Genomic DNA, 236,232 nt, shown 5'->3' on the forward strand with positions numbered 1-236,232 from the left:
ACTTGATGTAGTTGAAATAACTGAATTTTGGATTGTTTGATCAAGGAAGGGAAACTCAATAATGGAATTCATGACTGTTTCAAATTTTTTTTTTTTTATTTATTGTCTGATGAATATTCAAGAGCTAAGACCATTCCAAAGCTCCTTTTCGCCATGCATAAATTGAACCAACAATTAGGATAAGCATGAAAATTAAAGGTTCTATAAATACAGATCCCCCAATATATCAAAACTCGTTGCCCATGGATAAAGAAAAACTGTTTCAACATCAAAAACAACAAAAATGAGAGCAAACATATAATAGCAGATTCAACATTGTAACCAAGCATCCCCCATTGGTTCTACTCTCAATTCATAACTCAAAAGTTTTTCTGGTCCTTTGCTAATCGGGGCTAAAACTCTAGCAATTAGAAATGCCCAAATAGGAATAACACTTGATATTATTAGAAATGCCCAGAAAATTTCATATTCATAAACCAGAAATATAAATGTACTCCTATTAATAATGTGGAAAATATACCGGATTAATTAATTAGAATTAGAATTAATTGTCAAGTCATCTATAATTGTTTAGTGCTGTGGTATATGTCTCGTTTCGAGATTATCCATGGCCATTATAAACTTGAAAGGATTAGGGTAGGGTTAAGCTAAAGAGAACAAGGTTTTATGTTTGGCAAATTGATTTGGAGTTTAGATGTTCTAGGCTTGCTTTGGTTAAGCTGCTGGAAAATTTTCCAGTTTTGCCGGTTTGTGTTTCTCTTGGTTTCAAAATGGAAACTAAGGTATTTTCTCCAAAATTCAATACAATATTCCTTTAGATGTAATACATACTTTAGCATACACAATAGGTGTGAAAGCATACCATTGTTGGTTCTAAACATCAACACAAGACAAGTCCTTCATGGAGAAGCAAAACATATGTGTAAAGTAAATTTGCCACATGCCTCATGGTTTGTTGACAAGTGTTGCTGCCTCATGTCATCAAGGTGCTTCATTTTCCTAAGCTTCCTAATACTCTAATTTAGCCAATCCATATTAAATAACACATTTTGGTGTCTTTGTACACCAACTTAACAAGTTTAGAAAACAACACAAAAAGATTTAATCAACTACCAAAACGAAGTACAAAGCAAAGTAAGAAAGTTACTTCTCGGCCAAGGCATTTAGCTTGGTCTAGGGTTTGGCTTGTTTATGGCTAACAAGTTGCCATGATTCTCTAACACTCTCCTTGGAAATGTTAGGCATGATATGTAGAAGACTCCTAAGCACTTGAGTCTTTCTTTTAGCAATGGTTTTGTGAGAATGTCAGCTAAGGCATCAAATTGATTTCTTTGTTTCTTTCAGCTTCACGGATGCTATGGTACTTCAAAGGGATATGCTTGGTTCTTCTGTGTTGTACTGGATTTTTGGCGATGGCTATGGCTGAAGTATTGTCACAATGAATGGTGGTTGCATTTGTTTGCTTGAAACCCAAATCATTAAGCAATTTCCTTAACCAAATTGCTTGATTTGATGCTACTACTGCAAGGATGTATTCAGCTTCTGCTATTGATTGTGCCGTGGTTCCTTGCTTATGTGAACTCCATGAAAATGGACCTGAATCAAACATAAACAAGTATCCAAAGGTACTCTTCATGTCTTCCAAGCTACCTGCCCAATCACTATCACAATAGCCAACTAATTCACACATGTTGCCATACTTGTATAGGATTCCAAAGTTGGTCGTGCCCTTTACATATCTTAGGACTCTTTTTATAGCTTAGTAATGGTTTTGAGATGGTGCACTCATGAACCTTGATAGCACACTTACAGCATACATAATATTAGGTCTTAAAGCACACAAATAAAGCAAGCTTCCGATTAGGCTTCTTAAACCGAAGCATTTACTTTCTCACTTCCATCATCAAGTTCTAACTTGGCATTTTGAATCATTGGTGTTTCAACAATCTTGGCATTTTCTAGTTGAAACTTATCAAGCAAATTCAAAGCATATTTTTCTTGAAATAGAATTATACCTTTACTTGTTTGCTTGATCTCCAAACCTAGAAAACAATTCATTAAGCCAAGATCGAACGTCTTAAAGGTTTCCATCACTTTATCTTTGAATCTTTGAATGCCTTCGGTATTGCAACCTATTATTAGCAAATCATCAACATAAAAAGAGATTACCATTGCATCTTCTTGTGAGTTGGTTTTGATATAGAGTGTAGGCTCATTATCACTTCTTGAAAAGCCTTCATGAGTGAGGTAATCATCAATTCTTGCATACCAAGCTCTTGGAGATTGTTTGAGCCCATACAAAACTTTATGAAGCTTTTACACTTTCTCCTACTCTCCTTCTATGAAAAAGCCTTTAGGTTGCTCAACATGTACCTCTTCTTCTAATATACCATTTAGAAAAGCTGATTTCACATCCAAATGATATATTTTCCAAGAATTATTGGCTGCATAGGCAAGTAAAAGCCGAATGGTTTCATGTCTTGCCACTGGTACAAAAGTCTCCATGTAGTCTACACCATATTGTTGAACATAGCCTTTGACAACAAGCCTTGCTTTGTATTTGTTCAAAGTGCCATTAGGGTTTAGTTTTGTTCTAAAAACCCATTTGACACCTATTACATGTCCTTTCTTTGGTCTCGGCACCAAACTCCAAGTTTTGTTCTTTTTTATCATGTGAAGCTCCTCCTCCATTGTAGCTTGCCATTCTTTGTGTTGTGAAGCCTCACTATATGCTATAGGATCAGGTGTTGCCATCCTTGCACTTGCATAAAGTTTTGAAATTGATTTTGTGCCTCTCTTCCCAATATATTCTTCATTGGCTGGGTCATCATCATCTTCATCATCATCGGTAACATCAAAATGAATTTGATTGGTGGACAGATTTCTTGATTGAGTATAAGTGTTTTCTTCCACTTTATGCTTCTTCCAACTCCAATATGAGTTCTCATCTACAATAACATCTCTAGAGACAACAACCTACATCTTAGATATATCAAAGATTTTATAGCCCTTTGAAACCGAGCTATAGCCTACAAATACACCAATACTTACTTTCTTATCAAGCTTAGTTCTTTTGCAGTCATGGACATGCATATAACAAATACTTCCAAAGACTTTTAAGTGAGCAATTGAAGGTTTAAAACCATACCACAATTCGCTTCGGCCCAAAATTTCTTTGGCAAGCATTTCTCAAACAGCAAGCATCTTGACATCTCCATGATGGTTCTATTCTTTCTTTCACTCACTCCATTTTTTTATGGTGTGTATGGAGTTGTGAGTTGGTGTATGATACCATTTGTCTTGCAAACGTCTTAGAAAGCTTTGGAAATGTACTCTCCACCAGTGTCGGTTCGAATCACCTTGATGGTTGTTTGTTCTTGGTTTTCTACAAGTGTTTTGAACTCTTCAAATGTGGCTGCTGCTTCTGATTTTTGTTTAAGGAAGTATATCCAACACTTTCTTGAATAATCATCAATAAAGATGATAAAATACCTCCTCCATGCATGAGTTGCTTCATTCATTGGTCCACACAAATCCGAATGCACCATTTGTAACTTTTCCTTTGCTTTGCCGAGTGTGGTCAAAGGAAATGGTTGTCTTTTGATTTTGCCAAGTTGACATGTTTGGCAAAGGCTTCATCTTCATGGATTTGTGGTAAATTCTCAACAATTTGTTGAGTATGCAGTTGCTTCATGGTGGTAGAGTTGTAATGGCCGAGCCTTCTATGCCATAGTCTTGAATCTTCTTGGACTGTGGTATTCATGGCCATTTGATTTTGTTGATCAAAATCAATTACAACGCTATTATCTTTCATATGGACAACTAATACAATTTTTTCATCCTTAGATATTTCACAACTTGTATCTAAGAATTTCAAAATGTATCCTTTCTTCATAAGTTGTGGCACACTAAGTAAATTTCAAGACAGATTTGGTACATATAAAACATTGGTTATTTGTATTGTACCTTTTAGTGTTTTAATGACCAAATCTCCTTTTCCTTGTACCTCCATGATTTGTCTATTTGCTACCCTGATTTTTGTTGTAATTCTTGAGTTGAACTTGACAAACAAGTCACGGTTATTGCACATATGATTTGTGCACCTGCTGTCTAAAATCCATTCGTCTTTGGTTATGGTTGCAAGGTTGCAAATTGCTGTAAAAGTATGCTCATGCTTTCCATTGAATTCTTCTAGTTCATGAGCTTGTTTTGCTTCTTGCCTTTGGTTTCTTTGCCTGTAAACTCTCTCCATATGACCGAATTGCTTACAAATCGTGCATTGAGCATTTGGTCTCCACCAGCATATCTTGGCTGTGTGTCCTTGCTTCTTGCATATTATACAAGGACCATAGGTTATCTTGTTCCCTCTTTGGTTGATGGTCTCCTTGCCTCTATTTTGCCTTTGAAAAGGCCTTGGTTGCTAGATTGTTTTGCCTTTTTTATTTGCTGCAAGGGCTGCTTTACTTGAGCTTGATTCACCATGTAGCCGAAGATTCCTCCTTTGTTCCGTGGCTTGCAAGGCATTGATCAATTCAACAACTATGAGTTGTGTAAGATCTCTTGTTTCCTCCAAAGTTGAGATCTTTGCTTCATATTTCTCTGGAAGACATATAAGGATCTTTTCAATAATCCTTTGATCTGGAGAAGATTCACCAAGTAACCGGATTTGGTTAACAATCTTCATAAGTTTGTTTGAAAATTCCTTCATGGTTTCAAGTTCCAGCATCTTCAAATTTTCAAATTCTCTTATAAGATTTAGCAGCTGCATTTGTCTTGATCTTGTATGATATGAACCTAGGACGACCTGCTCCTAAACCCGTATTATATTAGCCCGGATCTTAATTAAGTTCAAGTTCTAATGGAATGGACCTCAACCCCTAACCAACCTGTGGTTAGAAACCTTGGTACAATGTAGATGCCACAATAGGGGATGGAAAACCTATTGATAAGTCAAGCTAAAACAACCAATTCTCTAATGGTGTTTTAGGTGTTCTCAAAGAACAAAGAGATAATTAATCTCACAAGTATTTTCTTAATCAAATCAAAGTTGTCTTCTTATTGAAAAAAATAAACCTTTAAATAGGCTTGAAAGAAACAAAATAAACCCTCAAAAATTAATTCAAAACCGGACTCCTATAGGAATTAGGAAACTTGACCGAATTCTAATATGTCCTAAACTAAGTTTCCTAAACTAAATTTGATTAATTAATTCCTTTATTTTGAATTAGGAATTAATTAATTTACAATGGAAATAATAAAATAAACCTTCCTAAAGTTATTTGTCCAGAAAATGAATAAATAAAAACCTAAAAGTAATGGTAGTTTCCTAAAACAAAAAGTAAGAACAAATTAGGAAACTAAAAATGGTAAATTTCGGCTATGTTGGTAATGACCCTTCTTTGATCCAATTGGACTCCAAATCAGCTTCAATAGTCTTTGTGGGATGCCAAATAAGCTTATTGTGAAGTTCCTCACGTTGCCCTTGCTTGGAAGTATGAGAAAAGGCTAATACAGTAAAATACAGTAAAGCCAGCAAGGAATACAGCAAATCCGGCCTTTTCTTCCCCTTGTGCGCAAACCACCTTGTTGGTCGGCTTTGAAGCTGCTTTGGCTGGTTTCTATGACTCATCCTCCATATGAATTGAACCCATAAGAATGGGGTTGCAATTCATACAACCCGGCCTCCTTATTGTCACCAAAAACGTCACCCGGCCCTGTTTTGGCTTCTATTGCTTGTATGAGTAAAACAGGCCTTAATTCTTTAGATATGGCCAACCCCTCTTGACTATGACTTACTCCTTGTATGAAGACAGCAAGATTGTCCTTGAACTTCTTGGCTTGGGCCCTAGTGATCGGTCCCACCTTCATTTGTATTGGGTCAGCACCCCAGCGGGTTGTCGGTCGAACAGTCTCGGGTGAATTCACATCATTGTACTTCCTTGGAACTCCTCTTGAAGCTTTTCCTAAGCTTGTCTAGGAGTTGTACAGGTCATGATTCTAGTGAAGATATCATCCGTCATAGCAGCTTGTAGTGCTGTGAGAGTTTTGAACAGTCTTGCATTTTCTTCACTATGAAGTTTGATTTGATCCACCATAGCACCTACTCTCAATGGTTTTACTTCATAATCAACTTCAACAAGCTTCCAAAGGTCGTAATCTTGAAGAGAGGCTCTCATTTTAATTTCCCAAACAGGATAGTTTTGGCCATCAAAGATAGGAGGTGAAGGTGGTGAAAAGTGTGAGGATGCCATTTAAAAACAGTTTCTATTTTGTGTATTTTCCAATCAGTTTTGAATAGGGATTTATAGGAACAAGGCTCTTATACCAATTTGAAAGGATTAGGGAAAGGTTAAGCTAAAGAGAACAAGGTTTTATGTTTGGCAAATTGATTTGGAGTTTAGGTGTTTTAGGCTTACTTTGGTTAATCTGCTGGAAAATTTTCCAGTTTTGGCCAGTTTGTGTTTCTCTTGGTTTCAAAATGGAAACTAAGGTATTTTCTCCAAAATTCAATACAATATTCATTTATATGTAATACATACTTATAGCATACACAATAGGTGTGAAAGCACACCATTGTTGGTTCTAAACACCAATACAAAACAAATCCTTCATGGAGAAGCAAAACACATGTGTAAAGTAACTTTGCCACATGCTTCATGGTTTGTTGACAAGTGTTGCTGCCTCATTAGGTACTTCATGTTGAAGTAGTCCTCATGCATGTTAGTAACCCAATCTATTTTTAGAAAAAATATTCTATTACGCTTCTTGATAATAGTTAAAAATATTATACGTATACTATTGTTTCAATTTCCCGAATGGTCCGGGGATTTAAAGGATTGGAATAGAGAAATGCATATTAAATGTACTTATAATGGCATCCAATTATCAGAAACAGAATTTCCGAAAAACTGGATAACATGATACGAACCTAGGATGACCTGCTCCTAAACCCATATTATATTAGCCCGAATCTAATTATGTTCAAGTTCTAATGGTCACCTTGACCCCTAACCAACCTGTGATTAGAAACCTTGGTATATAATGAAGATTCCACAATGGGTGATGGATGTCCTATTGATAAGTCAAACTAAAACACTCATTCTCTAATGGTGTTTTAGGTGTTCAAAGAGAACAAAGAGAATTCACTCTCACAATTAATTTTCTGTATGAATAATGTACTGATTATTATTGATAAAACAAGCCTTTAAATAGGCTGGAAAAGTCACACAATACACCCTAGAAGACATAAGGAAAACCGGCCATACAATAACCTTTCCTAAAGTGGCCGAATTTCCTACTTTCCTAAATCTAAATTCTAATTAATTAATTCCTTTATTTTGGATTAGGAAATAATTAATTTACAATGAAAATAATAAAATAAGAACTTTTCTAAACTTATTTGTTCAGAAAATAAATAAATAAAAACCAAAAAGTAATGGTAATTTCCTAAAACAAAAAGTAGAATCAAATTAGGAAACTAAAATACTAGCTTTTTGACTAAGTTGACTTTGACCATTCTTTGATCAATTTAAGCTCCAAATCAACTTCAATATGCTTTCTAGGATGCCATATAAGCTGACCATGAATTCCCACACGTTGCCCATGCTTGGAAGAGAAAGAAAAAGACAACTCAGTAAAATACAGTAAAAAATAGGCAAAATTTGAAGTTGTCCGTACAACCCCTTTTTGAATGCCTTTGAAGCTTCCTTGACTTGATTCCATATCCTCTTAGACATATGTATTGAATCCATTAAGAGTTGGAACCATTTCATGCTGCCCATTGTCCATATTTGCACCAAAACTGCTACCCGAGTCCGTATCGGCTTCCACCACTTGGATGCTTAGAATAGGCTTTGTATCTTCAAGTATGGACAAGCTCTGTTGAGAATTAATTACCCCCTATATAAATGCTCCCAGGTTGTCCTTAAATATCTTAATTTGAGCTCTTGTGATTGGCCTGGTCTTCATCCGTGTCGGGTCAGCACCCCAGCGGGTTATCGGTTGAGCGGGCTCGGGTGGAATCACATCAGGTGTTATTCAAACAACATATAAATCCATTATTATTTTTTTGATATATGTACTATCATTTTTTGAACAATGCATCATTAGTGTTCGAACAATGTATAACAGCAATGTGATTTCCATGAGATTTTGGGATATTGTTTGAACAACAATTTATGTTGTTTGAACAAACTTTCATAGAAATTTAAGTATTGATGAGTATTAAATATTATTATTTTTTAGCCCTTATTTATGCTTATAGTTTGCTATTGTATTATTAATTATTCTTAATTGGAATGAATTACTATTGATTTCCTTATTTTCTTATTTTTTATGTAAAAAGACTAAAATGTGGAGAATTTGCTTATAATTTGGATTCTTTGGTAAATTTATAGGGAGATGCATTATATGAAGCTTAAATGGTGCAACTTTATGGAGATCAATTGTATACATGATTTTCCAAGAACTTGGAGATGCAATTTCATGATTTAAAGAAAAGATCTCTAAAAGTTAGGTTTTCTAGAGTTTGCTGGAATTATACCAAGTAGTCACTATTTTGTTCATAACTAGAGATATAGGTGTAATTTTTTAGATTCATATCACTATCACTAGGGCACAAGCTAAAAGATTCAAGGACAACCTGGTGTGATTAAATCTCAAGAGGGCATGCATCCAAATTATGAATGCTGGAATAGACTCGGCAAGCTGTTTTGGTGCATCTATGGGTTTTGAGCAGCAAGGAATTACTTTGTTAACTTGTGAACATGATTAAACTCACCAAGGGACCATGGAATCATGCCAAGTTAGAACCGAAGCCATCAAAACGAGGCCTTTATGCACAAGACTTCGTTTGGCCGAAAATCACCCTTTTTGGCGTTGACTTTGCTCTTTCTTCTTGTTCAAGCAACTTTTTTTTTGTTTCAATCAAGGAAAACATATGGGAACCAATATTAATCCTATTTGGCATCCTACAGGGCATATGCAAGCTATTTTGGAGCCTAAACTAGCTGGTGATTGGACAAAGACAGCTTGATTGTCAAACTAGTCAACTAATTTCCTAATTTACGATTTGACTTTTGTTTTAGGAAGTATTCTTTTATTTTGGCTTTTATTTGATTAGTTTCTGGACAAATTAACTTAGGAAAATTGATACTCTATTATTTGATTGTAAATTAATTAATTCCTATTTCAAAATTAAGGAATTAATTAAATTAAACTAGATTAGGAAATGAGGTAAAAATTCGGTCCCACCTTACTTTCCTAAACACTAGGCCGATTTTTACCTAGTATTTTAGGGTTTTATTTTATTCATTCAAAGTCTATTTAATGGCTTATTTTTCAATAAGAAAGCAGCTTAGATATTATTCCAAAAAATTATTTGTGAGGAGAATTCACTTTCTTCTCTTTGAACCCTAAACCCCAAACCCCAAACCCTAAACCCTAAACCCTAAACCCCAAACCCCAAACCTCAAACCCCAAACCCTAAAACCCTAAACCCCAAACCCCAAACCCCAAACCCTAAACTCTAAACCCTAAATTAAGCTTATTTAAGCACTAATTATTCAATCCAGACAACATCCAACAAAACTCTCATTCTCATTAGGTTTGTTCATCAATTAATCTAAGGAAAAATAATTGTAGAGAAATTAAACTATAAATAAACCTAATTAATTCATCACAAACAAGATCTAAGCTACATTAAGGCCTTGGATCAAAGATCTAGCCTCTCATGAAAATAAAAACAAAAAAAACAAAAACTAAATAGAATTCCATCTATCTAAATATTGGCTTTTCAAAATTTCAAGAATTCTATTAAATAACCAAGAAATTCAGAATAGAAATAAAGAAGGAAAGAAATCACTATAGGTGAAGGCTCCTTCAAGCAAATCCAAAGCCTTGGGCTCTTCAAATTCTCTAGATCCTTATAGTTTCTCACTCTAACAAAACCTTTTTGACTCTGAATTTGTGATGAAATGATAATTCCTTCAATATCCTCTTCATTTTGTGTAATCTTGCCTTTTTATGAAAATATATAACCACTTTCCCAACAGCTTCTCTAATCTTTACCCTAAATAACTCAATCTCCAGCATTTGATCCCCATCACCAAGCTACTAAAAGAAGGCATCTACAAGTCATATGCTTCATTAAAGACAAACCTTGAGCTCCAAGTACTTAGACAAAATTTGATCAAATCTAGGGGAAAATAGGGTTGGGGCATCTGCAATGTAAAAATTGCAGTGCACTTGCCACTTTTCTTAATGCATGATAAAAAAAAGTGCACTTCACAAGTGAAATGGCCATGTCATGCTTGCTGAATTTTACCTCTTTGGAGATCAGAAGTGGCGTGTACACTTCCTCTTTGGAAGTGTGCATGCCCAACAATCCATCTTTAGAGTCGTAGCTTCAATTCTCTTACTTAGCTAAGAATTAGCTCCATTATGCTCCAAAACTTACTTTTAGCAAATAATCTTTAAAAAAGCTTTGAAGCTTTTCCTACAAAAAAGAACAAAACAAAGACTTGAGAAATCAAACAAATAAAACAAATAAATTAAACTTAGATAGGCTAGATTAGTGAGCAAAATGCTCACTAATCATTCTCTTAGGGGAACCATTTCCTGAGGGTATTTGGGTTAAGGGAGTCTGAGCTCTTCTTTCTCTCCATCCTCTCTTTGATCACTCTTTGGTTTCCCAATTTTTTTTTTTTTTTGGGTCTAAAATCTACTAAAATACAACTTTTTTTACCCATCTTACAAAAGGTTTCTTGTCATTTGAGATTATCTAATCCTTCCCCACCACTTTGCCTCGAGCTTTCTTATCTCTGATATTTCTTTTGAATGACTTTTATGCTCTAATATTTGTTCACATATCATTTTATCTTTTCTTTCCCACAAACCCAAAGCCGTATACATGATATTTAGAAGATTATACCATCTGAAAACTTAACAGTATGCAAGTCATAAGAGGTTTCGAGTGAGTTTTTAGCCTAAAATGAAGTTTAGCTTGATGTTTGTAAGTTTAGAATATGATTTTGTCTAAAATTTAAACTCTTTACCAAATCCTGATGAAGAGATTCTAAGTATATATCTTAAATTCTATGCTTTTCATACGAAATATTGGACATGATGTAGTAAGTGAGTTACGTTCAATGACTATAATGGAACCTTGCCTAAATTGCTTTCTTCTTCCTTGCCCTATGATTTAATGGACAATGAGAGGCTTTTTTATTATTATTATTGATCTGGTGTAGGATACTCTGGTCTGGTTTTTCTTTTAGCTTGTTTGTTTTAGATTTACTAGTCTAAATAAATGCTCTCTTGATGAAAATGAAAAATAAAAATACCTTGCTACATCTGTTTTCATCACAGTTTGAAACTAGTCAGTACATATATATACAAAAATTGGATTTGAATTTAGCAATAAGTATATACATAGGCTATAATTTGGATGGTCCTGACCGTATAGAAAACGGACCAAAAACATATTTTTTTCCTAGCCGTTGGATTATAATAGACGATCCAAATTAGAGATATGATTTTCCCTCCCATTTTCTTCCTTTCCCACCCATCTTCAACCTCATTCAACACCATTTCCCACCGTGTTCTCTCCCATTTTCGATAGCCATCCCACACCCATCTCCCACCATGTTCTCTCCCACTGCAAGCCCGACCGTTCAACACCCATCTCCCTCCCATAGAGTTCGATAGAGAGACAAAGCCAACCATCTCCCACCTTGCTCTCTCCCACCGTGAGCCAGACCATTCGACATGCATCTCCTTCCTATCGTGTTTGACAGAGATGGGAGTGGAATCAGAATATTTTGTGGGGACAATATTGGATTAGAGAGGTTTGATGTTGTTAAGCTAATATGGTTATTCTACAGGATGTAAAAGGGTTGACAAATTTATTAGCACCATTCAAAATTACCCAAAAAAAAAAAGTGACGCTTTTCTGAAAAGTGTCACCAAAAGGGAGAAAAACCGACATTTTTCAATAAAAGTGTCAGCTATTATATGTTTTTAGCGACGCTTCCTTAAAAAGTGTTAGCTATTTTATAAACTTTTAGCGACGTAAAATGCGTCACTAAAAATAGAAAGAACATCTGACGCTTTTCTAAAAAGCGTCGCTAAACCTATATAATAGCCAACGCTTTTTGTTTAAAAGCGTTGGCTTTTCCCCCTTTTTGGTGATGCTTTTCAAAAAAGCGTCACCTTTTTCTCCTTTTTTTTTTATGGATAATTTTCAATGGTGGTTTTAAATTTGTCAAATTCGGATTTTTTAATAGAGATTCATGCAAAATAATTAGGTGGTTTGGAAATTGGAGCATAGATAATACAGGTTGTAAAACCATTTTGTAAACTTTCTTAACCATTCACTTGCAGCCGTGTAGTTAACTTTCTACTCCATTTTGAATATACAGGTAACACAATCAACAAATATACGGTTTCCTAATCAAAGCATAAATTACAGTTATAATTCCACTCCCTTGTCTCTTATTATTTTGCAAGCACAAATTTGTAGCTTATAAGACAAATCATAAAAAATAATAATAATAATAATATGAATACTTACAAGTCTAATTCAAAGTACAAAAAAAATAAACTCTATGGAGGCATAAATCAAATGGCCATTAACAATGAAAGAAAATAGGGAAACCCACATGATATAATCTATGCCAAACGATGCTTTAAAACATTGAAAACAACCTTAAAAATCTCCCAGAGTTCCCTCACTTCGGCTCCTGCACATATGATAGAACCTAGGACAACCTGCTCCTAAACCCATATTATATTAGCCCGGATCTAATTATGTTCAAGTTCTAATGGTCACCTCAACCCCTAACCAACCTATGATTAGAAACCTTGGTATATGATGAAGATGCCACAATAGGTGATGGATGTCCTATTGATAAGTCAAACTAAAACACTTATTCACTAATGGTGTTTTAGGTGTTCAAAGAGAACAAACAGAATTCACTCTCACAATTAACTTTCTGTATAAAATTCAAGCTTGATTTCTCATTGAAAATAAGCCTTTAAATAGGCTAAGATTACAAAGCAAAAACCCTAAAAAAATTAATTCAAAATCGGACTCAAAGTGTGGAGAAAAAGAAAGTAGAGAAAAGGAAAGTGCCTAATTTTTCCTAGTTTCCTAAACTAATTTGGATTAATTAATTCCTTTATTGTGAATTAAGACTTAAATTAATTTACAATTGAAATACTAAAATAATAAATTTCCTAAACTTATTTTTCCAGAAAATAAATAAATAAAAATCAAAATAAAAGACTAACTTCCTAAAACAAAAGGTAGAATCAAATTACGAAACTAAAATACTAGTTTTTTGACTAAGTTGACTTTGACCAATATTTGACCAATTTGAACTCCAAATCAGCTTCAATATGCTTTTTAGGATGCCAAATAAGCTGAATATGAAGTCCCACACATTTCCCATGCTTGGAAGAGGAAGAAAAAGCCAACTCAGTAAAATACAGTAAAACTAGCACAAAATACAGTAAAAAACAGGCCAAATTTGAAGCTGTCCGTACAACCCCTTTTTGAATGCCTTTGAAGCTGCCTTGACTTGATTCCATATCCTCTTAGACATATGTATTGAATCCATAAAGAGTTGGAACCATTTCATGCTGCCTGTTGTCCATATTTGCACCAAAACTGCTATCCGGGTCCGTATCAGCTTCCACCACTTGTATGGTTAGAATAGGTCTTGGCTCTTCGGATATGGAAAAGCCCTTTTGAGTATGAATTATTCCCTGGATAAAAGCACCAATATTTTCCTTAAACTTCTTAACTTGAGCCCTAGTGATCAGCCCGGTCTTCATCTGTATCGGGTCGGCACCCCAGCGGGTTGTCGGTTAAGCAGGTTCGGGCGGAATCACATCATTCCCCTCCTCTTGAAAAGGATTTATCCTCAAATCTAGATCATCACCTGCAGCAAAAGGGAACAAATCAGCAACATTAAATGCAGCACTCATGTTATACTCACCCGGTAAATCAAGCGTGTAGGTGTTTTCATTGATCCTTTCCAAAACTTGAAAAGATCCATCTCCTCGCGGCATAAGTTTTGATTTCCGCTGCTCGGGAAACCTCTCCTTCCTCAAGTACAAATCTCTTGGATCAAACACTATCACAACAACAACTAAAAATACATGCTCATTATAGCAAAAATTACTTTCTTTAAAGTTAGCAAATAATCTTTTCCAAATTTTCAAATTTCCACTAAGTAAAGCTTTCAACAATGCAGATAAAGTTCTATGCAATAAAGACATCTTTAAATAAGTATCTTTAAAATTCATGGTCAGCAATGATTTCTTATTCATAATTAATTTATTAACATCACCAAAGCTAAGATAAAAAAAATTTATTTTTCTTTTCTTGTCTTCCTTTTCCTTTCTCACTCACGGCCATCTCACCTTCCTCACTCTCGGATTTTGCACCAAATTTCTCACTCCACTTTCGGCCTTCTCATGGTTTTTCCACTCAATTTGTGTTTTAAAATGCTTACCTTGGACAGCATACCTTCTTGGATGGATGGTGAAGCTGTTAATGCCATACTAGCCTTCTCCTTCAATGTTTCGGCCTCCCTTCTTTGTTGGATTTGTAATTGGTCTCTATATGCTTCCTTTGGAGTTAATGGCTGCAGCTTGACCTTCTTGCCTTTGAATCTAAAAACAATACAATTCTCTCAACCAAAATGAGTAGCATCTTTATCAAATTGCCATGGTCTACCTAATAGAATATGTCCGGCATGCATAGGCACAACATCACACAAAACAACATCCACACATTTATCTATGTTAAATTCTACCTTGGCTTGTTTATTCACTTTTATTTCACCACTATCATTAATCTATTGTAATCTATAAGGTTCTGGATGTTTAATAGAGGTTAAGCTTAATTTATCAACTACAAGATTACTAATTACATTTGTACAACTTTTACTATCAATAATCGTACTACAAATTTTACCTTGGATTTCACATCGGGTGTGGAAGATGTTTTCTCTTTGAACATGGTCCTCATCCTTGTATACAGCAAGTACTCTTCTAGAAACCAAGTTTAATTCAACAGTGGATGCTTGCAAGGTTTCGGGTTCATCCTCCAAGTCCTCCTCCTCTTGCTCGGCTTCATCTTCACTTTCCTCACTTTTCGATTCTAGCTCACCATTCCCTTTCAACACCATGATCCTTCTATTCGGGCATTGGCTAGCAATGTGTCCTTGTCCTTGGCACTTAAAACAAATAATTTCTCTAGATCTTGAAGGTTTAGGATCAGATTTTACCTCATGTTTAGGTGCTTGGACAGATTCGGCTTTGGACTCCCTTCTTGGCCGAATGGAGCTTTCTTCTCCTAGTTTCGGTTTTTATCTTGCTTCAAAGGTGGGATTACTTCTCCAAGCACTTGGATTTAATCTTTCACTGGTAGAAACTCCTCCAAACCGTGAGCATACACCCCTCCTTTTGAATTGATGCTCTAATTTAATAGTCACATGCAACATCTCTTCCAATTCTACATATTGTTGCAATTCTAATTGGTTGGCTATCTCACAATTCAAACCACCAAGGAATCTTGCCATGCTTGCTCCTCTATCCTCATTCATGTTTAATCTCATCATAAGCATCTCCATCTCCCTATAATAATCCTCCACGTACATACTTCTTTGAGATAGGGATTGAAGACTTTGATGCAGCAACCTATAATAATGTGATGGTACGAACCGCTTCCTCATGGCTCCCTTCATTTGGTGCCATGTAGTGATCAAGTCATCACCAACTCTCCTTCGGGTGTTTTGCTCATTGGTCCACCAGTAGCTAAAAGTAGGCAATACCGAAGAATTCAACAAAACCTAGTTTTCGGCTTTTCTAGGCAAAATAAAGCAAATTAAGGAGAAATCTTTGGAATTTTTAAGAACTGGACCAGATGGTAAGAGATTAAGGATTCAAGAATAAAATTTAGGAAAAAAATTTTCAAACTCAAACAAGAATCAAATCGAACAAAAATATAAAATAGTGGTGGTTGTTGTTCTTGTAATTCAAATTTTGTATCAAATCCTTTAACTAATTTTAATCCAAATAATTTAAGAACCCAAAATTCAAAAATCCAACAAAATAATTCTCTAGAAACTCAAAATATCACAAATCAAATCTCCAAATCAAACAAGTTCGTAAACTCAAATTTCAACACCAAATTCAACAAACCCGAAATTTTATTTTTTTTTTATTCGGCTTTACCTCTTCTTTTTTTTTCTTTTTTTTTTTCACTCACAGAACATAAGCAACTGCAGTAGCAAGAATAATTACCAAAATTGCAATTCCAACTCCAAAACAAACACCAAACCCGTGACCTCCAACAAAAACAAAAGTGCAGTTTTTTTTTTTTTTTATATATATATATGTTGCCTCAAACCCTTCTCTTTTTTTTTTTTTCGAATATATGAATGCAAATATTTAAGACTAAAACAGCAAATAAAAATCAACAAAAACCAAAATTAACAAGAACAATAATGAAAAACAACCAACAAACTAGGAAACAAAAATACAATAAAACTAGGAAATCCTAATTCAACTAGGAATGAATTTTTTTTTTTTTTTTTTAAGATGCAGAACGTGTATGGGATGGATGCAACCTTAACCTAATGCTAAAATTGCAGAATAACACAAAAACAAATAAAGCAAATAAAGATAGATCAAACCTGAACAAAATTCGGCTCTGATACCAAATGATACGAACCTAGGACAACCTGCTCCTAAACCCGTATTATATTAACCCGGATCTAATTATGTTCAAGTTCTAATGGTCACCTCAACCCTTAACCAACCTGTGAATAGAAACCTTGGTATATGATGAAGACGCCACAATAGGTGATGGATGTCCTATTGATAAGTCAAACTAAAACACTCATTCACTAATGGTATTTTAGGTGTTCAAAGATAACAAAGAGAATTCACTCTCATAATTAATTTTCTGTATAAAATTCAAGCTTGATTTCTCATTAAAAATAAGCCTTTAAATCGGCTAAGATTACAAAGCAAAAACCCTAAAAAAAAATAATTAATTCAAAACCAGACTCAAAGTGTGGAGAAAAAGAAAGTAGAGAAAAGGAAAGTGCCTAATTTTTCCTAGTTTCCTAAACTAATTTGGATTAATTAATTTCTTTATTGTGAATTAGGAATTAATTAATTTACAATTGAAATACTAAAATAATAAATTTCCTAAACTTATTTTTCCAGAAAATAAATAAATAAAAATCAAAATAAAAGACTAATTTCCTAAAACAAAAAGTAGAATCAAATTAGGAAACTAAAATACTAGCTTTTTGACTAAGTTGACTTTGACCAATCTTTGACCAATTTGAACTCCAAATCAGCTTCAATATGCTTTTTAGGATGCCAAATAAACTGAATATGAAGTCCCACACGTTTCCCATGCTTGGAAGAGGAAGAAAAAGCCAACTCAGTAAAATACAGTAAAACCAGCACAAAATACAGTAAAAAATAGGCCAAATTTGAAGCTGTCCGTACAACCCCTTTTTGAATGTCTTTGAAGCTGCCTTGACTTGATTCCATATCCTCTTAGACATATGTATTGAATCCATAAAGAGTTGGAACCATTTCATGCTGCCTGTTGTCCATATTTGCACCAAAACTGCTACCCGGGTCCATATCGGCTTCCACCACTTGTATGGTTAGGATAGGTCTTGGCTCTTCGAATATGGAAAAGCCCTTTTGAGTATGAATTATTCCCTGGATAAAAGCAGCAATATTGTCCTTAAACTTCTTAACTTGAACCCTAGTGATCAGCCCGATCTTTATCTGTATTGGGTCGGTACCCCAGCGGGTTGTCGGTTGAGCAGGTTCGGGCGGAATCACATCAACATAGAGAGATCTTCTGGTTTGAAGTTGAGAATTTTGCTACTAAAGTCATTACATTGATTACAATTGTAGGCCATTGCTTTAGTTCCACTTGGAGGAGGTCAAAGTCTGTGCCTGGCCCTAGTCTGCTTTAGTTACACTAATGTCATTACATTGCTTTAGTTCCACGACCATGGCTCTTTCTAGCACATCAGTATGGGCTGAATGGCGGTTGAGATGGCAGTGGCTTTGGCTGTCGAACAATCGGGCTGATGGGCATGGGATGGCTACTAAAAACTACTCACGGTGGGAGAGAACACAGTGGGAGATGGGTAAGGGATCGCTGTTGAAAGCTGCTCACAGTGGGAGAGAACATAGTGGGAGATGAGTGTGGGATAGCTGCTAATAACTGCTCACGGTGGGAGATGGTGTCGGACTAGCTAGGAGATGGGTGGGAAAGGAAGAAATGGGTGGCAAAGTGAAGTCTAATATGGACCATCTATTGCAATCAACGACCAAGAAAATTTTACATGTGTTTGGTCCGAATAGAAACGGTCAGGACCGACCGGACCATAGCCTTACCATATATATATATATATATATATATATATGTAGGGTCTTTCTATTGTGCCAACATCCTTAAAGATAAGATTTTTTAAAAAATCATCGCCAATACTATTATATAAAGATAAAAAATTTATTCAAAAACTATTATTTTAATTTATTCAAAAACTATTATTTTTGTGGACATATGCACCATAGAATTATTATTTTATATATATATATATATATATATATATATATATATATATTTTACCAAGCAAGGCAAGGGAGTCTAGATTACATTCAGTAAGAAAATTCATAAATTCAATTTTCAATTTTATTGGTAAAAATTAATTCATTTTTCAATTGTTAAATGAGTCATTTGATTCCATTCATAAAATCTACTTAAAAGTTAATAATGAAATACATAACTAATAATTTTTAAAATTATAGGATAATTAATTTAAACATAAAAACGCTGTAAATTCTCTTGTTAAATTATGCATAAACCAAGCAGGGCTATATATACTTTTATTTTTAAGTCTAAAAAATCAAAGTTGGGCCATCTACACATTTGAGATCCAAAACAAAATTACATCCTAAATTAAACCGAAACGGCAAATCAAATCACTAATAAATATATAAATAAATAAATAAATAAAGCAACACTTAGAAGATTCATCTCTCAGTTGGGGGATTAGCACAAACACTAGGCGGGAGTGAAACGTCATCAAAATTAGCAGAGGATGAGAACCAAGAGTCACTCAAATAGGGCTAAGCCAAAGAACATGCCTTCTCCTCAACCTTTCACCGGTACTGCTAGGACAGTCCCTCTACTCCTCAGTCAGGTGCGTTTTTCTTTTCGATTTTAAATTTATACAACTATTCCCTCCACTCCCAATTTAGTTAAATTCTGAAAGGTGCATTTTCCCAACAGCATGAACAAGCAGACAGCCTGAACACCATTGTCCCTGAAACTGGCAGCGATGGTGATGGTTATGAAGATCATGGTAGTATGGGTCATGATAGGATCGGAAAGCAATGTGGTTTAAGCCCTGGAATCGGCGTTAGTAGTTGACAAGATTGTATGCATTTAGATAGCTTAGACAGAGAGGAGTGTAGGAGGTGCAAGGGTAAACATGATGGGCGTGTGTTGATTTGTAGTGAGATTGGCTGTCCAATTGCCATTCATGAGAAGTGCATGTGCTGTAAACCTATGTTTGATGACTTTGGACGTTTCTACTGCCCCTATTGTTCATATAAGCGGGCGCTTAGATGGACACTAGCCTTTGGGAGAAATGCTAAAGCAGCGAAGAAAGCATTGTTAGATTTTCTTGGTGGCAACAAATACTATCAGGAGGATGGGGAAGGTGAGAAGAATGAGCATGGTGCAAAGCATTTGGATAATTGTCAAGTTGAAATAGAGAAAACAGTGGTGGACACTGGTATAAGGGTATCAGAGAAGAATGAACAAAACATCGATTCTCACGTTGAAATAGGGACAACTGTAGATGGTCTAGTAATTGGTTTGAATGGAGTGGACACTGATATAAGGGTATCAGAGAAGAATGAGCCAAATGTAGATTCTCATCTTGAAAAAGGGACAACTGCAGACGGTCTAGTAATTGGTTTGAATGAAGCAGTGGATGATGGTATAAGGGTATTGGAGGGAAATAATGGAAGAAGGGAGGATGAAGAATTAATACAAGGATTGGATGAACCTGCAAATATTGATAGGCCAATTCTTGAGGTGCGTACAAGGCATATCAAACGAAGAGCTCAAAGGACTGTACATGTAGAGAATGTTGATTCATCTGGAAGATTATCCCCTCCATCAAGGAAGTCATCAAATCGACCAACTACCATTGCAGGGGCTACTCCCTCCAAGACATCCCTGGAATCCGGGAAACAATTGTGAGTTACTTATACTTTTTTTGTTTTTTTTTTCTTTATTTGGCTCAATGGAGGGACATCATAACTGGAGGTAACCCTCTCATCCCTCTGTTGCCTAATATGCAGTACAAATTTGAATTTTCCAAATGCAAAGCGCAAGAGATTGAATTGGACAAACGAGGAGGAAGAAATGTTAAAGGTATAAGTTTCTGGCACAAGTTCCTTGCCTTTTTTCCTCTATGCTCTATGCTTGCTTATTGAACTCATGCAGTATGAGATACTTTTAACTTGACACTTCTCGGAAATAGCATTGGTGCAGTATTTCTTTCAGTTAAAATAGTGTAATGTGTTTCTATTGCTTCACATGGGCACTAATCTTGCTGATTCTTTGAAATTGCTTCTTTCTCTCTCACAAACTTAAAAGAAAGAAAAAGATGGACAGAAAACTTATGAAACAGATAACTTTTGTTCGGATTGCCTGCATTTTTCTGGCAATGTAGTAGTCTTGTGGAAGACTTATTAGCCAAAGCAGACAAGTTAAATATTCAAATGAACTTTTACATGTCTTTTTTTTATGGTGATAGCATGTCACTAGATGATGTATGTGCTAGTATTCTGTAGAGTAGATATTTGTACACTTGAAAATTTGTGTTCTAGACTTCCTTTATGTATTTTGGTTTACCCTTCTATCTTAGAGTTCATCTGCTTTTCAATTTTGAAGACATGGTTATTCGAGTTTGTTTCTTCAAAAAAACATGTGATGATTAAATCTCTTCCTTTTATGTAATTTGGTTCACCCTTCTATTCTAGAGTACATCAGCTTTTCATTTTGAAGACATGGTTATTGGAGTTTGTTTCTTCAAAAAAATATGTGATGATTAAATCTCTTCCATTTATGTTGGTTCACCCTTTTATTCTAGAGTTCATCTGCTTTTCAATTTCGAAGACATGGTTATTCAAGTTTGTTTCTTCAAAAAAACATGTGATGATTAAATCTCTAAACATCAGAGATTTAGAAGACTTATTAGCTAAAGCAGACAAGTTAAATATTCAAATGAACTTTTACATGTCTTTTTTTGTGGTGATAGCATGTCACCTGATGATGTATGTACTAGCATTCTGCAGACTAGATGTTTGAAAATTTGTGTTCTAGACTTCCTTTTATGTATTTTGGTTCACCATTCCATTCTAGAGTCCATCTGCTTTTCAATTTTGGAGACATGGTTATTCGAGTTTGTTTGTTCAAAAAAAAAAAAAAAAAACATGTAATTACTAAATCTCTAAACGGTTAAAATATTGCTGTTGCCTAATCACAAAGTTATGATAAGGTGCAGTTAAGTGCATTAATTTAATTATTGTTGCTTTTCATCATTCATATCTGTTTACTCTTATAACGCAGAAAGGAGTTGCACGTTTTTCAACTGCAAACAAAAATATTCCGTGGCGGAAAATTTTGGAATTTGGTTGTCGTGTATTTAATGGGACTCGTACCCCAGTTGATCTCAAGGACAAGTGGAGAAACATCAAGGACTAAGAAGGCATTCAACAAATGAAAAGAAGATGAACTTCGTCGCATCAGACTCATTCAGAATAGCCTTTTAACTTCAAAAATGACCCAGCCATGAGGGATTGAAACCCTGCCTAACCTTTTATTCATGCAACAAAAATATAATCTTTTGATATGCATGGTGCTTTTAACAACTGAAGTATTCTACAAATTGATTTGTTGCATCTTTTGCTACCTAGATATGCCTGCCCTTGTCCTATAGTGACTCACTTATTTCCACCTTCAACTTTTAAAATCTGCAGGAAATCTGTACTCAAAAGAAGCTTTCCATCTTAGTCTGCTCGAGTAATGGGACTAAATTGACAAATAGTGAACACATAATTTGGAAATATTTTAATTTTATCATATTAACCCTTAACTATTTAATAATTTTCAGATATCCTTTCAAAGTCACCAATTTGTTCGCTGAACAGCCATAGCATAATTGGAATATTTTGGAACCAACAAGAACAAAAGAAACAATATAAAAAAAACATAAGAGAGAGAGTGGTCAAACTCGAAATCTATTCCTCTACTAAAGCAGGGTATATATGTTACAGAAAGAATGCCTAAATATTCATCAGCCTTTTTGAGAATGCAAAAGCTCTCTATTTATAAACTCCTAAGGTAGAATATGAATCTCCCTAAATGGTAATTTCCAACTCCTCTCAAAAAAAAAAGGCAAAAAAAAAAAGATTTGGAGAAGAAATGGCAAGGTCAGAGTTTCTTGATGAGCATGCTTAAACCTTCACCGAGTGAGCCTCAGCCAGTGAAGAATTAAGGTCTTCTCGAGATTGTGATCGCCTGCTTTGAAGTCGCATCTGACTTCTGTGAGGCGACCAGAAGGATGCCATGCTACTGTCAAATTGCATCTGCCCCAAATTACTTGAGGAATAACTATGTGTAACACTACTAGTTGATGGGTATACGGAAGATTCCATAAGCTGGATGCCACTGCTACTGCCAAGACCATGTGCCAAGCCAAATGGTCTCTGTTGGGCACCTGCAACTGTGGGACTTAAAGGCATCTTCACTCTTCCATCTCCTGAAACACCAATGAAGACTAATCAGACAACAATACTCGACGTACAACGATAGTGCCACACTAAAGAATGGTAACACAGTTGAAGTGGAATGAAGAATGGTTGAATACATTAGTATGTGTGACAAATTTTTATGGTTCTCTAAATCGAAGGAATAGTTTGTTAAATTGCAAATCTAATCCTCCAATATACATTCATCTTGTGAAGGCTCATAAGATTGAAATTGAGCTAGCTCTCAATATTTTAACATGCTAACTACTTTTAACCAGCTTCACACATACACGATTAGACATATTTTAAAAAAAACTTCAAGATGCACATTCTCACTTTACCCAAAAAAAAAAAAAAAAATCGCATTATAACTATGTTTAACTAGCTTCGTGTTCCCATCTCATCAACTATAATAATCGCAAAGGCTGCTTGATCTTCAATATTATTCGCATTATTCAAACTAACATGAAGTATGGTAAATATTCTTAAGAGGAGAAAGGTCAGCTGACTTAATTACTTTGCAAATACTTTACAACCCATACCCCAACAATGCAGAAAGATGACTACTCAGTCTCAATCTTCTTTTACATACAAAAATAAGTCCCAGTGTTCTTTAAGCCTATAATTGCATATAATTGCAGGCATCTCCATCGTTTCTGACAATAATTATGTGCTCTCTTTTAGATTTCCTATAATATCAATGTACTTTTTAATTAACCAAAATCTTCTTTCCAACTAGATAAATAAAATTCATTTCTTTCCTTTTTTTTTTTCTTTTTTTTTTCACTTTCTCTATTTTGATCATTAACCACTCAGGATAAAAGAAGAACTCCCATTGTCCACGATCCTAAATAATACCCAATTGACACTTCTTCTTTTTTCTTTTCTTTTTTTTTAGTGTCATGAATTCATATTACAAATTATGCTCAAGAACCCCTTCCTAAAATTCTTTGCGACTTCATAACCTTTGGTGATCTTCAATTTTGTATATCTCCCATGGGATGGGAGTCTAACCAAAAAGCTCAAGCTGTTGCATTGGTAAACCAATCCCATTTAAATCCCCTCTGTTTCTCATAAACTCCTGGTGTGCAACTTTCACAAGGCATGACATTCTCCAACACACAACCCCTAATGATCTTGTGTGAGCATGTGTATGTATGATATATATACACACACAAAAGAAAACAGGGTAACAATTCAAATCATCTATGCAAAGCAGCAAAATTACTCTTGAAAAACCTTGTGCATGCAAAACAACAATAAAATATAAACATAAAACAGAAAATAATACAGGCTATGATACCTGTGTGCACATAATATACTATATATATATATATATATGATATATTTAGGATTTGTAACATTAGATCTTGAGACATGCACAAGGCAAGAATATACAAAGTATATAAAGTCTTTCCTCTAGTTGCATTGTCAATGTTACATCCTATATCCTACCTTGGGATTGACAAAAACAACAGATAGACCAAACGATGGCTAACTATCTCATACAAGAAGATTCCTCCATGTAAAAATAATCAAAGGAGAAGATTCTAAATTATTAATTTTCCTTTCAAGGGGAAGCACACACACAGAGAGACATATATATATATATATATATATACCGAAATGTTTATAAATAACTAGTAATATAGCTCAAAATTTCAGGCAACTACATAACCATATAATCGGAAACATGTTAGAGTAAGATAGATAAAAACCTTTAACAAATGCTTACCAGAATTGATAGGACTCCAACGCTGGAAAAGAAAAGGAGATGGGATACTGAGTACAGATGCAGAAGATGCACCGTTATGCCTAAAAAGAGGAAGGTATGGCCTCCGAAAAAATTTTGGCATCCAATTGCCAACACATGACAATGCACAAATGAGGAAAAGAATTGATATAAACAGAACTGCAATAAGGATTATAGGGTTTATCTTCATCTGGAGTATTTCATAGTTGTGAATCCCCATTCTATTTGAAAATCCCTTCCCAGCTTCCAACAGAGCCACCCCAAGAGTCCATGTAATACTTCCAGAGCCAATGGTGATTTGATTATCTATAATATGCAAGCCCTCTCTCAACAGCGATACAACATATGGTGCCCTAAAGCAGTACTGTTCAATGAAAGGCTGAGGGGTAACACTATTCTTTGCAACTTCCCACGTCTTTTCACAGAACTCCCGACCCTTTTCCAACACATCATCAAGTGTGGCCTCTGGAGTCAGGTTGAAAAATCGATACACCACATAAAAGCCAGACATAGCATAAAATTGGCCATAAGGGCGAGGGAAACCATCATGAAGTGCACAAGGTTGCAAATCGCAGTCAATGCCTGTGTTTGCATTGGACCATTCAGATTCATTGACAGCAACTTTTGCAAGTTTACTGCATTTTTCCCAATCCGGAGCACCAATAAGCGTCACAGAAATTCCTAATTTTGCCCCCTTACCCCCAGTCTTTTCTCCATTCACAGGACTTGAACCTTGCTGGTACTTTGAAGCACATTGAGAACACGTGTATTGCTCCTTGTACCCTGAGTGCAAACATGGATGCTTAAGTTGTATCTTCCCACTTAAAGCTTCTTGCGAAAGCTTCATAAAAAGATGAACCACGGACTTGTCAAAGGCATCATTCAGACCATAGCCTGATAGAGAATATGCAGTGAGGTGATGTTTCACGGCTCCAATTCTAAGGTCTAAGCTAGTTTCCTCTTTGACATGTTTGTCACTCTCAAATGTAACCTGCAATGATGAACCGCCCAAATCAAGTGCTCCAAATGTTGGCACTCTCGGGTTGGCCCCCAGCTTACCTGTGCGGTGGTTAAGGGCTATCCATCCAAAATAAGCTTCTTCCATGCCGGAAATAATCTTTACCCAATCTCTTCTACAGTAAAAGGGCGAACTCTTGAGAATGGACCATGAATTGTCAAGAATCCACTTTGAATCTTCACTTGGCAGCCTGCGAACCCCAGCTGTTGCATAAAGAAAGACAGAGGTAGTGGGATGTGCATGTTCTGGAATTTGCTTCTCTGCCCACGAAACAAGCGGCTTTATTGCAGCTTCCAAACCAGAAACATCGTGAACCAGTTTGTGTAATCCAGGCTCAGTCTCCATTCGATCATAAGCACGACCTGGCAGCGAGTTGGGCTTTCTCTGAGGATCGCCAGTCAATGACTTGATTAGAATAGGAAGACTGCCATCTTTCTTCTGACGAATGGACACCTCGTATAGATAAACTCGAGTTCCGGTACTTCCACAGTCGAGGACAACATAGAATCTAGATGCTCCTCGAGACCAATATGAGGAATAGATATAGACTGAAGCTAAATAAATTATAAAAGCAAAGACCAGGAGGCAAAACAAAAGCACAAGAGCTCGAAGCCACCATTTGTTTCGTGATGAAGGGGACGGCTGTGCCTTGTCCTTTGAAAAGCTGCTGGAGCCGGAGGAGGAGGTTTCTCTCTGACTTTGTAAGGAATAATGAAGCTGTTTGGAATGGGAGTCGAGATCCGGCTCTTCGGGGTCGGGATCGAGACGACGAAATGTGGAGAAATCCTGAAGAGACGAGGAGAGCCGCAGACTGTTCTTGTTTGGAAAAGCAAAAGCGGACCCATGAGCATTCCAGTCTTCGGGAGGCGAAAATCCCGAAGGAGAGGAAGAGATAAAGGAGGACTGAGGGGCAGACCAAAGAGTTGAAGAAGCAGAGATGAAATCTCCGATTCGACCAAACACCATTTTTGGTTTTTTTTTTTTTTTTTTTTCTGTGTTTGTGAATTTTGGGGGATTATGTGCTTTTGGGTTATTGGAAAAGAAAGTTATGGTTTTTGGTCGACCGACCTCCTCTCGTTCCCTCGGCTTTCCAAGTATTCTTAACCCATTGAATTCAATAAAGCAAATAACGACGACATCATGAGAAAGAAATAGATATGATTTTGATGATGATGAAGCTTACAAAGAATGGGATTTGCATTGGAATTGAGCAATCAAGCAGGGGCAGTGCCAGATCAGAGTGACACTTGGTTTTGTGCAGTGCAGCGAACGTAAAGCCAAACACTCTCTCGCCCTCTCTTTCTCCGAAAATAAAAGAGCTAAACAAATTGTTCAATCCATTAAATAGAATTACTTACCTGGACGCTGGAGCTGGACGGAATTTTCTGAAAGCGAGAAAGAAAGAAAGATAGATCAGAAGACCGCCCATAACCACCCCCAGTCACCAGTCTCCACCATCAAATGCTTCCGCTTCCCATGTATTTTATTTTTTTAATAGTTTAATAAGTTCATTATACGTCAATCGTTTTGGGCTACGCTTGGGCTTGGGCTTCACAAATAAAATAAGGAAACAATAATAATAATAAATAATTTTAAAAAAGACAAATTGGTAGCGGAAATTCTTTCCAGATTCAGGTCAAAATGCAAAACTACACCCTTACATTTTTTGTTTTTTTTCTTTTTCTAGCCATTGTATATATAGCTTTTTTAATTATCATTATTTCAAGAGAAATTCTAATTGTACTTGTGAACGAGATTTATAGAGTTTTATTATAAATTTTTATTTTTATTTTTATTTAAAATTAATATTAAAAATATTTGTGTTTAGAAATATTTGATTCAATATTTTAAATATATTCAGAAATATATAATTGACCATATTAAATATATTTATAGATAAGCAATAAAATATTTTTATATATAAATATCTCATGTGTTTAGATGTGTTTAGAAGTATACGACTTAACATCTCAAATACATTTAAAAATATACAATTGAACGTTATCAAAAACGAATGTTTCAAATGTATTCAGAAATATACGATCGAACATCTTTAAAGAAGTTTATAATTTTAGGATCAAACATTACAACGAATACATTTTTTCATTGATCCAAAATGTTTTAACTTTCACGTAAGCTGATGAAAGACGAAACTTTCACCATAAAAACCTCTCTTAATATTTTTAAAAACATCGCCTATGATCCTTAATTCTTAAATTTGTTACAGTTATTTGAATGTTCTATTATATTGAAATTAATTATTGCTGGGTTGTATGTATACATATAGTGTCTTAAATGCATTTCCATTATTATCAACGAAAAAAAATCCTTCGATTTAATGCCTTACTAACTATTAGAAAAAATACATATAAACTGATAAGAGCCTCATGCTATATATATATATATATATATATATATATAGATTACAAATTTTGGAGAAAAAAAGGCTCAAACCCAAATCTAACACCTGCTCATCACCCGATTTACGATTGAACTGCGGATGAAACAAATGTAAGGAGGGGAAGTTATTTGTAATTGTACCCGAGGCCAGAATTATCGGCGTATTTCCAAATAGGCTATACAACTTGTTATTTGAATGGAAAAACGTATCAATCCGGAAAAATAAAAATAAAAAATTCAGATTTTCTTGAAATAACAAAGCCTGATCAAATACCTAAGATGGTCCTTATCTGGTCTGGAGGATGCCTTACCAGTGATTTAGGATCTGGATAACCATTCTTGGGATCCATAATAGCCTCGTATATAAGCTCATACACTTCAGCCAGTGACCTGGCTACCTGGATTGAAGCTTCAGAACGCAACTTTGGAACTTGCATCTGCTCAAATTCTGGCAGAGAACTCTCACTTCCCAATATAAGCCCAAAGAACGCCTTCAAACAGTCTGAAAGGGAACCTGGAGATGTGTCCTCTATCTCAACCAGCGGGGCCCCAACAATGTTATTACCAGCATCATTGCTGAGTGAATTACGAAAGTGATGCATCTTCTGCAATAAGCCGCACTTTCTTAGGATGCCATCAACTTCCTTCTCTACAAGGAGGCGTATATGGTTATCTATCATCACTCCAAGGTTCTTCACGTACTCAGCTGCAACCTCATGCCCAAACAATGGTTGTTGGATGGCACACAAACAATTGATGAGGAAAATCTTGGATGGCGTTTCAACATTCTGTACAAAGCAACAGTCAAGGAAGAAAATTCTAGCAAAGTTAGTGAAGGATAACTACATGATTATCACGAATTTGATGAAAAAGACGACTCTCTGGTACAACTACAAATAGCATGATTCTTGCAAATGACCCCAATATTATCGAACTTATTGCTGGCTCAATAAGTAATACACAGACTAACTTCCACCTATAACAGAGGAAGAATTATGAGAAATTTACCACAAAATCCTCTTATTATTAGCCACTTGATTCTAGCTGGTAATCCAATGGACCATCATGCTGACTCTACTAACAAGAATTCTAACCACACAAACCAGCCCAAGAGAAATAACTTAACTACTTAATAAAGTAAACAGCGTGAGGTATTATAACATAATATAATACTTAGCAAAAACCACCTTGGATCAGCTAGGAAAATTTCGTAATCTGTCAACTAGAGCAAAAGAGAGAATATGATGAGACAAGCAAGTATAAACCTGAGAGAATGGGGCAGAACTGCTGTTAGACAATAGTGCATCCACCGACGATTTAGTCATTTGACCTGAGTCAGAATTAGTTCTACTTCTTCCTGATGAGTGAACAACTCCCTTGGACTTGTGTGCCTCAGCTGCTTGCTCACACATCTGCATCAGTTGGACTAATGATTTCAATCCCTTTATTAAAAATAAATAAATAAAAAGTAACCCAAATATGCGACCATTTCAGTCCTTAATTGAAACTAATAAAACTATAGCAACTAGTTCTTTCAGATCGAATGTGGGCATAGTTATATCCTCCGACCACTTTAGAAGAAAAAGCAGATCATTTAATACTTTTTCCATTGCTTGCATTTATAGCAAGAAGGTAAATTAGAAGACCAGGCAGCACTTGTTTGCTGGCTTATACTACCAATATAACAAGTGCTGTATATCTAACGTAGAAGCTCTCCATATTTTATCATCACCATTTAAATGGGAAATATGATGTATTGCTGAAACGGCATGCATCCTTTGTTTCCAGATCACATAAGCAAACTTACTAGTACAAATCCATTTCAGAAAGATACCTGAATAATAGGGTTGAGTAAAGCAGATATAACAGGATCAAAATCAGGCCTTTTTCCAGAAGCAGGAACCATCATGCTATTATGGGTCCCAATTATTTCAAGCAGTAAAGAGACTCCTTCCCTTACAGCCGGAGGTGGAGAAAGATCGACAGCAACAATGGGAGGATAACGTAAAAGCTTTTCTCCTCGGCTTTTCAGAATATCAAAAAATGTCTTATGAGCAGCATCCTTGAGCATCCAAAGTGTATTAGACAAGTATGTTTCTCTCCCAAGTAAATCTGATATCTGCAAGAAAAAACAATATCATTCAGGAAGCAAAGCATATGGAATCCATAAATTATTAAATACAGGAAAGATCCTACTCACAGTATAGCTGTAAAACTCCAAGGTGTTACTGAGTTTATAAGATATTATAAGACTAGGCTGAGAATGAAGAACTTGCTCGACTCTCACTTTGAAAGGCCGGCAAACTCCTTCAAAAATTCTATCTAAAACAAATGTCAAGTCAGATCCAGCCCTTAAAGGATCACTCTCCAAGCTCTTCGATAATTGTTCTTCAGTTGGTCTAGTATCCATCACTGCATCTGGATCTAGTAAGACAAGGACAAATTCCCGTTCAGATGCCAAGGCCTGCATATAGGTCAACAGTATAAACAAGCATATGACATGATACTTTAAGACAATAATAAAATAATGCAGCAAAAAGAACTTTGTATAGCACACCTGATGTAACCACCCAAGCATGTCCCCAACATATCGTAAGGGATCATGAGCATGAACTTCAATAGGTCGAGGCATACCACCAGGTCCACCACGTGTGAGAGCACTGATAAACCTTCTAAATAGTGCATTATGCCTCATATTTGCTACCTGGGAGATCAACTAAGAAATAAGAACCAGTGCATAGGTCCTTGATAACTAAATCTGACCAAAAAAAGAATCACCTCTTCTGCACAATACTTGAAGAGGACAGGTCGTTCCTTGAGGCAGCGAACTGCTGTTTTCAAAAGTTCACTAACTTCAGGATTATCAGTATCACCCAATTTTCTGCATTCTGCTTGAACCCACCTGGAAGTTAAAAACAAGTAATATATATATATATATATCAGTTAATCTATGTAATTACTATACAACTGAATAACTTGGAAAAAAGTATGTTAAAAAATGATGAATACACAAAAGATTGGACTACCATGCAGCAAAAGTAGCTAACAGAAATTTCAAAAAATCTCAATAAGGTTCCTTAATAGTATAATACCTTCCTACATATGAGTATGAAAGCTCAATTGTAAAAATGGACTCGGGCATGAGAAATATTGCATGAAGAGAGATAAATGACCCTAGGGCAAAGAAAATTAGACCATAATGATCTTGGACAAAATGGAGATGTTAAAGTATCTAAGATGCATAACAGAAAACCCAGGCATCTAGTTTCACAGTTTCTCTAGACCAATAAATTCTAATTCCAAGCATCATGCGAAAGCAGTAAACTAATGCCTCGATCAACTTCTTTTACTATAAATAAGCTTCACCTGCAGAGACGCTCATAAGCTCCCTCCTGGTACACAGCCATCATATCCATCAGCTCAAGACCTGCACGCTGAATGGAACAGCAACAAATATAATTATACTCTCAGTTAGAAGAAGAGAAAGAAAATAGACTAATTTCAAGTCAAATAGAAGGTGGGAAAACGTTAGATAAAAAAGCATTCTCTGCAACAGAAGCACAATAACCACCAGCGATTATAACATATTCTTTACTGAAAGCAAAAGACAGGTCCCAAAAATTGAAATTTGAGAATTGCTCTAATGGTTTTCAGAAACAACCCACGTTTTAGCAACAGTTCCCAAAAACAAAAGAGAGTTATCAAATAAAATTTTGTTTACAGTTTTCAAAAGAAAATAAAATGAAAACCAAGACAAAAACTTTGCCACACAAGCAATTAGAATACACCTCCCCACCAAAAAAAAAAATAATAATAATAATAATAAAAGTAATGAGATAAATATAGAATAAAAATAAAAATACGCTATCAAATATATTCAGTGACACTGGTCATCAAATAAAAAAATATTCAGTGATAATAACCGCATAATTACACAAGCATCATAATTCACAACCATGACAGTTGATTGTTTCAAACAATCACTGGATCACTTATGTGAAGCTGGTAATTAGGCATGCAACAGCAGCTCTAGACTTGCTCCAGGAACAAATATTAACAACAGAGGACTTTCTGAAAGGAGTTTAATTACGCCTCTCATACATATTTCTTTAAAAATAATAAATAGATAAATAAAAAATAGTCTGTTTGTCTCGATTAGTAGCTTGAATGAAAAACGAAACCTTAGGGTTGGCGATCCATGAGATAAAAAGACAGAGAGACTAAGGTTACCTGGTGATGCGTCCTCAAGAGTAATTTGCAATTGGCATGAATTTCCTGAACGTGAGAAAGCGCGTTGAAAAAATTTTCGTTGAGGTCTTCATCCCGCAGAGCATTAATCTGCAGAAAGAGCAAGCGAATAGAAAGAGAGATGAGAAATAGAAATGAAGAAAGAAAGAAAGAGAAAGCAGCAGCGGGAAACATGAGAGAGAGAGAGAGAGACCTCATCAACGGAAAGTTGATAATCACGAAGGAAGCAGGAGACAATGTCCTGCCTCTGAGTGGTGATTTCGAGCTCTTGCTTGAGCCTCTCGGTGGTGTTGATGATGTCGCCGGTGGTGGCGCTGCAAGTGCTTAGGGCCTTGGCGATCCTGTCGCAGCAATCGGCAAGGGCGTGGACCTCCAGCTCCACCCGATCCAAGGCGTTCAGAGCCGCATGGGAAGCTCCAATGAAATCGAGATTGATGGAGAGCGAGCGCTTCTCGATGGTGGATCTAAGGTTGCGGCGGGACTGAGGGGTGTTGTCGCCGTAGAAGGTGGAGAGAGTGTTGAGAGAAGACACTAGATCCGGAGAGTCTGTCCTTGTCGACTCCAACACCTTCTTCAGCTTCCGGGATAGCCCCGGCGCCAGGCTGCCTGTGCCGGCGTTGCTCGCCATTCTCTATCACTTACTTTCTCTCTCTTTCATTTCATTTATTAACTTCTATTCCTCTTATTACCTATTCTTCCATCTTTAGTCTAATTCCATTTCGGGACAAATGAAATATTAGGACTCAACTTGGGCCTCCTCTTCACAACTTCGGTTAGCTAGCTTGCTCTTACTCGCTCACTTGGGCCCAATTGGGCCTTTTCACTTTAACAAAGTCCGACTTGGGTAATCTGAATACAGAGTCAGGTAACGTCCAATTCTAAAAGAATGAAATGGGTGCTCATGCTTACGTGAGAATGAGGAATGCCATGGCCCATACATGCATACACAGATATAAAATATTAGATATAATATATATTATAGATACGCACCGATATATATATATATATATATGCGTGCTTTACTTTCCCCTTTTTTTTTTCTTTTTTTTTTGGTGCAAGTAATATTACTTAAAAAGACTACTACTACTCTGTGGATCAAGATCGACTAGTAAGATTTTCAAGTTGCATATGATGATTCCAATTATATATATCACTTTTCTTCCACTTACCACTAAGAGTAAGATCTCTCTCCTCGCCTAGGCCTTCCCCTCACGCACGAGTCATAAATAACCCCCCATCAACAAAAAATATATATATTACAAAATCATAACGTACGGCCAGCTTTCTCCATCATATATATATATATATATATATATATGTAAGAAGAAGAGGAGGAAATATAAATTAATTAATGAATAAGAATATCTCATGACGACGGGATCAGTTTTGAACTAGTGGGGTTGCAACTAAGTAAAAGAATCAAAATAAGGCACACGCGTGGCTGCTGCGTGGGTAATGCTGTCTTTGTCTACAAAATCTTTAATAATAAAAAGACCTTTCTTTGATATCTCCTACGCATCATCTTCTTTTTCCTTTTTTTTATTATTTTTCTACTTATTACTCTTCATATTTGGCTATATACTTAATGTATATATATAATGATATATTTTTTTATACATATCATATCATGCTTAATTTTGTATCCAAGATATATATATATGTATCATTTACAATAATCTTCTACTCAATCTCTTTATCTCCATATATTTATATATATATATATATATATAGTATATATGTTTTGATATATATATATCATGACATGCTTGATTTTGTATCCAACATATCCGCTAGAAAACAAATATCATGTCAGGCTTGATTTTGTATCCAATATATATCACGCCGCTGTGTGTGTAAAATGTGCATATCCATATATATATATATGGTAGACAAGGATCTAGCTCTAGCTTTTCTTCTCCTTTTCTTACTAAAGTGGCACTGTAATAAACAGTGGGTATCAGACGTTTGTATTTACTTTAGCATATCTCTATCATTCTTTCTTTTTCCCTGTGCTACTGTCATCTTCGTGTGATCATTACATAAATTCCAACATAATATATATATATATATATATGACATGAAAAATCTATCCCATTGTTGATTATGTTAATTAAAAAAAAAAGTATCAAATTAAATAAACAATAATATGCAACAAAATATTTGGTGGGGGTTAATGCGCGTTATTTATTAATATATAAAACATGTCACAATTACTCATCAAAAATATACATGTCACAATTATAATTTATACCGATGGAGTAAATTTGGTGAATAATTAATGTTTCACCTAGATCATTTAAAATGGCCTCGGGCTACAGTACTTCCCCTTAAACAGTAATGAAAATGGTATTCAGTTTTTGTACAATGTTTCCATAATTTATGAACAATTTTAACAATTTATAGAGAATATGCATAACTCAATTTCCAAAATATATTATCCAATTTTATGTACAATGTTCATTTTGGAATATTTCTCATTTTATAAATAAGGTTACTCACTTTATGAAACATATTATCCCATTTTAAAGGACTTTTATCATATTTCCTTTTTTAAAAATTGAGTTGTAGAAAATCGCTATATTGTTTCACAACAATATTATGTTCCACAATCATATGTTTGTACGAGAAAGTATCTTATATTATAGGTAAGGTATATATGGTGAAGTGGTATTACTTCCAATTATTATAGGACAAATTAACTTTAAAGCCAAAATGTAAATTATTTTTTATTTAACCCAACCACAATATATACTGAGTTAGTTTCACTTATTCACGAATGCTAAAACTATTTGTAACTCTATAAACTATAAAATTGATTTCAAAGCTAATTTGTCCTATAATAATTGAAGTGATACTACGGCAACATACATATATATATATATATATATAACATAAGATTCTTTTTCTTTTTGTGCAACTTTTTTCTATTTTCAAAACATATTTCATGCAACCGATTTTTTGTTTTTTTCTTTTTTTGAAAGAATGTGCAACAGAAATTAATAATAATAAAAAAAAGGCATTAAATACAAAGGACATTTACATTTATACAAATTCGTTCCCATTACATTAATTAAGTAAATAGGTTGGAAAGGAAAAGAGCCAGTTTTTCTTATTTTATTCATCATGATTATATAAGAAGTGGAATAAACTATAATTTCTACAATGATATACAAATAATTAATAATGCATGTATATATGCATATAATAATGTGGATTAAAGATAAAATATATTATTAATGTGATGGATAGTAGCAATTATCAATTGGGTGGTCATCTCATTTGAAAGTAGAAAGTGGTCTTCCACCACTCAACTTATGCCCACGATAACCCATCGTATATGTGGATGTAACTCCATATAGAATCAAAGATTTCATGTCACCTCCTTCCCTCCACGCGAATGTGTGAAATAAGCAACGCGGGAGCAGTGGAAACACATGACGTACAATAATAGTCTTTCACTCCATGGACACGCATACACACAAATTTAGATATATATATATATATATATATATATATATATATACTATAGAACGGATATTTCAGTATTATAAGCGTACCAGATTAATTATGCGTAACATATTAATTATAGTGAATTATATGATCGAATCATATGTAATAAGAGGTGGATATATTTTATAGCAGAATTTTGTAAATAATATACATTTCTGTTATTAAATGCATGTCCACAGATGATATCAAATGCATGCACATTGAATTATATGTAATTTATTATTGATTACATGTAAACGGTAAAGGATTACACATAATCATCCATGCACACTTTTTTTATGTTTTATAGCAAAATTATATATATGTATATATATATAATTATATTATCACATACAAGCACGCCAATCTAAATTAATTAAGATGGGCATGCCTGATCAAATAAATGTAACTCACTAGCATGCCCAATCTTAATTTTTACCCTTGTATTATAACAAAATTCTATATATACAATCCGTCCTAAACATGCACATCCCATGCAGGTCAAATCTATGTACCATGCTGTCATATAATGTATAAATTAAATGTAATTTAAGCAGTAAGATGAGAATGCACACATATTATAGAAATATATAATTTTTCTGCAATGAATATCAACTTGCACATTACAGTATGAGTCAGCATCAAATTACATATGATTTAATGATAAAATACATGCAGTACTTCATAAGTCACTTATAATTTGGTGCCAACTTGCACCATGATATGTGTGTCTACGCATACGGTAGCAAGACATATAGTAACTCTCCTATGGACAACTTTGGCCAATGTAAAAAGAAATTTTCTATTGGATGACATCATGTATTTAATGTTGTCCAATATTACACATAATCTATGGGTTATTTCATCCCAAATTACACGAGATAAAGAACTTAGTCCATGGGATACTTCATCCCAAGTTATATGGGACAAAGTGCAAAATACATATATTGATGAAGAATGTGGTATACATAGGGGCTGAAATAACATAGATTTTGTAAAATTATTTTAGTAGTCATCAAATTGTTTAACAAACATATATATAAAGAATACAAAATGAAATGGAAAGCTAACCGGGAAAGGAAGATAGACTAGCGAAGAAGGGTCTATGAAGAATGGGTTTAGACGGCTAGTCAAGAGGAGATTAGGAAGTAAAAGGCTGTTAAAATGATTAAGCAATTATCACCAAAGCACTAATCAAGCAATGATAATAAGCGCGGAGGATCTATTGTACCTACCACACAAACAAAAATGTGGAAAGAAAGGAACAAATAGGGAATTTTGTTTTCAAAAAAGTCATATATAAATAACCATGAGGAAGAGAAAGGGCAGATGAAGGAGCTGCTTTTGCCAAGGACATTTTAAAATCACTTTTGGCCGCAATAATTAATTTTTAGCTATAGTAATAATTTGTTTTTAAAATAAAAAATAGTTGCAGCGAAAAATACTTTTGGACATGGCAAATGCTTAATAGTTGTGGGTAAAAACGTTTTACACATGTATAATATGACCAAATGTTGTATGGACTTTGCGTATATTTTCTTTTCGATCCTTAAAATAGATTATAGAATATTTTTCAGAAAAAAACAAAATGCATTTTACAAGTTTATAAATTTTATATGATTGAATTATCAATCCTTCTTATGAGTTAGAATTTGAAAAGCAATTAAGGGTAGTATTTCAATTCTACTACAAGCATAATCAAAATTTTAATGTTAAAAGTACAAATATAACAGATAAGCAAGATTTATTAAACACTCAAATATTAAATTTGTAATTTTAAATAATTTTGAAATAACAATTTAACAAGTGCTAATCAAAATAAAAAATTAATTATTACTTTACTGATTATTTCATAATTTATAATACCATCAAATCAAGCCATCAAGAATATGTTGTTGTGGTGAGATTGACGACGAAAGGAGTATTTGAGTGGTGGCGTGGGGTGGTGTGGTGGGGCGGTGGGTCCTCCACCAAATGATTTGATGAGGGATCGACCAGGAGTCTGTGAAACGACGGCCCTAAACACAAAAGAGGCAAACCAACCTCTCTCTCCACTGCAAAGTAGGAGTGCATGCCACATGTCGAATTCCCAACTCCATCGCAAAACTTATTGAACGACAACTAACCCGGCCCGAACTCCTCCCCACTATTTTTTTACTTTATTTTCTTTTATTTGTTGTTATTCGTCGTTTGAACCTCAGGTGATGATTATCACAATTATTAAATCATTTTGATTAGCACATATATAGAATAGAACAAGGCCAATTAAACAAAAATATCCTTGCAATCGCACTCACGCGTCCACGCATTATATATGGATAGAGTCAGAATCGCAATACCCAATTTTATTTATGGTGTATGCATTATGGTACCTACCTAAGCCCGTACATAACACATTAATATTATGTTTGGACTGAGCTTCACGACTCCTTATAATTGTTTTGGGATAAACCTAATTCCTATATAAGATACTGAAGAAATAGTTTGTTTTCCATGACATTTCATACATGTAAATTACTATCAAATCTAGGCAATATGGTCCAACATTGATCTCCACATTATTTTGATCTATATTATTAATTCCCACCCATCCTTAATCTTCTTCATTTTCTCACACACAAATTGATATAGCGTTAGTATTAGTACAGCCAATAGTAATGATTAAGAGAGAGAAAATTTATATGGGGACTATTCATGCCTGGACAAAGACCAACATGTTAGGTACGGCTATAATGAATGTAATTAGCTCATCTATATATGTGAATGTCACGGTTTTTAGTTTCTCTACTCTCATATATTGGGCTCAAATTTACACTTTCTGGGTCAAAAGAATAAAAAGATATTAATTTTTTTGTTTTTTAAGGTTCAAGTTCAAGTGATCGGTTATTTGAAACAAATTAAAAAAAAAATGTTTTAAGTGATCTTAATTATATTATATCATAGTTGGTCAATTCTGATGGGAACTATTAAACGATGGACTAAATAAAATTTTGTTGATTATTATTAAGCTTTCCACAGCCATACTAATAGGTGTAGGGCCATTTAAAAATAAATGAAAAACATATACTAATAAAAGTTAATGAAAAATATAAACTAATATTTCTCATAATCTATGATTACTCCTGTATTTTTTATATTGCTAATTTGTAATGATTAAAGGCATTGAACTTGGTGAATCGATCACATTTCTCAATAGGACATAATTGTTGTGTAATGTTTAATAAATAACTTTTTGATGGATTAGAACAAGGCTTGCCCCCAGAATAATTTAGGGATTCCAATCATTGATGTCCCAACTTTCCTTTTTATATTGATCGCCGTTAGAATTGCCCACAATATTCTATCTTTTTACACTTGAAAGAATTCAATGTATAATGTTCTACGTCAAAGTGCACAACCTAGCTACAGTGGAAGTTGCTAAAATTTTACCGATAAAGTTGGCTTTAAATGTGGCTATGATGGAAGGCTAGTCTCATGTTTTGTGTGAAGCAGATGTTTTGTCAGCCAGTCAAGATTTGGATTCAAACTATTTTTCCAAACTCAGTTGGAAGTGTTTTCCTCATCACCAGGACATTACTGCTATGGTTTTTTCCTTTTCTTCTTGTAAATTTTGTTCGGTTCCTAGATCTGGTAATTGTGTTGCTCATCATCTTGCTAGATGGGCGTTAAAGACTGGTTATGATTCTTTTGATTGCCACCATCTCCCTCAAGAATTATCTACTTCAATTCTGAAGAATAATTCCAGGGTTAGTCGTAACTGTTTTTTGTTGCCTTGTAATTGGCCTTTTTGGCTTTCCTTCATACAAATGATATTTTAGCAAAAAATAAAAATAAAAAATAAAAAAAACAAAAAACAAAAGATCATTATTTAATTAAGGAAATATATATATATATATATATATATAGATAGGGAATTTTTTATGTTGTCCAACTGATGCTTAATTACAAATAATCCGTGAGATTAATATCCAATAGATTATATATAATTGCATTGATGGGGCAAAACAAAAAGTCCGAAGTTGCCTAGTATAAAACGACAATAAATATGTATAGAGTTAATCTCAAATCAGGTTAACATGATGGTTTCCCTATTATATTTTTTCTGTATTTTTTGATCACTTATAGCAATTCCCTCCAAAGTCTCATTTATAACAATTCTCTCAATGTTTTGAATCCATGACCTTTCAAGTGTACATGTAAGTGGTATACCAACTAAACTAATCTCACTTAATTAACTATTGTTTTTATTAGTTATTAAATTATATTAAATGTTGAGATTTAAAATTTAATTGATAGTTAAAAATAAATTTAGTTTCTTATTAGAATATTATTTCAGCAAAATGAACCATATAGAGGCCCAATGAACTATGACAATTTAAATGCTGAAAAAAAAATCATAATGGTAAAAACATTAAGTCAACATGATAGGATTCCGGTTATATATATATATATATATATATATATATATATATATATATATATATATATATATATATATATAAACATATACAATTTTGTTGTAAGACACATGCATACGTATGGTATCAAACATGTGTTTCACCGGATTACATCTAATCTACTATCCAGTTATATATAAATTGTAGCGAATTACATGTGACCATGTATGCACCAATTTGATACCATATACGCGCAGCATTTTGCAAAAAAATATATATATATATAATTACTCATTCAAATCCATATCCTTTGGGCATGGATACATATATATATATATATATATACATATATATATATATATATATATATGGGAGATAGAAGATAAAAAACTAAGTCTAAACATCTCTCATAGGTTCACTAATTACTTAACTATTGGCAGGTCTCTTTGTATGTGTTGTCCGGAAAGAGGAGGACTCAATGATTATTCGTTCGCCCGAACCAGAAGTTAAAATTTTGGTAGATAGGGATCCCATAAAAACTTCTTTGAGGAATGGGCCAGACCAGGTCATTTCTCAAGAACAATAGCTAAAGGACCGGATACTACCACTTGGATCTGGAACCTACACGCTGATGCTCACGATTTCGATAGCCATAACAATGATTTGGAGAGGAAATCTCTCGAAAAGTATTTAGTGCCCATTTCGGCCAACTCTCCATCATTTTTCTTTGGCTGAGTGGTATGTATTTCCACGGTGCTCGTTTTTCCAATTATGAAGCATGGCTAAGTGATCCTACTCACATTGGGCCTAGTGCCCAGGTGGTTTGGCCAATAGTGGGTCAAGAAATATTGAATGGTGATGTAGACGGTGGTTTCCGAGGAATACAAATAACCTCCGGTTTTTTTCAGCTTTGGCGAGCATCTGGAATAACTAGTGAATTACAGCTCTATTGTACTGCAATTGGTGCATTGGTTTTTGCGGGCTTAATGCTTTTTGCTAGTTGGTTCCATTATCACAAAGCTGCTCCAAAATTGGCTTGGTTCCAAGATGTAGAATCTATGTTGAATCATCATTTAGCAGGGCTACTAGGCCTTGGGTCTCTTTTTTGGGAAGGGCATCAAGTACATGTATCTTTACCGATTAATCAATTTCTAAATGCTGGAGTAGATCCTAAAGAGATTCCACTTCCTCATGAATTTATCTTGAATCGGGATCTTTTGGCTCAACTTTATCCCAGTTTTGCTGAGGGAGCAACCCCTTTTTTCACCTTGAATTGGTCAAAATATGCGGAATTTCTTACCTTTCGTGGAGGATTAGATCCAGTAACCGGGGGTCTATGGCTGACCGATATAGCACACCATCATTTAGCTATTGTAATTCTTTTCCTAATAGCAGGTCACATGTATAGGACCAACTGGGGCATTGGTCATGGCATAAAAGATATTTTAGAGGCTCATAAAGGCCCATTTACCGGCCAGGGTCATAAAGGTCTATATGAGATCCTAACAACGTCATGGCACGCTCAATTATCTATTAACCTAGCTATGTTGGGCTCTTTAACCATTGTTGTAGCTCACCACATATATATATATATATATATACATATATATATATATATATATATATATATATATATATATATATATATATATATATATAACTTTAATATAGTGGGCATGTATATTGACCTTATGGAAAATATGTATTCAGATATATGTTAGAAGATGTCAAAAATTAAAAAAAAAATTGTAGCAACTGTACATGTGAGATCCCACATCGGTTGGAAAGGGGAACGAAGCATGCCTTATAAAAGTGTGTGGATACTTTTCTCTTGAGAGGTCTTTTAAAACCGTGCGGACTGGGCCCAAAGCGGACAATATCTCATGCGGTGGATTGGGCTGATGCGGGTGGACTGGGCTGTTACATTAATATGTTGCCTGACATGTAAAAGCACTATATGCATTTCATACGGTGAATATGCATGCCCACTATTTATACATACAACATTTATCACATCGGTCAAGATGCAAAATAAATTACCAATTTACCTGATTAATTTGCATGTTTATCTTGACTTGATATCCTATATGATCAAGACTATATATGTATATATATGGACACCTACATTATTGTGTGCATTAGCCTCTAATTGCATGCCATTCATGTGAAAAATAAATGTATCTCTCCATTAACAGATTGCCTACTCCCATGGCAGATATTTATGCAAGTCTGCTATAGAACAATTATATATATATATATATATATATATATATATAATTTCATTATCCTATCCAACGTTTCTCACCTTATTATTTTGGGCATAGCCAGTCTCTATTAAAATTTTCATATGAATAACATGTAATCGAGTGTCAATCAAGCAACATAAGTTGTCCTATATCACCTAGTAGAATATTCCTATAGATAAGTTGTAGTATAGATTAGTCAACACATAATGCAAATGAGCACATACATTTTTTTTATTTGCATGATATAAAGTTTGGATATCATGATGTGATCAAGATTATATGTACATATATATGTACAATCTTACTATAGAACACATACATTACATGTAGTTGGAACCAAACCTACTTTAATGTGGGTACACTTGTGTATTATAGCAAAATTATATATATATATATATATATATATATATAGAGAGAGAGAGAGAGAGAGAGGAAAGGGTTAATTAGGTACTTTGGTATTTTACAATTTAGAAAAGTTGTATTTTCGATATTCAAATTTAAAATGTTCCAATTTGAACTCTAAAGTTTCCATTTGCCACATTTCGATCTAATAGGATTTTTGGCAAATAGTGGTTAACAATTTAAGGGTACTCCCTGCATAGACAATCTAATGATAAAAATAACTATTTCTCAAATAATAACCCGAGTTTGTAACCTTTATCTCTAATATTAGAAAAAAAAAAATCAAGAATATTAAAGTGTTAATTTTTTTTTAAATAGAAGCCCTAATTTGCAAAAAATTAAAATTGAAGAATCAAAATTGCTACAAATATATTTTGATATCAGTTAAACATGACAGAAAAAATTCAATTAGACTAAAATGGAATAAGTTGAAACTTTGATTGAAATTATGTTTTAAATTTGAAAATAAAAAATGTAACTTTTTCAAATATAAAAGATACTGGAACTTTTCCAGATGTAAACTAATTAAAGTGTAAGTACTAGATATAGGTTATATATATATATGTGTGTGTGTGTGTGTGTGTGTGTGTAAGAGACCCACTTCCTAAGCTAATTAAGCCAATTGAGTCAAAAGGAATCGACATATATATATATATATATATATATATATATATATATAGATGTAGCATAGATTTAGTTAGCAGGAGTAGGTTATGGATTAGACAAAAGAAAATGAAAAATATTCTTATTGACCTTAGCTCTGAGGCATATATATATATATATATATATATACATGTATATATGGTTTGGCTGCCCATTAGAAATAGAAGCTAATTACGGTCACGATCTTTTTTATCTTGTCATGAATTTGTATTTGCTAGTACTTGCTTTTTATTGGAGACCATATTGTGCTCCCACCAATACATATTGTATGGTTTATAAAGAAAAGAAATTGATTTGTACTAACAATAATAACAATAACAACAATAACAATTTATGTTTAGAGTTTAGAATCTATAAGGAGAAAAGGAATATATTTCAGTTTTGGTTGTTTTGTACTCATGGTTTATGTTTTTCCATTTTTCTTAAAAGATGTTTTAGTACTTTAGATATGCATTATTGGCTTGCTTTATTTATTTCTATGAATCGTGTAATATCGATTTATGCTTTAAATGATAGTGAGATTTCAAAATTAAAGAAAAAAATTTAATTATATGTATTTTGGTTAGATTATATATTTAACCTTTAAATTTAAAATGTTCCATTTTGAAATTTCAATTTATAATTTATTTTACATTGGTTCGAATCTCAATCTAGTTTATTAATTAATTTTTTAATAAATTGACAAATCTAGTTTATCATTTTCATAAATTGACAAAACTAGTAAATTTGCTCAAAATTTAAACTCTCTTTTAGTTAATTTTGGAATTAGACTAATGTTAAATAAATTGTAAATCCAAGGTTCGATATGGAAAATTCAAATTTGAAAGTCCAATATGCAATTTGACTAGAATACAAAGTATTAGAATACAAGTAATCTAAAGAAAAATAAAATAGAAATATGAAATTGAAAACTTCCAAACTATTTATAAAATGAGGATCATTTTGATAAACATTTTTTTAAAATATAAATGACTATATAAAAAAAATACAATGAGAAAAGAAACATAATACAAACTGCAAAATAAGAATATTTTAGAAACTTCGACTTTTTAATTAATAAAAAAGTTAGAAATTTTGTTTTTTTCTATTTTTATTTTTATTTTTTATCTTTTCTTTATGTGGATTCCAAGTATCTGTTGATCCCCAAAAAATAAAATTCATGCATGAATTTTTTTATTTTCGCTGTAATTACAAAGATGTGATCATGCAGAAGAGGAGTAATAAAATTCGTCAGGGCAATGGATTTATATATATATATATATATATATATATATAATCCGTTTATGGTGCGGATGTCCACACGTTTTATCATGTGGATTTCAGTATTGACGACGGTTTTTGAATAAACCGTTATCAATATTGTCACATAGAAATGAGTATTAACAGCGGCTTTTTCAAAAATCATTGTCCTTGAGGCAGTCCCCACCATAACATGGTGTAAATCATCCGCACCATAAAATTTCACTATATATACATAACTAAACTCAAATTCAGTGTATAATATTAATATTCATAGGATTTTCTTTTTTCAACATTTAAATTGCAATAAAAGTTGATATTCTAAATTATATTTATGAATCACCTGATTTCAATAGAATTAATTTTAGTATGTAATTAAAATAATAAAATTTATTTTAATATGTAACTAAATTTATATTTTGTTATTTTTAAATTTTAAATCTTAATCGATTGAAGAATTAATAAAAAAATGACTTGATATTAAAAAACCTACATAAGGGAACATTCAGTGTACCAATATATATTTGACAAATCATCTTAATCTTTAATTGGTAAATCAAAAGTTAAATAAACATTAAGAAGTTATAAGAAATTTTTACCTATGATTTTTACATCATTATATCTATCCATTCGATTAATAAGATGATATGTGACAAATATTTTTGGTACATAAAACCTATCCTATATATATATATATATATTGCGGGCTTACTTGAAGTGAATTATAGGGCAAACCCATAGCTTTTGCAATTTTTTTTTTAAATATATACAGCTTTTGCAAGTTATATATAAATAAATATATATATATATATATATATACAGTGGTTTTACAGTGCGGATCATCCGCATATAGACCGTACCAAAAATCTATATTTTTTATAAAACAAATATTGACTTTTCTGTATACGTTGTATATATATAAATAGTAAAGCTGACTTTTTTTTAAAAAAATATTAATTTTTGAATAAATATACAGACGGTTCGCACTATAAAATTGCCACTAAAGCTAATGCTCAAAACTCATACCAAAAATCCAAGCAAAGCCAAACCAAAGCAAGCAAATATATATATATATATATATATATATATATTATATACAAGTTGGGATATATAGAATTGAAAAAGAGTGCACGCTACCATTATGCGCACCCAGCGTCAGTAGCCCAATATTACTCCAAAGTCTTTGAGACCGGGGAAAAAAAATAAAATAAAAAGGCATGCAGCGGCACCACCCACCCGGGACCCACGTACTCTTATCTCGGTGCCCTATCCCTCTCTGCCAAAAGAAAATTTTTATTTTTATGGACGGAAATTGGAATCCGATTGATGGGTTCTCCCTTTAATCATTCCTCTCTCTCTCTTGCTCATCTTTAAGTTTGGAATAATAGACTTTCAAACAAAAAAAAAAAAAAAAAAAAAGGAGAGAGATAGGAGATAAAAAGGGAAAGGCTTTGCTTAGCATCTAACTCCTTTTAAATGAATATTGTTAGTGATATATATAATGATATAATACATTAGTCATATCGAATTTCCGCGATACGAATGTTGAAAATTTCAGTCCGAAATCAAAAAACTATTTGGAGGGAATATAGGAATCAGATGGCTTTACAAGGAAAAGCACTTTATTACTTTCACTTTTGATTTACTTAAAATATAAATAAATAAAAGAAAAGAAAGAAAAAGAAAATTCATTCAGATAGTTCAATTCACCTTGGCTTAGCTTTCTCTCCTAGCTATATCCATGTTATATTACTCCTCTTTTTTCTTCCTTCACTTTTCCTTTTGAACTTATTCTTTCTAATAGAAGAAAAGTAAATTCTACCAACAGCAAGCATGGAATATCTACTTCTCTGTACATCAGAATATGACAACTAACTGGTTTCTGTTGCCACTATTTTAGTCTCAACTAGGTATGAATAACCATTAATACTAGCCAGTAATATTAATTATAGTGAAAGACAAAAATATAAACAAAGAGAAAAAAGGAAAACAAATTAAAAAGATAAATAAATAAATAAAGGGATGAAAAGACCACAAAGGTAGAAGAGATTTTCTGATCAAGAGAAAGGTGAAAGGCGGTGCATTAGAAGATGCATGTTTGGTCAGAGAGAAAAATCAAAATGAAATGCTTTAAGCACCTTTGAAATTATTTAATGGATGGCTCCTCATGCATGCCAAAGAGAACGGAGGTGATAATTTATGGGGATACTTTTGGTTTCGGTTTGTAATTAATTGGCCTCTCTTAATTAACAAGATTTTTCCTGCTTCACAGTAGGTCTCATCCAAGGCATATGGTGAACAGGAGGGAGAAGCATATATAATGTAACTGTCCTAAAAAAAGCCGACGTTGAAGGTTTAATTAATTAATTGTGAAAATATTTCAAAATCCCTAAATTTCTTTTGATTTTTTTTTTATGGAAATGCTTTTATTTTTATTGCGTGTATAGATATCGATCGATATATCCTTTTAAATAAATTAAAAATAAATAAACATGTAAGCTTATAAATATTTGATTGGATAGAGATAATAAAATTTTTTAAAAAAAAAAAAAAAAGTAGATAGAGTTAATATATGTATAATTGCCATCACATTTTATAAATAGCTATTGTTAGGTAATGGCAAATCATTGTTGTTATAGCCCAATATTTTATGACTTTGCCGTATATACAACAACGGATCCTCACCTTTGCTTTGCTTGTTCCCCAGTAAAGAAAAAAGAAAACACACACGGAGGGTATAAAATAACGATAGCGTTATTATGCCCTGTATTTCATAAAGAAATAATAAAGAAAATATAACCAACAAATATATATACTTGTCCTGTTATATACTGCTATTTTATATGGAATTTGGTAAACATCGTACCAAAGTAATTCAAATAGGTTAGGAATTTTCTTTTATATTTATGCATTACAATTTTTTTTCCCTTGTTAAAACGCTTTTTTTTTTTTTCCAATTTTATTAATAGGCTTGCCCGTTATGCTTTGAGATTGAACTCCTATAAATCTTGGATGGGAAAAGTCTTCAATGGCTTCTTAATGCCCTCTAAAACAATTGTTCGTAGATTTTAATCTAGTCATAAAACTATTAAAAATACATTTTAAATTTAAAATTTAAACCTCGGTGTGAAATTCTCCTTCTTCTAAATTGTAATTAAAAAAAAAAATGTCCTTCATAATGATATTTGTAATGTTGTTTTTTAATTAATGAATGATCTTCCTTTCAAAAAGAAAAAATGTATGCATTTTATACATATATTGCCTCGGGAAATGTGTCTCTTCTTAGCTATAATCTTACACGGAGCTAAACATATAATCATTGAATATTTTATTATCCACGCACATATATACATATATATATATATATATATATATATATATATATATATATATATATAATTGTTATTTAATCAGGTTTACCTATTGCTTTTAAATTTCCAAGTCAATTTCTTCATCTTTTGCTAATTAATGCTCAGAAGACTGAAATTAAAATAACATAAAAACATTTTATAGATTGTTATGCATCTACATTAATTACAAATTTAAAAGATTAAAAACAAAATTAATACACTAATTCACCAAATCAAATACAATTTAAAATTTCAATATTTGTCATCATTGGTGACATTATTAGTGGGATTATTAATAGTTCACTTTTCATAAAAAAATTTAAATTTTTTAAAATTAAAATCGATTTAAATATAACAAATTACTAATTAACAGAGCAATGACAAATAACAGTGCTTTTAAATTTATGTTGGTTTTTTATTTTATCTTTTTTTTTTTTTAAAGTTTAAAATGTCTAACAAGTTCTAACAACCATTAACTAATATTAATAAACATTTAGAAGTAATATAAATTACAAACAATTAAATTAAAAACAAACATAAAAAACCTGCTAAACACATAGGCTTTTATTATTGGAATCAATCTCAGAATGCTTTATAATAACTTATAAAGCTAGCTCAAAAGAATATTTTTTGTTTTTTTAGAATTACATATATTTTTTGTCTTTTTAGAATTACATCTATTTTTAATATCTTCTTTATTATTTTTACTATTTTCTCTATTTATTTTTTCCTCTGTTTTTTTTTTCTCTATTTTCTTTTTCTAATTTCTCCATCAACTTAATTTTTACATAAATAAATATATCTACAGAAAAACTTAAAAAAAAAAAAAAGGTAAAAAGAAAAAGAGAGAGAGTTTACCATGTTTAGATGATGAGGTGGGAAGCACCATAATTGTCCACTTGACAGTATCCTAACATTCATTTATATTCATTTCCACATGCAACGCAACAAATATAAGGTATAGTAGCCAACAAGAGCTGGAAATCAGGATCCCAATCAAAACATAAATGGCCTATTGGGACCGAGCAGTAGGATTCTTTTATTTTTAATTTATGTTCTATTTTTTTCTGAAAGAGAGCAGCAGGATTGTTGAGTAGGCAGTCTGCGGCTCTTGATAGTTGATACTATGTTAGTGAAATAGGATTTATATACTTCTGGTACTATCTTTCAATTTTTATCAAATTTGGGAAAAAAAAAAAAAGTAGTCTTAATTTAGAAAATTTTTACTGGTATAAACAATCAATTTGAACACTATAAATCAGTTGCGTGAAATTATAATAAATGAAAAATAATAAACACTACATTTATAAAAGTAGGAGAGGGAGAATTTTTTCAAAAAAGAAATTAATAAGAGCAAATTGAAACTTGTCAGAAAATTTATGAGATATTTTTATAATTTTTGGTTGTTTTAACTATACCATCAAACTCTCCACTCCAAGAAGATCAACCATTCGATGGATGAATCAAGAGAAGACAGAGAAGATGCGAATAAAGGGAAACTACCTAGTAAGCGAGAGATTAGCCTATAATATAAACATTAAAGGTTAAATAAAGAGTTAGTGTGAGATTTAATTAAGAGAAGAAAAGAATGTGGGATCCCACCATGACCATGGAGGCTAGCAAGTTAGGCCTACACAGCCTACAAGGTAGGAAGAAGAGTGAGACTTTTAAAAAGAGCCACAGTGACAGAGGACATTCCCCCATTGCTTGTGTGTCTCTCTGGCTGGCTCTGCTATATAATCCTATGATCCTCAGTTCACCTTGGAAAACGCCAAAATCAAAAGCCCTCCTAGACCGAGTCCTCCCAATTAAGCGAGCACCACCACCAGCCACCAGCCACCAGCCAACAGCTAGCTTTTTAACTAATTTTGCTTGCCATGTCCCTCTCCCTTAGCTGCACAGTGCCAAATCCGGAATATCAAAACGCACCTGCAGAGACTACCACCGTGGAAGGTCTACCAGATCAAATGTCTCAAACACCTCATAGCATGGCTGTCCTTGCCTACCCCATACAAGTTAACAACTCAAAATCTAATTTCCTACAACACGCCTCGTATCCTATAACTTTGAAGGCAAGTCACTCTCTCTTTCTGTCTGTCTATGTATATGGTGTGTATTATTTATTAATGCATGCTAGCCTGTGTGAATGTTAATTTAAGGATAAATATAATATTTATCAATTGCTTATACACTAGTTCCTTCCCAATATGTGTAACAGTTGCACAAGTTGAATTTAATTTGGAGAAAATCTATGTGTAAACACAAAATGCCTGCGTGCCTTGATTTCCATTATAATTAATTAACCACGTAAGTGATGGAGTATTATTGATTTTAATTTCTAACTAATTAATCATGCGCATATATATGATCATTTTATATATGTATATATATGCTGCTGCTGCAGTTTGAGGAGGTGGTGTACAAAGTGAAATTGGAGCAGAAAGGATTGAGCACATGGGCCAGCAGCAGCAGCAGCAGCAGTAATAGAAGTAACAGAGAAAAAAGCATCCTGAATGGGATAACAGGCATGGTTTGCCCCGGAGAGATACTAGCGATGTTAGGCCCATCGGGGAGTGGGAAAACCACTCTTCTGACGGCCTTAGGTGGCCGTCTGAATGGCAAGTTGTCCGGAAAGATCACCTACAATGGTCAGCCCTTCTCCGGTTGCATCAAAAGAAGAACAGGATTTGTTGCACAGGATGACATTTTGTACCCGCATCTTACTGTTTTCGAGACTCTACTCTTCACTGCTCTGCTCAGACTACCCAATAGCTTGAGCCGAGACGAGAAAGTGCAGCATGTGGAGCACGTGATCGGCGAGCTGGGGCTGTGTCGGTGCCGGAACAGTATGATCGGGGGTCCACTGTTTCGAGGAATATCAGGTGGGGAGAAGAAGAGGGTGAGTATAGGCCAGGAAATGCTAATCAACCCAAGCTTACTGTTACTAGATGAGCCCACCTCTGGCTTGGACTCCACCACAGCTCAAAGGATTCTCTCCACACTCAAAAAGCTTGCCAGTGGGGGTCGAACTGTTGTTACTACCATTCACCAGCCCTCCAGCCGACTCTACCACATGTTTGATAAAGTTGTCTTGCTCTCCGATGGCTCTCCCATCTATAATGGTCCTGCTTCTGCTGCCTTGGATTACTTTTCCTCGCTCGGTTTTTCCACATCCATGACCATCAATCCAGCCGACCTCTTACTGGATCTTGCCAATGGTAATTCCTTTTATTTTTTATTTTTTATTTTTTCCCCTTCATTATTAATTAGTTAATTAATGAAATTCTGATTGAGCCTTACCTGCTTAACTATCTCATCCATCAATAATTAATGTTTGAAATTCATTCCAATATTACTAATGTGTCATAAGTACATGAACTAGCGCATATTTAATTTTATATGGAGCAAATTAATTAACTAACATGCTATCTAGTGAAATACTGGGGATGAAATTAAACAATATATATATATATATATAATAAATATGAAAAATGCAGGGGTCGCCCCGGATTCCAAGCATGCAACTGAGCAAAAGGAGAACGTGGAGCAAGAGCAGAAGATGGTGAGGGAAGCTCTCGTTTCTGCTTACGACAAAAACATATCAACGAGGTTGAAAGCTGAGCTTTGTAGTTTGGATGCCAACACCTTCAATTACACAAAAGGTGCTTCTGCTAGTAAATCTTTTCTTCTTTCTCCTGTAATTGATGTAAAGTCTAATTAATTACAGTGCTCTCCTTTGTTTATTTGCTATATATATATATATATATATATATATATATATATTTGAATATAATTAATTTATGTTCTTCTGCTAGTACTTGATGTATAACTTGAGATTCGTCAAGTCTTTTTTTTTTGTGTTAATATATATACTCTGCTAAAACAGGATATGGCCTAAAATCAGAGCAATGGTGCACTAGCTGGTGGCATCAGTTCAAGGTGCTGCTTCAAAGAGGGCTGAGAGAGCGGAGGCATGAAGCATTTAACAGGTTAAGAATTTTCCAAGTTATAAGTGTGGCAGTTCTTGGTGGACTCCTATGGTGGCACACCCCGACATCTCACATTGAAGACCGGGTAAGAGTTCCCTTATATAATTCATTTTGATCTATTTGGATGATGATAAGCTGGAGATCTATTCTAATTTTTAGTTTTATTAATATATGTGTATAGTACAGGCAGGGTTGATGCTAATTAATTAAACAAGGATATGATATGATATGATAAGATATGATTTGTGCAGGTTGCTTTGCTCTTCTTCTTCTCTGTGTTCTGGGGCTTCTACCCACTCTACAATGCAGTGTTCACATTTCCCCTGGAAAGAACAATGTTGATCAAGGAACGATCATCAGGAATGTACCGCCTGTCTTCCTACTTCCTAGCCAGAACAGTTGGAGACCTTCCGCTAGAGCTTGCACTTCCAACTGCATTTGTGATTATAATCTATTGGATGGGGGGGCTTAAACCCGATCCCTTCACTTTCATTCTTTCCCTACTTGTTGTTCTTTACAATGTCCTTGTCTCCCAAAGTCTTGGCTTAGCCATTGGTGCCATTCTCATGGATATAAAACAAGCCACTACTTTGGCTTCAGTTACAACACTAGTGTTTCTCATCGCCGGGGGATACTATGTTCAACAGATTCCTTCCTTCATTGTTTGGCTTAAGTATTTAAGTTATAGCTACTACTGCTACAAGCTTCTTCTTGGTGTTCAATACGGGGAAGATGATTATTACGAATGCTCAAACGGTGTTTTGTGCAGGGTTGGAGATTTTCCAGCCATCAAATCCATGGGGCTCAACCATTTGTGGATAGATGTGTCCATTTTGGCCCTTATGTTGGTAGGTTATCGGTTGGTTGCTTATCTAGCGCTTCACCGAGTGCAGTTGAGGTAAACTACGCATATATATTCATCACCAGAAGCATCAATATCCCTCACACAGTTTGAAGAGTTTTCTCTCCTTCTTCAACTGATCAAGCATGCAATAATAATGTAATTAGATATATGTAGAAGATGAATATCATGATCAAGTAGTGGAAAAAATTTTGATAATATTCTTGATCCCTTTAATTAGTTGCGTTGGATTGATGTATCATCAGCAGCAGTGATTTTGTTTTTAGTTTCCGTAACATATCTTGACACCCACATACACATATATGTATAGTACTAATTAGAACTATAACTCCATCGGAATTATATAAGCTTTAAAGCTAACTAGCTTTATGCTAGAATATGTATGTTGGTATGTCATAGGATATAACAAGTAAAATAGCACACATCACACACACTTGAGTTTTGCAGGAGTTCTGGGGAAATTAAGTTGTAACTCTCTTGATTAATACTTCCAAGTTCTCTGCTATCCACGGAACTAACCAATGGTGGATCTTTTGTGGGGGGCCTTCCCAGCCAAAAATAACACACCATGTCCACTAGCGTCCTACAAGTGCGTAAGAAGATATATGGAGATCAGCACTTTGTCCTTATAGAAACAAAAGTAATATTTATAAATCATATATTGCTGATGGAATGGATGATTGAATATAGACCATATCATACATAGATTAAAGAGAGGGAAGTATTAATGACTTTCTAACTAATTAATTTGCTAATTATAATATATATATATATATATATAAATAAATAAATGAAAAGAATATAAAAGAGAGAGAGATTTTCAGATATAGTTAACTTCCAATTTGAAAGTAGTCTGATGCACTATCAGGACAAGTAGCACTGTAACATGCACAAGCATTTCATTTAGCAAAAAATACAAAAGAAACATCCACGGGCATCTCAGTCGGGAATGAATCTTTGTGCCTGCAGCCATGTGGTTCGATATGATCTAATGGATGCTTCTAGGACAGCAGTGAAGGATATATTTTAATATGAGATAACTGAAGAATATTTAGCCAGCAGTACTGTCATCAGTCTATCTACTTTAACAATTGACTAAAAGGGTGTCTCTTTAGTATACATGGAGAGAGAAAAAAAAAATATTGAAATATTTGTTATTAACAAACGCACCACTTTTTTTGGTTCAATCAGAGCAAGTCATATTACCCAAAAAAAAAAAAAAAAAATCAGAGCAAGTCAATCGACCAGGACATCAAGAAAATGAATTTACTTTTAAAGTCATAAAGTATCCGAAAGCAAACAAAACACACACAGTACAATTGGTGGAGGAGGAGACCCACACGGCGATGGATTCAAAGGTGTGCATCCAGAGAAAGATCATCACTGAAGTTGGGTGGAGGCCCATGCAAAAAAATTAAGGATATAACATACAGCATCCATGGCGGTAGTGTGCTGTCCACACAAATATTGAACACTTCAAACTAATTAATAATAACAGAAAAAGGACAAAAAATATGTACATATATTTATATATATGTATGTTTGTGATCTGTCCATTTAACGGCTATGGTGACCATGGTTTCCCTCACCTTTGATGACAGATGAAACAAATTAAAAGTAAACCAACAGCAGAACAGCAGAAGTAGGGAAAGTCAAATTTGGAATGTGTACCAACAAATCGATAGCTTGAAAAAGGGTCAGGGTTTGAGACCATACACATGCATATTGTGACGGTCCGTACTTTTGGAATAGCCTAGTGGTATTTTTATAAATATTTGAAAGTCGGGATCTTCGATCCCGGACCGTGAAAATCTCTTAAAAATGTCACTAGAATGGTGCATGTCGAATGGCAGGCCAAGATATAAAGGTTTGCTAGAGAAAACCCTATTATGATTTCTCGCATCAAGTGATATCTGTTGCTGCCAGAAAAGAAATGACTAAATAAGCTCTTTAGGGGGGATGGTCCGTGTCTGGCTCTCCATAGTCCCCGGCTCCGGTTTCGAGCTTGGGCTAAGCGAGCCTCCCATGGGCGACGGCAAGCCACGGGGCAGGCATAAAGAGCCACAAAGGTGGTCTTATGTCTCCGAGGGACAGAGAGTCCCGAGGACAATATCAGTAGGCGCTACGAGCTGGTATCGTGTTACTCCTGTGCAAGAGGCAGAGTGTAGCATTCGCTATGCCGTTTCCTATCGGCTATGCCAAAGACACACGTAGGCCTTTGTTACAAGGTTATGGCAAATGTGCCATTGGGCGGGGGTTTGGGTTCTACCTCGCTCAAGAGGGATGGAAGCTAAGTAGGCATGGACGGGGCGACACCGTGCCATCGTGTGGCATTCGTATGTGGGCTTCCGATCCTATGTTACTACCTTGGGTGGCATATTGGCACGATGCTAGCGTGCATGCCTCAGGGTCGTATGCTATTTGGGATGCGCATGGACCAAGGCCCGAATGGAGAGCTGGGTTGCTGGCTAGATCTTGGCACAAGGTCGAGCTGCAGGATACCGAGTGAGGGTGAGGCCATCGGGCTAGCTTGTTGGGTGGCGTGGGCTTTGATGACGATGAGAACCTATAGATGGGGTGAGCTTCTAGGCTAATAGCCTTGATGCAGGGAAGCAATCTTGGTTGCCTACATGCGAGACTCACGAGAGTAGTTCTCGTCAATGAACCTAAGGGGCGTACGATTGGTATCAGATGGGTTGATAGATGAACTCAAATAGTGAGAAGGTTGGCCTTGACTAGAGAGTCTTGGCGCTGCGTAGTTTATTTCTGATACTACTATGAAGGGGGCGTTCTTGCATGGTGCGTGAGTAGTTGTGGTAGCACGCCCAACTTAAATATGATGTGGAGATATCTACCAAACGAGTGTCAGTGTACGATACAAATACACCTTATCCGCGATGCTCGAGTAGCGAGGCAATGCGAAGTTCTTAAATGGGGCAAGCATTTGGAATAAAGGATTGGTGCTCGGAAAGGAATTCATGCATTATTCAATGAGGAGCCGCAAGAGATTGGTAGTCGCAATGCTCTTATGAGAGTACAAGTCATGGATAAAGCAGAGCTTCACTGAAGGAATATAAGTCACAAGAGGCACATTCCTTCTCGAAGACCATGGTCGGTTAATGCACCTCTTTTGAAGGTAGTGCAGTTCTCTTGGGTAGTCGAGGGCTTATTAGCCATGTGTTTCTTTTGGGGTATTAATCTCAAGAATACGCAGAAAATACCAAAAATAGATTCATTTTGATTAAGAGTCTTGACAGCCACAGAGAGTGGTGAAGAAAGAACAAGCCAGTGCGGCTGGGTGATAGAGGCCACGTTTGTCCATGGGGAAGGACAACCTTGTCAAAGCGAATGAGAAGTCAAGACGAATGGGTGCGGGGGTATGTTCTAAGTGAAACTCCCGTTGAGCATGTTTGAATATGGGGCCATCAGGGCCAACGACGAAGCCATAAGGGTGGCAAGGAAGCTGAGCGACATTCATTACATGGCCATGTGGGCTAAGTGAAAGGGCCAAGTTAATGGTCCAATATAAAGCATAATCCAAGAATTCCGACCATGAAGGAGGCCAAAGTTTAGGTACCATTAAGGCACAAGTGCAGGTGAGAATTGGAGATTAGGCCAACAAGACCAAACTGCACGTGCTGTGAAAGCACAACTGCGGGCGAAATTGCGAACTAGCCCAATGGGGCCAAGAATCATGCATGCCATGAAGGCATGATGGTAGGCGAGAACTCAAAAGATCAGGCCGATGGGGCCAATGTTATGGGTTGCCACAGAGGCACCAATGGGGGCAACATTAGCATATAAGGCCAAAGAGGGCCAAAAGACTGCCAAGAAAGGCAGAAAACAAGCGACGATGACAACAAGGTCATGAGGGCCAAATGTTGAAATGCCGTGGAGGCACGAGCTTTAGAGGAAGCACAAACAGACCACAGAGCTTGGGTAGCCTCAAAGATATTAGTGTATATGGGCACAGAATGTCGATTGTGGAGGCAGAGAACTTCAATAGAAACAGCAGCCTTGAGGGCATGGTGGTCGGTGCCATGAGCGCACAAGACGCTGGTGCAAGTTCATAAGGAAACCACAAGTGAGCCGGTTCGGTAAGAGAGTAAACACTTGCTTGGATGGAATTCAGACTAGCACTTGAGTTAGGCATCGAAGCCATAAGTGGGGGAGTGTTCATTGCATTGACTCCCTATACCTTGAGCACAAAGAAGTGGCGATTTTAGAAGCTTAAACCGAGTTGAGCAACGTGCATTGAAGCGGAAGTCTGGTTAAAGAAGTTCATAAGGGATGATACCTTATCCTTAAATCTTTTGGTTAGAGTTGGATGAGCCGAAATAGGCTTATGATCAAGTAGCCTTGTAGAGTGTGAAAGCCATTTGTGGATGGATAAGGACCAAACAGTTATGAGCCTAGGGAAACCCAAGACCTTACAAAAGTGAAGTGCCAAAAGACGCATGGGAGCATGCAAAGCCAAAGGACTTGGAAAGAAAGTCTCGGTGGAGACTAACAAGTATGTCCTGCATGACCAAAAGGGTCAAATTTGATTGTGGTATATTGCAGGAAGGTAAGATTTGGTTCAAGAAGGAACCTTTGTTATGGGGAGCATTGCAAATTGGCCGAGAGGGCAAAGTTGGCTCAAAAAAGGAGGACCCGTGATGCAAAAGTAAGCAAAACTGAGGCAAAGAACTAAGGAAGAGACTTAGTTCAGGATGACACTAGGTGTCAAAAAGCCGAGAGGAAGGAGTTTGTGAAGAAAAGACTCATATTTGAGATGTGGCAACTCATCGCGTAGAGGATGCCACTTACGCAGAGGATAGGTTGGGACGCCATGAGGAGGATGCACACTTGAGCAATGTTGTACATCAATTTGCGAATGGAGAAGGCGAGCTAGCTTGAGATTTGCTAGCGTATCACCATCATGGGGATGGAAATTTGTGCATGGGAACAAGAGCTAAGGAGGTAACTTAGCTCGTCACGGCAACAAGGTGCCGATGAAGCATGGAGTGGAGTTCAAGAGAGAGAAGAGCTACCACATGAGGAACTCTTGAGTTTGGTTACCGTTGGGGCAGTTGACATATGTGCAACACCTGAGAGGAGATGGTGTGCTTAATGAGAGGGTCAAGGTCGCCATCGGATTATTTGATACAATTCGCAAAGACCTTAAAGGTAAGGGATGCCTTACATCGGAGCTCAGTAAGCTATCCGTCCGTAAGGGACATTGGAGTTGGCGGGTGTGCCAGCGAGTGAAGAGAGCATTTGTCTAAAGGGGACACGAAGTTTGGTTAGGGTGCCATCGACGTATGTGAGAGGCAGAATTTGTCCAAAAGGAACACTACCTGCTTGCGGAGCTGAAAGTGCTAGGGAAAAGCACTAATATAGGCACATGGAGGTGCAGGTTTTAAGGAAAGCTTGAGTTTGGGTGAATGCATGCAAGAGGTCCTTGGCCAAGTCCAAGAGTGGGCACGCGAAGGTCGTCATAGAGGTGATTTTACAGAGGTAGAGGGACGAAGTATGCAGAATCTTGAGTTTGAGCCTGAAAAGCTTATGTGGGCGAAGAGTTGCATGGAGTGCGGGAATTTTGAGAATAGCCAGCGAGCACATCAATGAGGGCATCGACATAATGAAGTGGTGGAGGATGTGACGGTCCGCACCTTTAGAATGGCCTAGTGGCATTTTCGTAAATATTTGAAGATTGGGATCTTTGATCCCGAATCGTGGGAATCTCCTAAAAATGTCACTAGGATGGTGCATGTCGAATGGCTGGCCAATATATGAAGGTTTGCTAGAGAAAATCCCATTATGATTCCTCACACAAAGTGATATCTGTTGCTGTCATAAAGGAAATGGTTAAATAAGCTCTTTAGGGGGGTGGTCCGTGTCTGGTTCTCTATGGGCCCCAGCTCCGGCTTTGAGCTTGGGCTAAGCGAGCCTCCCATGAGTGACGGTAAGCCATGGGGCAGGCATAAAGTGCCACGAAGGTGGTCTTATGTCTCCGAGGGACAGAGAGTCTCGAGGACAGTACCAGTAGACGCTACGAGCTGGTATTGCACGTCACTCCTGTGCCAGAGGCTAAGTATAGCATTCGCTATGCCATTTCCTATTGGCTATGCCAAAGACACACGAAGGCCTTTGTTACAAGATTGTGGCAAATGTGCCATTGGGCGGGGGCTCGAGTTCTGCCTCGCTCAAGAGAGACGGAAGCTAAGTAGGCACGGACGGGGCGACACCGTGCCATCGTATGGCATTCGTATGTGGCCTTCCGATCCTATGTTGCTACCTTGGGTGGCATGTTGGCATGATGCTAGCATGCATGCCTCAGGATTGTATGCTATTCAGGATGAGCATGGACCAAGGCCCAAATGGAGAGCTGGGTTGCTGGCTAGATCTTGGCATAAAGTCAAGTTGCAGGCTACCGAGTGGGCACGAGGCCATCGGGCTAGCTTGTTGGGCGGCGTGAGCCTTGATGACTATGAGAACCTATAGATGAGGCGAGCGTCTACGCAGCCTTGATGCAGGGAAGCAATCATGGTCGCCTACATGCGAGACTCGCGAGAGTAGTTCTTGTCAGTGAATCTCAAGGGCGTACAATTGATATCAAATGGGTCGATAAATGAACTCAGATAGTGAGAAGGCTGGCCTTGACTAAAGAGTCTTAGCGCCGCACAGTCTATTTCCGCTGCATAAAATGTAGGACTGTGACACATATGCGCGGACAAGCCTGCCTAAACTAAACATTATTATACGCATCGATACATAAACCAAGTTTTTATAAACCAAGTTTTTATTTTTATTATTTACCCAAAAAAAAAAAATTGTCTATATTTTTATTTGGCCAATATTTTAAAAATAACTACATATTATGAAATCTCATGCCAGGTTCATTGGTAGGTCATCTCTGGTGGCTTGAGGGCCTGAGTAAAGTTATAAGCAAAGCCAAGCTTGAGGGATACCTCAAAGCAATTTATAAGTTTCACTGCATTCTAGGGTCTGAGTAGAGTTGTAATCAAAGCCAAGCTTGAAGGCTACCTCAAAGCAATTTATAAGTTTCATTGCATTCTATTAATTCCGGATACAATCTGCATGCATTCTATTTCTCACATGCAGCATAAGGAAGCGCTTAAATGGAAAGCTAAACCAGTTGATAACTTGTATTTGTCATCATTTGGTAACTATTGTTATGTATAATGTGTAAAAATACCAGTAACTTGATGAAATTGATGGATTCAATTCAAATTAATTTGTTTGATTGGTTTGTTTGGTGTAATTAAAATGGATCAATTCTTAAAAATTAAAAATCGATTATTGGTTTAGTTTAATACAGAATTCGAGATGAAAATCTAATAAAAATTATCTAAACTGAACCGATTATCATTATATATAATAAAATTATATATATTTAGATTTTATATTATTATTGTAATTTTATTAATTATGATTTTATGATGTGATATGCAAATATTATTGTTCAAAATTTAAAATTCAAAAAATCCAAAAAAAATTTAAAAAGAGCATAAATTTTTTTAAAAAACATATTAAAAACTAATCATCTAAACCAATTACTAATTGAATTAGTTTGTATTGGATTTCATATATAAATAGATTCGATTTAAATTTAAAATCAAATCAATTACCAATTAAATTGGTTATTCCTAAGGTAAATTGGTTCCAAACCAATGAACATCTTTAGCTATATGCCAATTTAATTGAAAACACAGAATGATTTGCTTCACTTTTATTAAATTTTTAGTATTAAGAAAGTCAAAAATGTAATTAAATATGAACAATTTGTATTTGTTATCCAATCCAACTAGTACTCATCACTAATGTTGACAAATTAACTTGGTATGCTCATAAGTGGCTGTAATAAGTAGTTAATAAACAGCTTTCTATTATTACACAATTTCATTTATTAACATCCGAGAGCTGAGATGTAGATTAGAACTGGTTTTGTTTTTTTCATTTATTATTTACATGCTATTATTTATTATTTTAAATTTGACTTCTTATGGCCATAAATTCCTTTTTTTTTTTTTCCCCAATATTGCCAAAAATATAAAATTCTTTTTAGGTTTGCAGAAATAAAGAGTAAATTTGTTTAATTTAAATTAATTGTGATTATATATAGGGCACTTGATGCTGATAAAGGGAGATTTGCAATTGATGTATAAAGGCAGTTGAAACTTGAAAGCGGGTTCGTGGTGTGTTTGGCTAAAAAGATTGGTTTGCTGTGCGGGATTGTTATTGTGGGTTGGAAGACGAAAAGAAGATGGAAGGGGAGGAGGGTGAAGGAATAAGGAAGAGCAAGAGCAAGAGATTTGACGATGGTGCGGCGGAGGTTGATTACAAGACCAAGGCGGGGACAGCGTGGAGCCACTCATACCTGAATCAGAAGCCATGGCATCCGCTGTCCTATCCCAATCAACGCCGCAAGTGGATAGCCGAGCAGACCCACGCCAACCGCCTTCGTCGTTCCCAGGAGGTCGCTCGCGAGTATGCTCAAGAGCAGGAATTCTTTCGCCAGACCGCCCTCATCTCTAAGAAAGAAAAGGAAAAGGTTGCTATTTATTTATTTATTTATTTTTGTCTATTCAACAATAATAATAATTGATATAATTTATTAATTATGATTGTTTCCTCTTTCACCATCTCAAATCTCATTTTATAGGTGGAGGTGATGAAAGCTGTTAGCTTCATGTATGTTCGCCCACCTGGTTACAATGCCGAAAGTGCCAAAGCTGCTGAGATTGCCGATGAAAGGAAAAAGCACCACCCTTCCACTTCTATGTGCTAATTTCATCTCTCTACTTTTATTTTATTTTATCTATTTTATTATTATTATTATTATTTTTTTTTCTCTCTAACGAAGATAACAGGACAAATAAATTATTATTATTTTTTTTTAATCTCGTAGGCCTCAAGAGTCTTTGCCTGATAGAGATCGCATTGGTGTAGATAATAAGAAGGCAAGGCCTAAAGATGTTTTTGGACGCCCTTTGCCAACTGAAGAAGAATTTGCAATCTTGAAAGATGCTCCTCGGTACAGTAGACATGCACATTTTTCCATGAATTTTAGATGAATTATTGTGTCCGCACATTTGACAAGTATAACCTAAAACATAAAATTGGCTACACTACTCGTCTGTAACTCCTGCTGCATTAACTTGAATGTTGCTTATTATCTCATTTGCAAAATGAAGAACTTTTGTATGGCCGCCTTGAACTGTATACAGGTTTTGCATTGATTAATCCGTGACTGGTTGTTTCTATCTTAAGAGTAACTTATGAGGAACAATGTATATTTCTTTCCTTCCCAGTTTTGCTATGTGACTAGTATGGGCCGTGCTGAGACATCTCTAGCATTTTCAGAGCCTATTATGTTCACAAGGCAACAGAGAGTCGCCTATTTTCTTCCTCTTTCTAATTTATAGTGGCTTTTGCTGTGTTGCAGTGATCCTTATGATCTTTATTTTTGATACTATAAGTTTTGGCATATGTGATTCATTTATTTTAGCAATGTAGATGTTCATGAGTTTTTTTTTCTTTGCTATGCTATTTTCTTACAACCTAATGTAACTTCTGCAACTGTCACGCATCTATATGTTTGTGTGTGTATATATATATATATATAAATACTGGAATTTTTAGTAGGATGAATTTTTCAGGTTGGAGACTGGTGTTCCTGCAAGGGTGAAACCATTTGGAGTAGAAGTACGGAATGTAAAATGTGTTAGATGTGGAAATTATGGCCACCAAAGTGGTGATCGTGAATGCCCATTGAAGGATGTCATAATGCCTAATGAGGAGAGCCGATTGAAAAGGGATGACCCCTTGACTGCTATCCTTGCCCACACAGATCCTAGCGAGGTCAGTCATTATTTATTGAGTGTCTAGAACCTTATTAGGGTGTGTACTTATCTCAATATTTATTATTACTGTTTGATTGCTCAGAGAAAACTTATATCATTATTTATTGAGTGTCTAGAATCTTGTAAGGGTGTTTACTTACTAACCTTGATATTAAATATTTGATTGCTCATAGAAAACTTGTTTTCACTATTTACATGGTGAATTGTAGGTAAGGGATAGACACCCTTGCATGGCAAAGCATAGGTCTCAGATCGTGTGATATGAATTTTATTGAATTGTCATTTTTATTGACACAATATTGATTAATTCAACACAACATTTCTCCGAAAGTTATGCTTTTCAAAAAGTTATCTTGTTAAGTTTGTATTCTTTGTTTTCTTTTATTCCTTTTACACTGGCAGAGAGAGTTGTGAGGAACGAACTGATGTTATAATTTAGCTGTTTGGAGAATATTTTTTGTCCTTTGTCATGAAGATAGCATAGTTATAAGGAGGGTTCTGATATTGAATAGTGCCTCGCTGGGAATAAGTCATGGAGGTATTAAGCAGAAAAGATTAGTTTGTGGAGAGAGGTGAGCTTGAAGTATGGGAGGGAGGATGTAAAATTTGGTGATTGATCTACTTTTACTGTTAGAAGTTCCTTTTGATGTTGGCCTATTGAGGATTGTAGGAATTTTTTCTTCTTTTTTTTTTTTTACCCTTTTTTTTTTTTTTTTTTTTTTTTTTTTTTTTTTTTTTTTTTTTTTTCATAATCAGATGATTGTTACATTTGGTTGGAGAAATTGTAGAAAATTTCTTTGGGATGGGAAGTGTCTAAAAGAATTACCTTTCAGAGAAAAGTGATTGGTGCGAGGATATATTCTTTCTAATATTGAGTTTTAGATTTGATGGCTGTAGGCTTTGGATAAGAGAGAAAGTCAGCTTACATAGTCTAGATGTTGCTTCGTTGGATGATTGAGGCAGTCAAGTGCAGTTGTAAGGATATTTGAACAATTCCCATCTTCTACTATAAGCCTTTTTCACTAGTTTCTCATAAATATATGAATGTTTAAATCGTTTATGGATTGAAACCAAATTTGAAGCTGTTCTTGATTGGAAGTATACCCTGAGAGTTGGTGGTCCGGCCCCTAGCTACTTTGGGGGTTTAGGATTCTGGTTCTTGCAAGGAGAGGTGACTTATGGTTTTGGAGGGAGGAACATTGCTGAAGCTTTACATAGGGGACAACTAAGAACTAAAATTAGCTATAAGTGTAAAATGTTAGAAGGATTTCTAGTTCATAAAGTGCTATGAACCAAGTTTTAAGTTTCTACAATGAAAAGTCCATTCACAAAGACCAAATATCAACTTTGACTTAAGTAAGACCTCCTTTTGGCCATATCAAATTCCATTTCCATCTTTTATGAAAATAATATAGGTTTCCCCAAAAATCCCAACTTAAGAATTAAAGATACGCATGTGTAAATATAAGTTTTGTAATCAACTTGACCCAAACTGGTCTTTTTGTCAGCAAGTCAGCAGTTTGACTTGTGTTCTTAATCTTTTTTTTTCCAGCCTCTGAAGTGGGAGCTGAAGCAAAAACCAGGAATTAGTCCTCCCCGTGGAGGGTTTAAATCAGATGATCCCAACCAGCAAATAGTTGCGGAGGACATATTTGATGAGTATGGAGGTAAAGACCTTTTCCTTCGCAGACCTTTTTTATTTTTTCATTTTCTTGGAAGGGCCTATGATTGCTGTTTCCTTTTTCATTTGGTAGGCTTCCTTAGTGGCGGTGATTTGCCAGGGTTGCTGACCAACTTGTCAAGCAAATCCGGGAAGAAATCAGGAAAGAAGAGAAGACACAAAAGGCAGCAGTTCTCATCGAGTGATGATAAGTCAGAAGAAGATGGGTTTTGCTCTCCCATGGATGGCGAGAGGTCAAAGAGGGAAAAGCGCAAGGAGAAAAAGAAGAAGAGGAGAAAGAAGCAATATCATTCTGATTCAAGTTTGTCAGACATTTTGGAGTCTGACAAACATAACCAAGAGAGCAGTTCCAAGCGTTATTTTTCATCAAAGGAATACGAGCCAAATAAGCATCGTCATTATCATCACCCAAGTGGAAAAGAAATGAAAAGACGAAGGCATTGTTATTCATCTCAAGATTCTGACTGTATTATTAATAAGCATCGCAGACACATGCATTCTTTTCCACCAACAGCTTCCAAGCAGCTTGATAAGGAATCTGAAGAATGTTGTACCCCTGAAGCTGAAGGCCAGCCTAGAAGTAGAAATGGCAAGCGGAAAAAGTGTTATGATTCATATTATCAAGATTCTGAAGAGGAGAGGCAGTGTGGAGGAAGTGGCAAGAATAGACACAAGCATTTCCATTCGTGATATCAATATATATTCATATGGACTCCGACTGACTGTGACTAGTCAATCTCCAATTCAAATAATATCTGGTTGTAAATGTTCTCATATAGTTAGTAATTAATTGACAACCAAGTATCTATAATTGTAAAGTTTGTTCTCGTTGTTGTGGTTTTCTCTTTTTGTATCGAAAATTTGTTGTGGACGTCATCAGAGTGTCAGCAAGTTTCGTTCAATATTTTTTTATTATTATCTGAACAAGGTAAATGGGTTTGTAAATAAACTTATGTGGATCCGAATACGGTGGGCTGGGCTTGAAACCCTTGTCCAAAGGGGCCAATAGGAGGAGGAGAAGGAACAAAAGGAGAAAACCCTAACCCCTGCTTTTTGCGTTCGTTCCAACAACCGGAGACCAAACAAAGCTGTGTCTGAGCTGGTAAGTGCAAAAGAAGAAGTGGAGGTCCGAGGAGGAGATGGCATCAAGTGCGTTAGGAAGAGGAAGCAGGGTTCTGATGGCGGCAGGGAAGGCAGCCTCAGCTTCTGCAGCAGCAAAGGCTCCACCACGCTCCAACATGGGTATCATGAAGGTGGTGCCCGTCTCTCCAGTGCTCGGCAACTTCCTCGGAACTTCCGAAGCCTCGCGTAGCCTCGCCGTCAAGAAAGTCTGGGAGTACGTTAAGCTCCACAACCTCCAGGTCTCTCCGTTTCCTTCCTCTTATTTCTTTCTTTCTCCGTGACTCGCAAGTTTTTTTTGTTTTTTTTAATAAAAAAAAAAAATTTAACTTTCCCAACCGAAGAGGTTTCGGTTGGTTTTTGTTGCATACATTTGGAATATAGAATCTTTCAAACATTCTATGCCACCGTTTTCATTCTTAAACTTTGAGAAGGCCTCTTTTTTTTTTCTTTTTTTTTTTTTTTTTTTTATCTTTTCGTTTTTTCGTTTTTGGTTGGGCTACCGTTCATATTACCATTTGAGATCATTTCTAGCCATGCCCTATCTATAGTTGTAACGAAATTAGCTCTGTGAGTTTTATTAACATAAAATTTAAGTTGTAACGAAACAAGAGCAGAAGATTTTAGCTTTTGTTATCTAGTTATGTTTCTAGGTAAACGAGGGAAGGGAGAAAAGTTGGAAAACTCCTTCAAATATGCTTATTATAATGCAACGTTAGGCATTTTTAACTCTCTCTGGATGGATGGTACCTTTTTGCCTGTTCTGTTCTGCTGCATGCGTCCTGCTGTTTATGGGGTGGCAATGGGATGATTCTATGGAATTAGATTGTTCGTTAGTTGATCCTTCATGAATACCTCATTCCTAAGTAAACTTGGCTGACATTAACAATCTAGTGATATGATATTTAGAAGTGTATGTAGATTTTTATCAAATGGCAAGCCTAGTGCGTAAAATTAAATTGTTGCAAGAAGGTTGGTGTTATCTTACCAAATTATTTCAACAACTGCGTTGGGATGGAATGGGTCCCATGTGCATTGTATTATTATTTTTTATTATTATTGTTTCTTTTTTTTTCTTTTTTTTTCTTTTTTTTTTTTTGAAGTGACATGACAGAAGTTAAGTGTTTTGCAGAACCCTGCAAATAAGAAGGAGATCTTTTGTGATGAGACACTAAAGACGATCTTTTCTGGGAAAGACACTGTAGGTTTCCCGGAGATTGCCAGATTGCTGTCCCAACATTTTATCAAATCTTCTGCCTAAATTTGTGACCCTCTCTGGTTGGATAGTTGGTTTTCTTTTGCAAATGAAGGATGGATGCCTCTTTTGGTTTTCCTTGTACTTATCTAGCATTTTGGGTGTTTGGACTTGGACCCATTGTCTTACTTTTATAATGGAAATGATATGGAAAAATGTTTTGGAGTGTATGTGAGAAAACCCTGCTCCCATTGTAGATGTTAGATTGGCTTCGTTGTGGATATGAATTAAGAATTATGGATGCGCTTTGAAATCTCTAGTACAGTTAAGTGATATATTGATGATTTCACCGACATATATGTATATATATATGCATATATATTGATGGCGCTTCATTTTTTTTTTAATCAAAGTAAAAGTTTTTCTTTTTTTCAAATTTGAGATTAATTTTTGTGATACAGTCACATATATTGCATGCTTCTAACCCTTTCACATTTTATTTTCGATTCATTTCAGCCTCACGTCAAACTATCTCTCAACTAATATATTTGATTATTTACCAAAAAAAAAAAAACTAATATATTTTATTTAAATGACGCTTTTGACTTGTTTACTTATGTACAAAAATAATCAATAGGTTTTGTGAAAAAAAATAATAATCAATATATTTATTCTATTTTTATATATTTTTAAATTAATAATTTATAACTTTTATATAAATGTTATAAAAGTAATAGATAGTTAATAACTGAAAAAAATTGTGATCCATCTGAGTAAACGGTTTTTTTTTCCTTTTTTGGGTATATTTGAATTAAAAAAAAAAAGAGTAAAATTATTATTTTTTTGTTTAATTAAACCATATTAGTTGATTATAGTTTGACTAGCAAAACCGCCTAAATCGCACAAAAATCAAACATGAGAGAGCTATAATAAAATTTTTCAAAATAAAAATGCATTTGTGAAAAAAGTTCAAAATCAAAGGGTCAAACTGATGTTTACTCGAGTTTAAAATGGCAATTTGTATTAATAAATGAAAATTTCTGATATGTTAATTGTTTTCTACTAAAATATAAAAATAAACTGACATGAGAGTCGAATATGATTGAGAAACTGTTTTTTCTCACACAACGTATGAAATTGTTCATACTTTTTTATATATATGAAATTTTAGGTTCCGTAAAGCCTAAAGATTAAAAAAATAATAATAATAATAATAAGTAAAAAAAACAAACTAATGTTAAACATATCAATTAAAATTATCAAAATATCTAGTAAATGGTAAATATAATTATATTATTATTCGTCTTTATCTAATTACATTTATTATTAAAAGATACACTTAAGTATATTAAAATTTTAACCAATAAATATGTCCCCTAACCATCTGTTTTTAATTAAAATTTTTTTATAGATATATCACAAATAAATTACGATCGAGAATTTGGGTACGCGTGGAAATTTCTTAACTCAACCAGCCGTCGTGCGAAGAAGCTGATAGCTACAGTAATAAATAGTTTTATTTACGTTTATGAAATTACGAATTTGAATCATGAAAATGAAAATTAGATGAATTATTTAAAAAAAAAAAAAAAAAAAAAAAGAGCCGTCGTGCTGAATAATAACAACAGGCGCGTGGCCCATAAGGGTGAATAAAAAAGAGAAGTATTTAGCTGAAACGGGTTCAGGTGAGGCAGTAACTAGGCCCCGACCGGACCCGACCCAAATATTGTCATTACGGTATTACCAGCTAACAGGCGGAGGCGGAGGCGTGCTGGTGATTGCTCTGGTGGTCGCAGTCCGCTTGATTAAAGTAATTTTGAATTGATTAAAATTGGGAATTTTTTTGAAATTGGGATTCGAATCTCATCGCATGACGATTTCAGACGAGGAGGACGAGAATTTAGCTCATTTTCTAGAATCGGAGGTGCTCTCCGAGGTCTCAGACCAGGTGCTCTCTCTCCTCTCGTTTTTATTCTAATAATTTCTTCTTTTTTTAAATTATTTTCTTCAGAAAATTAAAAGTTTTATATTGTTAAATCCGAACTAGAAATTGGAGATCTTCTTCTTTTTCTTTTTCTGGTTGGTTGGGTTGGGTTGGGTTGTTGTTTGGAGGTTGATTTCATTTCGCTTTTGCTTTTGCTTTTCAGGAAGAGGGACAGACGGAGGAGGAGCCAAAACCCAAGAGAAGGCGGGAGCTTGAGGCAGATGGAAACGGAGATGGACGTTGTTGTCCTTCCTCTTCCTCTTCAAGTGCTACTGAAAACAATAGCAACTTAATGGCACCGACGGGGACCAGGAGGATTGAGACTGGAATTTTCAGCAAAATACCACCCGAACTTTTCCCTCATATCCTCAAGTTTCTCTCTTCCGAGGTCAACCCCACCCTCTTGATGACCACTTTCATTTCCCGTCTTTGTTTCGTTATTTATTTATTTATCTATTGTTGTTGCATTATTAATATTTATTATAATTTGGAAAACTCGCAGGATCTCGTTGCATGCGCGTTGGTGTGTAGATTTCTAAATTATGTAGCATCCGATGAATCCTTATGGCGTCGGTTGTGAGTTTCTTCCTTGTTTACTACATACTTGAAACTTCGTTACTTACTATAAAGCTTCTCACTTCATGGACAGCCACTTCCTTCTCATTCTGTTTGGTACTGAAGCTTCTTGTTATATAATATATATATATATATATATATATATATATATATATATATATATATAACATATAAACATCATATATACCCTTAAAAGCTTTATTTCAAAATTTTGTTTTTCATATCCCGTATGCTTAAAGCTTTATTAACCACACTTTCAAAACGTTGTTGATAAATTATCTATCATTAAAGCTGGTTTCGGCTAAAAAAATTTGCAACATTCATATATTATTATCTTATATCTGGAAACAATGGACTCCCCATTATGATTTATTATAAGAAAGTTATCCCCACATGATGATTTTTTAGCCTCTGATTGAATGTGTTTGTGATTTCTTCCCATAAAGCATGTACATATTTCTGAGATGATCATATACCTATTGCTTTTTTACTGCAAGGCTGATGTGCATCTGAATTCTTAATGTCTACGTACTTGTTTACATGCTTATCTTTGTGCCGATTAACCTCTGTAGATATTGCATGCGATGGGGTCTTTTGCCTCCTTCCAGGAAACTTCGTGAATGTCCTTGGAAAAAGCTCTATATTGAGGTACTATTAATATCACTATGTCAAGTTGGCATTGCTTGTAGCCTTAACTTTAAGCTTGACAGGAATTGTACTATTTCATAAGCAATGTCTTTTTCTTTTACAGCGTGATGAGGAGGACATGGTGGAGTTTGTTAGGAATTGCCAACCTGAGTTCAAAGAGTACTACATCCAAATGCAAGCAGCAAAGAGAAGTCAGGCACCTCCGCGTTCGCAGGTATCTGACATTACTGTTATCTTAGACCCGCATCTTTCTATTATCCAATTATATTCTAATGTGGAAGGCCAATTAGCGCCTGTCTTTTATGCCTTTATCATAAATTTCAGCCATTCAAACGGTGGTCATTTTTCAGGCTTGAACTTTTAGCCATAAACTTTTCCTCCTGTGATAACTTGGAGTTATCTTCCTTGGAGAGTTACAGCTAGATGGTCCTTGGTGATGAATAACTTTGATCTGCAGTTACAATGAACGCGAATTATTATGAATTTGCTCATGATATGTACTTTCTTCTTGTATTGTTGAAGTCTTGTTAGCTTCTTGGTTCTATATTCTCACTGGCTTAGAGAAAAATCATCTCTAAGAACATGAGATAATCAATGGAGTGGAATTTTGGCAAATAAGTTTTTGATATATTCTTTACAGCAAAACATGGGTTTGCTTGTTTGGGTGCATTTTATGGGGAATATTTAACTTTTGGTATGGCTGTATGGCTAGAGTATTCAAGTCTAGTCTCTGAACGATTCATGTAAAAAACTTTTTCTGCTTCTCATTTGAGCGAGTATTTTCCAACATTGAGAAGAGGAACTCTTTTATTCTATCCAATGTTTTCTTAACTTTCCATGTGAAGGTAATTGATGACCGGATAATTCATGACAAGACAGTAGCTGATCAAGTGTCTATGTGGAAAAGCAGTAAAGGCCTGAGTGACAAGATGGTCACTGACCATACTTGTTCTGGTGAAACATGTTCATTCTACCAAATTGGTGATGTATTTGTCTGTGAGAAGACTGGACATGTTCATGGTAGGAAACAATAGCAAAACTGGCTATATTGATGTCTTATGTGTTGGTAATAAGTTTTTGATGGACCATAGAGCTTAATTAATTATTTTCCTTTTTTTTTTTTTTTTTTTTTTTTCAGTTTGTGATGATACATGCAGAGAAGCCGTTATGGATCCTACCAATGGGCTACTGGTCTGTACAATATCTGGTCACTGTTTCGATAGGTTACTATCACCAGCTGAAATGGAACAAGATGCCGTGAGTGAACACCTCCCTTATGTTTGTTTACTCTTACCATGTTAATTATTTGTCATAAATGCCAATCCACATTCACCAAATGAAGGTATTTTTAAAGTTAAAATATATTATGGATTTTATTTTTTTGTTGTAAGAAGTAAGTCATGGTCAATGGGCCCTTATGCACCTGATTTTATACTTCTAATGTTATTAACTTCCCAACGATTTGTACTCTTCTGTGCGCACCTGCTTGGAATTATGCTTGAAATATTATAGAAATTATGAGTATTCTGATCTGAAGCTTTCTGTCCAGAAGATGAGAATTCCGAGTTAACAGCACCAAGATTGTGTAGCATGTAGAATTTTACTTGGAATTATTTTGATATTTCATTAATTTAGGTGTTCTTGGGCAAAGTATTGGTGGTTTTTTTTTTTTTTTTTTTCAATTTTTTTAATACTTAATTGTGTTTTATTTGCTTATTTCAAATGTTTGTTAGTGTTGGTTAGGGTTTGTTCTACATCTCAATTAACTACAAACTTAAGGGAAGAAACAAAACACAAATGCAAAATTGAAAGCAGTTTGAAATGATTTTCAATTTGGTTTCCCCCCCTCTCTAAAGTTTATGTTTAGTTTGGAATGCCTAACAATCTCTAATTAACCACTAATTAAAACTAACAAACATTTGAAGTAAGCAAATTACACACAATTAGGTAGAAAAACCAAAAACCAAATACCCACATGTTAACCAAACGACATCCGAGTTATAGAAAAACTTTGAAGTGTAAGAAGTGGAAGTTCATGACCTGTACACTAGACATTAATTTAGCTATCCTGATTTTTTTGGTTCCCAATGGTTAACCTTCCTTTACAAATATGCAGGAACAGCAAGGTGGTGTCACCGATGAGGCAGAGCCATTTATGGGATCTGGACGCTTTGGTATATTGGTCACCCTTAATTTTGATCAATTTTATTCCTTTTGGGTGAACTTTTTGTGTTTTTCTCATAAATAGTGTGCATGTGCAGCTCGAGCTTATTTGTTGGGATATAATTGCGCTGATGAGAAAGAGCTAAAAGCTGCTTTGAGGTTTTGCTGAACCCAAAAGATAGGTTTCTTTCGGGGTCAAGCGGATGTTTCTATTGGAGTATCTAAAAATGGCAGGGAATGAATCACTTAGTCGCCTCGGAATGTACAAGATTTTTCCTTATGTATCAAGTTCCTCCTCGGAAGTATAGTAGATTTTTCCTTCTGTATCAAGTTCCTCCTCGGAAGTAGAGTAGCATACTTCTTACTTTGGTGGCTCTTGTTGCTTCTTTATGTATTACTACGTAATTTATAGGTTGCTTTGACCCGAGGGGTCATCTAGTTTTACACTATGCAAGTAATTCTCGCTTTGTTAAAGCCTCTCGTAAACTGTGTGGAAAAAGTTGGTGATGAAAAACATTGAACTGGGTTTCTGGACTACTGGATTAGAAATTTGGTTGCAAGGCTTGTCATCTTGGTAGAAAATAAGCTAATTAAGGTAATTAGCAATAAGAAATTTGGTTGCAACGATCAATAAGCTAATTATATAAATATATACATATATATATATATATATATATTTACTCCTCCATATCTCTCAAGAGAAAAGTTGCCTCTTCGATTCTTTTTACTTTTTCGTATTTATCTCTCGTGGGTTCTTTTACTTTTTCATAAGTATCTGGAATTAATTACCAGCATTTAATTGATAACCGACATAGAACAATAATAATGAGAGAGTGATAAAAAAGGATTTTGATTTTCTTTAAAAAGCAAGCTAGTAAAACAGTAATTTTACGCACATTTTAACAGTGCTTAATCAGGAAGTGGTGATGAATTCATATATCAGCATAAAAATCGCATGATTAGAAAGATAATTAAAGGAGATATCGTATGATTATATATTTGTTTATATTTTCTTTATAGAAATTTTGTTTTAAAGCTTGTTACGTTTCATATCATTTGGGAACGGACTGGGGCCGCTAGTACCAGACGGGACCAACGGAATCGGGTATGAATGCCTTTAAGAGGGTTTCGGATCGGGTTCAGATTGGGTTCATCCATTAAGTTTAAGTTAACGCGTCTATTCTTTTTTACGTGGAGGAAACTTAAAGTGGTGCATCGACGACGCGTCTGTTACGTGTTCTCTGACTCAACGCGTCGCATGGGCTGTGGGGAATACATTTTATTTTATTTCCTTAAAATAATAATTAATAAAACATCGATAAAATATAAGAATAAACCTCTGACATTTTCATCTGAGCTATTATCTACTTTTTATTCCTCTGTGTGGGTCGGTGTGAAGTTGGCAAATTTTGGTAAAGCTCTTTCCTTTCCCCTCTCTGTCTCTCAAATCGGATATGAATTATGGTGGATTTGTGTTTATGTTAGGATATGTGTTTGCGATTGCGTAAATGAGTGTTTTTAATTTCTGATCAAGGTTATTTTCATTATTCCTCTTCATCCCCGGTATCTATGACTTTGGAAAAATATAAGCTTCTATGATAAAATGATAATTAGGTTTCAATTTGGAGCACTGCGTTTTCTGTTCAAAGCGTAAATTTAATCGTTGATTCTTTTCTCTTTCTCCTTCAAGGATTTTTATTTTTATTTTTCCTGTTTTTTTGTGGATTATGAAACTTCCATTGACTTTTTATTTTTGACGAGAGACGCCTTTCAATGATTTTTTCCATTTGACGTTTTGTGATATCATATGATTTAGGATGAAAGTAGGAACCGGACCATCAAAAATAAGTAGGGAATAGAAAAAAGCGCAAGACTTGATACATAGTCATATTTTGTGAAAAATCACCCTTGTTTAATGAGACCAAAGAAGTAGAATGTTTAATATGTAATAAAACAAACACCCTCTTGCACCCATGGTAATCTAGTCTTTCAGGGATACCAACATGTTTTGTTTTTTCTTCCTTTGTTGAAAAAATGTATCAGGAATACAACGTCAGAATTTTACAACCTTTCTTGTATTTGTGATTTTGTTCCTAGGTCGTCCTATCATTGCAAAATTTTCCATATCATAAAATCTTGACAATTCTTCTGATCATAACTGTGTGTTTAGTTATTTAAAAAAAAAAAAAAAGAACTGTGTGTTTAGACCATACCTTTCCACTTGGATAAGCATAGTTTATTTGGTTGGACATTAAGAGTTTTCCCCTTTTTTTCCTGTTAGTTGATTATATATGATTTATGTGATTACAAATCATGCAATTTGGTCGAATTTTGCCTTATGCACTTTGGTCATGACTATGCTTTATGCACTAACGAAGCTTTTTTAAAGCGAGAGATCTATATCAATAACTTAGGATTGCTGGATGATTTTCTATTATTTGGAGGCTTTTACTATTCGATGAGAACATCTTCCTACGTCACCAGATTTGTGCCATTATCAACTGACTCTCATTCATCTTAATGCAATTCAATTTTGTTTGATGGTAAATAAAGAATTTTTCTTCAAAAGGAAATGGTTTCGGCACAGGCTCTGACTATCCTGTGATCCAGTGAGCACATAAATGCACAAAATTTATATTTATTGTATAGCAGTTGTGATAATGACAATGCGAAATGATATTTGGAAAAATAGTATTATGCACATGCATATATGTCTATTCCATTTCTCACATATTCTCCCCACGTTATGAAACAAATTTATTGATCTTCATTGCAGTTTTAGATCTTGACTGAAAAAGAAAATGGGTGGTGGCAAGGATAAACACGATGAATCTGACAAAGGGTTATTTAGTCACCTAATTCATGGTGTCCCAGGATATCCTCATGGACAGCATCCTCCACCTCCTGGGGCATACCCTCCCCAGCAAGGTTACCCACCGCAAGGCTATCCTCCGCAAGGCTACCCTCCGCAAGGCTACCCTCCACAAGGCTATCCTCCACAAGGCTATCCTCCAGCAGGTTATCCTCCTGGTGCGTACCCCCCAGCTGGTTATCCAGGCTCGTCCCATTCAGGTCTAGTTCTTGAAATTTTTGTACTTGCAATTTTATTTATTTTTATTTTTTTTTTGGGTAATTAGCCTAGGCAAAGCTTCTTTCCTACCGCATAAAGAATGTTCTTTTTTCAGTTGTCTTATATATAAGGTGTGCTAGTGTCACTTGTTGGGATATCTAATTGTACATGTATACACGGATATCTTCAGCAAAAATAAATAAATAAATAAACAAATAAATGTATACATTGGTATAAAAATTATGCAATAACCTGCAGTATTTAGCGCAAAGATCTGATTCATCTGCTGATGCCTGCCTGTCTGGACTTATCTATTTTGATTCATTAAATTGCCCATTCGTTTAGCATATTTCTACCTCACATCAATTGATCTTTTGCATTTCTATAGCTTGCACTATTGTGCTTCTCTAATAGGTTGTTGACTTTATGTATTCAAATTATATTTTCAGGCCATGGCATCGGGGCACTTGTAGCTGGTGGTGCAGCTGCTGCGGCTGCTGCTTATGGTACACACCATGTTTCTCATGCTGGTCAATATCCACCCGGTGCTCACATGCACCATGGTGGCAAGTTTAAGCACCATGGTGGAGGCAAGTTTAAGCATGGAAAGTTTGGCAAGCATGGAAAACACAAGCATGGCAAGTTCGGAGGAAAGTTCAAGAAATGGAAGTGAGCATTTTGTTGCTCCACTCAGGATCGTCATATTTATGCCTGAGATTGTTGGATTTGGTTTCTACAAATAAACCATTGTCTTTTTTCAAAGAAACTTTAACTAGTAGTAAAAACATGTGGGCGGTTCTCTCATCTGGGTTGTGTTTTTAAGGTTGTTGGTTATTATTATTTGGGATGGTTATAAAATGACTTTTGTATGTTGCCCAAAAAAAATAAGAGGGTCTTGTCGTTCAATTATATTATATTGTCTAGACGTTTTCAGTTAACTTATTGCTGATAAAAATGATTCAATGATCTAATGATCTTTGTGACCAGAATAAGGATGAGGAACTGTGGGAAATTCATGTTTATTTAATCAGGAGTAGTTGAATCCAATATTGTGGGAATTATCATACTTGGTTTCGGTTTTATTGTCAATTGAGTCGTTTCAAGGAAACTATAAAATGACTAAGAAAGCCCCTCAGGAAAAAGTCGCTTCTAGCGCTGTAAGTAATGGTTAGTTTTACATCTAAGATAGGTCGATTTTCTTACCGTGAGGAGATGAGATCCCACAAAGACCCCGATCCATTATCTTTTTCATTATGCATTCTATCGAGTTAGATGTGCATGAGCTTTCCGCAACAACATTAGCATTTCCATTGGTTTGCTTTTCTTTTCCTTTTCCAATTCTATCCTGACAGTCTTTCTTAAAATGACTCAATTGATTACAATGGAAACATCTCATTTTGTTCCTTGATTTTGATCTTCCCTAACTTTCACTACACCAATTCCTTCTTCTACACTGCCTTTTTCAATAATTCCTGCTTCTTTTTTGGTTCTCTAGTCTCCGGTAGCCCTTTCTCACCGTTTAAAGCCGCATCCAATCGTTCGTTAACTAACGCCTCCGTCATCTTCATTTTCCAAAAGCCAAAATTATTTGAAGCCGTGAATTTCTCCACTTCAAACTTGTTAAGCATGGCTAATTTACTTGAGTATATGCTAGATTTCAACTTAGTTTCTATCTTGGAACAACAAATTCCTACCATAAGAAACCAATTCACCAACCACATAAAATCCCCACCTAGGTCCAACCCCAACCTAAGCTCTAATACCAATTCGTCGAGGAATTATATAGATTATGTGCAGTAGAAATAATAAATCCCGCCAAGAAAAATAGCCATTAAAGGAAAAATATGGAAGCAATAGATAAACCTAGCCACCACAAATTCAACTATCTAGAGAGAGAGATAAGTAAATAAAATATAAGCACACCAAATATAATGTGGTTCGATCAAATTGATCTACGTCCAAGGAGCCAGTAAGGAAGAGTATCTTTCATTAATCTTAAAGAAACACAAGCTTGAATACTCCAACAATGGCTTCCAAGAGAAACACACTATTTCTCTCTCTAAAACAAGGTTTCTCACACACGATATGAACCATAGCTCAAGTCCCAAAAAGAAAAGATCACTAAAGAAGGGCAAACTTGACATTTCAGCACCTAAAACACGTCGTAGTGCTCCGGCACTCTAAAGGTAGTGCCACGGCCCTGTTCTCAAAGCCACCAGTGCCCCAACAAAACCAACATGAAGGGCTACGGTGCTCAAGCTTCTATCTTGCAAGCCAAACACAAGCATCGAATATCGGGAGAGTGCTGCTGTGCTCAAAAGACAGAGCTACTGCTCTTGACCATTCAAAGGACAAACGGCCCAACTCCACGGCCCTGTTCTCAAAGCCACCAGTGCCCCAACAAAACCAACATGAAGGGCTACGGTGCTCAAGCTTCTATCTTGCAAGCCAAACACAAGCATCGAATATCGGGAGAGTGCTGCTGTGCTCAAAAGACAGAGCTACTGCTCTTGACCATTCAAAGGACAAACGGCCCAACTCTTAAGATATAGAACCTCAGCTCTTGATGAGAGCCCCAGCTCCTGAGGTTCAATCTTTTAAGCCTTGAAAAGCTCCTGCGAATGCTCTTCAACTTCCTCTTTCTTCAATTTTACCTCTTCAAACACCATTGCATATATCATAACACTTCATCAAGCTTGTGTCCTTGAATTTCGAGTCACAAACAACAAATTCCTTTAACTTCTCGTCTATGGCGCATCATCATTGCATAACTATTGTTAGCTTGTCTTGAATAATATTTTGTTCTTTTTGTTGACTTTAATGTGCCAAACTATGTAGTTAAGAGTCTGTGCTTCTAAGTCGTCAAAAATTCAAAATCAAAGAAGCGACTCGCATAGATGACAATCTAAGAAATTCACTAAAACACTCGGACAAATAATACCAAACAAGGAGGGTGAGAGAAAAACTCAAAATTTGAAATTTTAAAATTTAGGTTTCCAAAAGCCAACGGTAAGAAGTTCACTTGACACATGCACAAATAAAACCAAACAAGAAGGAGAGCAAGAGAAATAAATAAGCATACAAATATTAAAATTTTAAAATTTAGGGTTTTGAAAACCAATGGAAGGGGGGGGGGGGGGGGGAAGTCGAATAAATTCATGCTTTACTAAGTCCTTTCCACCAATGTTTAAAGCTACCAAAATAGTTACAATTGTCTTTATTTTCCATAGTTTCATAGGAAAACATAATTGAAAAAGAGAGAGAGAGAGAGAGAAGAAACTGTTCCGCCAGCATTAGGGGAAAAAGAATTAGCAGAAAAGGAAGGTCAGAATCATATTATACGAAAGTAAAGACATGCATGCTTTCCACCTTTTCCATTAGCCCAAAGAAATAAAAAAATAAAAAGATCTACAAGCACAATCAATGAAGACAAGATTTGATCGACAAAAAAACAATCGTTCCAATTGTACTGTTGTAAATGAGTTTAGCGAAATTGGAAAACTAAATGCTCAGTAAGAAGTTGATTTACCACCCATTAGAAATTAGGGGATTCAGAGGATCAGCCAGAAATCAACCATAATGAACCTGGGTGACAACCCAAAATGCGCAACTACATGTTTTCCAAAGGAAAAATAACCATCCCAACTTCTATAGTTGACATCTTGACAAAACATTAGAACTATTTCTATTTATTTGAGCTGCGAAACAAGTTGACACAATCGGAAAAGAATTACTGTTACACGTGGGTGCATCATAATATCTTATCACTAAAATTAAAATTACATTCTCTCAATAGCAATACATTCTCTTATCATGTACAAATTATATGTATGTATACAGCCCTCCTCGTTTGTAACATAAGTAATAGTGTCCTCTGCTCCGCTGTGGTTTTGATTTTTGTTAAATAAAAATGTTACCTTCTTGTTCAGGGACTCACCAAGGTGGGTGATCATCCTGTGGTGTTTGAGGAGGGATTGGCTTCCAGCCAGGTTTCTCATCCCAGTACATGTCGTAATATATGTGACCTGGGTTGTGATTCAGCACACAACACCATATACCTACATACCGCTTCACACGATTCCTGAATCTATCTTCCCTTTTCTGAACATGAATTTCAGACAGCTCAATATATATATATAGAACTGATCTCTTAAGAAGTATCTCTCAATTTATCCTATGAGACATGATGATGAGGACGATATACGACCCACATTGACTGATCCATTTGGTTTTCTATGCTAATCCTTATATATATTTTTTAATACTAAAAACCTAGTATGAGATATTGAGGGTCTCATTTTTAGTTTTCACATCAACATATCTTCCAAGATAAGCTGGGAGATAATTCTCAGGAGAATATTGTCTTAAAACATAAAATAAAAGAAAATAAATACTGGAAGTTCAAAAAAATGAAAAAAGTAGAAGACTTGCCTTGTCACTGAAACCTAGAAAGGCATCTTGCATTGAAGAGAATTGAATAACTTTGACATCCTTGAACGAGGAGAATACTTCCTTGAACTGTGTATGCACAAGTAAAATCAAATCTTATCAGCGAAACCTAGGAAAGCAGGCATTTTGCATTGCAAAAGAGCAAATAATGAGGATAACACTTTCTAGAACAGCATGCACAAGTAAAATCCAACATCCCCAGTATCATGGAAAGATAAACATCTTAATTATAATACGATGCTAGCCTAGAAGTTAGTCTAGAAGTTTGTGAAGAGCACACAATACCACTCTCACAGGTGAAAGAAAGATCTACACTAACTATTTTTATGATCTCAAGAATTTCAGACCAATTGTTTGCTTGCTATAGTCCAGCCCTAAAGTTCGACCAGGAAATCATGAGCTGTCCAAGATGTAATCATTGTTTAAGGAAACAAACCCAGGTTCATCCCAGTTTTTAACAATTTTATTATTTGAAGACATCCATAAAAACTGATACATATTTGTATTTTGAGAAAAGAAGAACCATTAATTTTTTTTTCTTCTTTATAAGTTGAGAAATGGAAGAGAACACTCTCAAAGAGAACACTCTCAAACCTTCTCTTCCCATTTGGTGTAAACCTTCTCATTTTAAACTTGGACATTTACTACTTGGCCACAGAGAGCGTGAAGTTATGTTAGTAGTCCTTTCTCATAACAGGGTCCTTTATAAAATAATCAACACACCTAATTAGGGGAAAAAGAAATGTGCAAAACAAGTAGACCAATTAGATGGTGTAAGAATCTAGCACCCTTTCTTCATTGCTGCGCTTTGGAAATCTGAGTACACCTGGTGGACTGGTGTTATTTGATGCACTGCAATCTTCAGTTCCTTCTTGACAAAGATGAACCTCAAGCCATGAACTTTTCACCTGCAACAAGACTCAGAGAAGTAGAAGTTATCCACTAAACGACAGATAAGAAAAAGCAACATCTTAATAAACATCAAGAATATTCATCTACCTCTTTGGGCATTAATGGATTGTCAAAGAAAGAGTACTCTCTAATGTTGATATGGGGACCATATTCCTCGGGTAATTCTTTTAGCATCACATTTACCTGCAGTAGGTTTTCCTTAGCATCAACAAATGTTTTGAGTAAAGAAAAGACGACAAAGAATGCAATGGAATATCTAGACCTGATATCTGTTATTAAAAGAAGAAAGAAGGCCATTTCAGGAGTTTTGAGTAAATGAAAGACAACAAATAATGCAATGAATTATCTAGATCTGATATCTGTTATTAAAAGAAGAAGAAAGGAGGCATTTCAGGCTAAAATGCAATTTAAGTCCTATGCAAGAAAGTAAATTTTAACAGGGTGATTACTACTCATGTTCAATGGTGTTATTATTCAAATGACTAATATACATATGAAATCATGTTGAAGAATATAAAATGCTTTCACTGGCTGTTGGAAAGTTAAAACTGTAAACATTACTCCAACAGACTCGAAATACCTCAAACACATGATCCAGAGGACAAAGAAAAGGTTGTCTAGACATAGACCCTTCCAGAACTCCTGGGTGTGGAAACCACAGCCTATCCAACCTACACCATAGTTGAGGCATGACCTAAAAATCAAACATAACCACTGATCAAAATACATTCATAAGAACAAAAAATGAAATAGGTAATTTAACAAATTAAATAATATATGCAATTAAATCAGCGAAAAAATGCAGACAGCAGTTTCATGTGGTTTTTAAGGGCAAGACTACATACAAATCAACATATACCATTTAGCCCCACGTCACTGTTGTATTTGGATGAGAAATGTTATCACAATTAATAGCTTTGTAGCTTAACCTTAATAAGAAGACTCCACTGACAGTTTTCTAGCTTCAACCCTGCTTTTTCCTATTTTTGGTGCTTATTACTTTAGCCAACTTGCTAGCCTTCTGCTTATTGATTGGTTATTTTTCCCTAAGCTCAATCAGAAACTTGAGCCAAATTTAGGCAGATGGGCTTGCTCAACCAAACATATGTCCGACCATTTGTGAATTAGGTGTCTCTTCTTGGTCACTCAATACTGGGGTATTTGTTGCAGTTATAGCTGATTTCTTGCTTGGTGGTTAAGTTGCAATTATATGGATACGGATCCATGAATGTTGAACACAAAACTTTGTCCAAATTCTCCTACACCTTCCAAGTCATCTTGCCGAACACGGCTCAAAGCCCTCCCAAGTCACGGCCTAAGCTTCAACTTAAAATCCAGCCTGGTTAAAAGGCCAGAATGAGCTTTGATAAAAGCACTCCTTTCCAGTTTGAGCCCAGGCAATTCGTGGCTTGCCACACAGCAGCCAGATTAATGGCCCAAGAAACAACAAATGCCTTATGAAACCTCATTTCTAGGTTTTCAGTGCTGCACTGTTGTCTCTGATGACTTTTGAGATCTGATTTCAGTATGTTATTTAGTTGTCATACTACCAGAACTCTGCAAAAGTGTTTACATTAGAGGTATGATTTCCACAACTTCTTAAAGATGTAGATTAGACACTGCATCAGTCATTAGAGGGATAACCAAAATAACCTACAACTGTAATTGGCGAATCTGACGACAACAAAATTCCATATGTGGAAATGGTGAAATGATGTTTGCCACATAAATTCAAAAGAAAATTTTGATTAATATAACATACTATGCTTCAGCAACAATTTCTGAGAGACAAAAGGAAACATATGGCAATGTCAGACGCATAAATTGTTCTCACCAGGGTGCGATTCAACAAAGAAGCAATAGCGAGTGCTGTCCTTATTTGCTTCATCTGAACAGAATCATTAACACATATATTAAGCAATTTGGTAATATCCAACAACTGTAAAAGTTAAGGAGAGTAGGTTAATGCATGCATACTTGAAAATTAATAAGAGAAAAGTGCGATGTGATATTATGCTCTCCATCTAGTAATAATCTCTTAGGAATTGATGGCTTAAATGTCAAGAAGCCTCCTGTATAAAATGGGAAAGAAGTTAAGAAGTATTAGTGTTCAAGCGGGACAACAGGCACCAATGCCACCATGTACCCATATACTATTTTTGTTATCATAATTCTTTTTTATTTTTATTTTTATTTTTTTGGGGACAAGAAACCCATACATTGAAGTATTTAGTCCAAGTCTTCGGTTATTTTCTGATTAGATAGGAAATTTCATGAAATTTTGTTAGAACAAAAGCTAACAGTTATGGAGAAATCTTGAGCATCAATGGTTTTGTTAGCATCACCAATACAAGCTAAACCCAAGTCTCATATAACTTGAACAATATCTTCACTAAGAACCATTTCATGGATGAGAAAATATATTTTGGGGGCTGTTTTGGCAGTGTCATCTGGACAGCATCATATATTGTGCTATAGGGAACCTCCAGAGAGTATTGCTGGTTTCTTGGAATTGCCCTTTGAGTGGGAAGAGAAACCCACGATGACTGTATCTTACAACAAATACAAATACAACTTGTGATAATTTACATCTTTCACCCATTCTATATACCCTGAAGGGAAAATGTATTGAAGGCAATGGCAGGGGAAAGGAGACCAAAAGGCTAAAACATAAGCCAGCTACGAAATTCTACCATCCCTACCCAAGTTAAGGATGCACCAATTTAAACCCTTCTTTCATCCTGATTATGCAACGCAAATATCCAATACTGAAAAGAAATATTAAGCTTATATTGATACCAAATACCATTGTTTATAGCAGCTGTTGCATAATATTGCAGAGTTTTTGAACTATGAGATATGAATATTAAGTTTGAATTAACTGCTGAGACTCATACTTCTTTAATTGACAATGGTATGTAAGAAGGCATGTTTCTGGGCATTTAAGACATAAAACAGGCATTAAATACCCTGAAGATGAGCCACAACAAATTACAACGTGTTGAAAGACTAATGTACAGCATCAGCAATGGTAAGAATGAGATGCCTAATAAGATAGGCTGAAAACACATGTGATGCATTCATAGTTTTACCTGGGGCATCATAATATTCAGGTGGGTCATAGAAGACCATAGCTTCGCGTAATCTATGGCGCTTTCCTTCAGTACCTGCATACTGAAATGTTGTATGTACTGCATAGGGCTCCAACCTCAGTTGCTGGTACATAGCCTGCAATTAAAGCATTACAGCTTAGCATAAGCTTGAAATACAAATGTAATGCTATATTAATTGCATCAAAACAGAAGTTTTAAGACTCACAAAAATGAAAGAAAGAATGAATTAAAGAATTTAAATTAGAGATCTAGGCCCATCCAGAGATAAAATACGATGATACATGGTTCAAACTTGAAAAAACATAAATCCCGTGGTAGATCATACCTGGACAAAATAAGTATGCCCGCTACAGAATAAACTTGCTGGTAAGATTCCTAACTTGAGATTTCCATCAAAAGCATACACAAGCCCACTGTCTTCATCAACTGATGGTCCTAACTGCCTGCGGACAAGATCATTAAAACCATTCTGATCCCAGATTTTTTCATCCGCTAGAAGCATGCCTTTCCATTCCTTAGCCAATTTTTTTGCAGAATCCGTTGGCCGCCAGTGGAAAATTCCTATGTTGTAAGCAGCACCAACTGCAAAGACAAGACATATGTAAGTTTCAAGTTCATTGAAAAGCCTTAAAATAAAAGTAAATCATACTTCAATAAGAAATATAATTTAATATTATCCCTTTGTTCAATCTTCACCTTCTTGCCAGATGTCCAGCCTGTCATCGACAACTGTTGGTACCACTTGATCACTGGATGTTAAGACATCTGCTTTAGGGTAACGAGCAAGATATGGAAGTGGGTTCTGTTTTAGGAGCACAGTACAAAATGTGAAACAAATAACAAAAGAAATAAACCCAAAGGATGGAAGACTGGAAATATCAGTATAGGAAACAGAACAATCAAGCATCATTAAATAAAAGTACCTTCAACCAAACCATGTCGGTGTCACACATCAATAGCTCAAAACCATAAGGGAGAATCGAGTCTATAAGGATAACTTTTTCTCGCCCCATCTTGTGGAATGTTGGTGAGCCCCAGCCTACATCTATTGTGCTCATATGGCTGCCCATATCAAATACAGGAATACCTTTCCAGTATAAAGCCTCTAACAGCTTGGTGTCCATTGCACCTGAACCAACAATTTCAAAATCCCTCAAGAGACGTACATACCAAAATAAATTAACAGGTTACTTGTTTCCTTTCTCTTCCACTTAAGAAAACAGCATAAATATTTAAAGAGAGCAAGGCCAAACAGTAATAAAACTTCAGCAGCAAAAATGAGGCACTCACCAATAAGAAGGTTAGAGAGCTCCAAGTCAGTCAAGTGTTTAACCCAAGTTAGGATAAAATCCATGAATGCATAGTTACCAAAGGTCACTATAATGATGTTATCTTTCACCCTTTGTTGAACCAGTTCCTTAGTCAGTCGAAAACTCTTCAAAGGTGGCATTTTTTTGGTGAGTGAGGGAGCTTGCCAAATAGCTGTAGTGGTGCGAATGCTTGGAGTCTCTGGTGTTGGCGCGGGAACTCCATTAACTAGTGCCGGTTGAGAAAAATTAAGTGCTCGGTCTATGGGGGAACCTACATCTGGAATAACTAGCAAACTGAGATTATTGAACTCTACAGAGGAAAAATACAGTGAATTCTTTCTTATTTAACTGCAAAGCATCACAAGAGGGGTGCTGTAGAAAACTTGCTAGCAACCTTAACAGCAATAATACTAATGATTGTTCATCTTTGGAACATAAACTTCCTACTTGTCTCCTTTGGAACGTTAACACTCCATGGTATCAGTAACCAAAAAACAACAATAAGTAAACAAATAGAATTCCAGCCATTGCTTGTAAATTCAATCAGCTTCTAAGCACTCCCTTAACGAATGAACAGCAAAAATAAAAATAAAAATAATTAAATTAAATTAAATAGAACCCAATTGAGTGATGAGCTTGAGAATCATTAGAATAATGAGAATATACAAGGATGAAAAAGGTCATAGCTTTTTCTCCCTTCTTGTACGGGAAAAACAGAACTTGATACCAGCAACAAATAAATGAAAGCATTTCTGATAAATAGACAGTTGGAGCAAAACTGGGTTTAAAAGCTCCAAATGAAAGAAGAAGGTAAACACAAAAACAGTTCTAACTGAAGCCCTTAAGCACAGGTTGGTTTTTCTTTTTTTTTTCTTTTTTTTTTTTTCTCTTAAAAAAATATAAATTTAAATCTAAAAGCAACTCAAATCTCAATGAATAACACATTTTCCATATTCGTCGAGAGAGGAAATCAAATCAGGCGCAGCATTTTGAAACATTCAAAGTAAGTGAGGCTAAGTAAGAAAGAAAGAATTAAAGAAAAGGAAACTGGGATACTCACGGGAAAGAGAAGAAGGAGGAGAAGGAGAGGAGAGCCAGGAGGAAGTAACAGGAGAATTGGCGGAGTAGATGGCAGAGAAGACATAGAAGGAAGAGAAGACGATGCCGACAACCACAGTGGCGTAAATTGTCAGAAACAGTGGCTTCGAATTAGCAGCTTCTTGAAACGCACTCCTCCAGCCACCCATTTTTCGCATTTGCTTTCCTGATTGATTGATTGATTGATTATATCAAAAACCTAATAATAAATTTTCCCATCTTCATTCAGCCTTCAGCACCATATGAAAATGTTTGGAGCTGAATGACTTTGGGTTTCTAATTTATATTATATAATTTGTTTCTCCCAATTCAGATCTTCACCGCCTACTCGCCTCACCACCACCCAGAACGTCTACGGTCAACCTTCATTTTTGTCTGCAATTCCACTCTGTTTTTCCAGCTCAACTCTGCCCAACCCCCTAATAAAATTAATTAAAATATGATCTTTTGCTTTTCTCTAAATCGTGTTTGAACGTGATTTTTTTTTTTTTTTTAAATTAACATAAAAATTTCATCCATTCAAAAAATAAAATAAACCATTTGCATCAAGGGGTCATTATTTTATATTTTCCTTTTGAATTTCAATAGCGATATTATTCGATGGTATTATCAAATTTTTACTAATACGAAAGAAATACGTATGTCAATTACTTTCTCATCCCTGCGTGGAAATGTTGTTCGTGTCAATAGATTTTTTTAGCTTTTATTTTGTTTGGATTACTGTAACCTATGAAAGTATAACAATAGGGAATACCAAACATTTTAATTAATACCTGCCACTTAGTCAATTACCAAACATTTTAATTAATACATGCCGCTTAGTCAATTTTGTATAGTAAATATTATGATTCTCTGCATTCATCTAGTGCAACTGGTACATACCACAAAAAAATAAAAAAATAAAAAAAGGAAATAGTTTATACAAAAATTTAGTGCAAGTGGCAAACAGATTTTTCTACTTAGAAATAGTTTATACAAAAATTTAGTGCAAGTGGCGAACAGATTTTTCTAGTTACTCCATTATTAATTAATTTTTGTTTCTTTGTCTCAAATCTTTATTTCTTATTTATCATAAAACATTTTTTTATGAGATGGCGGTGCGGGTGGCTGGCTACGCAGAAACTTTCGACATATGCAAGTTTTACTGCTGCTGCTTTTTTTTTTTTTTTTTAAAGAAAAAAAAATGAACAGTTATATTGTATTTGTAGAAATTAAGTGGAAACTAAATATATAAGCTAATTAAAATACAAACACGGCAGTAATTGTTAAAGTGCAAGATTGGGAAAAAGATGTTCATGTTGTATCTATCATTTTTAATTATGTAGATACGAGATAAAATCAAGAAGGTGGTTTATAAACATCTATTTTTATATTACTTTTTTAAAAATTTTTGACTAGTGATAAAAGTATATCAATCACTTCTTTACCACTTATTAACAATTTATGAAAAATATATATATATATATATATATAGAATTAGATTGTCATATTTATTTGAAACATAATATGCGTGCGTATTTTTGTGAAGCTTCAAAATTACTGAAACCCACCCAGCATCAATATGGATTAATTGAAGGAGAACGTTCTCAGATTTAAACCAAAATTTAGAATATATATTTATCCTGACGAGTTAATGGTAAAAAATATTAATTTAGAATATGCATATACATGTATATATATATATATATATATATATATATTCTGATCAAAATTTTGGATATGAGGAAGCAGGCAGTATTAAGAATCTGAATCCGCTGATCTGAGGCCAAAGTGCAAAGGGCCATGGCATAGCGTATATGTACGGACAAAAATTGAGATTTAAGACCCTTAGCTGCAACTCCATGCCAAACTCCAAACACGTGAATCTTTATATAATTTAACTTAATTTCGTAACTGTAGATAACCAATAAGCCGACTTAATTAATTTGAATGGATGAATGATACAGATGGTATCTATATATATATATATATATATATGTGTGTGTGTGTGTGTGTATGCAATGCATGGGTGTGAGAGACAGTCAAGAGTTAAGAAGGCTGAGACAAATCGGATCGATATATCAGAGACAGGAGAGAGGCATGTGGATTCTTGGGTTCTCCACTTCAAATCGGAGAAACCTATGGATAATAGGTGCCATTGGGCTAGCAGTAGCGGTGGCCATCATGTTAAGAAGGCTGGCGGTGTATCTGGAATCTCAAGGAAGAGCAAGAGGCAGCAGCAGCAACAACAACTCATGCAAAGTATGCCAAGGCAAGAAGAACATGAATATGAATATGAATAATTGCAATATTAACAATAACAATATCATCAGGACGTACTCTGTGGAAGAAGTGAGAAGGGCCACAAGAGATTTCAGAATTCAGATAGGTATCGGAGGGACTTCATTTGTGTATCTTGCAGAGCTGGGCGGTGGCACATTGGCAGCCGTCAAGCGGGTCATGCAGGAAAGAGGCGGGACCAGGAAGATGTTCCTGGACGAAGTTTCGGTCCTCCTCCGAATTTCTCATCCAAACTTGGTGGGCCTGATGGGCTTCTGCTTGGAGAAAAGTGAACAGCACCTGCTCCTCGAGTACGTTCCTCACAAGAGCCTTTTCCACCGCATGCACACCTATTACGGCCAATGCTCCGGAATCCTATCCTGGTCCAACCGCATCAACATCGCACTCGACGTTGCTCGGGCCTTGGACTACCTTCACTCCCACGCCGACCCTCCCATTATCCACCGAGACGTCAAGTCCTCCAACGTTCTCCTGCTGGACGACGATCATGCCAAGCTCGCAGACTTTGGGCTTTGTAAACTGGGCCACCAGGACGGTGGATCTTCGTCACCCTCCTCCGTGAAGGGTTCGCTGGGCTATGTGGACACTCATTACATTCAGACTGGGTCGGTGTGTATAAAGAGCGATGTCTATAGCTTTGGAGTGCTGCTTTTGGAGCTCATCACAGGGCTCAATTCTTTACAAGGCTCTCTCACGCTCGCCGAGTGGACCGAGGAGTGGCGAACGACGGGTGATTGTGAGGTTTTTCTTCGGATGCTTTTGGACCCTAAGCTTAAGCTAATCAACAACAATTCGTCTAATCATAATTATGTGAATTTGGACCAGCTTCTGGTCTTGGTCGATGTGGCCAACTCTGCTCTGCTTGAAAACCCCCATGCCAGGCCACACATGAGCCAGATTGTTCATAGGATTTCCACTTGTATACAAATTGAATAATTATTATTTATTAATAACCCCCTCCTCCTCCTCCTCGTTCTAATCCACTGTAATATATATTTATTTATTTATATATTAATTATTTTGTTCCTGAGCTACTTATTGATTAATTCTTTTACAATGCAATATTAGGGAATTTTCTATCTCAAAAACTGGCGATATATATATATATATATATAGAACTACTGGTGCAACTTAAAAGTCGACTTTATTTATTTATTTGCCAAAAAGAGGAAAAGGGTGTTTCTAATTCTAATTAGTTTTTTTTTTTTTTTTTTTTTTTTTTGCTATGCCCCCTACAGCACTGTCCACTGGGTACTTTTATTTTTATTATTTTCAATTTTGTGTTCGAAAGGAGATACAGTAGCTCCTAGTTACATAATAATATCTATATATATATATATATATATTTTTTTTTTTGGGTAAAAATATCTATATATATATATATATATATATATATATGTGCAAAACAGCATATTTTCAACTCGTGACTATTAACCCCTCCACCCCCACCACCAGAAAAAAAATAATAATAATAATAAAAAATAAAACTCATGACTAATTTAATAATTTAGGATTAAAAGAATAAAGCACTCATGACTAGTCTAATCATGTAATTGTATATATTGTTTAATATCGATGGATACCGATAACGAAACGTCAAAAATAATTGCTATTACAGCTAGCTAGCGCTGTTTTTCAGCAAAATCAAAACACTGGATCCAATTAATTAAAATTCCCAAAACCCCAGTTTGTGTAAATATTATATACACATTAATAATATTACACATTTCTTTCCAAGGACACCTTTTTCCTGCGCACTGATTGGATAGCACAGATGTAATTCACAAGCAAAATTGGTTTTAATTCCATGAGTATTAATTAGTTACTATTTTATTTTGCTAATTATTTAGGGCAAGTGCCCTAATATAAATATTATTCGTTAAAATATATTTATATATATATATGTAAATAATATTACATCGCCATTATACAAACTGCATTATTTTGTTTTCTAGCAGCAGCAGGAGCAGGGTCCCAAATAAATGATCTGAACGTAATCAACCCTCTAACCTCGCTAGTCAAACCTGACCCACGCGTCGACTTTGTTTTCAAAGTCAACGGAGGCCACCAATTAAATTGTTTTTCCCCAATCGATTAACCAAGACAAATTCTTTCTTTAATCCCATAGACTCAACTTTGGCTAAAATATATTTAATGCGGGCAACACTTGAATATTATTATCTAATTAATCTTCTTCAATCCTTTTAGGCTTTTAGCTCTTGTTGACTGTCAAAAGCCCTACGTACAACTGGCTTTGTCTGCCCCTTTTTTATTTTATTTATATATATGTATATATATTGACTAATCCCCAAACTCTTTTCCCGATCGATTTAATTGCCACTGGTACAGTACGATCCATAAACGGAAATTTGCTTGTTTCATAAAATTTATACATATATAAATAATATCTTTTGCATGTACATGTACATGTTTTTTATTTTTAAATTTTTTGGTGAAAATGTGCATGTACATGTTATGTACGTGAATCTGTACTTCAAATCAAATGAGAGCACGTGTCAAAGTGTGTGCACGGATTTCAACGCAGATATTAATTAAAACTAATTAATTATATATATTTGTCAAAATATGCATGTTGATAAACGGAGAACATTACAGTGTTTACCCCAAAAAAAAAAAAAAAAGAAGAAAAATTGGAGAAAATGACAGATCATGAGGCATTTAATTACTACATTTGTATACATGATTCATGGTTTTCAATTACGTTTATGTAATTTCTTGCGTACGTTACTAAAAGAGGTAGAAATGTTTATTATAGAAGAAATGAATAATTACTTAAGGTTTTCCTTTTTTTTCTTCTCTTTTTCTTTTTTTGGTAATTATTAAGGTTGATTGCTAGTTGATTGAAGTAAAGGGAGTCGTAATAGCAGTGATATATGTGGGGTAGAGACTAGAGAGCACTTTGGGAACAGCCGCACCTTATCTCTAACTCAGAGAATGACTTGTGCAGAAAGCGATTAGATGTGTCAAATTAATAAAGATCAGGGTTGAATATGTCGCATGCTAACGCAATGCATGAATTAATTGAATAAATAGATATTATTGAATTTATTTTCCGTTTGGACTTGGAGGATGAGCAAGTTGTTGTCGCTCTGTTGGGTTTGATATCATCATCATCGTCATTATGAAAACTAATGTGGTTTTTGCTAATCAGGACAGGTTTCCACCCAATAAAGTTTGAATAAGACCAAAGAAAAAATATCATTGCGGGGTAGAATCAGGCCCATTTGTATCTTCTTTTATTTTAATTTGGTTTCTCATCTCATACCATTCCCATATATTGTTTCAATCACATTCAACATAATATATATATATATATATATATATATATATATACCAAGGTGATAATTTAGCAGGTTTCACATTTACAAGTTTAGAAATTGAAGTTCGAATCTTGATAAGTTCCATTATTACTTCGAATAATTTTATATCGCAATACCTTAGGATTTTGGATTGGTTTAGATGTTGAAATATAAAATTATTTTTAGGATTCAAATAAAATTTAGTTTGCCATTTAGAGTTTTAATAGATCACTTGACTCATTAAGATATATTTAAATTTCAATTATTAAAAAGATTTAAGAGATAATAAAAAAGGTTGAAGGTTTTAATACCGACTATTTATGTATATTTTTTTTTCTCATGCGTGACAACATTGAATATATTATAGTTATCCCACAATTTACTGATCATGTATAATTTTAAATGAAATATCTAATGGATTATACATGACTGGATAAATATAATATATTTAAAGTTGTCTACGCATAAAGTTAGTATATATATATATATATAAACACTTATTTTGAAAATATATACAAATTAAACATGTCAGAGAGAGTGTATATAAATGATAAAATCCAGTAAAGTGTAGTAGACCAATTTGATTTTTGAGTTAAGGGGGAGTATATATATATATGTATATATGTGTGTGTGTGTGCGTGTGTGTGTGTACGTCGAGTGGCAAATGTAGCCACCCTTTCTGGATTCAGGCCGAAAGTTGAGACTTCTCTGAATCCAACCCATGTAGTCCAATATTGTATGATTTTTCTCAAACTGGGAGTGGCAAGTGGTTTTGGCCCATAGAATACAAAACTAGCTTTTTTCAGGTAAGATAGAATACAAAATTAGCTACTACACCACACGCCTTGCCATATGTTTTCAATTGGAGATCATGGATTCCGTGTGCGTGGATTCTAATTGATTCCATATTAATTAATTAATTTGCTATTTTTTTATTTATAAATGTAAAAGTAAATTTCGGATTTCCAGCATGTTACCAGATCGAGTCACGTGCAAATATTTAAATAAAGCCAATCTAACTAACTCTCAAGTTGTAAATGTAGCATTTTAACAGCGAACCTTTAGCTATTGATTTTTTTATTTTTTTGTGAAGTGGGAAAAGTAGCGAGAATGATTCTATATATAAAAATAAAATAAAAACAAAAACCACGTCTATTTATGTTGTATATTATATATATGCTTAATTATTTAGTTATTTTGCTCGCTTGGTCAAAAATTCACGCTCAATCATTTAAATTAGTGGTGGAACTGATACTTGATGGTGGACCACCTTTTTTTTATTTGAAGCCAAAACCAAAGATTTTGTGATCTAATTTTCTTTGGTAATTTTTCAGTTCTATATATAAGCCAAAGTGGTCTGGCCCGTATGCACAATCTACTCGCTGAAAAGTAACACTAATAATTTGAAACACTTACGAGTTGTTTCATTAGACAAAATGTCATCAGCTGATGTCAATTGATTTCTAATCACATTAAGCTTTTAATTAATTTTCTTGATTATTTTAGTGCTACATGCTAAATTATCATAAATTAAATTCTTAAACACTGAAATCCGACAATTCTTTTTTTTTTTTTTTTTTTTTTTTGTGTGTGTGTGTGTGTGTGTATCTCAAAGGTCGCAATATTTATAAATATATAACTACTGTGGTAGTGGGGATATTAATTGTCTCTTTTCTCCGTGTCTATCGTATAAAAAGTAAATGATAGCTGGAAGCCAAAATAGCCTGTGAAACAAAACAAAACAAAAAGAACAAGCTTGCAGGCTCATTAATAACTAATTAATTTTTTCCAATGCCAAAGTTCCACTACTTCAAAATCTACTTAATTAGAAAAAAGACTAATTAATTTACGCCACCTGATAGAAGCACTAGTACTACTGCCTTATATATAATCAATTAGAACTCACGTATACATACATACATACACGTATATACATACATATATATATATATAAAAGTGCCGGTTCTTGGCTCAAATAAAAAAAAAAAGAAGGTGCCTGTGCTGGTGCATGACAAAGAAGCATCAATACAGTTTAGTGCTCCCTAGCCTAGCTACTCAAACACCAAAATTAATTAATTGGATTAGTTAAAAACTAGCACTTATTTTCGACCGTATATATCTATCTGCTTCTCCGCATCTCTCTCTCTCTCTCTCTATATATATATATATATATTTATATATTTATATATTTATATATTTATATATTAATAGTGAAGCTAAAATATTATGATATGTGACAAATACGAGAGTTTAACTAATTAATAGTTCTAACTTAAAAAAAAAAAAAAAAAAAAAAAAAAAAGAAGTTCAAACTTTTTAAGAGGTGGACCCAAAATGGATTATAAATTTAACAAGTTTCATTAGATATACAGAAGTTTACTGAGATGTTCAAGGCAAAAAATAAAAAAATTTCCCCGTGACGTGATGGTATATATATATATATATATATCAAGACCATATATATATTAGCTGGTATGCGCAAGGTGATCATTTTATAAAACATTCCCCTCAAAAAAAACAGAAAAAAAAAAAAGGTGATTATTTTATAACATTAATGCATTTTAAAAGCTAAAGTCCTTCATCCGTGCAATTCATCATGGAGGAAACCCAATTAATCCTTCCATCGGTTATATAATATATATAGAAAAGAATGAAGATTTGCTTCAAATATCTGACTAGATATTGAAACAATATTTTGCTTAATTAATTGTCAACGGTACTCAACACCAAAAGCCATAATTTAACTCAAGAATTATAGTTTTTGTAATTCCATTATTTTATCTTTCATGTAGAGATATTGTACTTTTTAGAAATTATAGTTCCTTTTATTAATGCTTCTTATTTGATCGTGTGTGTATATATATATATATATATTTGAATTCATTAATAAATTTATAATATATGTATATAATAATTATGAAATCCATGCATGAGTACAAATTATGAAATTAATTTATTTTTTTTGGTAATAGAGTGTAAATTAATGCTTTTTGATAGATTAGTACAAATTAATGTTTCAGCATATATAGAACAAAATAAATTGATTGACATGCAATTCATGATTACATGTTCAACAACTATCTTATTAATTTAGTAGTACCAAAATATGAAAAAAAAAAAACTATAATTAAATTAGGAGTGTTTTTTTTTTTTTCTTAACTCGGGAAGCATACTGCATACATCAAGACCTATATGTGAATGTCTCGTACGCCATTAATGATTGAAGTAAAATATTAATTGGGAGTATTTATAGTTAGCTAGGAAGCATGAAGCCAGCACATGTATAAACCGCACTTGGACACATTGACCTCCAAAAGTCAACTGCAATCACCCCCTCTCTCAAAACACTAATTTGAGTATATAATTAATTAAGGTTAAAAATATCACCTTAAAAAAAAAAAAAATTATTATGGCACGTGCACCGCGAAGAAGTCAAGAGGCTGCCAGCATTGTCCATTTTCTCTTAATTTCCGAAGAAATATTAAACAACTTTTACATATGGAAAATAAGTTGTTTCAGAACGAATGCAACAAGCGAGTTACTGTAATATAATTAATGAAAAAAAAAAAAAAGAAGAAAAAAGATATTGCGAATTGGCTTCGGACATAATTTTCCCATAAAATATCGTGATAATTAAACATGACATTTTTAAATTACCCTTATATCAACATTGGTATTATCTTCGCCCTGCCACTTCTAGCTTCATCAAGCAAATAGTAGTATAGTATTTATCAAAAAAAGCAAATATAAATTAATGACATATTCATGACCAACATAATATATATACAATAATACATATATATATATATATATACATGAAAACACTATTATGAATAAATTATTCACTATTTAATATGTAAACAATTATTTATGATTATCAAATTATAAAAATTATATAAATCTAACAATTATAAATAGTGATCGTCCATACAACAGGAGCTATGTATATATAATATAAGTAGTGTAAGTACTAGGCAGAGTATGTTAATCATCTTACTCATACGGAATAGGAGAAATAGTTGGTTGATTAATTCATATATAATTAATGTCAACTCCTACTAAATGTATAATGTATTAATTAGTAAATAGATAATTAATATTGATGCTGATTACTGATGAAGCAACCAACAAAGTACGTACCTCTATAGATGATCAGATCATCATGGAAATGTACATAAATATCATATATAAATATGCCAGACGTATTTAATTACCAAAAAAAAAATCGGCCAGAAGTATTAATACTAGTCCTAGTCCCAAGGCGAAGTTAATTATGGGGAAAGCATTATGCATGCTGGCTATGATATATATATATATATATATAAATAATAATTATTCAATTAAAATATTTTATTTTTGAAAAGTAAATATGTAATGTATAAAAATTAAAATTAAAATGAAAATAATCTATTTATTCTGGTTAATTCGAATTATATTTTAATTTTATAAAATTAAAATATTTTAATTGAATAAAATCTGTCTTTATGCATCATCATGAGTCCATCCCAAGCAATACTTTTCAGGTTCCCGGTCCTTCCAAGGTGTTTGGATTGCACTTTCCTTTACATATATCGAAGCAGTATTACAAGTTAAAATTGATTGGTCCAAACTTCATATACAATTATATATACCTGTATATAAAATCATCTTTGAAGGACTTTTTGTTAATCAGCCACAGCAATAAATAAATAAATAAATATATATATATATATATACAGTATTCGAATTTATCCAAAAATATGCAACTTGCAATTGCAACGCGAAAATTAAAGGCATTGGAAATGGGAAGATGGGATGGACCTGCTATCTCCTGCATACTGCATGCCCTTCCAAATGATACTTTTATTTTTTAGAAAAAGAATTATATATTTTATGTAATTTTATTAATTTACTCCGAGAGGAAAATTATATATGGTATTGTATAAATTTTTTTTTTTTTTTTTTTTTGCTAATAGGTATTGAATAAATTGTAGATAGGGAAAGGGGTTGGTGGTATACGTACAGGTGTCGTGCTCTTTTTTCTCAAGACAATGTATTTTCTAACTTTAACTATCATTTTTTAATATTTTCAAGATCTTAAAAATAAATTTGAAATTTATATAAATTATAAGATTTTTTTTATTTTTTTAAATTTTAATATTTTACTATATTTATATAAATTTCAAATGTAGATTTCAAAGATTAATTAAAAACATTTTTATAAAAAACATTTAAAATATTTTAAGAAAATATCGGTTATATATGGAAGATGAATGGGAGGAGTAGATGCTGACGATGCTCCTCTATTTGTCCTTTGCCACAGCCGACCGCCTACTCCTGGGGGTTGTTGGTTGGCATTGCATCTCAATTATTAATGTTGGCCGGTGTGCTGGCTTCTCTGTATATCCTCTACCTCATCTCTCAACTGATTTCAAGTTCTCAGTTCCTGACTACTAGTCTACAGTTTTCAATGCTTTTATTTTAACAATTTAATTTATTTTATTTTTTTCTTAAATAGGTTGTTCCCATATAGATATTTTTTAAGGAGAATATATAATCAATACAAAGTATAATTAAAAAAAAAAAAGATTGTGAAGTTTTTAATTAGTTATAGAAAGAATTTCATTTAAACAGTTTCAGTTTTGCCTTGATTGTAATATTTGTATTTCTGAAAAATATTTTTCATGCTTAGAATTCATCTTTTAATTTTTTTAATTAAAAATTAAAAATATAATTATGATAAAATTGAAAGAGTCTAAATAAAATTTACCTTTATTTATATATTAAAGCCAATTATATTACAAACCAAGTTGGAATAGAAGCTTGAATACATGAGTTCGAATAAAAGGTATCTACTTGGAATGAATGTAGAATTGGTTCATTACTACTCCCGGTAGTCTAATGCTGCTATCCTACCAAATAAGTGTATTTTGAAAAGAATTGAGTATTTTTAAATTCCAAAATTAAAATATTTGTTATAGATGTGGAGATTAACGTTATTCAACTATGATTTTACTTTTATTGATACATGTATATATTTATATATAGACATAGATAATCTTCTACTAAAATATCCTAATGATGTTTTAAAGAAAAACCTTTATTATTAGTCATTAAATTGTTTTAAATACTGAAATTTAAATATATATATATATATATATATATATATATATATATATATATATATATATATATATATATTAAGGTTTATATGAACTTATTAAAAAAACTAAAACCCTACTAAGATAAAATCAACTCTGTCAGAATTCATATAAACCATATATATTTTTAAATCTTAATTTAAAATTATCCAAGTGCTGATAATGGAAAACTTTATAGAAAATCTAAAAAAGAACCTAATGGATTATCATCAAGACCTTTATTATTAGTATTTAGATTGTTTCAAATATTGGGATTTAAAAATATATTTAAGGTTATATGAGTTTATTAAAAAAATGAATTATAATAGGGCAAAGTGAACAATGTCAAAACTCATATAAGCTATAAACATCTTTTGGATAAAAAAGATTCAAGTGTTGAAAAAGTATAACATGATAGAAAATTAATTAGGATGTCCTTATAGGAGGTCAGCTAAGAATTCTCACATCAAGATAATCCTTGTAACAAATCATTAGAATTCTTATATGATTCAAAAGTTAAAATTTTGAAAATGCATTTAGATCTTATACAAATCTATTTAAAGTTCATATTACCCTTGTAGAGTCTTATTATTTCAACAAACTTATATAAACTAAATACATATTTGAATATTCGAAGCAATCTAAAGATTAATAACAAAGGTTTTGATGGTTTTCTATCATGATAATCTTGATAGAAAAATAACTTTAGTTATAACTTCTTCTTTTTTTAATTTTAAAACTAAAAATGTATTTTCAATGGTTTTATCAGTAAGCTAAACCTAGGAGTATATAGTCACAACCCCTAAACATCAATTAATTAATGAGTTTTTAACTTTATTAGTCCTAAAATATACACAAATCTAAACTTTGATCCTTTAACTTTTTTTTTCCACACTTTAATAATGAATAAACTTATATTTTTGGTACATTTTGTCATAATTTTTTAACAGTTTTGAGGCATGCAATGTACTTATTGCAACAAAAAAAAAATAATAATAAAATTGTAAAATCAAACAACAACAAGATTTTGCATGTACATATTTTAAAATTGCTAAAAAATAGATGAAAAATAATTTAAGGATCAAAGTACTCAAAAAAAAAAAATTAAAGTTTAAAGATTAAAATATCCAAAAAATAAAAGTTCATTGTGCAATTGTGAACATAGTTTAGGGACTAATAGAGCAAATAACCCTTGATTAATTATATGTATATGTAGCCAATTACCTTGGCCTCCCAACCACTACAAAGATGCCAGATGCCATGGCTGCATTTGGGATGAGAATTAGTTAATATTACAAAATCAAACAGATCGTAACGTATTTTTTAGTACTATACCAAGTTTGAGGTTCATATTTTAAACTTATATATGTATAATGGGTTTGGTTTAATTTACAGATTTGGTGTTGAACCAACTTAATTAATATATATCTGCCCTACCCAATCTCATCCCATGTATTATGTAATATAATGTAGAGCTGTTAATGAGTGGAGAGTAAAGAGAATAATAATATGCATTTCTGATACATAGAATCCCCCATATATTGAATTTTGTGGTATTTATTTTAATTATTTGGTAGCAGCAAAAACTAAACTATTATATTTTTATGTCATATATAAAATTGGTTATATATTTATAGCCACAAAATTTAATAATATTATTATTTTTAATAATTAAGTAGGAAACGTGTTATATTAATTATTCATATTCACCAAAAAAATAAAATTAAAAAGGGTTTTATTCATAAAATATATATATATATATATATATATATATATATAGGTAGGTTTTATTCAGATAGATTGATATATGTACACATTTAGAGGATGAATTACTTTTGTACCGTAAGAGCAAATGGTCAACCTCCTCCACTGCATAAAAAAAATTTCGACCTTAAGCTCCTTAATTACATCAAACCACGTGCATTCGCATGATTTACTACAACCTTCCAATACTCCTATATTTCTATATCGCACTAACACATCCCTGCTTTACATTTTTATAACCCTAAGTAAGAAAAATTATATAGATATATATATATATATATATATATATATATATATATGTACTCTAACCTCCAAAGAAACTTAATGAGTTCCATTCAAAGGAGCAATTAATTAAATATGAAATTTAGTTGAACTGGTGAAGACACGTGTATTAACGCTTCCATTGACCAATATCTATCAATGTCATTCGCTGTCTGTTTGCGGGCCGCGGGCGCTTGATGATAATGAGCAAGTAGGAACCGTACGTACCGCTAGTTTTGCCTTTCATAATTAATATTGTAACTTATAGCTGCTTCGTTTTGACATACATACATATAATATTGTAAATTAATATGAATGTAGTATACATATTGTCTTCAAGTAGTTCCTCTCATTGCGGACAACTTGTACTGGATGTAGTGGTACGGTGTATGCGGACCATATATATCTACACATTGACACTTGCATTTGGTCAGGTTCACTTCCAAATTGTCCGTTCCATCCATTCATCCACTTACTCTTATCAACTGTTTCGATCGGTACTGGTAACTTATTTATTTATTTATTTATGAATGGTACTAGTAAATAATTTGAACTTGAATAAGAGGGTAAAAGTTCAATTCTAATTATCCGGTCAAAAACTAATCATGTCTACGAAACTATAAATTACTCAACCAGAAAGGAAGTATTAAAAGTTATGCATGTGTACCATAAATCTTCAAAATAGACTTCAATAGTATAATTTGACTAATTTCAAATCCTAATAAGTCTACATAACATATTATGTGAAATCTTATTTCTATCATTAATGTTATATTCGTGTTAAATTTAATCAATTTGAACACAATTTGTTAAGATTTCATGTAAAAATAAATGGACATAAATATATTTATTAAATTATCATGTAATTTATCATCCAACCCGTTGATTCGATAAAAATATGTACAAATTTAAAAATTCAAATCTAATTTAAATTTCAAATGATAAAATAATTTTAATTTTTAAAATTTTGTAAATATACTTGTTTGTTTTTAGATTTTTTAAAAAATAAATTAAAAAGCAACAAATGAATGCATTTGTGAATAATAAAATAAGTATTTTTAATATTATAAAAATTATAAAATTACAAAAATATATTTAGAAGATTGTGGATTTAAGACATCAGATAATAAAAAATTATTATAAATAATCAAATAAATATATATATAAAGGAATTCTATGACCAGGACGGTCTGTATACGAACCGCACCCAAAATCAATATTTTTTGGATGAAAACATTGGTTTTAATGTGTACAGTGAACAATAAAACTTACGTTTTTATACAAAAAATATTGACTTTGGGTGCATCCGCAACGTAGAAAAACTGTATATATATAAATGATTTTATATAATATGTGGTTTATATGTAATTGAAATAAATAATGTTACTTATTTAAATATATTTTGGTTGTCATTAAAATAAACCCTAATTTGGAAAGTAAACAATTTATGAGACCCATTGATAATTGTTCTAAAAGTTTATTGGATAACTTTTAAATTTAATTGATATATTTTTTTTTATGTGACATTCAGTATGATGACATGGCTTACCATATCAAATGCTCTTACTATAAATTCCTCGTGCTGTCTTATTATATCAAAATCAATATATATATATATATATATATATGATTTAATTGGTGAGCTAGCTTATTATATGGTGTATCATAATAATATAGTACAATACTGAACAAGGGCAAAAAGAAAATACATACAGTTGTATTCTTCTAAAAGAAAAATCCTTTCTAATCTATAAATCCTATAATTACTTAATTGTTTATTTTTAAAGGTTCATTTTTCTTTACTATTTTTTTAATATTAAAAATAAAATAAAAAATACTGTAAATTAATATTATCATTTATGATTTATCAATTTTATCTCTATATAAGCCAACTATAATGTGAGTTAGATAATCCAATAAATCATAACTATATAAATATATATTTTAATATAGTTAACATACAATAAGGAAACTGTATGCGTATATATTACGCATTAGGGCAAGTGTTTTCTTAATCTATTCATTAAAAAATTTTAAAAAAAAAATATTTTCTTATTAGTATACATATGGATAACTGACGTCCTTCTTTTCATTTATTTACTTATTATTATTATTTTATAAATACGTTAGTTACTCAAATGTATACTAATTAACAAATATAAATATATATATATATAAATATATATATATATATATATATATATATAGTGAAAACTAAAAGTCAAGGATGATAGGATGACAGTAGGTGATGCACAACCAAAATTATTTAAAAAGTGAGACATGGAGGATAGGTAAAAGAGCCTCAACGAAAATATATATTTTTTTTTTCTGACTTTGTAGAACTCATTGTTTCCTCTTTTGGACATCAAAGAGAGGATAACATTAATATTTTGTTGAGAAGGAGGCAAGCAGAAGTTAAAAAGCAAAAATACAGCAAAATTTGCACTAATTAGGCAAAGGGGATATACGAGTTTGATGAAATGATTAATTTTGTGGTTTGTAAACTTATTATTAGCTTCCATCTTAATTTCATCTGCTATCCCCTAAATGGATCGTATCCAACGTTATTGTAGTTCAGAAATGGGGGATTTTTTTTTTTTTTTTTTTTTTTTTGGTGGGGGGGGGGGGGGAATGGAGGAAAATTTCTATTTGTTATTTTATTTCTGTGCAATTCAACAATAGTCAGATGGTGCTTGATTAAATTAATTAAACTTGACATAAGTTAACGTTTCCCTTGGCTCATCATTGATCTCTTGGAAAAGCAAGAAACAAAAAACAGAAGTGTTTAATGCAGGGGGAAGAGCATTAGCAATTAGGAATTGAGAAAGTCAAATTAGAATAGATTAGTTGGTAATTACTTAATAAGAAAAGGAAGTGTCCCCTTTAGTCATAGTTAAGAGGCGCTTTGGTTCTTTGGGGGAGCTAAAAAGCAGCTGTTGGGCATGGTTGTACTTGTTGGCAGCGCCAGGCAGGCAGGCCGGCGAGTGAGTGAAGCAGTGAGTCATTGAATGGGTGATACATTCATAACCTAATCCAATCTAATCTAATCTAATACGGTCAAACTCAGCCTCCAAACGCCTTTTCCCTCAAAAAAGCAAAGCTCCCCCACACTCTCTCTCTCTTCTCTCTCTCTCTCTCTCTCTCTCTTTCTCTTCTCTTTTCACCATAAGAAGAAAAGGAAGGGAATTAGGGAAGACAAGGACCAAAAATATAATGAATGAGCTGGATGGAGAATCCGTGTGTGGGATTCTAGCTGTAACTGATAGTCCCTACTACTACTACTACTCCTCTCTTTCCTCCTTTCTTCCTAGGCTTCCTTTCTTCCCCAAAAGCCGCTCTCTCTCTCCCTCCCTCCCTCCCTTCTAATTATCATTATAAATACCCCCTACTCCTTCGTTCTTCTCCGCCCACGCATACTTCGTTTTTCTTTCTCAACTCACATACTTGAACACAAACACCACACTAGACTAGATGGATTGCTACTCTATCTTCTGCTTCTCTGCTTTTGCTTTCTTTCTTTTATTTCTCCTCCGTCCCATCCTCAAATTCTTCTTGTCCCCCAATTCCAACTCCAATTCCTCCGACAACCCTACTCTTCCACCGGGCACCTTGGGTTGGCCTTATATCGGCGAGACTTTCCAACTCTACTCTCAAAACCCCAACGTCTTCTTTGCTTCCAAGCAGAAGAGGTATATTTTAATGCTATTCCATTTTCCATTTTCATTTCCATTTCCACCAACATAAACGTTTGTATGTATGAAAGGCAAATGATTATTTATTCTTATCAACTCGATATTTTTTATATGTATATATATATATATGTGTGTGTGTATGCAGGTATGGTTCTATCTTCAAGACCCACATCTTGGGGTGCCCGTGTGTGATGACTTCGAGCCCGGAAGCAGCGAAATTCGTTCTCTCAAGAGCTCATCTCTTCAAGCCTACATTCCCTGCAAGCAAAGAGCGGATGTTGGGGAAAGAGGCCATCTTCTTCCACCAGGGAGACTACCACGCCAAATTGAGGAAGCTTGTCCTCCGTTCCTTCATGCCCGAAACTATCAAAAACATTGTGTCTGACATTGAAACCATTGCTACCTCCTCTCTTCAATCCTGGGAAGGCCGCTCCATCAACACCTTCCAAGAAATGAAATCGGTCAGCTCCTCATCTCTTGTTCTTTTTTTTTTTTTCTCTTTTTATTTGGTTTTTCTTAATTTTAACTAAAACCACCCACCTGTTAATTAATAACACAAACATTAAATAAAATAAAAACAGAGCTCCTCTGTTTTTCCACTCCCTCCCATGCCCTGCCCTCTCTCTCTCTCTCTCTCTCTCTCTAATTAATCCCTATATATAGTTATTATATATATATATATATATATTTTTTTTTTTAAAAAAAATAAAAATAAAAATAAAATTGTTTGTTTCATATGGATATAAATATTCTGACGGAGAAAATGTTATTTTTGTCTTTAATTTGCAGTTTACATTCAATGTTGCACTTCTTTCCATATTTGGAAAAGATGAAGTTATGTACAGAGAAGATCTGAAGCGGTGCTACTACATTCTTGAGAAGGGATACAACTCAATGCCCATCAACCTGCCGGGCACACTGTTTCACAAATCCATGAAAGCAAGGAAGGAGCTGGCCCAGATCTTGGCCAAAATCCTCTCAACCAGGAGGCAGATGAAGCACGACCAGAAAGACCTGCTTGGATCTTTTATGGGTGACAAAGAAGGCCTCACCGATGACCAAATTGCCGACAACATCATTGGTGTCATCTTTGCCGCCCGCGATACTACTGCCAGTGTCTTGACATGGATCGTCAAGTATCTGGGTGAAAACCCAAATGTCCTTGATGCTGTCACTGTAAGAATCCAACTCCCAACCCCTCCATCCATTATGTTCATTCTTTCTTCTTTTTTATTGTTTAATTAATTAATTAGTCTAATAAAGTTTTCACTACCTTTTCCACAGCAAGAGCAACAATCCATAATGAAGAGAAAAGAGGAATGTGGCGAAGACAAGGCTCTGACCTGGGCTGATACAAAGAAGATGCCAATAACTTGCCGAGTTATTCAAGAGACTCTTAGAGTCGCTTCTATTTTATCCTTTACCTTCAGAGAAGCTGTTGAAGATGTTGTATATGAAGGTCAGTTAACCCTTTTACGATATGGATCCCTTATGTGACAAAACAAAAAGAGAGGAAGAAGAAGAATGAAACAATAGTACTTATTTTTCTTTTTTTTTTTTGTTGTTTTGCCATGTCCATAATTTTTCAGGGTATCTTATACCGAAAGGATGGAAAGTTTTACCACTATTCAGGAACATTCATCACAGCCCAGACATCTTCCCAGAACCCGAGAAATTCGATCCTTCAAGATTTGAGGTAAATTGGCAAATGGCAATTGGCCTAGCTATTTTCATAGTGGCGTTTAAACTTAAAAACTCCTGAGAGTCATAGATGTTGAACAACATTCATCATTGGGGGTTTGGTTTGGATGATTGAACAGGTTACTCCAAAACCCAATACATACATGCCGTTTGGCAATGGGACCCACGCATGCCCAGGGAATGAATTAGCTAAACTGGAGATGTTGGTCCTTGTCCATCATCTAACCACAAAGTACAGGTTGGTACTAAAACTTGAAAGTGTCTGCTGGCTTAGCTGTTGCCTCTTTTGTATAAGGGTAATATTACAGTTATCAATTTTGATAATCAATTATGTAATAATTTTTTAATAATATTAAATTAATATTATAAACCATTTAATCGATATATCCTTTTTATAAAGATTTTTTCCTGACAGTAGAAGTATCGGTTTCCAAAAATAGAATGCATTCCGTAGTTATAATTAACCATTCCTGACATTATTTGTGTACAAATTTAATAACATGCAGGTGGTGTACAATGGGTGCAAAGAATGGGATTCAGTATGGCCCTTTTGCTCTTCCCCAGAACGGTTTGCCCATCAGATTGTCTCTCAAGATATAAACACATATTGATATTGATATCCCATCAGAAAAATCAGACATCAGTTTTCTAAATATAGAAAAGAATTCCCTATAATGGAAGGAAAAGGAGAAAGACAAAGTCTTCTTTTTGCTTTATTTGAGATAAGAAGCCAAGTGTACAGATGCGTGTCCCTTTATATATATATATATATATATTATATATGATAGTGTTATCAATTTATTGTTTGTTTTCTTCTAGAGCCTGAGAAAAACCAAGAAGAAAAGAAAGAAAGAAAGAAAGAAAGCAAATAGAATACCTCAATGCCCAGCGGATGCATGGTGTATATATATATATGACATTTTAAATTTTACCAAATTTCCAGTTATATTCATTTTTCGTTTTTGCGATTAATTGCTTATGTAAGTAAATAAAGAGCCGCAAGGCATGCAGAAATGAAATTGATTTAGTCTTTGAGAATGATTCTAGCCATATGGTTTCACTACTGTTGAAATTTACCTTCATTCATTATTCAACCCTCCAACCCCCCAAAAAAAAGAGTAATTAACTAATTAATACGACAGATGAAGAAGATATTAGTTGTTCCTACGTACACGGCACTCTTGAAAAATGATAATTTATATCTGTAAAAGCCATTATCAGAGCTTGCATTTGACAAATTATCTCAATATCTCACTTCTAATTTAAAAATTAACCCTATTCAAAATAATATTATCTGTATTTTTTTGTTATAAGAGCATCTTCAATGGTTTTCTGTCCATTTAAAAATCATTTGTCACATTAGATAAATAAATACAATTTTTAAAAAATCTTCTTCAATGGTTCTATGTATTAGTTCTGTCAAGCTGATGTGGCAATAAAAAAAATAGAAACTGTGAAGGACATTGTCTACTTCTGGAAGTTCTGTTAGACATACTGGGTCAGCATTTTATTTATTTTTATTGATTTTTATTTAAAAAAAAAAATTCCTACCTGAGTTTTTGATTTTTTTAATTAGATATAATTTTAAAATAAAAAAATTACATATTAGCATTTCAGAATATTTTAAACAGAATTAATTGTAGAAAAATTACCTAAAACATTATCTATTAAATAGAAAGAATGCTATATAAATATGAATACTTTCCAAAATCAACGCCACATAAATTTCAATAGAAAAAATCATTAGAGATGTTCTAATACTACTATTTTAAAAAGTCAAGTTATTAAAACGTGAATTATTATTACTTTTTTATCATTTTAATGCCTTGAAAATCCTCCCATAATAGAAGACTGGTAAAGTACAGAGCAATGTCCAAATGCCAAATTGGACATGGAGTTCGCCACTAACCGTCTCTTCTGTTCACTTCACTCCCTTCAGATACGACTACCTGCAACTTTCCCATATATTAATTAATTAGTCGATTAATAATGCTGAGCTAGCTCTCGTAATTTATGTAGTATATATATACATTATAACCATAATTTTGCTATAAAAATATGTGTACATCTATGTTATCGAAGACGTGCTTGATCACACTACATACCACTGATCCAATACATACAAATAATAGATATATCTAGTTAATTACATTTACGTATAATATGAGCACAACATGGCTGTGCTCATGTTTTTTTTCATAAAATCAGATATATATATATATATATATATATATATATATATATATATTATACTTTTATTGGACTTTTCAACTTCAATTGAATAGCCATTGATATCATTACATTTGCTATGCTAATTGATATTTTAATTAATTATTTATTTCATAAGTCGTCTATTATATTATACAGTCAGAGTAGACTTTGTAGAGCTGAGCTGCTGGCGACAAAATGGATTTAATTAAACAAAATGAATTTTAGTGATCTCCAAGCTAATCAATATTCTATCACTCACTTTCACACCATCGTGGATATATATATATACAAGGAGTGGACCAAAAAAGTCCATTAAACAAATCAATCTGACTAAGCCGAGCGGCTTGAATTGGTTATTCTTTCTTTCAACATAATATAATATGGACTCGAATAAGGTTGAATGAGATATTAGTCTGCATTGGTTATAAACAATTGAAATTAAATAAACAAACTATTATTGGTTTTGGTTAAAAGTTCTATCAAACAAAACCATTCATGATTCATCGTATATAATTTCCAAAAGTTTTAGACATTTCAGGTTTTGTCTATTTCAATTAAAAAAAATTTATTGTATATATGTGCACTAGTTTTAAACTATAGTTTCAATCATATCAAATATTACACTATCAAATGCATTTCACAGTATGAAATACTAAGCTATATAATACCCAAATTAAATCATTAAAGGGGCAAAAAAAACAGCTTCAAAACTGACGAGCACCTAATTAATGTAATCCAACCCATTGCTTGGTTTGATTTTAATATATATAATTAAATTACATTTTAGTATCAAACATCGAGATTAATTTTATTTTGGATATCTAAGAAAAAGAATTAACCAACCTGGTTAATCTTGCTCATCCATGTATACAATAATACCAACTGGAATGACTTTCCATCACTTGAAAAACTCTTAACAGTCAAAATGCAGACTTTTGGATATAAAAAATAATATATATCCAACTATGTATGTATAGTTAATTGGAGGACATGCGTCGCTCATAGATTCTCTCATTTTCATGGTGGGTGGAAATGGAAAATGATGGTTTGGACTCAGGACATAATAACATATACGAGTTATTTATTCTCTATTATTCAACGATGTGGGAATTAATCATTTCACTTGTGTTTAATTAAGTTCGAGCTTAGTTAAGGACTTTGATTGTTACTGTTTCATATAACACTTCCTTTTTTTTTTTTTTTTTTTATATACTTATAATACTTCCAATAGATATTATATGCAAAATTACCACTTTTGTTGCCTAAGAAATTAAGATAGCGCATTCGAGAATGTCATATAATTAATTGTTTATAAATGAAAAAAAAATAAAAGTAGAGTTTCAATGTCAAATAAAATTAACTCAATTAATAATCAATTTATATCTATGTTTGAGAATTTATGAATTTAAAATATCAAAATGAAAAAAAAAAAAATATATATATATATATATATATATATATATATATATATATATATATATATATATATATATATATATATATATTGTAAATGTTATTAAAAAAATAATGGTGGGGAAGAGGGTCTCAATGAGATGCTGAAGGGTGGCCGGGCGATAGCGACGGAATGACAAATCATTTTCAAACATTGAAAAGTGATGAACAGATTTTATATATATATATATATATATATGATAATAAGATTGAATATCTCTGCTAATCACAAATTTCATTCATGTAACCATCAAAACGTCAAACTCATCACTAATTGGAAATGACTTTTGTTTTATCACTTGGTCTGTCTGATAGCCGCCATTGATTATTCTTTTGAAACATTAATTTCTGACTTACTCCCATTTCCACTGCATATTAGACATAATAATGTGTGAGAGAGAGAAAGGAAATGGTTTGGGTTTCGGTTTCGGCTAACCTTTTAAATCAGAATGAAATTGGGACTTGTACTATTCATAAGCTGTCAAAGTTTGAATTGGTCCAGTCTATTATGCACTGCACACGCTTTTTTGTCAGGTCTTTCTTTGCTCGAGAAATAAACCCTCTGCTCCACTCTATTTTCCACTTACCAGAGATGGCCAATACTATGATAGTGTAGGCTAGCAAATTACTTTTATAACCATGCATCGCCTACTCATTCATTATTCAATAAGGCTCAAAAAAGAGAAAAACGTTTTCTTATCGAGAAAATAACGAAAGAAGAACCACTGATTATTCTTTTGAAACATTAATTTCTTACTTCCATTTCCACTGCATATTAAACATAATAATGTGTGTGAGAGAGAAAGTAAATGGTTGTGGTTTCGGTTTCAGCTTACCCTTTAAATCAGAACGAAATTGGGACTTCTACTATTCATAAACTGTCATAGTTTGAATTGGTCCAGTCAATTATGTAGTGCACACGTTTTTTTATCAGGTCTTTCTTTGCTGGAGAAATAAACCCTCTGCTCCACTCTATTTTACACTTACCAGAGATGGCCTCTACTATGACAATGTAGCCTAATAAAAGCTCACAAATGATTTTTACAACCATGCACCACCTATCCATTCATTACTCAATAAGGCTCCCAAAAAAAAAAAAAAAAGTCTTCTTATGGAGAAAATAACAAAAGTAGAAAACGTGAAATCGTATGAGTAAATTCAAACCATCAATTGACTTTCGGCATGTCATTGTATCAAACTGTTCAATAAACCGTTTCGATAAGATATTTTAATCCACAGCACACCACCACCACCACCACCACCTTGATTGACAAATTTGGACTTTCCAAAGCATAAAAATCCGTTAACGTGGAAAGGAATTTCCTATTGAACCTGTCCGTACCACTGACTGACTCGAAACCCCTAAACCACACCATCTTCATGATTCCTTCAATAATGTCCACTAGACTCACCACTATTGCAACTATCACTTCATCACACAATTCAACCACAATTCACATTATGAGACTCCAGGAACACTACAACAGAATACAACAGAAAATATGTAACACATAACAACAGGAGAACAATCTAAATTCTGCGAGTTTCTCATTTTGCTCAAACAACATAGACATTTGTTGAAATACAATAAATCTCAGGATTTATAAGATCATAAATCCAGCCATGCTTGAAATTACTTCACATTTAGCACCCTCGAGGGTTTGATTAAGATAAAGAAATACAAGCCACACTTTAACTTTTCAATTCGCTTAAAACTGAGACATTTGCAATTTGTTAACGCACTTAAACAGTCATGGATTATGGATCTCATTATTGCTGTATATGCCACAGTATAAACCTCTCACTGTCAACTGCAAGAAATTCACACATTTGAAACAGGTTGTTACACTATCTAACTCAATCACCATTAAATATTTCGAAAAACTGCAAAGTGGGTGTAGAATGAGGAAGGAATAGACAAGATAGAGAAACAAATGATAAAACCTTCTCTGCAACATCTGTCATGCCTGAAACATCCACCTTTCCTTTCTTCAAGAGTTCGAGACGAGATCGAATAAGGTGGTTCTGCTCCTCAGCCTACATGCAAAGTGGTATTTAGAATCCTAAGTTAATCCTTATTCTTCTTATAACATGATGTGTTTTCAGCTTAACATTTCAACATCAGGGAAAGTTTTGATGATTTAAGGTCTAGAACATAAAGGCATTACATTCACATGAAGAAGAAATTGTGCGATAGAAAGTTTTCCACAAACATCAAAAGGGTAGCTACCATCTTTACTGGATATCATTAATTATATTCAATGACCGAAAAGATAAACAGAAATCTCCGCTAAATGATGTTTCTTTTTGCCTAAGAACCCTGTTTTCTAGAACAAATAAAAAACTTTAGAAGAATACCCTTGCACCTACTGGAAAAGCAAGGGCTACATAAAAACATGGCCCCACACGGTGTCTCCAGTTGCAAGTTCCAAAATCAAATGGAAATGCAACCACTACAGTTTTGTGGATGTACATGGCAAGCATCCAAGCAAGTGCCCTCCGTGTTTGTGTGCCGTGACTCAATTGCAAGTTGCAAATTCCAAAATCAAATCGAAATGCAACCACAACTGTTTCAAGTATGTGTATAGCAAGCACCCAAGCAAGTGCCCTCTGTGTTTGTGTGCTATGACCAAGTTTATATGTGCATATTAAAGCAAAATGTCAATATAAGCCAGTCCAAGGGATATGATATTCAAAAGCTGATATAGCAACGAAACCTAAACATGAAAAAGTAATCAAGCCAAAGAAGTTTAGGGATAATGCCTAAAAGTGGATTCACATCCCAAGTGAAAGGATCTCATATTGAAAACAAAAACAAAAAATAACGTTTTACAAGACAATTTGACAAAAGAAGACAAAAGTCTTCCCACGGTAAACATACCACTAGAGACATCAGTTTCCAGACTTCAGTGCATCATCAGTTTTCAACAGCTAGTGCATGCTAAAAATTCGAACAACAAAACCAAAGGAGAGCCTAATGGCATTTTCTCATCTGCAAATATCATATTCCATGCAACTTTTATCAATAGTGGAACCCTATGAACAATGTAATGTGGTTCATAAGATAAGATATGCATACAAGCATATAGGGAAAAGGGTTTGATAATAAAATTCTTATATCTCAGCTAACCAACTTCTTCTTTAGCGGTCAAAGAAAAAAGTTGATTCCATTTTACTGTGTTCATAGATGTAAGCAATGCATTATAAATCAGATGATAATTGCTTAGTATCTCCTAATAAGCCATTCTAACTAGCAACATAATACAGTTATGTATATTACCAATTCCAGCATGTTTTTCAAGTACTGGATTTCATTCTTCTTTGTTGTCAAGAGCTTGAAAGTAACATCTTTTAGATTAGTCCTGCGTTTCAGCGAGCACAAATTAAGAATGGGAAGTTCATAAAACCAGACCTCATTGAGCTAGAATGCAATAATGTAATCCAATGAAGGTAATTCTTGGATATTACCACAGTCATCTATAATGCAATAACGCAAGCCATAGTCAGTCAAAAGAAGAACATTCTTTGTTAACAAGGTCAACATAATTGAGGTAATTTCTTCAATCAATAACCAGTTCCTTTTATTCTAAAGCACCGGCTATTGAAAAGGTGTCAAATAACCAAATTACATATCTAGTTCTTTAAAAAAATTAGATGATACTTACTTATCTGAAAACAAAGGGTCCAGACCTTGTTCTTCCACTAGTTGCTCTATTGTATCAAGAGCAGTTCGAACCTGCTTATACGGTTGACATTATAACACCAGTCAGGAGGCAATAAATAAAGGAAAAAAATACATTAACCTCCTCTATGGTGAAAGAAAACAAGCAAAAAGGATAATATCAATACCTGTGTTTCATGACATAAAGTCTCAAAGTCATTCTGTAAAATTCAAAACAGGCAATTGAGTTCACCTCATAACACCATATCATACATTTAAAAAAGTTTACAAACAGTCAAATTGAAAAGATAACTATGTTCGTTACCAGAGTGATAATTACATGTCTAGGCTGTCAATCACTGTATACAAAGTAACAAAAACTATTAATGAAATAGGTCGCTTGCTACAGTACATTACTGCTAGTAGAAAGGAGTCCACAATGAGAAACCTCTGTTTATGGATATATTGATCTTGTCATTCTAGGTCCAAATTTGATAAACAAGCTCATAACGATTTAAAATTTAAGTTGCCAGCTAATTTAAACTAATTCAACAACTATATATAAAAATATCATTATGTACTTCTCAGATCAAGCAAGAGCCATAGTGACTGGAACAACAGGAAAGCTATCATTGTTGCCTGTTAATGTTATTATTAGCTTTGTTTATCAAATATAATGGAGAAAGGCCCTTTTATCTAGCGATGAAACTATGCATTTGATGCTGTCTACATGTCTAACAAATGCTGGAACTGAAGTATGGTAGGAACAAAAATTGCAGATATTCTATGCTATCAATGGGGCCAAAAATGTCCCAGAAAAAAACTCTAATAGTGGCAGAAGTTGCCATAAGCTCTGCTTTTCAGCAAATTTGTCTTATTTAACTTATTCAAAATGGTGATAAAGAAGGCCACTAAGCGGGTAGAAAAAAACCCAATTACACTTTTGGGGCTCATAAGTGCATTTGCTTCCAAAGCCATGAAATAGACCCTTAGAGAACTCCAAATGGATTCCCTCATAAATTGAATCATTAGTCAGATTATTTTAAGAATAAAAAACATAATTGCTGTACCATCACAAATATTGGAAAAAAATGAAAGCCCGTGAATGTCTAGTATGAAAAGAGGTACCTCTATATTTTCATGCAGAGAAGTGATAACCTGCAGATTTTGATACCATAGAGAATAAACGCAAAATTAACAAAATGAATTCAAAACATCAAAATTTCGGCAACCGACCAAAACAATATTTTTCCAAACACAAAAGAAACTACAATCCAAAAATGAGGTTATAGTACATGAGAACAAAGTGTAAACTCATGTAAAAAGATCATGAAAACATTGTAAAGGAGTGAACATATCAATAAAAAAAAAGGTTCCAACTTGCCAAAAGGAATTTTCTGAAATAAAAGCTTTGTTTAGATAATAAATGCTTTTAAAACTCAATGCAGACTACGCAGTACTGAGGGGGTTCACTTTTTGTAATAGAAATGTTTGTGTTCATTCTCTATTTGCAAGTAAACAAGGACTTTAACCTTTTATATTTGGAGCTAAAAAAAGGTGAGCCACCTATAATGTTGGAATTATTTGAAGTTTATGTTTTGGAATTTGGTTCCTAGGGAAGACGAAACCCAAAGATTCATGAGTACAAACACACAGACACAAACACAGAAGGTTCATACAGTCTTTGACGGTAAATTATATCATGTAAACAAACTGCTAGTCCGAACAAAATAAAACCAAAAGTAATTTCTGGGAAAATGGTTGAAAAGAGAACTCTGCAAATAAGATTTTGTGACGCTTAAGGCATAAAATACAGATAGAGTATAATATTATACATACCTGAACAAATAGCCGATGTAGAAAATCTTGCTCAGCAGTAGTAAAACTCGAAAATGCTTTGCAAATATCCTTTTTTAAGTTGTAAAAAGAAAAATGGTATTTATTTCATATCATATAAATATATCAAAATACATAAATAAAACTGACCGAGGCTGTAAATTGGTATGAAATAGTAAACCTGCTTAGTAATGGCAGTGAGCAGGGAACGTGTAGCGAGCTTGAAAGACTTGCTTAAGTCCATATTTCTTGACCCCATTGGTTTGGACTTTGGAAAAAGCACAACCTTCCTCTCTCTCTCTCTCTCTCTCTCTCTCAAGAAATCAAAGAATTAAGGACTGGAGCGACGAGAAGAAGAAGAAGAAGCGCAAGGAGAGATTTGGGATCGACAGCTGCCCGATTATTTTTCCCCAGGGATTCGCCCGATTAGAATTCTTTTTATCTGTAATTTCTTTTTCAAACCGAACATCACATTTTGAAATCAATTGGAAAAATTGAATGACCGGGAAACAGACATTCACATACCACTCAATTCGAACACATTTACATAATTACATTCTTGTCCATCGAACAATATTACAATTACATTCACCCCCCCCCCCCCCCCCCGGCGGCGCCTTAGAAATTAATAATGCCAATATTGGTATAATAGGGCTGAACTATGAAAAAAAATTAGAATTACATTTCCCCTACTTTAAAAATTAATAATTCCAATATTGGTACAATTAGGGCTGAATGATAATTTCATTGCACGAGGCATCTTTCCTTTTTTATTTATTATTATAAATTATAATTTTTTCTTCCAAGTTTGGCCAACCAACGCCTTTTGTCATCTTACTAGCACTTGATTATCTTAATAGCACTTGACCAGTAGTAGTAGTATTTCATCCAAAAAAAAGACTAGTAGTAGTGGTATTAATTTTTTTCAGTAAAAGAAGCAGTATCAAATTAGTAATTAACCAATAAATCCATAATAAATTAATTACCACCATAACCATAACCATTAATCAGCATTATAAGCAGCAGAGTCCTTTTCCAAAAAATTTAAAAAAATATAAAATAAAAAGCAGCAGTGTCCCCCTAATCTCTCCAATTTTCAATTAGCAACTATTCTTTGCCATTTAAATTTTTTTTTTTTTTTTTTAAATTATGGAGTCTAATTCACATATAAATATAAACCCTATATCCTGAACCTGAAGCACATAACCATAAAACACCTAATTCTGAATCAAATGGTTGAAAATTAAACAGAACAATACTATAATACAATGTTGCAAGAGGATCTTTATGGCACTACCAAAATACAAACCCAGGACTACCATATCCATCCTACATCCTACTCCAAAAGTTTGTACTATCTGCTGGACCTGAAGAGCCATCCCCGAATCTGACTTACAATAGCATATTCTACCTTTATCAGTCATCGTGGGAAGTAAGCTTTTCTGGGCTTTCTGCTATCAAGAATACCACCAAGAGTGGCCAATGCATCACGAAATTTATTGATTTTGAGAAAACCACTTACCATGGAAACTTCATCGTCTGATAACTTCGCTTTCTCCATGACTATGTCAACAAGCTTGATGAGGGTGTCCTCCATGGACAAAGCACAAAGTCCTTCAGCCAGCATAACAAATGATGAGAATTCCGGTAGAAATCCTTTCTCTATCATTTCAACCATAAAATCAACAGCTTCTCCTATTGGTCCTCCTCCATTACATAGCCCACGGTAGACAATCTTATGTGATATAGCATCTGGAGGATCAGCTTTCTCTACCATTTCTCTAAAAAGCCTCATGGCCTCTTTTGTTCTCTTCCGCTTGAAAAGTGCTTGTATAACAGGGTTATAAGCCTGCGGAGTCAAGACCATTCCTTTCATCTGAACAGTTCTGAGGAGCCTACTTGCAGCCTCAACTCTACCTGCTTTACACAGCCCCCCAATTATGGTCCCATATGTGACAATGTCCGGTTCACATCCATTTGAAGTCATAGTCTGAACAATATCTGCTGCCTTTTTTATATCCCCAGTCCTGCAGAAGTATGTAAGAAGGGAATTGTATGTGAACTTGTCTGGCTTCAAGCCTTCCATTATCATCTGGTCCATGAGCTGAGAAGCTTCCTCCACCCTTCTGTTCTGACAAAGGCCATCAATGAGGGTGTTGTAAGTCACTGAATTTCTTGAAATCCCCTGGAGTTCCATCTGATCAAAAATCTGCTCCGCTTCTTCAATCCTTTTGCTTTTGCACAACCCATCAATCAGAGTATTGTATACAACTACATTCCGTGCACAGCCACTTGACTCCATTTCTTTCAGCAGGTTCAGAGCATCCTTTAGTCTCCCTCTAGAACAGTAGCTGTCAATTAACATATTGTAAGTAAACTCATCAGGTTGGCACCCTTTATGCTTCATTTCCTCAAACAGTTCCAATGCAAACTTGTAATTACCGGTCATGCAGAGACCTTGAATCAGAGAATTGAACGTGCAAACATCAGGTAAAATTCCCTTGCTCGTAAGAACACGTGCGAGTTCAGTCGCCTCTGTAACTTGGTTGTCCTTGCACAAGGTGCTAATCAGAGTGTTATAGGTGACAGTATTTGGTGGGCAATCCCTTGAAACCATTTGTTCCAGAATTTCCACTGCCTCTTCAACTTCACCCAATTTACACAGTCCAGAAATCAATGAGTTATAAGAAAAAATGTCAAGATCGAATCCTCGCTGAAGGATGACATCCATAATCTCTAAAGCATGCTTTACATGCCCTGCCCTGCACAGACCATTAACCAAAGTGTTGTATGTAAACTGATCGGGAAGGAAACCATCATTAGCCATCCCTTGTAAGAAACTCAAGGCTTCCTCAATTCTACCCTCTTTGCAAAACCCATTAATCAAAACATTAACGGTGATATTGGTACATGGACAGCCATATTGCACCATCTGGTCATTAATTCTTAATGCGCCGGTTGTATCTCCTTCCTCAATATAACCCTGCATTAGTGTCGTAAATGTTGTCTCATCTGGTGTTAAGCCATAGCTAGACATCTCTTCCATCATCAAAATGGCAGGTCTAATTTGATGAGCTCTGCACAGAGCCTTTATCAATATATTAAACGTGGAAACATCCGGCTTGATTCCTCTAATAACCATGCCGGAATGCGCAGTTTCTACGAGTTTGAGCTTGTTCCCATCAACAAGGACATTCAACAAGAAGTTAAAGAAATGCGTGTCGGGTTTCACGCCGAACTCATTTTCCATAACCTCCAAAATACCAAGGATTTCATCATGTAAATCAAACTTAGAGTAGCTCTCGACAAAAATCAAGAAAGTACCTCCGCTTATTTTGCAACCCGCAAGCTTCATCTCCTCCAAAACACCTCTCATGGATTCGAAAGAGCCAACCTTTGCAAGCTTGCGAAGAAGCTCCTCGTAAACGTAGGAACTGGGTACAAAATTGGGCTGCCTGGAAGCCCACTGGAAGATGCGAAGAGCAGATGATTCGTCGTGTTGGCGACGGAGGGTGTGAAGGAGCTGGCTTGAGGTGAAGTCTGGGGGGAGGTTGTGGGAAGGGGATGGAATTGGGGAAAGAGAAGAATGAATGGGGAGGCGGAGTTCGTGATGTTGGGAGACTGAGGAAGAGAACAAGTAAATGGGGTTGTGAGACCAGGGATAGCATTTGAGACTGAAAGAGAAAGCCATTGAGGCAATTTAACGAACATATAACATGCAATGCAATGCACTTGTCTTTCTCACTCCCCGATGGATGGGACTAAAGAATTTCACGCTTGCCTTGGCCTCGCTTGCTGACTTTCTGATGTGACCGTAAAGCCCAATATAGATTCTTGGAGTTAGGACACAGCGCGCCCCAAGCGACGCCGTTGAAGGTGGCTGAAATCTCCGCTTCTCTATATTCAGTCGACTCCACCAAGTCTCCTTCTTTATGTTTGAATATTAACATGTTCAATTCAATTGCTCATGGACCGATATATACCAAAGAGAAAGGTCTTCTTAATTACCAATAAAAATAAAACAAAATAAAATAAATTTGCTTTCCACAAATTCTAGTTGTTACAAAAATAAATGTCAATGTAAATAATATATATATATATATATATATTCATCAAATTATTTGAGATATTTATTAAATCGAACGGGTGCATGCAATTTTATTTTTTCTTTTTTAGGATAATAAATTCATATATTTATTCATCGAAAAAGAATTTCAGTTTTCCGATATGAATCTGCATCACAAACAAAATCTTAAACCATTTTTACACACGCACAAGAAATTAATTCTTTCCTTAGGAAGACCACGTTACAAAAACTAGAAATTAACAGATTTAAAGAATTACATTAACCCAATCCGATCAAAACAAAGTGAAATTGGGACAAAGCAATGTTGCAAGAGCAAATATCAGGTACCTCTATATGTATTAAGTCCGTCGATTTCATACAAAAACAAACCAAATAATAAATCAGATATATATATAATAATAATAAAAGCAAAATAAAAAGGGAAAAAGGGTCATATACAGCACTTGAAAAAGAATTGTAGGTGTCGTCTAACCCCCAAAAATAGCTACATATTAGTTTCGTCGACACAAATCAAAACTCAGCCAGCCACTCAACAAGTAGATTCTATAGATAAAAATATATAAGATGATATATGATATATCAGAAACCACATTGCTCTGCCTGTTCACGGAGAATAAGAGACCATGGTAGAACTTGGAAAATTGATAACCACAATTAGCCAAGTTGCTATCTCACAAACTCTAAAAATATTTCACTCCAAGGGGAAAAAAAAAGAAAAAAAAAGGCTGAAGGAAGTAACTTTCCCATCGCATCAGATGGCCTGCATATATATAATTCATATTCAGCTGGCACGGCTTCTGATGACATCAAGACCAATCTCAGTAGGATCGGTTGCTTGCAACTCTACCTGAATGCCATCAAGCTCTCTCTTAAATCTGTCTTTGGAGCTTGCATAAATCATTTTGCTTCTCACCCTTGATGTATCAGGAGACCTTCATAAAATATCAAACGAGGGGGGGGATAAGACACTAACCCACTATCAATTAACAACAATATGTCCCTGCATGAAAAATAAAAATAAACTAAAAAAGGTTGGGGGATGGAATAAGCATTACCAGGCAATGAAGAAAATCCTACTCTTTTGGCAATTCTCTTCCGTAACAAAATCAAAATCATAAACAGCATAACGGCATTCATCTGCAGGAAGACTCGCACTGAAATCCTCATAGCTCTGGGTTGGTTCACCAACCTTTTCCACCACAACTTGCTTCTGCTTCTCCTCGATCTTGAAAACTATAGACCGATAGGTTCTTTTTGCCTTGAGCTCCAAAAACTTTAATTTGCATTCATCATTCACAGCCATACCAGATGCAGCGTTGGCCTTCAAATTAAGTGGACGATAAATTAAAGTTTTGACAAATTTTCAGTGAACCAACATGTAAAAGCTATATACGTTATAAAAGAATTTTTCTGCTCTTTTGTTGTGAAGAATATAATTGTAATAGATATCAAAAACAAAGAGGCTGTACTGTGGTCGGACTCGGACATGGACATTTTTTTGCACTCATAAATTACCAATTGAATGTAAGAACCAAAAATTAAAAATTTCATCCCCTTTCTCTCATCGACAGCGAAACAAGCACAAAGCATAAAAGAAATCAACTTCCAGTTTGCTACATACAGTCGATGTAGATCCACAACATTCTTATCCCCCAAAACTCAAATAATGTAATGCAATACGAAGCAAAGTAATCAGACAACAATGATTACTGCCCAGTTTTGATGATTAATCAAACGAATCCAATTCAAGATTCGAAATTGCTATTCAAAGCTAAATCAAAACATCGGATCTGCAAGCTAGCAATGCAGTGTCAAACAGTGAATGAAGTATGAATCTACCGATGATCCTAGCTCCAATTTCTGCCAACTTACTTAGGTATCCATAATCAGATCGACCTCAGATCAATAACCTAACTGACTTAGATAAAAATAAATAAATATAAATAAAATAAAGAAGAAAAATACTGATTCTTGATTCTTTATTTTTGGCTGAGTAAGAAAAATACTTTGAATCAAATACAAGCAAATCGCAAATCATAAAATGACAAAGATACACAAATTATAAAATGACAAAGATACACAGAGACACATAACATAGAATTAAGAAAAGTTTTGAGACAGAAATCAGAAATTAGAAATACAAATTTATACGCAACCAAACATATGAAGCCAAAAGGCACGTATCGGGGAAGAGAGGAGAGATCACCATTTTTTCTTTTTTCTTTTTTTTTTTTTTTTTGGGGGGGTTCTCGGTTTTGTCTTCTTGTTTGGACTTTACGCTCCTTCTTCTCCTTCAGCTTCTCCTGCCTCGTTTTTCTTTCCTCTCTTTCTTATTATTATTCGGTGGTAGTGGTACTGCTACTGGTGGTGGCTTCCTCGATTCCTATTTGATGGTTATGTACGGAAGAGTTGCGTGTGGAATACGATTTCAGCCAATGATTTGGAGCCACGACACTGGAAGTTTGACTCGGAGACTGCAGCTCTACGAGTCGGCTACGCTGCTAGAGCCGGCTCATTCTCCAATTACAAATAAAAACTCAATTAAATTTTTAAAAATTTAAAGTGAAATTAATTGAGTTTTATTCACCCAAAAAAATAAATCAATTTTTTCACTTTAAATAATTTAAAATTTTGATATTAAGCTGAATCATTTTTTTCTTATATTAGTTTTTATGATTTTATGTGATATAAAAACCTAAAATATTTATCAATGAAATATTCAATTAAAATAATATTTTATTATGATATGAAAAATATGTAAAGAAGCGGAATGTAATGGGTTACATAGCTGAGCTAGGCACATAGCACGCCTTGATGATTGGTTGACTTTTGATTTGTTTGACTTCCAAATATATTAATAATTACGATGGATCAGCGGTTGAATTGGAATAGTAATGACTTAACGTATGTGATAATATCAAAGGAAATAAGCAAAAAAAAAAAAAAATTTATATATAATATGATATATAATACAACGCAACACCCACACCTAATCCTGGCTAGCGCGGGTCCACCAAGACTCTCTTGTTCTGCGTTCTTTTAAGTTTTAAATATGAAATATGCTAAAAATAAAGAATTATCAATTTAAGATATGAGATATCATCTAAGAGTTTATTTGATATATATATATATATATATTTCACCCAGAAATACTTTTTAATGATCAAAAGCTATTTAAAAAGAATTAAGATTTTTAATATCAATCGATAAATATTTATCAATAAAAAATAGTTTTTTAAACTATTTTAATGAACTTAATTATTTTTGCTCTGTTAAAAAAGTTTTTTTATTTTTTTTTAGTTTATGTGATAAACCTAATAAATATTTAATATAACTTTCTTACTTACAATCAAATATATATTACTCTACAAAAAATATTAAGTTTTCAACCCATGATTAAAAAGCAACTAATATGATTTAATTTGGATATTATGAAACTATAATATCAACATGTTAAATATTACCAAATATAGCAAATTTGACTTTTTTTTAATTCTTAAATGATGAAATTTTGCCATGGATCATTTTCCGTCGGTTGTCAATGGCAGCCAGCATTATATTTGGAATCGTTTCTAATAAAATTAAGCTAAAAAATGTCAATAGCAGCCAGTATTATATTTGGAATCATTTCTAATCAAATTAAGCTAAAAAAAGGGGCCACAATCCAACACTTTTTTATGGACAAATCCTATAAAAGCACTTATTATCCAAATTTAGAGTATTCAATGCCATTTCCTATAACTTAATACTAAATGCATTACATTGTAGAGTATTTATATTTGTGCAACTTTTTTGAGTTTCTCAAATATCTTAAACATTAAGCAGCAAAATTATAGTTTAGTGAATGAGCACTGTCCCTTTCATAAAAATGATTTTCTAACATACTGCAAGGACTTTTATCAATATAAGATAGCACAGATCATTCTTTAATCTATATATATTAAAAATTAGTTGGCCAAGCAATAATATATTATCATTTTTTAAAAATTTTCTTAACATACACATAACAAAAGAATCTCATTGATTATCCATATGATGTTTTGATCCATCAATCCTGTTATGTGTTAATGTATACACAAATTTGATACAAAAAGTTCAATAGGCTTATTAGGCTCAAAACGCATATTTGATTAAAATAAGTTATTTTTATACATTAAAAAAAAAAAAAGGCAGTTTCAATCTACTCAATGAGGCTTTGGGTTGATGAATGGTTTGGCTGGCACAAAGTTTATTGTGTAAATTTGAATTAATTTATTTTACGAAAAAATGATCCATTTGGAGTTTTTAATTTGCAAAGATAAAATAATATAAATTAAATTAAGTGATATTTTTCCTACAGAACCATTCCTACTACTTATTATTCGACGTATATATAGCTAGAAGCGGGATGACAGACTTGCAGATTCAACATGTTGTCCACGTATCTATCAATTTTATTTACAAATATTGAGGGTCTGTTTGACCATTTTGCATATATTATTTTACAAATCAAAAAATGAGGATGGTAAATTGAATTTTGTATTTTTAGAATTTAAAAACATGTTTAACAATTTTTTTATGAGAATAAAAATGACAAAATCATGTTTGGTAAATATATATCATGATATACACTATAAGGGAGAAAAATATTTCTTATTAAAAATAATAAATATAATCCATATTTATATACGTTAAATATGGTTTATATATATATAATAAATATTTTAAAAAGTGTTTCAATTTTTTTTTCAAATTTTATATTTTAAAAATAAATATCCAATATATTTTTGTTCATTTTTCGAAATGCAAAAACCATTTCGTAAAACGGTACCAAACTGACAAAGAAATAGAAAAACAAAAAAACAAAATAAATATTATTTAAAAATGATGAAGTATTTTATTGCCTTTTTTTTTGGTAATTAGGTAGTATTTTATAGCTCATCGTATAGAAGTGGGCATAGAAGATCTTTATTTGCTATATATAAATGGATGCAGAGATCGCCAAGCAGAAATTGAAAGACTATCAAGTGTTGCCGTTTTTTCTTCTTACCTTAATTGAATACCGGCTTAAGTGTTGCAGCTTTTTTTCTTATTTTTTTATTACTAATTTTTTGCTAAAAATTATTATTTATATGGTAAAATCATGTATACATTACATCGTTTCAATCTTTCCTTTTCCTTTTAATTTGGGAATGCAAAGATTTTAGTTAAGAGAAAATAAAAATTGTATAAAATTGCACTATACAAGCATTTTCAATAATATTATTTTAAGCTTATTTTAGTTTAAAAAAACTTACGGGATATTATTACTCTTCTTTTGAAAAAGGATTGTTTTTATTTTTGATAAATATTATTTTTATTTTTTTATTAAAATTTACTGGACTTTAGGAAAGTAATGTCTAATTAATATTATATTTTATATTTTACCACATCAATTTAATATAGAAGTTATATAATAAAACTATTTGAGAAGAGTTATTTTTTTAATTAAAAAATGGTTGAATATATTTTTTAATGTGATAAAAAAAAAAATAGCATTCCATACCATTATAGAAGCTTTTGGTATGTTTGGAGCCCGCACCATGGTGTTTTGCCGTACTAACATTGTATTACACTCTTGTTTGGCAGGCAAAAAGTGGTGCATTCATTGTGAGGATTGCTTTCCATAGCACCCTCTCATGCATTTTAATATATATTATGAATAATATAATTATTTAAGAAAATTTCATTAGTAATAATAAAAAGAAACTGAGTTTCTTTTTTTTAATCAATTTAATATACTTTTAACAATATAATTATCCAAAAATCACGTGAATAATAACAAAGAATTAATTTTTATATTTTAAATAATACAATAATTTAAAATAATTACATAAATAATAACAAAATCAATTTTATGCTTTTTTTTAATCATCAATTTTATGTTGATAAAATTAATTTTTATAAAAAATTATAATCTACGATATTCAATATTGTATATTAATAAAATATTATTATAACACGATTTTGCACAAAATGACTAGGACATAATTATAGAATATAATTATGCATGTCAGATGTAAGCAATTTTTATTTTCTTCAATATGTTGCATTTAGGATTTTTTTTTTTTTAAATAAAAAATTTTGAATGCTTTATTGATTTGAAACAAACATAAAATAAATCCGGTAAATCCGGTCCCCCGCCCCAGAAGAGATGGAGTTGATATTGATAAAAAGAAAAAGAAAAAAAGAACCAAAAAAAGAAAGAGGGAAATTATATTAAAAAAGGATTAAACTGTCCAAGAACCTCTTCCACGTGTCACCTAAAACCCAAAGTAAAGCAACAGAGGGTGGGTCCATGATTGCAGCGCAGCCATGCCACGTGGTGGAGAGTTAAAAGTCACCTAGTGTGGGACCCATGAGGTTTATCCACCTGTCTTCTGGTTCCTTCCATTTTGTAAAAGGCATTGCATTGTAAAACAGACTCTATCTCTTCCTCAAAAGTTGAATCTCAACCGCGAAACAAGCTTTTCGTTTAATTTCTCTCCTCGCAATCGTCTTTGCCGCTCTGCTAAAATTTTCCCTCTCTCTCTCTCTTTCTCTCTCTGTTTTCTCAATTCTCCTCCCTCCCAAAATAACTAAACCCTAACTCTCCCCACGCACAGGTACCTCTCACCTAAAAGTTTTTTCTCTCTCTCTCTCTTAATCTCAGATCTATTCGATTCCAGATTTCTTTTATCTCTTTACTACTTGGATCTCCCTTTTTTAACTTTCCTTCTGAATTTCTTTGATGCTCCGATTCTGGTGTATTTTCGATATTCATATAATTTATCGATACCAACAGGTACGCTTTTATTTGTTTCTCCTTTCTTTGAATCTTTCACCGTTTCTTCGAGTATTGTTTTTACCGCTTACTAGCACGATTCTAATGCGTCTCAATCTCAACTTCACTTCGGTTTTTTTATTTTTTATTTTTAAGGGTTTCTGCGGAACACCATCGTCTGCCAATTTTTGAATTGAATATCACAACGAATTTGTGGTCGGGCTTTTGAAGAAGGAAATTCAGCATAATAACCGTAAGCGAATTGTGCTGTGGTATCAATTATCATTCAGTTGTGCTTTTAGTTATTGAATGCTGTCTCAGAAGAGTATTGAGTCTCCGGTGAAGTTATTCCTGGATGGGAGAAGCAGTGGGGGAAGAGACGGTTTGTTTGGCTGTGTTAACAGATGGGGAAATGGAGAACGATAAGCCTTCGAAAACCAAAACGACCGAATTGAAGCGAGGTCATCATTTTCTTGAAGATAAAGATAATGGAGAAGCCGACCCATACCCATTTCCGAACAAGAAAATAGCAAAAGAAGTTTCAAATGATGATATACGCTCAGAAGTTACGAATCCTATAATTTCTCCGAAAGAGAATGCCTCCAGTTTTCAAGATATCACTAGCCAACCTGCTAAATTGACCAATTTAGAGTGCGGAGAAGTCACCTCTACTACGTGTCCCGGGAATTCAAGCTCAGAGGAGACCTTGAGCGATGGTGAGCCAAGTGGTAAACAAGATACTGAATCTCGAATTACTAACGATACGCGTGGTGCTACCTTGACGTCTCGCGTTGTACTGGAAATTCCCGAGCACGTCAGTTCATCTGGGATACGAAAAATTACTTTTAAATTCAGCAAAAGAAAGGATGACGAAGACGACAGCCATTCCTCAGCTGCTTTAGTACCTCAGCCTGTAACTGAATCTGATGACTTCGGTAGTGGCTCGTTTTATGTTCCTTCCAGAGAAATGGTTGATACAAGGTTTGCCGAAACCAGCAAATTTCATTTATGTACTCCCAATTTAGAATTGAAAATGTCTAAAAAGGTTGTTCCCAGCAGCTACCCTACAAATGTTAAGAAGCTCTTAGCGACGGGTATCCTTGATGGAGCTCGTGTGAAGTATATTTCTGCTACACCAGAGGTAAAGTAGAGACTTAATATGTCTTTGCCATGTGCTATTATTATTATTATTATTTACCGGGTTATTCTTTTGAGCCTTCTTATTGACTTTTTTAATGGTTGGCAGAAACAACTACAGGGAATCATAAGTGGCGGTGGGTATTTGTGTGGCTGTTCCTCATGCAATTTCTCCAATGTAAGGAGTCCGCGGCTTCGATTTTTTTGGGAATGTGCTTGTGCGTTTTCTGATAATTTAACTGTAAAATGTCATGTACAGGTACTGAGTGCATATGAGTTTGAACAGCATGCTGGTGTGAAGACTCGGCATCCTAATAATCACATATTCCTGGAGAATAGTAGGCCAATCTATAGCATCATTCAAGAACTGAAGACTGCTCCTCTCAGCATATTAGACGAAGTGATCAAAGACATTGCTGGTGCCTCTGTTAATGAGGAATACTTCCGGATTTGGAGAGGTGAAGCTAATTATCTGTTTCTTTTTACTCTTTTTATTTTTTTATTTTTTTTGGGGGATATAGTGGGGTTGGGGCAGGTATCTGATCCTTTTAACATATTTATTTTCGGTGGAGTTGGGATCGATATACCTGTATTTTTTGTAATGTACATTCATTTGGTTGCTTATTCTGGTCTTTGTCGAACAAATTCTTCATGAACTCCTGTAAGACTACAATATTAATGCCAAACTACATGAGAAAAGAAATAGGATGAAGGGATAAAAAGTTGGTGTGCTGCAATTTTAGAGCTAATTATTAAACTCTGTAGTTCTTTTGAATTGTGCAGCAACTCTTCAGCAAAGCAGTGGAATGGCTGAAGTGGATAAAAGGCATTACATGAAACTTCCAAAGTTGGCTCATACACCTGTAGGGTAAAGAGTTTCAACTTTTGACAATTAATGTTGGGGATGATAGTTCAGTAATTTTATTCTTTTTTCTTTGTCTCTTGAATAATATATCTGGTTCTTTGCATAGCATATGAACTACGGTAAAATGCATAAAATTTTGAGGACTAAATGGCAATCACACTAAAATTCAAAGTGTATGCAATATATTTACATTGGAATGTTTATGCTCAGCACTTCTTGTACTATTTTAAGTTTATATATATATATATATATAGTAGTTTCCAATTGTCTATTTAATAAGCAAGCTTGAGAGAGTGAAATATATTGTCTAGGGGGAATAATATGTTCTTGTGAACTAAAGGTACTGCTTTGCTTAAATTTGCAGCTGCTCTAATCTGGCTGCAGAAGATAGTTTTAGCCCTGCTTCGTATACTTGTGTGCAGAATGACTTGGTCAAAAGAGAAATACATGTGGAGAAAGTGGAGGAGCGGAAACGTTTAATGAAGAAGTTTGTTTCTCTCTCTCTCTCTCTCTCCTGTTATATTTTGGCCATCCTTGATGGTTGCTTCATTACTACCCAAGTTCTTGTGGAGAAGTCTTCCTATCTCCACAAATGTTTTACTGTCTTGGTTAATTCAGATGACATGCAGTGCTCTGTATATGAAACCTGACAATGTGCTGTTTCTTCAGACCAAGCTCCTACAGTTCTAACTCAGTTGTGCAACACAAGAAATCTGCTGACGGTGTCACCAAGAGAAGGTCTTGGCACCACACTTATCCTCCCATCTTGTTTAATATGCCTCATTTTAAATTGTGAATTTTTTTTTTTCTGTTTCAATTTATACAATTTTGGGCTTATCTAAATGCAAGCTCTTGGCTTTGTAGGGATAATGATCTTCACCGGTTATTATTTATGCCAAATGGACTTCCAGATGGAGCTGAGTTGGCATACTATGTTAAAGGACAGGTCTCTCTCCCTCCTCTCCCCCGGCGCCCCCTCTCTCCTTTTGAATTGGTTTTTTGACTTTGGTTTCATTTGGCAGTGGCTATGTTGTCTTTGAATTTACTTGATCTAATATTTGAATATTTCAGAAAATACTTCGTGGCTACAAGCAGGGAAATGGAATAGTCTGTAATTGCTGTAATAGGGAGGTAAAATTTTGAGTTGTACCGATTATGTTAAGTTTGCTGAATTCTACATTGTTTCATCCCTTTTCTTTCTCTAATATATTTTACATCTTTGTGTTTGAATATGAGCAGGTTAGTCCTTCTCAGTTTGAAGCTCATGCCGGGATGGCCGCCAGACGTCAACCGTGAGTAGCTTTAAAGAATTTCTCACTATCTGAGCAATTTAATGTGTCATACTGACATAATTCTTTGTGTTCATTTTGCAGCTATCGTCACATCTACATTTCCAATGGATTGACACTTCATGATATTGCTATTTCATTGGCTAATGGACAAAACCTTACTACTGGTGACAGTGACGATATGTGTGCAGCATGTGGAGATGGAGGCGATCTGATATTATGTAGTGGATGCCCTCGAGCATTTCATGCAGGTGGATATCTATTTTTGAATGATTAAATTCTTTCATATTTGGTAGTAGTTCATTTTGGAACTATTGATATGTTTTCCTGGCATGTTCAATCTTTATCAGATTTATTTCTCATTTTTTTAGTTGTACTTCAATTACACATGTGCCTTTGATTACCCTGGCACAAATTTTTACCTGAATAATAGTAATCTGACTGTAATTACCAACCATTGTTGTTCATGATTGAGTCTTAAATGTTGGCTTCTGTACCATCCACAATTTTAGTTAATGTTGTTGATTTGTAACGACTGATTTTTGATTTATTAACACTTCTACTAGCTTGTCATTATACTTGTTTAACATTTCAAATTGGATTAAAAAGGTTAATATTATATGCTGAATTCAATAGTGCATAGATACCTTTTAGGGGTTGTTGGGATTTGATGTTTTTTCACTTTTTGTTTCGCTAACTTTTTGCGCTGCAGCTTGTTTGGATTTTCAGAGGGTTCCAGAACATGATTGGCATTGTCCCGATTGTAAAGATAAATTTGATCCTGGTAAAAAAACTGCTGCTGGAGAATCTACGAATATTGCCAGACCAATTGTAATAAGGTTGACAAGAGTTGTAAAAGCACCTGGATTTGATATTGGTGGTTGTGTTGTTTGCAGGTTGGTTGGTCATTTCTTTAAAGTTAATTTTTCTAATTTGGAATTCATTTTTGTGAATTTTGGAATGTTATGAAACCCCCTTTTAGTTGGAAAAAGAAGTCATGGATTTTCTGGAAATGATTTAAACTAATTAATATGTTACCTGTAAAATGAGATCTTGGTGGAGTAGTGTTGAATATGCTATGCCATAAAGGTTCTTTATCTGAACAAATCTTTTGAAGTTTTATAGCTTCATGCTTAACATGGTTCCTTTTAGAGTTTGTTTACTGATAGATGGGTTTCCAATTTGTTGAAGATTTTATTCTACTTTCCATATTTGGAAGGTTTTCGTATGTTTAGTTACTGATTTCTTTCTCTTTTGTTGATTATTTCTTGTTACATTTTATGCCTTTGATGCTGTAACATGATGCAATTTCTTTTGTAATGATTGTTATTAGGATTTGACACTTATGTTATGTTTAATAGGGGCCACGACTTCAGTGCAGCGAAATTTGATGAGCGAACGGTTATGCTTTGTGACCAAGTAAGGCTTCAATATACACTCAATTTTATTTTTAAAAAAATTCCCCTTGGAAGATCTTTAATCCTATTAATCTTAATATTAATCTATGCTTAGTGTGAGAAGGAGTTTCATGTTGGTTGCTTGCGGAACACTGGATTATGTGATTTAAAAGTAAGTCTTATACTTTGTAAATATTTAATATTTATATATCTTGGAATACTTATTCTTCTATGGTATCATACTGCAGGAACTCCCCAAGGATAAGTGGTTTTGTTGTGATGACTGCAAGATGATTCATATGTCTCTTCAGCATTCAGTATCCATTGGAGCAGAGATAGTTCCACCTTCACTTTCATATGCAATGATCAGGAAGCATGCAGAGAGAGGATTATTTGTTGATGGAGCAATGGGTGATGATGTTCAATGGCGAATTTTAAGTGGAAAAAGTCGCTATCCTGAACATCTTCCCTTTCTTTCAAGGTCTGCTGCAATTTTTCGAGTAAGTCGTTATAAGGATAGAATTATTCTTCATCTTCTTAGTTGTCTTCTACAAAGCACTCAGTTAGGGTGCTTGCAGGCTAGTCTTTTCCTAACAACTTGTACTTTATAGTTGTAAACTTATGATGCTAATTTGTAACTATTTTACTTTATAGTTGTAAACTTATGATGCTAATTTGTAACTATTATTTTTCTTTGTTTTTTAATAAAACATTCTCTAATCATGTCTTGTGCAATTTACAGGAATGTTTTGATCCTATTGTTGCAAAATCTGGTCGTGATTTGATTCCTGTAATGGTCTATGGGTGAGTTAATCTTTTAATTTGTGCTTATCATTATGTTGCCCCCACTATAGTCAGTACCCAACGTCAGGCAACATGTTGCCTGACAGAGGTTTCCCGCAACATGTTGTTTGAAGTTGGGTGTGCACATCATGGAGGGGGACTGATGCATTCTATAGCAGAACTATATATATATATATATATATAGATATCTGATATATTGATATGTTTTTCCTTCACCAAAATCTTTGAATCAGTCTGACGTCTGCAAATACAAATAAATAAGAGGAATTTAGATTTTCTGATCTTCTGTCTTGAAGATTTAAACTTTTGTTAATCTTAATATTATTTGTTTTGATTTTGCCAACTTGAACTGCTGTTATAATTGAATCTCTTGGTTGTTATTTTTTATGAAACTCTGACAAACCTTACTATTTACCATTTTATTTAAGAAAAGTTATTGTACTTTTGTTCTCATGATCTAAATCTGTTCATGTTTGAACATCAGTAATTTCAGTCGCATGGTTCTAATTATGTTGTGTGGATTATGTACCAAGACTATTGACTATTTTCATATGCTTTTGTTATATATTTTCAATGTCTTTTAACATTTTCTTAAAACATATTTGCAGGAGAAACATATCTGGTCAGGAGTTTGGTGGAATGTATTGTGTAGTTTTAATTGTGAGGTATACCACTTTTTTGTTATTAGGTTTATTCTATTTGTGCTGTTGGTTTTGTTGTACGTCGTTCATTGGACAATTATCCATGTACATCTTATGGCTGCACAGGTCAATTGTTGTATCTGCTGGCCTTCTTAGGGTTTTTGGTCGGGAGGTCGCTGAGCTTCCTCTTGTGGCTACAAGTAGAGAACATCAAGGAAAAGTATGAATGCTGGACCAGAAATTTGCTGTCTTCTGTGTGTTAATACCTTTTTATCTTGTTTGAGTACAAGCACTTTAACACTAATATTAAACATTTTCGTTATTTTTTCACAGGGTTATTTTCAAGCATTATTTTCATGTATAGAGAAGTTGCTGTCTTCCTTGAATGTGGAAAATCTGGTGCTCCCTGCCGCTGAGGAAGCTGAGTCTATATGGACAAAGAAGTTTGGCTTCAAGAAGATGAGTGAGGAACGAGTAAGTTCGTTACATAACTTTGTTTCCAGTTGCGTGTTGATCTGAATATTTTATCCTGTGTTGTAGAATGAGTGACTGTAGTAGTCCAGATCATATAGATTGAAACCTTTACGGACATTCATAAAGATGAGTCTTACACATTGATAGCAAATAATTAAGTAAATACTTACAGTTGAATAATATTATTATGTTTTGCATATCAGTTGTCAAAGTATCTGAGGGAGGTTCAGTTGACAATATTCAAGGGAACTTCAATGCTAGAGAAGGTGGTGCAGCCAAGTACAGAATAACAATTTTAAGAATTCCACACTTTATTTTTGTTTTATTTTTTTAAAATTATTTTTCCTATTTTGTGATTCCTCTTTACTGTAATATTGCTGGTTTTCTTCTTCTTTTTTTTTTTTTTCTTTTTTTTTTGGCTGCCCCCCGCTTAATAGCGGTTAGCATTATTTCTGAGGATTTGTTTTGTTCTTGGACAGACTAGAAATGAAGAGTGGGTGAAGTAGGAAGGATAAGTGCATGTAAAAAAAAAAATTATAAAAAAAAAGAAAAAAAAAAAGAGAAGGTGAAAATGAGTGCATGCTGAATTTTTACTATGCATGCATATGAGCAATAAATTTCTATATATATATATATATATATTTCCTGTTATATAGTTAGTAATGTATTTACATGTAATTTCAATCTCATGTATAATGAATATTTTTCCTTTAGTTATTGGAATTTAGTCTATGTTAATCTTTGAACGCAGAAAAGGAATCGTTGCTGGGTTATTCTGATATTGTCATTATGTGTGGGCATTATGGTCATTGCATGCACGTGAAGGTTAAATTGACAAATAGCGTTAACAAACTTGGTCACCTCTTAGGCCTTGGTTCTCCAAGTTTAAAACTGATTTTCACATTTCAATGCCGTGCATTCCCTAAAAGAGTAGGAATAAGAACATCAATTTTCTTCATGCGATGATTCATGATCATTTTTCTGCTATTTGAGACTTTTTAAAAAAAAATAATAATAATAATAAAATAAAATTCTCTCCCCCATTCCAACTGGTCAAACTGCGATTCAAATTCTTGTGTTTTGATAGGTATAGCGCAATTCCTCAGGTTATAGTTATTTTTATGTTATAATGTTGATCGGGCATATTTCAGGAAGGTAAAGAAGCATCATCAGGTCCAGAACGTAAGAGATGCTAGATGGTGAGGGCAAATTTAAATTGCATGTTTGTATGTTTGTTGTGTGTCTGATCTTAAGCAAGAGGAGAGTGATAAGTTCAAATCATTTTTACTGTTAAAATTCCAATCTTTAAAATATGTATGTATATATATGTATTCAATCTTCTATTAAAATAATGAATTTTTCATCCAGATCCTTATTATAAAACTTTAAAACATTTAGATTGTTTTAAAGGATGAAATTTTAAAATATGTTTAAAATTTATATGAATACAGTATAACAGTTAAGAGGGTTTAAAAACTCAAGTGAACTTCTCAAAATTTATATAAATTTAAATGTATTTTCTATATATCAATGGGGCCCTTGCTTAGAAATTTTGCATTTAATCAAAATTCAAAATTTTGATACTGGCCGTGGAAGCTTATTAATAGTCCAAATTAGCTTTACCCCCAAATTTTGACGCTATTATCTTCCTCTCCTAGAATTCAAATCTCAGCTTGTAAATTTGCATTCTGATTCCTCCATTTAAAGAGAAAATGGTGGATGCCTCCACCATGAAAGCTCTGCAACCCTTTCTTTCTCCTACCTTGTACTGCTATTTTTGAATTTAGAGAAAGATTGGCATGCTTTTGAACTATAATAAAGGTCTTGCCTTCTATAACAGTGATGATGGAGTTTTGGCGGTGAATAGCTTCATATTTTGTTTCAATGTAGGAATGGAAGTGTGAATTTGAAGATTTAACCGTTAATATTAAAATTCTGCACTTTGGTTAAATTCAGAATTCCAGGACAAAACTTCATTATATATTAAGTCTTCTATCAGGAATTCCTATTTAATTAAGTCAATTATTATTTGAATTTAAATTGAAAATTTTATCTAAATAATTCTTAATGTCGCTATATAAAAATCTTTGATTTTATAAAATCAAGATTTTTTAATTAGAGAATTCTTGCATGTGGACTTAGGTTGTGCATCAAAGAACTTGGATAAAATAAACAAATAAATAAATCTTTGTAAAAGCAATCTTCATAACGTACCTATCTATTATGTCTGTCTGATGGTCTCTATTTTTTTTTTTTTGGGTTGTTTATTAATTTTCTTTTTCTTTTATATGATATCTAATTTATACAGTAATTTCACTGAATTTGTATTAAATATGAAGGAAATTAAGGTGAAGATTGAAGTTTAGGATTATCTTTATCTGAAATTTTACTGCATAAATTATGTATAATTTTGTGCGCGGAAAGTGATCCAGGGCGAAGACGTAAGTTTTGGGAAAACTAGAGCTGGGCCAATGATGAAAAGTAACTTGTAATCGATGTTAGTTTATAATATACGTATTGAGTGGGTATGAAGCAAGAAATCATAATTAAAATTTTTAGAACGTTTGTAAGTTCCGAAAAATTTTCAGCTGCTCTGCAAAAAGAAAAAGTGATGGGTAATTAAAGCAAAACAAATCAACAGAGAAACAAAACCAATAGGAAACTAACCAATATATCTTTATATGTATATATTTGGATTATACATACAGGAAATGGGGTTAAAATGCGGACATCTCAATTTTTTAATTTGAAAATAAATTGGAGTTTATTATTTAGAATGGTTCAATAATATATAATTAATATAATAAATACATATAATATTCAATAGTTCTAAATAATTAAATCTATTTTATTTTCAAATTAAAAAATTAACGAAGTTCTCCGATTACATATGTGGAAGCTCTCTTTCATAGAGTAATGCTATGTTCTGCTCACATTCAAATTGGAAATATATTGATATATTAAATATTGAATGCCGTATTTAAATTAATAATTTAATATTACAAGGTGTTGGACATAAAGTGGTTGAATATTTCAGCAAAAATACTTAATATATTATGAATTCACCAAAGGAAAAAAAAAAAAAAAAAAAAGGAGAAATGAAAAACAAGAGTATTATAATTATGAATTTATGTGGCTAGAGCCTCGAGCTGAAGAGATAGAAGGCCAAATGGATAATATCAAATGGGTTCTGGATGGGTCTGAATCTGATCACCTACTTTCGTGCTCAGAGAAAGTCAGAAGCCAGACAGTGTTATCAAATTTTCAATTATCACCATCCACATACAGTGTCGGTTTATAATATATGTCTCCTCCGCCTCCCTTCTTTCTGCCAGTATCACGTGAGCCACGTGACACCGCCATACCTTGATTAATATTTCATCATCTTCACATATACTAATACCTAGTGCTACGCTTTTTTTTTTTGGTTACTGAAAAAATACGATCCCTCTCAATTTTATTATTATTATTATTTTTTTCATTCGTTTGTATTGAATCCAAATTCTCAATTTAGTTGGCCACCCACACCATATTGCATCAATATCAAATCTACACATAATTATTAATTAAACGCACATGCATACATCTATTTACATATAATATATACGTTAATGAACAATTTATCACGCAATTAATATATATGAACATGGGAGCTTTTATTTTTGATTTATGTATATATTCATAATTTTCCATGCCAGGCATATACCATCTACATGAAGACATTAATTCTATTGATAAAATGGGAAGTATGCTTTTGTACACATAAAAATAAATAAATGAATAAAAGTAGTAAGTATGTTTGTATACATAAAAATAAATAAATAAATAAAAGTAGTAAGTGTATATGCTTTAGACTTTTATAATATATATATATATATATTTTCTTTTTTGCCCTCCAATATATGCTTTAGCCTTAGAGGTTGGCCGCATGCCCCACTATTTAAAAGCCCCATTGGAAGTAACGATAAGTGTCGTATAAACTAATTACCAAAAAAAAAAAAAAAAAAAAAGTGTTTAAAAACTAGGTTTCAATTCTCGCTCTTTCACTTAGATTTACGTTTATAGATTTACAATTCTTATATATTCTGTACGCTTTGAATTTTTATATTAATAAAAAATATATATATATATCATGTGGGGTTCACTTTCATCTCAACAGGTTTGGAAGATCTTCTAAATCTTAACACTATCGACACATCTTGTATCTGTCTATTTCAGGAAGCGAAAAAAAAGGAAAAATGAAAGTAGTTGTCCATTTCATTAACCTGCCCAATTAATTTATTAATATATATTGGACTTTTATTTTAATTAATTTAAATATTTGTTGTGTCTCTCTCATAACCAAGTAGTATAAAAAGAATATTATTAATTTAGTTACTTTATATATATAAGATCACATTTGATCTATCTGATGAGGATGATATCAATAAGTCTTGATAAAGAAGGTTTCAATTAGAATCGTATCGAGTGGATGACCGTGGTGGACCTAGAAAATTTTTCTAAGGAGCAGCATTATATAATACTACTTTGCCTTTTATTGAATATATGGTGAAGAAAAATATAAATATATACAAAAATGCATCACCTTTTTTTTAATTTTAATTTTAATTTTTTCACTATTTTGTAACCTAACCACAATCAGAATATTCACTAATTTTAGCAGGGATTAAATCTTTTCTTCTCTAATTTTTTTTTTCAAAGAAAAGTGTGATTTTCAAAACCTTCAGAGTACACAAGAAATTGATTGCAAATTTATTAAACGCACACACTCCTTAAGGCAAATACAAAATTAAATGTTGGTTGTTTTAGGATTTAAACAACTAAAGTAATTGAAAATGGGCAAAAAAAAAAATTAACAATGAAACTATGTAATTAAAAAAAATGCAACTTAATTCTAGATAATTACAACAAAATTTAAATAAGAATTATAATATGAATATTTTTTGTTATTAACTAATTATATTAAATAATTACACATCTATATAAATATTATATAGAACCTTGATAAAATAACAATTATAACGTTAAAATATAGATAAATATTATAATTACATTATATAGTTATGGCCATGTAATAATTAAAACAAAAACAAATGTAAGAGAAAATGGAAATTTCAAAACTCAAATCTACGCATGGCTGTGGGAGAGAAGAAAGAAGGGGTAAGAGAGGATGCACTCATATGTTTATAGGATTAAAAGAGTAAATAGATAAAAATAAATAATAAAAATTTAGGAAAGCAAAACATTTGAGAGGAGGCATGTGCTCTACGCCCAACATAGTCTACTTGTACATAGATTTTTGTATCCTTTCCTAATTTAAATTTTATCTAAGCTTTTAAGAATTCAATAACATATACTAAGCTTTTAAGAATTCAATAACATATACTAAGATATTAATGGCTATAATTTCTCTATATATTTTTAATACTTTATAATTTAATAATTTCATCAAAATAAGATACTAAGTTATATTCTTTTTATTGATACTAAATTATATGTGCTCTTTTCATTCGTGCCGTTTTCTTCTTTTTTAGTTCTTTTCGACGATTTTCTTTTCTACTTCAATACTTATTCTTTTCAACTTCAAGGTTAATATTTTAGAGAGAGAAAAAAAAAAAAAAACTTTACAAAGAAAAATTTCAACCAGACCTTTGACAAAGTTAGACATATTCCAATAAAATCCTTAAATAGTATTTCCTCTATACACTTCTCTCTCTCTCTCTCTCTCTCTCTCTATATATATATATATATATAGATATTTTTGTCTTTATAATCTCTTAATTATAGTTTGATTTTCCATTAAACCAGCTAAGTGAAACTCAATTGTTCTTGGAATTTATACGAAAAATGATGGGAAGAAAAATTTAATTAAAAGTTGCTTATGGCTCTTCCTATTGTTTAGTTTAGGAACTAGAATTAGGGTTTATTCTTAAATTGAAACCCTTTTAAGGATGTTGTATGCATAATAATTATTGAATTCATCTTGTAAGTCGATTTTATCATTATTATTTTTTTTCTTGGGTTAGACCTTTTTATAAGTCTTTATCACTATTGACTTGAAATTTTTATTTACAAATTCTACCGTTAGTGGACTTCACCTTTTGCATTGATTTGTAGGAGCTAATCAAATAAAGCCTTCTATTTGTAAAGTAACAACAATGCAACGGATTGGTGACTTGGACAAAGAAAGAGAGATAAATTAGTTCGGTGCTTTGGGCAAAGCCTTGAGTGGAAACTCCTTATTTTATTTGGTCAATAGTATATATATTTTGTTATAAAAATATTTTTCTTTCCAGATTTTCTTTGAAATTCTATTTTTTAGAGTTAATAGGATTAAATTTAAAATAAAAAAAATTAATCAAAAGATGAATACTAACTTTTCATTTATTAATTGGCAAATGTCAATAAGATACTGAAAAAAAAAAAAGACTAATAAATGAAAGATAAATCATGACTATCGATATTTGTTATGTGTTGTTAGATCCTTAAAAATTTAGGTAAAGCTTAGATTATAAGATAATCCTAATTCGGAATTTAAGGTGGTAAGAATTTTGTGACACATATAGAAAGGGATACCTATGTAGCTCGTATGTGTCGATTTACATCATCAAAATGATGATATGTTATTTTAATGTATATATTTTTTATATTTTAAAACTAAAACTTAAATAGAAAAAGAATATGTTGACTAGATTTTTGTGTGGTGTAGGTTTTCATTATTCAAAATATTAAGTTGTAAATGGTGTCGGTCTCAGTTTATGCAGGCGTATAAAAAACAAATCTTATTTAAAAATAAATGGTTGACTTAAATATTCAAATTTTCCATTTTACCATAAACTTATTTGAATTTAAAAATATTTAAAATCCTATGAAAAGTTATAAAAAATGATAACATGTATATGTAAAAATATATATTTATATATGTATATGATAATTTTAAATCAAACCACATATATAAAATATTCAAATTATATATATATATATATATATATATATAATTATACTAATATATCTAAAGCTCATTTAAAAACATAAACTACTTAATAATATTGCTGATATTAACTACCACTTTTTTAGTGGAACTCCCTTTAATCTCCGTATGGATACCTATAATAGAATAAAAATATTTTGTAGGCTCTAAAAATCAAAACAAAACATTTATGCATACCAAATATTTTAAAATATTCTATATAACTTTTAGATCGTATAAATTGTACACCGAAATGTTTGATTATATTATGACCCTTTAGGATGATCTGGTATCTAAAATTGAGATTTTTCACCTAAATGCCAATTTAATAAAATTAAACCTTCTATTGAATCCTATTAACACCTAATTGCACAAATTAGATTTCAATTTTATCTAATTTGTCTAATTTTATTTAAACACTGTCTAATTTTAATTCAGTGTTTAATTAATTGATCAAAAAGTGAAAAAATTATCATACAACATCTAAAATTTATAAATTTTATATCAATGGAAATTTGTGGGATGGATAATAATAGTTTAAGCTCATCTGGGTCCAAAAGCATTGTCGATGACTGAAAAATATATAAAAAAAATTGATCAAATTTGATATTAATAGATCTCTCAAATAGTAAAGAACTTTAACAAATGAAAGATGCCAATGGATTTAAAGGATCCAAATAGCAAAAGGATAAATGGGACTGTCTAGAATGTTCAAAAAATGATCAAACTTCAGCACAACCAGCGAGCTATTGTTGTCAGCTTTGAGGGCCGGTCTCGCACATTTGGTGGCAACAAACCATGAGATTTTAGGATTTGGTTGAAATTCAATGGGCAAGAGCCTTGTGCGGCATGTGTAGGTCACCGATGCTGGAACATGGGTTAAACCGATGTTGATCTGTTTTGGTGATAAAACTGGTCGAGTTGACCCAGTTTGAGTTCAACGGGTCTAGGAGGGTTTTTAGGACTTTTGGATATTTTTCAATTCATTTAATAACAGTATGTTCTTGAGATATATATAGATCTTGGGTCCATTAAAAGAGAAAATTTTGAATTGATTTGGATAATGATAAAATACTTATACTTAAAACTTCCCCAAAGAATTATTTTTTGACTGTAACTCAAAATTAGATTTGCTATCAGTGTATAAACTCATATTGATGAGCTCTATCTTATGGTGTGTTGTTCGAACCAATATTTTTGACCATTTAAAAAATCAAACTTTGGATCTACTAATAATTTAATCGGTCAAATCCGATCAAAATTTCAAAATTCAAATTTTTTTTTTTTTTTTGGGTGGTTTTGGAATGGGTTGTTACATATTATCAATTTATTTAGGGATGGAATTTGAATAAGATTTTAAGTATCTCAATAGCTAGTTATTAGTTGCTGATGGAGGAGCCTACAGAAAGGGCTAGTCTTGGTTGCTACTGGTTAGAGAGAGGGGTTAGTGAGACAGAGAGAATAAAACAAAAGGGGAAAAATGTAGGAAAGAAGAAGTTCTTGAATCTTGATTATCATCATCTACACGCATGCTATGTGAAGTCCTTTTTATTATCATCATCCTCTATGTTTACCCGATAACACTTAGATTTTCAATCAAAGGGATGTTTTTTGAAGCTCATTATTTAATGTTGAAGGAGGAAGAGCTCATATTAAATTTGGGGTGCAATATCGATTTTGAGGTTCTGAAATCGTTCGCTTTTGAGAGCGATTATGGTGAGAGTCGATTTTGGATTGACTTCAAAGTTAAGGGGGGCTTTAGAAATAGTGAGCTTCATTAAAAAAAATGGTTGGATTCAAAACTCACCGTTTCACTAAGGAAGGCTTGAATTAAAGGCTTTTAAATGACTGCGGACCTCTGTTTTTAACATTAAAAACATGTACATGTTAGGATGCATTCCATGTATTAGACGACACGGCTCTTGGAGTACTATTGTGTTATATAATAATATATATATATATATATATATATATATATATATATATATATAGTTTTGATACGGTAAATCATACAAATTTAATAATTATGAATGCTGTTATTTACTATTTTATATTATAAATTTTTTACCATATTATTTCCTAATATATATATATATATATATATATATATATTCATTATTTAACTAGCCAGTACTCGCCAACACTAGATGACGAAGAGCTTAATCAATTGTGATCATCTCTCTCTGTCTCCCAACTTTTGTTAATGAAGATTTAGAATATAGGAGTTAGTATCAATAGTGAAGTTGTACTCTTTAGGATTTATATATATGCATCGCATGGTACGGTTTTCCTTATAATATGTATGTTGTTGAATAATGCATGCATTTTGTTGAGATCCAAAGTTCAACCAAGAAAATTAAGCATGTGCATATATATACACACAATAATAACATCGTCTGACAAATGACTGGTATTTTCAGTAAACCTAATTAATTTGTTTCTCCGGTAGATGCTTCTTAATTATATAAAAAGGTTGAACAATTAATTAGTTTTTTTCTTTTTTAGTTTTTCAAACCTTTTTTTATATTGTTTTGGGTTCATGTGCATGCGGAAGTTGGTTACTTATGAGAGCCGAAGCCACATTTTAATCGTATTAAAGAAATAAGGTATATAAATTTGCATGTGCATTTAATTATATTTATTTTGATTATAAGATAAGGAAAGATGAAAGAGTCAAGCCTAAAAAACCTAATCCTGCTCTTCTTTTTTTTTTTTTTTATTGGTAATTATTCAAATGGTAATCACGTGCAGGAGTTTGAGTTACTGAATATAATCTGGATATTGAATTAATTTGTTATTGGCTTTTTTTTTTAAATTATAAAAAGGACAATAATTCAGTAATTCACCCTCTGCGCCAAGTAATCAATATATAAAAAATAAAATTTGCAAGGTTATGGTTCAGTGGTGTTATGTCTGCATGTATGGTAATGGTGGTGGTGAGCAACGTAGCAACTAGCAACTAGCAACTAGCAAGGCAAATGATTTCTCAGCAGCGAGTGGTGAAGGCTGAAGTGAAAATTTTCTTTTGGGTGTAAAAAAACCTGAAGTGGAGCTGATTAAAAAAAAAAAAAGTAAAAAAAAAAAAATAGAAAGGGAGATTGTAAGGAAGCGTCAAAATCACGGGAATCTCGAGGATAAGAGATGAGAGCCACGAGTCCCAGGGGTGAGGGTCGTGGCAGTCATGTGGGGACACACCATAAAGAGAAAGGAAACGTGTAGGCTGAAATAGGGACGCGTGGGTAGGGTCAGTCCATCCGTACAGTCAATCGTATGATATTTGGTTGTGGGTTTTGTCGGGATGGCTATTGGTAAGGCCATGTGTCATATACTTCTTTTTTATTTTTTTATTTTTTAATTAAATAATGAATTTAGAGAGGGCCATGTGTGCTTTGAATCAGTCGTTTGGAGTATGTGGCAGCCTCTTACCCGTTTCATTTCCCGTGATGCATTGCTTCCCACTTTCCCAGTCTCTTCACTCTTTCTACCGTCTACTTATATTATTAATTATTATTATTATTATTATTATTAATATCGACCATCAACCATAAACCCCTGTTTTTTATTTCGAACACCATATTATATCATTTATTTTACTTTGCTTGTATAACTTGGAATGTTTATTTATTTTTTATTCAACATGGCATGGAAAAATCCGTAGAATAATAGTAAAAATATAAAAAGGAAGGAAGGTAGTATTTTAAATGAAATTGAAACGAAGAGAGTAGTCCGTGGTGGAGATGCAGTGAAAATGAAAAAAGGGAAAAATAAAAATAATAGTTGGATGATGGCTTGCACTTTGGAGAGTGAAAGTGTTGGAGAGATCGAACAGGGAGTGGGACCAATTAAAGAGGAAGTGAGGATCGAATAGGCCATGTTCGTAGATGGTACTAGTGTAGTGATTTGGATTTTTGGATTCAAAATGCAGAGCTTTTGACGCACTGCACATGCACTGCCTCCTCTTGTTTCCTTTAATCAACCTCCACGTTTCACCTCCATTCATTTCATTTGGTTCCTCCATCTTGTCTAATTCTAATTATGAATAATAATATTGCATATAGTATTAGACTACATATTAATAATAATATGTACATATTATATAGATATAGCTATAGATGAGGCATGCATGTAGGTAAGTATATGTACTAGCTAGCTAGATGCAGGGCAGGGCTACCTAACTAATTTAAGTTCCTTGTTAATTGGGGAGAGAGAGAGAGAGAGAGAGATGAGCGATTAGTGATCGTTAGGTGGTTAGGCAAACTTAATTAATAACACCTATTGGCTATGTATTGCTTATTTACGTGCGGTGTGGATGATCAATCGAGGTCATTAATTGACTCTCAGTTCCTGTTTTAATGAAATCCCCAGTTCAATCGAGAGGACTGTGATTGTGAGAACCAAATTAGTTACTTTTGTTATTAGCCCCATTCAAACCAAATCCTTCTTTTATTTTTTTTGCCAAATATGTATTTGTGATGCGTTACAGAATAATTTCACCGAACTCACATGGCTTTTTATTTTTTTTGGGGTGCGAACTGGCAAGTTAGTAAAGATAGGGATACAGACAGAAAGATGGTAGTCCATGGTTGTCGCCGCAGGCTTTTTTTTATCCTCTTTCTTTCTGCTGAATACCCTGCAGGCTTTCTTTTCAAAACAATTCGAAATAAGAAATTCATAGTAACCAAAAAAAAAACTAAGAGCGGTGGTGGTGAGCTGGTCAATATCAATAATGAACAGGGACAGGGGATTACCGATCAACGCCCAAAAGTAGAGTTAAATTCTTAAATGTTGTTGTATTGTATGGACTATGTGGTATGCACTACTAAAACCCACCACTCATCATATCACCTTAATATGGATTTCTATCTCATTAACCCACTGCTCCAAAACATCACCATTGTGCATTTCTTCTCTTCTCTTCGAGAAAATCTTGCCTGATACGGGGCTCTAAGGTCAGCTGATATAATTTCAATTCAAGTATTTGCTTAATACAGAGGTATCAGATTAGGTTTTTTTTTTTTTTTTTTTGGTGAATGAAAAGGTATCAGATTAGTTGGTATAATTTTAAGTGATTTATTGATAGGTGTGAAAACGTAACCACGTCAAATGATCATTTCTATGATTTTTAATTTTTTGTAAAAATATAATATATATATATATATATATTAGACCGTGTGCAAGACTGCATATTTTCTTCTTTTTCTCCTGAGAGAAGGGGCTTTTGCCTTTAAAGCCTCTCAATCTTCATTGTCGTGAACTTTATGGTAGAACAAAATCTTCAAAGTGATTAGATCCCTCTTCCATTTATTATGTTAGGAGAAGCCATTGGGTTCTTGATTGATGCTCAAGGAGGCTAAATTTTTTTCAACAACTATATGATAAAATTACTTATCTATAAAAATGCAAATTTACCGAAGTAAAGTTGGATTGAAAAATCAAGTTAATGTAAATCTTAGACAAAATTATTAGAGTAGTAGGGGAAAAATATGAGGATACACAGTAATTAAATGCTAGGGAAAAAAACATTAAAATGCCCCTTTTTTTTTTTAAAAAAAAACCACAATGGAAGATCTCATAAAAGTAATTTTTATCCTATCTGTACCCAAACCCAAACTCAGATTGTGAAAATTCGAATTGAACTAAAAATGGGTCTATTTAAAAAAATTTCTAGCTTTCGAGATTCAGAATTGCAAAGAAAAAGAGAAAGAATTTAAAAAAAAAAAAAAAAAAAAGAAAAGAAGAAAAAGAAAGAGGAGCTATAAAGTTTGAAGAGTCTTTGTGGAAGAGCTTTAGATGGCTGGTATAGATGGTGAAGAGAAAAGCCATGGATGGAAGAAGATGAAGAAGAGACGCAGCTTCTGCAAAATGGTTTACGTTTTTTGAAACAAATAAAAAAATAATTAAGACATAGATTAGCTGTCATATGACATATTTTTAATATGTAACATTCAATTGTTTGGAACGGTATCAGCTAATCTGATGCCAACGGCCAAATTCTCCTTCTCATTTCATATGCTATTTAATTGCCCAATTTCCAATTTGTCAACCTACTTATAACATGTTTTCATTAAAAAATTAAAAAATTAAAAAATTAAAACACCCTCCCTTTCTCCAAAACATTAAAACAAAACAAAATAAAATATTAGATGCCACTTGATAATATGGTCTAATTTTTAAATTTTGAGTTTTTTCCATTTTGTAACTATACATGATTTTTTTTTAATCTAAAAGTGTTAGCTACTTTTTTTTTTTTTTCCTTAAATTAAATATTTAGATATCGTTATGATAAAATTCCAATCCGCACGTTAGATGTGGGAACAAACTTTAATACATCCGCAGCATGCATTTTCTATCTCATGTTAGGAATAGATCCCACGAGATGAGATCTACACCTTTTGCGAGAAGATAAGTGTAACTAGGATGGGTAATAATCGAACTAGACCGATCAAATCAACTAAATCGACATATTTAGCTTGGTTTAGATTGATTTTATTTTATTAATCAATTTTGTTCGGTTAAATATATTAAAAAAAAAAAACCAAAATGGTTGGTTCGGATTGCGAATTGGATAAAATTTCATCCAATCCAATCCGTACCAAATGGAACATCAATTAAACTAATACTTTATTTTTCTTTTATATATAAATATAGTATATAATTATAAAATAAAATAATTATTTTATTTATTATGAGAATGTAATTGAAGAGTGTGTGAAAGAAGATTTTTTAAAATAATTTTTATTTTTATGAATTGTTAGTTTATTTAATTATAAGTTCATTTTGAAATTTAAGATTTCAAATATGAGTTGTATTCTATCTTATAATTAATAATGGTTGTAGATTTATTGTAGAATTTATTTGTTAGTGTATGATGTATTTGTATCATTAGATTGTAGTTGTAGACTTATATTGTAGTTGTATGGTTTTATGTTGTATTATTTCATTTGTATTGTAATTGGATGGTTTTATGTTGTATTGTGGTTAATAGTTAGTTTATTTGGTATTTTTGCTAGGTGAATGTATGTTAAAATTATTTAATTTAGATATTATTTAATTTAGATAATAGCTTGAAAAACATACTCAATTTAAAATATAATGCATGAATATGATTGAAGATTGATAATTAAAAATGTCTAAAAAAAACTTTATATAATTTTGAGTCCAATGTATACAATTTTTATCTCAAAATAGTATAAATAAAAAAATTTGAACCAAAGCCTAATATATGGTCCAAACCGTTAACACAACACAAACCGACCAATGACCATCGATTTGGTTCGGTTTTGGATTGAACGTGACGGTTAGTTTGATTTGATTTTGTATCCAATCCAAATGGAATTAGTCGGTTCGATTTAAAAAGTCTATAAAATCGAACCAATCCGCACTGAGTCTATTCGTAATTGTAACAATAATATTACAAATGTCAATAATATTAAGATATCAAAGTATTGATAATTTTTTTTTTATCTCATGATACAATCTTAATATATCATTAAATAATATATTCATATATAATGACATATTTTAAATATAAATAAAAAATCTTAAATAAATTATAAAAAATATTTAATTATATATTTCTAAATTATTATCATATTTTTTATAACTAAATTTAATTAATATTTTAATAACTCTGCTATTATTGAATGTATAAACATCTAATTGAATTAGCTTGTTCTAGTCAAAATACATTCTACCATGAAATCCATATGGAAGTAGTGCTATAACACTTCGATATTAGTTTGTTTTAATCAAAAAACGTTCTACCATGAACAATTCTTTCTCAACACCTAAAACAACATCTCAACGCAGCCGCAGCCTCATCTTTAATGAGATTGTTATTGCATGTTTTTTATAGGGATTGCCTGTAAGAGTTATTAGACCAATGGATGGTTTTTTTTTTTTTTTTGGTGAATCTAATGGGTTGCTCCTTGCCACGGCTATGTATAGCTCTTTGTGATTTTTTATTTATTTTCTTCTAAATAATACACGGTATAATTTCTTCCCACATTCACCCTTTCCACTTTAATTAAATTACATCTCACAAAAATACAAAAAAGGTATGAAATCTGCAAGTTTCGGAGGTTTAGATACTTTCACCGCTGAGACGCAAAACACTTTCTCTAGTAAGATCTACTGTAAAATAATTATTATAATTAAAAAAGTAAAAAGTAAAAAATAAAAAAGAGTAAAAATCTCCACCGCCTTGGCCTTGGGAGCGAAAAGTCCAAGTCCAAAATCTCCATGATGATGATGATGATGATGATGATCCAACAACAGCATAGTCGTCGTAGTTATTTCACGATCCAATTATAGTGTCCCACGTAATTGGCGAATAAAAATCTCACAACACTAATAGCAACTCCTGGGAAGGCCAGACGGCGACGTTTTCGCCCACAATCAAACAGGGCCGTAAGTAAGTGAAAAAAGTAACGTAGGGCAGGCTATATAATAAATAATAAACAAATATAACCGCAGTTGAAAATGGAAATAGATAGCCAGGAACGATTTTTATAAAAAGTCTTAAAAACTAACCACGGTTAAATGAAAGTGAGGAAAACCCAACCATGGTTACTCGTGAAAGCAGATGAGAATGAGATCCTTTTATTTTATTTTATTTATTTATTGACGATGTTATATATAGTAGCACCACGATGCCGGGGTTTCTGTAAACATAGTCTGGAGTCTTCTACCCAGCTAAAAAAACAAAAAAAAAAAAAAAAAAAATCACAATCAAAATCAAAATGATGCTCGGCGAACCTCATCGGCCCAATCCAACCGTACACGTGCCTCCCTGGCTAACTCTCGACGACGATGATATGTACCCCCCGCCAACACCATCGCCATTCCCTCTGAGTGGTGTCTCGGTGAACTCCGACGCGAATGTTAGCGGCGATTACCCGCCGTACTATCTGCAAGAGGCCCTGACGGCCCTGCAGCGCTACCTACCCTGCAACGACACCGACCTCGATTCCGACTCGTCCGAGCGCGGCGAATCGGATGCTCCGGTGGACGCTTACTCCTGCGACCACTTCAGGATGTTCGAGTTCAAGGTGAGGAGGTGCGCGCGTGGCAGGTCACACGACTGGACAGAGTGTCCGTACGCCCATCCCGGCGAGAAGGCCCGGCGCAGGGACCCCAGGAAGTACCACTATTCTGGCACGGCCTGCCCGGATTTCCGCAAGGGTCATTGCAAGAAGGCCGACTCCTGCGAGTTCGCCCACGGCGTCTTCGAGTGCTGGCTCCACCCTGCTCGCTATCGTACGCAGCCATGCAAGGACGGCACCAGTTGTCGCCGCAGAGTTTGCTTCTTCGCTCATACCCCCGACCAGCTTAGGGTTTTGCCTAATCATCAGCACAGCCCCAACTCCAACTCTAACTCCAAGGATTCCTACGATGGTTCGCCCCTTAGGCAGGCCGCCGCCTTCGAGGCAAAAAGCTCCCTCTCTCTTTCCTTTCTGTCGTCTCCTTCGTCGGTTTCTCCACCGGCTACTCCGACTCCCCCTGCCGAGTCGCCGCCTCTCTCTCCCATGACCCAGTCGCTGAGTCGGTCTCTGGGTTCGAGCTCTATCAACGAAGTGGTGCTGTCTTTGAGGAATCTGCAACTGGGTAAGGTCAAGTCTCTACCTTCCTCTTGGAATGCTCAAAATCAAATGGGGTCTCCTGGGTTTGGGTCTCCTCGTGGCTCCTTGCTCCGGCCCGGTTTCTGTAGCCTGCCATCAACTCCGACGACCCAAGCCCTGACTCGCGCTGGGAATGGGATCGGACCCAATATTGACTTGTGGGACCTTGGCTGCGAAGAGGAGCCAGCCATGGAGAGGGTGGAATCTGGAAGGGATCTGCGCACCAGAATGTTCGAGAAACTGAGCAAGGACAACTCTCTCGAGAGGGTCGACGCGGGTCCTTCGGGCAGCGCTCCGGATGTCGATTGGGTATCGGAATTGGTGAAGTGAAGCAAAAGCTTTTAAGCTTCAATCTTCAAGGTAAAGTTGGCTGGCCGGTGTGGTGTTGGTGGGGGGTTTGTTTCTTAAAGATAGCCTTGTATTCTTGCGAAGATTTGTCTGAATATTTAAAATGATTCTATTTTCTATTTTGGGTATAAATATAAATTATAAATATAATGGGACCTTTATGGTTTTTGGGCTTCCTTCTCTGTTAGACTGTGGATAGTATCTGAAAGCAGAGAGAGAGGAGATGACTGGAATTTTGATGATTTTGGAAGCAAAGCAGGCAACCAAGCAAGCTGCTGCTGAAGATTCTCTTTTTATGTAAATATTTTTATCAACCGCAGACAAAAGATGACGGTACGGTTGAAGAGTAGTATCTTTTTTTGGGTGGGTGGGGGGGGAATTTTCTCTGATAAAGTTTAAGAAGAAAATAGACTGATCAAGCCTTAAAAAAAAAAAAAAAAAGAGCCTTTTTGTGTATAGTTATTAAGCCGCTTTGCCCTCTGGGTTATGTTAGTTATTGTGTTTATTATCATTATCCGGACTTACTAATCCTCTTATTATGTGATTTGTATAAATTTTAAGGCCATGTATGGTCTGGCTTATTAATATTTTATATTATATGCAATGTAAATTTTTATCAAATCTGGTGTCTCTGCATCTTGTGCTTGTTCTGGCCATACTTGGGTTTGGTTGTAAATTACATGTAATGTAATATGGAAAATGGATTAAAAAATAATAATAAAAAAATAAAAATCTAGTTTGGTGGTGAGGGGGGAAGAGGATAAGACCATGGAAGTCAAAACTGTAAATAGGATGTTCGTATGCGGAGGGACACGGGTAGAGGATTAGGTTGGAGTAATATTTGGGGCAGTTGGGATTTTAATTTTCTCATTGAAAAGCTTCACTGCCACTTGGAAGTTGAAGCAAAGTCAGAAAGTCTAGCCAGAGCCTCCTCCGTCCGAGTCTAGAAATCTTTATATATATATATTTGTTATTTGTGGGGTGTGGGACACAGAGATTATGATGATGATGATGCTGGAGTCGGGAGGAAGAAAATTAATCTCTGACCGAGAAAATAAAGAGTGATTATCATAATGTGGACAACAGAATAGAGTAAGAGAAAACACTTTCTTTATTTTCTTACCCCTTGAATGATAAATAAAAAACAAACACCGTAGTTTGGTAAGTTTCTAAGAGAGAAAATTGGATTATTAGATATAGAATTTTCATAGTATGGTGATGTAAACTTTACTTGCTGTAAGGGTTTAGGCCTCCCAACACGCAACGTTTGCCATCAAATGGGAACTGGTACCTGATATGGGTATTAGTGGTGATGGGAGTATTGACGGACTGTTGGTTATGACTGCGTGATGGGTGTGGGGAGTTGGTCAAAACCATGATGGATATGGGCATGATATGATTTGATGGTATGGCGGTGTGGATGGATTTGGACATCATGGGTTGTACAGTTTAATTGATTAGTATATATATTATATTTTATTAATATATTGAGGAGTGAGGTTACTTCTACTTGCTAGTTGGAGGTCTTCATGAAAACAAATAAACATTACTTATATTAGGCGTATCAATTATATATGTTTTTCTCTGAACAAAATATCTCTCTGTGTGTGTGTGTGTGTATTTTTATATATATCTATATATGTTTAATTAAATTGGGTGGTGTTATTTTCGAAAAGAGAAAAAAAAAAAAAAAACATGAACTTGGCTGGGTGGTATTTGATTGCAATTAATTGCGACGGTATAGTTGTTTTAAGTTGATCTTTCTCTGGTGATTGATTGATTATATTTGGAGACCATTTTTTTTTTTTTTTGATGAAAGATTATATTTGGAGAAACTTGATGCTGATGCCTGATGATGATATGCATTGGTACTTTCCAGTTCCAGGTTGCCTCAACATTTAGAGGCAGCCCAATAAATGGATGGATATTCAGATTATTCTGGGGTCAGATCACGCAGGCAGAAGATGGGAATCATGAGATATTATATATGTATATGCGGCATCACATATATAGATATATGCATGTTGGTATTTGGAATTTGGAAATATATATTAGTCTCGAATAATATATACATACATATACATTATGTGGTCCCCCTCTCCAATACGAGTCCAAGTCATCCTTTTGGCTACCCCAGGTCCTTGACTTTGATTTTTGTTTTTTTTAATGAGCCATCCGCCATAGTTATAGCTATAGAGCTAGTCTTATTGCCATTTAGCAAGCGGCTGTACATTGATTCTGAAGCGATCTACTTTTGTCCCAATTATTAAAAGCCATAACCACACATACTAATCTCTTTCTCATCCACATCAACATATTGTCTAAATCATTATTTTTTACCAATAAATGCATATTCACTTCAATAAACTTTCAATGAAAATCAAAGAGCAAAAGAAGCTAAAAGGCTATGAATCAATCGGGAAAGGGAAAGTTCCATCTATAACTCCCAAGGTTTGATTAAAAAAATTCTTTTAAGATCTAAAATCATCACTTATAGACTATTTGTTTACCATTTTCAAAGTTAATTTGGAGAAAATTGATTTACATCGGCATTCTATTATTTACTTCATAGTAACGTATATTAAAAAAATCATTTATTACAAATTTCATTTACATAAACACTATAAATAAAAAAGGATAAATAAATTACATAAAGTTTTAATATTTATTTTGAAATTAAAAAGTAAAATTTAATTTTCATTAATATATTTTGTAAAAAATCTAACTTCAAGGTGAAATGATGATTTTTTATTTTTATTTTTTCAAACTTCAAAAGCTAAGTGATGATTTTTCGAACATTATAAATGACAATGAATTTTCAACAATGTGGATGAAATTTTCCTATGAATAGAAGAAAGGAATGATAGTGGCAATTAATCAATCAGACTGAGTAGTCAATTAATTTGATGTACCAGAAAAATGGGTGATTTGTACTCTGATTTCCCAACACTAGGAGCTTATCGTCAAACTCCAGTTAACTAATATTGCCGCACGTCACCATCATTCATTCATTTTTATTTTTTTCAACCATAAATAAATAGATAATTGTAGGTTTTACATTATTTCCTTTATATGTTTACAAATTGTATAAGGTTTTACATTATTTCCAAGTGGCAAAGTGTAAATGGATTCTAGAAGTTCAGTTAAACTCGGTTGATCATGGGGTTTAAATTTACCATCATGGTTTATTATCGAGATTCCATTACCATTTAATCATTTTGAATTAAACTCATTGTAACAGTCCAGTCCACCCGTATGAGATATTGTTCGCTTCATCAGCATGAGATATTGTCCGTTTGGGTAAAAGCTCAGTTCACCCGCATGAGATATTGTCCACTTTGGACCCCACCCATACGATTTTAAAAGGCCTCTAAAGAGAAAGGTATCCACACCCTCTTATAAGGTGTACGCGTACGATTTTAAAAGGCCTCTAAAGAGAAAGGTATCCACACCCTCTTATAAGGTGTACGATTTTAAAAGGCCTCTCAAGAGAAAGACCCTCTTATAAGGTGTACTTCGTTCTCCTTTCCAACCGATGTGGGATCTTACAATCCAGCTTCCTTGGGGCCCAGCGACCTTGCTGGCACACCGATCCGAGTACTGGGTCTGATACCAGAGTACTGGCTCTGATATCAACTGTAATAGCCCAGTCCACCTACATGAGATATTGTCCGCTTTGGACCCCACCCGCACGTTTTTAAAAGGCCTCTCAAAGGAAAGATATCCACATCCTCTTATAAGGCATACTTCGTTCCCCTTTTCAACCGATGTGGGATCTCACAATGTTGATCATGGAATTTAAATTTACTATCACGGTTTATTATCCAGGGTTCATCAGAGTTTGATTATTTTGAATTGTATATATAGCTCTGTTTGGATTCCAGCTTTAATAACATTTATAGCTTTATTTGGATGCTAGCTTTATTAACATTTGTTGGGGATTAATTCATCAAAAACCATTTGTTGGGGATTAGAATTCCACTTTAAAAGATTAACCCAATATAAAACGTAACCTTAACTTTTTATATACCTTTTAAAATATATGATTTATATTTGCACATGCTATATGTTTTGTATATGGCAAGATGTATGTAATATATAGCCAAACCATGTAAAATTCATTTCATGTATGCTAATAGCCTATGTCTTTTATGTTCTTTATAATAATATCTTAAAATGAGATAGTCTCTATCTAATTATAAAAAATCTAAATCTTAATGTAAACTAGTCATAAATAAGAATAAACTTTATATTGTAAATATATTATAAGTTTTTATAATTTTGTCTTAAAAATCTTTGTTGCATATAATAATAACTAATTTATATATTGCAAAAAATATATAGTATTTTTACATCAAATATTTAACACGATATAAAATATCTATGTAAAATTATTAGAAAGCAAAATTTATTCATTTGAATTGTTACAGTATCAATGAACTTGTTGGTATTTTTAACTTCTCAAATATGTTTATAGTTTATTGGTATGAAACTTTTTGTATTTCTGTATTATTATATGTAATATTATATTTAAATACCAAATTAAACTATTTACAGATTCATCCCTAATAAAGAAAAAATATAATTTAATTGATTGAGGATTGTATAAAATATGTTAAACAATAAATTTTTTAACTATATCTCTTTTAAATTATAACATCCTCATAGTTATAGCATTAATTTAATTCCAATAATATAATTGTAGAAGAGTTTTACTGTAATTTTATGAACCCACACAAAGTAGAGGTTGGAAGACAACAATAGAGTTTAGAGTCGTAAATTATAATTGTAGTTAAACAAAGATACAGCCAAACAATCATTTATTTTCTGCCATTAGCTTTTATTTCCCTTTGTGTTCGTTTGTCGGTTGTTGGATGTAACGGATGTGAATCAACTTAGGCTTTCTATAAGTAATACCCTATATGTTGAATAGTGAGCCATAACTTGATCAGACCAATTATTTGCCCATTGTAACTTGTTTGATTAGTGTGTGTATAAAGAGAAAATTTCATTTATATCTTTTCAATTTTACTTTTATTTATGTGTTATATTTAAAAAAATTATTATTTAGCTTCCTTTTAGCTTTCTAAATCCATCAAATTTATCGATTAATTTTAAGGGTTAAAATTGTATTTTCATAATTTTATTCAATTATAAAAAATTAATTTTTAACTTTCATTTGGTTTGTTAAATGATGTTGGCTTAATTGATAAGCCACTCACTTTTAAAACTGGAAGGTCATGGGTTCAACACCTCTGGGTGGAAAATAAAAAAAATATTGTAAAGATAAAAAAAAAAAAGAAAAAAAGATTTTCATACCTTTAACTGTAAAAATTAATAGGTAAAATCAGTAATTAATAGGTAAAATTTGTATGTTTTCTGTTTTGATAGATGGGGAAAATTGAAGGGAAGTTAATAATAATTTTTCAAAAGTTTTAAATCTATAAATGAAATAATAAAGAGGAGGGTAAATTCAAAGGGTATGTGCAAAGGAGAGTATTTAATTTAGTTATATTCAATTTAAATTTTTAAAAACGTCATAAAAACTAGGCATGATAGATGTGGAAAATTGAAGGGCAGTTAGTAATGATTTTTCAAAAATGTTAAACTTATAAATGAAATAATAATAAAAAGAAGGTATATTCAAAGGAGAGTATATTTGATTCGGATTTAAAAAGATTTTAAACTTTAAAAATCTAGGTGTATTTTATTTATATTTTTAAAAACTTCACAAAAATTAAACAGTATTCAATATATAGTAAAACCTCTATAAATGAATATCCAAAAGACTATAAAAAGATATTCATTTAAGGGGATATTAATTTATTGATAAATAAATAATTTATTACTTTATCTATGAATACATATTTGTTAATCTAAAATGAAACTTATGCCATTTTTGTGAAATAATTTTACTAACTATAATATATATATATATATATATATATATATATATATATATATATATATATATATATATATATATATATATATATATATTTATATTAATAAAGAAAAAGATCAACTAGGCTTGATTAAATCTACAATCTTGGATTGATTACCATTCAATCAACAAATAAAAAAAAAATCAATGAAGAAAATTTCACCATACAGAGAAATCCTACTGATATATGTAAAGAAGACCATTGCTCAGTAAACTAATTTGTTGACTTTCTATTTATGGAAAATTGTGGACCAATTGATCAATTTTTTTCAAATATTATTTTTATATTCTTGTATATCTTTTTTTTTAAAAAAAAAACTTTAGATACATATATTGGAATAAAAAAAATACTAAATTGAAGAAAAAATTAAAAGCTATGAAGTAAAATTTACTTATTATGTATGTTAAATATATATATATATATATATATATATATATATATATTATTTATTTATTACAAATTTAACCAATTATTAATTTATATATTCAATGGGGTTCTAAATAGTTTTTTAGAAAAATTATTAACTTACGCATTTAGTGAATTTATTCACTTGATATACCGGTCCGAGTTGAGACAAAAAAAAAATATTTATTTAACAAAATTATGCACTTATCAAATATTTATTCATCAAGATCTAATTTTTTTAAAATTTATAAAAAGTCAAAGGTATTTTTCAAAGTCTATAAAAGTTAGGGTATTCAAAATGTTAATGAGTTTTATAGATTTAAATAAATAAAATATTTTTATTGACTTTTGACTCAAAAATAAAAATATTTATCTTATAAATTCTCGCTCACTTACCCTAAGATTTTTGAAGATCTTTCGAGCATTTCGTACATTATTCTCTTATATTAGACTATATATGCAATTTTATTTTGTTCCAAAAAATTAAAAAAGAAAAAAAAAAGGAAAAAAAAAAAAAGAACTCGTATGAAGCATTCCAAAAAATCAAACTAAAGATCACTATCAAATATTAAAGCAAAAGGCATCAATGAAAAGCTCATATCTGTCAAACCTATTTTAAATTGCAATGTAAAGCTGAGAAAAAAACTAGGGGGCAACAATGGCAATTAGGAAAATTAGAATTTGCAAAAGGAGAATTTGGCCTAATACCCTTGTTTGAAACGTGTTAATGAAATTTATCCACCTTGATTGAATTTTTTTTGTTTTACCCTTTCATTTTCATCTATTCCCAAATTACCATTTTCAAATATCAAAAAGGAAAAATCAAGCCCTAAATGGAGCATGACGAAGAAGGAGAAGAAGAGAAAGTGAGAAAGAATGGCAAAAGGGCTTGGGATGACCAAAGAGTTCTTTAGGAGGAGGGACGGAAGTCAATAATCATGGTTTAGATGGTTTCTTCCTTGTTGAATCTAAGATGAAAGTGTAGGGATTAAAGCGTGGAACTGAAAGGCTATCTAGGAATTTGCAGGTGATGTATGCTTTGTCGTTGGACAAGTCAAATCTGGCTGTTTCAAAATATCAGGCTGAGTACATGGATGCTAAAGGCTTAGCAGAACCAAACCATCAAACTCCAGAGGTAAGTTGCTGTGAAATATGTTTATATAACTTATATTCTTTATTTTATTTTATTTTTCTAAAAATAATAATTTCACATCAAGATTCAACGTTTTGGAACTTCTAAATTACTCCTTCATTCATAGTTTGTCACAATTAAACAAAAGATAATGGCAGTATCTGGTTTTTGCTTAAATTATTCACTTCCTTATTTGGTAGGCCGATAATTCCCAAGGCAAATACTTTATAAAGGAATATGATTTTGTAAACTGTAATGTCTTTTTTTTTTTTTTTTTGCAAGCTATTTGGGACATGTTGAGAGAAGAATTTTTTAATTCAAACTTGTCCCCCAAAAAAAAAAAAAAAAAAGAAAATCCCAAGTTTCATTATCCTAGATTTTTAAAATTTTTGTTCCTTCTTATATTTTCCATGCACCAAATACTAAAGAATTTTCAAAATCAATTTTTGGAAAATGATTCCTCATTGAAATAATGTAATAAACATTTTAGTGTGTTATTCATACAAGGAAACATTTTCCTTAAGATTTCTTATTGGACTACTAAAAAAAAAAAAATTCTAATGGAGTGAATTATTTATCATTCTTGTGTTGTAAATTAAAGTGCTTAGAGTTTGGATGTTTATCTCTAGGCAATATATCTTTTATTTGAATTTCTTATGGATTATTTGAATAGACTGGCTTCAACCATTTGAAGATTTCTAAATTGGAAATGAAAAGTTAAAAGGACATTTCTTTGTCCTTGACCCATAATTTCTATGGCTCTAAAAGTTTCTTGACTAGATCATGGAAGACAGCTAAATGTTAATGTGGACCATGTTGTGATTATATACCTTAAATTAATAATAAATAAAAAGTTACAATGCTGATAATGATTTATATTAAGTTTTACACAGCTTTCTAGACAAAATGCTTGCTAGTTTGTTTTCAGAATTTATAATGATAAAAACTAGGGCTTGAGGTTTTGTTTATTTGCCATAAATGTTTGGCATGTTCATCTTGTAGTTCATACAACAAAGAAAAGTATGAAAACATTACCATCAATGGGTCCTAATATGTTGCTGGATGTTACCTTGCGAAAAGATGCCTAGCTTCAAATATTATGCAAACTTAATGAACCTAAAATATCCTAGCCTTGAGAGGATTTAGTCTCTCAAACAATAATTTAAAGCTAAATAAAAATTCTCTATTATTGTAATAAAAGCATTAAAACAATCTTTGGTTGTTTTCTTCTATACATGGAAATTAAATTTACAACCAATGGAGTACCAAAAAAAAAATAAAAATGATAATGAATGTAAATGACCATAAATTTTCTTGCTCCCTATCTATTTGAGAAGATTTTAACAAGAAAAACTTGCATGTGTTTGAAGTCATGAACTACCTCTGATAGTTACTGAAAACTAAACAGACAATTTATGTAGGTGTTGCTTGTCTTGGGACAATTTTGTTTGGTTACCATCTCGAATACGACTTACTCTAGCAATAAGATAGCATACTCTGTTTTGCTTTGAGCTTTTTTAATTTAATTTCAATATCAAAGAAAGAGGTAGTACTGCATAATAGTTATTACAGGATACATGATATAATTACAAATCTCAAGTCCTTGTTACTTTTTTCTTCAGACGCAACCTTCCAAGCCTTGTAATATAAACTTATTCCATGCATGAGGTTTACCACAGTGTTCTTGTTTATTTGCTGTAGGGTTGTCAACGTCTCTCTTGAGTACCCTTTCAAGGATCTTGGGATTGCTGAAAACATTATATTACAAGGCTTGAGCAATAATTCTTACCTTTGTTTTTTGTATTTGGTTTTTCCCTTTTCTAGCTATTTTGTTTTTTTAATCACAATTTTCCTTTTCTTATTAGAAGTTAGAACATCTTATATATCATATTAAATGAAGTAAAGTGCAAGAAACATTTATCATTTTACATTTCTAGTTGAAATTCAAGATATATCTATTCTAATTCTGATATACTTTTCTTCCATTTGATGTTCTTACCAACTAGAAGGATCACAATGATAACTAGTGTACCTGCTGGAAGTGGCAAATTGAACTATGGAGTGAGTGACTTGAAGGAAAAATGTTGTAGAAGATCTTCATGGATCACCAGCATGACTTTTAGCATATGCATACAGAAAGAAATTTCATGATATGCTAAGGATCTTAGTACTAAAAACAGTTTACATGTACTAAATCTTACCAGCTAGGGGTATGTTATATCTTAAATCTTAAGCTGGATGCGTATTTAGTTTATCCACTTAATCATGCTATATAACAACTATGCAATGTTCTATACATGTTATTAGTAGTCCTATTGGTGATGGTGTGCTTTTATATTTTGCTTATGCTATCTTAGTAGTCCATTGGAAAAAATATTAACATAGATGCATTGAAGAAATGTATTAGTACAATACAATGGTCTCATATATATTATGAAATAAATGCAATAACAATTATGGATAGGATTGCCTAAAGGTGATATATAAACCTATTCTTTCATCTTGTATTTTAATTGGTAAAAAAGTAAATTTATGTCCCTGTTTTTTATTTCTTTCATGCACAGACTACATATATATATATATATATTACATGCATCGGCAACAATGGGTTATAATGTTTTTTCAAAGGATAACTCATGGGCTTGGCTTATCTTAGGATTGCATTTTTCATCTTGCCATGGCATAATAAGTTACTGTGAATATTGGTGGCTCAAAAAAGGAGGTATAATATTAAACCAAAAGTATATTTCAATGAACTTTACACAACTTTATTATCAATTAAAGATGTAAATATTTGAAATATATTTCTATTTCATTTACATTTACATACTTTTTAGTCATGATTCTTTCAAGAAAAAAGGTATATATTAAATCATAATTTAGTTCTTGGATTGCTGCAAATACATATCGATGGCAGAATATAATGATCACATATTAGAAAATTTTAAGGTCTATTTCATTTTTCTACATTAAGCCCACTCAAACTATCCCACTTGCAAATTTTGATGATCCAATTGGAAATTTCTCCAATAATCATCAAGAAGATTATATATTTTGGAGTTAATATTCTTTGCCTTGTGGTATTGGATAAGAGTCAGACATTATATTCCATTTGTTGCTCAAATTAATATTCATATGTTTTGTACATTGAAAAACATTTAATATTTTTGTGGTTAGGTTGAGATACTAGTTTTGTACATTTGAAATTTGACTCCTAATAAATTCTGCAAAATGCCTGCACCTTAGTTGAAGAATTTTGAAGGTCTTTTATCAACTGCAGTAAACTCTTGTGAGTGGATTATTTAAATCCTGCATAGAGTAGGTAATTCACCAGAAGAATTCTGATAGCAGTTATATTTCTTCGTGATAATATACCTAAAACAAATTTGGAAAAGGAAGGTGTATTTGCTATATGATAATAATAATTCAGATACATAGCTGCATTAGCCATTCCTTACGATAGTTACTTGGTTACATGGATGACTTTCTTTGTTTGTTTTTCCTTTTATAAACAAAGAATCTGACGATAGTTGCTCTCTTTCTTTGTTTGACAGGGTCAACTTAAAAAAGCTCACATATGAAGAAAGGAAAAACCAGTTAATTGAAAGATTGACTAAATTTGGGCAGTGGCATAAATTTTCAAAGGTACATAGCCTAAATTTTTCTCCCTAATTTTGTCTTTATTTTTGATGAAGTATGGAAGAATGTGAATTTTTTATGCTGAGGAATGTGGATTTTGTCTGCTGGAAGAATTATATGTTGTGTTTTTTTGTATGATAGAAGTATGGAGATTGAAGACTGAATTGTGGAGAATAGAAATTGAAGTTTTGGAAGAATTCTATGTTTTGTTTGGTTTTTTAATTGTATATTCTATTTAACTTGAAGTTTTATTTTGTTTATTTGCATTACAAGGTCATATGAATGGCGACATTGACATATTCTCCATCAACTAGCTAAAGCAAAATTCTAAGCGAATTAGTTCATAATGTATATCACGTGTGCAATATCTTTGTCCCCAAAATTCATATTTATGTAGATTCACATATAATGTGCATCATAGTTTTGTTCACATATTGTTTAATATATTATGTAAGTTGTTTCATATATTTAAAGTCTAAATACACTACTATATCTTGGTTGTTTACTTTTTTTTTTGAAAAAAAAAAATTTAAAGCATTTTATCCTTCTAATGCAGCTCTCTTATGTTAACTATGATTTGGAGGAAATGGATTTTATTATGTCCATAAGAGAAAATGACTTGATGACCTTTTGCTTTATTTTTTTATATGACATTCTCTAAATTATTACCATGTAGTTTTGTATGTTATCGGTGTTTGATTTGTTTACCTAAAGAGCTTTTCTTTTATGTTGTCTAACCATATACTATAAACTTTTCTTTGGGAACATGGATACAACCTTTTTCTTTGGGGACATGTTTACAACCTTTCTTTATCATAGTGTTGGGAATGAGGAGTGTACTTGATTAGGCTGGTAAAATTTCTGTCTGAAAGTCTTTGCACACTTTTCAATTTATTAGAGTTGATTTTCTCTAGATTGCATCATTCATTTCATAAGCACCCTTATTTGGTAGTCACTGAAGCATATTATTCATTTAAATTTGACAGATAATGCACATGCCGTATAGAGAAACCTGGCTTTCCTTGTGTCCATGCAATTGCAGCATGTAAGCATCAACATATTTCTCCATATATCCTTTATTCAGCGCATTACTCAGTTGACTCACTCCGTGACGCATATTCGGAAACCATATATCCACTTGGAGATAAATGTCAGTGGCATGCTCTAGATGATGTCATAAACCAGCTTGTACTTCCACCTAAGATTGGAAAACAGTCAGGAAGACCAAGAAAGAAGAGGATTCAATCTCAAGGAGAGGAGCATCATCAATATAGATGCAGGAGGTGCAAACAGATTGGTCACCGCAGCCGATCATGCTCAGCCGCCAGACCTCTTGATAGCACTGCCAACCAACAACACCATTCAACTGAAGGACCATAAATTGCTCTACGTTATATTAAGACAATGAGGGCATGTTATGTGGTATGCGTGTGTTATGCAATGTAGTAAGGAATGCAATTAGTAGCTCAACCGCGTAACGTGTGTTTTGGCATAATAGACGTTGGTTTTATGTGTTGTTTTGTTGGAAAAGTCATCTGTCATATTGTGTTGATGAAATATCAATGACCCTAAACAGAAAAAACTCCAAAAGTTCGGAAAACAGCTCTCAAATTGGCAAAAATATTTGGTTACCGTAGGTTTCATCGGTAATTACCGACACCCCTGTGGTAATCATATTTTTCCAATTTTTTGGCCCCCACAATTTCCCTAATGTGTGTTAAATGCAAAAACATGTAAATATACATTCTTCAATGATCCTAAAGAGAAAAAACCCCAAAAGTTCTCAAATTGGCACAAAAATTTGATTACCGTAGGGCCTTCGATAATTACCGATGAAACCTACGGTAATCAATTTATACTTGCTGGAAAAATTACCGTAGAAATCATCGGTAATTATCGAAACCTTTATGGTAATCACATTCGACCACTTTTTTGGCCCCCACAAGTCCCCTAATGTGTGTTAAATGCAACAACATGCAAAATATACATTCTTCAATGATCTTAAGGAGAAAAAAACTCCAAAAGTTCTGAAAAAGTTCTCAAATTGGCACAAAAATTTGATTATCGTAGGGCCCTTGGTAATTACCGATGAAATCTACGGTAATCAATTTATATTTGCTGAAAAAATTACCGAAGGTTTCATCGGTAATTACCGAAACCCCTGTGTTAATCATATTTTACCAATTTTTTGGCCCCCACAAGTCCCCTAATGTGTGTTAAATGCAACAACATGCAAAATATACATTCTTCAATGATCTTAAGGAAAAAAAATCCCAAACGTTCTGAAAAAGTTTTCAAATTGGTACAAAAATTTGATTACCGTAGGGCCTTCGGTAATTACCGATGAAACCTACGGTAATCAATTTATACTTGCTGAAAAAATTACCGAAGGTTTCATCGGTAATTACCGAAACCCCTGTGTTAATCATATTTTACCAATTTTTTGGCCCCCACAAGTCCCCTAATGTGTGTTAAAATGCAAAAACATACAAAATATACATTATTCAATGATCCTAAGGAGAAAAAACCACAAAAGTTTTGGAAAAAAATTTCAAATTGGCAAAGAAATTTCATTGCCGTAGGGCCTTTGATAATTACCAATGAAACCTTCGGTAATTTTTCCAGCAAGTATAAATTGATTACTGTAGGTTTCATCGGTAATTACCGAAGGCCCTATGGTAATCAAATTTTTGTGCCAATTTGAGAACTTTTTCAGAACTTTTAGGGCTTTTTCTCCTTATGATCATTGAAGAATGTATATTTTGCATATTTTTGCATTTAACACACATTATGGGACTTGTGGGGCCCAAAAAATTGATAAAATATGATTACCACAGGGGTTTCGGTAATTACCGATGAAACCTTCGGTAATGTTTCCAGCAAGTATAAATTGATTACCGTAGGTTTTATCGGTAATTACTGAAGGCCCTATGGTAATCAAATTTTTGTGTCAATTGGAGAACTTTTTCAGAACTTTTGGGGTTTTTTCTCCTTAGGATCATTGAAGAATGTATATTTTGAATGTTTTTGCATTTAATACACATTAGGGGACTTGTGGGGGCCAAAAACTTGGTAAAATGTGATAACCATACGGGTTTCGGTAATTACCGATGAAACCTATGGTAATTTTTCCAGCAACTACAAATTGATTATAGTAGGTTTCATCGGTAATTACCGAAGGCCCTACGGTAATCCAGAACCAAAGGACGTTGCTCGCCATTAAAACAGCAATTGAAGATCTACCAAAACCATCAAGTGGACCAAAATTGAAATCTAGAACCAAAGGACTAATTAGGAAGCAAACCATATTCCCAACTATGGCTCCCAAAGCCCCAAAGAGAACATTCAATTGCTTCTCCAATCTCCTTGATGCAGATTTTTCAAAAGAAACCTTGGCGAGCAACGTCAAAAACTTAAAAACACCCATAAATCCTAGTAGAATTGGAACAAAATTGCCATTTGCTAAAGACCTAGATTCTTCCGATCCCCATTCAAGTATTTTTGAAGCAACAAAGAAGAAATAACCACAAGCGAGAAGGTAAAAGCATTCCAATACTCGTAGAAATAAAGGCCGAGATTGAAGATGGGCATCGTCGAGCATTAGCTTGAAGATCTGAGCATTGCTTTCATCGAACTCAAACTTGTTGTCCTTAGATTTGGTCCTCTTTCTAATCTCAGCATTAGTTTTGGATGAAAACCCAGAAGCTGAATCGAAGGAGCCACATAAGGTTTTCTTGTATTAGATGTAAAATAAAGGACATCCAGGTCTTTTAAAATTTTTTTAAGGGTGTAATAGATATTAAAGGGCAAAACAAAAAGATTCACCAATACAAGGGTATATATCGTCATGGCCTTTCTAAAGAGGGCATTGGGCCAAATTCCCCTTTGCAAAATTTTCACTGGAAAATGAGTGGGATGCATGGGTAGAAAAGACGTAACCTGAACAGAAATTATGAACAATACCGAGGTACAAAAATCTAAAATACAAAAAATAAAATTAGAAAACAATTAACCAAATAAAAAGGGTTTAGTTATGAAAAATATCACCGACTAATCAACCTTTTTCCCAAAAAAAAAAAAAATAGGAAAGGAAAAATATAACAAACATCAAACTATATATTATATTTTATATTGCAAAAACAAAATCCTATACTATGTTTTAGTGAAAAAAATATTATATTTAAAAGCCAATGAAAGTCTGTCACCCTCTATCAAAATCTATTTAAAACTGTTAAAGTGTATGAAAGTCTTTAATAATTTTATTAAATTTATACAAATATATAAAAATCTATAAAACTACCAAAAGTCAATCACTTAAAAATTTTACAAAAGTATAGTAAAAATTTTACCTTCACTTATGCTCCACACTTTTAAAAATCATTGTTTACCCCTTTAGTTTTTTAAATATATCAAATTTATTAATTAATTTTAATAGTTAAATGTCAAATTTGTATTTTTATATTGTCATTCAATCATAAAAATATAAATTTTTAATTTCTATTTGCCTTAAACTATTAAAATTAACAGATAAAGTTTGGCAAATGGTCTTTTTTGATAGATATAGAAAATTAAAAAGAAGTTAATAATAATTTTTCAAAAATGTTAAGTTTATGGATGAAATAATATTAAAAACTAAAAACGACTTCAATGGTGAAGGTGAATTATTATTTATGTGTCATAAAATTGACACGGTTTAAATATAAGTGGCATGAATGTACTATCCATTTTAAAAATTGTTTATCAATGATAATTTATAGATGACAGCTTATGGCTATCAATTAATTATGTATATTTTATTAAGCTTTTAAAAAAAAATTATTTTTTAAGAAAAATTTTATTTTTAAAGAAACTTTATAATGTTTGACATGTAGAAGTAGAGGGCCACATTGATTTTTTACCATATCAGTTTGACATGATATTTAGATAAAACATTGGATATATTTTTCTTAAGTGGCTATTTATTTTTTTGATGTTATAAAATAATTTAAAAATAGACAAAGCCATTAAAGATACTTTAAAAATATTTAAATGAAATTTTGCGCATATTATATATATATATATATTTATGTAATTTTTTATTTTTTATTTTTGTAAATGATGGGTTGAGTTGGGAATTGAATAGTAAATTTAATATAATCATACTCAAATTAAATTTTAATGTCATAATTAATGTCAAAACTTTGTTTTTCAATCCTAAATCGAATTAAAAGTTGTGATTTAAAATTATATTTATTATTTATCAAATTTCAATAAAGTTAATCTTCCCTTGATATAGATTTTAGTATATTACTAAATGTATCTTTTGTCATTTATAAATTTTAAATCCAACCATTTTTTTTCCTATTAAATCCAACCATTTATATGATTCGAAAACGAACTAATTAATAAATATATATATATATATATATATATATATATATAAATGGTTGGATGAGACACTTTAAAGAATCCCAAGCATGTTGCAATTGTTAATTTCAAAATTATACATTCATCAAGTGCGAACACGTAGATGAATAGTCCCATGTCTGGGTGACCAGAAATTAAGAATGCAAAATGATAAAATATTATCAACAAGAATGAGAAGAAGTTTTCATTAAAAAGAAAAAAAAAAAAAAAGGAGGAAAAAGGTAAAGTCAGAAGCGCGTTGGCTAAAACTCAAAACCAGTTTCGGATAAGCTGAGGCCTGACCTGAGCTGACACAAAAAGCATGAAATTTCCGTGCTTCCTCAAAACCCCCCTCATTGACTGGTCTCCCTTTAGCCGTCTGTCACAACAATACACCAGATTTTAAGAATTACGTACCTACAGCCAGCCTGCATTTACAAATTCAATTCAAATTTAACAAACACACACACAATACATTTCTTTTGGGTGAATATATATATATATATATATATAATATGCATTCTTCTAGTCAGACCAAGTCAAAACTTTGTTTCACAAGTAATCCCCCTCTCTGTTTGGTGACTCCCTCTATCTATATACCTATACATATATATTCACCAAAATAATAATTAAAAAAAAAAAAATCCATATATCCATATATATATATATATATATATGTGTGTATGTGTGTGTGTGTGTGTGTGCGCGCGCGCGCGCGTGTTTCCTTCGAAAACATTGACATATAAATATATGATGAGTGTGGCATGCAATTTCAATTGCTTCTAAATGAAACAAGTCTTTTTCTCCGAGTGTTAATTGTCTTTGTCTCTTGTCTCTCTCGCTGTTTGATATTTTTTAATATTTAGGCCATGGGAAGAGCTCCATGCTGTGACAAAGCCAAAGTGAAGAGAGGACCATGGTCTCCTGAAGAAGACGCCACCCTCAAGACGTATCTCCAGAAACACGGCACTGGTGGCAACTGGATTGCTCTGCCCCTCAAAGCAGGTTTCAGTTATAGAATATGCATACATATATATATAGTTCTTGGTTCATTTCAATATAAAACTAGTCACGTAATATTTCCCCCAAAAAAAAAAAAAAATGTAAAAATGAATAATTATAAGTTGGAATTTAATTAATAAACTAGGCCTCAATCGTTGCGGCAAGAGTTGTCGTCTGAGATGGCTGAATTATCTTAGGCCTGACATCAAGCATGGAGGTTTTACTGAGGAGGAAGACTATGTCATTTACTCCCTCTTCTGTACCCTTGGAAGCAGGCTAGTAGTAACATATGTTTAATTCTCTCTCTTTGTTAATTCGTATTTTAATTAATTTCAATAAGAAACATATTATTAATTTTTATTAATAATTTGATGAATGATTTTTTTTTTCTTTTTTTTTTTTTTTTTTGGGGACTTGTATTGTACATCCATAAGGTGGTCTGTCATAGCTTCTCATTTGCCAGGAAGAACAGACAATGATGTGAAGAACTATTGGAACACCAAGTTGAAGAAAAAAGTAGGTTTGGCAGGCAAGGCTGGTACTTGTTCCACTGCTACTAGTAACATTATTAATCATGATCCTCAACATCCCAGCAACTTGGGACTAGTACAATATCATTATCAGTTTCCTCCTGCACCTTCAATCTCTAATACTAATCATGAGAAATCATCGCCTAATAACCACAGCTCGGATACAAATTCATGTCTGGTGTCGGATCATGACGTCGTTTATGGGCAACAACCCCATGGTTCAGATTTCAATACTAAAGCCAATACCAATACCATTATTATTAACAATAATAATATTGGAAACAAGATCAGTTTGATATCTCCTCATCAAGAACAACAAGACATGGTGGTCAATCCAACAAGTTGCTCATCATATACGAGGGGTTTGGAGAAGAGTAATTTAGGGTCATGTTCTGGCATTGGAAGCACAACTACTATCACTAGTACTGCTGCTGTGCAAGAGGATGGAATTCTTATGGAGTTGGGGTTTGAGTCTTCCAATATTGATCTTCTTCTGAATGGCTTTGGTTTTTAGCTGCCTATGTATTGCTACGCCATCTTTATTTTTTACTGTTATTATTAGCTAGCTTTGTCTCTTTTACTTCTAGTTGACACTACCCCCATCTCCAACTAACTATGATGTTCAAAAGAAAAACAAGTTTAAAGAGAGAAAAAAAAAATTATATATATATTTGTAATTTTTGTTTGGGTTAGATTATTAATTGGTGGACTTAATGGAAGCGAAATGTTGATGTTATATGTATATATATATATATATTTTTGTAATTTTTGTTTGGGTTAGATTATTAATTGGTGGACTTAATGGAAGCGAAATGTTGATGTTATATGTATATATATATATATATATATGATGATGATGATGAAGGTGGTGATGAATGTGAAATTGTTCTGACATGGTCAGTGGTCACAAAAGTTGCATTGCAATATTGCCCTGACAATTCAAAGATGAAGAAAATGTCTCTCTTTTTCTTTCTGACGATAACCATATACTCTCTCTGTCCTTGCCTGTTTGTTTGTTTTCTTTTGCCCTCTAAAAACTTGGAAACCATATAGATATAAATATGTATTAATGTTCATATTTTTTATAAATTTTGAGGAGCAAGCCATTCTTTTGCTTCCAAAAATCTCGTCATCAGAACAACGCCCTTTGAATGAACCGAATATATACTAATATTGTGAACGCTGGACCTCATCATTTGCAATATATCCTTCTTCTTTTTTAAAATAAATAAATAAATAAAGTTACCATCATAATTGTGTACGTATACCAGTATTCTCTGTAATAAATTCATAATTCTAGAGATAACACATAACAGAAATATTAGATTTGGGAAACTTGCTAGAAATTTATTCCATATACACAAGTTTCTCTCCGCCTTAATCACACCATATGGTAACTACATCCTTTCACCTTTGAAGGTACAGAAGAAAAAAAGTAATTGTTAATATTATATAATGCAATACAACGCATATATCCTCTTTTAAGACTCCAGTTCTCTTGAAACAATAAAGTTGGCAATAAGCATTGGTGACAATTAACAACCATTAATTAATTATATTAAAGTTTAATATACTAGACAAAGAAAATAATTTGACCTTTATATGCATGAATTATTGTAAATTTCTCTATACAAGCTAGGGAAACAAAAAGAGGGAATTTAATTAAAGAAAAATTAAGAATGACATATATATATATATATATATATATATATATATATAAAGTTTGACTAGCTAGTCTACCTTGGAAATGGTGCAGTCATTGACTGAGCATTGAGGGAATGAGTAGTATTGTTGGAAGAAAGTTCATGATCAGATGAAAAATATGAAGATGACGTTATGTAAATGCGATCCTGATTATGATGACTAGTATCAGTACTTGTTGTACTTTGTGGATGCGAAATGCTATCCCTACATAACTCCATCTCCAAACACAGTTTAAGGTCTGCCAATAGAGAACCCATTGTGGGTCTCTGAAGGGAGGTGGAAGTGGTGCATGCCATTGCTACTTGTAAAGCTTTTTTAACAGACTTCACTTGTAAATCTGGTTGCAATTGCATCATCCTTCCATCAACAATTCTTGTTATATCTCCTTTTTCCAGCTCCGTAACCAGCCAATCTAAGATGTGCATTCGAACCTCACTTTTAATCACTGCAGTTTGCCCTGTGATTAGCTCTAACAGAACCACACCAAAACTATATACATCGCTTTTCTCGTTCAACTTACGAGAGGTGTAGTACCTGCAGCAACAACAACAAAGAAATATTTTCATGAAATTTATTAGTCAGTACTGATAAAATGAGTAGATTAATAATGGAAAATTAAATTAAATTAAATTGCTTTACTCTGGATCAAGATATCCTGCTGTGCCTACGACTTTGGTTTCAACATGAGAGTCTCTGTCACTGGGAAAAGCTTTAGAAAGACCAAAATCTGCTATTTTAGCATCCAAGTTTTCTGTTAATAGAATGTTGGCTGTCTTCACATCTCTATGTACTATTGGTGGCTTGCATCCATTATGCAGGTACTCTAGACCTGTCCCCCATTAACCATACATACCATACATATTCCAAATGCAATTAATTCCTCATCAACCATTTTAACCAATGTAAATTTCTATGTATGATATACAGATATATAAATGTGCCAAACTAATTAACCTTGAGCAGCATCTATTGCTATGTGAAGCCTCATTTCCCAACTCAAATCCGAACTCTTCTCTGCAAAACTCAAATTTTACATTGCATTATATACTTTAAGGTCCTATCATAATACATATATGTATATTACTGTAATAATAATGATACCTGAAAGATATTCTTTAAGGCTTCCATTGGCCATGTACTCGTAAATGAGAGCCAAGTGATCAGCATCATCGCAATATCCAACAAAACAGGCCAAGTTTCTATGGTGGATTCTCATCAACAGCTCCGCCTGATAGTAGTCCGCAAATAACCTTAATGAGTTTTTTAAATATGAATGTATTATTCGATATTGTAAATCTTCAACATTAATAATTAATTAATAAATTAGTGACATGTTAACCTCGGTCTGGAATTCCCTGGGTCCTTGAGATGATGATGGAGAAAGCATCTTGACTGCAACTTGGTTGCCATCCTTCATGTAGCCATGGTACACTGTCCCAAATCCTCCTTTCCCTATCACTTTTCCAAAGTTGTTGGTAATCTCTAAAACCTCTTCATGACTCAGCTGCATCTTCTTTATTGCTACTGTTTTTCCCATTTTCTTAGTCATATCTGCCTCTGCATGCATCCAAAACAAAATTCCATACCTTCGACTTTTAGCGTGCTTTACTCCACATAAATTGTATGTATCAAACAGCAATTAGCAAGTAACGTTACTTGATTTTCTCTCTTTTCTCAGTTTCCATATGACAGTCAGTGCTATAAGGACTACTACTGCTGATGACACTGATGCCACTATTGGAACAACAATTTGCTTCTTCTTTTTGCATGAATCTGACGCGCAAAGATTTTGGCCATCCACACTAAAATAAACAAAAGAACAAAAAAAAATCAGACCAGTTTTTTACATATCAATACATAGCATGCTGCACTCTTCTGTGTATTTATAGGAGCCAAAATATGAAGCAAGCAGTGATAGGAAATGTGTTTTGAGTTTGAGAAGGGAAGGAAAAGGAAGGTAGACCTCAATACAAGTAATCCAGCGTCTGATCTCTTGAGAAGAGCACTAGGAACTAAACCAGACAATTGGTTGTCTTTCAAATTCCTACATACAATTTTTTCAAATAAATGGATTTCGTTACAAACTGCTGTCAGCCTCTAGTACCATACTTCCATAATTACATTACCAGATTCCATTATGCTCATCACTTACATGAACTTGAGAGATTTTAGATCCTCCAGAAACCGAGGAATTGATCCACTCAAGTTGTTGTTAGAAAGATCCCTGAGACAGTTTTCTAAATCATATAAGATGAGCTGAAGATCTGTAGCTACATGAACAATATTTTTACTTACAAAGACTCCAGCAATGAGAACTTGGCAATGGAAGCAGCTAGTGTCCCGCTCAAATTGCTCGAACTCAAGTTCCTAAGCACAATTAAAGGCACCTCTTGTAAGAACAGCCTAAAAATGAGGATGCAGGTAAGGATTCATACCAGTTAACCAGCAGAAAGACTCACAGAGAAATAATCCGAGGAAATGAAGCATTGTAGCTGCATTTGAGACCTTCCCAAGAGAAATTCTTTGGCCCGCAGGGATCACCAGTCCAGCTTTTGTTAATTTGGTATGTTGTTTTGACATCCACAATAGCATCAACTGTATGAATAAACAACTCATGTTATCAATTCTAAAATCATGGTTGTGTAACCTGACCAATTATTACTTCTATTTAGCTAGATTCAAGTTTAATTTGCAATGCACCAAGGTCTCTTCTGCTGTGGTTTTTTATTCAATTTTCATCTGGTAATTTAATTTTCCTAGGTATGAATTTCTATATACCCAAAGTATTATAAGCATACCATCTTGACTATATGTTGGTAAGTCATCCATGTGCTTGATCATGAAAATCTCAACAGCATTGAGAATAGGCGGATGAGTTGAATCCTCAGTTCTATAAATTGAAATCAGGTGCTCTTTCCCAACCAGGGCTTTTGAATTTGATAATATGGTTGAATAGTTACGACGAGGACTGAAAGATCGGAATAGTGGAGTTCCATTCCAAGATACATTAAACTTTCTAGATTGGTTTCTGCCAAGTTGCTCAACTTCAGCAAAGTACAAGTAAACGTAAAACTCAGAATTGGAATCATTTGCATTCCAGTTCAACTCCAGAGATGCAGTACCATTCTGGGGCTTGGCTGCAGTCCTAATTACGTCATAAGGCACTCTATATCCATCTTCAAAGGTATGAATCACTTGAGAGGTTGCAAGGGGATCCCAAGCGGTTGAAATGTAGGAGGTCCAAATGCGATCATAAACATCCTCCTGATGTCGACCTGTACCGTTGGTTTGCCCAATATCCAGTCTTTGAAAGAGTAGTAACGAAGCAGATGTCCTCCCAAACTCGGTAGCATATATGGAAGCATCAAGGGGTCTGAGCTCCAGCGCAGAGATGAAAGGAACTCCCAAGCCTTTGTCAACAAGGCAAACATGTATGATATCTGATAGTGCGGTGGTGATGATCTCAGTTGTGATAATGTGAGAAGCAGATTGGAATGTGACAGTGAACCAAAGGTTGACATCAAGATAGAGGTCGAATTCGGGCAGTCTGTTTAGTCCATCATAGTTTCCATACAAGAAGGAAGCTCGGATCAAATTCAAGCTGCCATTTCCAGCTGAAGGGTTCAAGGAGTAGCAGTTCTTGAAACCTTGAGGAAAACTCCTGAGGTCGGAAAGAGGGAATGGCAGGTTGGGATTGATTGGATATGCATATTGGGAGGAGATGTTGCGGTTAATCCCAGTGATTATGTAAGCTTCATCTGAAACATAACTTATGCCGGTATCCACGTCTTGGTATTGGAAATTTGGAGAGCCACAGTCGATGCTTATGAATCCTAAATATAAATATAATGTAAACTAGTTTTAACAGAGCAAAAACCAACTATAAATGCATACATACAATATACATATATAATCTAATTTAGCATATTAATTCGTAATAATCACCCCTTCTGGTTTTGGGATGGAAAAACCAAATTAAATCATGGTCATGCATGATGGAACTCAAATCTCGAAATTCAAGCTTAATATGCAACGACTAGTTCTCGCTTTTTATTTTTATTTTTATTACTATTGTTGTGGTTGTTGTTTTAAAAATTAAGAAAATGCTTGCTAATAAACCTAACCTTGCTGACGCTGGGCATGAGCTAAAGTTGCAGCCAGCAAAACACAGAAGAAACCAATTAATGTTGCCATTTGCAAAATATGCTCGCAGTCGCAGAGTCGCTGCTGTTCCCTCAGAGCTTTGTCTAAGACTCACAGCCAGCCAGTTGCAATAATGGCATACAATTCCACCACTTTCTGCTTACTTATTGAATCACTTTATTTCGTATTTTCAGGGCTTTTTTTTTTTTTTTTTTTTTTTTGGATGAATAATAATAAGGGCGAGTTGGTCAAACACAATTTGTCTTTATTTTACCAGGTATTTGTAAACAAGTTGCCGCCTTCTGGATGAGGACTAGCCAACGACCCACCCGCCCACCAAGCAAACAAAATGAACTATGAATTCCCTTTTCTTTCTTTTTTTTCTTTTTTTTTTTTTTTTATGGTGAATGAACTATGAATTCCTGTGTCTGCCTGACAAATATATATATATATATATATCTTATGCAAATTGTCTGATTAATTTAGCCCAATGCAAGTCTGACTCAATAATAAAGAAACTCCATTAAATTTTTAAATATTTCTTTTATAAAAAACCACATTTTGCGTCATACCAAAAGCCACCTATTTTACTTTTCTAATTGTCTCAAAACTCAACCCCTTAATTCATAAAACAAATTAAACATAACTTTACACACAATTTACGATCCGAGCTAATTAATGGCTTTAATTAATTGCAAAACAATTTCTATACCCATCCAAAAGGCACCACCTTATACAATGGAGTACTATTTTTCAGATATATATATATATATATATATATTTATATATTTGTAATGAAATACTATTTTAGATCTTTTTTTTTTTTTGGGGGGCTAAAAGAAATACTATTTTAGATCTTGATTGGATATAATTGAACATCAATATATTATATAAAGCTAGCTAGCCCGTGACTCTGAGCAAAGTAAAAGTATACCTCATAGGCTATAGGCTCCTTATCCTTATCCTTGACAATTGAAACCTTCACATGTATTTTATTTTATTTTAAAATAAAAAAATAGCCATGATATGCAAACAGTGGTTTAGGTCGGTGGACTAGAGAATTTCAGTAATTTGGGCCGTAGGTTAGTATTGGACCAAATGAAAATCATTCCCGCCAATGCCAAATCGAACGAGGAGGGCATCGCACACGCCGCCTGCTCTTCTTCAGTTGTTGTTGTTCTTCTTCTTCTTCCGCAGAGCATAGTGCCACAGTGAGTGAGTAATCCTAATCAGATCTGACATCTACCGGCTCAGCTTGTTCGTAGTACGTACTCCTCCACTTTCAGTTCCGCTTCCATTTCCATGGTAAGTAAATCACTCGCTCTCCATAAACCCTAATTCATTACCTCTCTCAAAGACTCCAACGGACTATCTTTCTGATTTTGCATCATCTTGAATTCTCTTTTCTTTTTCTTCCTCTTCTCAATTATGATTTCCATCTGTCTATCTACCTTCTCAATTTTTCCGTAATCCCTGATTTCTTTATTTGTTTACTTTTCAATTTTGTTACAATTATCTCTCTATTTTATTTTATTTTGTATTATTATCTTTTCTTTGAAAAAAAAATCTTCGCATGCGTTGCAGTCGAAAAAAAGAGGTCTTTCGCTGGACGAGAAGCGCGAGAAGATACTTCAAATCTTTTATGATTCTCAGGACTTTTTCCTCGTGAGTATTCTTGTTTATGTATTAATTTTATTTATTTAAAATGGATAGCCATGATGCGATGTTGCTTTTCTAATCGAGTAGAGCACCAGCTTCAACTGTCTGACATGTGTTTGGTTGTTATTTTGCTTCCCCACATTGATCATATCTATGATGACGGTGATGATGATGGTGATTTCAGCTTAAGGAACTTGAGAAATTGGGCCCAAAGAAAGGTGTGATTAGCCAGTCAGTGAAAGATGTGGTCCAGAGTCTGGTGGATGATGATCTTGTTTTAAAAGACAAGATAGGAACTTCTGTGAGTGGATTTTCCATATTTGTTCACTCTTGATATGTACTATATCACACTATTTTACAACTTGTTTCATCTTTGAATTTTAAATTTCAGGTGTATTTTTGGAGTCTCCCTAGCTGTGCTGGAAATCAGGTGAGACTTTGATATGCTTTTACCACGTTGACATGTGTTTTGTATCCATCTTCCTTTCTAGCACCAACTAAGATGGTCCTATCATTGAGCAGCTGAGGAATGTGCATCGCAAACTTGAATCTGATATTCAAAGAAGTGAAAAGCGGCTTGCAGAACTTGTTGATCAGTGTGATGCCCTAAAGAAGGGGAGAGAGGCATCTGTGAGTGTGTTTAAAAAGACCATCTGGCTTTCATTTAGTTTCTACGTTAAAAGGATCAACTGTTGGGTATTTTATACATTGATTTTTATGCATCGCATTCTCAAGCTAGCTTTCTCCAGGATGAACGAGAGGAAGCCTTAGCTAAGCTAAAATCCATTGAGCTCAAGTACTCTGAGTTAAAGGTTAGAAATATGCTGCACCTAGCCACCTCTTTAAAAGAACCCAACATTGTTATTAGAATTTTATTCATGTTTTTTTAACTGTATTGCATGGTAAACTTCAGCGTGAAATGGAGCAGTATGCGGAAAATGATCCGGCTGCCTTTGAAGAAATGAGTTAAGGGTCGCTTTTCACACCTGAAATGACATTTCCTGCTTGATGCTTGAGTGTTACCCCTACTTATCACATGCTTATTCTGTTGGCAGAGAAAGCAATTGAAGTTGCCCACGCGGCAGTAAACAGATGGACAGGTTTATCATTTTTGCATTAATTTTTTGGTCTTTGTCTGTTGTAGTTCCACACAATTGTGACACTGGTGGGTTCTGTTTGTTTCTTAATTATAACGGGCTAAACCTCTGCAGACAACATTTTCACATTGCGCCAGTGGTGTTCAAACAATTTCCCCGAGGCCAGAGAGCAGCTTGAAAGCATGTACAAAGAGGTATATTATCTGATTAGTTGTTCACTCAATCTATTATTCAATGCGATAACAATAAACTTAAACCTTTGAAATTAACATTGCTGCGGGAATTCTCAGTTTCTCTAGCTAACTCCTACATTTTTAAACACAAAAGCATTGGAAGATAAAATAATAATAATAATAAATAAATAAATAAAGCATTTCAGATTTGTCTCTCTGCTTCTTTTTTTCATGGGGCCATAATTGTTCTTCTTGGCTTGTGATTAAAAGGTCCTAAATCCTGGATAGTAAAACTTTTAATGCCACGTAGTTTCCCAAGCTTCTATCTTTCCTCTGAAAATGTGCTCCAAAATGCAGGTAGGAATAACTGATGACTTCGACTATTTGGAGTTGTCGTCAGTTCCCACGCAGCTCGATGGGTGATTAGACGGTTGCACATGATAATAATATAGCTGGTTGCATTTCTATGACTACATATGTAGACCTAGTGATGTCAGCACAATGCAAGTTTCCTTTTTCTGCATAAAACACTGATACGTTGACTTGATTCAAGCTTTATGAAATCATAAATGTTGAGAAGAAGTTACATCTGATGGTTAGTGGAATTGACTCCGATGCAAAAGTCCTATGCGGCTATTTGGTATTTGTGTGTTGTTTGAATTGAGTAACATTAATGATTTGACTTTGCTGTTTGCCGGAGGCATTCTGAAGCGACAAGGATCTCTCATTTCATTAGAAAAGAAATGGAACGTCTTAATTTGCATTAGCCAAATTATGATCTGTCAACAATATCGAACCTAATGGCTAAATTTGTGCCATATCATCATTGTAAGATAGAAACATTTCTTTTAGTTATCAGTTAGTATTAGTTTCCTTTTAATGGTTTCAAATTTTAAAAAAAAAAAAAAAAAAAAAAATATGACGACTCAAAATAAAATTTCTAGCTGATTGATTAGCTACAAGGTATTTAAAAAAAAAAAAAAAAAAGAATACTATACACTATAAACTAATATAACTAAAATAATAAATAAATATATATATATATATATATATATATATATATATATATATATATATATATATATATATATATATATATATATAATATTACCCTAATTGTTATGTTTTAAGTAATATTAAGAATTAAAAAATAAATTGGCAAAATAAATAGAACCCCTAAATTATTTGGTAGTTACAAGTAATCCTCCTAAACTATGTAAATAACAAATCTCTCTCTGTACTATATTAGTATGTTCCAAATTCAACCCTAGTGTCAACTGTCAACTGTGTAATTAAAAACATAAGTTTTTTTAGTTGAATTGATAAGTAATATGATATTACGATTCACAAAATAATATATAAAGGAATGATAAATAAATTTTGTTAAAATTTTTGGCTACAAATGTATATTATCCATATATTTTGACTAAAAACCAAAATATAATGTAATATTAATAAGTTCAATTTATTTGTATTTCTTTGATGGTAATATTTTTAATTTTAAACTTTTTATATAAAAAAATTACTATATATTAATATTTTAAATTTTAGTTTCAAAAAAATATTCATGTTAATTTCATTTTATGAGGGTAATATGGAATTATGCGCAGGTTTTGTTAATTTGTTAAGGTGGTTATTTGTAAGATGAGGGTGTTTTTGGGTTATAAGCTGTCGATTTAAAGGACGATTATCATTTTTATTTATTTATTTATTTATTTAAGGACAATGGACGAATATCATGTGTCAGACTCTGCTTTTTAAGATTTTGCATTATAAAACGGTAGTAAAAAAAGTTATGGGCATCAGAAAATTATCTAACCGGTCGAATCGGATGGCATCCTCTCTGTGTGCACGTTTATTCGGGTTCTTCAAAAAATTCACTTTTAATTGTGGTTCAAATGTGCAGAAGGCAGTGTAAATTACTCTACACTGCAGCCTAATCGATTCTCCTGATGGATTCTTCTACACATGTATGTAAATTTGTGAGAAAGAACACAGGCTACTACCAATAATATCAAAATTTAATTTTATTTTTAATGAAAGCCAATATTATTAGACTTATAAATCAAAACATTGAGAAGTCGCAGTGTTTCATCAATATAATGGCTGTTTAGATTACAAGGACCAACTAATCCAAATTGAACAATGCTTTACTTCATTTGAATCCACTCGTTTCATTTAAGTTTGACCTTTGAAGGATTGTCAATTCCACACCAAAACTATACATACGGAAGCATTAATAGAAAATTAACAGATTGAGCCTGCTAATTCTAACCCAAACGTTCATCATATTACAACCGACCAATAACCTGCTTAAAGTGCCATCTCAGCCTGCAAAGCAGCAAGTTCATCCTCTTCAGCAGTGCGCTTCTGAGGAACAGGACGAGATGGTTGCCGGCCTGCTGGGACCTGCACTGGAGCTGCAGGAGCTGTTGTTGCAGGCTGAAGGAGCTGCTCTTCCAATTCAGCACCTTCCAGTTCTTCAAGTTCAGCTTCCAATTCATCCTGCAATGACAAAAATGCCTAAACTTCTCAGCAGCCACATATTAACACTCAATTTCATCACATGGAAGGAATATATTAATAACATATCCACTTTGAGACCAAATAAAGCCTGCGAGGAAAAAAATATTCATTACAAGAATACAAACCTCATCAAAATCAGCTGCTGTACCAATTGGAGCTGACAGAGCTTCCTGTATCTGTTTCATGTTCTCTGTTTGCTCATTAATCTCGTCCATGGTCTTGTCCACATCATCTATATTCCTGTATGACCCACATAATTTATATCATTAAAATATTTTTCATTTCAGGTACAGACAGATACTAAATAGAACTATTACACACGTTGCTTTTTGCATTGCCTTCATTGCAGCCGCTCCAGTTCTCAAAGCATCAACAGTTTCTGTTGTGGCTTTGGCACCTTCCAGCATTATCATCTACAACAATATATGTAATAAATCAATAATGATATCATCTGTGATATTCTAATCTGCAAAAAGGAGGAAAAGGTCTTCACACCTATGTAAGCTATTAATATATATAGTTCCACCATTACCTGATCATGGATGCGCAACTGGAAATTCCCAAGTTGCTCTATTTGCTGTTCGTACAGCCTCTTCCTCTTCAAACATTGTATAGCCACTATAAAAGCATTAATGGTTAGCTTTGAAGCATAAGCAAATAGAAAATTGAAAAAAATCATGCACAAAACACTTTTGGTTTAAAATCCAAGTCAAATAGTTGAGGCTATACTGACAGATAAATACAAGCATGAATTACCATTCACATATTTAAAACTACAGGAACTATAAATTTAGAATAGAAGCCCCATGTCATTTTTAATTGTATTTAACAAGTTGGTGGCAGAAGCTGTAACTTCATGATCATATAAACACTCGGACTCTAAATATAGGGTCCATAAAATCAGAAGTAACACTTTGCACTAAGACTAGCAAGGAAACAGATATCAAACAAGAGTGCTAGACTAATAAGCATCTATGTTTAAAAAGAGTACAACACCTAATAAGCATCTATGTTTAAAAAGAGTCGAACACCTATCCCATGGTCTACGTATTCCATGAAGCAAAAGTGAACTGGTAAATAACAGCTTCACTCACTGCAAGAACTACATCAACTCCAAACGCAAAATAATTCAATATAAAACATTCAACAGCTAAAAATATCAGTCTTCATAAATGACAATATTTCACAATCATACATCGTTTGTTCTTTGCTCTGGTGAACTCCTTAGCTTTTTCAACTTCTGCAGTAGCCTTTTTTTGTAAAACTTTCTCCTTTTTCTCCAGCAACTCAAGTGTCTGTACCATTCAAAAAGTTAAAGAGTGTAATAAGGAAAAAAGAAACAAGATTATAAACAGAAGCTTGCATCTATGTAAAACCTTGTGTATAACAGAATATCAACTTGTTGTATATTACTATTGCATTTGAACAATTTCAATAGCGATCACACAAATAAACAGTAAAAAGCTGCTCATTCTCCATCATAAGTTTGGTAAATTCTATCAGAAAGAAACACAGAATGAATAGGTATGTCAATAGAAAACCACTGTCTGTGTATTTGCAAAAGTAGAAGATTGGGGAGGAGAGTCAGTGGAATCTTCTACCACAAGATCCATTAGACAATCATGATATCCATCAATCATGATTTTCTACAAGACTCAAATGTTAGGGGGAAAAAAAAAATTATAGTGCAGATACGAGCAGAGATTACGAACATTAGTTGCTCAAATATTTCCTTCCCATAAACACGCATAAGATTAAGGATGTGTGTGTGCAAGTATGGCTGTGAAAGTTAACCTTTTCAAGCTAAAACAAATTTGAAGCACAAAGAAAGACTACCACAGAAGCATTAATGTGACAAAGGATTCATGAAAGATTAGAATTTTGAAAAATGGACCTCCAAACAAATGTAAAGCTGGAAAATAAAGCCCAATAAACATAGCGAACATTAGTTGCTATACAGATTCTCATACATGTAAAGAATGATGGGTAAGTCGGATATGCAATTCATGCTTGGCTAACAAAGCATCCAAATAAATAAACAATTTAACCAGAATGTTTGCCAAAACGTTAAATACAAATCCTTATTTCATCCACAGTATAGAAACATTACTTCAAAAGCGTAATTGCATGATATAATAATGATTTCATCGGCCCACAATTTAATTATCGAGCAAGCAGCCCCAAAGCAATTCACAACCCCATCAAAAACCATCAATACCAAATGGAAAATATTAAGAATATAATATAATCGATTGAAAGCATATTGAGCAAGCCAGAATCGTAATATTGAAATCAAATGAATAAAACCCGTGCCAAAAACAAAAGCATCAAACAATCAAAATAAGGTTTGTCTAATCCCAATTAATAAACAATAACTAATAAAATTGGCGATCATCATACCTCGTTTAACTTGTCTAAGGAGGTAAGGGCATTGGTTTCCTGTTTAGGTTTCCCAAAAATCCTAGTAAACATGGTTGGTTTATCTGTGATTGACCCTCCTAAATCTTCTGCAAAACTATGAATTAGGTCATGCAAAAAGCAAAACCCTAATCTAAAATCGATCGGAAAGAATTAACAGTCAATAAATAAATAAATAAAAGAAGGACCGCGATATTTACAGATTGATAGGCTTTATTGAAAAAGGATAATTAAAAAAATAAAATAAATAAAAAATCCAAATATATCGTACCTTGAAAATTGATCAGGAGGTTCGAATTAGGGATCGGATTTAAAGAAAATTAAAGAACACCAAAATTCAGAGCTTCGGAGGAGAAAAGGGAAAAGATCGGTGGATCGAGAGAGAGAGAGAGAGAGTGGGTATTTTGGTTAAATGCAAAGGAACTGGGGGTTTTCCCAATTTCTTAAGCGTGTTGGATTTGGGTGAAGTAGAGGACGGGAAGGTGCCTTTTCCTTACGTCGTTGTTTGGAAGTCTTACTCTTCCACGTGGACCGCATTTGATTGGTTTCTGCTCGATTGGGTCCCATTCTCCATAATTTATTCAACGGCTGGATTTGAGTCTTTTCTCTTTGTCCCCTGAAACGGTGTCGCTTCGATGTTCATCCTTTATTCTTTTATATGATAGTTGCTTATTTGCAATTTTTCTTCTTTTTTTTTTTTTTTGGGTTGAAAATCCCACTTGTGTTTTTTTTTTTTTTTTTGTGGTGAATAAAAAATAGACCTATGGTAATTGTCTGCGGTTTAAGTTTTAAAGAATTATGGATCATTAGCAATTGTAGTTTTATAACCATACAGGAATTTACAGACTACCCAGTCCACTACCCGTACAGTTGTCCCTATCACCCTCTCATATAGTACTTAGTATGTGAAATCCACACCAAAACTTAGATAGAACTTACTAGGAATCAAACCCGCTACAACTCCTACAAGCAGATATAAAGGATTTGTCGGCTTCCTACCATTTAATCCACCCACTTGTGTCTATTTGGATACAAGGAATGCAACATTCTATATGTTTATAGTTGGGCTTAGTTTGTATTTTCTAAGAAAAACAATTTTAAGAAAAAGAAATGCAAATAATTACTTAGTATTGGGTAAATTATTATTTTATAATTAATTTATATTTTTTTAAAAAATTTTGAATATTTAATAAATAGCAATGTTTAATTATTGTAATTGTATACAATGTTTAACACAAAATTATTCTATTTTTGTTTAAAAAAATATTATTTTACTCAATGCCGAATATATTTAATATATCAAAACTCAACATTTAAAAATTAAAATTACAAATTGAGGATAATATATATATATATATATATATATATATATATATATATATATATATATATATATATATATATATATATATATATATATTACTAGTAGGAATGACACTAACTTTATTAGTAAAGGTTAAATTTTGTATTTTAAATATTTAAAAAAATTAAAACTGGAATTTCTAAAGCTAGCATTTTATCACTTTTCAAAATTACCTTCTAGAGAATATACATGTATAATTTTAAATTTTAAATTTTACCAAACACCTAAATTAACTTTTAATTAGTTAATAATCAATTTTAGGGCTAAAAAACAATCCCAAACATACTCTTAGATTGTTTCAAACAGGCTATTTTTTTTTTTAAGGTAATAAAAGTGGATAGGATATCATATAAGGGAATGAAATGAATTTTTATTTATTTATTTATTTTTTTTGTGGATGATGGTAATGGTACTTCAAAAGTTATGCGGCTTTAATCCTCATTCATAAATAGATATATTATATATATATATATATATATATATATATATATATATATATATATATCATTATAATAGTTTCTATTGTTATTTTGGTGTTTTGAATTCAATTTTTTTTAATTTTAAGTGTAAGTAATTTACTAATTGATTTAACATCATTGACACATGAATTTCATATGCTTGCAACCAAAAATGAATGTTTGTTGTGCTATGATAGTATATATTTGGATAAGACAATTCTAAACATGTATTGAAATAGTTTTATAATCAATATGATTATTTTGTTAAAAAAAAAAAAAACATTTATTTTGAGTTATTGCAATATTTTTATTTTTTTGAAGATAGTGATTGCAAAATTATTATCAACATCTTTATCGACATTGCTATAGTTATTGCAAAATTAGTATCAACATCTTTATCGACATTGCCTTTTTTATATGTGATAATGTGACCAAGAAAAAAAAAAAATCGCTTTTAATTATGTGCTCCATTAATAAGTTGTATGCTCCATTAATAAGTTGTACATGCTTGTTCCAAAAAAAACTAAAAAAAGGTTGTACATGTATGTAACTCTATTCGTTCGACAAAAGAAAAGTGGTAGTTGTTTTTCACGTTGTGCAAAAAGAAAGGCCGGTTGCAACATCTGCAAGTCCATACGAACACCATCCGCAGCAAAGCGTTGTTTTCAGGCTCCGCACTTGATGAGGTCAGCTTCCTTGTATTATAACATAGATTGTTTTCTTTTATTTTAGTTTCTTTCCTTTTTCCGCCCAATTTTCCACTGCTCCAACCAAGCAAAGCGCTCTATTAGAAGCAAAACCCTCTTGTATACTCTCTCTCTCTCTCTCTCTCTCTCTCATTTCGATCGTGTTGTTCATAACTCTAAGCTGTGCAGTCTCCGCATACATTACATTACATGGGTCTCTTCATCTTGAATCGCATGGTCTATTTGATTATCATAGTCACCATGTTCACGGCTTTTGTGCCACCATCCATTTGTATTCTGAGCCCGGAAGAGGTGGCAAAAATCCCAGTTAAATTCCTTGACTTGGCGAAAAAGCAGGAGGTTTTGGATTGGATGGTGGGTGTTAGAAGGAAGATACACGAGAACCCAGAACTTGGATTTGAGGAATTCGAAACAAGCAAGCTTATCAGAGCCGAGCTTGACAAGATGGGCGTTCCTTATAGGTACCCACTTGCTGAAACCGGTTTGGTTGGTTATATTGGGACTGGAATGCCTCCTATTGTTGCCATTCGAGCCGACATGGATGCTCTACCGCTGCAGGTTCATTCATTCTTTAGCTTCATCTTATATATTGTTAAATCACAGTTTCTTTCTTTTCTTTCTTTCTCGTCTTAATTAATTAATTTTTCACTCGGTTTTTTTGTCCAGTGATTGTTGTTGAACTGTAAATTAATGTATTTTTACTATAATAATAATAATACCTATGGTTTCGATTGTTGTCACAGGAGAGTGTGGATTGGGAGCACAAGAGCAAAGTCCCTGGAAAGATGCATGCTTGCGGTCACGATGCCCATGTTGCTATGCTTCTTGGTGCTGCAAAAATCCTTAAACAACATCAACACCAACTGCAGGTTTTTTCTTTTCACATTTTACCTCTTTACAATCTTTTATTGTATATATATTGAATTGAATCTCATATATATATATATATATATTTATATGGGGATAGATACATAGCCTAGACCTAGATGCTTCTATGATTACTAATCATGATTGTTAAATTTATTGTTCTGGGGCCACCACAAGTGTTTTTTGACTTATCATCTAATTTATATGTGCCATTTAATTAATATTTAATTCTGTTCGACATTCAATTCATGATCAATTAGTTTGTTGGCTAGAGTCCGGAGAGTATTTGTCAAGTATTTATTTGGTGTTGGGTGGTTTAAAGATTTGCTATAAAGGAAGATATTGCTTAGAATGCTCAATTGTTGTCAGCATCATCCTCAATATATCAATTCATAGACCTGTACCCGTGGAAAACGAAAAATTAACTCGTTTGATTAAGATATCCTGAAACATGGCTCCTTGTATTGTATAATATGTCTATGGTCGTGCAAAAGTTTCTTCTAACCCTTTCATGTTATCATCTAGGGTGGTAGTTTTTTTGAACATTTTTAGTGCACAGTGAAACTACATGCCAATGTTGCTGGCACCACCAAATTAGTGCATGCCGCTTGAAAAGTTGAAGAAACTACTTGATCCAACATATTGGATGTAAATTTCCTCTTAAAAAAGGATCATCTTCCGTATAAACTATCTGTTAAGTGTGCTTAATGGTATAGTAAGGAGAAGACTCCCCATCAATATTACACTGGTCGTAGATTTATCTATTCATTTTCCTGTCTTCCTCATTGAAGACCAGAGTTATATATATATATATATATATATATATATATTTGATCGTAAATGAGAGATGCATTTTTGCTTGTGTCTGCATATGGGTCATTACGAATTCTTAGTTATTCCATATGTCTTTTATAGGGAACTGTGGTTCTTGTTTTTCAACCTGCTGAGGAAGGAATTGGGGGTGCAAAGAAAATGGTAGAAGCAGGGGCAGTGGAAAATGTTGATGCCATCTTTGGATTGCATGTCTCAGTTGATTTCCCAATCGGTTCAGTTGCTTCCAGGTCTGGCCCAATTTTGGCCGGAAGTGGTTTTTTCGAGGCAATAATAAGTGGGAAAGGGGGTCATGCTGCCATTCCCCAGCACACAATAGACCCAATCTTAGCTGCTTCTACTGTAATTGTCAGTTTGCAACAACTTGTTTCGCGTGAAGCTGATCCCTTAGATTCACAGGTTCTTTCTCTTTCACTTATTTTTAAAAACATTTCAATTTTTTCATTCTTAATGGACCAACAACTGCAGCTCTATAAAACTTACAACTTACATTGTTCTTTCTGTTTCCTTTTTTGTCAAAATTTCTTGAACCTGCCGGTCCGTCACCGGTCCTAATTGATATTCATTATCTGTCCAGTGCAAGTATCAGTAAGTTTACATCTGAAATGCTTGATTCATGTTTTGATACAAAAAATAACAAGTATTACTAATTTAGATAAACTCTCTTAAAAGTAGTTCGTATTTACCAATTTAGATAAATTCTCTTGGACAAGGTATATGCCCTTACACATGCGAAGAGGTCATTGTCGGATTTTCATGCTTTGCGTGTCTGTCAAAATTAAATTTCTTGCATGTGAAAGATATTTAATGGACTTGTATTGTATTGTATTGTATTTTTTATTTATTTATTTATTTTTTATTAACAAAAATTTTCAACAAAATGTTATGGTAGTTCCTCAATTTGTGAAGTAAAATCGCCACCAAAGACTTTGGAACATGTTGCAGTGGCCAATGATCATTTTCATGCTTTGGGTGTCTCTGAAAATTAAATTTCTTGCATTTGAAAGATATTTAATGGATCTTGATTGTATTGTTTTTGTTTTTCAATTTTTTTAACTAAACTTTTCTATGGAATGCTATGGTAGTTCCTGAAGTCTGAAGTAAAATCACCACCCAAAGACTTTGGAACATGTAGCAGTAGCCATTGATCATTGCAGTGAATAAGATATCCCCCACATGCTCTAATCTTTAAAGACGCATTGATCCTCGTTTAGCCTATGCATATGCACGTCGGACTTGAAAAAGAAAAGATATATTGCAGGTAGTAACAGTAGCAAAATTCCAAGGAGGGGTTGCATTCAATGTTATTCCAGATTCTGTCACAATTGGTGGGACATTTAGGGCATTTTCAAAAGAAAGCTTTATCCAACTTAAACAAAGAATTGAAGAGGTAAACTATGCTTCTTACTAAGCAATGAATGTTTGGTTGTCAAGTTTAGCAGTTTTTTTCTTCTTAGAATCACCTCCTTAAATTACCATGCAATTTTTTATTTTTTATTTTTTTTTTATTTTTTTTTTTTTGTATATGAATGTTAGGTTATCACAAGACAAGCCAGTGTTCAAAGATGCAATGCGACTGTAATATTCGATGAAAATGAGAAGCAGCCGTTGATTCCAGTGACAGTAAACGACAAAGATCTGCACAAACACTGGAGAAATGTGGCAGAGAATATGCTAGGCAGCAAGAACGTAATAGAAAGGCAACCACTTATGGGAGCAGAAGACTTCTCGTTTTATCAAGAGGTGGTTCCAGGATACTTCTTCTTCGTTGGTATGAAAGACGAGACTAAATCAACACTGAAATCGGGGCATTCACCTTATTACACAATCAATGAAGATGTTCTTCCATACGGAGCCGCGTTACATGCAGCATTGGCAGCCAGGTATCTCGCGGAAAATCATTCCAAATCGACTTTCACTTTCCCAGAGGCAAGCTCACACGACGAATTGTGAAGCTGTTGGGACTTTTTCGATGGGTAATATTAGAGTATTACTGTGGGCCTTTTGCTTGGAACCACTAACCGCGTGCTGTATTTGTAAAATAATAAATACACTGTGCACCGACGATAAAAAAAGAGAGTATTTTCATGATGTTGAGTGCTTGGTTTTTTCTGATCCATCCATAAGCATTTGGCTCTTTGTCCAAAGACTTCTCTTAAGGTGGAAGAATAGTGGAAAATAAACCATATAAATTTAAGGCTCCTTCCATCCACGATTCGAAGCATATAAAAAATTCGAAGCATATAAAAAATTCGATAATATAAATAAATGATTGATGATGAGAGAAGAGAACACAAAGAAGCAAGAATTTTAATTCTGATTTAACTAGAGCATAATAATTTCAACATAAAATCCAATAATAACTAAAGAGAGCATCAAAAACTGATAATCAAGTAGTACAAAGGGTCTTATAAAAACAACATCAAAATTCAAATAACAAATCACAAAATCCAAGCCTGCCTACTTCTACTTCTCGGACGAGTTGGGTCCTCTCTTCTTGCCAAATCCAACCACTAGCACAGATAAAAAATTATTAAAAAAAAAAAAAATCAATATTCGAAGAAGAGCGTCTTAGAAACACACAACTTTAACTTGAAAAATAATCAGAAGAGCTTTTAAAAAGAGAAGCATGGCAACTAAATACCTGCCGTGACGAATCGACGATTGTATTGCATGCGCTTGTGAGCCCGTCCCCTGGGCTTCTTCTTCTTATCCTGCTTAGCAACTTTGGGAGTTTGGCCTCTCACCTTACCAGCACGAGCCAAAGATCCGTGTACCTTACCTGAAAGAAATATTAGCATTAACATCAATTATCATTAAAACGAAAGAAAGGAACAATGATATGAGAAAAAGGATATCTGAACAGATACAGAGTTGAGCTTACCCATGACGATGAATTGCGCCGGTGTGTACCTCTCTGACTCTGATTTTGCTGCGAGCTTGTAGACGCCGAGGCCAGCAGGTCTTGAGGGAATTTCAGCTTTAGGGTTTTCAGAGACAATATATATACCAGGAACAAACTGAAAATGAGGCTTGGGTTGGAGACATTCGAGTTGGCCCAAGCCCATCCATCCTGCATAGGAGGAGATACGTTTTTCGGCCCATCCCATGTTGCCTTTTTTTTTTTTTTTTTTTTTTAAAATTAAAAAAAATGAAAATGGAACCAATGCTGACTTTAAATATCACATAATAAAAGGTTTAAAGTACCGGACAAAAAAACAAAGAGCAGGGCAGTAGAGAAGAAGGCTTGTTGATGCCAAGAGCGTTCGAAAGTGAACTCCAAAAATTATTATTATTTTTTTAAAAAAAAAGGGGAAAAAAAAAGTGAACTACAAATTGTGGTGCGACTGGGGACAAAAAGTAAATGCTTAGAATATTGTAATATCAGATTAAAGCATTTTGACAGTGAATGTTATTTTAGTACTACCATTTTCAAAATTTGATATTGTTTTTAGAATTATAGATACATATACGAATACTATTTCGAATTTAAGCATTTTTTTTTAATGATGTATCTCAAAAAATCAAAAAATAACAGTGTTAAAATATAAATATTATTAAATAGTTATAAAACTCACATTTCATTTACCTTTTACTAATTAAAAAATAAGATAATATTTACTAAGTCTAATCCACAAATTGTATGACAATGAAATTCAGAATTTGGCACTAAAAATAAAATTTGCCAGAATTGCAATACTTCATTTGGAGGATCCAAATGAAATGAAAGTCTATTGCGATGTTGTGGCGATATGGTACCCCCAAATGCAATGCCATTGGAGTACCTGGGCTAACTGGCATTTTTTTTTTGGTAGATATTTTTAAACCCCAAAAATGAAGATTCTACGCACGTGTTCAAATTGTAGCAGCACCAAATCACATATTCCGTACACTCTTTCTCCGTAAGAAGCAAGCATATATATAATGAAAATGTGGGATTAGGGTTTTTTTTTTCTTGGGGGGTTGGGGAGCCAAAGTTTATCCAGCAGCGTTTCATATATATATATTTTTTGGGTGAGTCTTCTCTCAGTCTCACACGGACTACCATTAGAATAGAATAGAGGAGAATTATTATACAACTTCTCCACGAATGGCTGACCAGAACACGCCGCCAACGGCACAGCTCGCACACGCCACATTACACGATCAAGTCTCATCTTCCCAAGTTTCCAAAGCTGAGTTCTCCGATCGCGTGCTCATCCGATCCATCGTTTCTCGACCCGATGGTGGGGCCGGACTCGCCGGCCAACGCCTCCGCATTGGCGGGTGGGTCAAAACGGGTAGGAAGGCGGACAAGGACGCCTTCGCTTTTCTCGAGCTCAACGACGGCTCGTGCCCTGGAAATCTTCAGGTGATCGTGGAGGCCGATAAGGCGGACCTTGGGCAGCTCGTGCCCACCGGTACCTGTGTTTCTGTTGACGGCCTGCTGAAACTGCCGCCGGCTGGAACCAAGCAGAAGGTGGAGCTTCGGGTTGAGAATGTCCTGCATGTGGGTCCCGTCGACCCAGCCAGGTATCCGTTGCCCAAGACCAGGCTCACGCTTGAGTTCTTAAGGGACTTTGTTCATCTCCGCCCCAGAACTAATACGGTCAATTTCATTTCTTTATCTTATCTTGGTATATCCTATTGAATTTAATTTTGGCTGCTATACTATAATAATAATTATGAGATCAATTCAACTTAGGTTGAATAGGAAGCTACTTGAGATGCCGTGCTAAATATATACGGCACGGTAAATGGTAGAATCAAAGTCAAATTTGTGCAAAGAAGACGCTTTCTGATTAAAGCCAAATTTTAATTAATAATGGAAGCATAGAAAAAAGATTGGGCAGAGTCCTAGTCTGTGTGATGATTGAGAAAATGCAATGAAGATATGCCCTTAATTTTTTGCTAGCTTCAGCTGGAACATGCTGAATTGTTTCCTCAAAACTGATGTGAAGTAACTCCGCGTTTTAAGTTGTTTGCCCTTGAAACAAGTCAATTGAGCATGATTATATTACAGTTATTTTTCACGGAGAGTGTGATTATGACTTACATTTGGTATGTTTCATGGTTTGGTTTTCTCTTGCGATTTTATAAAGTTTGATTGTTTGGTGATGGTGAATATTTTCAGATTTCTGCAGTCGCTCGAATCAGAAATGCCCTTGCTTTTGCAACCCACACGTTCTTTCAAAAGCACGGTTTTCTTTATGTGCACACTCCAATTATCACCACTAGTGATTGTGAGGGTGCTGGTGAAATGTTTCAAGTCACAACCTTGATTAGTGAAGCTGAAAAGTTGGAGAAGGAGCTCATTAAGAATCCTCCTCCATCAGAGTCAGATATAGAAGCTGCCAAACTTGTTGTCAAGGAGAAAGGTGAAATTGTTTCTAAGCTCAAATCTGATAAAGCAAGCAAGGGGGAAATTGGTGCTTCTGTGAATGTACTTAAAAAAGCAAAGGAGAATCTCTTGAAGCTGGAAGAGAGATCAAAGCTTAAACCGGGTATTCCCCAAAAAGATGGAACAATTGATTATTCCCAAGATTTCTTTGCTCGTCAAGCATTCTTGACAGTTTCTGGCCAACTGCAAGTTGAAAGTTTTGCATGCGCTCTTAGTAGTGTTTATACTTTTGGGCCTACTTTTCGTGCTGAGCATTCTCACACCTCAAGGCATTTGGCTGAATTCTGGATGGTGGAGCCTGAAATAGCATTTGCAGATCTCAATGTATGACCAACTTTAATCTTGTACGCTTGTTAATAAACAAATTTGGTTTGTTTTTGTGCCTTTTGATTTCTTGATATATGTCATTTACCTTTATTTTGGCTATTCCACCTTGTAAGCTGTAATATCCATAGTCCTCAATTAAAAAAATCTTGTTGAAGTGGAGGTATATGAAGCATCATTCATTTGTCATGTACATATAGATTGTGCTTGTTTATATATAGGATAGTCCTCAGAATCATCATTTGGTCTTTTGTCCCTCACAACATTCTCAGTAGCAAAATCCTTGACATTTTATCTGCCTTGTAATTCAAGTATATCTTTTCTCCTTGGTTTCTGTATACCAGTGGTGATTATGATGAGTTGGAATGTAGTGCCAACCTTTCATCTCAGCATACCAAATGATATGGAATGATAATGTTGAGTAGACTAATTTATTTTACTTGATATTTCTGTACTCCTTATGCTTGATGTTACATGTGTTGCACATTCATTTGTGTTTGTCTGGTTGATGGAGCCTTAACATATGCATATTCGTGTAGGATGATATGAACTGTGCAGAGGCATATGTCAAGTTTCTGTGTCAGTGGTTACTTGACAATTGCCTTGAGGATATGAAATTTATGGCTGATAAATTTGACAAAAGTTGCATTGATCGACTGAGAATGGTTTCTTCAACACCCTTTGAGAGAATAACATATACAAAAGCAGTAGAGCTGCTAGAGGAGGCTGTGAAAAAGGGCAAGGTGTTTGATAATAAAGTGGAGTGGGGCATTGATCTGTCATCTGAGCATGAGAGGTATGCAAGTGCCATCATTCTTCTTTTGCCAGTTTATTGTGACACATTTCATTGAGCTTGTTGATATCTTGTTGGTTGCCCGTTTTATGCAGATACTTGACGGAGGTTAAATTTCAGAAGCCTGTTATTGTGTATAATTATCCAAAAGGAATCAAAGCATTCTACATGAGGCTCAATGATGATTCTAAGACAGTGGCTGCTATGGATGTCCTTGTACCTAGGGTAGACTGTTTTGCATTCATCTAATTTCCGTACGTCAGGGGAAGCATCAAGTTTGCTTATAAATTACAAGTTGATTTGCATCTTGTATTGCAGGTGGGAGAATTGATAGGTGGAAGCCAGAGGGAAGAGCGATATGATGTTATTCAAAGCAGGTATGAGCAAATGAGTCACCTTTCGTTTTTGTTTTTTGTTTGGAAGCCTAGGATGGAATTTGAAAGTGGTGTCTTTCCTTTCGCCTACTTGTTTATTTATTTGTTTATGAATATTTTGGAGTTGTGCTACAAAGTTTCCTTTTACAATGGACAATAAATTTAATAAAGTGGGGAAATGTGATTGTGATGGTGGGCATTATGTAATCATGTTATTGCAGGATAGAGGAGATGGGACTGCCTGTAGAGCCATATGAGTGGTACCTTGATCTTCGTCGCTTTGGGACAGTAAAACACAGCGGTTTTGGATTAGGCTTTGAAAGAATGCTGCTGTTTGCTACGGGCATCGACAACATTAGAGATGTTATTCCCTTTCCTAGATATCCGGGGAGAGCAGATCTTTGATCATGTCATAGTATTCATTAGTAATTAATTTTTTGGTTTTATTCACAAGATGTTTGAGCATTTCAACACGGCAAAGTTATCCTATTTTATCGAGTGTTTATTATTATTATTATTTTTATATATAAAATTAATCGTAGCGTTGATGCTTTTTGATTCCTAACTGAGAAATTTGTTGTATTGAAATGTATTGTTGATGGGGAAATGGTAGTTTCTTCTTTGAAGCATACTGAAGTCATTCCAGTTGGATTAAGAATATCAATACCAATATGATATATATATATATGGAAATTCTATGGTGAGGACGGTCCGAGAACCGCAATATTAGTGATGGTTTTTCATAGTATTAACGACGGTTTCTTAGAAAATTGTCACAAATACTATGAAAAACCGTCATCAATACTGTGGTCCGCATGAGGACCGCACGGACTGTATATATATATATATATTTATATATTTAATAATTCTTGGCAATTAAATGGTAATTACTTTTTACATTTTGTCAAATAAGATTTTCTATTCGCTCCATTTACTGGTTTTTTCGATCTTCTTTCGTACAAACACTCATGAAAAAGAATAATAATAGTTGGAAAAAAAAAAAAAAAAACTTTCCTAGAATACTGATGGATCCAACATTTTTCAGCCTTTAATTTCTAGAACGTGAACCACTTTACAAACGAAGAAGTGAAGAAGAGCATTGAAGACCCTTCTTTCCTTCCTTCCTTCCCCAAAAAAAAAAAAAAAAAGGGGCCCAATCCTTTTGATAATCCTTGATGCATTGTGGTCGTGTCGCATATTGCAACGCACGCTTACGCAAATGAATCGTATTGTATTAATCTGAAGGGAAGGGAAAAAGCCCCGCCCCAGTTTGTTTGCGTGTGTTAATTCTTGGAGCCGGCGGACAGACAAAAAGCGAAGAGTGAAGATTTGAAAGTGGAATAACAAAGCCAACGCCATGAAGAAGCTGACTAGAAAATGGAGAAAATCTCAGGAAGAAGATTCCTTTCTCCCAACTCGAGGAGACGATCCCACTCTCGACGATTACCGCCCTCTGGATATTCGTGGTAGGTGTCTCTTTTCTCTGCCCCCTTTTTTTTGCTTTTGCTTTTAATACCCATTACATTACATGACATATGGAAGGATGATGATGGATCATACATGCATGCATACATACATTACGGCATAATCATCTATCAATTTAGACGCTGCAAACATTTCAACATTTTTTTTTTCTGGTTTACAGAACAAGAGGAATTGATTCGTTCGTTTGAAACGAGTCAAGCTCAACAAAGTCGTTTATGGAGGGTAATTTTACTATTTCTTATTTTCTTTGGATTTGTTGATTTTACTTTGCCTTTCTTTCCCTAGACGATTAACTGATTTCGCTTTCTATTTTTCCTTTTGACATCTTTTTGAGTAGGGCGTGTTCGCAGCACTTCTCCTTTGTTTTGCTGGTTTTCTTGTATATTCCATCTTTCAGCAGCTTTCATCTCCTTGGGAACTGGTTTAATTTCTTTCATTTTTCTTTTCTTTTCTTTTCTTTTTTTTTTTTGAGCTATTTCACATTTGTCTTTTTTTTTCTGCACAATTTGGAAGAATACTGCTACAACTGGTTGTTTATTTAGATGTGGACTGTCAAGCTTGTGTCTTTTGGATCAGACATCACTGTTTTCTCTTCAGTCCATTGGGACTTCAAAAACCAAAAAAGCATGCATTGCTAACAATATTACTCTTACAAGTTGTGACTATTGGTTTATCGTTGATTGGCACCTGAAAGGAACACTTCTACAAGTGAATATCCAATTGAAAAGTTTATATATGGTTTTATCTTTTGTTGAAAAAGCAGAAGATTAAACAGTTACAAGCAAAAACTCTTGTTGTCCATGGAGTCGAGTTCCTTTAGTCTGTGAAGGTTGGATACATTTTTGTTGTCTTATTGCTTCAACATATTCAATGCGTTTTCAACCCCTCACTAAGATCAGACTAGGATGGCACGGTTGTATGCTCGTTTTGTTTTTCTGGAAAAATATATTCATCAATTTATCTAGTCCTGTCGGTTTGCTTTGATGAGCAGCGTTATCATGCCTACTTTATGGAGGATTTGGACTCATGGGTGATTATATCTGCAGGTTTTGCTCTCATACTTATCACACTTATATTCATTATCAGCTGATTGCAGGTCAATGGAGTGTTTAAGTGCTCATCCAACTTTTTATTATTTAATTATTTACTTATGATGTTTATAAGTTTTCCATGGTCTTTGTTGTTACTTTATTTTCTGTTTAGTTGCTGGCTAATCAAGACTTTTAATAGATTGGGTAGCTGTTGTAGCGTGTTCTTTGGCTATCATAGGGCTGTTTCATGGTGATTCAAAGGACCGAAGGCAATGGATCTGGTACTCGTGCTTTTTTGGCATGGTACTTGTGGTTTTCTGGTTATATTTCATGTCAAGGTATGTGACTTATGTATTAAACTTCTTCATTAAAATTTTCGTATAATCAATCTTTAATCCATTTTAATTTTACTCAGAAATCTCTTTTGTATTTCTTCACTCGAGATCATTGTTCATTTGAGCAATCCATGACTGAACATGCTATGCAGTTAAAATTTTTTGGTCAGTCATCATGAAAATTATAATCTAAAATGGGTAGTCAAGCAGTTTTAAATGCTGCATAAACATTCAATTCTTTCCTTCTTGTTTTGCTTACTCCTGGGTTGTCTTGGCCACGTTATGTATGTCATATGTTTCTATCCTATTGTTTTGTTGCTAGTATATAATAACGGACTCTTTGTTTACTTGCATGATGTTATGTAGACTGCCAAGATTTCGATGGGATGTAATCTGGCTTCCATTTGGACCCCTTTGGTATGTCATGAGCATCCTATATACAATTAGCTTGTGTGAATATTAAGTTTATGTTTTATTGAGTGCTACAAGTTGAACTTTTCAGCGGAGCTGGACTCTCTTTGTATGTGGATCACCTACTGTCCGAGTCATCGGAAGAAATAAGAAAACTTAGAAGCTATATGTACGCTCACAAAGCCCACTAAATGTTTTGTGATGGGGAATCAGCACCCTACCTACCTATGCAGTGTTTTTCCACCTCAAAAGGGTTGACTGATTGTGCAACCAATGTCAATTTTGGAAAAGGGATTAATAGCAATTTTGGGCAGGCAATCAAGTACGAAGGAAATGGATTTGCTATAAAAAAACGTGCTAAGTTGCCGACATGGATAGGAGAGTTTTACTGCTACTCCAAATGGGTTTTTTCACCCTGATTATGTTTTGGTCGAAGAAACTTTGTGACTACTAATCTTCTGTACTAATCTCAAAGTGTACCATCTATATCGCATTTCTTGAAGATCTATTTCGAATGGAATGTTTTAAGAGTTTGATTAGTTGGTAGTCACATTTGAGAAACTAGCAAAAGAGCTCACGTTCATGACGTATTCTATTGTGCTTAATATCCAGCTTTATTTAATTACGACCACCATACTTAATATAATCAGAACAGCCAGTCGGGGGCTAAGAAAGCTTTTGCAAGCCATACAGTCCTCATTTGACCAAATTATGTTTCCGTCTCTAGGCGGTCTTCAATTCTATTGATGCATGCATAAAATAACGCTCAGAACAAAGTACTTTTCCAGAGAGCAGAGTTAAAAAAACAACCATGCCAAGCATTCGTCTCAACTCAACATTCATAAAATAAGTAAATCATCAAAACCAAAATTCTAGATAGGAACACAATAAACCGTAAATTATCTGAAAGATCCAGTCTTTTGTCCGATTAAATTCTAAAGGCTAAGCCAAAAAAGCCCAATGTAACTCTTACTTCCTATGGAGGATATAGTTACTTAAAAAACACAAAGGCACACAAATTAATCATCCTCGTCAATGATCTTGGTGCCCAACCCCTTCAGTCCTTCTGCTGGGATCTCTGCAACGGTAACAAGAGAGTAAAGCTCTTCCTTTGCATCTTCATCATCGTTCCTCTTGCGAGCAATACGCACCCGAATCCTTCTTGGAACACTCCGGATCCCCCTGCTCCAAACTTGTTTGTTCAACTTGACATCCACCCTTACATCATTTGTTCCCATGGCCTTCTGGGCAAACTTCCGGATCTCTTTAATGGCATTGGGAGCCTTCTTCTTGAATGTGCTAATTATCAGAACAATAAAAACAGTAAGAAAATGAGCATATTCCAATCTCAATGATTTTACAAATATTTCAAAATGAAAAGAAAGAGGCAGTGGCTACAAAGAATGATTCTCGTATAACGAGATGAAACAAAACCAACGAGCATCGGTGAGACGTATAGTGTTCAATAAGATTAAAAGTTTTAAGTTTCTTGATGGCAATATTATGCCTCCGCCAAGCACAAACGAAGAGGTGACACAGAGAGAGGAGGTTTCATTTGCATTTAGATAAATGTGCATAAACAGAAATCTCTTTGCGGGTACTACAATCAGGAACCAGCATTTGGCAGAGAGTTATTCGACCCAACTTTCTGCATTTACCCCACACCACGAACCAAAGAAAAAGAAATCCCAGGATAGAAAATGAGTATCCTAATTCAACAACAAGGTCTACCGTTTAGACATCCAGATTCAAACCACCACTATCATCTCTCAGGCAACCTGGCCATAAAGATGTAGCAAGTATGCACCAACAGATACCGCCGCCTTAAATCCCCATAAACATTAAAAAATAAATAAAACCTCTTGAGGCCCATCAATTTACACAAATTGAGAACCAAGTTCATTCGAGTCTAGCAAATAGCAGTACGTAATCCCAAAGTCCCTACTGATTTATTATTATTATTATTATTACTATTATTTTTCACAAGAAATCAGATGAAGCTTCCTGAAGCAATAAACCCGAATTTTCTTTCGACGAAAGCATGAAATTGAAATTTGCATTTGATGAAACCTAAAAGACGAAACAAATTAAACAAGAAAATAATAATAATAATAATAATAATAATAATAAAAGCATGAGTGGGTTTTTCTTATTCAGAAACAAATAGAAGGAGATTTGAGTAGGCACTTACCAGCCATGCAAGCGCTTGTGGAGGTTGATGGTATACTCTCTGGTAACCACCTCTTCCTTTCTACCCTTGCTCTTCTCCACCATTTTCACAGTCACTCACTCACTCTTAAGAGTCTTGGGGTTCCCAAGTAATGTAGAGGAAGAGTGAGGCGATGAAGGTGGGGAGGCTTACACTAGAAAAACGTTAACTCAAAACCCTAACTTTGCACACCCTAATAAAGCTCTATCAGATCCGCAAATGAGCTGTTGGGTTGGGTTGGAGATATTCAAGTAGGCCCAAGTTTAAGCCCATCCCAGAGTGGCGGACATGAGATGTCTTGAACGCGCCCATCCTTTTTTTATTTTTATTTTTTGGCTTTTAAATGTCAAATCAGAATAAATAAATAAATAAATTAGTTTCTAATTATACAATAAAGAATATGAAATTAGATATGAGTAAGCTGCTTTGTTGTGAAAGAGCATAAGATATTAATGTTTATCACAAGAAAAAGAGCAGTCGAGATGCCCTATTTATGCGCAAGTGTTACAAAGTGAACTCCAAATATAAAACAAGCAAAATTTAATATGGATGTTCAACTTGACATCCAAATATTGGAAGATATTGTTTGGCACTTTTGGCTTCGATGGTTTATTTTTATTTTTACTTTTCTAGAAAAAGGGAAACAATCCAGCTATACGACACAATTTAACACAAATTTTTAAAAAAGAATTTTGAAACAAAATCAAACATCCATTCAAAGCCTTTTTTATTTTTTATTTATTTTGTATGATTTTGCATTTGTTTTTCCTGGTGGTTTTACTTTATTAGACTAATATCTATGCATTTGGGCCTCAAACTGATTTGATTGGATCTAAGGTTTTATTTGGAAAATATCAAAATTGAGAGAAAAATTAATTTTTAAAATTTAATTTTTTGAAAATTAATTGTTTTCTTGGTCTGTTTGATAAAAAATAAAAAAATTAGAACCTATAAATAATTAAATTTAATATTATATTACAAATTAAAAATAAATATATATTTAAAAAAATTTAAAAATATTTTATCTGAAATTTTTTAAATAATATATATATATAAATAGAAATAATTTTTCCATATATTTTTCTTTATTAATGGGAATCTAATTTTTTGAATCCACATTTTTCCACCTTATAATAAACATCTAAACAAAAATAAATCATCATTTTTCTAAAAAATTTTAATTCCCACTAATTTTATCTTTATCCAAATATACAGTAATAGTAATTTAGTAAGTAACCCCAAATTCATAAATATTCCCTGATGACAACATATTCCAACAAATAAGTAAAATATTCATAGATTCTATATTTCGGAACAAAATATTTATTAATACAAGGTCTAGTAATTTTTTTTTTTTTAATCACCTAAAAAAACAAAGAAACATTATTTCAATTTGATGTCCAGACGTACAATGATGAGCCATGAGTTTTTGGACTACTCAGAATCAATGGCGGATAGTGGAGCTCGCAAAACATTATATATAATATACATTCATCTTACAATAATACAGATGTATATTTCTACATGTGATCGAACAATGTGGCCATACAAAAAATTGCACATCCCAGTCTTATCCCAACAAGAATCCATAAAGCTCTGCTAATTAAGATAATAAAGTCAGTCAACTAGGATTTGAGGCTACTTCTTGAATATCTCCACAAGCTAACACCCAAGACAGTCAGACCAGCAAGCCCTGCTAAGATCTGCAAAACCAAAATTTGACATTTGAGTGCATGCTCAACCTTTTTAACAATAACAATCTCAAAATGACGAAATCTAAGACTGACCGACCTTAGCATCTCTACCATAACTGGTTCGACAAGATCCGATGTATGACGCTAGCACCTTGAAACGAGATTTTTGGGGCTTTAGAATCACTACTGTGTACTGTCTCTTGCATGGAAAAGGCAGAACTCTTTGTAGCGCCGACTGTGCTGTTGATGGTGTTAGAGATTTTATAACCTTGTATCGCCCTTCATCTTGAATCTGCAACAAAGACATAGAAATTGTAGGATAAATATTTAATATTTATCGGAGTGCAAGAATGTGGTTTGCCGTTCCACTTCCTATCGGCAAAAGTAGCATTACCATGGAAATACCATCACTGTGTAGAGACTACCTCATAAGAAGCACCTAGATCACCAGAATAGACCCTTGACTGGTAGCTGCGCAATATCCTGTCCAGCCAGTAGTAATTTTCCTGAAGTCCATTTTCATGGGCTCTTTGCTCAATTTCAAGGATGGTTGAAACATCCTGATCTGAAGGCCCTTCCTCTTGGAGATGTAATATTTCATCCAAAGTAAGATCCACCTGTTTAGATGATATTGCAGAACCAAAACGAGTACTTCATTGGCCATTTAATCATTAAAACTAAAAATGACAAAATGGAAAATGTCTTACATAATACCTACCAGCTTTGAGGAGATTTCTGGATCACAGGAAAAATTTATGCATATATCACCACGAACATCACCTTTTCTTGAAGGCTTATTACCACCAAGGAATACTGAAACACCTACCGAATAGATCTGCAGCAAGGGGTAAGGTAAGCAGAGAATTTTTATGCCAAACATAAAGGAATTTAGTAGTATAAAACAGATAGGATACACACCTGTCCATGCTTGAATCGTAGAACCTGCATTATTTTTGTTTCAATAAGTTTGCTCAGAAACCCAACACGGTGAATTTCTTCCACCTGCAATTTGGATTTCTTCCCCCATCAGAAATTACATTATGAGCACCAGTACACCACAACAAATGAAGGTTCTAATCATGATCCTCAAACTTTTAATTGATATACAAAAAAGAGAAATGCACCATGGTTCCATTCTTCAGTTCCACAGGAAAGCATAGCTGGACCGAACATTGTGCTTCCACCATAGGGCTATGAACTGTTTCCCTACAAGCACATCAAATGTGGCACATGGTATTTGAATATTTTCTAGGTATTTGCATGTCGAATGGTATTGCATCTCATGTTTCACCAAAAGGGGAAAAAAGAAAATAGAAGCAGTAGCATCCAAGCACCGAACCACGATAAAGTGACTAGATAATTGGATGAACGTTGCCTACTGGAGACCCCAATAAAAGATGATATTCTCATTTGTTTCAAAACAAAATGGAAAACAAAGCATAATCAAGGTACACCAACAAGATCAACCAAATGAAATTGGCACCTTTGGATACCTGAAGACCACTTACATGAATACAATGTAAAATGTCTATGTATCCTGAGTAATTTACCTAATTATGGTTTTAGGAAAAGTAAATGGCAAGCCCTTGAGGTCATCACGATTAAAATGCAGAACAGGTTCAGGAGGCTTTGGTATTCCACCCTGCAACCCATAAACCTGGTTAACAAAAAATATATAATTTCTCCAGGCCTATGTTGATTAGAAAAGGAATTTATTTACCAAATACTGCAATATCAGAGGAACTGCTATGCTAGGATCAATATTCCCCACAATTACAACAGTGAAAGTGGAGGGATCTCTGAAACAATTGTTGAAATATTCACATGCTTTCAATGGATCAACTTTCTGAAGATCACTTATTCTAATAGGCTGCACAATTGGAAATTGATCATGAGTTCAACACAGAATGTATCTTGCCAATAAAAACGTCAGTTAACTCAGAATAAATATCAAGTATACCCTGAAAAAATAGGAGTTCCCATAGTTAAGCTCCTTCACACGGTTTGCAAATGCAGTGTAAGGATCCCTCTCTTGAGCACGAACTGCTTCCTCTGCCATTTGCATCACTATTTTGACATCTTCTTCTCCTGGAAGTACACTCGTTGTAAATAGTTGGTAGACAAGCTGCCAGAACAAAGATAAAGATTAGCAGCCTGAGACAGTATTGCAGCAATTTAGAAACACGGAAAATAAACACTACTAATTATTATAAATATAGACATGCCAATTTTATACACAGAAATATACAAATAATCTGAAAATGAGTATGGACTATCACAGCATAACGCCTATATAAGCCTTTTAGAAAATTCAACCAAAATTCATGAAGCAGACCTGTAAGGCAGTTTCCAGGTCTGAGGGTGAACAATCACCCGAAAAAGTTCTCATGTAAGCGCCAAGTTTTGTGCCAACTTCAGCTCTCTTGCCAGCAAGCATATCCATTAGCACCGATGGCCTGTAACCGTATACACCAATTTCTCCAGCGATGGTTGGTCCCATCGAGCAAGAAAAATAATTGCTTTCAGGAAGTTCAGATAAACCTCCATATGAGAACCCTGTAAAGACAACCTGTTGAATCAAAGTGAGGTTAAGAATTAGACATCGTACACAAACTCATGCTTAATAAGACCTTTTGGATATTATTTTCAACATTCTAGGATATAAAATTCCTTTTTCAGAGGCAATATAAACATGGAAGAACATGAGCATAGGGCAAGGGGTGAGGAAGAGGGAGGATGGAACATATACAAGGGTTCATACTGCCATATCTGGTGGTGCAAAAGCTTTCTTGTCAGTTGCAACATCGTGTAAAAATTATTCAAAAGAAAAATGGATGATCATCAAAACACGAGTTAAGGCAGTGAGAAAGAATAAAAGGCATAGTTGCATTCGAGTTGAAGAGGAGCATGCACCAGAAAGCTGCATTTCCTTCATCTATCAACTTCATCAATATAAATAATATGTAGTGACTTTTTTATGCAACTATTTACATATAAAAAGATATAATTTCTCCCCCATCTCTAGATGTATATACCATTTAGACTGAAGGTTGTTGTCATAGCTATGCATTCACAAGGACTTTTATTGCATGGGCTTTAAGAAATATTGATTCACCATCACAAGATTTTACCTGGTCATCAAGGAAGTCTGTACATTTGTAGCAAACTTGCATGCCATTTGATAGAATTAATTCAGTAGCTCCAATTTTTGAATATTCAATCTGCTGCACAATATTCCTGAGACAAATTATTTGAACAGGTTAACAATACAACCATATTGTATCACATTTAGATTTCCAGCAAAAGTAAGTAAAATAGTTAGAAATTTATTTATTCATACATTTTACTTTGTGGGACTTGACAATGAATATAGAATGAAAACAACATCACCATGATAATGTACTACATTCTTTTACATAAGTTAGATTTCATGTTTTATGAGTCATATAACTACAGAGAGAAAAAAGCAACCACAGATTTCCATGATCAAAACATGGAAGTCACAGTTTATGACACTGAAGCCTATTAAGAAGTACCTTGGAGCTCAAGGAGTTTAATGAGAAGATACATTTTTGTAAACATCAAGGATACAAATAAACATCTTTTCCAAGTACTTGCACTCAAAAAGAGTGGATAAAGGGAAAGGTCAGTCCAAACAGAAAAAAACGATATGCATTGTTGAAAGTTAAACATAATACCAAAATTTAAAAGGTTCCAACATTACCCTGGGTTTGGTTTTGTACTAACAATTTCTTCTGGAATTTGTTCTTCATCCCAAGGGGAAATGCTTTTTTCTCCCTCAAGAGAATTTACATCCAGCACAATATTTTTAAGATCATCTACTGTTGCAGAAGCTCGAGGCTCAATTGTCTTAATGACACAGCTGCATGATGTTCGTAACTTCTCTACATATTTGGACACATCCAATGCCGAAATATCTGGTATAAAAAGCCAGTTGAGAAACACTACATGATAGTACTTCATTTGTTACAAAAGTTGATTACTAAATGCAATTAATATTGCTCACGAGGTAGAAGAGTCTTCTGGAGTTGAGCCTCATACTCTATCCCGATCACAGGCTCATTTCGTAGAAAATGCTGCCAAAAGAAATAAAAATAAGTTTGGAAGAATCAAATTAAAGAACATATTGAAAACGGAAAATCATTTCAAAGTTACAATGGAGTATACTTGTAAATATTCATCTCGCAAACTAGTTGATTGCATTTGATCACGCTCCAAATAGGCAGATTCAATCTCTGACATCAGCAAAGCACGAACAATAGATATTTCACGTTCTGAAAAGCCATGTAGTCGTACTCTTGCAACCTGAAAGAAAAGGTGTCTTTCAAGATCAATAAATTAATTAAAAATTAAGGCAATACTAGGATCAAATGGAAAACAAACCTCAATCAGCATTGATTCTAAGGCCTTCATAGTCCCTTTTTCTTTACAAGATGCAGACATTATATAAGCCTTTAACGGATGAACCAGAACATCAGCAGCAGCTGAGCATGAAAAATAGGGAGGATCCTTTCCGCGAGATATTTTAAAAAACCTCTGGTTCAGAGCATATAGAAACATGGATTCTGCAAGCAAATCCCTATAGTCACCCACTGTCTTCAGCTCGCCTGCTGGCATCTTATAGCTAATCATCACAGCAGACTGTTACAGGCCAATATGAGTAAACAATATCGAAACATATAAGACTTATGCGGCAAATTTAATGAATATGGAGGAACATTAGCATATCATAAGAAGATTAAGATTTGCATACTAACCCCTGCAGCTTCAGATTCAACAAAGCATGAAAACCGTGGCTCTTCATGAGATGGAACTGGAAATGATGGTAGAACTGGAGGTGTATGTGCAGAATTTTTATGCCCAAAGTGAGTCTTTATCAACTCAACTACACTCTGAGAAACAAAGAGATAGATAGATTAGTAAAACATGTGCACTACAAAAATTGCACTTAATGCAAATGTGAAAGTATATATCAAGAAAAGAACCTGTGTATCTGAAAAATCTCCAACAGCTATGACTGCCATGTTGCTTAAATGGTACCATTTCCTATAAAATTGCTTAACAGTCTCAGGTGAAACAGACCGAATCACCTTCTCTAATCCAATTGGTAAACGCTCAGCATACTGCAACCAAACAAGGATTTTGAGAAATAACATAAATTAACAGTCCGTAGATCAAGGACAGGCAAGTTCCATAGTAAGAGAAAATTTGTTAGCTAGCTTAAAAAAAAAAGAAAGAAAAAAAATAAAGAATTAGCAAAGAAAGATTAGTTGTTAATAAGCAGTACCTTTGAACCTTCCATCATCAGAACCCAATGTGCATCCTGCATCCTTCCTGTAGCATTCCTGTTCCCTCTGTATTCTTCCATAACAGCACCTCTTTCTTTCTCCAAATCTTCTTTTGACACACGAATCTGTATCGGATAGTTAAAGAAAGATGAAGTGGAAAAGTTGAAAATAACATACAAGGCGTGATATTTGTAGATACCTCAGTACTGAATTCCGCCAAGACAGAAATAGCCTGAGATAACAATTCAGGCTTGTCAACAGGAACAAACAATTCATAGACAGTGTCATCAGAAGATGTCACCGCATTCTGGCAGGCACCGAATTCAGCCCCAATACTTTCGAGAAACTTGACGATATCATGATTTGTGTATTTTGTGGTAGCGCTAAAAGCAAGATGCTCGACTATGTGAGCAACTCCACGCTCATCCTCCTCTTCCAATACTGATCTGCCATGACTTCAATAAATGAGCTTGTCTAACAGACCACTTATACAACATAGCAATGGGGATGCATTTGTTTGCAAGGCTTTCCATGATGGTAATTTAGTTTATTAGCGAGGAGGGTGGGTAAGATAAAAGCAACAAGATATCAGGTTTTTCTGAGACATTATATTATTTGATCTTGACATTTCACCATTGTCGTCTTATTCTTCTTATCTTATGGGGGTCAAATCGAATTACCATAGCGGAATCCCTGAACTCAGATAATTAATAAACACTCTGAAAAACACAAAGAAGGAAATGAAGGGAAAAACAAGAAAAAAATTAAAACCCAAAGAAAGAGAATGCAAATAATACCCGGCTTTGACGGCGAGAGAGAGGGCAGCTCTCATCCTGGGCTTAGAATTGGAACGGACATAGTAATAGAGGCCATTGTCAAGTCTGCCATAGTGAACTCCAAAGGGTTGTTGGTCTCCAAGAACATGGTCCATGTCCACGCTTACCAACTTTAATGACCTGAATCCATGTTTCTTTACCATCTGAGAGCTCTCTGCTGGAAGCAAATCCATCTCTCGACTACCTCTCTCTCTCTCTCTCTCTCTCTCTCTCTCGCTCTTTCTCTTTCTCTCTCTCCCTCCCACTGACTTCTCTGACTCTGCGTGCGCGTCTACGAACTGAATTTAGCGCAACTTTGCTTTCTCTTGGAATAGAAATAATATTATTTTTTTTGTTTAAAAAGCAAAAATACAATTGTCTCAGTTGGACTCACTAAAACGCTTTCTTTGGCTTTGGTTTGGGGTCTGAGCAAGCAGGGTTAAAAGCTCTAGAAAAACGCTTCTATTATCAGACCACCCTGAGTTTTCCACACCCAATCGGACGAAGCCTATCAGTTTTGGTACATCTGGGCCTCCACTTTTTGAACCATGGCCGGCTTTTCATTTTCCACTGCGCAATTTCTTTATTTTCTGGTAAAAAAAAAAAAATTCAAGTCTTTTAGTTTTTATTTTTATTTTTGGGGTAAATATTTAATCTTAGGATTCCTTATCTTCTAGCGAATTAGGATTCTATAAGACCATTTATTTATTTTTATTTTTTTTATTTACTAGTGAAGTAATTTATTTATTTATTTATTTTTTGCTAAATAGTAAAGCAATTTCTTTATTAAAGTTTTATTAATTACTATTATTATTTTCTTGTAAGTCTCTTCTTTTAAGATTTTGCAGAGGCCTACTTTAATTACCTCAACAAAAGGCCCATTTGTTCCAAAGCCCCCTGTTTGATTTTTTTTAACTTTTCTCACCCAAAAACCAAAACCATGCTTATGGTACACTCCTCTTGCCCGCCATTTCTTCAGAACCCCAAACTGCTTCCCTCCTTTTCTATATGGTTGAAGCCGTTTTCGACCATTAGAGTTGGAGATTGGAGCTACTCTCAGCGTAGGATTTCTCTATGTTTAACCAAAGCCACTCCAGAAGAAAACTTTAAGACCCTCAGTTTAGAGGGGGTGAACCAAGGAGACGATGATGAATATGATGGTGAAGATGGATTTTTCCCAGCAGGGTTCAGAGGGAAAGACGACGGGAAGGATTATGATAGGGACCCCGAATTTGCTGAAATTCTGGGTAGTTGTCTTGACGACCCAGAAAAGGCTCGGTCCAAAGTAAGCTCAGTCACCACCTATTTGTATTTCTCTCTCTATGTTCTATTTTTATGCCTTTTCTTTTTTCTTTGCTTTTTAAAATAATAATAATAATAATAATAATCTGTTTTGGGGATTTTCCATTATTGTTATTATTATTGTTACTGTTTATTAACTTTGAACAAAGGGGTTTGTTTAACCACATTGCAGATGGAAGAGAGGTTAAGGAAGAAAAGAAACAAGATATTGCACACTAAGACTGGTTCAGCCACACCCATGAAAGTGACATTCAACAAGTAAAGATTGAATTTATCCGACTACCAACTTTCGGTGTGCTTGTTCGTACATTTGAGAATTGATGCAGCTTATCAGTTAACTATTTTGTTAATTTTGTGGCATCTATCTGCAGATTTGATTTCTCAAACTCATATATTTGGTTCGAATTCTACAATACTCCATTGGCCAAAGATATTTCCTTAATCTGTGATGTAAGTAGCTTCTCTATAACTAAGCACCGATGCAATATTTCACAAATAAGGTTTTGTAACTTGGTTGGCTCTAAATGGTAGCAGGCAATTCGGTCATGGCACATCGTTGGACGTCTCGGTGGATGCAATTCCATGAATATGCAAGTAATTTATTTATTTTTTTCCTTTTTAAATTTTAGTACAGAACTATATTAAATCTGTAACTTAAAAAAAAAAAAGGGAGAAAGAGAGAGTTTCTAACTGTATAAGAATTGTTATTGCGAAACGGAAACTTTTGAGCCATATTAATTACTCTTTGCATAAATCTCATTCCTGCAGTTGTCACAATCTCATCTGGATAAAAGACCAAGTTATGATGCTATTCAGGGAGCAAATGTGACACCAGCTACATTTTACAATATTGGGGATCTTGAAATTCAAGACAACTTGGCACGGATTTGGTATAGAGCTCGACTTACAATTACAAAAGATAATATTTATTAATATATTTCTTTATGTAATTTGATTTTTTTTTTTCTCTGCTATAATTGTCACTGATCTGTTACAGTTGCTGATGTTCTTACAGAATTGGGAACTGACAAATCAATGTTTTTGCTCACAATGTTGATGAAATTTTTGGCAGGGTAGACATTGGGACAAGCGAACCCTTGCTTCTGGACGTGTTGATAAATGCATTAACTCAGATAAGTTCCGAGTAAGCCCTCTTGTATCCCTGACTCTGACAATTTTTCTATCTGTCTGCATAACAATCAACGGTAGCACAAATAGTGTTGTCTCTGCAATAATAACAGTCATCCAGAGAGAAATAGGACTGTAAAATTATTGTTTTTTGACAATTATAGCAGTGAAAAAATAATTGTTTATTGACTTTTTTTTCCCCGAATAATATAAGTAATTGGAATGTGGGGAGAGATCTTATAAGCATGACTTTCTTACTAGGATTTACGTTTTCCATGCTCTCATCTCAGCTTTATACCACTTCATGTTAAAAAGTGCACTTAAAAAGCTCCTTATTTATGTATTCCTCTTGGCTTTTTATTTTTGGTCTTTTCTTGATAAGTTCTACCTTGATTTTTATTTATTTTTTTATATATATATATATATATTTGTCAAACAGTTATGTAGGAATCAAACAAGTGGTGTTTGGTGGTTCTGAATTTGAGAATTGGAAGGAGAATTGGACATCAGAGAATGCAGGTTGCAGTATACACAAAATTTAGACCATTTCTGAGCTTTAACTACTGAACATTATGGATTTGAAGCCGGGTACAAAGCAATAGTTGATGGTGGTGGAGCCAAAGCTTTAATTTAGTAATGCTGGTTTAAAAGCACACGTATGTGGCATGGACTAGTTGCTCAAGATGTTTATTTCTACCAAAAAAAAGATGAATATGTTACAATGACAGCTTATTATGCAAATTCAGGCTAATATGCTCCACATGTTATTGAACTCTCATTACTAAATGGGAATTTTTTTCTTTGGACAACATTACCAGATGGGAATTGCTGTTCCAAGAAATAAACAATTGTTCTGTTTTATTGTTTTGTCAACCTTTTTCCCTACAAGAGATTTGTTTTATTCTATTTTTTTCTGATATGAAATGACAAAGGCGTCCAAAAACTTTATTCAGAAAATTGACACCATGTAAAGAGCACCAAGAAATTACCAAAGATTACAGCCCGATAAAAGGGGAAAATTAAGTATCAACACAACAGTAAACAAAGCACAGCATAGCCTCCCTCACGAGGGCTAGCCGATAAAATTCATTTAATTTTGTCTCCATACAATCTGAATGGCACAGGGTTGAGATGCATGCGCAGCTCAGTCATTTACATATAGAGGCCTACTTGCCAGATTGCATCGTTTGGCATCAGAGAAACCAAAGCTCATTATACATTGTGGCTTTGGCATTACACAGGGTTTGGTGATACTTTTTGTGCTATTAACTTGATCTCTTGCACCCTCTCATCAACTAATTGTCGGAGCTGTTCTTCCTGATTTGATTGGTTTTCGTCAATCTGAAAAGTGCTAGTCGCTTCACCAGACTCTGACCTGAACATGACAAATGACATCTCAGGATCATAATCAGTTGACACTTCAATCACTTGCTTCCCAGCAGTTCCAGAATCTTTCCCGATTATATCTTCCCTCATATGACTTGCAATGATGCTAACATAATCATCCATGTACTTGTCAACAGGATCAAGGCCTAGGTAGATCAAAACCTCCCAACAGCGTAGAAACTGTTTCTTATTAATTTTCAAACTTTTCCGGACATCCACAATGGTACTTGCAGTTGGCATCAGCCGAGGGGTCTGCGGCTTCTTTGATAGTTTTCCTTGTTTCAGATGCAGAACAGCTGATTTTACTGCATCTTGGACTGGGTCATAATCTAACAGGTGTTGTATGTCAACACAAGTGCGTACATGTTGGAAGTAATCCAATGGCTCTTCAACTGTCAGGTCATAGACATCTTCAGATAGTGCAACACTATTGAGCGCCTCTAGAAGGTATCGGCCATAACCTTTGTGCTGGTAAGGTGGAAATACCAGTATCTACCATTTACACAGACTCATATGAGAGGCTAAAACAAGCAACAACGTAATACACATGTGCGTAAACAATGCATGTTTTGACTAAACTTAGACCTAGGTTATCCCAAAGATTGGTTAGCTAGTAACTAATGTGATGAAAAGATTGCTATATACCTGACTAAGCCGCAAACGATGACTGTCAGGATAGTGGTAAAAACGATATACAGCTGTAAAACCAAGCAGTTTACACTGAAATTTCCCCTGCTGATCAGTTTTCTTCTGAATCAGTAGATACAACTCCCATCTTGGATCCATCACATCAATAGGACTGCTACCTAATTCAGATAATCAGATAACCGTATCGGTTAAAATTAAGTTACACTGCCTTGATAAGTAAAGTTGATAAAAGTTACCATCAACAAGAAGAAAAACGAGAGGAACCAAGCGACAGTAAAGGGGACCAGCAGCTGTCTTGCCAACTACCATGCGAACCACCTGAATAAGAGAGCAAATCATTTGTCAAACCATTCGTTCTGCTTCACGTGCACATGCAGATATAAGGGCGGACTAAACACCATATAACACATTAAATTGAACTACCGATGTCATAAAACTCTCATCATTTTTTTAATAAATTGTGATATTAAAACACCAATTGGCAAATATCATAAACACCTCTAGATCAGAAGTAGCGGCTTCTACTTGACTATTTGAACCACTGACATGTCCATTGGAGGTCTTCTGAGACAATACCTCCCCAGTTGAGACAACGGATCTACAAACAGATTAAGCGTTCATACCATGCAATTAAGTAAAGAACCAAACTTTTTTGCCAAAAAAAAAAAAAAATAGTAAAGAACTAAGGAAATAAATGTGTGCGACCACCAATCAGTTTGATTTAGACATACAAGAATCAACCATACCCAATAAAATTACTCGCGGTTGAAAAAGTTTGAAGGAACTCATCTTTACTCTCAACAAGGGTGTCAGCAAAAATACTCTGCATGATATGAGAATAATTACCAGATCCATAGACAGAGCAAAATGAAGCAATGATGAGACAGCTAGCGAGTTTAATACCTGAAGAGCTGATTTCAAATCTGTGATCCCTTTGCCTCCCTTACAAAAGTTAGCAACATCAATCAATGAGAGAGAGAGAGAGAGAGAGAGAGAGAGAGGGGGATGAATTTATGTACTTACATCAGATGAGCTTTCAAATAAAATATCTGCATATGCATGGAATGATAAAATGCTAACCCAAACAGTAATCTGCATAGCATGTATCAAGAAGCTTAAATAGAGAAGTATACTCCATTAGCATGGCTAAAAGTCACATTTGTGTGGACAATACCTTCAATCCTTGGTACCCATATATCTTTCCATCATCCTCAAAAAAGCGACTCAAGTCAGCAGGCTCAACATAGAAGCTACTTGACAAACCCACTTCCTCTTTGCTAGATACTTAGATTCCAACCATTAAATATGCAGTCAAAATAAATATAAACATATTAACAGAGAGAGAGAGAGAGAGAGAGAGAGAGAGAGAGAGAGAGAGAGTGTGTGTGTGTGTGTGTCAAAGATCATTTTGCAGCACGATAAATACATACTGATGCAGTGGTAAAAGATTTGATAAAAAATAATACATATATATATATATATATATCAAATACAGAAACTGTACAAACTTCTCAACTTAAGCTGCTCATTGATAGTCATCTCTCCCTCCATCTCAAAAGGAAAACTAGTTCCCTTAAGACGCTCACTTATTCTCAGCTTAAGAACCAAGTTGTTGGTCACCGAAATAACTCATTCGCCAATTTTCTATTTCCAGATTTCAACGGCAATCAAACAGCTAAACGAAGTGAATATCCATGGAAAAATAAATAATTTTTAAAAAAAAAAAGAAAAAAAAAAGAAAAGGAAGGAGAAGGAGATGAAAACAGCTAAAGGCAAGCGAATACGTAAATTAGTGGAAGAAACAAGAAAAAACAGGTAATTACTAACAACAAAATCGAAACAAATTAAACCCATACCCAAGAATATTTGAATGCAGTCCTTAGCCTCGACTCCAGCATCTGCTCCGAAATAAAAAAATAAAAATAAAAAAAGACAAAAATCATGAATTTGGAAACACAAAAAGAAAAACGACGAGCAAAGTTTCAAATGGAGTCATGAAATGAAATGCAACCAAAAAAAAAAAAAGAAAAAGAAAAAAAAAAGAAGAAGAAATAATAATAATAATAAAAGAGAGAGAGAGAGAGAACGTGGACTGACCGATACTGGAGAAAGCGACACGGCGGCGTTTCTTGGGGTCGGCGGTTGGATCAGAGGTGGATTGCTGCTTCTGCCCCATGGTTTCGGCACAGTGTTAGGGTTTGGGGAGCGGGAAATGTGAGAAAGATAGGCGGGAAATTGTACTGTTTACAAAAATGGGGGGAAATTAGGGCTTTCTCTATAAATAGCATCGGTGGGGAAGATCGGTGTCACGAGCGACGCACGCGTTAAGGCTTTTAGGCTGATCCGAATAATAATTAATATTTAGCTATAAAAGTGTATGTGGGTTACTGGGTTGGGTTAAGGGTGTATATAATAATATATAGCGTAGCCGAATAAACGTGGGCCTTCCAATTGAGCCCAACTGGTTAGCTTTTTGTTTTTTTTTTTAATTTTTTTATTTAATTATGGTCCGCCCGCCGCTTTTTCCCGTTTCGGTCCTCGAATTGTTGGGGGGAACCTTTTTTTTTTTTTTTGATTTTATAAAAGAACGAAGCGTTGCGCAGACCGCGGTCGACGATCGACAAGAGGATTTTGGAGATTGTTTCTGGACGAATACAACAGTTTAGTTAAGTTAGTTAATAAGGTCGAGGAGCAATGGAGGACGAGGTTTTTTCGGCCGTACACTCCACAGTCTTCAAAGATTCCGAGAATCTCGAGGGCAAATGCAGTCAGATTCAAGGCTATGACTTTAACCAAGGCCTCGATTACTCTCGCCTCCTCAACTCTATGATTTCCACTGGCTTTCAAGCTTCCAATCTCGGCGATGCCATTCAAGTCGTTAATCAAATGTTGGGTTAGCTTCTCTTTCCCTTTCCTTCTTTTTTTTTTTTTTTGGGAGGTTGGGGGGGTGTGAAGGGGGTGTATAAAAAAGATTGATATTTTTAAATTTTGTAAAATTTTGTTTCTGGGTGCGCTTGAAAGCTAGATTGGAGTCTTGCCAATGAGACTATAGCGGAGGATTGGAGCGAGGAGGAGAGAGATTTAGCGTTCAGAGAATCTGTTAGGTGCAAAGTGTTTCTGGGTTTTACTTCAAATTTGATATCTTCTGGTGTTAGAGATACAGTTCGATATCTTGTTGAGCATCATATGGTGGATGTGGTGGTTACTACGGCTGGTGGTATAGAAGAAGATCTTATCAAATGCCTTGCACCCACTTATAAAGGTGATTTTTCTCTTCCTGGAGCTTATTTGCGCTCCAAAGGTTTGAATCGCATAGGTAACTTGTTGGTTCCTAATGACAATTATTGCAAGTTTGAGGATTGGATCATTCCCATTTTTGACCAGATGCTGAAGGAACAAATTGAACATGTATGTAGTCCTCTTGCACATGCAGTTTTCTGCCTGCTTGTAGTTGCTGGTTTGTATTTTTAACTTTTTTCTTTTTTCCAACAATTTTTTACCAGAATGTATTATGGACGCCATCTAAACTAATAGCTCGATTGGGAAAAGAGATCAATGACAATGGTTCATACCTCTATTGGGCGTACAAGGCAAGTAATGAGTCAAGTTTGGTTTCAATTCGTGTGTTATTAACTGCAGTTATTCGTTGTCATAAGCTTTTCTTTATCCTAGTTCTTTCGATTTGTCATTTTGTTGTTCCATATTCGGTATCCATGTAATCTCGCATAGTGTTTTGTCTTAGTTCTGAAAATATTATGATCTTGTATAAGTGCTATGATTCGCTTTTGGAAGGTTTCACTAATAGTATGTGCTTGAATCTCTAGCTTTTGTTTACATCTTTGGGAAATGTACATGCGCTTTTTACTTATTCCAATTAAATTTTGAATGATATACTAACTCGGTTTAAGATGTCTTTCTGAGTAGTTTTTGGCCTTGAGGGTTGATTTTTCGGATTTGTAGTAGTATTTTTCTAATTTATGCGAGAAAAGTGTCTAGGATCAACAATGGTACTTTTTAAGAGTTTGCTTTACATAGTTTGCTTGTCCATATTCTCCAGAACAATATTCCAGTCTTCTGTCCGGGCTTAACTGATGGCTCACTGGGGGACATGTTGTACTTCCATTCCTTCCGCAGCCCAGGTCTGATAGTTGATGTAGTGCAAGGTGTGTTCCTTTTTCATTTTTCCCTGACAAGCAGTAAGAATTTTGACCTTCATTGCAATTGCAATGTCAACATCGAACGAGCCATCAAGTGAAACAAAAGTGTATATTTGTTCTTTGAACAGATATTAGGGCCATGAATGGTGAAGCTGTCCATGCAAGTCCAAGGAAAACTGGAATGATTATACTTGGTGGGGGATTGCCCAAACATCACATTTGCAATGCCAATATGATGCGTAACGGTGCAGATTATGCTGTCTTCATTAATACTGCACAAGAGTTTGATGGGAGTGATTCTGGAGCTCAACCTGATGAGGCTGTATCGTGGGGGAAAATACGAGGTTCTGCTAAAACCGTAAAGGTTTGCTATGCTTTGCCAAGAGTTTTATATTTTCTAAGTCTGATAATTATATTGCCAATCTAATTGCTTCTTGTCTTTTTGCTTTAACCAAGCAGGTGCATTGTGATGCAACGATTGCATTTCCTCTGCTGGTTGCAGAAACATTTGCCAAGAAGACTACCAAATTTGTTGCTTGAATCAGTTTGTGGCATGGTGAAGATTGATTGAACTATTGTAATAATGGTGAGAAAGCTTTTAAAAGGGATTATGGACTAAATGCGGGGGAGACAAGATAAAATGAAAGTTTAAACGGTAGCAATGATTTTTAGGAGATGCTACATTGACTTAGTTGTTTGAATGAGACATTATTCCCCAAAACTTGATGTTGACTTTGTTTTAAAACAGTGCTCGAGATGACAGAGTATGGGAAATATACACCTGGTGATTTTTTTTTTTTTTAAATTATACTGTTGCTCGTTTTCATGCTTGCTGTGAAATATGATAAAAAGTCTAATTTTTTTTTTTTTTCATGATATTGTAATATGTATATATAGTTTTATTTCAACACCCGTCTCACCAGCTTGCTTTGGCGAGATGTATGCATTCTACTTTTATATCCCACCAACATTGGTGGGATGAGTTGGGCAACAGTGCCCCGTAGAAAATATCTGAATATGTATAGTTTGGATGGAAAAATCAGGAAATGCACCTGAAAATTGAGATCCCGTGGCCTGATGGAAGATATGAATCATACATATCAACCTGGCCATCTTCACAAGATGGCAAGGGCTGTTAGAAGAAGAACAATCCAGTGAAAACTCCAATTTCAATTTAAAAGAATCGGATTAAGAATCCTGTTTCTTTTGAGCCTCATACTCGAAAGCTTTACATTCCTCAAAACAAATATGACAAAATTTCAGAGCCCTTAAAAGGCGTCCATGACCAGATCAATTATTCTACATCATTAATTTAGAAGTTTCTTGTATAAATAATTGACTACATTAATGTAATAAACATCCTAGACAAACGGATCATTGTTTATACAGATAGTATTGTGTCTTAAAGCCACGGAAGCCATTTACGCATAGCTCTATAAGAGAAAATGAAAACTATTAACAGAGAATAAAAAATAAAATAAAAATTAATTAATTAATTAAAAGTCAAAATGACAAAACAGAGCAGTATTCTACAACTTGAATATCTATCTTAACACAGCCAATAGAAATATTTATTTCATTATAACAATGTAATCTCATATTTTCTCAGTACAAATATAAAACAAAACAATGGCACTACGAGCAACGGAATATGGATAGCTAAGTAATATATACACATCCTGCATCCTCCTGATTTTTCACTTGCCTCTGAGATCAAGAATTTAACATTATGCAAGCTATGATGGAAAAACAACCATTATAAAGCAACCTACAATAGTATGTGCAACCAAGTCATAGATTTCTAGTCACCCTGCCGGAGAGACCGAAAATGTGCAGTTAAGGCATCATAATCAGGAAGCTTTGGATGAACATGACTTGCCTTCTCCTTTGACGAAGAAGCTTCCCCAGATGCTTCAGTTTTCAGAGGTGAAGGAGAATTAGATGTCTGTTTCCTTGAGGACAGTCGTGTCGACCTCTTGGATTCTGTTACTGCCTTAGAAGTGTCCTGTTCCGCTGACTTATGCTGCTCCTGACCTCTCAAGCGATCAGAGCTGTTGGTCTCAGACAAGCGGTTTGGTCGAATTTCAGTGGCATAGGAACTTCTTGAAGACGACCTACTTTCTGCTCTAGGAGCCACTGATCTATGCTGCTCCTGACCTCTCAAGCAATCTGAGATGTTGGTCTCAGACAAGTGGTATGGTCGAATTTCAGGGGCATAGGAACTTCTTGAAGACGACCTACTTTCTGCTCTAGGAGCCACTGATTTATGCTGCTCCTGACCTCTCAAGCGATCTGAGCTGTTGGTCTCAGACAAGTGGTATGGTCGAATTTCAGGGGCATAGGAACTTCTTGAAGACGACCTACTTTCTGCTCTAGGAGCCACTGATTTATGCTGCTCCTGACCTCTCAAGCGATCTGAGCTGGTGGTCTCAGACAAGTGGTATGGTCGAATTTCAGGGGCATAGGAACTTCTTGAAGACAACCTACTTTCTGCTGTAGGAGCCACTGATTTATGCTGCTCCTGACCTCTCAAGTGATCTGAGCTGCTGGTCTCAGACAAGCTGTTTGGTCGAATTTCAGTGGCATAGGAACTACTTAAAGATGACCTACTTTCTGCTCTAGGAGCCAATGATTCCTCCGACAAAACTGTAGCTTTGGAACAAGAAGTTTTACCAGATTTTGAAGAAGATATTTTCGTCCTTCGAGAATATCCACTGGCTAGACGAGCATTACTGGTGGAGGTCATTTTCGGAAGGTTTTCCTCTGTATCACTATTATCCGAATCAAAGTAAGTAACTGAGGCTCTTGAACTTGCTTTTTTATTTAGTTCAACACCAGATTTCCGGTTGTATGGCTCTTGACTCCTAAATGTAGGTTCTGGGAGTTTCTCTTCTAAATAATGATCATCAGAATCTACATTTCTCATGCCTGTTTTCTTGTCTATACTTGAGTTTCCCTGCTGATTATATGGCTTTTGAATATCAGCAACAGAACTAATTGACATCCTTACTGTTGGAGAAGAGGAAGATTGAGCTATCTTAGAGAAGGTATCTGCAGTTTCTTCTTTGGATGATAAAGAATTCCCCAATGATTTCCTAGCATATAATGGATGCCTATTACCCTTATTTCGTAAACCCCCAGTCAATGTCCCAAAACTCAACTCCTTACCACTTTGCAAACTAGAACCCTCCGAAAATTCAGTATCTTTCATAGTATCAGGCAAATCTGGTGATTGAAAATTGTCTCTAAAATTTGAATCCAGACCATATTTCATAAACCCAGTAGGTGGTGGACCAGTGGCCAATTCAACAACATCAAACTTCTGCTCGAATACAGAATTAAATTTGCTCCCTTGGCTTCTATCAGGGCTTTCTTCCTTTAGATACAAATCAACAGAAGAGGGTGGTAACAAAGGCATTTTCCTTGATCCCACATTTTCATTATCGTCAGAGGATGATCCTCTTGAACTATCACTTGGACTCTGCACCTTCTCAGAACTTACGGAGTGTACATTCTCCCTGTGCGGAAATTTATCAAAGGTTGTACTCTCAACATGCTTAGACTTGCACAAGTCTTCACTGTCTGAACTTGGACCATCTGAATCATCAAATGCCACAGGCAACAAAGAATCTGCATTTGAAGGGATAGTAGAACCAGTCATACCCTCAGAAAATACAGAAGAAGACTGCTCTAATGGTGAATGCGGCTTTGAAATCGACTTTCCTTGCTCCTTATCAAGGTTTTGTTTGGGTCCCCAAACAGTTGAATTGGCTAAAAGTTCTATAGGTAACTTTCTACTAGGAGGTGAAAAATATGAACTTGATTCCTGTTCTTTGTAATCTTCCATATCAAACTTATAGTTATCATCATCTGAACCTGAATCATCAAAAACTGCTGTAGATTTTTCATTATGATTCATCTCCTCTGTGTTTGTATAAATGCTTCCTTCATTAACAAATAAATCCTCACCGAGGTAATTCTTTTTCAAATCATCTTCATGAATATCATTGGAAGTATTGGAATGAGAACGAGAGGAAATCCTGCTAGACTGTTTTTCAGTTCTCATATCCTCAAGATAACCATAGCTATTATTCTTTTTAAGAACATCCTGATCATCGCTAAATGAGCTAGAATGAGAATGGGAGGAAACTATACTAGATTGTTTTCTGGTCCTTGAATCACCAACATAAGTAATGTCCTCAGATTTCACTCCATCTTGCAACTTGCTAGCAGGTTCTACCAAATATTCACTAAACTGATTCTTGTCACTCCCTTCACCTGACAGATCACTCTTCTTGGGTTCAAATAACTTCTTTTGAGGATATCTATCAATCTTATGGAGATCATTAATCAACATGTTATCATCAGTAGAAGCTGTAGTGGACTTCAAAGAAGCTGACCGGCTATATCCATCAGTGCCCTTATAAGCATCCCCATAAAACATTTCTGACATCTGTGATAGCTCCTCTTGTTTCTTGTCAACAATATGCTCATCATGCATTGCAGAATTTCTTCCATGATAGGCATTATTTTCTGGTGCTCTGACAACATGTTCACGCCCTTCATCTTTTGAAACATAACCAGAAGACTGTTGTGATTCAAAAGAATGCCTTGAAAGTTCTGCAGCTGCTCTGGCAGCCATGCTTGCTTGTTCTGCAGATTCGGCAGCTGCCTGTGCAGCAGATGCAGCATCCTTGAATTGCATTTTCCAATTCTGCCTACCAGAAGAATAAGTATTCTGGTCTCCAGGATATGAATTCTTAAATTCCATTTGTTCGGTTCTGGATCCTGTAAGACAAAACAGACCAATCAAATTCCTTTAAGCGAAAAAAAATATATTAAAAAGAAAGATTCACACCAATAACAAACTAAGAAGTACCAATATGCAAGAAATCACCATCTTCGGATGAATACTTCACATACCTGAAGATCTCACTTCAGGATGAAATTTTCCAGATGTGGTTGTGTAATTGACAGAAACATCTGTAGAAGCAAAATTTTGGGAGAAAGATGAAGATCCTGCATTGTCCCCATTGAATATATCGCGCTTCTCATCATGCTGATTTGGAATTTGAACATTAGAATGTCCCTTGTCATCGCTACTAGGCAATGGTGGGTCAGGAAAAGGTTCCATTTGAATTTTACTGGCCGTCTCAAAAGTCTTTGGTCCATTCTGCTCAAACGTTTTTGCTTACATATTAATCAAGACATATCATCAAAAAATAAAATGCAAATAAAAAACTTCTAATCACTATGCTCCATATCAAGAAATAAAAAAATCACTTCAAACTGACTCAAACCATAGAAAAGCCCAACCTACTACTTAAAACGGAGCGAACCTTACCAGCAAATCTTCAGAAGCCTTAGAATCTGTGCCACTAAATGAATCAGGATCCCATTTAACATTATGTTCCGCAGCAATAGCACTCAAGATTTTTAACTTGGTTGGACCATCAGGAGCTTTTGCAGATAATTTCTCAACCAACTAAAAAGATGACATAGAAAATAATTAATCACAATAACTGTTAGATTAATCTATGCTGCCATTTTGGTTAACTGTCTTTTCCTGTGTTACATTTATGGAGGAAAAAGAAAAAGAATTTACACAACTGACCATGCGATGTACACCACAATCCGGACGCAACTCGACAGCTGCAGAGGCAAACTCTTTTCCATATTTTGCTGTAAAATGCTTGCGAACATCCATTAGTTCTGGTATGTCTGCACATCTTGGAGATGCAAATATTACACTTGCAATTGCTTCCTTCAGGTCGATGGGACAACTTCTGAAATGCGGAAAAATACATAGAAAATATGAACACATGGAAATCACTTTCTTTCAAAAAAATAAAATAAAAAAAAAAAAGATAGAAAATATCAACTCATAAAAATGTAATGAGTATGCATACTTCTGTGACTCGATGATTGGCATGCGTGCCACAATAAGCTCACAGTATGTCTCAACAAGATCGTATGCTGTTATCGCCTTCTCTTCCCTGACCACATGTTCAACCTGAGATGCAGAAAGATAGTAAAAGTCAACACCAAGAAAAGCACCAAACTCGTATGAAACATTGTTATCTCTATTGAAACCTCCACATTAGTACTCAATCCAGACATGCCACTTTTTAGAATTGGCAAATAATTATACTAAATGCTGAAACTACCTTGGGTGCCCAATCAAGGAGAACGAATATTTCATCACTGCAATATATTTCCTCCTAAAATAAATAATATGTTTTAAGTAAACAAAAGATCCTCCTCCTGCACCAATTAACAATATCACAAAGAAGAACAAACTTCCAATCTCTTTGATTTCAACTTGTAATCATCTAAACCATTACTCCGCCGCCAATTCATTTTTTTTTTTTTTTCCTCATACTGCTGGTATGAATATTTTACTATTTATAACAGTAGGCAGAGTGATCGGCGTTCCAGAAAAAGGATATGAATTGCAAAAATAAATGAGAAATAAAAGAAAACAATAATAAAGAAGGGAAAAAGAAAAAAGAGCAGATTAGAAGAGTCATAACCCAAATACGAAAATTGAAACAGAAAAGCGAATCTAAAACCGATTAATGATGGGAATAGAGAGAAGGACATACCCGAATTCGAGCAGTCTGGACCTGACCAGAGTCGAGCAATTGAGCCAATTCCCTCTTGAGCTGCTTGACGTGCGCTTCTTTCTTGTTCTTCAACAGCTTTATACGCGACACGGCGAGCTTCAGAGCCGTCTTGCTGCATTAAAAACATCCGAAATTCATGAATGAAACAGTTAAATCTAATGCACGGCTAGAGAAATAAAAACAATCAAAAAAACATTTTATTATTATTGACAAGAGAAATATATAAAAACTTGATGGGATATATAAGGATGCAAATTGATATGGAGGCGATTCAAAATACAAGTCCAAGTTATGGTTAAAAACAAGAAAATTACCATTTGGCGGGCTTGAAGTTCCTATGAAGCATTGCTGATCAAAGTTAGGAAAAGGATATTGAGATCGTTGTTGTTGGTATAGAATGGATAGCAAAAAAGGAGCGGTTTTCGGATCCTAACTGAGCGAGCGAATTGCGAATTCGTGAAAAACAATTGGAATTAAAAAAACACAGCCAAAGCAGGATTCTATTATAATTATTTCTATTTCTATGACTAAGAAAGAGTAATACTCCCTCCCAAGGATTATATGAATACGATTCGATTGGAGTTTCGCGGAAAATTCTTCTCCTTCCTTCTTAAAATCCAAAATATGACTTGTTCCAACTTCTCCAGGAAACGCCTCCTTTTCTAATCCGCTGCAACAACATCCATGTACCAACCACTGGGACCGTTGACTTTTTTCTATATGGACTATTAACAATTCCTTTTTATTTATTTATTTTTGCTTTATTTTATTTCATATTCTCTTTTGAAATAATATTGAACACGATGCCAGTGACATAGGACTATAATTTTATTTTATTTTTAATTTTTGTTTCCGCGTTTTGCCTTTTAACAAATCTCTATTGTGTCTTTTTTACCCCAATTACCTCCGCTTATTAATTCCAAAACAGTTAAGTTATTTTCAATATTGATCCCAAAAAAACGCTATTTTGAGTATGGTTTCCTAATAAATCTAATCTTTCTTTTTCTTGTTCTTTTATTTATTTTTTTTTAACCAACTAACGTATGTATTAACCTTTTTAGACTTCTGTAAAAATTAATAAATATGGCTATGGAGTAGATAAAGCTTGCTATACGAGAACCCAAAATAATAATAATAATAATAAGAAGAAGAAGAAGAAGAAGATCTTGTACTGAAACTAATAATCTCTTAGAGGATCTTCAATAATAAATATGATATAAAAATTAATATTGTTAAATCTATATGGTACAAATGCACAATTAATTCTAAAATTATTCTTAAATAGTAATATACACAAAATTTATTATGGTTATTAATTAATTTTATCTTTTATTATCTTTTTTATTTTTTAAAAAATTTAGCTTATTAAGTAAATTTTTTATTCTAAGAGCATCTTCAATATGTTTATGGATTGTAAAAATAAATATATCACATAAAACAAAACATCTTCAATATGTATATATTGTAAAAACAAATATATCACATAAAAGTAATATATAGTATTTTAAAAAAATTGCACTTCAATGCCAATGTCTAAAATGAATGTCATATTTAGTGACATTATAGAATTAAATATCTATTTTTAAAGGCTTTGTCAAATATTATAAAGTTTTCTAAAAGTAATATTTTTCTTAAAATAACAATTATAATTATAAAATAAAAATATATATAATTAATGAATAGTCATAAATATTTTTTTATATTACTATTGAAAAATAATTTTATAATTAACTGTATATTTAAAAGACCTTCAATGGGGCATTTTGAATTTAATATTTAATGGATTTCAAAGAAGTGATAAATTTTTAAGGAATTTTTTCATTGTTAAATGAATTTCATGGACTCTATGCAAATTTCATATGAATCTTGAACATATCCAATGAAATTCGTGGTATGAATGATGGATTTGAGAAATATTATTTTACTCAGATTTTTCTTTTTAAAATTCCACTAAATCCATTAAAAGTTCTAAAAAATAAATATTTAATTGAATACCTTCAGATTTTTGTATAATTTTACAAAATTATAATTGAATATTCTTAGATTTTAATAAGCTTTTAAAAAATCTACTAGAATATGAATTAGATATCTCTCGATTTGCTTGCGTTCTAGTAAAATTTTAATTGAATATCTTAAATTTTTAAAATATTATAAAATCTATTAGATTTTGAATTGAATACACCATTCTTAGATTGTGAAAATAAATATTTAATATAAGCAATATAAACAATGTTTAAAAAAAAAAAATTCAATAATAATGTCTATAATGAATGTCAAGCTAATATATATGGCATAGGCATTGTCAAAATGAACGTATATTTATAAAGACTCTTTTAGACTTTGTAAAGTTTCATAAAAAAATAATATGTTTCTTAAAAGGTTAATTATTTAAAGAAGGAAAAAAAATCAATAAATATAAAATTAGTCAATAGCCATAGATATTTTTCATGTACATTATTATTAGGGAATAATTTCATACTTAACTTACAATTATGCTATTTAAATTTAAATAATCTCAATTTATATGTTATATAGTGACTAATTTATATTCACTATTATAAATACTCTTATATCACCTAATTTTCACAGTGTCAATTACATGCCATATAGAGAAGAATACACATTCAATGTGTGAATCTGGATTATGACACAAACATTGTCAACATGAATGTCTTTTCTTGGAAATTGAATGTGAGAAGTTGCTTACAAAGTAATTTTTTTTTTTGAAAAGTAAACTTAAAAAAAAAAAAGTTAATGAAATATCTAATCAATAGTCATAAATAGCTTTTATATACATTACCATTGAATAATAATTTTATAATTGACCGTATATCAATGCAATATAAATTTAAACAATATCAATTTTATGCTACACTAGATCCTTAAACCATCAAAAATTATATTAAATGAACATTTACTTTAATCATATTTAGACTACATGAGTTTGACTTCGGCTATAAATATAACAATTGAAAAGTAATTTTTAAAATAAATTGTTTATATTGCTTATGTAATATATTTATTTTCACACTTCATATTCTCATTAAATATACTTGTGAATTAGTTTAAAAAATTTAAAATTATTGGTAAATATAAATAAATATATATATATATATATACACAAATATGATCATTATTTTATAAAATTAATATATATTATAAATCAATCAAAATAAATAAATAAATTTTATTTTAATTGAATTTTTTATGTTGGATAATTATTCTAAAACAAAGATTGTTATGTTGAATAGAAGTAACAGAGCAATAACTGCGCGTGATAGTCAGGTTGACCAAATTTAACCCTACGCCGACTTCAACGCGTTGTCATTGGACTTTAAAAAACAGAAATAATAGTAATAATTGTTTCACGTTTTCAGATTTCCAACTTCTCTAACCTTCCACGTCGATTGATATTGTCGTTGTAACTTACAAATTGTCTTTCGCAAACAACCAAAACCTACATTTTTCTTTCATACTAATTATTATTATGCATTCACAAAATATGTAATATAATAATATATATATATATATATATATATATATATATGTATGTAACAATTATTATTATGCATCCATGGGATGGGAGCCACGTACTTATAACATGGTTGGGTTAGTTGAGTGTTGCCAACGCCATCTTTGAAGGGGAACAAATGTCTTTTCAACATCAGGCGTCTCTTTTTATTTTATGTGGATATAGAAAAAATACATGAATATTAAGACACAAATTGGAAACGAAACTCAAGTGCTTTTACATCCTAATATTCTATTGCAAAATTCAAAATGATTCCACCTCTACAAAAGCTCTTAAGAGGGTGGCCAAAAGGCAAAGTCCAAACCTCATAGAATAGAGGTAATATTTTTTAAGCAAATGGCGTGTGATTTTCCATTTTGATTGGTGATTAAGAAACTTTTCTTTTCTTTTCCGTAAAGGAAAATTAAAAGTAGCATTTTTCTTGTCGAATAGCACAGGTATAGGCATCACATTCTCCTAAGTATTTTTCGGTAGATGGTAAAAAAGCCTTTGGAAATGCACATATGGAAATTACAGACAACATGAATCTCGAAGAAAAAGAAGAAAAGGTGGTCATAGGCGAAGGCTTTAGTAGCTTTAGTGGCTTTAATGGCATTTCCCTGATCCTAAGCTTAAGCACCAGACAGACGGCTTCTAAAATAACAAGACATTAGGAAATGTTCTTAAAAGGAGGGGGAAAAAAAAAAAAAAAAAAAAAGGGAAAAAAAAAGAAAAGGGTTTTATATCTAGAGTCTTGGGGCTGAGGTAGTATAACATGATAATAAACCTCTGATTGGAGTTGGAGTTGGAGTTGGTGAGCCATTTTAAAAAGGATTGGCTCTTTGACAAAGCAAGGGTTGTGTTCCACATTGTTTGGGCGTAACCATTCAGAGTTCAAGCTTGGAGTTGCCAAACTGGCTCAATAAGATGGCTAAATCCATACCCTGTACCATAGTAGGCACGGCTGTCTCATAAGGGCACTCCCGAGAAAATCCAACCTTGCCTGATTTCTGTACTTTCTTTATGCACCTCTTGAACTTCTCATGGCATTTCACATTTGTTAAACCTGAAAAATGTCCATACATTAACACCAGAATTCCCCACAACAGTGTCTTACAACAGGAAATAGTGCACTGGATTTCTCGCATAACTCAAGCTAACTAAATAATTCACCATGTATTATTGCAGCTTTTATACTTTGCTTCACAAACAGTAAAAATTAATGCCAATTTTTTTTTTTTTCCTTTTTGCAAAAATAAAGAAAAAAGCCTCATGGGAATTCCACAAGAATCATTGCTACGGGCCTCAAATTTCAATTCAAAAGTGCTTTTATTTATTTTTTTTCATTGTTTTTGAACCTGCTTTGGCTCGGGAGGAATAGTTGGGAGGGAAGGACACATAAAAAGAGAATTTAATAGTTTAATGAAATATATGTTGTTTATTCCTAGTAAGGAACTGTAGAATTGAAACCATTACGATAGACTATGGAGGGGTGGTTGCGCACAAAACAAAACAAAAAAAAAAAATTTACGAATTTCGAACAGAAGAAGAGGAAAAAAAACACAATAAAATTATATGGTAAACAAACATAGACAACAGTAGCATTCCATGTCATCGATTTGTCAGTGGGGGGAATTGAATTAAGCATTTTTAATATCAGATTAGAAAAAAAGAATTGGAAGGAAAGAGTGTACCTTTGTTAGAGACGCAATCGTCGTGAATCTGACAACAAGCATCCAGATCATCACAGGGCTTCTCACCTGGGCACCCACTCCATCCTACTCCGCAGAACTTCCCGTATCGAATGCCAACAGCTAACATCAATCCCATCATATCATCAATTCACTTTTTTAACACTCACTCACATATTGATATTACCATGTTTAATTTATTCAGCAGGTAATGAAATTATTAAAATATATTTTTTTGGGAATATTTCAAACCACCACCAACCCCCCCCCCCGGGGGCCGAAAAAAAAGAAAAAGAAAAAAACTTACAATTACAATTCTGTGCAACGCAGGTCCTGCTGCACTTGACCTGCCCATTGAAAATTTGAGAATTGAAATTAAACCCCATCCACCTTAGATTAGACCTTCAATTATTTGTTAATTACCAAATATCCAAATTTCTTTCCGGCCTCAATGAATGTTACCTCGGAATCATTGTTAGAGGACTGAGCCAGGCCAACCACGGAGGCGAACACCACCATCGCCACCACCACCAATGAGCCGGAGACACGTGTTGTGGCGAGAATAATACCCGCACCACTCCACATTCTCTTTTCTCTTCTCCGCAACGGAAAATACACAAGAAAAACAAAACAAGAAGCCTACTCCTTTTCCTTTGAGAGACGTCCCCGCCCTCTTCTGCCTTCTTCTCTTTCTTTCCTCCCTCCCCTGTTTTCTTCCCTTTTCCTTCTTTTATTTTTTTAAAACCCATCCCCATTGGAGGAAATTGAATCACTTCTCCAATAGTAATTGAACACGTGGATTTCCTTGGTATCGCTGCACCCCGCCCAATAAGCTCCACCTCTAGGGCCTGGGTGTGGTATCCATATTTGGGCCGCTCGGGTTCACCCCCAAGGACAAACCCTACTTCTTATCACTCTTTCAGGACAGCCTGCAATTATGCTTAAGATCCAAAATATAATTTTTACTAATTATTATTATTATTTTCTTGTCATGGGACTCTCACTCTAGTAAGAGTTTGATGATTATTTACTTTTAAAAGAAATTAAATAAATATGATTTAAAAGCAAGACAGAGGTTTTAAAACATTTTCAAGTTAAACGAGCAAGAGAAAATCATCCCTAGTTTTGTTCTCGTATAAATAAGAAATAAGAATGTGTATAGAAATCTGAAAAGGCCAAGTTAAAAAAGTGTATGTGTATAGAAATCTGAAAAGGCCAAGTTAAAAAAGTACACTTTTTTCTCCTTTGATCACTTTTCATTCAACGGCACACGAAAGGTGAGAACGGTTTCGTGTGAGAACGGTGCGCATAGAATTACAGTATTAATAACAACTTTTTTATAATATTAATAATTATTTTTTAAAAAATTATTACTAATATTATAAAAAATTATCAGCAATGACTACCGACTGGACCCTGTATATACATAGTCCACCATGGGAACCGCATGCTTTAGTGCGGGCCAAAAACTGTGATTAAAATGTGAGCCCTTTGATTTGCACATCTGGCATCGACGGCCCCAGATTTTCTCACCCACTGGCTGCTCATCTCGCAGAGTTGGGTGGTTTTCTCCGCTTCCTTCTTTCAGAATCTCTGCTACTTCCCAGGCTTCCCCTGCTTCCACTGAAGCATCGAAAATATCATCTTTGCCTTCTGAAATGAAGGCATGGGTTTATGGTGAATACGGGGGTGTTGATGTTTTGAAGCTCGATACCAAAGTTTCTGTACCCGAAGTGAAGGAAGACCAGGTTCTGATTAAGGTCGTCGCCGCGGCTCTTAACCCAGTTGATTTCAAGAGGAGGCAGGGCAAGTTCAAGAATACCGATTCTCCACTTCCGGTAAAAACTCTTGATTTGAACTCGGATTTTTTGTTAGGATTATTGCAATTAGAATGTGTGTTTGGATTAGTTTCGAGTGTATAGTTTACAATTGTAGTACTGAAATGGAAAATGATGAAATTTCTTTTGTATGTTATCCGTTTGTTAAAATGACATTTTGGACATTTTGGGGGTTTAAGGTTTTTTCTTGTATGAAAGAAATTAACTGAAGGATTTATTTTTTTAATTTTTATTTTTTTGCATTCTTTGAAGACTGTTCCAGGATATGATGTTGCCGGTGTGGTAGTAAAGGTTGGGAGCCAAGTAAAGGAGTTTAAAGAAGGGGATGAAGTATATGGGGATATACATGGGAAAGCTCTTGAGGGTCCCAAGCAATCTGGCTCTATTGCAGAGTACACTGCTGTGGAAGAGAAACTATTGGCTCTAAAGCCTAAGAATCTTAGCAGTCAACTTTCAACAAGCCTATTTATTGATAAATGATATCTCGGTGTTGAGGGAACAAAAAGCTTTACTCAACATGAAAAACAAATTAAACCATTTCGACTCAGATATAGCACATAAAGAGAATAGACCTTATTAATATTCATAGGAGAAAAAAAAAAAAAAAAAAAGTCAAAAAAATATAAATATTTTCCTCTACTTTTCTGGTAACCGATCTGAAATTATAGTAACATAGATTGCTGAATTTCATTTATAAAGAATAAAAACAAAGATAAACAAAAGGAAAACGATGAAAATCTAGGACAGGATTGGCTGGTGGCCGGTGGAAGCAGCAGAGAAGTTGCGAATTTTATCTGGGGCAGGGATGGCACAGGTGGGGCTGAACGACTTTTCCAAAAGCTAGAAATCGGTGGCTTGCAACGTCACTGGAATGGAGAAGTAAAACTAAGCTGCATGGAAGAAGAAATGGGAGGAGAAGAGAAGGGAATTTGTGAATGGAAAATGGGAGATTTGGCCAAAATTTTCACGTGAGACCAATTTTTATCCAGGATCGTTGATGCCAGATGTGCAAATCAAAGGGCTCAAATTTTAATCACATTTTTTATCCGCACATAAGGCATGCGGTTGGTCCCATGGTAGACCCTCTCTCTCTCTCTCTCTCTCTCTCTCTCTCTATATATATATATATATATATATATATATATATATATATATATATATATATATATATAGAGTGAGGCTAGCATCAGGTCGGTCCTAATGGCAATATACGCGGTCCAAAAATGTGGAAAAAAAAACTGACCTTTAGATTAAAAACGGATGGTTCAGATCACCCACAATCTATACGACATCACTTTGGACACCCACACTCCTTCCATGGTGGATTCTTGGATCTCACACTCTTCATCTCCACCACCACCACCCCACTGCCACACACAACAACAACACCAACAATGACAACAACACTACCCTCCTCATGGTTGGCCTCGACATTGAGTGGCATCCCAATTTCAACCCCCAGATTGACAACCCCATACCCACCCTTCAGCTCTGCATCGCCGATCACTGCATCATCTTCCAGATCCTTCACTCCCCTCGATTCCAAACTAACTCATTGATTTTCTTGGGAATCGAAGCTGTGCGTTTGTAGGTGTTGGGATTCAATTCAAAACGATGTGGAGAAGCTTCTACTGGATTATGGAACACTTCCAATATATATGTATAGAACACTTCCCAAATTCTAATTCTCTAATTGAAGAATCTCATTGCCACCACCCACCCTTATCATCATCATCGTCAGCTATAAAACCAGTAATCTAAAAGCCAGTCTCTTTTCCATGTTTTTGGTCCGTGTATATTGCCATCGGGACCGACCTGATGCTAGCCCCACTCTCTCTCTCTCTCTCTCTCTATATATATATATATATATATATATATATATATGTATTTCACGTGGATTTTGGTGTTTAAAAGTCGGAAACAAACAACATTAACACCTGTGAGGCTATGATTTTTAAGAAATAAAAAAATGCAGAAAGAAGATCCAGCATGCGCCACCTCCGAGCACTTGGACCGAAATTTAGTAATGAAACAAAATCAAAGGCAATAAATTTTGCAGTATTATCAGCCATTAGATGTGGCAGCAGTAGCTTCCAAGTTGCAACACAAAACAAAAACAACACATGGATGATTATTAAGGCTGTCAACGAGTTTTCCCCCCGATTTCTCAGCTACCAAAAATTTCCAGCAATAAAACAAAAAATAAAATTCATTGCATTTGCAATGCATACTTCCCGCAGTTGTTCAGACACGCAAATGATAAGAGGGGTTTTACAGAGATGCAATCCCTAAGAAACAATTTTCCACCAAATTGGTTGTTATCTCACACATAGTAACCAGTGAAAGTGAATCCCCTCCCCACAATCTCTCCCGCACAAAACCAGGCAAAGCACTCCAGCCCAAACAAAGCGGCTATACCAGCATCTTCCACCTTCAATTCTTGCCTGTTCTTCCATATATGCTTCACATAATCAACTTCCTTCCAGAACGACTCGTATCGACCGGGAATACTGCATGGTGAAATATAAGTCAACTGAATCATACAGCAAAGCCACATAGGTTAATTTAGATTACCCAATTTGCACTTGCACCATCCTCACCATAGCAACACTAGTATACATATTGTTCCTAAATATCATTGCAATTGATTACAAAGTGTCTTGGAAGCTGTGTCATAGCATAGTATGTATGCTTACTCGATTTTGTACATTATTCCATTAGATTGCCAATAAGAAACAACATTTTTTCTTAGATTGGGACTGGAAAGGGGCGCATGACTATTAACAGATATCATACACCAAATATCCAGAGGATTGACGAAAATCAGTTAGATCTTAAAGATACAATTTACACCCAGATGCATCAGGTAACCAAAGTGATATACAAAAGTCAAAAGCAGCAAACCAAGAATAATGTTATCTTTATATTTCACAAAAATAGATGTTAAAAACTTGATGCTTTTGCCTGACTAATATATGTGTATGCCTACAAGAACAGTATAAAACTACAAGCATAAGCATGGCAGTGCTAGTTAATGCAAAATAGCAACACAATAGAGAAGGATTCAACCATTCAATGCGCATGGACCTTTTAATCCTCTATGGAAACTCATAAGTCAGGTAGAAAAATACACGACCCAATTGTAGTCATACAAAACTGCAATCTTGCAAAAGGGGCCTTCAGGCATTGAGTAAAGGAAGTTTATATATAAACTCCGTAATGGTCTCTAGAATTCCTAGCAGGGCCAAGTGAAGTTAAAACTTAAAAAAGCAAATGGTAAGATGACAAAGATCAGAAGTATAACCTTGCAAGCCGAGTGTAAAACAATTGCTTTGCCAGGACATTGCATTTCTCAACTGTGGGTGGCTCCTGAATATATTGCTTGTTCTCCTCCAACAACTGCTTATAGTAAACAGATCCATGCTTGCTCAGAAATTGTGATGCTTGAGATGCCTTAGATTGCAGCTGACGCAACTTCGATGCCATCAAGATTAAGCCTAAATTCAGTAACAAAAAGATAATATAATTATTAATCAATCTGAAGCAAATTAAATGCACAGTTTAAAAATTTAAAGTCACATTTTCCTAACTGTCACTTATTCACAGTGAGCTCCACGTCCTTTGTCTAGTAAAAAAGCGGGTTAGGCAAGAAGTTAACTCTTCCAAACCTGAAAGTTGTAAGTTTTATATATTTTTATCAAGTGACAAACATACTCAAAACACTAAATAAACCGCTAGATTAGTTAAATGAAGGTTTAGTGTGAAACATGTTAAAAGGATCAACCAAAAGATAAGCTCCAAAAGCAACGTTACTATCTTCCTGAACATTACAATGAAACTGTATATATCACACAATAGTTAAACTATCATCTGAGGAAAGTTAGTTGCAGTATTCTAAGGCTCAGAAGCATAGAACTGAAAAAGTAATATAAATGTCAATTAGCATTGAACACACAAATACATCAGCTTTCTTGTCATTAAAGACGACCCACGATTGGAAGAACAATACACTAAACAGTATCAAATCCGGACACACTTCACATTACACACAGCGAAGACCAGAAGGAGCTAACTTTCCTACACGAATAGACAACATTTTTCATAAAAGATGGAATCTGTACTACGAACTTGATCTGACCAGTAAATAATTGAGGCTTCAGTTCATCAAGGTCCTCATGCTACAATACAAAAAACAATAAATTTTAAAGAAAACTTCTTCTAAAAAGAAATTAAAATTGAGTTCTGGGTAATCATCTAAAATCTCAAAAAACAAAGATCCTCCAACTAAACCTCCAAACTAAGTCGAATAAGCAGTAAACTTCAACCATGGATGACAAAAATTTGTTTTACAGGAATTTAGGTAAAAAAACCCAATTCTGATGCTTCTCCTCCAAAATAAACCATCACAAACCATTATTCAATCAAACAAACAGCAACCAAAATGACTTCATATATATATATATATATATATATATATATATATATATATAAATAAATATATTTCATATGGAAATTTCAGGAAATTTGAGCAACCCAATTATAAATTTCGTTTATATGCATTCAGCTAAAACCCAAATTCTTAAAATTCACCTCCAAAATCATAGTATTGTGAACCATACTTAAAGCAAAACATCAAACGAGAAAAACAAAAAGGATTTTTGGGAATAGAATCTAATTTTTTTGATGAATAGAATCTAAATCGCAAAATATACCGAAACACACAGTCGTAGCAAAATAGCAAAGACGATAGATCGAAACAAATAATAGTGGGAAAAGAAAGGAGGTTTTACTTTGTTGTTTGTTGTTGTAGTTGATTTGAATGCAAAGGTCAGGAGACAAATATGGTTCTTTGCTTTGCTTTGCTTTGCTTTACTTCTCTCGCTGCTGCGGCCGTTGCTAAGTTGCGAATGAAACCAGAGAAAATCGTACTGTGGATTGGAGTCCAAGTTTTCTACTTTGCCATTATTATATATAAGCCTTATTTTTATTATTTTCATGCTATGTCTTTTTTTTTTTTTTGAGGTAAAAATTTGTTATATTCATGTTAATTATAAATATACAATCAGCTCCATATTTCAATAAGTGCTGGAAAAAAAATAATAATAATAAGTGCTGTAAATTTAACAAAATTATAATTTACAATGTGATTTTTTAGCAGTTAAATTTAGGAAAAGGCAACATAGGTTAAACTTAAAATAAAAGAGAAAGAGGCCTGTTCGGTGGGTCTGAATGAGTTTCCAGAGTGGGTGTAGAAGAAGCCCATGTGATCTCTTAAAAAAGGAGGCCCAGTGTTGATGAACGAGACCAGACACAGCAACTCGCTAGGTGGAGGAAAACAAAATATGGCCTTAACAAAAACACAACCGCGAGGCCGAACAAATTCTGTGGCCTTAACAAAACGTACCCTACCCATCAATCAATCCCACCCTCTTAGTCGGTAGACTTACTCATTTAGGATGAAATTTTATTTATTTTTACAGAAACAATAGCTGTTATCATTGAGTTGTTCCCATACAAAAGCCTTTTGTCTCTTACTTAGGAACAATTTAAATGCCATAAAAAGAGATATATAAGATAGTATTATAAATTTAATTAATTAACCATTTTATTTTTGGTTTATTATTTTGATTTTGGTCTTTGCTAAAAAATTTCTATTCCAATTCCAAACACCCCCCCTCCAAAAACAAAAAAAAAAAAAAAAAACAAAAAAAATAGTCGCAGCGACTATCACGCCAGAAAAAAAGAGTTTTGCACTTTATGGCCATTCATTCAGATTCAGCGTCCTTTTGTTCTTCCCAATCGGCAATCCCGAGGGGAGAAAATCTTGCCTAATACCGTGGTGTACCCACACGGGCTTATGCGTTATGACCTGGACGCTTATCATTGGCTGGGTACATTTATGGTAAACAGTTGACGTTTGACTTCAAATGTTTAGAGAGAGAGAGAGAGCGAGAGAGATGTGTTGGTTTAGGCGTCGAGATTAGTAAGTGTTGATTTCATTCATATATGGAAATTGTCAACATCAAGCTCTACGCCGCTCCAGAATCCTCCCAACAACTTCCACACGTGGTACACCATCTTTCTTCTTTCCTTTTCCTTTCTCTTTTTTATTTTTTCCTTCTCAATTTCTAATTATTCATAATTAATTAATTAGGTTTTCATGAATATTTACTGATCATATGGTCCATCTCCAAAATCATCGTATATATATCATGTCTGTTGTTTTTTGCTTTCCACAACGTTTTCATGTCAAATTAACAACTGGCGTATAGTAGTATAACTTTAAAAAAAAAAAAAAAAAAAACAAGTAGCAAAAACAAATTTAGGAGGTAGAAAGACTTTAAAACTTTTTTTGTTAAATATTTCTTTTAATTAGTGAAAGTCAAATACCAACTGGTATAGGCAATGTCCTTTCCACCCAATTAAAATGTAATTCTTATTATGCTTGTTTGAAAGGTTTACAACTTCTTAGCATTTATTAGGCCGGACAACAAAGAATATGACTTCATTTAATTGATAATTCTACATTGACTTTCTCCGAAAATTCAACTACAAAATTAAGTTTAACAATTCAAAGCTCGGAGATGTTTTGCCATAATTAACAAAACTCTCGAAATGCACGAGTTGACATAATTAACAAAATATATCAAATTGCATATGTAACAAAGTTTATCAAGACAATATTTTAAAAATGATGAAAGTTTTCTAGCAAATTGATAGTTGAAAGATAAGAAAACCATTCAATCGATAACTAACAAACATTCTTAGCTAATTATTAACTGCATTATTGTTTAAGATTTTCCTTAATTAGTTGTGAAAGTTATATAAAGCTTGTTAAAGTCAAATGGACATTTGAGGAAACTCTATATATATGTATGCGTGTCGTTAATAATGCGTCCACTTCTTAAAGTAGTGATCAATGATGTAGACAAAATATGATTAATATATATAAACTTGATTATGTTAACTAGAATGGATAATTATAATTAATGCCCCATTGTAAGGTCCATAATGCGCCTATTATTAATCCTCATGCTGCTTGATATATGGATTATTAGCACTACCTTTCGATCTTAATTTGTTAGAGTATATATATATATATATATATATTCAACAAACTCATCGGATCACCCAGATTTATAAACTAATAAACATATATATATATATATATATATATACGTTATATAATTGAGCTTATGTGTGTCTGTTTCAATATATATATATATATATATATATGTATATATAGATGTTAAAAAAGTTGTTAATTTAAGTCTGAAAATGTGGTGGTTAATCAGCAATGATAATGAGCCAATCAGAGAGTCTGAGCGTGTATCAGGTGGTATCACGTGGTGGACCAATATTTGGTGCAAAAGCATGGCACGCAAGCTTATAGAAATTATAAAGCAAAAGAGTTTTATGTTATCTAATTACTACATCTTAATCAAGCCAGGTTATCTGAGCATGACATGGCGGTGACTGAACCAACTTCAAATGTCAAAGTTTTATATATATATATATATATATATAGTTAACAATAGCTCTTGTTTTATTATATTATATATATATATATAAGTTTGAATAGTTATACTCCATCCCGTCCATCACCCGATATATCTTCCACACTTGTTTTACATATATCTAGCTAGCTCACAACTCAGAAGTAAACCATGCATTTCTTACTTGAATATATTTTGGTCATGGTGACCCAGTCAAATTAATTAAGTTGGCCGACATAAATTAAAGTGTGTATATATATGTATATGTATGTGTAAGGTTAATTCAAGAGAGCTAAATATATAATAAAAAGATAAGGAAAAAAAAAAAGTACTTCTCCATTAATAACTAGTATCAACCAAATTGTACAAAATAATAAAAATTTCTCGGAGAGAAATTAACTTGCTTTGCCGATTGAAGCGAAGCAAGACAACTTGCTTAGATGGCCAAAGCAAGAAAACAATGGTGTATAGATGCTTTCAAGTAAATCTTGATATAGTACAGTATCGGATAGTCATAGGTGAGACAAGCCACCAGTTTGCTGATCAAATTTGGTTGTCATCCAAAAGAATATAATGGAAATGGCTGGAACCATAAAAAAAGAAGAAGAAGATCGAAGGTATAATATGGAGATTACTTATAATGAGAAGATAATATATAGGTTTATATTTTTTTGGATGTGGTATATGCATATATTCTAATTAATTAATTGCGATTTCTGTTTTGCATAAAAGTGTGTATTCTTTTCAATGCGACTTCAAGTGTGTGCTCAGTCATGTTGGCAAAGCACACCCGAAACCAACCTGGTTCAGAGCAGTGGCAAGAAGAGCCAGGAGATATATTGAGCTTGACTTGATGGAGGATGGAATTCCAAAGGGACAGTTCGGCTTCTTGGGTGGGTTTGTCGAGGAGGGGACTTAAATTCATCCAGCAAAACAAACCGGCATTACCCTGCAAACACTCAATCCCGGCGCTCTTAAGGCCTTGGATGATGATGTTGTACCTGTTCTTGAGTCTGTCCCTGTTAGTGTGGATGTAATTGTGAGTGAAATCCTTGTCGGCCAGCATGGAAGCCAAGAGCTGCTGCGTTTGAGAAGATATCAAGGTGAAGCTGGACATCCTCCTGGCGGTGGTGACCACCTTGTCGTTGTAAGAGTAAATGGTGCCAACTCGGAAGCCTGGAAGGCCGAGGTCTTTGGAAAGGCTATAAACAATGTGCACTCTTTCCGAGTCTCTGTATCCCCTGGCTTCCAGAATCTCAGCGACGCTCACGAACTCGGCGGAGGAGAAGACGGATCCCGAGTAGATTTCGTCGGAGACGAGATGAATGTTCTTGCGGGCGACGAAGTCGAGAATGTCTTGGAGGACGGAACGGCGGAGAGTGGCGCCGAGAGGGTTGGATGGGTTGGTGATGAGAACGCCTCGCACTTTGAGGTTCATGGATTGCGCCTGGGCGTACGCGGCTTCCAAGGC

The 236,232-nt window shown here is 33.8% G+C and overlaps 35 protein-coding genes and 1 long non-coding RNA gene across 50 annotated transcripts in view; 20 read left to right on the forward strand and 16 right to left on the reverse strand.

Moving 5' to 3' along the window:
- The first annotated feature begins 19,077 nt into the window (after window positions 1–19,077).
- On the forward strand, window positions 19,078–22,048 carry LOC107424012 (uncharacterized). Its single transcript, XM_016033696.3, has 4 exons — window positions 19,078–19,256; window positions 19,346–20,322; window positions 20,428–20,500; window positions 21,701–22,048. The coding sequence occupies exons 2-4, from the start codon at window positions 19,496–19,498 to the stop codon at window positions 21,833–21,835; spliced, it is 1,035 nt and encodes a 344-aa protein (XP_015889182.2). The 5' UTR covers window positions 19,078–19,256; window positions 19,346–19,495; the 3' UTR covers window positions 21,836–22,048.
- A 307-nt stretch (window positions 22,049–22,355) lies between these two features.
- On the reverse strand, window positions 22,356–27,142 carry LOC107424011 (probable apyrase 7). The gene is made up of 2 exons (XM_016033694.4): window positions 24,617–27,142; window positions 22,356–22,892 (listed from the first exon to the last, which is right to left on the reverse strand). Exons 1-2 carry the CDS (start codon window positions 26,616–26,618, stop codon window positions 22,588–22,590), a joined length of 2,307 nt encoding a protein of 768 aa, XP_015889180.2. The 5' UTR covers window positions 26,619–27,142; the 3' UTR covers window positions 22,356–22,587.
- A 955-nt stretch (window positions 27,143–28,097) lies between these two features.
- On the reverse strand, window positions 28,098–32,999 carry LOC107423959 (conserved oligomeric Golgi complex subunit 6). Its single transcript, XM_016033617.4, has 9 exons — window positions 32,494–32,999; window positions 32,283–32,390; window positions 31,419–31,486; window positions 30,831–30,954; window positions 30,610–30,756; window positions 30,253–30,516; window positions 29,887–30,171; window positions 29,318–29,464; window positions 28,098–28,840 (listed from the first exon to the last, which is right to left on the reverse strand). The coding sequence occupies exons 1-9, from the start codon at window positions 32,926–32,928 to the stop codon at window positions 28,319–28,321; spliced, it is 2,100 nt and encodes a 699-aa protein (XP_015889103.2). The 5' UTR covers window positions 32,929–32,999; the 3' UTR covers window positions 28,098–28,318.
- A 7,927-nt stretch (window positions 33,000–40,926) lies between these two features.
- Window positions 40,927–41,907, forward strand: LOC125423829 (photosystem I P700 chlorophyll a apoprotein A1-like). The gene is made up of 2 exons (XM_060819211.1): window positions 40,927–41,674; window positions 41,897–41,907. The coding sequence occupies exons 1-2, from the start codon at window positions 40,927–40,929 to the stop codon at window positions 41,905–41,907; spliced, it is 759 nt and encodes a 252-aa protein (XP_060675194.1).
- A 7,860-nt stretch (window positions 41,908–49,767) lies between these two features.
- Window positions 49,768–53,316, forward strand: LOC107423963 (ABC transporter G family member 14). Its single transcript, XM_016033625.4, has 5 exons — window positions 49,768–50,158; window positions 50,491–51,304; window positions 51,584–51,748; window positions 51,973–52,160; window positions 52,327–53,316. Exons 1-5 carry the CDS (start codon window positions 49,964–49,966, stop codon window positions 52,975–52,977), a joined length of 2,013 nt encoding a protein of 670 aa, XP_015889111.3. The 5' UTR covers window positions 49,768–49,963; the 3' UTR covers window positions 52,978–53,316.
- Window positions 53,317–61,013: 7,697 nt separating this feature from the next.
- On the forward strand, window positions 61,014–65,363 carry LOC107424017 (uncharacterized zinc finger CCHC domain-containing protein At4g19190). Its single transcript, XM_016033700.4, has 6 exons — window positions 61,014–61,494; window positions 61,606–61,724; window positions 61,852–61,977; window positions 62,603–62,804; window positions 64,359–64,473; window positions 64,561–65,363. Exons 1-6 carry the CDS (start codon window positions 61,207–61,209, stop codon window positions 65,175–65,177), a joined length of 1,467 nt encoding a protein of 488 aa, XP_015889186.3. The 5' UTR covers window positions 61,014–61,206; the 3' UTR covers window positions 65,178–65,363.
- Window positions 65,364–65,469: 106 nt separating this feature from the next.
- Window positions 65,470–67,116, forward strand: LOC107424018 (protein TRI1). Its single transcript, XM_016033701.4, has 2 exons — window positions 65,470–65,848; window positions 66,739–67,116. Exons 1-2 carry the CDS (start codon window positions 65,627–65,629, stop codon window positions 66,865–66,867), a joined length of 351 nt encoding a protein of 116 aa, XP_015889187.1. The 5' UTR covers window positions 65,470–65,626; the 3' UTR covers window positions 66,868–67,116.
- A 1,281-nt stretch (window positions 67,117–68,397) lies between these two features.
- LOC107423998 (F-box protein SKIP31) lies at window positions 68,398–72,709 on the forward strand. The gene is made up of 9 exons (XM_016033676.4): window positions 68,398–68,749; window positions 68,949–69,173; window positions 69,288–69,361; window positions 69,934–70,009; window positions 70,113–70,223; window positions 70,855–71,029; window positions 71,148–71,266; window positions 72,126–72,183; window positions 72,271–72,709. Exons 1-9 carry the CDS (start codon window positions 68,672–68,674, stop codon window positions 72,339–72,341), a joined length of 987 nt encoding a protein of 328 aa, XP_015889162.1. The 5' UTR covers window positions 68,398–68,671; the 3' UTR covers window positions 72,342–72,709.
- Window positions 72,710–73,428: 719 nt separating this feature from the next.
- Window positions 73,429–76,151, forward strand: LOC107423999 (glycine-rich protein A3). 2 transcript variants are annotated; one of them, XM_016033678.4, is made up of 3 exons: window positions 73,429–73,584; window positions 74,949–75,244; window positions 75,692–76,151. In XM_016033678.4, exons 2-3 carry the CDS (start codon window positions 74,974–74,976, stop codon window positions 75,913–75,915), a joined length of 495 nt encoding a protein of 164 aa, XP_015889164.1. In that variant the 5' UTR covers window positions 73,429–73,584; window positions 74,949–74,973; the 3' UTR covers window positions 75,916–76,151. The 2 variants fall into 2 exon arrangements, with proteins under 2 accessions (XP_015889164.1, XP_015889165.1); XM_016033679.4 differs by having other exon boundaries at window positions 73,575–73,706.
- Window positions 76,152–78,904: 2,753 nt separating this feature from the next.
- On the reverse strand, window positions 78,905–86,665 carry LOC107424026 (arabinosyltransferase XEG113). Its single transcript, XM_016033713.4, has 13 exons — window positions 86,087–86,665; window positions 85,007–85,303; window positions 84,640–84,845; window positions 84,413–84,518; window positions 84,042–84,298; window positions 83,696–83,831; window positions 82,581–82,675; window positions 82,438–82,491; window positions 81,184–81,297; window positions 80,691–80,786; window positions 80,480–80,599; window positions 79,674–79,760; window positions 78,905–79,343 (listed from the first exon to the last, which is right to left on the reverse strand). Exons 1-13 carry the CDS (start codon window positions 86,280–86,282, stop codon window positions 79,176–79,178), a joined length of 1,932 nt encoding a protein of 643 aa, XP_015889199.1. The 5' UTR covers window positions 86,283–86,665; the 3' UTR covers window positions 78,905–79,175.
- Window positions 86,666–88,189: 1,524 nt separating this feature from the next.
- On the forward strand, window positions 88,190–89,340 carry LOC107423958 (probable receptor-like protein kinase At1g49730). Its single transcript, XM_048478446.2, has one exon. It carries the CDS (start codon window positions 88,204–88,206, stop codon window positions 89,338–89,340), a length of 1,137 nt encoding a protein of 378 aa, XP_048334403.2. The 5' UTR covers window positions 88,190–88,203.
- Window positions 89,341–102,874: 13,534 nt separating this feature from the next.
- Window positions 102,875–106,213, forward strand: LOC107423995 (abscisic acid 8'-hydroxylase CYP707A2). Its single transcript, XM_048478459.2, has 7 exons — window positions 102,875–103,557; window positions 103,706–104,021; window positions 104,350–104,736; window positions 104,845–105,019; window positions 105,150–105,256; window positions 105,381–105,499; window positions 105,768–106,213. Exons 1-7 carry the CDS (start codon window positions 103,340–103,342, stop codon window positions 105,859–105,861), a joined length of 1,416 nt encoding a protein of 471 aa, XP_048334416.1. The 5' UTR covers window positions 102,875–103,339; the 3' UTR covers window positions 105,862–106,213.
- A 4,231-nt stretch (window positions 106,214–110,444) lies between these two features.
- Window positions 110,445–115,017, reverse strand: LOC107423987 (uncharacterized). 3 transcript variants are annotated; one of them, XM_016033659.4, is made up of 8 exons: window positions 114,603–115,012; window positions 114,425–114,493; window positions 113,714–113,743; window positions 112,774–112,806; window positions 112,590–112,660; window positions 112,205–112,286; window positions 110,869–110,961; window positions 110,445–110,735 (listed from the first exon to the last, which is right to left on the reverse strand). In XM_016033659.4, exons 1-8 carry the CDS (start codon window positions 114,678–114,680, stop codon window positions 110,676–110,678), a joined length of 516 nt encoding a protein of 171 aa, XP_015889145.3. In that variant the 5' UTR covers window positions 114,681–115,012; the 3' UTR covers window positions 110,445–110,675. The 3 variants fall into 3 exon arrangements, with proteins under 3 accessions (XP_015889145.3, XP_015889146.3, XP_048335982.2); XM_016033660.4 differs by lacking the exon at window positions 113,714–113,743 and having other exon boundaries at window positions 114,603–115,017; XM_048480025.2 differs by lacking the exon at window positions 112,774–112,806 and having other exon boundaries at window positions 114,603–115,017.
- Window positions 115,018–115,642: 625 nt separating this feature from the next.
- Window positions 115,643–118,481, reverse strand: LOC107423994 (pentatricopeptide repeat-containing protein At3g53700, chloroplastic). Its single transcript, XM_016033672.4, has one exon. The coding sequence runs from the start codon at window positions 118,110–118,112 to the stop codon at window positions 115,842–115,844; it is 2,271 nt and encodes a 756-aa protein (XP_015889158.3). The 5' UTR covers window positions 118,113–118,481; the 3' UTR covers window positions 115,643–115,841.
- Window positions 118,482–118,881: 400 nt separating this feature from the next.
- Window positions 118,882–120,877, reverse strand: LOC107423997 (actin-depolymerizing factor 2). Its single transcript, XM_060818841.1, has 3 exons — window positions 120,715–120,877; window positions 119,564–119,829; window positions 118,882–119,440 (listed from the first exon to the last, which is right to left on the reverse strand). Exons 1-3 carry the CDS (start codon window positions 120,715–120,717, stop codon window positions 119,290–119,292), a joined length of 420 nt encoding a protein of 139 aa, XP_060674824.1. The 5' UTR covers window positions 120,718–120,877; the 3' UTR covers window positions 118,882–119,289.
- A 4,065-nt stretch (window positions 120,878–124,942) lies between these two features.
- LOC107423993 (uncharacterized) lies at window positions 124,943–132,651 on the forward strand. 3 transcript variants are annotated; one of them, XM_016033671.4, is made up of 21 exons: window positions 124,943–125,310; window positions 125,446–126,270; window positions 126,349–126,430; window positions 126,536–126,604; window positions 126,686–126,884; window positions 127,210–127,294; window positions 127,656–127,778; window positions 127,961–128,029; window positions 128,156–128,237; window positions 128,363–128,422; window positions 128,531–128,583; window positions 128,665–128,831; window positions 129,293–129,476; window positions 129,942–129,999; window positions 130,093–130,149; window positions 130,226–130,477; window positions 130,720–130,781; window positions 131,390–131,446; window positions 131,549–131,642; window positions 131,756–131,896; window positions 132,100–132,651. In XM_016033671.4, the coding sequence occupies exons 2-21, from the start codon at window positions 125,645–125,647 to the stop codon at window positions 132,184–132,186; spliced, it is 2,607 nt and encodes an 868-aa protein (XP_015889157.3). In that variant the 5' UTR covers window positions 124,943–125,310; window positions 125,446–125,644; the 3' UTR covers window positions 132,187–132,651. The 3 variants fall into 3 exon arrangements, with proteins under 3 accessions (XP_015889157.3, XP_015889154.3, XP_015889156.3); XM_016033668.4 differs by having other exon boundaries at window positions 125,446–126,430; XM_016033670.4 differs by having other exon boundaries at window positions 124,943–125,131; window positions 125,446–126,430.
- A 14,872-nt stretch (window positions 132,652–147,523) lies between these two features.
- On the forward strand, window positions 147,524–150,927 carry LOC107424027 (zinc finger CCCH domain-containing protein 20). 2 transcript variants are annotated; one of them, XM_048479368.2, is made up of 2 exons: window positions 147,524–148,846; window positions 150,714–150,927. In XM_048479368.2, exon 1 carries the CDS (start codon window positions 147,608–147,610, stop codon window positions 148,814–148,816), a length of 1,209 nt encoding a protein of 402 aa, XP_048335325.1. In that variant the 5' UTR covers window positions 147,524–147,607; the 3' UTR covers window positions 148,817–148,846; window positions 150,714–150,927. The 2 variants fall into 2 exon arrangements, with proteins under 2 accessions (XP_048335325.1, XP_015889200.2); XM_016033714.4 differs by lacking the exon at window positions 150,714–150,927 and adding an exon at window positions 149,023–149,455.
- A 4,931-nt stretch (window positions 150,928–155,858) lies between these two features.
- On the forward strand, window positions 155,859–161,466 carry LOC112492486 (uncharacterized). Of its 2 annotated transcripts, XR_007242641.2 has the most exons (5): window positions 155,859–156,319; window positions 158,018–158,116; window positions 158,323–158,526; window positions 159,871–159,961; window positions 160,942–161,466. It is a non-coding gene; the product is annotated as an uncharacterized LOC112492486 (long non-coding RNA). The 2 variants fall into 2 exon arrangements; XR_009639567.1 differs by lacking the exon at window positions 158,018–158,116.
- Window positions 161,467–166,048: 4,582 nt separating this feature from the next.
- LOC107423990 (transcription factor RAX1) lies at window positions 166,049–167,586 on the forward strand. Its single transcript, XM_025076686.3, has 3 exons — window positions 166,049–166,345; window positions 166,488–166,617; window positions 166,777–167,586. Exons 1-3 carry the CDS (start codon window positions 166,210–166,212, stop codon window positions 167,384–167,386), a joined length of 876 nt encoding a protein of 291 aa, XP_024932454.3. The 5' UTR covers window positions 166,049–166,209; the 3' UTR covers window positions 167,387–167,586.
- An 849-nt stretch (window positions 167,587–168,435) lies between these two features.
- LOC107424028 (probable LRR receptor-like serine/threonine-protein kinase At4g29180) lies at window positions 168,436–173,116 on the reverse strand. The gene is made up of 12 exons (XM_016033715.4): window positions 172,701–173,116; window positions 171,375–172,409; window positions 171,036–171,171; window positions 170,872–170,943; window positions 170,729–170,800; window positions 170,540–170,620; window positions 170,233–170,378; window positions 169,916–170,133; window positions 169,678–169,804; window positions 169,531–169,590; window positions 169,216–169,405; window positions 168,436–169,110 (listed from the first exon to the last, which is right to left on the reverse strand). Exons 1-12 carry the CDS (start codon window positions 172,768–172,770, stop codon window positions 168,609–168,611), a joined length of 2,709 nt encoding a protein of 902 aa, XP_015889201.2. The 5' UTR covers window positions 172,771–173,116; the 3' UTR covers window positions 168,436–168,608.
- A 548-nt stretch (window positions 173,117–173,664) lies between these two features.
- On the forward strand, window positions 173,665–176,490 carry LOC107423966 (meiotic nuclear division protein 1 homolog). The gene is made up of 10 exons (XM_016033629.4): window positions 173,665–174,024; window positions 174,304–174,384; window positions 174,563–174,679; window positions 174,770–174,808; window positions 174,901–175,008; window positions 175,128–175,190; window positions 175,292–175,343; window positions 175,434–175,478; window positions 175,590–175,669; window positions 176,006–176,490. Exons 1-10 carry the CDS (start codon window positions 174,022–174,024, stop codon window positions 176,069–176,071), a joined length of 654 nt encoding a protein of 217 aa, XP_015889115.3. The 5' UTR covers window positions 173,665–174,021; the 3' UTR covers window positions 176,072–176,490.
- Window positions 176,491–177,668: 1,178 nt separating this feature from the next.
- On the reverse strand, window positions 177,669–181,029 carry LOC107424037 (vacuolar protein sorting-associated protein 32 homolog 2). Of its 2 annotated transcripts, none has more exons than XM_016033728.4 (7): window positions 180,864–181,029; window positions 180,575–180,678; window positions 179,370–179,469; window positions 178,707–178,792; window positions 178,496–178,587; window positions 178,300–178,414; window positions 177,669–178,153 (listed from the first exon to the last, which is right to left on the reverse strand). In XM_016033728.4, exons 2-7 carry the CDS (start codon window positions 180,644–180,646, stop codon window positions 177,962–177,964), a joined length of 657 nt encoding a protein of 218 aa, XP_015889214.1. In that variant the 5' UTR covers window positions 180,647–180,678; window positions 180,864–181,029; the 3' UTR covers window positions 177,669–177,961. The 2 variants fall into 2 exon arrangements, with proteins under 2 accessions (XP_015889214.1, XP_015889213.1); XM_016033727.4 differs by having other exon boundaries at window positions 180,575–180,681.
- A 1,918-nt stretch (window positions 181,030–182,947) lies between these two features.
- LOC107424006 (IAA-amino acid hydrolase ILR1-like 4) lies at window positions 182,948–186,909 on the forward strand. The gene is made up of 6 exons (XM_048479750.2): window positions 182,948–183,099; window positions 183,289–183,678; window positions 183,864–183,989; window positions 184,903–185,217; window positions 186,080–186,208; window positions 186,355–186,909. The coding sequence occupies exons 2-6, from the start codon at window positions 183,310–183,312 to the stop codon at window positions 186,769–186,771; spliced, it is 1,356 nt and encodes a 451-aa protein (XP_048335707.2). The 5' UTR covers window positions 182,948–183,099; window positions 183,289–183,309; the 3' UTR covers window positions 186,772–186,909.
- A 207-nt stretch (window positions 186,910–187,116) lies between these two features.
- LOC107424007 (uncharacterized) lies at window positions 187,117–187,943 on the reverse strand. Its single transcript, XM_016033689.3, has 3 exons — window positions 187,703–187,943; window positions 187,463–187,600; window positions 187,117–187,331 (listed from the first exon to the last, which is right to left on the reverse strand). The coding sequence occupies exons 1-3, from the start codon at window positions 187,926–187,928 to the stop codon at window positions 187,285–187,287; spliced, it is 411 nt and encodes a 136-aa protein (XP_015889175.2). The 5' UTR covers window positions 187,929–187,943; the 3' UTR covers window positions 187,117–187,284.
- A 720-nt stretch (window positions 187,944–188,663) lies between these two features.
- LOC107424005 (asparagine--tRNA ligase, cytoplasmic 1) lies at window positions 188,664–192,254 on the forward strand. Its single transcript, XM_016033686.4, has 6 exons — window positions 188,664–189,406; window positions 189,932–190,522; window positions 191,062–191,318; window positions 191,411–191,540; window positions 191,634–191,692; window positions 191,911–192,254. Exons 1-6 carry the CDS (start codon window positions 188,909–188,911, stop codon window positions 192,092–192,094), a joined length of 1,719 nt encoding a protein of 572 aa, XP_015889172.3. The 5' UTR covers window positions 188,664–188,908; the 3' UTR covers window positions 192,095–192,254.
- Window positions 192,255–192,773: 519 nt separating this feature from the next.
- Window positions 192,774–195,490, forward strand: LOC107424033 (uncharacterized). Its single transcript, XM_016033722.4, has 7 exons — window positions 192,774–193,155; window positions 193,335–193,396; window positions 193,512–193,595; window positions 194,166–194,220; window positions 194,405–194,543; window positions 194,907–194,957; window positions 195,043–195,490. Exons 1-7 carry the CDS (start codon window positions 193,047–193,049, stop codon window positions 195,140–195,142), a joined length of 600 nt encoding a protein of 199 aa, XP_015889208.1. The 5' UTR covers window positions 192,774–193,046; the 3' UTR covers window positions 195,143–195,490.
- Window positions 195,491–195,772: 282 nt separating this feature from the next.
- Window positions 195,773–197,340, reverse strand: LOC107424034 (large ribosomal subunit protein eL31). Its single transcript, XM_016033723.4, has 2 exons — window positions 197,143–197,340; window positions 195,773–196,250 (listed from the first exon to the last, which is right to left on the reverse strand). The coding sequence occupies exons 1-2, from the start codon at window positions 197,223–197,225 to the stop codon at window positions 195,971–195,973; spliced, it is 363 nt and encodes a 120-aa protein (XP_015889209.1). The 5' UTR covers window positions 197,226–197,340; the 3' UTR covers window positions 195,773–195,970.
- A 1,101-nt stretch (window positions 197,341–198,441) lies between these two features.
- Window positions 198,442–205,568, reverse strand: LOC107424032 (zinc protease PQQL-like). 3 transcript variants are annotated; one of them, XM_016033720.4, is made up of 20 exons: window positions 204,961–205,564; window positions 204,363–204,609; window positions 204,163–204,288; window positions 203,861–203,998; window positions 203,633–203,767; window positions 203,259–203,516; window positions 203,043–203,180; window positions 202,882–202,951; window positions 202,579–202,792; window positions 201,986–202,091; window positions 201,190–201,423; window positions 200,815–200,979; window positions 200,575–200,724; window positions 200,405–200,496; window positions 199,979–200,060; window positions 199,773–199,871; window positions 199,573–199,689; window positions 199,280–199,471; window positions 198,952–199,146; window positions 198,442–198,863 (listed from the first exon to the last, which is right to left on the reverse strand). In XM_016033720.4, exons 1-20 carry the CDS (start codon window positions 205,170–205,172, stop codon window positions 198,786–198,788), a joined length of 3,048 nt encoding a protein of 1,015 aa, XP_015889206.3. In that variant the 5' UTR covers window positions 205,173–205,564; the 3' UTR covers window positions 198,442–198,785. The 3 variants fall into 3 exon arrangements, with proteins under 3 accessions (XP_015889206.3, XP_015889207.3, XP_048335621.2); XM_016033721.4 differs by having other exon boundaries at window positions 199,773–199,856; window positions 204,961–205,563; XM_048479664.2 differs by lacking the exon at window positions 198,442–198,863 and having other exon boundaries at window positions 199,008–199,146; window positions 199,249–199,471; window positions 204,961–205,568.
- Window positions 205,569–205,821: 253 nt separating this feature from the next.
- LOC107424029 (uncharacterized) lies at window positions 205,822–208,281 on the forward strand. Its single transcript, XM_016033717.4, has 7 exons — window positions 205,822–206,263; window positions 206,453–206,538; window positions 206,652–206,730; window positions 206,815–206,874; window positions 207,049–207,170; window positions 207,353–207,424; window positions 207,848–208,281. The coding sequence occupies exons 1-7, from the start codon at window positions 205,919–205,921 to the stop codon at window positions 207,948–207,950; spliced, it is 867 nt and encodes a 288-aa protein (XP_015889203.2). The 5' UTR covers window positions 205,822–205,918; the 3' UTR covers window positions 207,951–208,281.
- A 165-nt stretch (window positions 208,282–208,446) lies between these two features.
- LOC107423955 (histone acetyltransferase type B catalytic subunit) lies at window positions 208,447–211,736 on the reverse strand. 2 transcript variants are annotated; one of them, XM_048479665.2, is made up of 10 exons: window positions 211,540–211,735; window positions 211,299–211,340; window positions 210,617–210,726; window positions 210,466–210,534; window positions 210,346–210,384; window positions 210,189–210,265; window positions 209,941–210,040; window positions 209,679–209,760; window positions 209,440–209,600; window positions 208,447–209,286 (listed from the first exon to the last, which is right to left on the reverse strand). In XM_048479665.2, exons 1-10 carry the CDS (start codon window positions 211,616–211,618, stop codon window positions 208,642–208,644), a joined length of 1,404 nt encoding a protein of 467 aa, XP_048335622.2. In that variant the 5' UTR covers window positions 211,619–211,735; the 3' UTR covers window positions 208,447–208,641. The 2 variants fall into 2 exon arrangements, with proteins under 2 accessions (XP_048335622.2, XP_048335623.2); XM_048479666.2 differs by lacking the exon at window positions 210,466–210,534 and having other exon boundaries at window positions 211,540–211,736.
- A 226-nt stretch (window positions 211,737–211,962) lies between these two features.
- Window positions 211,963–214,470, forward strand: LOC107424009 (deoxyhypusine synthase). 2 transcript variants are annotated; one of them, XM_016033691.4, is made up of 6 exons: window positions 211,963–212,335; window positions 212,468–212,850; window positions 212,946–213,032; window positions 213,500–213,605; window positions 213,728–213,963; window positions 214,059–214,470. In XM_016033691.4, exons 1-6 carry the CDS (start codon window positions 212,137–212,139, stop codon window positions 214,137–214,139), a joined length of 1,092 nt encoding a protein of 363 aa, XP_015889177.2. In that variant the 5' UTR covers window positions 211,963–212,136; the 3' UTR covers window positions 214,140–214,470. The 2 variants fall into 2 exon arrangements, with proteins under 2 accessions (XP_015889177.2, XP_024932453.1); XM_025076685.3 differs by having other exon boundaries at window positions 212,154–212,335; window positions 212,464–212,850.
- A 595-nt stretch (window positions 214,471–215,065) lies between these two features.
- Window positions 215,066–220,854, reverse strand: LOC107423954 (uncharacterized). 2 transcript variants are annotated; one of them, XM_048479663.2, is made up of 7 exons: window positions 220,540–220,854; window positions 220,205–220,337; window positions 219,509–219,612; window positions 219,214–219,385; window positions 218,944–219,084; window positions 218,523–218,772; window positions 215,066–218,387 (listed from the first exon to the last, which is right to left on the reverse strand). In XM_048479663.2, the coding sequence occupies exons 1-7, from the start codon at window positions 220,569–220,571 to the stop codon at window positions 215,401–215,403; spliced, it is 3,819 nt and encodes a 1,272-aa protein (XP_048335620.2). In that variant the 5' UTR covers window positions 220,572–220,854; the 3' UTR covers window positions 215,066–215,400. The 2 variants fall into 2 exon arrangements, with proteins under 2 accessions (XP_048335620.2, XP_060674800.1); XM_060818817.1 differs by lacking the exons at window positions 219,214–219,385; window positions 219,509–219,612; window positions 220,205–220,337; window positions 220,540–220,854 and having other exon boundaries at window positions 218,939–219,077.
- Window positions 220,855–224,422: 3,568 nt separating this feature from the next.
- On the reverse strand, window positions 224,423–226,150 carry LOC107407991 (probable phospholipase A2 homolog 1). The gene is made up of 4 exons (XM_016015335.4): window positions 225,890–226,150; window positions 225,735–225,774; window positions 225,431–225,550; window positions 224,423–224,802 (listed from the first exon to the last, which is right to left on the reverse strand). The coding sequence occupies exons 1-4, from the start codon at window positions 226,010–226,012 to the stop codon at window positions 224,624–224,626; spliced, it is 462 nt and encodes a 153-aa protein (XP_015870821.1). The 5' UTR covers window positions 226,013–226,150; the 3' UTR covers window positions 224,423–224,623.
- A 719-nt stretch (window positions 226,151–226,869) lies between these two features.
- On the forward strand, window positions 226,870–228,401 carry LOC132804516 (2-methylene-furan-3-one reductase-like). Its single transcript, XM_060819077.1, has 2 exons — window positions 226,870–227,265; window positions 227,518–228,401. Exons 1-2 carry the CDS (start codon window positions 227,086–227,088, stop codon window positions 227,743–227,745), a joined length of 408 nt encoding a protein of 135 aa, XP_060675060.1. The 5' UTR covers window positions 226,870–227,085; the 3' UTR covers window positions 227,746–228,401.
- Window positions 228,402–229,304: 903 nt separating this feature from the next.
- Window positions 229,305–232,200, reverse strand: LOC125423916 (uncharacterized). 2 transcript variants are annotated; one of them, XM_048479790.2, is made up of 4 exons: window positions 232,056–232,175; window positions 230,856–230,933; window positions 230,570–230,762; window positions 229,305–229,775 (listed from the first exon to the last, which is right to left on the reverse strand). In XM_048479790.2, the coding sequence occupies exons 3-4, from the start codon at window positions 230,749–230,751 to the stop codon at window positions 229,589–229,591; spliced, it is 369 nt and encodes a 122-aa protein (XP_048335747.1). In that variant the 5' UTR covers window positions 230,752–230,762; window positions 230,856–230,933; window positions 232,056–232,175; the 3' UTR covers window positions 229,305–229,588. The 2 variants fall into 2 exon arrangements, with proteins under 2 accessions (XP_048335747.1, XP_048335746.1); XM_048479789.2 differs by lacking the exon at window positions 230,856–230,933 and having other exon boundaries at window positions 232,056–232,200.
- A 2,950-nt stretch (window positions 232,201–235,150) lies between these two features.
- LOC107423985 (1-aminocyclopropane-1-carboxylate synthase 7) overlaps window positions 235,151–236,232 on the reverse strand; it is a 2,039-nt gene continuing 957 nt past the window's right edge. Inside the window, exon 2 of the mRNA XM_016033658.4 lies at window positions 235,151–236,232. This exon is cut by the window's right edge and continues 435 nt beyond it. Within this exon, the coding sequence (XP_015889144.3) occupies window positions 235,465–236,232 (768 nt within the window). The 3' untranslated portion in view covers window positions 235,151–235,464.

The sequence above is a fragment of the Ziziphus jujuba genome, chromosome 7, assembly GCF_031755915.1.
Source record: "Ziziphus jujuba cultivar Dongzao chromosome 7, ASM3175591v1".
NCBI lineage: Eukaryota > Viridiplantae > Streptophyta > Magnoliopsida > Rosales > Rhamnaceae > Ziziphus > Ziziphus jujuba.

What these genes read in the sequence shown, in the direction of transcription:
- LOC107423955 (XM_048479665.2), bottom strand. Translation starts at nt 211,618, where the DNA reads ATGGGGCAGAAGCAGCAATCCACCTCTGATCCAACCGCCGACCCCAAG. An exon ending in TATTTGAAAGCTCATCTGAT is followed by an intron (nt 210,385 to 210,465) that starts GTAAGTACATAA and finishes AACTTTTGTAAG; the next exon opens with GGAGGCAAAGGGATCACAGA. An exon ending in CCGCTACTTCTGATCTAGAG is followed by an intron (nt 209,761 to 209,940) that starts GTGTTTATGATA and finishes TCTCTTATTCAG; the next exon opens with GTGGTTCGCATGGTAGTTGG.
- LOC125423916 (XM_048479789.2), bottom strand. Translation starts at nt 230,751, where the DNA reads ATGGCATCGAAGTTGCGTCAGCTGCAATCTAAGGCATCTCAAGCATCA. An exon ending in TTTTACACTCGGCTTGCAAG is followed by an intron (nt 229,776 to 230,569) that starts GTTATACTTCTG and finishes TTCACCATGCAG; the next exon opens with TATTCCCGGTCGATACGAGT.
- LOC107424007 (XM_016033689.3), bottom strand. Translation starts at nt 187,928, where the DNA reads ATGGGATGGGCCGAAAAACGTATCTCCTCCTATGCAGGATGGATGGGC. An exon ending in GGCGCAATTCATCGTCATGG is followed by an intron (nt 187,601 to 187,702) that starts GTAAGCTCAACT and finishes TATTTCTTTCAG; the next exon opens with GTAAGGTACACGGATCTTTG. An exon ending in TCGTCGATTCGTCACGGCAG is followed by an intron (nt 187,332 to 187,462) that starts GTATTTAGTTGC and finishes TATCTGTGCTAG; the next exon opens with TGGTTGGATTTGGCAAGAAG.
- LOC107423999 (XM_016033678.4), top strand. Translation starts at nt 74,974, where the DNA reads ATGGGTGGTGGCAAGGATAAACACGATGAATCTGACAAAGGGTTATTT. An exon ending in TCCAGGCTCGTCCCATTCAG is followed by an intron (nt 75,245 to 75,691) that starts GTCTAGTTCTTG and finishes TTATATTTTCAG; the next exon opens with GCCATGGCATCGGGGCACTT.
- LOC107424017 (XM_016033700.4), top strand. Translation starts at nt 61,207, where the DNA reads ATGGAAGGGGAGGAGGGTGAAGGAATAAGGAAGAGCAAGAGCAAGAGA. An exon ending in ATCTTGAAAGATGCTCCTCG is followed by an intron (nt 61,978 to 62,602) that starts GTACAGTAGACA and finishes TGAATTTTTCAG; the next exon opens with GTTGGAGACTGGTGTTCCTG. An exon ending in CATATTTGATGAGTATGGAG is followed by an intron (nt 64,474 to 64,560) that starts GTAAAGACCTTT and finishes TTCATTTGGTAG; the next exon opens with GCTTCCTTAGTGGCGGTGAT.
- LOC107423990 (XM_025076686.3), top strand. Translation starts at nt 166,210, where the DNA reads ATGGGAAGAGCTCCATGCTGTGACAAAGCCAAAGTGAAGAGAGGACCA. An exon ending in TGCTCTGCCCCTCAAAGCAG is followed by an intron (nt 166,346 to 166,487) that starts GTTTCAGTTATA and finishes TTAATAAACTAG; the next exon opens with GCCTCAATCGTTGCGGCAAG. An exon ending in TTCTGTACCCTTGGAAGCAG is followed by an intron (nt 166,618 to 166,776) that starts GCTAGTAGTAAC and finishes TACATCCATAAG; the next exon opens with GTGGTCTGTCATAGCTTCTC.
- LOC107423958 (XM_048478446.2), top strand. Translation starts at nt 88,204, where the DNA reads ATGTGGATTCTTGGGTTCTCCACTTCAAATCGGAGAAACCTATGGATA.
- LOC132804516 (XM_060819077.1), top strand. Translation starts at nt 227,086, where the DNA reads ATGAAGGCATGGGTTTATGGTGAATACGGGGGTGTTGATGTTTTGAAG. An exon ending in ATACCGATTCTCCACTTCCG is followed by an intron (nt 227,266 to 227,517) that starts GTAAAAACTCTT and finishes CATTCTTTGAAG; the next exon opens with ACTGTTCCAGGATATGATGT.
- LOC107423966 (XM_016033629.4), top strand. An exon ending in AAGACAAGATAGGAACTTCT is followed by an intron (nt 174,680 to 174,769) that starts GTGAGTGGATTT and finishes TTTAAATTTCAG; the next exon opens with GTGTATTTTTGGAGTCTCCC. An exon ending in TTGAAAGCATGTACAAAGAG is followed by an intron (nt 175,670 to 176,005) that starts GTATATTATCTG and finishes TCCAAAATGCAG; the next exon opens with GTAGGAATAACTGATGACTT.
- LOC107424012 (XM_016033696.3), top strand. Translation starts at nt 19,496, where the DNA reads ATGCATTTAGATAGCTTAGACAGAGAGGAGTGTAGGAGGTGCAAGGGT. An exon ending in CTGGAATCCGGGAAACAATT is followed by an intron (nt 20,323 to 20,427) that starts GTGAGTTACTTA and finishes CCTAATATGCAG; the next exon opens with TACAAATTTGAATTTTCCAA. An exon ending in AGGAGGAAGAAATGTTAAAG is followed by an intron (nt 20,501 to 21,700) that starts GTATAAGTTTCT and finishes CTTATAACGCAG; the next exon opens with AAAGGAGTTGCACGTTTTTC.
- LOC107424028 (XM_016033715.4), bottom strand. Translation starts at nt 172,770, where the DNA reads ATGGCAACATTAATTGGTTTCTTCTGTGTTTTGCTGGCTGCAACTTTA. An exon ending in ACCAACATATAGTCAAGATG is followed by an intron (nt 171,172 to 171,374) that starts GTATGCTTATAA and finishes TTATTCATACAG; the next exon opens with TTGATGCTATTGTGGATGTC. An exon ending in CTAAAATCTCTCAAGTTCAT is followed by an intron (nt 170,621 to 170,728) that starts GTAAGTGATGAG and finishes AATTGTATGTAG; the next exon opens with GAATTTGAAAGACAACCAAT.
- LOC107423963 (XM_016033625.4), top strand. Translation starts at nt 49,964, where the DNA reads ATGTCCCTCTCCCTTAGCTGCACAGTGCCAAATCCGGAATATCAAAAC. An exon ending in CGTATCCTATAACTTTGAAG is followed by an intron (nt 50,159 to 50,490) that starts GCAAGTCACTCT and finishes CTGCTGCTGCAG; the next exon opens with TTTGAGGAGGTGGTGTACAA. An exon ending in CACCTTCAATTACACAAAAG is followed by an intron (nt 51,749 to 51,972) that starts GTGCTTCTGCTA and finishes CTGCTAAAACAG; the next exon opens with GATATGGCCTAAAATCAGAG.
- LOC107423987 (XM_016033659.4), bottom strand. Translation starts at nt 114,680, where the DNA reads ATGGGGTCAAGAAATATGGACTTAAGCAAGTCTTTCAAGCTCGCTACA. An exon ending in TCACTGCCATTACTAAGCAG is followed by an intron (nt 114,494 to 114,602) that starts GTTTACTATTTC and finishes AACTTAAAAAAG; the next exon opens with GATATTTGCAAAGCATTTTC. An exon ending in TACATCGGCTATTTGTTCAG is followed by an intron (nt 113,744 to 114,424) that starts GTATGTATAATA and finishes CAAAATCTGCAG; the next exon opens with GTTATCACTTCTCTGCATGA.
- LOC107423954 (XM_048479663.2), bottom strand. Translation starts at nt 220,571, where the DNA reads ATGCTTCATAGGAACTTCAAGCCCGCCAAATG. An exon ending in CCAATCATCGAGTCACAGAA is followed by an intron (nt 219,386 to 219,508) that starts GTATGCATACTC and finishes TCCGCATTTCAG; the next exon opens with AAGTTGTCCCATCGACCTGA. An exon ending in AGGCTTCTGAAGATTTGCTG is followed by an intron (nt 218,773 to 218,943) that starts GTAAGGTTCGCT and finishes ACGTTTGAGCAG; the next exon opens with AATGGACCAAAGACTTTTGA.
- LOC107424033 (XM_016033722.4), top strand. Translation starts at nt 193,047, where the DNA reads ATGAAGAAGCTGACTAGAAAATGGAGAAAATCTCAGGAAGAAGATTCC. An exon ending in TTTCATCTCCTTGGGAACTG is followed by an intron (nt 193,596 to 194,165) that starts GTTTAATTTCTT and finishes TTTGATGAGCAG; the next exon opens with CGTTATCATGCCTACTTTAT. An exon ending in TGGTTATATTTCATGTCAAG is followed by an intron (nt 194,544 to 194,906) that starts GTATGTGACTTA and finishes GATGTTATGTAG; the next exon opens with ACTGCCAAGATTTCGATGGG.
- LOC107423998 (XM_016033676.4), top strand. Translation starts at nt 68,672, where the DNA reads ATGACGATTTCAGACGAGGAGGACGAGAATTTAGCTCATTTTCTAGAA. An exon ending in TCAAGTTTCTCTCTTCCGAG is followed by an intron (nt 69,174 to 69,287) that starts GTCAACCCCACC and finishes GAAAACTCGCAG; the next exon opens with GATCTCGTTGCATGCGCGTT. An exon ending in GGAAAAAGCTCTATATTGAG is followed by an intron (nt 70,010 to 70,112) that starts GTACTATTAATA and finishes TTTCTTTTACAG; the next exon opens with CGTGATGAGGAGGACATGGT.
- LOC107424011 (XM_016033694.4), bottom strand. Translation starts at nt 26,618, where the DNA reads ATGGTGTTTGGTCGAATCGGAGATTTCATCTCTGCTTCTTCAACTCTT. An exon ending in TTGGAGTCCTATCAATTCTG is followed by an intron (nt 22,893 to 24,616) that starts GTAAGCATTTGT and finishes TTGGTGTTTCAG; the next exon opens with GAGATGGAAGAGTGAAGATG.
- LOC107424018 (XM_016033701.4), top strand. Translation starts at nt 65,627, where the DNA reads ATGGCATCAAGTGCGTTAGGAAGAGGAAGCAGGGTTCTGATGGCGGCA. An exon ending in TTAAGCTCCACAACCTCCAG is followed by an intron (nt 65,849 to 66,738) that starts GTCTCTCCGTTT and finishes AGTGTTTTGCAG; the next exon opens with AACCCTGCAAATAAGAAGGA.
- LOC107424005 (XM_016033686.4), top strand. Translation starts at nt 188,909, where the DNA reads ATGGCTGACCAGAACACGCCGCCAACGGCACAGCTCGCACACGCCACA. An exon ending in TAGCATTTGCAGATCTCAAT is followed by an intron (nt 190,523 to 191,061) that starts GTATGACCAACT and finishes ATATTCGTGTAG; the next exon opens with GATGATATGAACTGTGCAGA. An exon ending in TATGATGTTATTCAAAGCAG is followed by an intron (nt 191,693 to 191,910) that starts GTATGAGCAAAT and finishes ATGTTATTGCAG; the next exon opens with GATAGAGGAGATGGGACTGC.
- LOC107424032 (XM_016033720.4), bottom strand. Translation starts at nt 205,172, where the DNA reads ATGGATTTGCTTCCAGCAGAGAGCTCTCAGATGGTAAAGAAACATGGA. An exon ending in TGCGAGATGAATATTTACAA is followed by an intron (nt 202,952 to 203,042) that starts GTATACTCCATT and finishes TTCTTTTGGCAG; the next exon opens with CATTTTCTACGAAATGAGCC. An exon ending in ATCTAGGTGCTTCTTATGAG is followed by an intron (nt 199,147 to 199,279) that starts GTAGTCTCTACA and finishes TCTTTGTTGCAG; the next exon opens with ATTCAAGATGAAGGGCGATA.
- LOC107424026 (XM_016033713.4), bottom strand. Translation starts at nt 86,282, where the DNA reads ATGCGAAAAATGGGTGGCTGGAGGAGTGCGTTTCAAGAAGCTGCTAAT. An exon ending in GGCATACTTATTTTGTCCAG is followed by an intron (nt 83,832 to 84,041) that starts GTATGATCTACC and finishes CTTTAATTGCAG; the next exon opens with GCTATGTACCAGCAACTGAG. An exon ending in ATCCATTAATGCCCAAAGAG is followed by an intron (nt 80,600 to 80,690) that starts GTAGATGAATAT and finishes GTCTTGTTGCAG; the next exon opens with GTGAAAAGTTCATGGCTTGA.
- LOC107423994 (XM_016033672.4), bottom strand. Translation starts at nt 118,112, where the DNA reads ATGGCTTTCTCTTTCAGTCTCAAATGCTATCCCTGGTCTCACAACCCC.
- LOC107424034 (XM_016033723.4), bottom strand. Translation starts at nt 197,225, where the DNA reads ATGGTGGAGAAGAGCAAGGGTAGAAAGGAAGAGGTGGTTACCAGAGAG. An exon ending in CACAAGCGCTTGCATGGCTG is followed by an intron (nt 196,251 to 197,142) that starts GTAAGTGCCTAC and finishes TCTGATAATTAG; the next exon opens with CACATTCAAGAAGAAGGCTC.
- LOC107423995 (XM_048478459.2), top strand. Translation starts at nt 103,340, where the DNA reads ATGGATTGCTACTCTATCTTCTGCTTCTCTGCTTTTGCTTTCTTTCTT. An exon ending in ATGTCCTTGATGCTGTCACT is followed by an intron (nt 104,737 to 104,844) that starts GTAAGAATCCAA and finishes CCTTTTCCACAG; the next exon opens with CAAGAGCAACAATCCATAAT. An exon ending in TGAAGATGTTGTATATGAAG is followed by an intron (nt 105,020 to 105,149) that starts GTCAGTTAACCC and finishes ATAATTTTTCAG; the next exon opens with GGTATCTTATACCGAAAGGA.
- LOC107424006 (XM_048479750.2), top strand. Translation starts at nt 183,310, where the DNA reads ATGGGTCTCTTCATCTTGAATCGCATGGTCTATTTGATTATCATAGTC. An exon ending in TGGATGCTCTACCGCTGCAG is followed by an intron (nt 183,679 to 183,863) that starts GTTCATTCATTC and finishes TTGTTGTCACAG; the next exon opens with GAGAGTGTGGATTGGGAGCA. An exon ending in TTAAACAAAGAATTGAAGAG is followed by an intron (nt 186,209 to 186,354) that starts GTAAACTATGCT and finishes TATGAATGTTAG; the next exon opens with GTTATCACAAGACAAGCCAG.
- LOC107424027 (XM_048479368.2), top strand. Translation starts at nt 147,608, where the DNA reads ATGATGCTCGGCGAACCTCATCGGCCCAATCCAACCGTACACGTGCCT.
- LOC107424037 (XM_016033728.4), bottom strand. Translation starts at nt 180,646, where the DNA reads ATGTTTACTAGGATTTTTGGGAAACCTAAACAGGAAACCAATGCCCTT. An exon ending in AGTTGCGCATCCATGATCAG is followed by an intron (nt 178,588 to 178,706) that starts GTAATGGTGGAA and finishes ATATTGTTGTAG; the next exon opens with ATGATAATGCTGGAAGGTGC. An exon ending in AAGGCAATGCAAAAAGCAAC is followed by an intron (nt 178,415 to 178,495) that starts GTGTGTAATAGT and finishes TGGGTCATACAG; the next exon opens with GAATATAGATGATGTGGACA.
- LOC107424009 (XM_016033691.4), top strand. Translation starts at nt 212,137, where the DNA reads ATGGAGGACGAGGTTTTTTCGGCCGTACACTCCACAGTCTTCAAAGAT. An exon ending in TGAAGGAACAAATTGAACAT is followed by an intron (nt 212,851 to 212,945) that starts GTATGTAGTCCT and finishes ATTTTTTACCAG; the next exon opens with AATGTATTATGGACGCCATC. An exon ending in GTTCTGCTAAAACCGTAAAG is followed by an intron (nt 213,964 to 214,058) that starts GTTTGCTATGCT and finishes TTAACCAAGCAG; the next exon opens with GTGCATTGTGATGCAACGAT.
- LOC107423997 (XM_060818841.1), bottom strand. An exon ending in AGGATTTTCTTCATTGCCTG is followed by an intron (nt 119,441 to 119,563) that starts GTAATGCTTATT and finishes TATTTTATGAAG; the next exon opens with GTCTCCTGATACATCAAGGG.
- LOC125423829 (XM_060819211.1), top strand. Translation starts at nt 40,927, where the DNA reads ATGTATTTCCACGGTGCTCGTTTTTCCAATTATGAAGCATGGCTAAGT.
- LOC107423959 (XM_016033617.4), bottom strand. Translation starts at nt 32,928, where the DNA reads ATGGCGAGCAACGCCGGCACAGGCAGCCTGGCGCCGGGGCTATCCCGG. An exon ending in TGGAGTTTTACAGCTATACT is followed by an intron (nt 30,172 to 30,252) that starts GTGAGTAGGATC and finishes TTTTTCTTGCAG; the next exon opens with ATATCAGATTTACTTGGGAG. An exon ending in TACTCAACCCTATTATTCAG is followed by an intron (nt 29,465 to 29,886) that starts GTATCTTTCTGA and finishes CAACTGATGCAG; the next exon opens with ATGTGTGAGCAAGCAGCTGA.
- LOC107424029 (XM_016033717.4), top strand. Translation starts at nt 205,919, where the DNA reads ATGCTTATGGTACACTCCTCTTGCCCGCCATTTCTTCAGAACCCCAAA. An exon ending in ATATTTCCTTAATCTGTGAT is followed by an intron (nt 206,731 to 206,814) that starts GTAAGTAGCTTC and finishes AAATGGTAGCAG; the next exon opens with GCAATTCGGTCATGGCACAT. An exon ending in GCAATTCCATGAATATGCAA is followed by an intron (nt 206,875 to 207,048) that starts GTAATTTATTTA and finishes TCATTCCTGCAG; the next exon opens with TTGTCACAATCTCATCTGGA.
- LOC107423993 (XM_016033668.4), top strand. Translation starts at nt 125,645, where the DNA reads ATGGGAGAAGCAGTGGGGGAAGAGACGGTTTGTTTGGCTGTGTTAACA. An exon ending in CCCTCGAGCATTTCATGCAG is followed by an intron (nt 128,832 to 129,292) that starts GTGGATATCTAT and finishes TTTGCGCTGCAG; the next exon opens with CTTGTTTGGATTTTCAGAGG. An exon ending in GGTGGTTGTGTTGTTTGCAG is followed by an intron (nt 129,477 to 129,941) that starts GTTGGTTGGTCA and finishes TATGTTTAATAG; the next exon opens with GGGCCACGACTTCAGTGCAG.
- LOC107407991 (XM_016015335.4), bottom strand. Translation starts at nt 226,012, where the DNA reads ATGTGGAGTGGTGCGGGTATTATTCTCGCCACAACACGTGTCTCCGGC. An exon ending in CCTCTAACAATGATTCCGAG is followed by an intron (nt 225,775 to 225,889) that starts GTAACATTCATT and finishes TTCAATGGGCAG; the next exon opens with GTCAAGTGCAGCAGGACCTG. An exon ending in CGTTGCACAGAATTGTAATT is followed by an intron (nt 225,551 to 225,734) that starts GTAAGTTTTTTT and finishes GATTGATGTTAG; the next exon opens with CTGTTGGCATTCGATACGGG.